This window comes from Dendrobates tinctorius, unplaced genomic scaffold (genome assembly GCF_039654945.1).
Source record: "Dendrobates tinctorius isolate UK_male_01 unplaced genomic scaffold, ASM3965494v1 ptg000203l, whole genome shotgun sequence".
In the NCBI taxonomy this organism is placed as follows: Eukaryota; Metazoa; Chordata; class Amphibia; order Anura; family Dendrobatidae; genus Dendrobates; species Dendrobates tinctorius.
In genome coordinates this window covers 6,550,676-6,815,744 of record NW_027361870.1, presented here as the reverse complement: position 1 = coordinate 6,815,744, position 265,069 = coordinate 6,550,676, and the positions used below count along the sequence as shown (strand labels likewise).

The window sequence follows — 265,069 nt, the reverse complement described above, 5'->3', positions numbered from 1 at the left end:
GCACAGCACAGCTGCCCCAGCCCAGTCCTGCTGCCCCAGCCCAGCTGCCCCTGCCCCAGCACAGCTGCCACAGCCCAGCTGCCCCAGCCCACCTGCCCCAGCACAGCCCAGCCCAGCTGCCCCAGTACAGCCCAGCTGCTCCAGCACAGCCAACCTGCTGCCACTGCACGAGCCTGGACCACTGAATGACCACTGTGACCACTCTTCCACCTGTGCCAGATCACTTCCCAGGTAAGCTGAATTCAGACTGTAAGACGGACCCCCATTTGACACATTATTATTTTTTTCCCTATTTTCCTTCTGAAAATTGGGGTGCGTCTTATGGTCCGAAAAATACGGTAATTGCTGTCTAGAAGGTCTAGTCATTTTTTATGTCTTCGATTATTACAGACATTGTATTTTTGTGTGTATTAATCCTTCATATATTTCTGTCATGTCGGACGCTATTCACACCACAGCGTCCGTCAGGCAGCGGTAGTTCCATCTCCGTCCACTATAGCCTCAGTGGCGCCGGTTTGATTTTACTCAGGTTATTGGGGGTTAATCTAGCTGGAAATCAGGTGGGATGTTTGGTCACGCCCACGGTCTTTAAATAGTCATGCTGGCCTATGGGCGTCGCCGATTATAGCTTGTTTTCTATGCCAAGTGGTTCCGGTCTGGAGAGGAGGTGTTGGAGAGAGAAATTCGTAGCTGGTGGCGTATGATCCTTTGTTACCTTTTTGCCTTCCTATATTTGTGTTTTGTTTTGCCCTGTTCACATTACGGTATTGTCCTGTGTGCATGCGGCGCGGTGCGGTTTAAGTTCTCCCTGTCTGTCATTACTGTGTGGGCTTTGGTGGTTTGACGACTCACTGGGTGGAGGGTGGAGGGTTCAGCTTAGGGCTGAGCAGGAGATAAGGAAAGGTTGGAGGCTCAGGCATTTGCACCATTAGCAAAAACCCTGAGTTGAGGGTCAGACAGGGTTTTCCCTAGTTGGAGGGACTCCGCAGGGGCCCCGGGTATTTCAGCCTTCTTTGACCTAAGCCCAGCGTAACATTATAATCGGCCCACAATATTTTGGTAGTCCATGGATTCCATGACTTCCATAAACCGCCAATTGGCGGCGCTGTCCTTACAGGTCACCGAGTTGAAGGGGGCAGTTCAGCAGCAGGGCCTGGTTGTAGCTAATGTGCAAGCAGCTTCTGCAGGTGCAGGTGCAGAGCCGAAGATTCCGCTGCCTGAACGATTTGCTGGGGAACGCAGCAAATTTGTCATCTTTCGGGAGGCCTGCAAGTTATACTTTCACATGCGCCCTGTCTCCTCAGGTAATGAGGCTCAGCAGGTGGGTCTGGTGTTATCCTTACTGAGTGGGGACCCCCAAGCATGGGCGTTTTCCTTACCAGCCGACTCTGCTACGTTTCATTCGGTTGAGAATGTTTTTTCAGCACTCGGGCTCATTTATGATGATCCCGACAGATTGGCTCTAGCGGAATCTAAAATCCGCGCCCTTCGTCAGGGAAAACGTATGGCGGAAGACTATTGTTCAGAATTTCGCCGTTGGGCAGTAGACACACAGTGGAACGACCCAGCGCTGCGGAGTCAGTTTATTCATGGGGTTTCAGGAAGAGTTAAACAGGCCCTCCTGATGTATGAGACTCCTGCATCGTTAGAGTTTGGTTATTCGTATTGATCGCCGTTTGCGTCAGGGGGCGCAGGAGATGCTGCCCCTGGGGGAAAGCAGGGGTGCAAGTGTGGTTGCTGCAGGTGAGCCCACGGAACCTATGCAAATCGCTGGGGTATCACATGTTAAGCGTCGCGTTCCTGGGTTCAGGAAGCAAGGAGCATGTTTTTACTGTGGTAAAAGAGATCATTATGTAAATGCTTGTCCTGTGCTACCTAAGAAAGTCGCACCGGCGGAAAACTGGTAAGCTCAAAGGGTATGGAGGAGGCCCAACTGAGCGTATGCATATCCTCCATGATGGTATCTCAATGTATGCTCCCTGCCAGGGTTATTATTGCGGGCAGAGAGCTACCGATATCAGTGTTTGTGGATAGCGGTTCCACCACCAATCTCATGGATGAGGAGTTTGCACGCACGGCCGGTTTTAAGATCGAAAACTCCCTCATCCTATTCGCGTGGTTACCATTAATGCCGCTCCCCTCCCACAGGGGGAGATTACTGAGTTTGTAGCTGAGGTTAAACTCCACATTGGGGTCCTACATTCTGAGTGGGTTACATGTAGGGTACTCAATAATCTCCCAGCACAAATGGTCCTGGGTTTCCCATGGTTGTCCAAGCACAACCCGGTGATTGACTGGAGAACCCAGGACATAGTCCAGTGGAGTGGATTCTGCCAGGAAAATTGCTTGGCCACATGTGTGTCCGCCGTGAAGTCCAGCCTTCCGGAGGCATTGCTGGATTTTGCGGACGTATTCTCTGAGAGGGGTGGCTCAGAACTACCTCCACATCGAACCTATGACTGTGTGATTATGTTAAAACCCGGGGCCAACTTACCAAAGGCTAGGATGTTTAGTATTTCTGGTCCGGAGAGACAAGCTCTTAAAGACTACATTGCGGAGAGTCTAAGTAAAGGGCACATCCGGCCTTCATCCTCGCCTGTAGCAGCAGGGTTTTTCTTCATTAAGAAGAAAGATGGGGGGTTACGCCCGTGTCTGGATTTCCGGGAGTTAAACCAGATTAAGGTCCGTGATCCCTACCCGATGCCTCTGATCCCTGATTTGTTCAACCAGGTGGCTGGTGCGAAGTGGTTTTCCAAACTTGACCTCAGGGGGGTGTACAACCTCATAAGGGTCTGTCAGGGGAATGAGTGGAAGACGGCGTTTAATACCCCTGAGGGTCATTTTGAAAGCCTAGTTATGCCATTTGGGTTGACAACCACGCCTGCTGTTTTCCAACATTTCATAAATGATGTATTCGGCTATTCGCTCATGTGCTGGGGAAATTTGTGATTGTGTGCCTGGATGATATCCTCATTTATTCGAGCGACCGGGACACTCATTTAGAGCATGTCAGGCAGGTGTTACAGTTGCTCCGTGAGAATAAGCTCTATGCTAAGCTTGAAAAATGCGTATTTTTTGTTCAGGAGTTGCCTTTTTTGGGATATATTGTGTCCGCTGCAGGGTTTAAAATGGACGCCGCGAAGGTGCAAGCGGTGCTGCGATGGGAACGGCCTGATAATCTAAAAGCGCTCCAGCGGTTCCTTGGGTTTGCCAACTATTATAGGAAGTTTATTAAGAATTTTTCTACTATAGCCAAACCGCTCACGGACATCACGAGAAAAGGTACCAATCTCGCTATCTGGTCTGAGGTGGCGGTGCGTGCATTTGAGCTTCTGAAAAAACGTTTTGCTTCAGCCCCCATTCTGGTGCAACCGGACGTATCTAAACCTTTTACTGTGGAGGTCGATGCGTCTGAGGTGGGAGTGGGGGCAGTACTGTCACAGGGCTCGTCCTTGAGCAATATGCGTCCATGCGCCTACTTCTCCAAGAAGCTGTTGCCTGCCGAATGGAATTACGATATCGGCAATAGGGAGTTGTTGGCCATCAAATTGGCTTTTGAGGAATGGCGACACTTCTTGGAGGGGGCGGTCCACCACGTCACAGTCATCACCGACCATAAAAACCTGCTCTATCTGGAGTCGGCCAAGCGTCTGTTTCCCAGGCAGGCTCGCTGGGCATTGTTTTTTACTCGATTTAACTTTCTGGTGACTTACCGTCCTGGGGCTAAAAACACCAAGGCGGATGCCTTGTCCAGGTGTTTTCCGGGGGGAGAACCACGGGAAGATCCGGTACCCATCCTCCAGGAAGGTGTAGTGGTTTTGGCTCTCACGACTGAGATAGAGGCGGAGATTGCCGAGGCCCAGGAGGAGGTACCGCCAGGACTTCCCGCTAACAAGTCATTCGTACCCCTCCATCTTCGTCTTAAGGTGTTGGGGGAACACCACGACTCTGTCCTGGCCGGTCATCCAGGGGTTAGGGGCACTTTGGAGCTGGTATCGCGCCGCTTCTGGTGGCCAAAGATCCGGCAGGACGTGGTCTCGTACGTGGCAGCTTGCATCACGTGCGCCAGGGCCAAGTCGCCCAGATCCCGTCCTGCTGGCACTCTACAGCCTCTGGGGGTACCTAGTAGGCCATGGACAGAAATCTCCATGGACTTTATCACGGACTTGCCTGCCTCGGCGGGGAACACGGTCATCCTGGTGGTGGTTGATCGATTTTCGAAGATGGCGCATTTTGTGTCGTTGCCTTCCTTGCCCAACGCGAAGACGTTGGCTCAGGTTTTTGTGCAGGAGGTGGTCAGACTACACGGAGTTCCGTCGGACATAGTGTCTGATAGGGGTACCCAGTTTGTGGCGAAGTTTTGGAAAGCTTTTTGCTCACGATTGGGGATCAAGTTGTCTCATTCGTCGGAGTTTCATCTGCAGTCAAGTGGTCAAACTGAGCGCATGAACCAAAATCTGGAGCAGTATTTGCGATGTTTTGTGTCTGACAACCAAGAGGAGTGGTCGACATTCCTTCCCTTGGCCGAGTTCGCGTTAAATAATCACCGCCAAGAATCATCGGGAGAGTCTCCGTTCTTTTGTGCTTACGGGCACCATCCTCAATTTTGTACCTTGCGTCAGGGTGGCTCTGGGGGCGTCCCGGAGGAGGACCAGCTAGGAGTTCAACTATCATCGGTCTGGAGGAGTGTGAAACAGCGATTGCTGAGCATGAGTGCAAGGTACAAACGAGTGGCTGACGCTACACGCGTGCCAGGTCCGGACCTGTGTGTGGGTGATTGGGTGTGGTTAGCTACTAAAAACATAAAACTCAAAATTCCTTCATTGAAATTGGGTCCAAGGTTTATTGGCCCTTTTAAGATTGCTGCCATCATTAACCTGGTTGCTTATCGGTTGGAACTTCCTGCGGTATACAAGATACACAACGTGTTTCACAGGGCTTTATTAAAAAAGGTGGTAGGCTCTGTGGGTATGGTCCGGAGGAGAGGTCTTGGGTACCAGCCACGGACATACATGGGGATCGGCTGGTCAGTTCGTTTCACCGCCGTCATCCGGACAAGCCAGATCCTATGAGTCTTGAGGTCCCTGGGGTCCCTCGTAGAAGACGGGGTACTGTCATGTCGGACGCTATTCACACCACAGCGTCCGTCAGGCAGCGGTAGTTCCATCTCCGTCCACTATAGCCTCAGTGGCGCCGGTTTGATTTTACTCAGGTTATTGGGGGTTAATCTAGCTGGAAATCAGGTGGGATGTTTGGTCACGCCCACGGTCTTTAAATAGTCGTGCTGGCCTATGGGCGTCACCGATTATAGCTTGTGTTCTATGCCAAGTGGTTCCGGTCTGGAGAGGAGGTGTTGGAGAGAGAAATTCGTAGCTGGTGGCGTATGATCCGTTGTTACCTTTTCGCCTTCCTATATTTGTGTTTTGTTTTGCCCTGTTCACATTACGGTATTGTCCTGTGTGTATGCGGCGCGGTGCGGTTTAAGTTCTCCCTGTCTGTCATTACTGTGTGGGCTTTGGTGGTTTGACGACTCACTGGGTGGAGGGTGGAGGGTTCAGCTTAGGGCTGAGCAGGAGATAAGGAAAGGTTGGAGGCTCAGGCATTTGCACCATTAGCAAAAACCCTGAGTTGAGGGTCAGACAGGGTTTTCCCTAGTTGGAGGGACTCCGCAGGGGCCCCGGGTATTTCAGCCTTCTTTGACCTAAGCCCCGCGTAACAATTTCATACTGTAAGGTAGCAGCACCACCTGCTGACCGTTTAATGCATAGATTCTAGTTTAATTTGCAATGTATTGTGGGATTGTTCCTGTTACATCATAGTCTTGTTTATGACACTGTGAGGGGAACAGCAGCCATTATTCCTCCATTTGTCTTAGGAGAAACTACACCATTCGTGTTCTTCATGCTTCTTAAACAGCCTGCTCTAAGCATAGTTGGTAAGCACTATCTAGGTGTTATAATCCTGTGTTTATAACATTTGTTGTATTAAATAGGTAATCATCAGCTATGTATTACCTCATGGTACCTATGTATTACCTCATGATACCTATGTATTACCTCATGTTACTGTGTATTGCAGACTATCTGTATTTTATGCTCTGTGCAGATATATATTCTGAAATGTTCCTGTTATTGCATCCTATAGTTTCACCCTTTCCTGTCACATCTGCAATCAATAAAAGAAGGTTACAATTTTACAGCCTCTTTTTCTTAAAGAAGACAGGGGGTTTAGCTACATGTCTCATTGCACACCCTGCTAACGCGTATGAGGACAGTATAATGAATCCACTGCTGAGAACAAGCTCAGAAGCTCTGACGTTACAGAGCCCGCCATTATCCAAGCATACGGTTATTGCATACGGATATTGCTGCAACCTCCTAACGGTCGGACCGAATAATCGGACCATACGGAGCCCGCCATTATCCACGCAGAGCCGACAAAGGGATATCACAGTGGTCGCCTAACTGTTGAATCATGTCTCAAGGACGGGCATCCTTTTTTAAGACGAGATCACAAGTTGGTTCCTCCAAGACATCATCCGTCAGCAATGCCGCCGCTATTGCCCGAGCAAAAGCTGAAGCGGCAAAAGCAAGAAGCACTTTTGCTGAGCAAGAGATAGAATTGAAACTACAACAAGCATGCCTGGATACAGAGAAAGCACGCCAACAAGCATTCCTGGATGCAGAGAAAGTGCGCCAACAAGCATGTCTGGATGCAGAGAAAGCACGCCTTGAAGCAACATTACATAAACTTGCTATTGAAAAAGAAGCAGCAGCTGCCATAGCAGAAGCCTTAGAAGCTGCCATATATTTTGACGATGAACACAGCAGTGTGCTAGGCCTACAACAAGTTACTCACGATCCATTGCAGCGTACTGCAGAGTACGTCCATCAGCATTCCAAATCAAATGACGATCCAGACCCACAGGCGAAGACAGAGCATTTTGTCAACAAGCCAAGCCAACCAGATAATTCGGACCCCCAGAAAGCCAACTATCAGTCTCCTTACCAAAAGTAAGGAAATACACATTGGGATGAAACTGACTACAATAATCTTTCTCCAGAACAGAAGATCCGGAATCTGTCCAGGCTTAAAGAGAATCCCTTGGCTTCAGAAAGGTACTACAGCAGTTGGACCAAACCAGATTCCTGACAACAGGTCAGAGATACCTACGCCTGAAGTGGCATCGTATCATCCTCATCTGAAGCGTATAGAACGCCTGATTCCTAACCTTGAACCAGAGGCTCAAATAGTCTTGCTCCTTGGGAGAGATATTCTACGAGTCCACAAAGTTAGGCAGCATATCAATGGCTCTCACAACGCTCCATATGCCCAGAGACTCAACCTTGGGTGGGTCATTGTAGGAGAGGTCTGTTTAGGAGAAGCACACAAACCGACAGTGGTTAACAACATGCTTACCAGAACGCTTGAGCTCTCTCTCCTTCAACCATGTGAAAATCACTACTTCATAAAGGAGTTGCTACTAGAGTTGAGCGATACCAGCCGATACTTGAAAATATCTGATCGGAATGGATCGGCCGATCTTAAAAAAAAGTATCGGTATCGCCGATTCCGATACCGGGAACCAATGCAAGTCAATTGGGCCAAAATATCGGAATTAAAAAAAAAACCTTTCTTTCCTTGTAGGTTGATTCTACATGAAGAAAAACAACTAAGAATAATGTAGAATGTATTGTGGGAGGTGGAGGAGACATTAAAGCCATAGAGGTTTAGCCCAATCAAATGGAATAGCAGGAATTAAACTTTTTTTTAAAGACGTTAGGAGTTACAAAGATATTGACTATGTTAGCCTCATTTATATTTTGCCAGACATGTATGTCTTCTTCTTCTTTCTTCTTTTTTCTTCTTTCTTATTCTTCTTCCTTTTTTCACCTTCTTCTTCTTCTTATTCCTTTTTTTACATTCTTCTTCTTCCTTTTTTTACATTCTTCTACTTCCTTTTTTTACATTCTTCTTCTTATTCCTTTTTTTACATTCTTCTTCTTCCTTTTTTTAAATTCTTCTACTTCCTTTTTTTACATTCTTCTTCTTCTTCCTTTTCTTACATTCTTCATATTCTTCTTATTCAACAATTATTATTCTACATATTCAACTTCTTCATCTTCTTCCTATTCTTCTTCATCATATTCTTATTTGTGTCAGGCATTCCTGTAGTTGTTATCTAGAAAAGTTAGAAGTTTACACCTTCCGTTCTGCCTGTCACAAAAGATTTACAACAGGATTTGTCCGCGTTCAGTTTGGCCTGCAGCAGCAGGCCTTTTCCAGGGGCACCACGAGGAGGAACGGACTCACCCCCATACACTGCTTAGTCTTCTTCTGCTTATAAATAAGATAATATCATTTGCTCAGAGTATTAGTCTTATGCTTAATGTTCTTCTGCTTTGTTTTTTTATGCTTCTTTGTCTTCTCTCTCTTGTTGTTCTGCATCTTGGTGGTTGTCTTCCTGTTCTTTGTCCTCTTGAACCAGCTGACGGTACTGGCACCCAGAGGGGCAGCAGAAGGAACAAGAGCCAATGGCACTACCGAGGACCAGCTGACGGTGCTGGAACCCGGTTACTAAGGAGGAGGTACCTGTGCTACAAAGCACTACCAAGGACCAGCAGACGTTGCCGGAACTCAGATACCGAGATGGAGGCACCTAGGCCAAAGGCTCTGCCGAGAACCAGCTGACGGTGCTGGAACCCGGATGGGTAGCATAAGCTGCAAGAGCAAATGGAAATAGCGAGGACCAGCTGACAGTGCTGGCACCCGGAGGGGTAGCAGAAGGAATAAGAGCCAATGGCACAACCGAGGACCAGCTGATGGTGCTGGAACCCGGTTACTAAGCAGGAGGTACCTGTGCTACAAAGCAATACCAAGGACCAGCAGACGTTGCCGGAACTCGGATACCGAGATGGAGGCACCTAGGCCAAAGGCTCTGCCGAGAACCAGCTGACGGTGCTGGAACCCGGATGGGTAGCATAAGCTGCAAGAGCAAATGGAAATAGCGAGGACCAGCTGACAGTGCTGGCACCCGGAGGGGCAGCAGAAGGAATAAGAGCCAATAGCACAACCGAGGACCAGCTGATGGTGCTGGAACCCGGTTACTAAGCAGGAGGTACCTGTGCTACAAAGCACTACCAAGGACCAGCAGACGTTGCCGGAACTCGGATACCGAGATGGAGGCACCTAGGCCAAAGGCTCTGCCGAGAACCAGCTGACGGTGCTGGAACCCGGAGGGGCAGCTGAAGTTACCCCTGAAAAGCAAAGTTGGCATGCCGCAAGCTGGCCGCAGTTACCGAATCACACAGTCCTACAGGGGGTGCTTGTCCTACTGGCACTACGGAACAAGCCTTTCTTACCAGAACCCGCAGTCCACATAGGAAGCACCTAAACTGCTGGCACCCTAGCCTCGGCTAACCCAACCGCAACACGACATGGCAACTTGGGGTGGCAAACTGACATTGACACTTCCCGGAAACAGCAGGCAGGGCTGGAACCAAGCTGGGCAGGAGGGAGTACCCGTGCCAAAGTCAGTCATGAGCAGCAACTGGCGATGTTGGAGCCCAGGGACAAGCACTTAGCAGGCTGAGGCCTGATGTGCTGAAAAAATTGGGAGGCAGCAGGACAGATTGCCATCAAAACAGCAGGGGAACAGCTGACGTTACTGAACCCCACAAACACAGGAGCTAGTGTTTTACTCTGTGAAGACGGCACTTCCAAGCAACAACTGGCTGTGTTGAAGCCCAGGGACAAGCACGGAGCAGGCTGAGGCTGCATTGAAGAAATTTTAAGATCGGTTGTAGACTTCTACTAATTTTAACCAAGCTCCACTTAGGCCTGTGGCTTCACTGATTTTCGTATTTCCCCTGTCCTCCAACCCCGCCAGTTACAGCTCCGAAGTGGCGTCTGCACAATCCACACTTGTTCCTGTGTTACAGGTGTTCAGTCCAGTCAGTTAATCCCCTGATTGGAGAAAGAGAAACCAATCAAAAACTAAAATGTTTCTATACTAATGCACAAAGCATGGGCAACAAACAAGGAGAATTGGAACTACTAACACAGGAAAAGAAATATGATGTCATTGGAATCACTGAAACTTGGTGGGACAATACACATGATTGGAATACAAGACTAGAAGGATACAACTTATTTGCAAGAAACAGACTTGATAAACGAGGAGGGGGTGTTGCATTGTATGTTCGAAACGCGTATATCTGCACAGAGATTGAAGCTTCAGAGACTGGGAGTTCTGTGGAAACTGTTTGGGTAAGAATACAAGGACAGAACAATGGAAAGGACACCATTGTAGGCATTTACTACAGGCCGCCTGTGCAAGCCGAAGATATGGATGAACTCTTTATGCATCAGATGGCCAAGTTCTCCAAAAAATATGACATAGTTGTCATGGGAGATTTCAACTATCCAGACATTTGTTGGGAATCTCTCTCAGGCAAAACTAACAGGTCAAGGAAATTCTTATCCTCTCTTGCTGACAACTTTATCTTCCAAAAGGTAAGGGAGAAAACAAGGGGAACTGCTACCTTGGATCTAATCCTTATAAACAGGGAGGAAATGGTTGAGGAGGTAAAAGTGGCTGGGACCCTAGGAGGTAGCGACCATGCTATTTTAGAATTTTGGATAACTAGAGGCGGAAGACCTGTGAAGACTCAGACGTCAAGGTTAGATTTCAGAAAGGCAGATTTTAAGGGATTCAGAAAGAGAATTGGAGGGATCCAATGGCTGGATATCCTTAAAGACAAAAATGTCCAGGAAGAATGGGAAATCTTGAAAAATGAAATTCTCAAAGCACAGTTGTTAACAATTCCGAAAAGAGGGAAGAATAGGAAGCATTTAAGGAAACCAGGATGGATGAACACAGAACTTAAGCACATGCTAAAAAGGAAGAAAAAAATGTTTATAAAATGGAAAGAGGGAGGCATATCTAAAGAAGAATATAATGCTGTCTGCAGAACCTGCAGGGCACAAATCAGATTAGCTAAAGCTGAAAATGAGCTGAGGCTTGCAAGAGATGTCAAAAGCAATAATAAAGGATTTTGGGGATATGTCAAAAGTAAAAGAAAAGTCAAAGATGCTATAGGATTTTTACAGGATGAAAATGATGAAATGGTAAGACAGGATGTTGAGAAGGCTGAACTTTTAAATTCCTATTTTGCATCTGTTTTCTCTCAGAAAGGAAATGCAACATCAACTGTTATTCACTGTCCTATTAAGGGAATAGAAGAATCCAGGATATCTATAAACAGAAAGATAGTGAGGAAACACTTAGCTAACCTAAATGAATTCAAGTCTCCAGGTCCAGATGAATTACACCCCAGAGTACTGAAGGAGATAGCAGAAGAAATTTTTGAACCCCTCTCCATAATCTTTGAAAATTCTTGGAGAACAGGAGAAGTGCCAGAAGACTGGAGAAGAGCAAATGTAGTTCCTATCTTCAAAAAGGGGAAGAAGGTGGACCCAGGAAACTATAGGCCGGTGAGTCTGACTTCTATACCAGGAAAGATCTTTGAACAAATTATTAAACAACATGTATGTCAATACCTGGATAAGAATGAAGTGATTAAACAGAGTCAGCATGGGTTTGTAACTAATAAGTCATGTCAGACTAACTTAATTTCCTTCTATGACGGTATCACTGATTGGGTGGATCAAGGAAATGCTGTAGATATAGTATATCTTGACTTCAGCAAAGCATTTGACAAAGTCTCTCATACAATTCTTATTGAAAAAATGACTAAGTATGGAATGGACAAGGCAACTGTTAGGTGGATTCATAACTGGCTTAGTGATCGGACCCAAAGGGTGGTCGTAAATGGCTGCACATCCAGTTGGAAGAATGTCTCAAGTGGGGTACCACAGGGCTCTGTCCTGGGCCCTGTATTGTTCAACATCTTTATCAATGATTTAGATGAAGGAATTGAGGGTAAACTGATTAAATTTGCTGATGACACAAAGCTAGGAGGGATAGCTAATACTAGAGAAGAGAGAGAGAGGATTCAAAAAGATTTAAATAAACTGGAGAAGTGGGCAGCAACTAACAGAATGGTTTTTAACAGGGAGAAATGCAAAGTACTACATCTGGGCAATAAAAATGAAAAAAGCATATATAGAATGGGAGGAATAGGGCTAAGTGACAGCACATGTGAAAAAGACTTGGGTATACTAATAGATCACAGACTGAATATGAGTCAACAGTGTGATGCAGCAGCAAAAAAGGCAAATGCAATTCTAGGATGTATTAACAGAAGCATACAGTCTAGATCACGTGAAGTCATTATTTCCCTCTACTCCTCTTTGGTCAGACCTCATCTGGAATATTGTGTCCAGTTTTGGGCACCACATTTTAAAAAAGACATCAACAAACTGGAGCAAGTTCAGAAAAGAGCGACCAGAATGGTGACCGGTCTGCAAACCCTGTCTTATGAGGAAAGGTTGCAGGATTTGGGAATGTTTAGTTTGCAAAAGAGAAGACTGAGAGGAGACTTAATAGCTGTCTACAAATATCTAAAGGGCTGTCACATTGTAGAAGGATCAACTTTATTCTCATTTGCACAAGGAAAGACGAGAAGCAATAGGATGAAACTGAATGGGAGGAGACACAGATTAGATATTAGAAAAAACTTTTTGACAGTTAGAGTGATCAATGAGTGGAACAGGCTGCCACGAGAAGTGGTGAGTTCTCCTTCAATGGAAGTCTTCAAACAGAGGCTGGACAGACATCTGACTGGGATGATTTAGCGAATCCTGCTTTGAGCAGGGGGTTGGACCAGATGGCCCAGGAGGTCCCTTCCAACTCTACGATTCTATGATTCTATGATGTGTGTCCGGCAATGTCGCCTGCTCTGTCCACATTCCCATAACTAGTTATGGGAATGTGGACAGAGCAGGCGACATTGCCGGACACACATCAGGGGATTAACTGACCGGACTGAACACCTGTAACACAGGAACAAGTGTGGATTGTGCAGACGCCACTTCGGAGCTGTAACTGGCAGGGTTGGAGGACAGTGGAAATACGAGAGACAGTGGAGCCACAGGCCTAATTGGAGCACGGTTAAAAATCAGTAGTAGTAGGACTGTGTAGGCAGCAGGAGACTTTGCCATCCACACAGCAGGGGATCAGCTAGCGTTACTGAACCCCACTGAGACACGGGAGCAAGTGTCTCTTTCCGTGTGGACGGCACTTCCGAGCTACAACTGGCTGTGTTGAAGCCCAGGAAATAGGAGGGTGTAGGTAGAGGCCTACTGTCTTTGGAATGCGGAGACAGCAGGATAGACTGCCATCCACACAGCAGGGGAACAGCTGGCGTTACTGAACCCCACTGAGACATGGGAGCAAGTGTCTCTTTCCGTGTGGACGGCACTTCCGAGCTACAACTGGCTGTGTTGAAGCCCAGGAAATAGGAGGGTGTAGGCAGAGGCCTACTGTCTTTGGAATGCGGAGACAGCAGGAGAGACTGCCATCCACACAGCAGGGGAACAGCTGGCGTTACTGAACCCCACTGAGACACGGGAGCAAGTGTCTCTTTCCGCGTGGACGGCACTTCCGAGCTACAACTGGCTGTGTTGAAGCCCAGGAAATAGGAGGGAGTAGGCAGAGGCCTACTGTCTTTGGAATGCGGAGACAGCAGGAGAGACTGCCATCCACACAGCAGGGGAACAGCTGGCGTTACTGAACCCCACTGAGACACGGCAGCAAGTGTCTCTTTCCGTGTGGACGGCACTTCCGAGCTACAACTGGCTGTGTTGAAGCCCAGGCAAAATCTGGGTGTAGGCTGAGGCCTACTGTCTTTGGAATATGGAGACAGCAGGAGAGACTGCCATCTCCTCATCCTCCTCACAAAGTGTCCCCTGCCTAGGCCTTTGTGAGGAAACACGTAGCGCAGACTGTCCAGAAGCAGATGGCATTTGGGACTCCTCATCCTCCACCTCTTCCGAAACCTCATCCCTTAGTGCTTGCAGTGTTTGTTGAAGCAGGCAGATAAGGGGGACAGTCATGCTGACTAGTGCATCATCTGCACTCGCCATCCGCGTGGATTCATCGAAGGCACGCAAAACGAGGCAGATGTCCTTCATAGAGGCCCTCTCAATGGTGCTGAAGTGTGAACGGCGCACAGTGCGACTTGTTTGCGCCTGATGCAGCTGGTACTCCATGACTGCTGCCTGCTGCTCACACAACCGCTCCAACATATGTAACGTTGAATTCCACCGGGTGGGTAGGTCACATATGATGCGATGTTCCGGAAGGCCAAATCGTCGCTGCAGAGCAGCGAGGCGCGATCTTGCCGTGCTGGAACGCCGCAAGTGAGCGCACTCTATGCGGACCTTGTGCAACAGTGCATCAAGATCCGGATAGTCCCTCAGAAAGCTCTGCACGACCAAGTTAAGCACATGTGCCAGACATGGGATGTGTGTGAGGTTGCCTAGGCCAAGAGCTGCCACCAGATTTCGGTCATTGTCACACACTACCAAGCCCGGCTGGAGATTCGCTGGCCCAAACCACACATCGCTCTCCTGCTTGATAGCATTCCAGAGCTCCTGCGCTGTGTGGCTTCGATTCCCCAAAGAAATTAATTTGAGTACAGCCTGTTGACGTTTGGCCACGGCTGTGCTCATATTGGTCGTAACAGGCTCCTGCTCTGCTGTTTCTGAGGAACTTGAGTAGGAGGAGGAGTCTATGTGTACTGACTGGAGTCCTGCAATCCGTGGCGTTGGAAGAACACGTACAGCGCCACTCTCCAGATCTGTAACCGGCTCCACAACATTGACCCAGTGGGCAGTGAGGGAAAGGTATCGTCCCTGTCCATGGTTACTGGTCCACGCATCGGTGGTCAGGTGGACCTTGCTACTAACAGCGTTTATTAGCGCATGTTTTATTTTGCCCTCAACATGTTTCTGCAGGGCAGGGACGGCTCGCCTGCTGAAATAAAAACGGCTGGGCACGTTGTATTGGGGGACTGCCAATGCCATTAAGTCCCGGAAGGTGTCAGTGTCCACCAGCCTGAATGACAGCATTTCAACTGCCAGAAGTTTGGCAATGCCAGCATTCAGAGACTGTGCTCGGGGATGATTTGCCGAGTAAGGGCGCCTTTTATCCCATGCCTGTGCTACCGATGGCTGTGATGGATGGGAACGTGCTGCTATGGGTGGAATCTGACAGGGTCTCCGGACAACAGTGGCAGAGATTCTTCCTTGGCGATCCTGTGAGGAAGCCGAACCAGCAGTGTGTGAGCTGGAGGAAGAGGCCCCAACACGAACTGAAGAGGTGGTAGGTGGTGCTGTACGTTGGCCTAAGTCTTCAGGGTGTCTCTGCAACTCCAACTCGTGCTTGGTGCGCACATGTTTCCACATATTTGTGGTATTGAGGTTGCTGACATTTCTCCCTCTTTTGACTTTCTGATGACACAGCTTGCATTTGACAAAGCAAATGTCATCTGCAACTGTGTCAAAAAAGGACCACGCACTGCAAGTCTTGGGAGCGCCCGTTTTGCCTTTGGAATGAGGAATGCTCCTAACGGGTGCCGAAGTGGAGGGTACAGGCAACCAAGTCTTCCGCCTCCCTCTGACTCCTGTTTTGGCCGGTAGGGGAATCTCTTCCTCCGAGCTGCTCCCACCACCTTCCTGTTCCTCACGCCATGATGGGTCAAGGACCTCATCATCTTCCCTCCCCTCTTCAAACAGCTGCTTCTCAGGGGTTGTCTCGCCAGCACCGTACGCACCAGAAAGTGGCAATTGAGTCTCGTCATCATCTGATGTGTACTGAGGTGTGCTGACCATAGGCACTGACCCACTCGCCTCTTCAGATTCAGAGGGACAAAGAAGTTGCGCATCACTGCATACTCCCTCTTCTTCACATTCAGGAATGCTGCTTGGCTGGCCCCCTCTTTCCAAGCCAACAGATTCCGAGAACAGAAGTAGAGACTGTGATGGCTCCTGTCCATGTCTCTCTGACTGCCTGGGCACTTTGGCAGGTGGTGAAGAGACAGATGGTTGCTCTTCGGTGCTCTGGTCCTGAGAGGCTGTGGAAGTAATTGAAGTCGATGCGTTAGCTGCCATCCATCCGACAACGGCTTCAATTTGTTCCTCCCGCAGCAGTGGGGTACGTTGAGGTCCTACAAAGCTGCGCATAAAGGACTGTTGCCTGCTAAAACTGGGGGATGCTGATCCACTGGTGCCCGCAGCAGGCCCAGAATCCCCATGTCCTCTACCTGCAGAATCCCCACGTCCTCTCCCTGCAGAATCCCCACGTCCTCTCCCTGCTGAAACTCCACGCCCACGCCCACGCGCCTTACTCCCTGCCTTCTTCATCTTGCCAGACTGCTTAAGATAGGCAGAAAAGTACAAAGGGGGGCCTTAGTGTGCTTATTCCTGAACAGCTGGTTACAGGTACAAGAAACACTAATTTTATGAAGTGTGTGTGTGTGGACTAGACTTTAATAGGAGCTGATGTGGCCTACACAAGTTCCAAATGTAGTGTTTGGTGAACTTTTTTTGTGGTTTCTTTGTTGGAAACAAACTCAAAGTATGTGAACAAAGAATTGAAACTGATAGTATCACCAACTTTTTGGAGCTATTACAATGCAGGCAGGTAACCTACAATGCAAAAGATGAGGCTCCAAAAAAATTGGGTAATACTAATCTGGCTGCGCCGGCAGGGCACAAGCCAGAAAAAAAGGCTCCTCTATCTACTCCTATATAGTGTTTGCAACCAACCAATGTTGATGGATACGGATGGATGCACACTAATAGGAGAAAAAATGAGCTGCACTCAAAGACAAATATGTGTGAGGCAGTGACGCACGTTGAGCGTCCTACAACCAGACGTAGCTGCAGGACACTCTACTCAGCGTGAGCTGCACTCACACACAGTCAAGAGACCTCTCAGACAGCCGTGAACAGTGCAGCTAAGTGGGCACTGGCACTGACAGGCTGCAGAAAGGCTCCACTGTGTACTCCTATATAGTGTTTGCAACCACTGTAGATGGAGACGGATGGATGCACACTAATAGAAGAAAAAATGAGCTGCACTCAAATAAAAATATGTGTGAGGCACTGACGCACGCTGAGCGTCCTACAACCAGACGTAGCTGCAGGACACACTACTCAGCGTGAGCTGCACTCACACACAGTCAGAGACCTCTCAGACAGCCGTGAACAGTGCAGCAAAGTGGACACTAGCACTGAAAGGCTGCAGAAAGGCTCCGCTGTCTACTACTAGTGTTTGCAACCAACGTATATGGATACGGATGGAAGCACACTAGATTGAAATTATGTAAAAAATGCAGCTCAAAAATTAAAAGATGTATGAGGCAGCAGTGAGGCACTCTGGGCAGCCTACAACCAGACGTGGCTGCAGGACCCACTCCACAGCGTGAGCTGCACTCACACAGCCCTTGCAGACAGCTGTGAACACTGCTGCTAGGGCAAAGAAGGCTACAGTGGTGGTTTATGTAGCCTGGGTAAAGCACTAGATGTTTGGTGGAATCGCTATTTCTAACTGTCCCTCACAGTCTTCTACAGCAGCCTGTCCCTAACTGAATTCACAGCAGAGTGAACCAGAAATGGCGGCTGCGGTGGGTTTTATAGTGCATCATGACATCATTTTGGCAGCCAATCACAGCCATGCCAATAGTTAACATGCCTACATGCCTAACAGGATGTGCCCACACTTCGGAGGATTCCCATTGGCTTAATCAAAGCAAGCAGGCTCATAGCATGATGGGAACTTCCGATTCCGGTATCCGATATGACAAAAGTATCGGAAGTCAGTATCGGAATTCCGATACCGCTAATATCGGCCGATACCCGATACTTGCGGTATCGGAATGCTCAACACTAGTTGCTACACAGCACTTCAGCACCAAGTATCTTAGCGAGTCGTGCCAATGATGATTGCATTCAGAATTGCGACCAAGATCACCTTGGGTGTAAGGTCTTCCACAGGACCAAAGAAGATAATCGTATAGCAATGTCATTTGAAGATAGACTTTTCCTAGAGATGACGGAGCAAGGAATGGTGCAGGACAAAACGAAGAGCTGGATTGCACCTCTACCCTTCAAGCCTCAAAGACAACGCTTGCCTAACAACAGAGAACAAGTTTACAAACGATTTGTCTCCCTCAGGCACAGCTTCCATAATAAGCCAGAGATGAAAGATCATTTTTTTACCTTCATTGAGAAAATATTTAAGAACAGTCATGCAGAGTTAGCACCTACACTTCAAGACTTTCAGGACCACTTGCACCATGGTAAACACGTCCACACAGCTCTACAGCTAGAGCAGTCGAAGAATATAATTATCCGAGCTGTACAACAGTAAAACTATGCCAAGGAAATCGACTGTTTAACCAATCAACAACCAATACCAAAAGATAGTGTTCTGAGGAAACTCAGAGCAGCAAGAGAACTGCAACTCTCTTCCAACTTGGATATGAAGGACGTAGAAAAATACCTAAGTGTACATGGGTGTACTTGGACTTTTAACCCACCACATTCTTCACATATGGGAGGTGTATGGGAGAGAATGACAGGTGTCGCAAGGAGAATCCTAGATTCAATCTTCTTACAGGAAGGATCTGCAAGACTGACACACGAAGGCTTGACAACATTCATGGCCGAAGTGTCAGCCATCATAAACGCCAGACCGTTGACTCCAATTTCCAGTGATCCTGATAACCCAACTGTTCTCACCCCAGCCCTGCTGCTTACGCAGAAGACTGACCCTAATTGCTCTCCACCTGGAGAATTTAATGTTAAAGACAGTTACAGGAGTCGATGGAGACAAGTACAGAGTCTCTCCAATGCCTTTTGGGACAAGTGGAAAAAACAGTATCTGCCTACTCTGCAACAGAGGAGAAAGTGGCAAACCAGCAAGCCTAACCTCCATCCTGGCGATATAGTACTAATGAAAGACTGTCAGTCTCGAAGAAATGAATGGCCATTAGGTCTCATTACCCAGATATTCCCAAGTAAGGATGGAATCTTACGTAAGGTGGAAGTAAAAATAGGAAAACAAGGCGAGACCAAATTGTTCCTCAGGCCAGTAGGGGAACTCGTTCTTCTGTTCTCGTCCAATAAACACAATAGTGACGTCTACTGACGTCAAGCGAGGAGTGTTCTGTCCAGCCATATAATTGCTGTTTAGAAGGTCTAGTCATTTTTTATGTCTTCGATTATTACAGACATTGTATTTTTGTGTGTATTAATCCTTCATATATTTCATACTGTAAGGTAACAGCACCACCTGCTGGCCGTTTAATGCATAGACTCTAGTTTAATTTGCAATGTATTGTGGGATTGTTCCTGTTACATCATAGTCTTGTTTATGACAGTGTGAGGGGAACAGCAGCCATTATTCCTCCATTTGTCTTAGGAGAAACTACACCATTCGTGTTCTTCATGCTTCTTAAAGAGCCTGCTCTAAGCATAGTTGGTAAGCACTATCTAGGTGTTATAATCCTGTGTTTATAACCTTTGTTGTATTAAATAGGTAATCATCAGCTATGTATTACCTCATGGTACCTATGTATTACCTCATAGTACCTATGTATTACCTCATGGTACCTATGTATTACCTCATGTTACTATGTATTGCAGACTATCTGTATTTTATGCTCTGTTAGCAACCAGAATCCCATAAATACAAGATGGTGAGGAGACAAGGGACAACCCAGCTCCAACACCCTAAGCGCCAGCTCAAAACAGATATTGATACAGAGAGAAGAAAAGAGCACGCAGTCAATCAAATATAGAAAAATACAAAAAATTTTTTTATTTATTACTGAATTACAAAAAAGCAGGTAACAAAGAAATGTTCATGAATAAATGTGGACAATAAATCCCATGGAACACCCTATCACACTCCCCCAGATGGAGAACCAGGTAAGCATCAATACAGGGAAACATATCTTAATCCTAACAAGGTGCAACACTAGCACCTAAAGGGTGAATCACTGCAGCAGCGGTCACAAAATGTAGTAAAGCAAGTGCCAAATAATGATAGAGATAGCAATGTGCCCAATGCTAATTGACCCTAAAGCTGTAGATAAAGACCCGTATAACAACTTACCGGGGAGGGGAGGGAGAGGGAGTACAGCAGTGAGGCCTCCGACACGCGTTTCGCGGCGTCCCCCGCCGCTTTATCAAGGAGGAAAGTAGTCCAATGGGCACATTGCTATCTCTATCATTATTTGGCACTTGCTTTACTACATTTTGTGACCGCTGCTGCAGTGATTCACCCTTTAGGTGCTAGTGTTGCACCTTGTTAGGATTAAGATATGTTTCCCTGTATTGATGCTTACCTGGTTCTCCTTCTGGGGGAGTGTGAGAGGGTGTTCCATGGGATTTATTGTCCACATTTATTCATGAAAATTTCTTTGTTACCTGCTTTTTTGTAATTCAGTAATAAATAAAAAAAATTTTTGTATTTTTCTATATTTGATTGACTGCGTGCTCTTTTCTTCTCTCTGTATCAAAATTTTATGCTCTGTGCAGTTATATATTCTGAAATGCTCCTGTTATTGCATTCTATAGTTTCACCCTTTCCTGTCACATCTGCAATCAATAAAAGGTTACAATTTTACAGCCTCTTTTTCTTAAAGAAGACAGGGGGCTTAGCTGCATGTCTCATTGCACACCCTGCTAACGTGTATGAGGACAGTATAGTGATCTTATTGACACCACAGGTGTCTCGCAGAATTTTATGCCAATGAGCAGTGAAGAAAAAATAATTACAGTTTTACCACAAAAATTTTGTTTTAGCCAAAGATTTTACATTTTAACAAGGGAAAATGGGTAAAAATGGCATCAATACTTGTCACATAAATTCTTCTGAACATGGCAATATCCTATATGTGACTGTACAGTACTGCTTATTCACGCGGTGAGACTCGGGAAGAAAGGAGCGCTGTTATCATTAATACACCTGTTGAAGAAAAAGCTGCTGTGGGCAGCTGTGCATTATTTCAAAAAGTAGAGCTGCTACAAAAAAATAAATGACATATTCTGATTCAGAGGACTGGATATACCTAAAATCAAGCCTAATACCTGAGCCTTCAAAATTCTGTAACATCTTCAAAAGTTGTCTTGTAGAGTTTACACAGCTTATCCGTGAATATACCACATGGACAGGGAGCGTGCTGTTCGCTGATGCAATTCAAGGGAAATAAAATAATGGCATTATCTGTGATTCAGCAAGATGAGAGTATTTTAGGCTTAACGGAAATGAAAATGGGTGCAGCAGAATTTAATGGGTTTTCTTTAAAAAAACAAACAACAAAAACATTAGTTATACAGCTGTTGCATAGGAATTAAATGCCTGATGGTACAGAACCTCTGTTCTTCCAAGTCTGCTCCATTTATCTATAAGAATGACAGATACAGTGTTTGGAAAGCTAGAAAGAACAAGGGCTCAGGATCCCCACTCTGATCATTAATAGGGGTCCCAGCAATCAGCGAGTTACTGCCTGTCTTGTGGATAGGTAACAAATTGCTAAGGAATATCCTTTATGATTAGTGTTGAGCATTCCGATACCGCAAGTATCGGGTATCGGCCGATATTAGCGGTATCGGAATTCCGATACTGACTTCCAATACTTTTGTCATATCGGATACCGGAATCGGAAGTTCCCATCATGCTATGAGCCTGCTTGCTTTGATTAAGCCAATGGGAATCCTCCGAAGTGTGGGCACATCCTGTTAGGCATGTAGGCATGTTAACTATTGGCATGGCTGTGATTGGCTGCCGAAATGATGTCATGATGCACTATAAAACCCACCGCAGCCGCCATTTCTGGTTCACTCTGCTGTGAATTCAGTTAGGGACAGGCTGCTGTAGAAGACTGTGAGGGACAGTTAGAAATAGCGATTCCACCAAACATCTAGTGCTTTACCCAGGCTACATAAACCACCACTGTAGCCTTCTTTGCCCTAGCAGCAGTTGTCATGATTTGTAGTCTTGCCCTGTCCTGTATTTTGTATAATATGTCATTTAACTTTTCTCTGGTTGTATTTGCTGTAAATTAACCATGTCTCCTTCCCCCAATACTTTGCAATGTCTTGTGATGTACCTGGACCATAATCTAATTTAGGCTTGTGTCAACAGCTAGTGGAACTGTGGCTATTGTTTTCCTAAGCAGAAGATAACCTACAATACACATCCTGTAGACTCAGTGGAGCCCTTAAATTTCTAGAATCTTCTGATGGACCAAACCATTGAATAGTAGGTGTGACCCCTACCCCCTTCAGATGGACTGATCCCAGGAGCCCTGACAATACATTCTTGCTTTAAGATCAGATGTGAGTTGGATGCTAAAAGAGAAGGACGAGGCTGTCTGAGGAAGCTTCGGCCTCTGTGTGATCGTGGTGGATTTCTGGGACTCTTAAAGGACTATGGTTTTGTGATCTGGCACAAGGATTGTCGGGAGGTGCCCCCGAATCAGTTTCCTGTGGACTTATTTTGGGACTCTGCGAATTACCTTCGTGTTGTTCCTGTTTTTTGGTCAATAAATCTGTTGGATTATTCCCAAGCCTGTTGTCCCTCCTTGCTCTGGAGAATACTCCCGTCACAAACTGGTTGGCAGCGCTGGGATCAGAGCAGAAGGAATGGAGGACAACGGCCCATCAACATCTGGAACCAGCACCGCAGAGTACAAGAACTGGACTGCGGTGAACCTACAAACAAAGGCCCGTGAACTGGGAGTCAAATACTCCCGTCACAAACTGGTGGCAGCGGTGGGATTCGAACCCATGCCCCCGAAGAGACTGGAGAAAGAATTATCAGAGAAAATGGACTTCTGTATCGGGTTACCAATGCCGACTCCCTAGATAAGCCCTGGACTTATAGCAAACAGCTGATTGTTCCTCAGAAATACAGAATTCCCCTATTACACCTTGCTCATGATATTCCTACTGCTGGCCATCAAGGCAAAACCCGCACCGAGAGGCGATTGACTCAATCTTTCTATTGGCCTGCGATTTCCCAAGCAGTGGCGCATTTCTGCCGAACTTGCGACATATGTCAGCGTAGAGGGCGACCCGGAGATCACCCAAAGGCACCCCTGCAACCGCTCCCTATAATAGAAGAACCCTTTCAAAGAGTAGCTGTTGATATCATTGGACCTCTGGCTAAACCAAGTAAATCTGGAAAGCAGTACATTCTCACTGTTGTGGACTATGCCACCCGATATCCAGAAGCGGTGGCCTTGTCAAGTATTTCTGCAGCCAAGGTGGCCGAGGCCCTGGTTACCATTTTCACCAGAGTAGGATTTCCCAGTGAGATCTTGTCGGACCAAGGCTCCCAGTTCATGTCAGAGCTGGTCCAGTGTCTGTGGCGCACCTGTGGAGTACGAGCGATCCGCACGACCCCGTATCATCCCCAAACAAATGGACTTTGTGAACGATTTAATGGCACTCTGAAGAATATGCTGAGGGCCTTCACTGACAGAGATTCAAACTGGGAGAAGTACCTACCCCATCTCTTGTTTGCCTATCGGGAAGTTCCCCAGGAGTCCACTGGGTTCTCCCGTTTGAACTACTCTATGGAAGAAAGGTCCGAGGACCCTTAACCCTGCTCAAGGAATACTGGGAGAGGCAAGTTGAAGATACAGGGGCCCCTGTTGTCCCTTATGTCCTAAAGCTGCGAGAAACCCTGGCCCAACTTGCTAGTTTTGCCCAGAGTCATGTGCGGATGGCTCAAACCAGACAGAAGACATGGTATGACCGTAAAGCACGCTACCGGGAGTTTGTAGAAGGACAACAGGTCTTAATGATTGTTCCCCATCGGCAGAATAAACTGCAGACAACATGGGAGGGTCCCTTCCGGGTTCTCAGAAAACTGAATGACACCAATTACCTTCTTGCTTTAGATGATCAGGGGCTAAGACAAACGACTGTCCATGTGAATATGATTAAGGAGTACCATGACCGGACCCTTCCAATGATAGCAAGCTGTCGGCTAGCTTCAGAGGACGGTCAAGAGGATGAGGACTCCCTACCTGATCTCGTGGAAGCAGCGAGAGCCCCATCCACTGTGGAACAGGTTCCTCTGGGAGATCACCTGGATTCCTTACAGAAAAACCAGATGCTGGGAGTGCTTCAACAGAGACGTGCTGCTTTCTCATCCCAACCAGGTCGAACCACCGTCACCCAACATCATGTGGACACTCAGGGCATCCGTCCCATACAACAGGCTCCTTACCGGGTACCTGAATCAGTTCGAAACACCATGCAGCACGAACTGGAGGAGATGCTACAGCTTGGGGTAATCCAGGCCTCCCATAGCCCTTGGGCCTCTCCTGTGGTGTTAGTACCCAAGAAGGATGGGAGTACTCGATTTTGTGTGGACTATTGACGACTAAATGACCATACCGTCAGTGATCCTTACCCAATGCCTCGTATTGACGAACTTCTAGACCGACTGGCTGGATCCCGATATGTCACTATCTTTGATCTCAGTAAGGGATACTGGCAAATCCCTCTGACGGAGGAGGGGAGAGAACGGTCCGCTTTTATAACCCCCTTTGGTCTGTATGAATTCCTAAATATGCCCTTTGGAATGAAGAATGCCCCGGCCACCTTCCAGAGAATGGTGGACCAGATCCTCCGGGGATGTGGTGACTTTGCTTGTGCCTACTTGGATGATATCGCCATCTTCAGCCAGACGTGGGAGGAACATCTGAACCAAGTAGCCGTTATTCTTGACCTGCTTCTTGCAGCAGGCCTAACCATTCGACCAGATAATGCCAATTGGGGATGGGTGAAGTCCAGTACCTAGGGCATAGAGTAGGAGGAGGGAAGCTCCGTCCCGAACCTGCCAAAATCCAGGCTATTAGAGACTGGCCTGTACCCCAAACTAAGAAACAAGTTATGGCTTTTTTGGGCACTGCCAGTTATTACCGAAAATTTGTTTCTCATTTCAGCACTGTGGCCAAGCCTCTTACCGACCTGACCAAGAAAACGATGCCCCGGCTGGTGATCTGGACTCCAGCCTGTGATGAGGCTTTTAACCAGCTGAAGGACGCTCTGGTCTGTGACCCTGTTCCGGCTGCTCCAGACTACAAGAGGAGATTCATTGTGCAGACGGACGCCTCTGCTTATGGACTGGGAGCTGTCCTCAGCCAGGTGAATGCAGCTGGGGACGAGCACCCCATTGCCTACCTCAGCCGGAAACTGCTGGACCAAGAAGTGGCCTATGCAACTGTTGAAAAAGAATGTCTGGCTGTAGTGTGGGCCCTTAGGAAACTAAGGCCGTATCTGTATGGACGAGAATTCACTGTCATTACTGATCACAATCCCCTCACCTGGCTGAACAGAGTCTCTGGGGACAATGGACGCTTACTACGATGGAGCCTGGCACTGCAGCCCTATAACTTTACCATACAGTATAGAAGAGGCAGCCAACACCAAAATGCAGATGGACTGTCCAGGCAAGAGGAGCCCTGAGTCCTGTCAGCCATGCCTGTGTGTACTTAACCAGTGACCTGTAGAGGTCCCTAGTACGTACACAAATTGGGAGGGGAAGGGATTGTCATGATTTGTAGTCTTGCCCTGTCCTGTATTTTGTATAATATGTCATTTAACTTTTCTCTGGTTGTATTTCCTGTAAATTAACCATGTCTCCTTCCCCCAATACTTTGCAATGTCTTGTAATGTACCTGGACCATAATCTAATTTAGGCTTGTGTCAACAGCTAGTGGAACTGTGGCTATTGTTTTCCTAAGCAGAAGATAACCTACAATACACATCCTGTAGACTCAGTGGAGCCCTTACATTTCTAGAATCTTCTGATGGACCAAACCATTGAATAGTAGGTGTGACCCCTACCCCCTTCAGATGGACTGATCCCAGGAGCCCTGACAATACATTCTTGCTTTAAGATCAGATGTGAGTTGGATGCTAAAAGAGAAGGACGAGGCTGTCTGAGGAAGCTTCGGCCTCTGTGTGATCGTGGTGGATTTCTGGGACTCTTAAAGGACTATGGTTTTGTGATCTGGCACAAGGATTGTCGGGAGGTGCCCCCGAATCAGTTTCCTGTGGACTTATTTTGGGACTCTGCAAATTACCTTCGTGTTGTTCCTGTTTTTTGGTCAATAAATCTGTTGGATTATTCCCAGGCCTGTTGTCCCTCCTTGCTCTGGAGAATACTCCCGTCACAGCAGTGTTCACAGCTGTCTGCAAGGGCTGTGTGAGTGCAGCTCACGCTGTGGAGTGGGTCCTGCAGCCACGTCTGGTTGTAGGCTGCCCAGCGTGGCTCACTGCTGCCTCATACATCTTTTAATTTTTGAGCTGCATTTTTTACATAATTTCAATCTAGTGTGCTTCCATCCGTATCCATATACGTTGGTTGCAAACACTAGTAGTAGACAGCGGAGCCTTTCTGCAGCCTTTCAGTGCTAGTGTCCACTTTGCTGCACTGTTCACGGCTGTCTGAGAGGTCTCTGACTGTGTGTGAGTGCAGCTCACGCTGAGTAGTGTGTCCTGCAGCTACGTCTGGTTGTAGGACGCTCAGCGTGCGTCAGTGCCTCACACATATTTTTATTTGAGTGCAGCTCATTTTTTCTTCTATTAGTGTGCATCCATCCGTCTCCATCTACGGTGGTTGCAAACACTACATAGGAGTACACAGCGGAGCCTTTCTGCAGCCTGTCAGTGCCAGTGCCCACTTAGCTGCACTGTTCACGGCTGTCTGAGAGGTCTCTTGACTGTGTGTGAGTGCAGCTCACGCTGAGTAGAGTGTCCTGCAGCTACGTCTGGTTGTAGGACGCTCAACGTGCGTCACTGCCTCACACATATTTGTCTTTGAGTGCAGCTCATTTTTTCTCCTATTAGTGTGCATCCATCCGTATCCATCAACATTGGTTGGTTGCAAACACTATATAGGAGTAGATAGAGGAGCCTTTTTTTCTGGCTTGTGCCCTGCCGGCGCAGCCAGATTAGTATTACCCAATTTTTTTGGAGCCTCATCTTTTGCATTGTAGGTTACCTGCCTGCATTGTAATAGCTCCAAAAAGTTGGTGATACTATCAGTTTCAATTCTTTGTTCACATACTTTGAGTTTGTTTCCAACAAAGAAACCACAAAAAAAGTTCACCAAACACTACATTTGGAACTTGTGTAGGCCGCATCAGCTCCTATTAAAGTCTAGTCCACACACACACACTTCATAAAATTAGTGTTTCTTGTACCTGTAACCTGCTGTTCAGGAATAAGCACACTAAGGCCCCCCTTTGTACTTTTCTGCCTATCTTAAGCAGTCTGGCAAGATGAAGAAGGCAGGGAGTAAGGCGCGTGGGCGTGGGCGTGGAGTTTCAGCAGGGAGAGGACGTGGGGATTCTGCAGGGAGAGGACGTGGGGATTCTGCAGGTAGAGGACGTGGGGATTCTGGGCCTGCTGCGGGCACCAGTGGATCAGCATCCCCCAGTTTTAGCAGGCAACAGTCCTTTATGCGCAGCTTTGTAGGACCTCAACGTACCCCACTGCTGCGGGAGGAACAAATTGAAGCCGTTGTCGGATGGATGGCAGCTAACGCATCGACTTCAATTACTTCCACAGCCTCTCAGGACCAGAGCACCGAAGAGCAACCATCTGTCTCTTCACCACCTGCCAAAGTGCCCAGGCAGTCAGAGAGACATGGACAGGAGCCATCACAGTCTCTACTTCTGTTCTCGGAATCTGTTGGCTTGGAAAGAGGGGGCCAGCCAAGCAGCATTCCTGAATGTGAAGAAGAGGGAGTATGCAGTGATGCGCAACTTCTTTGTCCCTCTGAATCTGAAGAGGCGAGTGGGCCAGTGCCTATGGTCAGCACACCTCAGTACACATCAGCTGATGACGAGACTCAATTGCCACTTTCTGGTGCGTACGGTGCTGGCGAGACAACCCCGGAGAAGCAGCTGTTTGAAGAGGGGAGGGAAGATGATGAGGTCCTTGACCCATCATGGCGTGAGGAACAGGTAGGTGGTGGGAGCAGCTCGGAGGAAGAGATTCCCCTACCGGCCAAAACAGGAGGCAGAGGGAGGGGGAAGACTTGGTTGCCTGTACCCTCCACTTCGGCACCCGTTAGGAGCATTCCTCATTCCAAAGGCAAAACGGGCGCTCCCAAGACTTGCAGTGCGTGGTCCTTTTTTGACACAGTTGCAGATGACATTTGCTTTGTCAAATGCAAGCTGTGTCATCAGAAAGTCAGCAACCTCAATACCACAAATATGTGGAAACATGTGCGCACCAAGCACGAGTTGGAGTTGCAGAGACACCCTGAAGACTTAGGCCAACGTACAGCACCACCTACCACCTCTTCAGTTCGTGTTGGGGCCTCTTCCTCCAGCTCACACACTGCTGGTTCGGCTTCCTCACAGGATCGCCAAGGAAGAACCTCTGCCACTGTTGTCCGGAGACCCTGTCAGATTCCACCCATAGCAGCACGTTCCCATCCATCACAGCCATCGGTAGCACAGGCATGGGATAAAAGGCGCCCTTACTCGGCAAACCATCCCCGAGCACAGTCTCTGAATGCTGGCATTGCCAAACTTCTGGCAGTTGAAATGCTGTCATTCAGGCTGGTGGACACTGACACCTTCCGGGACTTAATGGCATTGGCAGTCCCCCAATACAACGTGCCCAGCCGCTTTTATTTCAGCAGGCGAGCCGTCCCTGCCCTGCAGAAACATGTTGAGGGCAAAATAAAACATGCGCTACTAAACGCCGTTAGTAGCAAGGTCCACCTGACCACCGATGCGTGGACCAGTAACCATGGACAGGGATGATACCTTTCCCTCACTGCCCACTGGGTCAATGTTGTGGAGCCGGGTACAGATCTGGAGAGTGGCGCTGTACGTGTTCTTCCAACGCCACGGATTGCAGGACTCCAGTCTGTACACATAGACTCCTCCTCCTACTCAAGTTCCTCAGAAACAGCAGAGCAGGAGCCTGTTACGACCGATATGAGCACAGCCGTGGCCAAACGTCAACAGACTGTACTCAAATTAATTTCTTTGGGGAATCGAAGCCACACAGCGCAGGAGCTCTGGAATGCTATCAAGCAGGAGAGCGATGTGTGGTTTGGGCCAGCGAATCTCCAGCCGGGCTTGGTAGTGTGTGACAATGGCCGAAATCTGGTGGCAGCTCTTGGCCTAGGCAACCTCACACACATCCCATGTCTGGCACATGTGCTTAACTTGGTCGTGCAGAGCTTTCTGAGGGACTATCCGGATCTTGATGCACTGTTGCACAAGGTCCGCATAGAGTGCGCTCACTTGCGGCGTTCCAGCACGGCAAGATCGCGCCTCGCTGCTCTGCAGCGACGATTTGGCCTTCCGGAACATCGCATCATATGTGACCTACCCACCCGGTGGAATTCAACGTTACATATGTTGGAGCGGTTGTGTGAGCAGCAGGCAGCAGTCATGGAGTACCAGCTGCATCAGGCGCAAACAAGTCGCACTGTGCGCCGTTCACACTTCAGCACCATTGAGTGGGCCTCTATGAAGGACATCTGCCTCGTTTTGCGTGCCTTCGATGAATCCACGCGGATGGCGAGTGCAGATGATGCACTAGTCAGCATGACTGTCCCCCTTATCTGCCTGCTTCAACAAACACTGCAAGCACTAAGGGATGAGGTTTCGGAAGAGGTGGAGGATGAGGAGTCCCAAATGCCATCTGCTTCTGGACAGTCTGCGCTACGTGTTTCCTCACAAAGGCCTAGGCAGGGGACACTTTGTGAGGAGGATGAGGAGGAGTCGATGGAGGAGGAAGACATCTCTCCAGAGGAGGGAGGTACACAAACCTCTACTCAGTATGTACAGCGAGGGTGGGGTGATGCAGAGCAGGCCGAGGTCACGCCTCAAACAGGGGACAGCGGTTCTTTGGCAGTTGGGAGTCTGCAGCACATGGTTGATTTCATGCTGCAGTGCCTGAGAAACGACCGCCGCATCGCCCACATTCTCGTCTCGGCTGATTATTGGGTGTACACCCTCCTAGATCCTCGCTACCGTGACAGTGTACAAAGGCTCATACCAACGTTGAACCGGGAGCGTAAACTGCGGGAGTACGAAGAGTCACTGGTGCAGTCCATAATGTTTTCCATTTCACCCGACAGCATTGTTGCTAGTGCTTTACAAAGCAGCTCTGTGCGTCGAGGCAGTGGAGGAAACTCTGCACAAAGAGGGAGCAGAGGCAGCGCCGCAGCACAAGGCAAGACCACTATGGCCCAAATGTGGAAAAGTTTTGTGTGTCCACCACAATTGTCTACACCATCAGCGACGCCTCGAGTCAGCAGGAGGCAATGCTTCCGTCAGATGGTGTCAGACTACATGTCTTGCCCTGTCACTGTACTCCCAGATGGCTCTTCCCCCTTCAAGTTTTGGGTCTCTAAGCTGGATACATGGCCAGAGCTTAGCCAGTATGCATTGGAGGTGCTGGCTTGCCCTGCTGCCAGTGTATTATCGGAACGCGTCTTTAGTGCCGCAGGTGGTGTACTAACAGACCGTCGCACGCGACTATCTTCCGATAATGTTGACCGGCTGACTTTTCTGAAAATGAACAAGGCCTGGATCTCCAAAGACTTTGCCATTCCTCTTACAGACTAAATTAGTGGTTGGCAACTGTATCCAGGTCTGCTGGTGTGTTCATTTTTCTACCACCTGAACTATAATCCCTGTGCTTCAACACAGCCAGTTGTCACTCAGATGTGTCGTCTGCACAGAGAAACACACTAGCTCCTGTGTTAGTGGGGTTCAGTAACGCCAGCTGATCCCCTGCTGTGTGGACGGCAAAGTCACCAGCTCCATCAACATTCAAACCACTACTGATTTTTAACCGTGCCCAACTTAGGTCTCTGGCTCCACTGTCTCTACTATTTCCCCTGGCCTCCAACCCCGCCATCTACATCTCTGAAGTGGCGTCAGCACAATCTACACTTGTTCCTGTGTTCCTGTGGCTCAGTCCCATCAGTTTATCCCCTGATGTGTGTCCGGCAAGGTCTCCTGCTCTGTCCACATTCCCATAACCAGTAGTGGGAATGAGGACAGAGCTGGCGAACTTGCCGGACAAACATCAGGGGATCAACTGACGGGACTGAGCACCAGTAACACAGGAACAAGTGTAGATTGTGCTGACGCCACTTCAGAGATGTAGCTGGCGGGGTTGGAGGCCAGGGTAAATAGTAGAGACAGTGGAGCCAGAGGCCTAAGTGGAGCATGGTTAGAATCAGTAGTAGTCAACAACCTCCATAAAAACCGCTGCCCATTGGCCTCTGCATGCGGCATGCGTAATCCTGGGCTCCAACAGCGTCAGTTGGTGTTCAGAAGTGTCGTCTCCACAGAGCCAAACACATTCGTTCAAGTGTTAGTGGGGTTCAGCACTGCCAGCTGTTCCCCTGCTGTGGAGATGGCAAGTCTCCTGCTGCCTACACCTGCCAAAATCCAGTAGGCCCCAGCCTGCTCCTCGCCTGATCCTGGGCTCCAACAGCGTCAGTTGGTGTTCAGAAGTGTCGTCTCCACAGAGCCAAACACATTTGTTCAAGTGTTAGTGGGGTTCAGCACTGCCAGCTGTTCCCCTGCTGTGGAGATGGCAAGTCTCCTGCTGCCTTCACCTGCCAAAAGCAACAGGCCCCAGCCTGCTCCTCGCCTAATCCTGGGCTCCAACAGCGTCAGTTGGTGTTCAGAAGTGTCGTCTCCACAGAGCCAAACACATTTGTTCAAGTGTTAGTGGGGTTCAGCAATGCCAGCTGTTCCCATGCTGTGGAGATGGCAAGTCTCCTGCTGCCTACATCTGCCAAAATCCAGTAGGCCGCAGCCTGCTCCTCGCCTGATCCTGGGCTCCAACAGCGTCAGTTGGTGTTCAGAAGTGTCGTCTCCACAGAGCCAAACACATTTGTTCAAGTGTTAGTGGGGTTCAGCACTGCCAGCTGTTCCCCTGCTGTGGAGATGGCAAGTCTCCTGCTGCCTTCACCTGCCAAAAGCAACAGGCCCCAGCCTGCTCCTCGCCTAATCCTGGGCTCCAACAGCGTCAGTTGGTGTTCAGAAGTGTCGTCTCTACAGAGCCAAACACATTCGTTCAAGTGTTAGTGGGGTTCAGCACTGCCAGCTGTTCCCCTGCTGTGGAGATGGCAAGTCTCCTGCTGCCTACACCTGCCAAAATCCAGTAGGCCCCAGCCTGCTCCTCGCCTGATCCTGGGCTCCAACAGCGTCAGTTGGTGTTCAGAAGTGTCGTCTCCACAGAGCCAAACACATTTGTTCAAGTGTTAGTGGGGTTCAGCACTGCCAGCTGTTCCCCTGCTGTGGAGATGGCAAGTCTCCTGCTGCCTTCACCTGCCAAAAGCAACAGGCCCCAGCCTGCTCCTCGCCTAATCCTGGGCTCCAACAGCGTCAGTTGGTGTTCAGAAGTGTCGTCTCCACAGAGCCAAACACATTTGTTCAAGTGTTAGTGGGGTTCAGCACTGCCAGCTGTTCCCCTGCTGTGGAGATGGCAAGTCTCCTGCTGCCTTCACCTGCCAAAAGCAACAGGCCCCAGCCTGCTCCTCGCCTAATCCTGGGCTCCAACAGCGTCAGTTGGTGTTCAGAAGTGTCGTCTCCACAGAGCCAAACACATTTGTTCAAGTGTTAGTGGGGTTCAGCACTGCCAGCTGTTCCCCTGCTGTGGAGATGGCAAGTCTCCTGCTGCCTACACCTGCCAAAATCCAGTAGGCCCCAGCCTGCTCCTCGCCTGATCCTGGGCTCCAACAGCGTCAGTTGGTGTTCAGAAGTGTCGTCTCCACAGAGCCAAACACATTCGTTCAAGTGTTAGTGGGGTTCAGCAATGCCAGCTGTTCCCCTGCTGTGGAGATGGCAGTCTCTCCTGCTGTCTCTGCATTCCAAAGACAGTAGGCCTCAGCCTACACCCAGATTTTGCCTGGGCTTCAACACAGCCAGTTGTAGCTCGGAAGTGCCGTCCACACGGAAAGAGACACTTGCTGCCATGTCTCAGTGGGGTTCAGTAACGCCAGCTGTTCCCCTGCTGTGTGGATGGCAGTCTCTCCTGCTGTCTCCGCATTCCAAAGACAGTAGGCCTCTGCCTACACCCCCCTATTTCCTGGGCTTCAACACAGCCAGTTGTAGCTCGGAAGTGCCGTCCACACGGAAAGAGACACTTGCTCCCGTGTCTCAGTGGGGTTCAGTAACGCCAGCTGTTCCCCTGCTGTGTGGATGGCAGTCTCTCCTGCTGTCTCCGCATTCCAAAGACAGTAGGCCTCTGCCTACACCCTCCTATTTCCTGGGCTTCAACACAGCCAGTTGTAGCTCGGAAGTGCCGTCCACACGGAAAGAGACACTTGCTCCCGTGTCTCAGTGGGGTTCAGTAACGCCAGCTGTTCCCCTGCTGTGTGGATGGCAGTCTCTCCTGCTGTCTCCGCATTCCAAAGACAGTAGGCCTCTGCCTACACCCTCCTATTTCCTGGGCTTCAACACAGCCAGTTGTAGCTCGGAAGTGCCGTCCACACGGAAAGAGACACTTGCTCCCGTGTCTCAGTGGGGTTCAGTAACGCCAGCTGTTCCCCTGCTGTGTGGATGGCAGTCTCTCCTGCTGTCTCCGCATTCCAAAGACAGTAGGCCTCTGCCTACACCCTCCTATTTCCTGGGCTTCAACACAGCCAGTTGTAGCTCGGAAGTGCCGTCCACACGGAAAGAGACACTTGCTCCCGTGTCTCAGTGGGGTTCAGTAACGCCAGCTGTTCCCCTGCTGTGTGGATGGCAGTCTCTCCTGCTGTCTCCGCATTCCAAAGACAGTAGGCCTCTGCCTACACCCTCCTATTTCCTGGGCTTCAACACAGCCAGTTGTAGCTCGGAAGTGCCGTCCACGCGGAAAGAGACACTTGCTCCCGTGTCTCAGTGGGGTTCTGTAACGCCAGCTGTTCCCCTGCTGTGTGGATGGCAGTCTCTCCTGCTGTCTCCGCATTCCAAAGACAGTAGGCCTCTGCCTACACCCTCCTATTTCCTCGGCTTCAACACAGCCAGTTGTAGCTCGGAAGTGCCGTCCACACGGAAAGAGACACTTGCTCCCGTGTCTCAGTGGGGTTCAGTAACGCTAGCTGATCCCCTGCTGTGTGGATGGCAAAGTCTCCTGCTGCCTACACAGTCCTACTACTACTGATTTTTAACCGTGCTCCAATTAGGCCTGTGGCTCCACTGTCTCTCGTATTTCCCCTGTCCTCCAACCCTGCCAGTTACAGCTCCGAAGTGGCGTCTGCACAATCCACACTTGTTCCTGTGTTACAGGTGTTCAGTCCGGTCAGTTAATCCCCTGATGTGTGTCTGGCAATGTCGCCTGCTCTGTCCACATTCCCATAACTAGGAAGCTTCGGCCTCTGTGTGATCGTGGTGGATTTCTGGGACTCTTAAAGGACTATGGTTTTGTGATCTGGCACAAGGATTGTCGGGAGGTGCCCCCGAATCAGTTTCCTGTGGACTTATTTTGGGACTCTGCAAATTACCTTCGTGTTGTTCCTGTTTTTTGGTCAATAAATCTGTTGGATTATTCCCAGGCCTGTTGTCCCTCCTTGCTCTGGAGAATACTCCCGTCACAGCAGTGTTCACAGCTGTCTGCAAGGGCTGTGTGAGTGCAGCTCACGCTGTGGAGTGGGTCCTGCAGCCACGTCTGGTTGTAGGCTGCCCAGCGTGGCTCACTGCTGCCTCATACATCTTTTAATTTTTGAGCTGCATTTTTTACATAATTTCAATCTAGTGTGCTTCCATCCGTATCCATATACGTTGGTTGCAAACACTAGTAGTAGACAGCGGAGCCTTTCTGCAGCCTTTCAGTGCTAGTGTCCACTTTGCTGCACTGTTCACGGCTGTCTGAGAGGTCTCTGACTGTGTGTGAGTGCAGCTCACGCTGAGTAGTGTGTCCTGCAGCTACGTCTGGTTGTAGGACGCTCAGCGTGCGTCAGTGCCTCACACATATTTTTATTTGAGTGCAGCTCATTTTTTCTTCTATTAGTGTGCATCCATCCGTCTCCATCTACGGTGGTTGCAAACACTACATAGGAGTACACAGCGGAGCCTTTCTGCAGCCTGTCAGTGCCAGTGCCCACTTAGCTGCACTGTTCACGGCTGTCTGAGAGGTCTCTTGACTGTGTGTGAGTGCAGCTCACGCTGAGTAGAGTGTCCTGCAGCTACGTCTGGTTGTAGGACGCTCAACGTGCGTCACTGCCTCACACATATTTGTCTTTGAGTGCAGCTCATTTTTTCTCCTATTAGTGTGCATCCATCCGTATCCATCAACATTGGTTGGTTGCAAACACTATATAGGAGTAGATAGAGGAGCCTTTTTTTCTGGCTTGTGCCCTGCCGGCGCAGCCAGATTAGTATTACCCAATTTTTTTGGAGCCTCATCTTTTGCATTGTAGGTTACCTGCCTGCATTGTAATAGCTCCAAAAAGTTGGTGATACTATCAGTTTCAATTCTTTGTTCACATACTTTGAGTTTGTTTCCAACAAAGAAACCACAAAAAAAGTTCACCAAACACTACATTTGGAACTTGTGTAGGCCGCATCAGCTCCTATTAAAGTCTAGTCCACACACACACACTTCATAAAATTAGTGTTTCTTGTACCTGTAACCTGCTGTTCAGGAATAAGCACACTAAGGCCCCCCTTTGTACTTTTCTGCCTATCTTAAGCAGTCTGGCAAGATGAAGAAGGCAGGGAGTAAGGCGCGTGGGCGTGGGCGTGGAGTTTCAGCAGGGAGAGGACGTGGGGATTCTGCAGGGAGAGGACGTGGGGATTCTGCAGGTAGAGGACGTGGGGATTCTGGGCCTGCTGCGGGCACCAGTGGATCAGCATCCCCCAGTTTTAGCAGGCAACAGTCCTTTATGCGCAGCTTTGTAGGACCTCAACGTACCCCACTGCTGCGGGAGGAACAAATTGAAGCCGTTGTCGGATGGATGGCAGCTAACGCATCGACTTCAATTACTTCCACAGCCTCTCAGGACCAGAGCACCGAAGAGCAACCATCTGTCTCTTCACCACCTGCCAAAGTGCCCAGGCAGTCAGAGAGACATGGACAGGAGCCATCACAGTCTCTACTTCTGTTCTCGGAATCTGTTGGCTTGGAAAGAGGGGGCCAGCCAAGCAGCATTCCTGAATGTGAAGAAGAGGGAGTATGCAGTGATGCGCAACTTCTTTGTCCCTCTGAATCTGAAGAGGCGAGTGGGCCAGTGCCTATGGTCAGCACACCTCAGTACACATCAGATGATGACGAGACTCAATTGCCACTTTCTGGTGCGTACGGTGCTGGCGAGACAACCCCGGAGAAGCAGCTGTTTGAAGAGGGGAGGGAAGATGATGAGGTCCTTGACCCATCATGGCGTGAGGAACAGGTAGGTGGTGGGAGCAGCTCGGAGGAAGAGATTCCCCTACCGGCCAAAACAGGAGGCAGAGGGAGGGGGAAGACTTGGTTGCCTGTACCCTCCACTTCGGCACCCGTTAGGAGCATTCCTCATTCCAAAGGCAAAACGGGCGCTCCCAAGACTTGCAGTGCGTGGTCCTTTTTTGACACAGTTGCAGATGACATTTGCTTTGTCAAATGCAAGCTGTGTCATCAGAAAGTCAGCAACCTCAATACCACAAATATGTGGAAACATGTGCGCACCAAGCACGAGTTGGAGTTGCAGAGACACCCTGAAGACTTAGGCCAACGTACAGCACCACCTACCACCTCTTCAGTTCGTGTTGGGGCCTCTTCCTCCAGCTCACACACTGCTGGTTCGGCTTCCTCACAGGATCGCCAAGGAAGAACCTCTGCCACTGTTGTCCGGAGACCCTGTCAGATTCCACCCATAGCAGCACGTTCCCATCCATCACAGCCATCGGTAGCACAGGCATGGGATAAAAGGCGCCCTTACTCGGCAAACCATCCCCGAGCACAGTCTCTGAATGCTGGCATTGCCAAACTTCTGGCAGTTGAAATGCTGTCATTCAGGCTGGTGGACACTGACACCTTCCGGGACTTAATGGCATTGGCAGTCCCCCAATACAACGTGCCCAGCCGCTTTTATTTCAGCAGGCGAGCCGTCCCTGCCCTGCAGAAACATGTTGAGGGCAAAATAAAACATGCGCTACTAAACGCCGTTAGTAGCAAGGTCCACCTGACCACCGATGCGTGGACCAGTAACCATGGACAGGGATGATACCTTTCCCTCACTGCCCACTGGGTCAATGTTGTGGAGCCGGGTACAGATCTGGAGAGTGGCGCTGTACGTGTTCTTCCAACGCCACGGATTGCAGGACTCCAGTCTGTACACATAGACTCCTCCTCCTACTCAAGTTCCTCAGAAACAGCAGAGCAGGAGCCTGTTACGACCGATATGAGCACAGCCGTGGCCAAACGTCAACAGACTGTACTCAAATTAATTTCTTTGGGGAATCGAAGCCACACAGCGCAGGAGCTCTGGAATGCTATCAAGCAGGAGAGCGATGTGTGGTTTGGGCCAGCGAATCTCCAGCCGGGCTTGGTAGTGTGTGACAATGGCCGAAATCTGGTGGCAGCTCTTGGCCTAGGCAACCTCACACACATCCCATGTCTGGCACATGTGCTTAACTTGGTCGTGCAGAGCTTTCTGAGGGACTATCCGGATCTTGATGCACTGTTGCACAAGGTCCGCATAGAGTGCGCTCACTTGCGGCGTTCCAGCACGGCAAGATCGCGCCTCGCTGCTCTGCAGCGACGATTTGGCCTTCCGGAACATCGCATCATATGTGACCTACCCACCCGGTGGAATTCAACGTTACATATGTTGGAGCGGTTGTGTGAGCAGCAGGCAGCAGTCATGGAGTACCAGCTGCATCAGGCGCAAACAAGTCGCACTGTGCGCCGTTCACACTTCAGCACCATTGAGTGGGCCTCTATGAAGGACATCTGCCTCGTTTTGCGTGCCTTCGATGAATCCACGCGGATGGCGAGTGCAGATGATGCACTAGTCAGCATGACTGTCCCCCTTATCTGCCTGCTTCAACAAACACTGCAAGCACTAAGGGATGAGGTTTCGGAAGAGGTGGAGGATGAGGAGTCCCAAATGCCATCTGCTTCTGGACAGTCTGCGCTACGTGTTTCCTCACAAAGGCCTAGGCAGGGGACACTTTGTGAGGAGGATGAGGAGGAGTCGATGGAGGAGGAAGACATCTCTCCAGAGGAGGGAGGTACACAAACCTCTACTCAGTATGTACAGCGAGGGTGGGGTGATGCAGAGCAGGCCGAGGTCACGCCTCAAACAGGGGACAGCGGTTCTTTGGCAGTTGGGAGTCTGCAGCACATGGTTGATTTCATGCTGCAGTGCCTGAGAAACGACCGCCGCATCGCCCACATTCTCGTCTCGGCTGATTATTGGGTGTACACCCTCCTAGATCCTCGCTACCGGGACAGCGTACAAAGGCTCATACCAACGTTGAACCGGGAGCGTAAACTGCGGGAGTACGAAGAGTCACTGGTGCAGTCCATAATGTTTTCCATTTCACCCGACAGCATTGTTGCTAGTGCTTTACAAAGCAGCTCTGTGCGTCGAGGCAGTGGAGGAAACTCTGCACAAAGAGGGAGCAGAGGCAGCGCCGCAGCACAAGGCAAGACCACTATGGCCCAAATGTGGAAAAGTTTTGTGTGTCCACCACAATTGTCTACACCATCAGCGACGCCTCGAGTCAGCAGGAGGCAATGCTTCCGTCAGATGGTGTCAGACTACATGTCTTGCCCTGTCACTGTACTCCCAGATGGCTCTTCCCCCTTCAAGTTTTGGGTCTCTAAGCTGGATACATGGCCAGAGCTTAGCCAGTATGCATTGGAGGTGCTGGCTTGCCCTGCTGCCAGTGTATTATCGGAACGCGTCTTTAGTGCCGCAGGTGGTGTACTAACAGACCGTCGCACGCGACTATCTTCCGATAATGTTGACCGGCTGACTTTTCTGAAAATGAACAAGGCCTGGATCTCCAAAGACTTTGCCATTCCTCTTACAGACTAAATTAGTGGTTGGCAACTGTATCCAGGTCTGCTGGTGTGTTCATTTTTCTACCACCTGAACTATAATCCCTGTGCTTCAACACAGCCAGTTGTCACTCAGATGTGTCGTCTGCACAGAGAAACACACTAGCTCCTGTGTTAGTGGGGTTCAGTAACGCCAGCTGATCCCCTGCTGTGTGGACGGCAAAGTCACCAGCTCCATCAACATTCAAACCACTACTGATTTTTAACCGTGCCCAACTTAGGTCTCTGGCTCCACTGTCTCTACTATTTCCCCTGGCCTCCAACCCCGCCATCTACATCTCTGAAGTGGCGTCAGCACAATCTACACTTGTTCCTGTGTTCCTGTGGCTCAGTCCCATCAGTTTATCCCCTGATGTGTGTCCGGCAAGGTCTCCTGCTCTGTCCACATTCCCATAACCAGTAGTGGGAATGAGGACAGAGCTGGCGAACTTGCCGGACAAACATCAGGGGATCAACTGACGGGACTGAGCACCAGTAACACAGGAACAAGTGTAGATTGTGCTGACGCCACTTCAGAGATGTAGCTGGCGGGGTTGGAGGCCAGGGTAAATAGTAGAGACAGTGGAGCCAGAGGCCTAAGTGGAGCATGGTTAGAATCAGTAGTAGTCAACAACCTCCATAAAAACCGCTGCCCATTGGCCTCTGCATGCGGCATGCGTAATCCTGGGCTCCAACAGCGTCAGTTGGTGTTCAGAAGTGTCGTCTCCACAGAGCCAAACACATTCGTTCAAGTGTTAGTGGGGTTCAGCACTGCCAGCTGTTCCCCTGCTGTGGAGATGGCAAGTCTCCTGCTGCCTACACCTGCCAAAATCCAGTAGGCCCCAGCCTGCTCCTCGCCTGATCCTGGGCTCCAACAGCGTCAGTTGGTGTTCAGAAGTGTCGTCTCCACAGAGCCAAACACATTTGTTCAAGTGTTAGTGGGGTTCAGCACTGCCAGCTGTTCCCCTGCTGTGGAGATGGCAAGTCTCCTGCTGCCTTCACCTGCCAAAAGCAACAGGCCCCAGCCTGCTCCTCGCCTAATCCTGGGCTCCAACAGCGTCAGTTGGTGTTCAGAAGTGTCGTCTCCACAGAGCCAAACACATTTGTTCAAGTGTTAGTGGGGTTCAGCAATGCCAGCTGTTCCCATGCTGTGGAGATGGCAAGTCTCCTGCTGCCTACATCTGCCAAAATCCAGTAGGCCGCAGCCTGCTCCTCGCCTGATCCTGGGCTCCAACAGCGTCAGTTGGTGTTCAGAAGTGTCGTCTCCACAGAGCCAAACACATTTGTTCAAGTGTTAGTGGGGTTCAGCACTGCCAGCTGTTCCCCTGCTGTGGAGATGGCAAGTCTCCTGCTGCCTTCACCTGCCAAAAGCAACAGACCCCAGCCTGCTCCTCGCCTAATCCTGGGCTCCAACAGCGTCAGTTGGTGTTCAGAAGTGTCGTCTCTACAGAGCCAAACACATTCGTTCAAGTGTTAGTGGGGTTCAGCACTGCCAGCTGTTCCCCTGCTGTGGAGATGGCAAGTCTCCTGCTGCCTACACCTGCCAAAATCCAGTAGGCCCCAGCCTGCTCCTCGCCTGATCCTGGGCTCCAACAGCGTCAGTTGGTGTTCAGAAGTGTCGTCTCCACAGAGCCAAACACATTTGTTCAAGTGTTAGTGGGGTTCAGCACTGCCAGCTGTTCCCCTGCTGTGGAGATGGCAAGTCTCCTGCTGCCTTCACCTGCCAAAAGCAACAGGCCCCAGCCTGCTCCTCGCCTAATCCTGGGCTCCAACAGCGTCAGTTGGTGTTCAGAAGTGTCGTCTCCACAGAGCCAAACACATTTGTTCAAGTGTTAGTGGGGTTCAGCACTGCCAGCTGTTCCCCTGCTGTGGAGATGGCAAGTCTCCTGCTGCCTTCACCTGCCAAAAGCAACAGGCCCCAGCCTGCTCCTCGCCTAATCCTGGGCTCCAACAGCGTCAGTTGGTGTTCAGAAGTGTCGTCTCCACAGAGCCAAACACATTTGTTCAAGTGTTAGTGGGGTTCAGCACTGCCAGCTGTTCCCCTGCTGTGGAGATGGCAAGTCTCCTGCTGCCTACACCTGCCAAAATCCAGTAGGCCCCAGCCTGCTCCTCGCCTGATCCTGGGCTCCAACAGCGTCAGTTGGTGTTCAGAAGTGTCGTCTCCACAGAGCCAAACACATTCGTTCAAGTGTTAGTGGGGTTCAGCAATGCCAGCTGTTCCCCTGCTGTGGAGATGGCAGTCTCTCCTGCTGTCTCCGCATTCCAAAGACAGTAGGCCTCAGCCTACACCCAGATTTTGCCTGGGCTTCAACACAGCCAGTTGTAGCTCGGAAGTGCCGTCCACACGGAAAGAGACACTTGCTGCCATGTCTCAGTGGGGTTCAGTAACGCCAGCTGTTCCCCTGCTGTGTGGATGGCAGTCTCTCCTGCTGTCTCCGCATTCCAAAGACAGTAGGCCTCTGCCTACACCCCCCTATTTCCTGGGCTTCAACACAGCCAGTTGTAGCTCGGAAGTGCCGTCCACACGGAAAGAGACACTTGCTCCCGTGTCTCAGTGGGGTTCAGTAACGCCAGCTGTTCCCCTGCTGTGTGGATGGCAGTCTCTCCTGCTGTCTCCGCATTCCAAAGACAGTAGGCCTCTGCCTACACCCTCCTATTTCCTGGGCTTCAACACAGCCAGTTGTAGCTCGGAAGTGCCGTCCACACGGAAAGAGACACTTGCTCCCGTGTCTCAGTGGGGTTCAGTAACGCCAGCTGTTCCCCTGCTGTGTGGATGGCAGTCTCTCCTGCTGTCTCCGCATTCCAAAGACAGTAGGCCTCTGCCTACACCCTCCTATTTCCTGGGCTTCAACACAGCCAGTTGTAGCTCGGAAGTGCCGTCCACACGGAAAGAGACACTTGCTCCCGTGTCTCAGTGGGGTTCAGTAACGCCAGCTGTTCCCCTGCTGTGTGGATGGCAGTCTCTCCTGCTGTCTCCGCATTCCAAAGACAGTAGGCCTCTGCCTACACCCTCCTATTTCCTGGGCTTCAACACAGCCAGTTGTAGCTCGGAAGTGCCGTCCACACGGAAAGAGACACTTGCTCCCGTGTCTCAGTGGGGTTCAGTAACGCCAGCTGTTCCCCTGCTGTGTGGATGGCAGTCTCTCCTGCTGTCTCCGCATTCCGAAGACAGTAGGCCTCTGCCTACACCCTCCTATTTCCTGGGCTTCAACACAGCCAGTTGTAGCTCGGAAGTGCCGTCCACGCGGAAAGAGACACTTGCTCCCGTGTCTCAGTGGGGTTCAGTAACGCCAGCTGTTCCCCTGCTGTGTGGATGGCAGTCTCTCCTGCTGTCTCCGCATTCCAAAGACAGTAGGCCTCTGCCTACACCCTCCTATTTCCTCGGCTTCAACACAGCCAGTTGTAGCTCGGAAGTGCCGTCCACACGGAAAGAGACACTTGCTCCCGTGTCTCAGTGGGGTTCAGTAACGCTAGCTGATCCCCTGCTGTGTGGATGGCAAAGTCTCCTGCTGCCTACACAGTCCTACTACTACTGATTTTTAACCGTGCTCCAATTAGGCCTGTGGCTCCACTGTCTCTCGTATTTCCCCTGTCCTCCAACCCTGCCAGTTACAGCTCCGAAGTGGCGTCTGCACAATCCACACTTGTTCCTGTGTTACAGGTGTTCAGTCCGGTCAGTTAATCCCCTGATGTGTGTCTGGCAATGTCGCCTGCTCTGTCCACATTCCCATAACTAGGAATGGGAATGTGGACAGAGCAGGCGACATTGCCGGACACACATCAGGGGATTAACTGACCGGACTGAACACCTGTAACACAGGAACAAGTGTGGATTGTGCAGACGCCACTTCGGAGCTGTAACTGGCGGGGTTGGAGGACAGGGGAAATATGAAAATCAGTGAAGCCACAGGCCTAAGTGGAGCTTGGTTAAAATTAGTAGAAGTCTACAACCGATCTTAAAATTTCTTCAATGCAGCCTCAGCCTGCTCCGTGCTTGTCCCTGGGCTTCAACACAGCCAGTTGTTGCTCGGAAGTGCCGTCTTCACAGAGTAAAACACTAGCTCCTGTGTTTGTGGGGTTCAGTAACGTCAGCTGTTCCCCTGCTGTTTTGATGGCAATCTGTCCTGCTGCCTCCCAATTTTTTCAGCACATCAGGCCTCAGCCTGCTAAGTGCTTGTCCCTGGGCTCCAACATCGCCAGTTGCTGCTCATAACTGACTTTGGCACGGGTACTCCCTCCTGCCCAGCTTGGTTCCAGCCCTGCCTGCTGTTTCCGGGAAGTGTCAATGTCAGTTTGCCACCCCAAGTTGCCATGTCGTGTTGCGGTTGGGTTAGCCGAGGCTAGGGTGCCAGCAGTTTAGGTGCTTCCTATGTGGACTGCGGGTTCTGGTAAGAAAGGCTTGTTCCGTAGTGCCAGTAGGACAAGCACCCCCTGTAGGACTGTGTGATTCGGTAACTGCGGCCAGCTTGCGGCATGCCAACTTTGCTTTTCAGGGGTAACTTCAGCTGCCCCTCCGGGTTCCAGCACCGTCAGCTGGTTCTCGGCAGAGCCTTTGGCATAGGTGCCTCCATCTCGGTATCCGAGTTCCGGCAACGTCTGCTGGTCCTTGGTAGTGCTTTGTAGCACAGGTACCTCCTGCTTAGTAACTGGGTTCCAGCACCATCAGCTGGTCCTCGGTTGTGCCATTGGCTCTTATTCCTTCTGCTGCCCCTCCGGGTGCCAGCAGTGTCAGCTGGTCCTCGCTATTTCCATTTGCTCTTGCAGCTTATGCTACCCATCCGGGTTCCAGCACCGTCAGCTGGTTCTCGGCAGAGCCTTTGGCCTAGGTGCCTCCATCTCGGTATCCGAGTTCCGGCAACGTCTGCTGGTCCTTGGTAGTGCTTTGTAGCACAGGTACCTCCTGCTTAGTAACCGGGTTCCAGCACCATCAGCTGGTCCTCGGTTGTGCCATTGGCTCTTATTCCTTCTGCTGCCCCTCCGGGTGCCAGCACTGTCAGCTGGTCCTCGCTATTTCCATTTGCTCTTGCAGCTTATGCTACCCATCCGGGTTCCAGCACCGTCAGCTGGTTCTCGGCAGAGCCTTTGGCCTAGGTGCCTCCATCTCGGTATCCGAATTCCGGCAACGTCTGCTGGTCCTTGGTAGTGCTTTGTAGCACAGGTACCTCCTGCTTAGTAACCGGGTTCCAGCACCATCAGCTGGTCCTCGGTTGTGCCATTGGCTCTTATTCCTTCTGCTACCCCTCCGGGTGCCAGCACTGTCAGCTGGTCCTCGCTATTTCCATTTGCTCTTGCAGCTTATGCTACCCATCCGGATTCCAGCACCGTCAGCTGGTTCTCGGCAGAGCCTTTGGCCTAGGTGCCTCCATCTCGGTATCCGAGTTCCGGCAACGTCTGCTGGTCCTTGGTAGTGCTTTGTAGCACAGGTACCTCCTGCTTAGTAACCGGGTTCCAGCACCATCAGCTGGTCCTCGGTTGTGCCATTGGCTCTTATTTCTTCTGCTACCCCTCCGGGTGCCAGCACTGTCAGCTGGTCCTCGCTATTTCCATTTGCTCTTGCAGCTTATGCTACCCATCCGGATTCCAGCACCGTCAGCTGGTTCTCGGCAGAGCCTTTGGCCTAGGTGCCTCCATCTCGGTATCCGAGTTCCGGCAACGTCTGCTGGTCCTTGGTAGTGCTTTGTAGCACAGGTACCTCCTGCTTAGTAACCGGGTTCCAGCACCGTCAGCTGGTCCTCGGTAGTGCCATTGGCTCTTGTTCCTTCTGCTGCCCCTCCGGGTGCCAGTACCGTCAGCTGGTTCAAGAGGACAAAGAACAGGAAGACAACCACCAAGATGCAGAACAACAAGAGAGAGAAGACAAAGAAGCATAAAAAAACAAAGCAGAAGAACATTAAGCATAAGACTAATACTCTGAGCAAATGATATTATCTTATTTATAAGCAGAAGAAGACTAAGCAGTGTATGGGGGTGAGTCCGTTCCTCCTCGTGGTGCCCCTGGAAAAGGCCTGCTGCTGCAGGCCAAACTGAACGCGGACAAATCCTGTTGTAAATCTTTTGTGACAGGCAGAACGGAAGGTGTAAACTTCTAACTTTTCTAGATAACAACTACAGGAATGCCTGACACAAATAAGAATATGATGAAGAAGAATAGGAAGAAGATGAAGAAGTTGAATATGTAGAATAATAATTGTTGAATAAGAAGAATATGAAGAATGTAAGAAAAGGAAGAAGAAGAATGTAAAAAAAGGAAGTAGAAGAATTTAAAAAAAGGAAGAAGAAGAAGAAGAATGTAAAAAAAGGAAGAAGAAGAATGTAAAAAAAGGAAGTAGAAGAATGTAAAAAAAGGAAGAAGAAGAAGAATGTAAAAAAAGGAATAAGAAGAAGAAGGTAAAAAAAGGAAGAAGAATAAGAAAGAAGAAGAAGACATACATGTCTGGCAAAATATAAATAAGGCTAACATAGTCAATATCTTTGTAACTCCTAACGTCTTTAAAAAAAAAGTTTAATTCCTGCTGTTCCATTTGATTGGGCTAAACCTCTATGGCTTTAATGTCTCCTCCACCTCCCACAATACATTCTACATTATTCTTAGTTGTTTTTCTTCATGTAGAATTAACCTACAAGGAAAGAAAGGTTTTTTTTTAATTCCGATATTTTGGCCCCATTGACTTGCATTGGTTCCCGGTAACGGAATCGGCGATACCGATACTTATTTTTTAAGATCGGCCGATCCATTCCAATCCGATATTTTCAAGTATCGGCTGGTATCGCTCAACTCTATTTATGATCAATGCTCTCATATCTGAGAATATGTGGCTGCAAAGATTTTTTTGAACCTCAACAGGAAATTAAAGGTGACCCTGTCATCAGGATATTAGACCACTAACTAAAAACATACGTTGTGAAGGCCCTTTAATTCTTTATTAAACCCATTCTTTGCTTGCAGTATTTCATTTGGAAATTGTATAGAAATCCAGATTTGAAGTTTTAATTGCAAGTGCAGGGGGCGGACACTTCACTTCCTGCTCTCAATTTGCACATGCACTGCCCCCTCTGTCTCCGGGCAATGACGGCATCTTTGCAGAATCTCAAGCAGGGGAGCCTGGTCAAGAAGAGTGACCTGTTCATCATAGACTGAAAGCTGGCGGCAGGCGGGGAAAGAGGCAAGAGAGGTGGAAATTCATTTGCACTTACGACTATAACTTCAAAGCTGTATTTCTCTTCAATGGCCATGCCTTTAATTAGGGGTCTAATATGCTGATGACGGTTTCCCTTTAAGGCTATGTTCCAACAATGAGCTTTTGGTGAGTTTTTGATGTTGCAGATTTTCTGCACCATTTCTGCACTCAGTAAGTAACATAGGTTACTTGCAGGGCTGGATTGGCCATCTGGCAATTCTGGCAAATGCCAGAAGGGCCTGACTGGTGGTGGGCCACCTTGTCTGCTATGTTGTTAACAGAATCGGTGTTCTCAAGACACTCATCCTGTTAAGAGTTGTGACGGAGGTAACATTACAAATATTGGTCTTGTAGTAAATCTTGCCTACCTCCACGCAGGGTAATATTAGTAGTATAGCCTATCTTGTGCTTGGCGATGGGGACAGCATGGGCCTGTGTGATTTCAAATGCCAGGACTGAATTTCAACCCCAGTCCGTACTTACTTGCATTTTTTTTTAAATACACAGTGTGAAAAAATCATCAAAAGATCATCGTGGGAACGTAGCCTGAGGCTGTGTGCCCACGTTGCGTTTTTTAAGCGTTTCCGCAGCGCTTTTAGACAAGCGTTTCTGCCGCGGAAATGCTTAAGAAAAGCATCCAATGTAATCATAATTGCATCCGCACATGTTGTGCTAATGGTGCGTTTTTTCCGCTGCGGAAACGCTAAGCGGAAAAAAACGCATGTTCATTAATTTTGCGGAAACGCATGCGTTTCCACATACATTCAATTGTATTGCAAAAACACATAGGAAAACGCATTCTAAAACTCTTAACAAAAGCGTCAAAAACGCTTACAAAAGCGCGTCATAAAACGCATGCGGTTTCCCGGGAAGAGGGTGTGAGTTTCCGCTCAGGAATATTCTGCATGAAAAACACTACGTGGGCACATGGCCTAAATGTGTATTATATAGATTGTCCATTAATTTCAATAGGCTTTATTGTAATGCTTAATTTCCCCTGTGGTGGCGCTAGCCCTATGGAATATTTCCTAACTGCATAAAAAATAATGACAGGTAAACCACATGAATACATTTGCACAGAATTTATTATGCTATTTATCAAAAGTGCATTCAAATGAAACAAAAGCATTTCTAAAGCCAGTGGTGAGATTTATTCATCTTCATGATGCAGCAGTTTAGTAAACAGCGTGTTCTCTAGCTTTGGTTGTCCGGATTTATTTTCCGATTTTGGAGACTGTCTGAATGGCTTTAATCCACTCTTTCCGCTCCTCCGCTGATGCGGCCTGCACGAAATAATGCACTTCTGATGCTGTGATGATTTCAAAAAGATTTCCATCAACATCTTGCCCCTTCGCTGGAAAAAGACAAAGATAAAAGATGTGTCGCCTAAATTAGCAGATAATATGACGCATCATATCATTTAAAGGGGTTCTCCTCTTTCAGCAAACTTCTGACCGCAGACTCAGTTAGGTGTGAAAAGTCAAAATTAATTTTCCCTATCCTTCCCGGGGTCCTGGCTGTGTATGCCTTGCTGCCCCAGTCTCTGTTGCTTGGCTGCAGTAATGACATCAGCACTGCAGGCAATCACTGGGCAGCACGGCTCGTGCCATCTACATTGGAGTGTAATTAAAGCGAAGCTTCTTTTTTTTACAGCTACCTGAGCCCGAAGTTTGATGACAGAAGACAATCCCTTCAAGTCAGAAACAGTCCTATTTAATAGCTGTGGTGATCAGTAATAAATAATAAGTCTATAGAAATAGACGGATACTTGTAAATAGTAATGTTTAAACCCTACAAAGAACAAAGCCTCATTAAAATGTTAGAGTCAGGAATGAGCTTTCATGCGGTGGGACTATTCCAATATTACACATACTTCAGTAGAGAGGCACTGGCTGGCTCCCCCTCCAATGTCAGCCTCTGCACTGCCCCTTTATCTTTGGCTCTTTTATTATTTCACTACAATCTTGGTTAGGAATACCAGCATACACATACTTGCCAACAGACCTGACATTTTAGGGACTGTCACAATATTTAAGATATAACCATGCCACATTTTGAGTTGTTCTGGGTAAAACTGAGTGTGGTTTATGTAAACTTTGCCCAATAGTCGGCATCACGGATGCCCACTGTTCAGAAATTCCAGGACAGATGGTAAAAACAGGGCACTTTCTTGTTCTACAGATTATATTGATTGTAATTATCTTCATTTTACAGTTTACAGTGAATACAGCTAAAGTCTTCATACCAGAATTATGGGCTGTAGACATGTATCACTGCAGGGACTGATGGAGTCACTGGCAGAGGTAACTTCTATTTGTTATTGCTTGTGGCTATATTGAATTTTTTGCCTCAAGTTTTGCTTTCAACTCTTAAGAAAATGATGGTGGAAATCTACTCCAAAGGGCTCCAAAGTCTTACTTTGTCCTATCACTTTACACCTCTGCTTGTACAGATCACAGACAGACGACTTGGACAGCATTTACTAACATGAGCTGCCCCTCATATGATCTCGCGAGAGACTTACCTTCCTCCACAGCAGTCACAACACAACCTCGCAAATGTATAGATCCCAATGGATCGTCATCTCCCTGTAAAAAAAAAAAATGTCATTGGTTACTGGGAAAATTGCTATTTATTTTACTTGCAGTAACGTTGTTCCTAAAAGTGGACCACCACACTGGACAAGACAGATGCGCCATAGAGGCATCAAATAGAGGTATTCAGCTTAAACTTGCCCAATGCCCCTTACCTATGAGTGTTGTGATCCTGTACAATGTTCCCTATCGCCACGATCACAGTAACATATAAGTGACCTAGCCCGTTGTGCACTGATGCAGTGCAGAGCGAGCTGTCAATCAAAGTGCCGAGGAGTGGCTACAGCCGCCGCTCACAGTATAGTGATAATGACTATGACCACTCCATACACTCGCCAATGACTGAAAGCCAGCAGCTCCTGGGAGGATATAACTTAATTTTCTCCCAGTAGCTGCACTTTCAGTAAAGCGGCCAGACAGCATTATTTACGCTATGTACCTGCAGATTAATGCTATATCTGCAAGTAAAGTGTATTTGCACATGGCAGATTTTCTTTTAAAAAAGATGTTCTAGAATTATTTCATGGTTAATGCTAATATACAGGCTAGTTTCACACTAGCGTTTATGAGCGCAGCGACGGCCTGCGCACGGCCGCCGCTAAGCCCCGCCCCCTGCCGCGCCCCGCCGGTAGCTCCGCCCACCTGCGCATGACGCTGCATGCGCCCTGCGTCCCCTATCTTTATCACTGGGGGCGCAGGCCGTGCGCAGTATGCGTTTGGCGGCGCATGCGTCCTTTTGACGGTGCGCCGACCTGCGCCAAACGCACCCTCCTGCAGTTTGGTTGCGTCGGCGCACCGTCAAAAAGGCGCATGTGCCGCCAAACGCATACTGCGCACGGCCTGCGCTCCCTGTGATAAAGATAGGGGATGCAGGGCGCATGCAGCGTCATGCGCCGGTGGGCGGAGCTACCGGCGGGGCGCGGCAGGGGCGGGGCTTAGTGGCGGCCGTGCGCAGGCCGTCGCTGTGCTCATAAACGCTAGTGTGAAACTAGCCTTAGTCAAATATACTCTAATTGTTACTATAGTGGATCTAAGGGTAGCAATTTAGACATTAGTTAATCCAAAACTAGATTCCGCAATTTTGATGTCATTATCTATTATAAACATCACAGATCGTGGAATATTAGTGCAAATTTCATAACAGAAGAATATTTTTGAAGGGTGTTTCTATTACTCTGTATTTTTATATACCTCAAAGTGTCCCGTGAAGAGTAGGACTAATGTACATATGTCCCACAATGCATTTCTGGTAAGTTTTGTGGGGGTCCCTTGACTAAACAGGGACTTATCATGCTCCACAAATGGAATTTTTTTATGGGAAGCTAAGCTTTTGAATGTTGTCCTAATGACTGAATGAAAAATAAAAAAAATATGGACAAAAATATAAAAACTTCTCTCACTGAGGCTGGATCATAGTAGTGCAGGTAGGCGGGGTCTTCTCGGAGCACAAATTTCCTTACTTTCCAGTTTTTCCTTCTGTGTCCCTGTGATTATGTAAGTAATAAACAGTTAAAATAGCAGTGGAACTAAAAATGGAATCACATAATTATTGGTCATAGTAGAACCCAGAACCTACGTACATGTCAAGTGTTACACAGCATAAAAATAACAAACCTACAAACCTGTTGATACTTTCCCAGTTGAGAAAGAATTTTTTTCTGAACTATGTAAAGTGAGTCTGACACCCCAAAACGGAAACTATTTAGACTTCCATACATAACCCCTATAAAAATCATACCGGTACTGTAAATTTTAGTAAATATATTGTATAGAAAGGCAGTTTAATTACATATGTAAATGAGTGGGCTTCAGTGCAACTTTGGCATGGCCAAGGGTTCTGTTTACCGTTGAACCCCCTCAATTACCATCGTCCGCCCCTGCCTTCATGGGGATTGACAATGCTCGAATTGAAAAGCTGCCTGATCTAACGCCCGACATATGCACGTTTTACTTGCGTTTTTAATGCGTTTTTACTTTTACGCATTTTTTCCCCCTAAAGGATGAATGAAAAACACTGAAAGAATTGAATTCTGCAGATTAGAAAAAAAACACATTGAAGATTCAAATCAGCAACAGAAAAAAACTGTTAAAAATTAGGCAAAAACGCAGTGTGTGAATAAGCCCTTAATGCTACGTTCCCACGATGACCTTTTGGTGAGTTTTTTATGTTGTAGATTTTCTGCGCTATTTCTGCACCCATTATGTAAAATGGGTCAACTACATTTTTTTTTTTTTTAAATATTCAGCATAAAAGAAAAATCACCAAAAACTCATTGTGGGAATGTAGCTTACCGTATTTGTGTTTTTCTAGCCACAAGAGTGGAGATCTACATTGAGCTCATTGAGCTCACACTGTTTTTGTACGAGGCCCTATGTTATCTACAGTAGGTGATCTCTGTTGGGAGGTGTAATTTGTATTTCCGTTAATGGGAATCTGTCACCCCATTTTAGCCCTATAAGCTGCGGCCACTGCCATCAGGGGCTTATCTACAGCAGGGTTCCCCAACTCCAGTCCTCAAGGCCCACCAACAGATCATGTTTTCAGGATTTCCTTTGTATTGCACAGGTGAAGCAATTATCACCTGAGCAATACTAAGGAAATCCTGAAAACATGATCTGTTGGTGGGCCTTGAGGACTGGAGTTGGGGAACCCTGATCTAGAGCATTCTGTAATGCTGTAGATAAGCCCCCGATGAAACCTGAAAGAGAAGAAAAAGATGTTCGATTATACTCACCGGGGCGCGGGTGCAGTGGGTATCGCGGCCCGGTCCGGCGCCTCCTATCTTCATACGATGATGTCCTCCTCCTTGCTTCTCCCTCGGCTCCTGCACAGGCATACTGCTCTGCCCTGTTGAGGGCAGAGTAAAGTACTGCAGTGTGCAGGCCCCAGGAAAGGTCAGAGAGGTCCGGCGCCTGCGCACTGCAGTACGCCTGTGCAGGAGCCGAGGGAGAAGCAAGGAGGAGGACGTCATCGTATGAAGATGGGAGGCGCCGGACCGGACTGCGACACCCGGGTGAGTATAATATAACTCTTTTTTCTTATCTTTCAGGTTACATCGGGGGCTTATCTACAGCATTACAGAATGCTGTAGATAAGCCCCTGATGGCGGTGGCCGCAGCTGATAGGCGAAAAATGAGGTGACAGATTCCCTTTAATATTAGATTTATATATTAAACGGAGGCAGCGTAAATAGCGTATCAAAATGTCACACAAAGAGGAAGCGAATATGTGTGACATCAGATTGTCCCTCACCCCCCACTCAGGAAACATATGTTTAGCAATATCTGTGAAACCATTCGTCACTTTGAGCATTAGCTAAACCACATTCTGGTTATTAGTGAATTTGTGAAAGTAATGCAGGCCTCTCTCTATAAAGTGGAATTCAAGTTGCTCATGCTTTCATTACAATTTTACAAAACTCCACCAGTCAAGCTTTTTCTTAGGCAATCTAATGCTCAGTGGTCAGCAGCGCAGGTGCTTTGGGATCTTGGGTTTAAATCACACCAAGGTCCATATCTGCAAGGAGTTTCCTGGATGTTCCTGTTTCCTCCAACACTCCAAAGACATGCTGATAGGGAATTTAGAATGTGAGCCCCGATGGGGACAGCGATGATAATGTCTGTCGGGCGCTGCAGAATATAATGGCGCTATGAAACCAAAGCATAATGTATGTATTAGAGTCCTATACACATTACGCTGCTTGGGTGACTGCTGTCTCTCCTGATGCCCCAATGCACAGGGTTCCCTGTAAGAGAACTGCTGACAGACTCTATTGGTGGTGGCTTATCTACACACCGAGCAAAAGGATCAGCTGTGAAATTTCAACATCCGGATCCTTCTCTTCCCCGAGATCATCTATAGGGGAACAAAGGAAACCCCCATACGCCTGAAATTGGTGAAATTGGCTGACTTTTATCTAATGTGCATGGGGACCTTTAGATCATCTGTCCTTCAATGATTGTCTCAGAGAGGAGACTCCCTATTCATCAGGTTCCTTGCAAAGCTGTGATTACCAACAGGTACATAGCAGAGTTCAGGGCATTTAAAGGGGTTGTCTACTACTTGGACAACCTCTTCTCATTCCTCATGTTTGGCCCTATTAAAATAAAAACACCTATACTCACCTCCCGTGCCAGTGGCGGTGGTGTTGGTTCTCGCATTCCTGGGGCTCCCATGAGGTTGTTATGTCACGAGAGCCCTGTGCCCAATTAACCCCGCCTTCGTTATCCCCTCATTCGGACAAATCAAACATCAAGAGGACGTCAGAGAGCAGCCACAGCCTGGACTTACTGTTCATGTTCAACACATCCGAAGAAGGGTAAAATGAAGTCGGGGCTGATTGGGCATAGGGCTCACGTGACAAAACAACCACATGGGAGTCCTGAGAGTCCATGGGTCGACACCACTGGAATGGCGCGGGCACAGGAGGTGCGTATAGCTGTTTTTACTTCAATGTGGCCAAATATAAGGAATGAGAAGAGGTTCTCCTAGCAGTGGACAACCCCTTTAAGTCCCATCCCAATAGTGCCACTAAAATGTACAGTTTTAAGTGTGGTAGTTTTATGAATAGCCGCCCTTTTGTGGGGACTTTTGGTAGGTGTGGAGTAGTCATTGCTGGCAGGTGAATAGTACTCTCTGCCGTTCATCTCTGCCATGAAAGATCAGCACCAAGAAGTAGGGTAACACGATTTGGAAATTTTAAAGGGACTATGTCAGCAGGTTTTTGCTATGTAATCTGACAGCATCATTTGGTAGGGTTAGAGAGCCTGATTCCAGTGATGTATAACTTAGTTTACTGTGTGCAGCAGTTGTGATACAATCACAGTTTTCTCTGTTGCAGATTTAGCAGAGCTCAGATGTTGAGTGCTGCATATTTGTGTGTACATTCTATAAAGACAGAAAGCTGCTAATCAGTGCTGGTGGTGAGGTTGGACTAAAGCCCCCGTCACACATAGCGATCTCGCTAGCGAGATCGCTGCTGAGTCACAAGTTTTTAGACGTAACAACTATCTCACCAGCGAGATCGCTGTGTGTGACACTTACCAGCGACCGGCCCCCCTGCTGGGTATCGGTGATCGTCCTGGAATGGCCAGGACATTTTTTTGATCGCTGGTCTCCCGCTGGCCAGCATGCATCGCTGCGTGTGATAGGTGGGAGACCTGCGATCAGTGAGCTGGAGCTGGTAACCAAGGTAAACATCGGGTTTCTAAGTGCCGCGTGCCGCTTAGAAACCCGATGTGTACCTTGGTTACCAGCTCCCTGCACCAGCGCGCTGGTAACTAAGGTACACAGTGGGTAACTAAGCGACGTGCGTTGCTTGTTACCCGCGTGTCGCTGGTGCTGTTCGCTGGTGAAGTTGCCTGTTTGGCAGCTCACCTGCGATCATGTAGCGACACACCAGCGATCCTGACAAGGTCATATCGTTGTCGGGATCGCTGGTGCGTCGCTATGTGTGATGGGGCCCTAAGATGCACAAGGCCAGTTGTCCTGTTGTGATAAACTCCTGCTGATAAAACACTGATTGTATTGTAAGAGTAAACCACAGCCCAGTAAGTGACACGTCGCTGAATTCAGGGTCTCTTCCCCTACATCATGGCGCTCTCAGATTCCTTAACAAAAGCCTGGTGACAAATTACCTCTAAGTATGAAACTATGTGGACGTCGGGCCATCATATCTGTATGTGAATATTAAACTTCTCATTCCATGGACTTTACTTGAGTTGGACACTTGGGAAGTATTTTTACATTTAACATTACTGGAAGAATTTGTGTCCATAAAGCCTAATAATACTTCTGAGGTAGGGCGTTGATGTTGGGAACTGACGCCTGGCGTCCCACTCATATTTCATCAGGACCAGTCAAGTTCTTCACCACATTCTCCAAACCTTGTATAAGATTTAGTGAAAAAGCAAAGAGCCGTCCCCTTTCTGTTAATAACAAGATGGTCGCTCGGCTGCTGTTGTGCTGGGCAAACAAAGCTATTGTGTGCTTCATATAACCAAAGTCCTGCAAAAATATACTGACCTGCTTTAATAAACATCCTTGCTTCACAATGATTCCTCGAAATTGCTCTTTGATGATCGTATCGTCATCACTGGAGTTACCTTCACAGAAAAATCCACTATCTGGCTGCAGAAAGGAAACCACGAAGATACCGAGAACGTCTGTTGAGTTTCAGTTTATACTTTGGAAAATGTCATAGAATTAAAACAATTTCTAACTATTCTCACACATAACCCATCATCTCATTATTAATATATTAACCCCTATAAGGCCAATATTACATTTTATCAGTGACATTTTAGCGCCATCCCAGTAAGTCAATTCCAGCCTGTACTGATGGCAGGCAAGGACTACCCAACTGGTCAACTACACCAAGGTGTAATATAATATATACCCAGTATGGGCGCATGCACTGTCCCTGTAGCTGAAGCCTTGATCCGTGCACGTAGTCCCATTGATTCCTTTGTTCCGGTCAGTATCACAGGATATGTGCATGCGCAGGGCTGCAGGTGAACGCGACTGCTGGAGACTTACAGCTAAATGCGACTGAGACTGTTTTGTAAAAGTTCTAGGAAGTGCCAAGAGTGTTCTGGGCCGATCTATCAAACCATTTATTATTTTCAGATAGCAAAGTCAACTTTTCTAGTGAGTGCCAGGCTGCAGGGGTAAAATTAAGGCACATTTGGCACTTCAGTGGGCTAAGAAAGCAGTGCCAGCAGTTTAGCACCTCAAAAACTGTATGCTTTTTGCTATGTATCTGAGAGCAGCATGATGTATGGGCAGAGACCCTGATTCCAGTCACTTACTGGGCAGTGTTTTGCTGTTTCAACAAAATCAGTGTTTTACCATTAGGAGATTATAACTAAAGGACTAGGTGTCTCATACCTCCTGGTCAAATCCCGCCCCCGCCACTGATTAGCAGCTCTGTCAATATACAGTGTACATAGAAAATTATGGTGTGGGTGGGGTTATACACAGCTCAACATTCAGAGAACTGCTAGATCTGCAACAGAGAAAACTGTGATTCTATACAACTGCTGCACCCAGTAAACTAAGTGATACATCGCTGGAATCAGGGTCTCTGTTCCTACATCATGCTGCTGACAGATTACATCACAAAATCTTGCTGACAGATTCCCTCCTTTAAGAAAATATGAATTATAATTACTTACAAAGTAATACAAGGCCTCGGTAGTATCAAGGAACGTTGTTTCTGCCAAACCTTCAACTGCACTTTTTGACACATCTCCAGCCGGCTGAAGGTGCCCTTCATTGAGTAAAGCAGAGGCCAAGACAAGTCCTTCTTGGCGGTTTCTGACTGATTTACTTCCTTCTAACCAATCAATGACACAAGTCCCTGTAATGAGAAGGAAAACATAGACACCATCAAACCCAAACCACGTGTGAGGCCACCATCACATCAGACTATATACCGTAATCGAGATGCAAAGGCCTAGAAACCGCTGAATTTGTGGAAATAAAAGACTTACACCTACATTTATGTAGATAAGCACATGTTAGTCAAAGCATATAATATTCAAAAGTGTAATATTTGGCCAAGAAATAAAGGTTATATATTTTATAGAGATCTTACCTCTGAGAACGCAAACATGATTGGCCGAAGCGTGCATGAGTACTGAGGGAGTGTGCATGTGTACTGAGGTAGCGTGCATGTGTACTGGGGGAGCATGCATGTGTACTGGGGGAGCGTGCATGTGTACTGGGGGAGCGTGCAAGTGTGCTAGGGGAGCGTGCATGTGTGCTAGGGGAGCGTGCATGTGTGCTAGGGGAGCGTGCATGTGTACTGGGGGAGCATGCATGTGTACTGGGGGAGCGCACATGTGTACTGGGGTAACGTGCATGTGTACTTGGGTAGCGTGCAGGTGTGCTAGGGGAGCGTGCATGTGTACTGGGGGAGCGTGCATGTGTACTGGGGGAGCATGCATGTGTACTGGGGGAGCGTGCATGTGTGCTAGGGGAGCGTGCATGTGTACTGGGGGAGCATGCATGTGTACTGGGGGAGCATGCATGTGTACTGGGGAGCGTGCATGTGTGCTGGGGGAGCATGCACGTGTACCTTGGGAGCATGCACGTGTACCTTGGGAGCGTGCATGTGTACTGGGGGAGCATGCATGTGTACTGGGGGAGCGTGCATGTGTACTAGGGGAGCGTGCATGTGTACTGAGGTAGCGTGCATGTGTACTTTGGAAGCGTGCATGTGTACTGGGGAGCGCGCATGTGTGCTGCAGCAGCGTGCATGTGTGCTGGGGGAGCATGCACGTGTACCTTGGGAGCATGCACGTGTACCTTGGGAGCGTGCATGTGTACTGGGGGAGCATGCATGTGTACTGGGGGAGCGTGCATGTGTACTAGGGGAGCGTGCATGTGTACTGAGGTAGCGTGCATGTGTACTTTGGAAGCGTGCATGTGTACTGGGGAGCGCGCATGTGTGCTGCAGCAGCGTGCATGTGTGCCGGGGGAGCGTGTAGGTGTGCTGGGGAGCATGCACAGTTACTGGGGGAGCGTGCATAGTTACTGGGGGAGCCTGCATGTGTAGCAGGGGAGCGTGTATATGTACTGGGGGAGCATGCATGTGTGCTGGGGGAGCGTGCATGTGTGCTAGGGGAGCGTGCATGTGTGCTAGGGGAGCGTACATGTGTACTGGGGGAGCATGCATGTGTACTGGGGGAGCTTGCATGTGTAGGAGGGAGAGTCCCCACTGTGTAACCGGACCGGAACCAAGGGGACTGTCACCAAGGTTCCCAGGGAGACTGTTTCCGGGGGACATATTGAGAGGACGGACCAGAGACAGTTCCAGAAGGCGTGGGGGCGGAGCCAATATAAAAGGAGCTGAGGACACCAGCAGGGGGCACGGCACTCGACAGAACAGGAGAGAAGGAGCAGGAGGTCTAGGGGGCGCCAGAAAGCAAGAGCCCGCAGGAGTGAACGACAGCCAGAGAGGACGTAGGGAGATCCACGACTGCCAGGAGGGAGGCAGCCCCGGGCGGTCCAGGAGGGAGACGCCGACCAAACGACCGCGCACCCGCTCCTACTGGGGGTGCATACATGTGTACTGGGGGAGCGTGCATGTGTGCTGGGGGAGCGTGCATGTGTGCTGGGGGAGCGTGCATGTGTGCTGGGGGAGCGTGCATGTGTTCTGAGGGAGTGTGCATGTGTGCTGGGGGAGCGTGCATGTGTGTTGAGGGCGCATGCATATGTACTGGGGGAGCAAACGTGTGTTGGGGAGCAGGCATGTCTGCTGGGAGAGCGTGTATGTGTGTTGGGAGAGTGTACATGTGTGCTGGGGGAGCGTGCATCTGTGCTGGGGGAGTGTGCATGTGTCAGATAAACTAATGCTCGGCCAATGACTTCAGTAACTAATGTATATGGCCATTCTGTGTAGTGTGAATGTTGGGCAGTCCCAGACAAGGGGCTGAGACAGGATGATGAATTAGTTGCATCCATAGCATTTAGGCCATGACTATGCAGGAGGTGTGCAGCATACACTGTTAGGCTGAGTGCACACGTAGATTTTCCTCCTGCGGATTTTTCCGCGCAGATTTGAAGAAATCCGCAGGTCAAATTACCTGCATTTTTCCTGTGGATTTCTTCCTTTTTTTCTTGCGGTTTTTGTGCGGTTTTCCCCCTGTGGATTTGGAGAATGGAGCAGGTGGAAAACCGCACAAAAGAAGTGACATGCTGCATTTTTTGTACCGCACAAAAAACGCACGGAAAAAGCCACAGCTTTTTTTTTTTAAATTGATTTACATTGTACTGTAAGTCACTTTGCGGATCTGCAGCGTTTCTGCGCAGTAAAATCTGCTGCGGATCCGCAGGAGCATCGTGTGCACATGGCCTTAGTATCTTATATTAAGCTCGTCAAACAATGCAATCTGACACTCCGACTCCCGATCAAAAGATAATGTGCGTCCCTGTTCTAGACCACCACAAGACCTACCGGTAAAACAATGATTAAACACTTTTTTGTCCTTCTCCAACTTAATTTCTTTGATTCCTTTGTCTGGATCTTTCATGGCGAGAAATAACTCACTGTAAATAGGGAGATGTTATGGTCAGAAAACCCACGTCAATGGTTAGAAAAGTCATGAACACTTCTTACCCCCAAAATATCATTCACTTAATTCAATGGTTTAAATCATTTTATGTCTACAGCTCCTCTGCAGATCTATATGGTTGTATATGTATATAGCCTGACCCTGTAGCCATGTGTTAGGCCGGAGTCACGCTTGCGAGTGTGCGCCTGCATGTATTTCTATGCACACTTCGGTCCCGAGTGCCGGCAGCAGTGTCGGGTGTTGATGCGAGAGACTCACACGAGTTTCTCACATCACACTCGCAAGTCTGACCCTGGCCTTAAAGGGATATTCTCATATTTGAAAGTTAACTTCCCAATTGCTGGGATCCCCACTGATCCCAAGAATCGAGGCCCTGAACAGAGCAGTGGCCGATGATGCGCGCTGCCGCTCCTTTCATTCTTAGGGAAGAGATGAAGACTATTCGATCACGACTCTCGGCTATTTTCATACAGGGTTGTTTAAAGCCCCAATTCTGGGGATCAGTGGTGGTCCTAGGGGTTGGACCCCAGTAATCATTAAGTTATAGGGGATGACTTCTAAACTTGAGAATATCCCTTTAATGCTTTCCCCTACAGATGTAATAACCAGTATCCGTACAGGTACTGGGTTAAAAACCATGAACATAGCGCAGCTACAGTACAATATTTGTGTAATGCCGCCATTCATACAATTTGCATTACGAGGGCGTGCCGTGCAAACACCAAACGTGCGGCCCAATAATAACTGAGACCTCGGCTGTACAACTCATGCTTGCTACATCTGTAATAGAAAACCCATCAAACGTAAAGAAGCAAGAAGAGAACAGACTGAAGGAAGAGACATTTCTAATGAAGACTTTAAAAAGTTGCTCGTCATTATAGGTAGACTTGGACAAAAATAAAATGTGGTTGCAAAGCTGCTCATAGCCGTCTAATCCAGACGATAGATGTTGGGTTTGCAATCTATACATGTCCTAGGATTTTAGAAATGATAAAATTGCTTGTTTTTTCTCAATCACATTTTCCTGATGTATCATGGCGCGGGGCGGTAGCCATAGGGGAGGTTCTCATCTCTTAAGCCCCGGCACACTACAGGAAGATGGGGTTCCTGACTGGATGTGTGGACTTAGTCTCTGGGGGTGCTACGCCATTGCAGGCTGCATGTTACCGGTGACTTTGGTTGGCCAAGACCAGATGTTGTGGATTTCAATGAGGGAGAACTTCTGTCAAAAATAAACTTCTTACTGAACGATACCTTGGTGGGGATTATGTGCAAAAGATAGTGGGTACACAGCTTAATGAATGTTTCCTCCACAATACGGAGCAATTCACTCAGTCTCAGTTCTTTTCTCTTAAATTAATTTTTTTTGTCTCTCCACTAGCACACCTGCCTTCACCACAACCCAGCTCAGTACTATGCTGTTGTGGTTCTGCGTCTTCTTCTCTCTTAAGGGAACTAGTTTGCCAATATGGCCGGTACTTAGCTTTTCAGCTTGCTGACATCTTGGAGCTTCCACCCGGGGCACTCCCTTTGTCTCACATTCACTGTCTCTAGTGCATCACTCTGTCCTTCGGTCACTTCTCTCTCTTTTCCTAGTATCACACTATCCACTGCCTCGGTCTCCATTCACGTCAGGGACACTCATGTCATGCTGCTTTGCTGATTAGTCAGACCTTAGGTCTGGTTCTGTCACACGCTGAGCCCTATCTAATGTCCTGACAGGAAACTGTCTCTGTCCCATCACTTTAGGATCTCCCACTCTGGGCTAGTCCCAAGCATTAACCTCTAACTCTTCCTACTGTCGGGCAAAACACAACCTATCACCAACAACGCATGTCCGAATGCACATTACACATCAAGGTATATTTCCAACTATACACATTTCTTCAAGGGGGAACGTAGACATTATGTCCATCGCCTAAGGTCACGTTCAGACGTTTAGTATTTGGTCAGTATTTTACCTCAGCATTTGTCAGTCAAAATCATTAGTGGAACAATTAGAGGAAAAGTATAATAGAAACACGTCACCGCTTCTGTATTTATCACCCCCTCCTGGTTTTGGCTACAAATACTGATGTAAAATACTGACCAAATACTGAACGTGTGAACGTGGCCTTATACTGAGACTTCTGTACAAGATCTATCATTATAACCCTCTGAAACTTTACTGTGTCACATGATTCATCTTTTCACAAGGTTGAGCCTGTAAGTGTTAACCTCAGAGTTAGTTTCTGCAAACTTTAAGTTTCCCATACAAACTTACAAAAAGGAAAGGGCTCAATACTCAATGTAGACTTCATATCACAGAAATAAATAATACTCTGTGCTGGGATGTTTGGCACAATACAGATCTACACTATTTAAAAAAAAATGTTTGATCTATGTGGGATGTTGAAATCCTTAATCAAGTGAATAAGGGAACCCTCCCTGCAAATTCTGAAACATAGGAGTCCGACTGATCACATATCATCTGTAATCTGTGAGTAAACTGCATTAACACTGTCTAACCCACATTGTAAATGACCCCCAATTGGCTGTACGCAAGTCGATCTGCGGTCATTTAATAGACTGGTCATTTAGCACATTGTGCGCACAGAACGGCACTTTTCTCGGCAGCACATGTCTTGTTTACACGGGAGTGATGTGCTGCAAAGAACAATGATTTTTAAATAAGCTTCAAAATCACTTCATCCAATGAACGAGCATATTGCTAATTCGTCAGATGATTGGCAGCATGTTTAGAGAGGCTGATTGTCAGGTATGCTTGGTCCCTATAATTGGCCACTGGAAACACACCTTAAAGGGTTATCCAGGCTTGGGATTTAAGTCTGCAGTCACTATACATATTTAACTATCTTAAAGTGCTGCAGTGCAGAACAGCAACTCACATATAATAGTGATGCAGCGCTGAAAAGGTGCTATAGTGCAGAAACCATGTTTAACTCCAGTGCAACAATGCAAGAAAATGAAGGTATATTCAACTAACCCAATTGAACAGGTTAATGCAAGAATCTAGTGAACTATAGTGCAGCAGTGCAAAGCAGCCGATCACATTGAAAGCAGGTAAAATGAAAGGTATATTAGTAAAAGCTCCTCATACCTAAATGAACGTGCTCCAGGTCCCTACGCGCGTTTCGGCACTATGCCTTCTTCCGGGGGTTGTGAGGATTCACAAGTCTGCAGTCACATAGACTGTAGACTTGAACCCCAAGCCTGGACAACCTATTTAATAGTGTACAATATATATATGTATATTTTTTTTTTTTAAAGAAACACCCCCATTGGGGGGTGAGAAGTAAGTTTTTTGAAATTAATGGGTTGTTTGATGAAGCAGGTCGTCCAGAGAGAGACAGTGGAAGACATCCTTATAAGCCTTCTCTGGCCAAGGGATTAAGGTCTTGAACAAGAGGGCCGTCTGTATTAACTCAGAATTCCCTTGAAGGGTAAAAGAAATTTGCTTTTCTAAGCTAGAAAACCCCTTTAATGTTCTCATAATTGGTGGAAATTAGTATAACTATTAAGGATCCTCACCCGGTGGACATCATTAAATGTGACTCTGGCACAGTTTGCTTTGTTTGTAATGATTTAGTGCAATCAGGCTCATGTTTTCCGTACTTAGATGTTCAGATTCCCAGTTGAATTTATTATGTACTTACACCAAATTAATTGTATCCGGTAGTCTGATTGACTTTCTGGTGGATTTCCTTGCAAATTTTTGACCATCTGCAATACATTTTGCTGCTCTTTTTAGGTCCTTTACCCAAGCGTCACGCTCTTCATGGTGAGATGCTTGGAAGTAGTGATCCTGATGTTTAGCGGTGGTAAGCTTAAACACAAGCTAAGGCAAGAATATTACATTAATAATAAAACACATCACATTTCTATTATAAAGTGTGGTTGTTTCAATGAATCTGTTGATTAATAAGGATCTGAATTACTAAAAAGTCATCAATTTTCACCATTTGTAGATGATTTGCATAACCGTGGATTGATGTACACACAAGTTTTTAGCTTTGCTTTTGCAGCCTTTTCCACCATTATACATCTTTATAACATCTCTACTGAGGTCTTCTATAAGGTGTTTATCTCAGAGCATGACTAACATGAGCCAATAGAATAGATTTGTCAGTAGTCAAGCTTTGGGTAACTTAATTTAATGGGCAAAGCACTTACAAAAGGTGCATCCGATGAAGGGGACGGCCCATTCCTGAAATGCGCAGTGCCATTAAACGTTTCATCCCATGACTAAGGAAGGAGTTCCCAATTCGCAACCTTCCAGAGTAAGCCGCTGCACTTGTGATGCTCATCAGATATCGTTATCGATAACTCATTTATTATTCCAGCAATAACTTCTAGTTTCTGGCATACAACAAATTGTTTCAGTATAAAATGGACAGAACCCTTAAATACTCCAAAGTTAATGTTTCGATCTTCCCGGACAGTGGCCATAGTGGCATTCTGATACTTTTCACTGGCAGAATAACACAAATTTGGGGGGACCAAAACGTTAGCTTTAGTGCTCTTGAGCATTCTGTTAGTTTACATCTTAGAATCATAGAATCATAGAATCGTAGAGTTGGAAGGGACCTCCTGGGCCATCTGGTCCAACCCCCTGCTCAAAGCAGGATTCGCTAAATCATCCCAGTCAGATGTCTGTCCAGCCTCTGTTTGAAGACTTCCATTGAAGGAGAACTCACCACTTCTCGTGGCAGCCTGTTCCACTCATTGATCACTCTAACTGTCAAAAAGTTTTTTCTAATATCTAATCTGTGTCTCCTCCCATTCAGTTTCATCCCATTGCTTCTAGTCTTTCCTTGTGCAAATGAGAATAAAGTTGATCCTTCTACAATGTGACAGCCCTTTAGATATTTGTAGACAGCTATTAAGTCTCCTCTCAGTCTTCTCTTTTGCAAACTAAACATTCCCAAATCCTGCAACCTTTCCTCATAAGACAGGGTTTGCAGACCGGTCACCATTCTGGTCGCTCTTTTCTGAACTTGCTCCAGTTTGTTGATGTCTTTTTTAAAATGTGGTGCCCAAAACTGGACACAATATTCCAGATGAGGTCTGACCAAAGAGGAGTAGAGGGAAATAATGACTTCACGTGATCTAGACTGTATGCTTCTGTTAATACATCCTAGAATTGCATTTGCCTTTTTTGCTGCTGCATCACACTGTTGACTCATATTCAGTCTGTGATCTATTAGTATACCCAAGTCTTTTTCACATGTGCTGTCACTTAGCCCTATTCCTCCCATTCTATATATGCTTTTTTCATTTTTATTGCCCAGATGTAGTACTTTGCATTTTTCCCTGTTAAAAACCATTCTGTTTGTTGCTGCCCACTTCTCCAGTTTATTTATATCTTTTTGAATCCTCTCTCTCTCTTCTCTAGTATTAGCTATCCCTCCTAGCTTTGTGTCATCAGCAAATTTAATCAGTTTACCCTCAATTCCTTCATCTAAATCGTTGATAAAGATGTTGAACAATACAGGGCCCAGGACAGAGCCCTGTGGTACCCCACTTGAGACATTCTTCCAACTGGATGTGCAGCCATTTACGACCACTCTTTGGGTCCGATCACTAAGCCAGTTATGAATCCACCTAACAGTTGCCATGTCCATTCCATACTTAGTCATTTTTTCAATAAGCATTGTATGAGAGACTTTGTCAAATGCTTTGCTGAAGTCAAGATATACTATATCTACAGCATTTCCTTGATCCACCCAATCAGTGATACCGTCATAGAAGGAAATTAAGTTAGTCTGACATGACTTATTAGTTACAAACCCATGCTGACTCTGTTTAATCACTTCATTCTTATCCAGGTATTGACATACATGTTGTTTAATAATTTGTTCAAAGATCTTTCCTGGTATAGAAGTCAGACTCACCGGCCTATAGTTGCCTGGGTCCACCTTCTTCCCCTTTTTGAAGATAGGAACAACATTTGCTCTTCTCCAGTCTTCTGGCACTTCTCCTGTTCTCCAAGAATTTTCAAAGATTATGGAGAGGGGTTCAAAAATTTCTTCTGCTATCTCCTTCAGTACTCTGGGGTGTAATTCATCTGGACCTGGAGACTTGAATTCATTTAGGTTAGCTAAGTGTTTCCTCACAATCTTTCTGTTTATAGATATCCTGGATTCTTCTATTCCCTTAATAGGACAGTGAATAACAGTTGATGTTACATTTCCTTTCTGAGAGAAAACAGATGCAAAATAGGAATTTAAAAGTTCGGCCTTCTCAACATCCTGTCTTACCATTTCCTCATTTTCATCCTGTAAAAATCCTATAGCATCTTTGACTTTTCTTTTACTTTTGACATATCCCCAAAATCCTTTATTATTGCTTTTGACATCTCTTGCAAGCCTCAATTCATTTTCAGCTTTAGATAATCTGATTTGTGCCCTGCAGGTTCTGCAGACAGCATTATATTCTTCTTTAGATATGCCTCCCTCTTTCCATTTTATAAACATTTTTTTCTTCCTTTTTAGCATGTGCTTAAGTTCTGTGTTCATCCATCCTGGTTTCCTTAAATGCTTCCTATTCTTCCCTCTTTTCGGAATTGTTAACAACTGTGCTTTGAGAATTTCATTTTTCAAGATTTCCCATCCCTCCTGGACATTTTTGTCTTTTAGGATATCCAGCCATTGGATCCCTCCAATTCTCTTTCTGAATCCCTTAAAATCTGCCTTTCTGAAATCTAACCTTGACGTCTGAGTCTTCACAGGTCTTCCACCTCTAGTTATCCAAAATTCTAAAATAGCATGGTCGCTACCTCCTAGGGTCCCAGCCACTTTTACCTCCTCAACCATTTCCTCCCTGTTTATAAGGATTAGATCCAAGGTAGCAGTTCCCCTTGTTTTCTCCCCTACCTTTTGGAAGATAAAGTTGTCAGCAAGAGAGGATAAGAATTTCCTTGACCTGTTAGTTTTGCCTGAGAGAGATTCCCAACAAATGTCTGGATAGTTGAAATCTCCCATGACAACTATGTCATATTTTTTGGAGAACTTGGCCATTTGATGCATAAAGAGTTCATCCATATCTTCAGCTTGCACAGGCGGCCTGTAGTAAATGCCTACGATGGTGTCCTTTCCATTGTTCTGTCCTTGTATTCTTACCCAAACAGTTTCCACAGAACTCCCAGTCTCTGAAGATTCAATCTCTGTGCAGACATACGCGTTTCTAACATACAATGCGACACCTCCTCCTCGTTTATCAAGTCTGTTTCTTGCAAATAAGTTGTATCCTTCTAGTCTTGTATTCCAATCATGTGTATTGTCCCACCAAGTTTCAGTGATTCCAATGACATCATATTTCTTTTCCTGTGTTAGTAGTTCCAATTCTCCTTGTTTGTTGCCCATGCTTTGTGCATTAGTATAGAAACATTTTAGTTTGTGATTGGTTTCTCTTTCTCCAATATTTTTATTAATTAGATTCTTTCGTCTTTGTTCTTCCTGTTCTTCCTTTCCACTTCTAATAGCAGAGTTCTCAATAGCATTTGTCAGGTGTATGGCTTTTTCTGGTCTTTTGCTTCCCTTCCCATGTTGTTCTAGTTTAAAGCTCTCCTTACAAGTGTAGCAAGGCGACTTCCAAATACATACTTTCCAGTCTTCGTAAGGTGCACCCCATCTCTAGCAAGTAGTCCATCGTATAAGTAGTTCACTCCGTGATCCAGAAATCCAAATCGTTGCTGACGGCACCATCGACGTAGCCAGTTGTTCACCTGCAGAATCTTATTCCACCTCCTTGTTCCATGGCCATCCACTGGGAGGATGGAAGAGAAGACCACCTGCGCTCCCAGTTCTTTCACTTTCTTGCCTAAGTCTTCAAAGTCTCTGCAGATGGTTTCCAGGTCGTTTCTTGCGGTGTCATTTGTCCCCACATGTAGTAGCAGGAATGGGTAGTCATCTGTAGGTCTGAAGAGTCCTGATATCCTGTCAGACACATCTTTAATTTTTGCACCTGGAAGACAGCACATTTCTCTTGAAGTTATATCCGGTCTGCAGATAGCGGCCTCTGTACCTCTCAACAGGGAATCCCCCATGACCACCACTCTCCGTTTGTTCTTCACAACATTTTTCTTCTTTCTCCATCCGGGAGGACTCTGAAGGCGTACATGGTTGTTGTTTGTTGGCAAAGTCTTATCCTGATGTATTTCTTCATCGTTTTCCTGCGTGAGAGCCTGGTACTGGTTTCTGAGCAGTATGGGTGCTGACTGCCTCCTGATCCTCCTGCTTCTCTGGGTCACATGTCTCCATTCCTCTGTTTCTTCAGGTGCACTTCGAATTTCTTCTCTTTCTGTAACATGAAGAGATAATTCTGCTCTGTCTAAGAACTCTTCACCGTCCTTAATGATCTTCAATGTAGCTAACCTCTCTTCGAGATTTTGCAACTTTTCCTCCAACAGGGACACAAGCTTGCATTTGTGGCAGGTGAAGTTTGGCTTTTCCACTGGTAAATCTGTGAACATGTAGCAAGAAATGCAGCTCACCAAATGGCTCCTGGCCTCTTCCATCTTGAGATTTCTTAGAAACGATGAAAGATGAGCCAAAATTCGCGCGCCGATAGGCGCGCGGTTTTTCCGATTTCCTCTTTTCAGCTGCAACGGCCAAAACCCAGTGATCGTTGAGCTCGCGGAGACTCTTCACTTATCCTAGAAGGCACTGGGAATATGCAAATGATCTCCTCAAGACTCTTCCCCTGGTTTTCCGATTTCCTCTTTTCAGCTGCAACGGCCAAAACCCAGTGATCGTTGAGCTCGCGGAGACTCTTCACTTATCCTAGAAGGCACTGGGAATATGCAAATGATCTCCTCAAGACTCTTCCCCTGGTTTTCCGATTTCCTCTTTTCAGCTGCAACGGCCAAAACCCAGTGATCGTTGAGCTCGCGGAGACTCTTCACTTATCCTAGAAGGCACTGGGAATATGCAAATGATCTCCTCAAGACTCTTCCCCTGGTTTTCCGATTTCCTCTTTTCAGCTGCAACGGCCAAAACCCAGTGATCGTTGAGCTCGCGGAGACTCTTCACTTATCCTAGAAGGCACTGGGAATATGCAAATGATCTCCTCAAGACTCTTCCCCTGGTTTTCCGATTTCCTCTTTTCAGCTGCAACGGCCAAAACCCAGTGATCGTTGAGCTCGCGGAGACTCTTCACTTATCCTAGAAGGCACTGGGAATATGCAAATGATCTCCTCAAGACTCTTCCCCTGGTTTTCCGATTTCCTCTTTTCAGCTGCAACGGCCAAAACCCAGTGATCGTTGAGCTCGCGGAGACTCTTCACTTATCCTAGAAGGCACTGGGAATATGCAAATGATCTCCTCAAGACTCTTCCCCTGGTTTTCCGATTTCCTCTTTTCAGCTGCAACGGCCAAAACCCAGTGATCGTTGAGCTCGCGGAGACTCTTCACTTATCCTAGAAGGCACTGGGAATATGCAAATGATCTCCTCAAGACTCTTCCCCTGGTTTTCCGATTTCCTCTTTTCAGCTGCAACGGCCAAAACCCAGTGATCGTTGAGCTCGCGGAGACTCTTCACTTATCCTAGAAGGCACTGGGAATATGCAAATGATCTCCTCAAGACTCTTCCCCTGGTTTTCCGATTTCCTCTTTTCAGCTGCAACGGCCAAAACCCAGTGATCGTTGAGCTCGCGGAGACTCTTCACTTATCCTAGAAGGCACTGGGAATATGCAAATGATCTCCTCAAGACTCTTCCCCTGGTTTTCCGATTTCCTCTTTTCAGCTGCAACGGCCAAAACCCAGTGATCGTTGAGCTCGCGGAGACTCTTCACTTATCCTAGAAGGCACTGGGAATATGCAAATGATCTCCTCAAGACTCTTCCCCTGGTTTTCCGATTTCCTCTTTTCAGCTGCAACGGCCAAAACCCAGTGATCGTTGAGCTCGCGGAGACTCTTCACTTATCCTAGAAGGCACTGGGAATATGCAAATGATCTCCTCAAGACTCTTCCCCTGGTTTTCCGATTTCCTCTTTTCAGCTGCAACGGCCAAAACCCAGTGATCGTTGAGCTCGCGGAGACTCTTCACTTATCCTAGAAGGCACTGGGAATATGCAAATGATCTCCTCAAGACTCTTCCCCTGGTTTTCCGATTTCCTCTTTTCAGCTGCAACGGCCAAAACCCAGTGATCGTTGAGCTCGCGGAGACTCTTCACTTATCCTAGAAGGCACTGGGAATATGCAAATGATCTCCTCAAGACTCTTCCCCTGGTTTTCCGATTTCCTCTTTTCAGCTGCAACGGCCAAAACCCAGTGATCGTTGAGCTCGCGGAGACTCTTCACTTATCCTAGAAGGCACTGGGAATATGCAAATGATCTCCTCAAGACTCTTCCCCTGGTTTTCCGATTTCCTCTTTTCAGCTGCAACGGCCAAAACCCAGTGATCGTTGAGCTCGCGGAGACTCTTCACTTATCCTAGAAGGCACTGGGAATATGCAAATGATCTCCTCAAGACTCTTCCCCTGGTTTTCCGATTTCCTCTTTTCAGCTGCAACGGCCAAAACCCAGTGATCGTTGAGCTCGCGGAGACTCTTCACTTATCCTAGAAGGCACTGGGAATATGCAAATGATCTCCTCAAGACTCTTCCCCTGGTTTTCCGATTTCCTCTTTTCAGCTGCAACGGCCAAAACCCAGTGATCGTTGAGCTCGCGGAGACTCTTCACTTATCCTAGAAGGCACTGGGAATATGCAAATGATCTCCTCAAGACTCTTCCCCTGGTTTTCCGATTTCCTCTTTTCAGCTGCAACGGCCAAAACCCAGTGATCGTTGAGCTCGCGGAGACTCTTCACTTATCCTAGAAGGCACTGGGAATATGCAAATGATCTCCTCAAGACTCTTCCCCTGGTTTTCCGATTTCCTCTTTTCAGCTGCAACGGCCAAAACCCAGTGATCGTTGAGCTCGCGGAGACTCTTCACTTATCCTAGAAGGCACTGGGAATATGCAAATGATCTCCTCAAGACTCTTCCCCTGGTTTTCCGATTTCCTCTTTTCAGCTGCAACGGCCAAAACCCAGTGATCGTTGAGCTCGCGGAGACTCTTCACTTATCCTAGAAGGCACTGGGAATATGCAAATGATCTCCTCAAGACTCTTCCCCTGGTTTTCCGATTTCCTCTTTTCAGCTGCAACGGCCAAAACCCAGTGATCGTTGAGCTCGCGGAGACTCTTCACTTATCCTAGAAGGCACTGGGAATATGCAAATGATCTCCTCAAGACTCTTCCCCTGGTTTTCCGATTTCCTCTTTTCAGCTGCAACGGCCAAAACCCAGTGATCGTTGAGCTCGCGGAGACTCTTCACTTATCCTAGAAGGCACTGGGAATATGCAAATGATCTCCTCAAGACTCTTCCCCTGGTTTTCCGATTTCCTCTTTTCAGCTGCAACGGCCAAAACCCAGTGATCGTTGAGCTCGCGGAGACTCTTCACTTATCCTAGAAGGCACTGGGAATATGCAAATGATCTCCTCAAGACTCTTCCCCTTGTTATGATCCAGGTTGGATCTGACAGTTTAAATGCACAAGTGAACTTTTTTCCCTTTGGCTGTGTGCCAAAGTTGTAGTTTTCCCCCCGGTGGCCATTAGGGTCATTGCACTTGGTTACCTTAGTTTGTGCACGTGATTAAGTAACAGGTGTGAACAGTGGCGTAGGAAGGGGGGTGCGGGCCGCCCCAGGCGGCACGTGTGTGGGGGCGGCGCAGCATGGCAGGAGCAGAAATTCCTCCTCTCTGTGCTGTGGGAGAAGCGTGGAGGTGGCTGGCCGAGGCACAGTGACAGGGAGAAGACAGACTGTGTGTGTATAGCAGGAGATTTTGGCAGCGGCTAGCTAGCGCAGGTGGGTCACTCACCATTTGGGAGGAGGACGCTCTGCCTCTCTCCCTCCTCCTTCCTCTCCTCCCCTCCTCTCTCCCTCCCTCAGTCTCTGCTCTTCTCTGGCCGCTGTCTCCTCGTACTTTTCCTCCGTCCTCCCCTGCAGCCATGCTGGGGGCCCGGCCCGGGGTCCATGCCCTCCAGCTGGAGCCAGTCCGGGTGCCGGAGACCCTGCAGCGGGGCAGCAAGTTCATCAAGTGGGATGAGGTGAGCGGGGCCCGGCCGGGGTGGCAGGGGTTAATAGTGAGGGGGGCAGGTCCCGGCCGTCACACAGGGGGCGCTGCAGGGGGGGGTGCGCCAAATTCGGGAACATCCCTGGGCGGCAAAAGCTCTAGCTACGCCTCTGGGTGTGAATGCTCTATAAAAGAGTGTCAGGTGTTTCAATCACTGTTGGTGATAGGTCTTCATTTGCAAGAAAGCCTGGGTGAAGGAGGGAGCTGAAGTAGAGTCACAGGCAGCTCAGTCAGAGCCCTCGAGTAGCAGCTATGGTGTCTGCAAGAAGTGCTGGCATGGATTGGTGGAGGGTGGAGTGGCCACTATGGTGTAGCGTTGCACTCAGCATGCTGGACTTGGTTGCTGAAAGCTGGACTCAAGCATGCTGGACTTTTTGGCAGAAAAGTTGGACTCAAGCACGCTGGACTTTTTGGCAGAAGCTGGACTCATTTTCGGGACTCTGTTTCTGGACAGCTGCACACGGGTGGTGGACTCTGTTTGCTCCAAGGCTGCAATATGGTGATGGATCCGGTTGGAGGAAAAGATGCACGCAGGTGGTGGCTCTGTTGCTGGGAGCGTAAGCAACAGAGCAAAGCTAAGTGGTGTTCCCCTGTATTGTCATTTTTCCTTATGTGTGTTTAGTGCAGTGGTGGGATTAGTTTCCGCACTGACCAATTCCCTAGTGAGGGTTTAGGTGCAGGGTGAGCTAGGGATATCAGGTATCCAGATCGGCGCCGGTGCGGAACCGGCCTAGGGAACGTTAGGAGTGTAGAGACACTGACTCAGGGGAGTGCAGGAGGTCTCCACTTCCCCGTTCCCTATCGCAGGGCCACCATTGTTATTGTTACCCAGGTTTCCCTTATTGTTTAAATTCGCCTTACTGGAGGCGGGGTTTCCAGATTTACGTGTTACGTTTATTACCTAAATTCGCCCCACTGGAGGCGGTGTATCCAGGGTCATGCGTGTCATCTAAATCAGCCCTGCTGGGGGCGCTGTGTCCAGCCACGCGTGACCGTGACACATCTGTAATAATTAATTGGAAAAGAAGAAACTACGTTTTTGCTGGATTACTTAATGAGATATTAATAAAGATATCGGATGAGCGCGGTTTACTCTGGAAGGTTATATTCAAGCAAACTATTACTGCTGATGCACTTAGTAGTCTAGCACAGATTCTCTAGACTAGAGGCTAGTGTTGCAAACTCTGAACAGTGAGAACTATTCGGTCTACAGTAGCTTTCCCACTTTTCATTTCACTGACCGCAAGCGCATCTCAAACAAGAAGGTGAATGACCCAGCTATCCAGCCAGTATGTGAGCCAATATGGAGACTATGAGAACAGTGGCTCCTTATACAACACTCACCATCCTTTTACTGAAATCCTGACAGTGATTCGTGATAACTGCTCCTTTTAGTGGTATCATTCCCTTTGGGCTATTGTCACTTTTCTTCTTGTAGTATTCTATTCCATCTTCCAGCAGTGTCACCCACATTGGCTTCCATTTATTAAAGATGGCCTGAAATGCAAGATGGGAAAAATGAAGAATGAAAACATTAAGTCCCCGAATCATTAAGACTGGAATTGTGCGAGACTGCGAGGAAGTCTTAACGAATGGGGCCCCTGGAATAAGAGGTGCCTAATTCATTAAGAGGTGCACATCACTTATGGATTAGGCACATCTTCCAAGTGCCGTGCTCTTCTGCCAGGGACTGGAGCACACTTCTGGAGTAAGTTATGGCAGAAAAATTACATAACTTTTTTATGAATTTGACGTCTGTGCAGAGAAAATTCCCATCCTGTCAATGCTCCACCCATATTGGCGTAGGTGGCCAGGATTGCCGTTAAAATGTCTAAGCCTAAAAGTCACAATAATGTTTCACAACTTACAAGTTGCACAAAAATATTGCCAGGATTCCGGTGTAAACACGTTAATGAATGGGCTCCTTGGTTCAGGATCGATCTTAACGAGCGTTGCGCTAGAGTAAGATGTGCCTAATTTATTCATTCTCTTGGCTGGAACTTATTTACATTTTTGTCATAATTTACACTTTTTGTTTGCTTAAATTATGATGAATTTGTCAGTAGCATGCGGCCACGTGCTTCCTACTAAGCTCTACTCACTTTTCAAAAAAGTTGCCAGGGTTGGCATGAAACGATGTAAAAATTTGCAAATTTTCTATGTATTACACAAGTTGCATTAAAACAATGGTATTTTAAGCAGTTTTATGCCAAAAAATAGATGAAAACTGCTTGAATCAGGGTCTGTGTATTCTCTGTGTACCTAAATCTTACTAAAGAAGAATAAACCTGTAAACTCATAATTAGTTGTCCAATGTGTAAGGATGTGTATAGAATCCCGGCAGTTTCGTAAACACAGCAATGATAGCAATATTTCTAGGGGATAATATTTCCATAATACTGCATCCTCTTTTTTTGGGGGGAGTGGGGCTTCATATAGTAAACAGCAGAAAGTCTTCCATATATCTCAATATGAAATCAGAAGAATATGGGGGTACAGAAGAGTCCCATGCACTTCTATAGGCGCTATGATATTGGTCAATAAAACCCAGAATACTGTACAGAGGAGAGCGGTGATGAGCAGTTGTGTGAATTAGCCCTTTGGGTGAATTGTGACTTTGTAATGGTCACTTGAGTTACAGATATAGGTCTGACAAAGGACTACGCTGATTCCATTTTGGTGCACATTTATGAAATTCAACTGCCACATAAAATTGGAAACTTGCACTGTGAGATATACATATAACTATCTTTCACTATCAAACATACATCAACCACAATCCCAGGAAATGCACAAAAACCCTCTTGTTCAGATCAATTAGCTAGCAAGTGGTGGAGCAGGATGTTTCAGCAGTGAACACGACATAATGTGTACATTGGAAATTACAGTCATAGTTTCTTCTGACTTCCAAAAAATAACCTGCTTGACAATCACATTGCCATCTACTGTGTGTCACACCGTAACTCACACGCCCTCTCAGAGCCTTCCCACTCATTGCTGTCACCGCTCTGTTTCCCTCATGTCAGGCCGTGTCCCTGAGTTTGCTTCTTGCTGCATTCCCCAGCACTGCTGCATCTTCCTGCTGTCTCCACCAGGCTATAGGGAGGCACAGCCAGTCTTTGCAGGAATTTAACCCTGCTGTTTCCTGCAGAGATTAACTTCCCTGGCCTATGTGTGGTAATAGCAGTTACGCAGGATGCAGTGAGGAGATGCGAGACAGAAATGACTTTAAATGTTAACTTTTATAGATAAATGCCGTTAGGGCTATTGTTACGCAGCCAACAGAATAACAGTAGTTGTCCTCGCAGGGAGCCAATACACCTAAACAAGGATTGGGAGAACACGACTAATCCGGCAAAGACAGGTCACTATATGGCTGCGGAATGGCTGACTATGGGTCCTTAGTCACTATGTATCAGTTATCCATCCTGACGTCCCTCAGTGGTCTGTTCCACAGTGTGTATGCGTCGCAGCCACTGGGCCCAGCCGCTGAAGATCTGGCGTAGTCTTCGGGCGTTCCGACGCCCAGGAGGAGTAGGGGCACAACAGGCCCGCAGAGAGTTCTTTGGCGGGATGTCCCCCAGTGGAGGCAGCGGGATACCGCCTAGGAGTGGGAGAGGGGAGGCTGCAACTCCCTGACAGGGACTGGCAGCGGCGGTGATAAGTGGCGGTTGATAGGCCGCAGGCGCAGTCTGAGGCCACACTGGAGGATCTGCAGCAGGCACAGGCCCAGTCTCTACCGCGGACTGGAGTGGGGTGGTGGCAGCTGCGGGCGGCAAAGGAGGAGTCACCGCCGTGGTCAGGAGTGAAGCGGCGGTGGCTGCGGGCAGAAGCGAGGCAGCCGCGAGCTGGAGTGAGGCGGCGTTGGCCGCGGACGGCTGCGAGTAGAGCTGGAGTGAGGCAGCAGTCTCCTTTTGTCGGTAAGCTCGGCGCCGTCTCCCTGCGGTCCACTGAGAGTCTCCCTCCTGTCGCTGTCCTCCTCTCTGGAAGCTGCTCGTGGCTCTTGCTCTCTGGCCCTCCCCAAGTCTCTACCTCCTTCTCCCTCGTTCTGCTGACTCACACAGTCTGGCCCTCTCCACCCCTCTTCTCAGGACTCCTCCCCCAACTGCCCTGTCAGTCTCAGCAGTCCATCCCCTAGCTCTGCTCCCTGGAAACAGATACCCCCAGGAACCTGGAAGACGGTCCCCTCAGTTCCGGGCCGGGTATTCGGTGGAGGCCTCTCCTCCTACATATGCACTCCCTCCACTCCTTGCCTTTAGTTCTAGTCAGTAGTCTGCTTTAGCTTCCAGTCAAGCTGTGTTTCTATTTTGTCTCCTGTTACCGACCTGGCTTGTCCACCTAGTCCGTCTGATTGCCCCGGTCCTGAATTCGGCTTTGTATCTTGAACCTGTGCTGCTTGTCTGACCTCGGACTGTCTGACTACATCTCTGCCTATGCTCTCTGTACCGCGTATACCTGCATTGACCCGTTGATCAGCTACTGCAGGTCTGGGCACTGCCAGGAGTTGCAGCTGGTGGCTATCCTGCAGCACAAGCCTATTTTCACCATCTGAGGCTCTAGCAAAGACCAGGTAGCCACGTAGTCACCTCCCTCGAGGGTAAGCTTGGCCAGTGGCGCACACCCACCAACATTACACTGTGCAGAGGAATTCTTAGTCTCATAATTTGTAATGAATCTGATCTCAATATACAGGGAAAAGCTGCATAACACATTAATCTACAAACTTGTAATTTATATACAACAAAAGTAAAATAAGGGTTGCAAGTTCACCTCCAGTCAATTCAAAAAGGTTCCAAGGTCTTAGAACCCATATCTTGGGATCCTAATGATGAGTAAGTTAGCCCATATACAATGGATAGAAGATAACTTAATTTAGTGCCAGCGTACCTGCACGCTGCTCCTCTCCTCCGGCAGGTATACCGACTCACTGACGATGGCGGCCCCTGTCCCACACTTCCTCCTCCCTCCTCTTCAGCTGCTGCCCGGGGTCTGCACACTGTGTGCAGGTCCCCAGGCACTGTGCTTAGGGCATGCGCACTCAAACTCCTTCTTAAAAGGGCTGTGTGCGCCATCCTAAAGTGTCTTCACCCAATGGCTGGGAGACACTTATTATTTAAGGCACCTATACCTGCATGGAGGTGCCTGTGCAAGGTTGTTAATTTGTTCCCAACATGCTTGCTAGTTCTCAAATCCCTGTCCATTAATTCTCACCTAGTTCCGCTAGTATCTGTTTGCCCCTAACCTCTGTGCCAGTCTGTAACCTCTGTGCCAGTCTGTATTTCAGCCGGGCCCATCTGCACCTGCTGTGGCAATCGGTATATCAGCCGGAGGTGGCTGCACCTTCCAAACCAATCTCTATATATTAGCCAGATCCACCTGCACCTGCTATGCCAATCTGCATATCAACCGGACCCACCTGCACCTGTCAGTGTCTATCTGTATACACGCCGTACCCACATGAATCTGTGATACCTGTGCCTGCCTGCATCAGCTGTACTCACCTACCAATCTGTTCCAGCTACCTGTCCTTGGGGTCAGCTGCCGTGCGTCCAAGGTCTGTCCTGGAGTAGCACCTGGTGTACGTTGGAAGCCAAGCCTAACCCACCATCACGGGCTCTAGTGAAGGGTCAGATACTCACTTAGTTACATCCCTCAGGGCTCTCCTCGGACCACTTCATATTTTTGAAATAATTCTATCAGGTCAAGGTTTAACTATAACTTTAGTTACATATTCTATGCCAGACATAGGTTGCTTTAATTGTACTTTGTCATGCAATTTCTCCCTGATTGAGTCACTTTTGTGCATTTTGATATCAAAGGCAAGTTTGACCATAAATTTCTGTAGAAGTGTCAAGTCACCGTTGTGTGACTGGAGTTGTAAAAAAGCCTAGGCTGTGAAGTAGACAGCTTGCTATTAGAAAAACATATCCAGACTTGACTAGCGAATATCCCTCTCAGCAAAAACTGTCTCAATTCCAGAGAAAGCTTTCTCCAGACCTAATGGTGCCGGGTATAAAATGGGCAAAATACAATGTTTCTCCTGTTGAGTAGATATGAGCGAGTTTGTTTGGATTTTGTCCCCGAATATGATTTTGACATATTCGAGCCATATTCGAACACTATTCGTGACGAATATATATCTTATAATCGGTACCGAACATATTCGGTAATTTCTACTCCCATTGACTCTAATGACGTTTGGCTGTGTTCGACGAATATTGCAAAAACAATATTTGATTCCGATCGTATTCTGAACCGAATCCGAACAGATTCGCTCATCTCTACTGTTGAGTCTTTGCTGTAATCCACATGTGCACTCTTAGCTGTCAGCTGTATTGGTTACATAAAAAGATTGTTTGTTAAAAAAAATAATAATTTGTCAATTTAGGGAAATCTGAGTGTAAGCTGGGAGTCCTCTATTCAGCATCTTCATCTTTTCGGGAGAGCGTATTAATTCAGAATATCTCTACCTCCAGAAGACCAGTCCTGTCCCTTCATCACACAGACAACTTATCGATTTCAGTAGGTAACGTATAATGCTTAATGTCCCCAGCGCTGCAGGAAAACTGACACATATTCTCAGGTTTGGCACTTGGCTTTTTAAAGTGACATACTGTACTAGGAGACATCGCTTTCAATGCAAGAGTGATGAATATACGACAGGTTTATCTATGTCTTACGCTGTCCCCATTTCTTGTATTTGTTAAGATGGAAATTTACCAATAGACCTTTCATAGAAGACTTTAGACTGGAATCATCACATAGCATGAACCTGTGCGCTGCAATTATTTTTCCCAAAATAAATTAGAGAACAATAAAAAGGAAATTAAAAGCAGAAATACAAACAAAAATTATACCAGCTTTAGGCCTCTTTCACACATCAGGTTTTCGCCGTCAGGCGCGATCCGGCGCTTTTGACAGAAACCGGATCCGGCGAAATGCAATGCCGGATCCGGTTTCCCCCCCATTGACTTGCATTAGAGCCGGATCGAGCCGGATGGCCATGCGTTTCATCCGATTTTCGCCAGATCCGGCAATGTGACGCGATCCGGCGTCTGGAAAAAACGGCTACTGTAACGTTTTTTGTCTCCGGCGAAAAAGCCGGACACGCCGGATCCGGCGTGTCCGGCTTTTTCATACAATGAAAGCCTATGAGCGCCGCAATGCGCCAGATCCGGTTTTTTTGGTCTGAGCATGCTCAGTAGCTCTGCCCACAAGACATATATAAAAGCAAGACAGTGGGACCCTCAGCCACACCCAACATGCCACCCAAGCCAAGAACCAGGAGCAGGAGAAGGCAGCAGACATCTGCAGCAGCACCATCAGCACCACCCCAAATGGAGCAGCATGCTGAACAACGGGAGGGGAGTCCAGCAGCAGATGAGAGACGGTAATTATCAAATCCCCCATTCCTCCAAACTAGGGCTATGGAATATCAAGATATTCATTGGCCCTTTGTTTCTCTTTATTCAACAGCCGCCCAATAGATGCAGCAGCAGCAGCAGCAGCAATGGCAGCAGCAGGAACACAACCCACAGCCATGGAGTCTGGCCATCAGGAAGACAGCACATCTTCTTCTGGGAGCCCTCCCTCGCATCGTCAGCGTTTGACGGTAAGTTTTTATTTCCAAAATCCATCATCTCAGTAATATATGTCTATTCATTGCCTTTTATTTCAAAACAGGAATCACAAGATGAAGAGGAGCTCCCAGAAGAAGAAGGAAGGGGTGGACAGACACTTGGAGTGGGCTCACAATTGGTAAGTTTTTTGCATCAAACGCAGAAACACAACATCACACTACACACAACACATAGAAAACAATGTTCTGCAGACCTCACACAGCAAACAAATGCCTACATCCAAAGACATAACATTTTTTGTTTTCTTCTCTAGTCTTCCCAATCTGGTGCTCGGCCAAGAGGTCCTCGCAGTGCCTCCCAGGGTCGTCGGCGACAGCAACGCGGCGGTCACCAGCGTGTAAGTATAAATATTTTTGCTTTGTTTTTTGCACTTTTTATTTCATTTCTTTTGTGGAGGCCAATTATGTTATTTTTGTCTTTTTCTTTAACAGTCTTCACAGCGTGCTCCCGACTCTGACGGTGAGGATGGAGGACTCGATGTGGACCACCTCATCGATCTCGTCAGAGAAAGGGAGCCGCTCTGGAATATGGCTGACCGCCGCCACGCTGACCTTATCGTTACCCGACGACTCTGGGAGGAAATCTGTTCGCTCCTTGTGGACCGCTGGGAGGACCTCGAAGCTCGGGCCCAGATTAAAGAGCGTAAGTATATACAGTACCGGTTGCTTGATTTAAACCAGTGTTTCCCGAACTCCAGTCCTCGTGGTCCCCACGGATCATGTGTTCAGGATTTCTATTTACTTTGGAAATCCTGAAAACATGACCCCTGGGGACCATGAGGACTGGAGTTTGGGAAACACTGATGTTGTATACTAACCACTTTGTCCTTTCTCGTTTCAGGGGAGAGAATTGTGAAGCGGTGGCGGTCTGTGAGGGATCGTTTCAAGAAGGAGTTCAATAAAGAGATGCGGGCCCCGAGTGGATCTGAAGGACGCAGGAGCAAGTACAAGTACGCACGAGCCCTGTCGTTCCTCCGGGATACAATGGTCACCAGAAGGTAAATATTACACACCACATGTGACAAAAAAATGTTTAGATGTAACTTTTTTTTTTCAGCCAGGGCCATACCATGTCACTATTTTAATTGTTTTTTTTTCTCTTTATTCCACAGCACGGTGAGCAGCACTCGGGAGCCTGCACGATTGGACCCTTCTGAGGCGATCCCTGAGGAGACCGGCACCGAGGGACACTTCGACCGCCCCGGTACATCTGCACCTTCCCAGCCTTCCCACACATTCGACCCATCTGTCCCATCCACCAGCACAGGAGCATCGTGGCCGCCTACATTACATGAAGCTGCTGGTGAGGAGATCGCTTTCCCTTTACCCCAACCTTCTGCCCCTGCCACCTCTAGTACACCTGCGGGTACTGGGCGGCAGCGGCAGAGGGGTCAGGAAAAGAGTTATGCGCCAGAGTTCTTGCATCTGAATGCATCTTTCCAGAACTGTCTAAAAGTCTTGTCAGAGCAAATCTCCGCAGGCTTTCAGCAGATCAACTCCAGCATTCTGGAGGTGAAGACACTTCTGCAAACCATGCATTCAGAAGCAAGATCTTCGCCAAACCACACCTTTTTCAGGTCTGTTGTGGAGAGCATGGCAACACTATCTCCTACCCAGCAGATGCATGTAATGCATTCGTGCCACGGTGCTCTACAGCAGGTTACCTCCCAACCTCCACCTCCCACCACTGTAGTTCCTCCACCTGCACCCCCTCCAGCCACTTTCCATCCTCCCCCTCCTATTACATCTGCACCCCCTCCAGCCACTTTCCATCCTCCCCCTCCTATTACATCTGCACCCCCTCCAGCCACTTTCCATCCTCCCCCTCCTATTACATACCAGCAACCTCCCCAGTACCAGCAACCTCCCCAGTACCAGACATCTCCCCACTTCCAGCAACCTGCCCCGTACCAAACTCCTTCCCCGTACCAAACTCCTTCCCCGTACCAAACTCCTTCCCCATACAACTTTCCATCAACATCATCTGCTCCTACAGTCCCTGCCCAACCCTCCACTCCACCGCCCACCACCTCTTCTGCTTCCCACATGCCCACCCATTCTGTAGCTTTTTCCACACCATCACCTCTAACTGTTCCTTCCCCACCACGATCCCAGTCCTCTCTCCACACTCCCAGTGTCGAAGTGTCCCACAGTCCCTCCAGCAGTATTTCCACCCCACACTACACAGATTTATAATATGTGTGTATTTTAATAAAAATGACCAGTTTTATGGTTTCAAAGCTTTATTAAAAAAGTTTATTAAAATTTAAAAACAGTTTACTAAAAAAAACATTTTTCAATAAAAGTTAAATTATTTTACACTGGTTGTCTGTCATTTCTTTCTGCGGCCAAAAAGGTTAAATACAGGGTATTTAAAAGGTAAAATGGTATTCAAAACTAGGTATATAACTGTGGGTAAATTTTAGCTTTTTGCCACAGTTGTGTTCCTGGTTGTGTTTGAAGCAAAGTATTTCACCTGAAAAGTTGTGTTTATTGTTGGTGATTTCCTAACAATGTACACAACTTTTGTTAAAAGGTGAAATACTTTGCATAAAACACAACCAGGTACACACCTGTGGCCTAAAGCTAAAAATAGAGACCATGACAAGATAGCCAACTTTGGTTGGCAAAGGTATATACTGTTGGTACAGAAGGTACACAAGTTTGGTTAGGGCACAAATCTTTCACACTCTGTCATCCTGCCAGTGTACTCTGCCTTGCTCTTCTCTCCAACCTGCACTTTCTCCTCTACAACCTGTCAAAGAAGGGCTGTAGGAACACTCTATATATAGTTTTCCAGTAGCCAATCCCGTTCGGAAGGCCACAAGGGTCAATATTAAAAACCGGATCCGGCGTAATCCGTCGAAAAACGGATAGAAAAACGGATGAACCGGATGAGACGGATCCGGTTTTGTCTGTCAAGAACAAGACGGATCCGGCAGAAAACCGGATCCGGCACATCAGGTTTTACAAAACATTTGCCGGATCCGGCGTTCCGGCACGACGCCGGATCGCGCCTGACGCCGAAAACCTGATGTGTGAAAGTAGCCTTATAGGACTAATATGTAAACTCCGTCTCCATGACCTAAAAGTGTAAGTTTAGGTAAATTACATTAAATAACACTGTCTGCCACCCATAGCTTAGTGTGAATCTGTCACCATGTTTTTGCCACAAAATGTTGTGGACGCCATGTACTCCTCCATATTCGTGAGCTCTGTATAACCCCACCACTGATTGGCAGCTCTCTGCCTATGCACAGTGGACTCAGAAAGCTGCCAATCAGTAGTGTGGCAGGGAATATACTGAGCAGAGTATTCAGAGAAATAGTGTCAGCTAAAACTGATTTTACCAGAACTGCAGCAAGCAACCCAGTAAGTGATACATCTCTGGAATCAGGGTCTCTGCTCCTATATCATACAGCTATCAGATGGAGAAGAAAAAACTGGGTGACAAATTCCCTTTCACAAGACATGAGCTGTTTGGTGGGATTCTCACACTATAGAGTAGCTTTGATTGTGGAGTGCACTGAAAGCGTGAAAAAAATCCAAATCTGCCATTGCTTTGAGTTTTGTTTTGTACAGCTTTCAATATATGATAAAAATGACCTGGCACCATGATTACGGTGGTAACAAACTTTTAAAAGTTTATTATTATTATTGCTGTTATTTTTATTAAGTCATGAAAACAATTCTGAAATTTGAATTTAGTCTGTCGACATTTTTTGAGATCCTAATGTTTCCATATTCCCATCGACGAAGCTGTATGAGGACATGTTGACTTTTTTATTGGTTCCAATTTGAGTTACATCTGTTGTTTCGATCGCTTTTGTTTCATTTTTTGAGAAAGTTCAGTGAAGGGAAAAAAAATGAAAATTTTGACTTGTCAATTTATTTTTGCATTCTACTATTCTAGCATTTACTGTAAAGTTTAAAAATTTTTACATTTTAATTATTTTTACCGACGTGGCTATGCCAAATATTACTTATTTTTTAATCTTTAAATTGGAAAAAGGGGAGTCATTTAAATGTTTATATTTTTACATAAGTTTTTACTCCTTTCAGGAGATCTGAACCCACAAACGTTTCACCACTTGTTCAATGTACTTCCATATTCCAGTATGCAGTGAAACTGATGTTCGGCTATGAAGCCTATCAAGTAGCTGAGGTTGATAGGAGTACCTTCGGCAGGCCCCGGCGGCAAACCATCGGCACCTCGTGATCACTTTGAAAGGATGGATTCCTAAAACGGCATACCCTTATACTTTTTTAATGCCACTTGCAAAGATTTATAGCATCATTTACGGGGTTAAATAGTAGAGACCAGATCTAGCCCTGGTCACTGCTTATAAGACAAACTTATAATACGGGCGACGATGGCATCGCAGTGCATGGACCGTACAGGTGACACCAGCGTGACAGCTGCATTGAAATACATGGCGTTGTCACGCTCAGGTCGGGAGAGGTGCCGGCCGGTACGTGCACTGCGATGCTATTGTCATCCGTGTTATACGGCCGTCTGACTGCGCCCTAAGATGTTGACTGAATAAAAGCCATCTTCTGGCCTGATACAGCTCCATACACCAACACCCAAAATAGAAATACTAGTATTTCATAAAAGTGGTAAAAAATGCCAAAAAAAAAGCTCTAATGGAGCTCAAAGTTTAGTAAAAGGGAAGACGTCAATTAAAAATATATAAAAAAAGGAATTAAAAAAATGAATGAAGATAAAAATGTAATTTTGCTTCACAAAGTCATTGGTGGAAACAAGACGATGGAATATTTTGGCCAATTTCTGGAATGCTATATCTGAAGCATAAAAATATACTTTCCATATTCTGACTCTAAGAACAACTAATTCTGGGTAAATTGTGAAAGTTCCGAGGCGTGTCATCACCAGAATACTGAGCAGACCCATTTTTTTAGTTCCCTGTTTTAGACTTTTGCTTCATATAAGTTCCACGGTACCATGAATGACTGACAGTAACAAGAAGGAAGGCTCCTTATGCAGAACTGACGACTTGACACCTACACACCAAATTCGGTGCGCCTAATTTCACTTTCAATCTTTTATAGAGAAACATTTAAAGGGACATAGCCACATATTATGAAACATACACCCATCAAAAGTTTGGCATCTAAATAAGCATTTTCTCTCATTTAGTGTCATTGTGGCTCTGTGTATAAGTTGTGTATTTTGTACTAGGTATGCAATGCCCATATGAACAGAACAGTACTACAAATATAAAATAATATATATTGTAGCAATATTTAGGGCATAAAGAAAGAATGGCATGAATGCCTCATAGTCCGAACAATGTAACAAAATGGTTGCAGTGTCAGATAATCCCAGCTCCTGCCCAGACGCTCTTCTTTCCCCATTGTCATCCTTCATCTCCGGCTTTGGAGCTCATTCTGGTGGTCGGTGTACTGATCTACACACTGGAGCAAGGTCTAGTGGTCAGCATGTTATCCTTCCTGCTAGAGCTTCCTCTAGTGGTTAGTGTGCTGATTAGATCTTTTCCTGACATCACATGATTCAATAGGACTGCTTAAAGGGGTGGTCAGATACACAAATTAATTTTAATCCAAAATCCCAATCTATTTGATGTCATAATCTAATCTATCTTCGAAAATATTCTAATTAAAAATTCCCTACCCTTCCCTCACAACACTAACTGATTTTTTTTTATTTTTACTACTTCCTCTTTGCTGACACCTCATTTGAGAATCCCATTGCGTGCTGAGATACTCAAATAAAGCATCACCAGGGGGCAGAGGCTACAGTCACTTCCACAGCCTCTGCCCCCTCACTGAAATAAAGCCTCCGTTTCAGGGGCTGGGCGGTGCTGGTCTCCGCACACCGTGTACTGTATTCTTATAACACAGCACTGACAGTGCGCTCTCTTGTCGGCTCATTATTAGCTGCTATTATTGTCAGAGACACCGCACTACACTTGCTCATAGAGCCGATGCACGTGTCCTGAGTACAGAAGCAGTGCTAAGAGTTACCTGGGGAGCAGGGCAGCAGAGGTGACAAAGCGTGCTTCAACTAATAGTGTCAGAGAAGCCAGAGAACTCAGATTATGGCAAAGCAGAAGTCATGCACGGTACAGACCAGCGAGGTACAGGAGGGATAAACAGATGGGAGGTCAGACAAAGCAAAAGGTCATACACAAGATATCAGTACAGTACCAGGGAGGAGACAGAGCGGATAATCAGGGCCAAGCAGAGATCAAAACCAAACAGACATAGGAGGTACCAGGCAGAATCCAAAGCGATATCCAGGGAACAGACCGAGTCATACACAGAGAATCAAGCAACCAGAACACAGCACTAACACACTCAGGGGTCACCACACAATGCCAAGGGCAAGAGTATAACTGACAGGGATGGGAGCGTCCTGAGGCTATAAGAAGCCTCCCCCAGAACCAGGGAGAGGCCACAATCATAGCCCCAGGTGTGCAGGTAAGCCTGCATCGGGACCACAACCTTTAACCCCAGAAATGCCAGTCATCAGCACTGGTTCCAAACATTAACCCCACGTGTGCGAGTCAAACCCGCACTGAGATCATGACAGTACCCCCCTCTCAACGGGGGGCCTCTGGACCCCCAGGCTTGCCCGGGTACTTAGCATGGAAAGCCCGTACCAGGCGATCAGCATGCATCAACCGGGCCGGTACCCAGGACCTGTCCTCCGGTCCATACCCCTTCCAATGAACCAGGTACTGTACCGACCGCCTTACCAACCTGGAATCTACGATATGACCAACCTCGTACTCCACCTGCCCCTCGACCAAAACAGGAGAAGCAGCAGACTCGGAGTCTCCCCGGACTGCTTCAAAAGGTTTCAGTAGAGATTTGTGGAAGACGTTAGGGATCTTGAAAGAGGGTGGAAGGCACAGCCTATACGCCACTGGATTGATTTTTTCCACAATCTTGTACGGGCCAATGAATTTGGGTCCTAACTTGGCTGACGGAATCTTTAACTTAATGTTTCGCGTGGAGAGCCAAACTTTCTCTCCCACCCGAAACATGGGACCAGGTGTTCGTTTCCTGTCCGCGAAAAACTTATACCTGCCTTGAGACCTGGATATACGCCGCTGGACTTCTGCCCATGTATCTTTTAACCGCTGAACAGAGTCCTCAGCCCCCGGGCACCCCGAATCCAGACGAGAAAACTCACCAAAATGAGGACTGAACCCATAGTTAATCAAGAAAGGGGACCTACCAGTGGATTGACTCACCCGACTATTGAAGGCAAATTCAGCCAACGGCAGTGCATCGCACCAGTCACTCTGTCTAGCAGAGGTTAGACACCTGAGGATCTGTTCCATGGACTGGTTAGTGCGCTCCGTCTGCCCATTGCTCTCAGGATGGTATGCAGACGAAAAGGACAGAGACATACCTAATTTTTTGCAGAAAGCACGCCAAAACTTAGCCACAAACTGCACACCATGATCAGACACCACATTCAGGGGTACCCCATGCAACCGGATCACATGCTGCACAAACAACCTGGACAACGTCTCAGCTGACGGTAGTGCGGACAGGGGTACGAAATGAGCCTGCTTAGAAAACCTGTCCACCACTACCCATACCACTGTATTACCCTTAGATGGAGGGAGATTGGTAACAAAATCCATGGATAAGTGAGTCCATGGCCTTTCGGGCACTGCCAAGGGTACCAGCTCCCCTGCCGGCCGGCTATGAGAGCTTTTAGAACGAGCGCAGACCCCACAACCAGCAATGAATTTTTTTATGTCCGAACCAAGGGTAGGCCACCAAAAGATCCTAGCCACCGCCAGACGTGTGGCTGAAATACCAGGGTGAGCACTCAGCTTGGATTCATGGAACTCCTGCAAGAGTTTCAGGCGAAGTTGCTCTGGGACAAACAACTTCCCCTCCGGCTTGGCCGCCGAGGCCTGCGACTGGGCCCCCTGAATCTCCCGTTCCAATTCAGATGAGACCTCTGCTATCACAACCGCAGGGTGAAGAATGGAGGACGGTGGCTCAGGGGGCGACACCGGCTGAAAACTGCGTGATAAGGCGTCAGCCTTGACATTCTTAGACCCTGGACGAAATGTAATTGTAAACTGAAAACGGGAAAAAAAAAGTGACCAACGGGCTTGTCTGGGCGTTAGTCTTTTAGCAGACTAAATGTACGACAAATTTTTGTGATCCGTGATCACCGTAACCGGGTGACTGGCCCCCTCCAAAAAGTGCCTCCATTCTTCAAACGCCAATTTGACCGCAAGAAGCTCTCTATTGCCTACGTCGTAATTTCTTTCCGCAGCAGAGAACTTCTTGGAAAAGAAAGCACATGGCCTGAGGTTGGTTAGAGTGGCAGGCCCTTGGGACAACACCGCCCCCACCCCCACCTCAGAGGCGTCCACTTCCACGATGAATGGTTTGGACGGATCTGGCTGCACTAACACAGGAGCAGACATAAAACATTTTTTCAGCGTCGCAAAGGCCTCTTTTGCGAGCGAGGACCAATTTCTCACATCCGCACCTTTGCATGTTAGATCCGTGAGAGGTTTGACCACTTGCGAAAACCCCCGGATAAATTTGCGGTAATAATTGGCGAACCCCAAGAAGCGCTGAAGACCCTTAAGATCTCGGGGTTGCACCCAATCCGCAATGGCCTGCACCTTCTTGGGGTCCATGCGAAAACCCTCACCGGATACAATTAACCCCAAAAAGGACAACTCTTGTACACAGAATACACATTTTACCAATTTAGCATACAAATGATTTTCTCTCAGCCTTTGGAGCACAGTTCGTACATGTTCCAAATGAGAATACTTGTCGGGGGAATATATCAAAATATCATTTAAGTAGATAACGACAAAACGACCAATGAGATCCGAGAATACCACGTTGATGAAATTCTGAAATATCGCAGGGGCATTGGTAAGACCAAACGGCATGACTAAATTTTCAAATAGTCCCTCGGTCATGAGGAACGCGGTTTTCCATTCATCCCCCTCTCGGACCCTTATCAAATTATATGCCCCCCGAAGGTCCAGTTTAGAAAACCACTTTGCCCCTGATAGTTGGTTACATAAATCGGGAATCAACGGAAGGGGGTACGTATTCCGTACAGTAATTTGATTAAGCTCCCCGAAGTCGAGACAGGGACGTAACCCGCCATCTTTTTTCTTTACAAAAAAGAAACCTGCCGCCACAGGTGAGACTGAAGGACGTATGTGTCCTTTGCGCAGACTTTCAGTAATGTACTCCTCCATAGCCAAGCGCTCAGGACCGGACAAATTAAACAGATGGGCTTTGGGTAATTTAGCCCCTGGGACCAGCTCAATAGCGCAGTCAAAGGGTCTATGTGGCGGTAACGTCTCGGCCTCGCTTTCGGAGAATACATCTTCGAAGTCCTTCAGGCATTCCGGAATACCTTCCAGCTCGACAGATGATACAGACACAGATTTAACAGGTTCAACCAGCAGTGCGGATTTATCATACAACTCAAAATCATTAAACCCCCATTGTACAATCTCCCCCGTTTTCCAGTTAATAACTGGGTTATGGTGTTGTAACCAGGGCATGCCCAACACCAACCCTGCAGGTAGATTGTCCAGCACAAAACAACTTATGTTTTCCACATGAGTAGCGCCCACTCTGAGCGAAAACACATCAGACATAAAGCGAATTCCCTCCTTAGTGAGGGGAGATGAGTCAATGGCCATCACCTTGATCGGAACCTTGAGCCTAACTGTCCCTATCTTGCAGTGTGTGACCAATTGGGAGTCAATAAGATTAATAGATGATCCGCAGTCCACGAAGGCTGTAGAGGAAAAAGAACTACCGTCCACAAACAGTTCCACAGGCAGTACTACTTTAGAAAACGAGGAAAATGGTACCTGAGGGTCTGAGCAGCCTCCCCGTTGACTACCCAGACCTAGTCGTTTCCCGCCGACCGGGTTTGAAGACGGGCAATTCGGGCACTCCCTTTTCCAATGTCCCGTTTTACCGCAGTAAAAGCATAACTGCTTGTCCTTCCGGCGTTTCCTCTCCGTATCCTTCAGGGAGAGGGCGCCTACATCCATGGGCTCAGGGGCAGTCTCTTTTCCACTGGGGAATAATGGAGTATCCACCTGCATCACCCCTCTGGCCCGCAGCCTGCGGTCCATCCGGACGGCCTGGGTCATGGCGTCCTCGAGAGAGTTAGGTGGGGGATGTAACACCAAGGCATCCTGCAGCCGCTCGGACAAGCCTCTGCGAAAGAGTCCTCGGAGTGCAGTGTCGCTCCAAGAGACCTCTGCCGCCCAGCGGCGGAACTCAGAACAAAACCACTCAGCTGAGTGTTTCCCCTGACAGACACTCATCACCATGTCCTCTGCCAATCGCACTCGGTCAGGTTCATCATAAATGTGCCCGAGGGCCTCAAAGAATGCATTCACTGACATACGTTCAGGAGCAGAGGAAGACAGTGAGAAAGCCCATGCTTGCGGAGCCCCCCGAAGTAGGGAAATAATGACCCCCACCCTCTGGAACTCATCCCCGGAGGAGCGGGGCCTTAGAGAAAAAAAAAGCTTGCATCCTTCTCTGAAAGACCTGAACTCCTTTTTATCCCCTGAGAAAAGGTCTGGTAATTTGACCGGAGATTCAGGGGACGCTAATGACACATCCCTACCCCCAGAACCAGAAGCCCCTGCATCGACAGCCCCCTGCACAGTAACCACCAACTGTTGCTGGGTCTGGGCCATCGTGCGTTGTTCCACATTGAGCTTATGGAACATTTGGGTCAGGTGCTTGACCTGATCAGCCAAGGCTTGTATGGGATCCATGAGGATAACACACACTTTTTTTTTTTTTTTTTCCTTCAGAAAAAAAAAAAAAAAACTGAATTGGTCAGTTATAATGTCAGAGACACCGCACTACACTTGCTCATAGAGCCAGTGCACGTGTCCTGAGTACAGAAGCAGTACTAAGAGTTACCTGGGGAGCAGGGCAGCAGAGGTGACAAAGCGTGCTTCAACTAATAGTGTCAGAGAAGCCAGAGAACTCAGATTATGGCAAAGCAGAAGTCATGCACGGTACAGACCAGCGAGGTACAGGAGGGATAAACAGATGGGAGGTCAGACAAAGCAAAAGGTCATACACAAGATATCAGTACAGTACCAGGGAGGAGACAGAGCGGATAATCAGGGCCAAGCAGAGATCAAAACCAAACAGACATAGGAGGTACCAGGCAGAATCCAAAGCGATATCCAGGGAACAGACCGAGTCATACACAGAGAATCAAGCAACCAGAACACAGCACTAACACACTCAGGGGTCACCACACAATGCCAAGGGCAAGAGTATAACTGACAGGGATGGGAGCGTCCTGAGGCTATAAGAAGCCTTCCCCAGAACCAGGGAGAGGCCACAATCATAGCCCCAGGTGTGCAGGTAAGCCTGCATCGGGACCAGAACCTTTAACCCCAGAAATGCCAGTCATCAGCACTGGTTCCAAACATTAACCCCACGTGTGCGAGTCAAACCCGCACTGAGATCATGACAATTATATCTCGCATCCACAGCACAGGACACAGAGAGGGATTTCTGTTCTCTTTTACTTAGCCCACAGCTAAGTAAGTAATAGAGATCTAACTAACAGCAGCGATGGGTATATATTAAAGAAATACTGAGCAGTATAGATATAAATACACCTTTGGGGGTGAGGTAAAAGACTTGTTGGAAAGCTCAACACAATCTTCCTGTGTTTCCATCTGCCTGATTTGTTACGTTGCTCCTCTCTTCTCTGTACACCTACCCTCACCAGTATCATTGCCTATATAATCTTACACTTCACTATGATGGCATTCTGTCTTGTCTTTAGCAAAACTGACTTGAGATGGGGTTTTTTACAGTAGAAAACAAGATCAGGAAACAGGGGGGAGGCAGCTCCTAAGACAAGAAGGAAGCAGCATTCTCTGATAAGATATATTACACAGTGTCATATATCTGCATTTATTATGTTGAAAGTATACTTCCCTGACATTAATTTTGGCCAAGAGATGAGGATTCAGACCACCTCCTGTATTAACTCAGAATTTCATGGTGTATGAAAATTGGACATCTGGAAAACCCCTTATATTGCTTGTAACATGGTTTTGAGCGCAGTTTGGGGAATATGACAAAATATTACTCACGTGCCCCTCAAAGTGCATATTTGTATCTCAAATGTTCCTCACCATTTTCCCTGCTCTAATGCATCTCGTCGGAATAGATGTTAAAATAATTTCTTGTTTTTAAACCCCCCAATAACATGTATTATACTGTACTTTGTTACCATAGATTTACTAGGGTGCGCTAGATCTGGAGAACGGTTCTTATTTGGATTCCAAATTCATTATACAATCTTACATAACCTTATGACCTGAAAAAAATAAGTTTTCTACTTTCCCTGAACTTTCATCTCTAAAGCAACCCTAATTGCCTCATCAACACTTTCACTCCCATCTTGATTGCAGACACGTGCTTCTGATGTCAGGGGCCATTACTGTATTAGGGCTGTCTGCATATTTAAGAAATTAAACTAACTGCACAAAACGGAATGGAGCATAGATAACAACGGTCTTCATTGACTTTCATGGTAGAGGTTTTTTAGGCATCATTTTTGATCTGTGCAGAGATCATTGTGCTGAGAGGAGTTGAGCTGTAATTTTATTGCTATCTGTATGTAGCGCTATCCATATAGAGGTGCTTACTGTCAGTCTATTCCTGTCTGTGACGATAATGAGTTGACGGCTGAAAATTGATCTGTATAGAATAGGTTCAGTTCAATAGCTGACGTAAGAGGCATAATAAACCCCAAAGAAACAATTTTTGAATGGCTGTTTTTTGTTCATTCTGCCTCCCAAAAATCAGAATAGAACGCGACCAAAAAATGTCGTGCAACCGAAAATGGTACCAATAAAAACATAATTTCATCCAGCAAAAATTCAAGCCTGCACATGACTCTGTCGGCAGAAATATAGAAAAATTATATCTCTCAAAATAAGGCGATGCACAGATTTGTGCACCTTTGAAAAGAACGCCACCACAGAAGAGAGGCCAGGTGACTCCAGAGTAACTCTACTGCCTCATTATATTGAATGGATCCATCAAGGCTTTCATCTGAATCATGTCATTTGAATATTTAGATGGAAACCCCGATGTAAGTGCTCAGCGAAGAGCACAGGATAAATGTGATCCCAATTGTTATGTAAAATGTTCCTAACAAATGTTTCAACTTAATCCACAAAAAAGCAAGTGCCCACTCAGGTCCCTTATCTGTCAATGGAAATATAGGGGGCTTCCATGTTACTGTTACAGTATAAAGGCTCTGGAAAAGTGCTTTAGCTCCTCAGCCCCCAATAGAAATTCTGCAAATTCTGCACTCCCAAATCCAAAAGCTCCTCTCTCTTCTGAGTCTCACAGTGTGCTTAAACCGCAGTAAGCATCCACGTTTGGCATTTCTGTAGTGATGAGAGTCCACCTAACTTACACGTGCACGTCTCCAGAAGCACCAGCTGGGCATAATGTACGAGCACTACAATGTAAGGGCACTACAATGGCAGATTTACAGTTTTCACTCAGCAACATTCACTGCTGCTTGTTTCTGGCAAATACCCATGGAGTCAAAATCATCATTACACCTGTAGATAAATTCCCAGAGGGGTGTAATTTCCACAATGGGGTCACTTGAGAGGGATTCTGCTCTTTCAGCACTTAAGGGCTCTGTATACGGAGCCTGCAAACTATTCTACTGTAATTTGGTCTCCAAGAGTCAAATGTCGCTCCTTCCCTCCCGAGTCTCACAGTATGGCTAAGCAGTACAGTACAGTCTCATATGGGATACTGCTACGTTCCGTAGAAATTGTTTGACAAAGTTGTATGCCAACTTTACCAATTTCTCAGTGTCACAATGTGAAATCTGGAGCTTAAAGCAAAATTTTTGTGGTAAAAATATGATTATTTTTTGTCACAACCCAATGATTTAAGGTTCTGTGACACACCCCTAGTGTCAATATGATCACTGCACCCTTAGATGAATTCATTCACCTCTAGATAAGTTCCCTGTGGGGTGCAGTTTCCAAAATGATGTCACTTGTGGGGAGTTTCCACTGTTTAAGCACATCAGAAGCTCTGCAAACATGACATAGCGTCCGCTAACGATTCCACCAAATTTTGCGTTCAAACAGTCAAACAGCTCTCCTTTCCTTCCAAGTCCTGTCATGCCACCAAACAAAACCTACAAAAGACAAAATGAAATTAATAATTAAAAACCTTATCCAGTGGTGTCCAGTGGTTGGGACCCAGTCCTTGTCTGCCCTTATTCACACAGACGTCAACTTGACACATGATAAGGTTTTTAATATTATACAATGTAGGACCGCCCCGACCACAGAGTCACCATGTCGATGGTGGGACGGCTTTTATGCTATGTTTGATCAAATACAGTATTACTAAGAACTCTGTATGATTTAAATGCACTTTTGCGTTTTACTTATTTAATTACAGCAGGGTTTTTTTCATTTTGTCTTTTGTAGGTTTTGTATGCTTTTTGGCCATGTGAACATGCATTTATATGCTGCATGTGTACCAACTTAAACCAAGCTCAATTTTTGTGTTTTTTCTTTGCATTTTTGCATTCTGTGCAAGCTGGGGTGTGGCCTCCCTCTCCTGAGCTGGAAATTGTATTTAAAGGCTTCCCCTGACTGGTGTCCAGTGGTTGGGACCCGGTCCTTGTCTGCCCTTACTCACACAGACATCAACTTTGACACATGATAAGGTTTTTAATATTAGACAGTGTAGGACCGCCCCGACCACAGAGTCACCTTGTCGATGGTGGGACGGCTTTTATGCTATGTTTGATCAAATACAGTATTACTAAGAACTCTGTATGATTTAAATGCACTTTTGTTTTTTACTTATTTAATTACTGCAGGGTTTTTTCATTTTGTCTTTTGTAGGTTTTGTATGCTTTTTGTCCATGTGAACATGCAATCATATGCTGCATGTGTACCAACTTAAACTAAGCTCAACTTTTGTGTTTTTCCATGCCACCAAACAGTAGTTTTCCAACACGTATGCAGCATTAGCGTACTCAGGAAAAACTACACCACAAACTGGTCCATTTTCTCCCCAAAAAAAATTTGGGTTAAAAGAACATTTTTGTGGGAAAAATTTGATTTTTTTATTTTCACAGCTCTACGTTATAAACTTCTGTGAAGCACCTGAGGGTTCAAGGTGCTCACCACACATCTAGATACTTTCTTTGAGGGGTCTAGTTTCTAAAATGGGGTCACTTGTGGGAGTTTCCACTGTTTAGGCACATCAGGGGTGCCCCAAATGCAACATGTCATCCGCTTTCGATTCCAGCCAGTTTTGCATTCAAAACTTCAAATGGTGCTCCTTCTTTTTAATCCCTCTAAATTCCTAACAAAAAAAAATTGTGTTTCAAAAATTGTACTGATGTAAAGTAGACACGTGGGAAATGTTATTTATTAACCATTTTGGGTGACATAACTCTCTGGTTTTAGGGTATAAATATGAAAAGTTTGAAAATTACAAAATGTTCTAAATTTTCTCAAATTTCAGTAGGCCAACATTTCGGATTTTAAAATAATTTTTTCAAGCTCGTGTTATAAAGTATTCTAATTTACTGAGATAATGACTTTTGGGTTTTCATTAGCTGTAAGCCATAATCATCAACATTAACACAAATAAACACTTGAAATAGATCACTGTGTCTGTAATGACTATATAATCTATGAGTTTCACTTTTTGTACTGAAGAGCTGAAATAAATTAACTTTTTGATGATATTCTAATTTTGTGACATGCACCTGTATGTCACGACAAAACAGTCTCAGAGTTAAAATAAAAAGTGACACTGGTCAGAACTGATAAAATTGGCCTGGTCAGGAAAGTGAAAACAGGCTTTGGGGTGAAGGGGTTTAAAGCCACCAGGAGTCAAGCTGCATGGGAGACTAGTTGGACAGACGCTGTTCCAGCAGTGTCTCCCTGTCGCTCCACTTGAGTGATGAGTCTCTCCTTGTGTGCATCTATAGAGACCTGTGAATCATTGTCAGCGGAGGGGAGAAGCCACCAGGTACCAGCTTCTCTGACTAATCTCCAGTGAGGCTTGGTCCCGTTTTTAAAGTATGTTTTTCTCTGAAAGTTTCTGAGTCAAACATACCTGGCTGAAATCATACAGACGATGCCTGATACATGCTGTCTGTGGATCGGGCAGCATGTTATCATCTGTCAGGTTCCCTTTAACCCATGCTGCTATTATCACTAATTTTTCTTTTGAAATCCTCTCGAAAGTCAGGTGAGGTCTCATCACCTATCTCTCCTCAACCTCTAATGATCTAATTTTATAAAGATATGATTCTATCTTTTCTATGTCATCCCTTCTTGAAAATCAAATATCAAATGACAACAGTAATGAAACTGGGCAATTGTTGGCTATCACTATGTTAAAAAATGTCTCTAAAAGACAATAGTCCTCTTGTGGCCACTTTACCTAGTATCGTATGAAACTGTGCCGTTAAAAGACTCTGGCCCCCTTTTAGGAAATTTTATGTTAAAAAGCCTAAAACATACGCCACTGTAATTAACTTTCTAGTCATTAAGACTCTTTAACATTATGTGCAAATTTACTTACTTTCTTCACAAGATAGCCATCTCGAATTTTCTGTGGCTCCCTCTCCATCTTCTCCTTCTCGTCAGAAAATGTGAAATGGCAATTTCCGAGGTTGTGACAGAAATAAATGTTGGTCATTGACTATCTGTTTCCGTGCAGGTTTAGTAACACTTCAGTGAGTAATCACACCCTATGCTAGCAGTTTCCTCATTTAACAGTTACATAGGGGAAGCAATGCCAGAGCAGTGGGTTTTTCTTAACGAAAATGTAATTTTAACAATGAAGGATAAACTGTGGCGCAGTCATATGTGTGAGCAAGTGGTGAAAATGGGAAAAGGAAGAAGGTGTCTTGGTTCAGTACCCTGTATGACTAAAGTTTACAGATAGGTCTATAAATATATGATGTAAACTGCTCACTACAAAGTGAGAATTTATAAAATATAATTACTACGAGTCTAGGGCAAGTCTTCTTCAACCAGTAATTCAGGAGCCACACGTAGCTCTCCGGCTATAACACTGCGACCCGGCAGTCACTACAACTGGGCACTAAGTTCAAAACCACATCTCTGGCTGCAATCTCTAGAATAAAAGCCTATGTCACTGGGTAATATATTATTATTATTATTATTGGCCTTTTCCCTTATAACGTTCAATGTTTGATAGAGGGGTTGTGTCAACTTTGAAAATTATCCTCTATCCATAAGAGAGGACTTCACTATCGCTGGGGGTCAGACTACTGTGACACCAACTGATCCTGAAAAAAATACTCTGAAGAACCCTGCAAGAGTGGAGCGCAGGTCAAGGATGCGTACTTATACTCCATTTATGCTTAATGGGACTGTTGGAGATAGACAAGCGCAACGATGGTCTGGTCTTCTGCACTCTCATTAAGAATTAATGCATGCTGGACCGCCACTCCATTCAAACTAGGCTCAGCAGTTGGGCCACAGCGATCAGGAGTTATTCCTTATCCTATATAGACAGTCATGGCCGAAAGTGTGACACCCTTGAAATTGTTTCAGAAAATGAAGTATTTCTCCCAGAAAGTTATTCCAATTACACATGTTTTGGTATACACATATTTATTTCCTTGTGTGTATTGGAACAATTTAAGAAGAAGGACTGGACCACGGGTACCTGTTCTGTGCTGGGTCTGGAACTGTCGGGGCTGCCTCCTCTGTTGTCTGGGGGGAAAGCTAATGAGACCGGACAAACTGACACATCCAGGAGTAGGGGGTGTGGCTAAGCGGCTGCAGCCACAGCATGCGCGGAAGTACTTAGTTTCGGCGGGAACAGACAGTGTGCAGCAGGAAGAAGTGAGTGCTCTGGTCCACGAGCCCAGTCACAAAGCAGACCCGCACCCCCAGATCCCCATGGCGACTAGCAGCATCCGCCAGGAGAGACGTGCAGGATGTCTGTTGGTCACCCTGAAGCGAGGTGCCAAACACTCCGGGCTCGTGAGTACCATGCATGCATCACCTCAGAGAGACTCAGTGTGGGACCATAAGCTGTGCCCTAATTCCCCCGTATACATCCGCCGGTCTACGCTTAACCCGGAGACTGTCGAGACCTATATCCTCTTGGCTGCATCGGTAGTTGGACTAAAGGCTCAGCGGAAGGTACCGTAAGCCAACTGCTGCCACCAGAAGACAGATCGTCGTTATCTATAGGACTTCATCGGATCAGCATTGCATACGCCATTGTGGGCGCCATCTTCAGTTCAGCAACATCCACGACTCAAGAACTGACCTACACGATAAGTCGACCAAAAGAACTTCTGTTGTTATAGTTACTGCTATTTTCCCTCCATCATATATCCTGTGTCTAATTACCTGTTCACTCATTTAAATTGCTTTATCTCCCTGCGTGGAGTGTTCCCTTTCAATTAAATCCTTTAACCCTTGCTCTGCCTCTGCTGCCTCACTGGATCCCACAACTTGCTCACAATACAAAAAAAACAGAGGAAAAAGGGTAAATTGGACATCATTTCACATAAAACCCCCAAAAATGGTCCGAATAAAATTGTTGGCACCTTTCCAAAATTGTGGGTAAACAACTTTGTTTCAAGCTTATGATGCTCATTCAAACTCAACTGTGGTAAGTATCAGGTGTGGGCTATATGAAAATCACAAATGAAACCAGATAAAAAAGGGAGAAGTTGACTCAGTCTTTGGATTGTGTGTCTGTGTGCCACACTAATCATGAAGTAAATTAAATTCACCGCACACTCAAACAGACTTTATGCAAATAGGTGTTCATTTTATTACATGTGGGAGCCAAACAGGAATATAGCACACAGTGGAAGCGATATAAATAAAAGACGTTTCGGCTCAGCCCGAGCCTTTATCATATTATCTCTGAAATATAAAGAGAGATAAATCAGAAATTGACCAAAACAGATAAACAAATCACAAAAATCAATAAAATATAAAGGTTATCCCAGTGGAACACAAGGTAAGAACATATACATATATACAGTATATACAGTATGATAATCCATAGTTAAGGATACATCAATCAAATGCCTAGTAAACTAGCAACAACTAGAACTAAGATATCAAGGAGGGTATTACCTTATTCCAATATTGGAGGTTGGTAAAGGGTGCTGAAGGAGAGTTGAATCTCTCAAGAAGAAATACCAAGATAAATGGCTGAAAGGAATGATCAGATATCTGATCATTCCTTTCAGCCATTTATCTTGGTATTTCTTCTTGAGAGATTCTCCTCTCCTTCTGCACCCTTTACCAACCTCCAATATTGGAATAAGGTAATACCCTCCTTGATATCTTAGTTCTAGTTGTTGCTAGTTTACTAGGCATTTGATTGATGTATCCTTAACTATGGATTATCATACTGTATATACTGTATATATGTATATGTTCTTACCTTGTGTTCCACTGGGATAACCTTTATATTTTATTGATTTTTGTGATTTGTTTATCTGTTTTGGTCAATTTCTGATTTATCTCTCTTTATATTTCAGCGATAATATGATAAAGGCTCGGGCTGAGCCGAAACATCTTTTATTTATATCACTTCCACTGTGTGCTATATTCCTGTTTGGCTCCCACATGTAATAAAATGAACACCTATTTGCATAAAGTCTGTTTGAGTGTGCGGTGAATTTAATTTACTTGTAATTAGGACCTACTGGTCCGTTGCACCTCGTCTATATTTGACTAGAGTGCACGCTAACTACCCTGTTATGAACGAGTCACCGTAGGAGGCAGACACAAAAATAGAAGCTAAGACCAGAAAACCAGAGAAGTTGGCAACTATCAGATTGCAGACCCCTGAACCTATCAACACAACTAGCAGTAGCCGTGGGGGGTTCCTACGGTGCCCTAGACCCCTCGATCACAGCCGGAGAGCTAAATAGCCTAAAGACAGAAAAGGAAATCTAAACTGCCCCAGAGCAGACCCTAAAGTAAAAGGCAGCCCCCAACATATAATGACGGTGAAGCAAGATGAAAAAACACTCACACAGACAGAAAGATAGGCTGAGCAAACGGTGGGGCCCAAACTAACTAAACAGGACAGGAAAGGAAGGTTGCTGTCTGCAATCTGCCAAAACCCTATCAAAGACATAAGCCAACAGGCTGATATGGAAAAAGACCCTGAAGCAGCTAGGCTTCAAAAGCTATATCAGCACTCAGGTACTTTCTGAAGACAGAGCTAAAGGAATTCAGCTCACCCCAGCAGGGAATGGCAGAAATCCAGAAAAACAAAGCAAAACAAAGTCAAAGCACAAATGCAAAAGGCAGAGCAGAAAACTTAGCTTTAGAAGAGCTGGAGTTCAGACTGGTCTCCAAGGATCCCACAGAGAAATCACCCGCAGGGCAGAAGGGTGTCGGCGGCCTTATATCCAGTCAGTCACTCCACTCAGCCAGTCATCATCATTAGGCTCAGATGCTTGATAATCAGGCTCACTACCTTTCTTTACCAGAAGAGGGAGTTCATCGGGCCTCAGTAGTGAAGGGGAAAATGAACTCACAACAGTACCTCCCCCTTGAGGAGGGGTCACCGAACCCTCAACCACGCCACCAGGGCGATCAGGGTGAGCCCGATGAAAGGCACGCACCAATCTTTTGGCATGAATATCACAGGCAGAGACACAGGAATTATCCTCCTGACCATAACCCTTCCACTTAACCAAATACTGGAGTCTCCGTCTAGCCAGACGGGAATCCAGTATTTTCTCTACCTCATATTCCATGTTACCTTCGACCAATACAGGGTCTGGAGGTGCCACCCCCGGAACAACAGGTTCAACAAACCTCTTCAACAAAGACTTATGGAACACACTATGGATTTTAAAAGTGACAGGAAGAGCCAAACGAAAAGAGACCGGATTAATAATCTCCAAAATCTTGTAAGGTCCAATAAATCTAGGCTTAAACTTAGGAGAAGCCACCTTCATAGCAATATTTTTTGATGATAACCACACCATATCACCAACCTTAAACTGGGGACCGATGGTCCTATGTCGGTTGGAAAACCGCTGGGCCTTTTCCTGGGAGAGATATAACTTATCCACCACTTGGTCCCAGATCTGGTGCATTCTCTCCACCACAGTGTCAACACCTGGGCAGGCAGAGGGCTCCATCTGCCCTGAAGAAAATCGAGGATGAAACCCAAAGTTACAAAAAAAAGGTGACATCAAAGTGGCAGAACTAGCTCTATTATTTAAAGCAAATTCGGCCAAGGGCAAAAATGAAACCCAATCATCCTGATCAGCGGAAATAAAACATCTCAAATATGACTCCAAGGTCTGGTTTGTTCTCTCTGTCTGCCCATTGGTCTGAGGGTGAAAAGCAGAGGAGAAGGACAACTGAATTCCCAGCTTGGAACAGAAGGTTCTCCAAAATCTAGACACAAACTGAACTCCTCTGTCAGATACAACGTTCTCAGGAATCCCGTGCAAGCGAACCACCTGTTGCAAAAACAGGGGCACCAACTCAGAGGAAGATGGCAACTTAGGGAGTGGTACAAGATGAACCATTTTAGAGAACCTATCACAAATCACCCAAATAACAGTCATCCCTTGAGAGACAGGCATATCAGAGATGAAATCCATTGAAATATGGGTCCATGGCCTCTTGGGGACAGGCAAAGGCATCAACAACCCACTAGAGCGAGAACACGATTTAGACCGGGAGCAAGTCCCACAGGACTGCACAAAATTCCTGACATCACGAAACAAGGAGGGCCACCAAAAAGACCGACTCACCAGATCTCTAGTACCAAAAATACCTGGATGACCAGCCAAAGCAGAGCAATGAACTTCAGACATCACTCTCTTCTTCCACTGGTCAGGAACATACAACTTTCCACTGGGACAACGCTCAGGTTTATCCTCCTGGAACTCCTCCAGAGCACGTCTCAAATCGGGCGAGATGGCAGAAAGAACTACCCCTTCGCCTAAGATGGTAGCAGGCTTGGTCAACACAGGAGAATCAGCAAAGAAGCTCCTAGAGAGGGCATCTGCCTTGACATTCTTAGTTCCAGGAAGAAAAGAAACCACAAAATCAAAACGTGTAAAAAACAAGGCCCACCTAGCCTGTCTAGGGTTCAAGCGCTTAGCCGACTCTAGGTAAATCAAATTCTTGTGGTCAGTGAGGACCATGACTTGATGTTTAGCTCCCTCCAACCAATGTCTCCACTCCTCAAATGCCCATTTCATGGCCAACAGTTCCCGATTCCCCACATCATAGTTACGTTCAGATGGAGAGAACTTTCGGGAAAAGAAGGCACAGGGATTCATTTTAGATGTTACAGGATCCTTTTGGGACAAAACAGCTCCTGCACCAATCTCAGAAGCATCCACCTCTACCTGGAACGGAAGTGAGACATCAGGTTGCCGCAAAACCGGGGCGGAGGTGAATCTTCGCTTCAGCTCCTGAAAGGAAGAAACAGCCTCCGGAGACCAATTTAACACATCAGCACCCTTCTTAGTCAAATCAGTCAATGGCTTGGCAATACTAGAAAATTTTGCTATAAATTTCCGATAAAAATTAGCAAAACCCAAAAACTTCTGGAGGGCCTTCAAAGAAGTGGGCTGAACCCAATCTTAAATGGCCTGTACCTTGGCCGGGTCCATTTCAATAGTTGACGGAGACAAAATAAATCCCAAAAAAGAAATCCTCTGTACTCCAAAAAGGCATTTAGATCCTTTGACATACAGGGAATTCTCCCTCAAGATCCGGAACACAGTCCGAATATGTTCCACATGAGAATCCCAATCCTTGGAGAAGATCAAAATATCATCCAGATAGATAATCAAAAATTTATTGACAAAATCTCGGAAAATATCGTTCATGAAGCACTGGAAGACAGAAGGGGCATTAGTGAGCCCAAAAGGCATCACCAGGTACTCAAAATGTCCCTCTGGAGTATTAAACGCCGTCTCCATTCATCCCCATGCTTAATGCGAATAAGATTATACGCCCCCCTGAGGTCAAGCTTGGTAAACCAGCAAGCACCTTTAACTCTAGAAAATAGATCCGAAATCAGGGGTAACGGATACTGATATTTAACAGTAATTTTGTTGAGGGCACGATAATCAATACAAGGTCTTAATGATCCATCCTTTTTGGCTACAAAAAAAAAAACGGCAACTAAGGGTGACGAGGATGGTCTAATGTGACCCTTCTCCAACGCCTCCTTAATATAGGATCGCATAGCCTCGTGCTCGGGTACAGATAAATTGAAGAGCCGACCCTTGGGAAATTTACACCCCGGGCTCAGTTCAATTGCACAGTCATAACTCCTATGAGGAGGCAGAGACACAGACTCATTCTCACTAAATACATCATAAAAGTCTGCCAAATAATCAGGAACATCATGCGACTGAGGAGAGGTGGAAAACACCGGAGCCTCACTAAAGGCACACCGACAACCCCAACTACCCACAGACACAGATTTCAAATCCAAAACTGGATTATGAATTTGTAACCAGGGAAACCCCAGAACAATGGTATCATGCAGATTATGCAACACCAAAAATATGCAATTTTCTTGATGGTCTGGGGCGACCCGCATTACCACCTGGGTCCAAAACTGAGGTTTATTTTTCGCCAAAGGTGTAGCGTCAATCCCCCTCAAAGGGATAGGCGTCTGCAGAGGTGTCATCGGAAATCCACAACGTTTAGCAAAATCCAAGTCCATTAGGTTTAGGGCTGCTCCCGAATCCACAAAAGCCTTGGCGGAAAATGTGGACAGGGAGCAGATCAGACTAATAGCCAGAAGAAACTTAGGTTGAACACCACCAACAGAAAACGTGTGTGCAAAGTGTTTCTCTCGTTTAAGACAGACAGAAATAATATGCGAGGCATCTCCACAGAAAAAACACAACTTATTACGCCTTCTGAACTCCTGACGCTGCTCTCTGGACAAAACTCTATCACATTGCATAGGTTCAGACATTTGTTCAACAGGTAGCAACACCTCTCGTGCAGTTTTGCGTTCGCGCAAACGCCGATCAACCTGAATGGCTAATGACATAGAATCGTCAAGACCAGAGGGAACAGGAAATCCCACCATAGTATCTTTTACGGCTTCTGACAAACCCTTCCGAAAGAGAGCAGCCAAGGCATTATCATTCCAGGTAGTAAGTACCGCCCACTTTCGGAATTTTTGACAGTACAATTCTGCCGAATCTCGACCCTGGTTCAATGCCAGCAGGGTCTTTTCAGCCTGATCAATGGCATTAGGTTCGTCATACAACAACCCTAAGGCTTGAAAAAATGCATTCACATTAGTCAGAATAGGATCACGCAGCAAAGAGATGACAATTTTAACCTGCTGCGCGGAGCTCCCTGATGAGTTAGGCTTCAAGGCAAAAAATAATTTACAATTATTTTTGAAATTCAAAAATTTAGACCGATCCCAAAAAATACATCAGGTGTAGGAATCTTTGGTTCAGCAGCATGTGAATGAGCAAGGTAGGCGGAAATTCCCCGCACTTCCACAGCGAGCTGCTCCACACGATCAGACAATTGCTTTATCTCCATTGAGAGAAAAAAAAATTCCCCCTACGGCCTCAGAGATATAGAGGAAAGAATATACACACTTTTTTTTTTTTTTTTTACAATTCTTTCCTGCTACTGAGTACCCTAGGATCTGCGGTATGGCAGGTGATTCTGTTATGAACGAGTCACCGTAGGAGGCAGACACAAAAATAGAAGCTAAGTCCAGAAAACCAGAGAAGTTGGCAACTATCAGATTGCAGACCCCTGAACCTATCAACACAACTAGCAGTAGCCGTGGGGGGTTCCTACGGTGCCCTAGACCCCTCGATCACAGCCGGAGAGCTAAATAGCCTAAAGACAGAAAAGGAAATCTAAACTGCCCCAGAGCAGACCCCAAAGTAAAAGGCAGCCCCCAACATATAATGACGGTGAAGCAAGATGAAAAAACACTCACACAGACAGAAAGATAGGCTGAGCAAACGGTGGGGCCCAAACTAACTAAACAGGACAGGAAAGGAAGGTTGCTGTCTGCAATCTGCCAAAACCCTATCAAAGACATAAGCCAACAGGCTGATATGGAAAAAGACCCTGAAGCAGCTAGGCTTCAAAAGCTATATCAGCACTCAGGTACTTTCTGAAGACAGAGCTAAAGGAATTCAGCTCACCCCAGCAGGGAATGGCAGAAATCCAGAAAAACAAAGCAAAACAAAGTCAAAGCACAAATGCAAAAGGCAGAGCAGAAAACTTAGCTTTAGAAGAGCAGGAATTCAGACTGGTCTCCAAGGATCCCACAGAGAAATCACCCGCAAGGCAGAAGGGCGTCGGCGGCCTTATATCCAGTCAGTCACTCCACTCAGCCAGTCATCATCATTAGGCTCAGATGCTTGATAATCAGGCTCACTACCTTTCTTTACCAGAAGAGGGAGTTCATCGGGCCTCAGTAGTGAAGGGGAAAATGAACTCACAACACTTCCCAGTTTACACTAATCATGGAGAACAGAAAGAGGAGAAGAGAACTGTCTGAGGACTTGAGAACCAAAATAGTTGAAAAATATTAAAAATCTCATGGTTACACATCCATTTCCAGAGATCTTCATGTCCCTTTGTCCATGGTGCACAACATAATCAAGAAGATTGCAACCCATGGCACTGTAGCTAATCTCCCTGGAAATGAAGAGCAGAGAAAAATTGATGAAAGGTTGCAACGAAGGATAGTTTAGAAGTTTAGATGCTCAATAAGCAGCCATAATCAAGTTCCAAAGAAATTCAAGCTGTCCTGCAGGCTCAGGGTGCATCAGTATCTGATTCAGCAGAACAGCGGCATTTACATTAGGCAAAAGATTACGGTACATATCTATGGCACGTGGACAGGTTCTTTTTAATACCACCTTTGATTTTTTTAAATGGTTCAAAACTTACAAAAGTACAAGGCCTAAGGACATGCAGTTTGAAATTATCTCCACAAGAGATACATACTGTAAATGGTTCTGTTTACACCTACCACTTTCTTTCTCCTCTTCCATCCATCTTTTACTGACAAAAGTTATTTTAATAAATGTCTTAGGTAAAGAATTTGTACAGGACTTTGAAAAAAATTCTAACGTGCAAAATCCTATAAAATAAAAAATATTATATAAAAAAATTGCACTCACCAGAGTCATTTTCCCCTCCAGTTGAGTCCTGCATCTGTTTACTTTCTTGCAGCAATGACATGCTCTGCCTCTATGTGACCGCTGCAGCCAATCACTGGTCTCAGTGGCCTCACTCCATATATACAGGATTGATGCCTGTATTGATCATGTGCATTCATACAGACAGCATCAGACTTCTCCCTTGCTGTCATTAAAGGGATTGGCCACTTTATTTTTGCAAATGCGTTTCACGACATGATTTTGTGGCACTTACTAATATATGCTGTACATATTACACGTTTTCCTCCTGCGTTTCCTAGTGCCTCTTTCCTCACAGACTGCACCGCTCTCCAGTTCTCAATGTGGCTGCTGATTGAAAAGCATCTAAAAAACCTGTTTTTCAGTTGTAGGGGGATGACGGCCAGGTCTTTCATCAGCAGCCATACCAAGAACAGGATAGTTATGCAGTCTGTGAAGAACGCGGGCCTAACAAGTGCAGGGGGAGAAATTACGACACTTAGATATTAGTAGTTGCCATAAAATCATGTCTGCAACACACAGATAAAGGGGACAATCCCTTTAAAACAGAAACTGGAAAATTGAAAACTAGCTCCACAGAAATTGGAAAACTAGCTCCACATACAGTGGGGCAAAAAAGTATTCAGTCAGTCAGCAATAGTGCAAGTTCCACCACTTAAAAAGATGAGAGGCGTCTGTAATTTACATCATAGGTAGACCTCAACTATGGGAGACAAACTGAGAAAAAAAATCCAGAAAATCACATTGTCTGGTTTTTTTTCATTTTATTTGCATATTATGGTGGAAAATAAGTATTTGGTCAGAAACAAAATTTCATCTCAATACTTTGTGATAGATCCTTTGTTGGCAATGACAGAGGTCAAACGTTTTCTGTAAGTCTTCACAAGGTTGCCACACACTGTACTGCAACCTCCACATGTACCTATCATAGTCCGCTACTGGGCCACCACCATATTGGAAAACTAGAGAGCTGGGCACTAATTTATTGCTTACTGGACATACAGAATAGTCAGCACAACCGGATAAAAAACTAAAGTATCTGCTATCAGCAATGTGATATTGTAAAGCACAAGGGATTTTAAAATGCTCCAAATACTTACTGTATCTCTGGAATAATTGAAAACTAAACACCTTAAAATTAGCAAACATTAAAAAATTAAGGATGCTGATTTGACATTTTTAAGAGCTGTGTGTGTGGTTAATGAACAAATAAGTCCCTTCTCACAGTGGTCTTCAGCATTGCTTCAATGATGATGTATTGACACATGACCATTTCAGTCAATGAAGTATCCACACTGTACAGCGGCAGTCAAGCAATGATACAAGACCATTATAGTCAAAGAATGCATCAATGTATGACCACTGTGGAGCGCCCCGCAGGACCTTAGGGTACTCGGTACCGGGCCCGTTAACTTCAATGTGGGATGTCACGGTGGCAGTGACCCGGTCCATGGCCCTGGGCATCCAGTAATAAGATAAAGGAAAGTTGTGTGATGTTTAAGTGTGAAGCCACCCATGGTGTTCGGCAATGAGTAGCCGACACTGCGGTTTCGTTCCTCTGCGGCTGATGGTGACGCAGCAAAGAATGGTTCAGCTCCCCACGGGTAGAGCGGGGGCCACAGGGCAAAGATATTTGATTAATGGTTCAGATGGCGATGAACGCTGGGGTACAGAGAAATAGGAGAAGGACACAGAAAGGTGCAGGTTTCTTTACCTTTTACTTGCAAGTCGTTGCAATCCAAGGTATCACATACAGGTGATGGATTGAGTCCTGCTCGCCTGGAGGAATTCTGGGGATCCACCCTGCCAGGTGGGGTTTGGGACCTATGCCCGTGAATGAAAAATCAAAAAAGACAACAAAATATTTTAAAAGCCCTGTTAAAGGCTACAATAAACTATCTGTATCCTTCCTTGCCGTGGAGGTTGGCACCCTAATAGATACGGTTATTTGGTGCCCCCACTCAATGTCGTCTGACCCTGTCTCCCCTACCTCACCCTAGTTACACAGGTGGGAAAACAATGTCAGATAGAAAAGATATGAAGGAAGGGAAAATAAACTTTGATGAACACAGAATGCAATGCAAGGGTAACCCGGGCAATAAGCCCACAAATATAATTATAGTAAAGGTAACCCAAAGTTAGGGCTATTACTGCTAGCCCTCACAGAACAACAATAAAATTTGCCTATTGATACACGATACACAATGAGCCAAAAATAACCATAAACTGCTACCAGCATGATTGATAAGAAAAACATGCAAACAAGGACATGGCGTCCCAGCAATCTATTAGCAATATATGGCAATAAAAAAATCGCCTCTATTAATGCAGATATAGAGACCACTGATGGTGTGTACAAATCATGATGTTACATTGTTCCATAATAGACACATAGATGAAAAAATAATTAAAACACCACCCAGTGGTTACTTATCATCAAAGTCGCCCCGACGCGTTTCCCCGGTGTAACGGTTCATCAGGAGGCCACAGACTTTAATACCACTGATACTAGATATGCTCCATGATGCCCAAAGATAGGTCACGGTTTAATGCCGTGCTTGTCTGCTGCTTCTTTCTGGTTGCGAGGTAACAGGCGCTGATAAGTTCCGGGTACATCACTTCCGGTCATGCGCATTTGATGTGACACGCACGCTGGTCCGATGGTGGAACGCAATGGGAATAGGTAATGAGTAGCACTCAGCCATTGGCTGAGCAAAGTGGATGATGTGTATCCTCTGTGACCGTGCACCCAATGGGCTTACCTGATACATGACAGCGGGGCCTATTTAAATTCATTTTTTTGTGACCGCCGCCATGTCTTGTTTATATCCTATCTTTGGGCATCATGGAGCATATCAAGTATCAGTGGTATTAAAGTCTGTGGCCTCCTGATGAACCGTTACACCGGGGAAACGCGTCGGGGCGACTTTGATGATAAGTAACCACTGGGTGGTGTTTTATTTATTTTTTCATCTATGTGTCTATTATGGAACAATGTAACATCATGATTTGTACACACCATCAGTGGTCTCTATATCTGCATTAATAGAAGTGATTTTTTTATTGCCATATATTGCTAATAGATTGCTGGGACGCCATGTCCTTGTTTGCATGTTTTTCTTATCAATCATGCTGGTAGCAGTTTATGGTTATTTTTGGCTCATTGTGTATCGTGTATCAATAGGCAAATTTTATTGTTGTTCTGTGAGGGCTAGCAGTAATAGCCCTAACTTTGGGTTACCTTTACTATAATTATATTTGTGGGCTTATTGCCCGGGTTACCCTTGCATTGCATTCTGTGTTCATCAAAGTTTATTTTCCCTTCCTTCATATCTTTTCTATCTGACATTGTTTTCCCACCTGTGTAACTAGGGTGAGGTAGGGGAGACAGGGTCAGACGACGTTGAGTGGGGGCGCCAAATAACCGAATCTATTAGGGTGCCAACCTCCACGGCAAGGAAGGATACAGATAGTTTATTGTAGCCTTTAACAGGGCTTTTAAAATATTTTGTTGTCTTTTTTTATTTTTCATTCACGGGCATAGGTGATTTTTTTACTTCTATTTGAAAAAAATTAAATTTTATGGGAATACATGTTCACTCTAATATTATGGTATATTCTTTTTTTATTATGATTTCGGGGTTTGGGACCTTCCTTCTGCGCTTTGTTTTCGGGTCCCTGTTGTTTGTAACTAAGCTGCAACCCTCTCTTATGTGATGGTTTCTAACCTGTATGGCTGACAGCGTGAGCCTGTATCACATGGGTACTGTTCTTTTCACCATCAGCCCCGGGCTCCTGATATGTTGCCATGCCTTCAGGTGTTCAATGTCGCCCAGGAACTTGCAGTCCCTTGTATTTCCAGATTCGGCTGTCAGGGCATACAGCTCCTGTTCAGCCTAGGACTCTGGCGTCCTCTTTTTATATCAGCGCTTTGCTCTGGGGGTCAGCTATATGCAATTTTAGCTTCCCCAGAGCCTCTTGTCTCCGCTATTGTCCTTTCCCTCTTCACAGATCAACTCCCTGTCTCCAACTGACTAACTGTCGTGTCATGAGCTCTCAGCTGCTCTTGTTTCCATGACAACTCCCTTGCTTTCTCTCTCAGCTGACTACTTGCTGACTCACTAACCGTATCTGCTGGCCAGAATTTATAAGGAAGCTCCCCTTTCTGACCTGCAGCAGCAATTTTCATGTAATCCGTGTTATCTGACATGGGGGCCCCCCTCCTTCTTCCAGGCATGACTTTACTCCTTAGAGGGAGGCAATGTCACTGTGACAACCGGACTCTGGGGTGTCACATTACCCCCAGTGAAGTTCAGTACTCCCGGACTGAGGAAATATAACAAGAATTGTTAACAACAACAATTAATGAAAATCTACAAAGTCTTAAAAATGTAAAAATTATCAAAACCAGAAAAGAAAAAGAAACAATAACACAGTTACTGCAGCGACCAGTCCTTACGCTGCCATCCAGGAATTGTCTTTGTCCTTGTACCTGGGGTTTGGTTGGTGGGAACTGCCTTAGCCCACTTTGTGTGTCGTCCCTGGGAGTGGCTACAGGGCACTCTGTAGATAGGTCTGGTTTTTCAGCCACACCGGCAGCTTATTTTCAAGGCCAAGTTGGGGTAACTATTTACAAATAAAGTTCTGACCACACATAGTCTTATGGCCCAATTCTCCTTTAACTGGTTATTACGAATACTTAAAAAGTTCATACAGTAAGTCTCTGTAGGCTCTCATGCTTAACGGTTACAACTATACATTCTTATTAATTTATTTACATTATGTATTCTCTATAACGGACAGGGATCTGACCTCTGGTACTACGAGTCGATCTACGCAGTATAGGTATCTCCGATGACCTGACCTGTTCTCTAATGTCTACTGCTGGTGCACTAGTCACTACGCTATAAGTGGACTTGTGTAATATTGGTATTCTGGACTGCCTTCTCCTGACTCTTAGACTCACCATGAGATTGACAGATTCACTGCTAGCAGGGGACAGATTTCCGCATTCCACTGCAGATGTGGCATCTGTTACTGGAGCCATTTCATTAAGAGTCTCTGCTTCATCCGGTGCAGTAGGCTGGTGAAAGGTTAGGACTGGTACAACGATAGCCTGATTCACTTGTGTCCACGTCCGAGGAAATTCTCCAAGGATAGTATGGATCTTCTCTTCCGCCTCTACTGTATGCTGTGGGGTGTCTTGGACTTCCTCTTTGTCTTTCAATTGATCATGGCACACCTTTAGATGATCTCTTGAGACTGCCTCTGAGGTTTCTCCTCCATCCTTGCTGATGAGGCATACCTTGGTGTTATTAAAGTCTGAAGGTACTGTATAATGGTGTATGGCTTTGCCTCCCACTGCTCATCTAGTTTGTGAACTCGTCTTTTTCTTTTGAGTACTTGTTCTCCTGGTGTCAAGGGAATTGCAGGGGCGTGTTGATTGTAATTTCTTTCCTGCCTCTGTTTTGCTTGGGACAAACTTTTCTCCACACATTCTTGCACTTTGCGGTATTGTTGCTGCCGCTCTGTATCCCAGTCTGCATCTGGTGATGTCGTCTCAGGTGTTAAGACTCCCATGTCTAAATCAATGGGTAACTTGCCAGGTCTTGCCCTCATCAGGTAGGCCGGAGTGCAATTGGTGGCGTTTACCCGTATATGATTATATAGATCTACCAGATCTGGCAACTTCTCTGGCCACTGGTTTCGTTCTTCCAGAGGTAAGGTCTTCAATAAGTCAATGACCACCTGGTTCATCTTCTCACACATGCTATTTGTCTGTGGATGGTATGGCGTTGTCCTGATTTTCTTGCAACCATACATGTTACAGAACTCCTGGAACACTTCTGCCTCAAAAGCTGGACCTTGGTCGGTGAGCACTTGTTCAGGGTATCGATGTGGTTGACAAAAGTGTTGCTGAAATGCCTTGGCTGCTGTCTTCGCTGTTTGGTCTTTAACAGGCACGACTACCAAGAACCCCGAGTAATGGTCAATGATGGTCAGAGCACAGGTGTAGCCATTCCCACTCGGAGTTAACTTCACGTGTTCCAAGGCTACCAGTTCAAGCGGCTGTTTTGTGATGATCGACTGTAATGGGGCTCGCTGGCTGTTACGGTCTTTCCTGCGCAGGTTGCATGGGCCACATTCTCAGCACCACTTCTCAATGGCTCTCCTCATACCAACGCAGTAGAATTTTTCACGAAGTAGGACCTCCAACTTCTTCCACCCGAAGTGTCCTGCTCCACTGTGGTACGCCTCCAAGACCATTGGCGCATCCCTCTTCGGGACTACCACCTGCCAGACCAGTTCGTGTGTGCGCGACTTGATGTTCCTCTGACACAGTTTACCCTCGTAGATGAACAACTTGCCTCTCTCCTTCCATAACTGCTGTGCTTCCTGTGGGTCATCTGGACCAGGGTGTGAATCAGCTGGGGCCAGCCACTCCTTTACAAGGCAAACAGCTGGGTCACTATCTTGTGTCTCTGCCCACTCGTGATGGGGTAATGGGTTCAACGTTGCCTCTCGTACGATATAGTGCTTATTCCTCTCCCCTTGGGAGCGCTGGGCTGCAACTGGACGGTGGAAGGCTGGTAACTCGATTTCTTCGAGTTCTTCTGGATCTTCTCCCCCGTCAGGTGAATTGGGCATCCTGGACAGCGCATCCGCATTAGCGTTCTTATGTCCTGCTCGGTACTTGATGGTAAACACATAGTTGGACAGCCGGGCCATCCATCGCTGCTCAAGTGTCCCTAGCTTTGCCGTTTCAAGTTGGGTTAGCGGATTATTGTCGGTGTAAATGGTGAACTTTGCTGAAGCCAAGTAGTGCTTGAAGCGCTCTGTTACCACCCAGAGTATGGCGAGGAACTCCAGTTTAGAGGAACTGTAGTTGTCGGGGTTCCTCTCAGTGGGACGAAGCTTCCTGCTGGCGTAGGAAATCACTCTCTCTCTGCCTTTCTGCACTTGTGACAGCACTGCTCCCAATCCCACGTTGCTAGCGTCAATGTAAAGTACAAATGGTTGGTCATAGTCAGGGTAGACCAGGACCTCATCTCCCATGAGGGCCAATTTCAACCTGATGAAGGACTCCTCTATCCTTTTGCTCCACTCGAACGGAAGACTCTTGTACTTGGCTTTCTTGGATTGGCCCACTAGAAGATCTTGCAGGGGTGCAGCTATTTTGGTGAAGTCCTTGATAACTCTTCGGTAGTAGCCTACTAACCCAAGAAACTGCCCTAAGCTATATGCACACGTAGCGGAACTCTCACGGAAGTTACAGTGAGAATTCCGGAATTCCATTCAGCGGAAAAATCACATTTTAAATTCCTGCGATTTTCCCCCGGAAAAACTAGTGATTTGCAAGCGTAACTAGCTTGCAGAATGCTAGCGTTTTCCAAGCGATCTGTAGCATCGCTTAGAGAACTGATTGACAGGTTGGTCATACTCGTCAAACATAGTGTTTGACGAGTGTGACCAACTTTTTACTATTGAGGCTGCCTATGCGGCATCAATAGTAAAAGATATAATGTTAAAAATAAAAAAAATAAAAAATTGTGTTATATTCACCTTCCGGGTCCCACGCAGCCTTCCTGGGCTTCAGCGATGCTTCCATTCCCAGTAATGCCTTGCGAGACCTTTGATGACGTCGCCGTCTCGCGAGGAATAGGGACCGCTACATTATCGCGAGACCGCGACGTCATCAAAGGTCTCCCAAGGCATTACTGGGAACGGAAGCATCGCTGAGGCCCGGGAAGGTTGCACGGGACGCCGGAAAGTGAATATAACCCGATTTTTTATTTTTTATTCTATTTTTTACAGGGATATGGTACCCACAGCCCGGAAGACAGTCTCCTCTCCTCCGGACCGTGGGTACCATCCTTAAATGTTCTGCTTACTTTTCGCATGGTGGGCACAGCTACATGCGGGAAGTAAGCGGAACAATGCAATCCTATGGGAGCGGGATCGCCACAATTCCGCAAAATAACGAGCATGCTGCGTATTTTTCCGCGATGCGATTCCACCGCTGGAAAATCCGCAGCATTAGCACAGCATTGCGGAATCCCATAGGATTGCATGGGATGCTGTTTTTTTGCTTTTTCACGGCAAAAATCGCACGTTAAAAAACGCTGCGAAAACGCAAAAAAACGCGGCGTGTGAATGCAGCCTTACTTCATGAATAGTGCTGGGTCTTTGCCAGTCCCGGATAACGGTGACTTTGTCAGGGTCTGATGCCACACCTTCCGCGCTCACCATATGGCCTAGGTACTGCACCTTGGGTTTCAAAAGGTGATATTTGGACGGCTTTACTTTCAAGCCAAAGTTAGACAGGGTTTCAAATACCTCGGTTAGGTGCTTCAAATGGTCTTCGTAGGTTTTGGAGAAGATGATGATGTCATCCAAGTACAGCAGAACGGTTTCAAAGTTTTTATGACCAAGGCAGCATTCCATTAACCGCTGAAATGTTCCTGGCGCATTGCTGAGCCCGAACAGCATGTAGTTAAACTCGCAGAGGCCCATTGGTGTTGTAAACGATGTCCTCTCTTTGTCTGCCTCTGCCACAGGAACCTGCCAATACCCACTGGTGAGATCTAAGGTGGAGAAATAGATAGCGGTTCTCAGTGCAGCTAGTGATTCCTCAATTCTAGGTAATGGGTAAGCGTCCTTATGTGTAATGCTGTTAATCCGCCTGTAGTCTACACACATTCTCATAGTACCATCTTTCTTTTTAATGAGGACTAATGGAGCTGCCCAGGGGCTACAACTATCTCTGATTACCCCAGCCACCTTCATCTCCCGTAACATACTCTTGGCACATTGATAGTGTGCTGGGGGTACAGGCCGGTACCTCTCTTTAATGGGTGGATGATCTCTGGTGGGGATATGGTATTGGACCCCTTTTGCTTGCCCAAAGGCTAGAGGATGTTTGCGGAAGACCCATTCAAATTCTCGAGCCACCCGATAAGCCCCATGTTTTTGGTGCAAAGGGGTGGAGTCAGTGCCTACGTGTAGCTGCTGACACCAATCCTCCTGCTGCCCTTCAGAGCCTTTCTCTTCCACCTTGTCAGACGGAAGCAAGGGTTCTAGTGCCTCTATTGCATTGTTACTGACAGTGAACAGCTTAGTAAGGGTGGCATACCGAGGTAAATGGACCTCTCTCTCCCCACAATTTAAGACGCGTATTAGGTACTCTCCCCTTGCGGGCATCAACTACCCCTCTGGCTGTCAGGATAGTGGGCCTACTATCAGAGTACATGGGTTCTACCAGGGCTTGGTAATCTTGACCCCTGAGGCCTATTGCTGCCCGACGCCAAATTAACATTTCACTTCTGGGAGGTACTGCAATGGGGAAAGGATCACTTAGTCTGACACTGCCGACTTCTCCACCAGATAGCTTTACCTGTTGTCTCTGCATCAGGGCTCTGATCTCCTTTTGCAGGACCCGCTGCTGACAGGAGCTGGTGGTCTCGGCTACCTGTTGTAACAAAACAATAATTTCTTCAAGACAATTTTCAATTACATTAGTGTCTATAGTGATCATAGGATGGCATTCTCGTTTGTCAATATCAACTATAATCAAACCTTGCGATTGCAATTCTACTCGGCCAATCTTGATGGTCACATCTTTATATCCATCTGAGGCAAGGTTGACCATTGCTGGCAAAGATGGCAAGGTTTTTATCTGGGCTGTGAGTAATGTCTGAATCAGCCCAGTACTGCAGAACATATGGCATCGTTGTCACCTGGGAGCCAGTGACCAGTAAAGCGTTCATCAGAAAGCCATCAATCACAATGGGCAGGACTGGCCGTCCTCCTACATACTTGTCTCGCCAATTTGGTGGCCTGGTCGTCTTACTCCTGAGGGTTGGCCCTTTGCCCCAGGGGTTTCTTGTTTAAATGACAGAATCTTGCTAGGTGTCCCGCCTTGTTGCAGCGGCGACAGATGGGCTGTCCGTCCTCGTCGTAATGATTGCTATCTCTCCCTCTGGTCGGTGGGATTCTCCTCTGCTGTCGCCATGGGACATCATCTGGACTGGAGGCAGCTGGATCTTTTTCTTTGGAGCCACTTGTAGGGACTGCACAGTTTTTGTGAGTGCAGCCACACTTTTTGTTTGTTGCTTGACTTGGAGACGTAAGTCTGCAGCAGAATCATCATCTTCATCTGAATCAACTGCTCCGTTAGTAATCTATCTTCATTTTGCACGCTCTCAGGGTCAACCTGCTTTACGGCCCGTAGTGCCTCCTGAAGGTTAAGAGCATAGTCCCGTATACTGTCCTGCACCCTCTGTTTGCACCCAAATAATCTCATTTTTATCTCTGTTGCAGTGCGGGTATCAAAAGTGTTCTTCAGTCTGGCCAAGATTTGTTTGACAGTTCCTTTATCAGTGTCCGGCCAGGACTTTACTTCCCTCTGGGCCGCACCAGTTAATCGGCCAATGAGGATACTGACTTTTTGACTTTCAGACAGGGGGTACACTTTGAACAAACTACATAGTCTTTCCTTAAAATCGCTCAGGGTGTGCGACTCCCGTGAGTACTGTGGTAACCAGGCCGCTCCTGGTATATATGGCATTGATAGCGGCATTATGGAGGCTGCGGCTGCGACCGCCTCTGAATCTTCACCCGAGTTGGGCATTTTCTTCCTCCCTCAGTGTACCTTTACTGTTGTCAACAGCTACTCTCTGACAGGCTGGATTGAGCTCTTCCTTGTCTCCAAATCGGATCTTCCTGCTTTTCACTTGATCACAATAGAGCGCAGCTCCAGCTTAACTTTGCCCACTGACGTCAGAGTGTGGGCAGGGCTTCGCGTTGTGCTTTATTTCTGGCTCCGCCCACAATGGCACGCCCCTCTCTGTTCGCTCGCACTGTGTGACGCAGTTATGGTGGTTATTTGAAAGCTCATTAAAGTCTCTAACACACAATTTAATAAAGTTTATGGCACACAGTACCCAGCGTTGCCAGGCTCGATAAATCCTGTTCGTCGTGACTCCAGTTGGAGCACCCCGCAGGACACTAGGGTACTCGGTACCGGGCCTGTTGACTTCAATGGGGGATGTCACGGTGGCAGTGACCCAGTCCGTGGCCCTGGGCGTCCAGTAATAAGATAGAGGAAAGTTGTGTGAGGGGTGCACGTAGGCATCCCATAAGCAAAGTATCACAGAAGCTAAGCTTCAAGAAAACGACAGTTATCCATGACAAGGAATTAACATTTATCTTCTCTCTTCACACAGGTAATCAAATCATTGAACTTCTGAACTGATTCCACCCTGCATGTATTCACTCCATTCACTGTTAGCAAGCAGCCTGAATGGTAGAACTCCCCACCTCTGCTGGCTGTCATTTCTGCTGCAATATATCCAAATGGTAATCAAATCATTGAACTTCTGAACTGATTCCACCCTGCATGTATTCACTCCATTCACTGTTAGCAAGCAGCCTGAATGGTAGAATTCCCCACCTCTGCTGGCTGTCATTTCTGCTGCAATATATCCCTTTGTATACCAGACCAATGCCCAAACCCCATAACCTCATTCTCCAACATCACTGAAGGGGAGCTTAATCGCCTCTTCTCCACATTGCACCTCATAACCTGTGCACTTGACCCCATCCCATCCCACCTCCTCCCGAACCTCACCACCACACTTATCCCATCCCTAACCCACCTCTTCAACCTACTACTGTCCTGTACCTTCCCTTCTGCTTTCAAGCATGCCACAATCACGTCTATCCTTAAAAAGCCAACCCTCGACCCAACCGCTATATCCAGCTATCGCCCAATATCATTGCTTCCATTCGCTTCCAAACTCCTGGAACAGCACGTCCACGGTGAACTTTCCTCCCACCTCTCATCTAACCTGCTCTTTGACAATCTACAATCTGTTTTCCGCCCCCATCACTCCACTGAGACAGCCCTGACCAAAATTACTAACGACCTATTTACAGCCAAATCAAATGAACAATGCTCTATACTCCTGCTTCTAGACTTGTCCTCTGCATTTGACACAGTTGATCACTGCCTCCTACTACAGATCCTCTCCTCCTTCGGCATCAAAGGCCTTGCCCTATCCTGGATCTCCTCATACCTTTCCAACCGCACATTCAGCGTCTCCCACTCCCACACCACCTCCTCATCCCACCCTCTCTCTGTTGGAGTCCCCCAAGGCTCTGTTTTAGGACCCCTACTCTTCTCAATCTATACGCTTGGTATGGGACAACTCATAAAGTCCCACGGATTCCACTACCACCTTTATGCTGATGACACTCAGATCTACCTCTCTGGCCCAGACGTCACCTCTCTGCTGTCCAGAATCCCAGAGTGTCTGTCAGCCATATCCTCCTTCGTCTCCTCTCGCTTCCTCAAACTCAATGTAGACAAATCTGAACTCATCATCTTTCCTCCATCTCACAGATCTTCCTTACCCGACCTAGCTATAACAATTAATGACATCACACTTTCCCCAGTACCAGAAGTACGCTGCCTCGGAGTAACCTTTGACTCTGCCCTGTCCTTCAAACCGCACATCCAAGCTCTTTCTACCTCCTGTCGCCTCCAGCTCAAAAAAATTTCCAGAATCCGTCCTTTCCTCAACCCTCAATCTACTAAAATGCTTGTGCATGCCCTCATAATCTCCCGCCTCGACTACTGCAACATCCTTTTCTGTGGTCTCCCTGCTAACACCCTCGCACCTCTCCAGTCCATCCTTAACTCTGCCGCCCGACTAATTCATCTCTATCCTCGCTACTCCTCCGCTTCTCCCCTCTGCAAATCTCTTCACTGGCTCCCATTCCCTCAGCGTATCCAGTTCAAATTACTAATACTGACCTACAAGGCCATCTATAACCTGTCTCCTCCATATGTCTCTGAACTAATCTCCCGATACCTTCCCTCACGTAATCTATGGTCCTCCTAAGACCTTCTTCTCTCCTCCTCACTTATTCTCTCCTCACACAACTGCCTCCAAGACTTCTCCCGAATAGCCCCTATTCTCTGGAATTCTTTGCCCCAACAAGTCCGACTATCAACCACATTTGGATCCTTCAGGCGGAACCTGAAAACCCACCTCTTCAAGAAAGCCTACACCCTGCAATGACCCCGCTACCTCCTTCTCTCTCACCACTACCGGTGATATCACCTCAACCAACACCGGAACTGCTGCAACCCACCAACCTACTGTCTCCTTCCCCACCATCCTGTAGCATGAAAACCCGAAAGGGCAGGGTCCTCTCTCCCCTCTATATCAGTCTGTGATTGTTAGTTTGTTTACTGTAAGTGATATCTGTAATTTGTATGTAACCCCTTCTCATGTACAGCACCACGGAATCAATGGTGCTATATAAATAAATAATAATAATAATAATAATAAAAATGGTAATCAAATCATTGAACTTCTGAACTGATTCCACCCTGCATGTATTCACTCCATTCACTGTTAGCAAGCAGCCTGAATGGTAGAACTCCCCACCTCTGCTGGCTGTCATTTTTGCTGCAATATATCCAAATGGTACAACTCCATACTTCAGCTTGCTGTCTGTCTTCTGCTGCTTTACCATTTTGCGACATATTTTAATGTGCCTGCTAAAGCTTTGGTATAATTCATTTGTTGCACTGTATTTAATACTTACTGCTTTATATCCATGACTGGGGCCTCCCTAGATCTTATCAGGTGTAAGGTGCTGTAGCATATGGATGCAGCCTGGTCTAGTGCCTTTGATCATCTAACCACCCCCTGGTGTGCTGGCCCCAGCTGCCAAATTATCCCCAACCAGCTCCCACAATCCCTCTCTCCTGACCCTGTACTTTGGCCTATATATTTAGTAGTTCCTAAGGGGAAGCACGCAGGCATCACATAAGCAAAGCATCAAGAGCATGACAGTTATTCATGACAGTTAATCAGAGCAGGAATCAGGTAACCCACACTTTGCTTTACCCTTTAACCATGTGCTTTATTTCTATCCTCCTGTGCTCCCTTGCCATCTACATTCACCACCCCATCCCCCCTCCATCAAGACTCATACACATCAGCCCCTCTATACTTCCCTCTCCCATGTACAGCTCCCATGCACTCCTCACCTTCCTGAGAAACCTCAGCCCATCTTGCCCCAACACATCACAGAAAAAAACTACTTGCAATTCCAACTATTTGCTCTTTATTTTCCTTCTCCTACTGATTTCAGGGGACATCTCCCCCAACCCTGGTCCACCATCCCCCAACCTCAACCCCTACCCTACCTCATATCGAAACCATAATAACCTAATATTACTTGCACTCCCTCATCTCCATCTTTTAATTGTGCCCTCTGGAATCCACGGTCTGTTTGTAACAAGCTTCCTTTCCTGCACAACTACTTCTGAACAACTCTCTTAAACTGTTGGCCCGCACTGAAACCTGGATTCAGGATTCTGACACTGTCTCTCCTGCTGCCATTTCCTATGGTGGCTTACAATTCTCTCATTCCTCAAGACACACAAACAGACATGGTGGTGGAGTCGGCATACTCCTGTCCCCACAATGCACTTTCCAGGTCATCCCCCCCAGTTCCATCACTCTCATTCCCTTCTTCTGAGGTCCATACCAGCAGGCTCTTCCATCCCCTCTCCCTCAGAATAGCGGTCATATCCGCCCCCCAGGCTCACCTACCCACTTCCTTGACCACTTTTCTGCCTGGCTGCCGCACTTCATGTCCTCAGAACTACCAACTCTTATCCTGGGAGACTTCAACATCCCCATTAACAGCCCTACTTCCACATCTGCATCCCAGCTTCTAACACTAACCACCTCTCTAGGCCTCTCGCAGCTCTCAGCCTCTGAGACACACAAGGACGGTAACACCCTTGATCTGGTCTTTGTCCGGCTCTGTTCAATCTCCCACCTAAATAACTCAGCGCTTCCACTCTCTGACCACAACATACTCTCCTTCACGCTCACAAATCCTCGCCCACCCCAGCTCACTCCTACCTACCACACAATCAGAAATCAACAAGCCATTAACCCTCAGACACTTTCAGACTAATAAAAGAAGAAGTGATCCAGCTGAAGTGCTCTGGTGATTTATTGAGCGCTGTTCAGACAACAGAACATTGTTTACGCGTTTCTGGCTAGACGCCCTTAATCATAATGTTATGATCCAGAGCACTTCAGCTGGATCACTTCTTCTTTTATTATTGCTGTGCGGCCAGGGCAGGGCCGGATCCGAGTCTGAGGTGCGGTGAGGTCAGACGTGGGTGAGCTGGTCTTTCAAAACACTTTCAGACTCCCTACACTCATCACTGTCCCCAATCTCCTCTTTCTCCTGTCCTGATCTGGCTGTTCATCACTACAACGACACTCTTAGAAGCACCCTTGACCAAGTAGCTCCCCTCACCCTCAGAACCTTCAAGCACAGAATAAAACAGCCCTGGCTCACACAGCAAACTCAACTTCTCCAGCAATACTCTAGGAGTGCTGAACACCTATGGAGAAAAATCCACACACCAGAAGACTTCATCCACTTCAAATTCATGTTAAGAACCTATAACGCTGCCCTTCACCTCGCCAAACAGACCTACTTCACCATCCTGATCTCCTCACTAGCCAACAACCCCAAGAAACTTTTTGACACTTTTCACTCCCTCCTCAGGCCAAAACCACAAGCCCCTATCACAGACATTTGTGCTGATGACCTGGCCTCCCACTTTACAGAAAAAAATAGATAATATCTGTCAGGAAATCTGCTCCCAACCACCAAGTGCTGTGACTCCCATCCCTTCCTGCATCTCCCCTGGCTCACTTTCCACATTTGATCCCATCAGAGAAGTCTCCAGACTCCTCTCTTCCTCTCGTCCGACCACATGCACTACCGACCCCATTCCCTCACACCTCCTCCAGTCTCTCTCTCCAGTCGTCACAACTCACCTAACTACAATCTTTAATCCCTCCCTCTCCTCGGGCATTTTCACATCCTCCTTCAAACACGCCATTGTTACTCCATTACAAAAGAAACCCACTCTTGACCCATCCTGCACAAACAGCTACAGACCAGTTTCCAATCTCCCCTTCATCTCTAAACTTTTGGAGCGCCTAGCTTGCTCCCGCCTTACCCGTTACCTCTCCACTCACTCCCTCCTAGACCCTTCACAGTCCGACTTCCGCCCCCTACATTCAACTGAAACTGCACTCATCAAAGTGACCAATGACCTTCTGACAGCAAAATGTAATGGTCACCACTAGAGTTGAGCGACTTTGGTCGGATCGGGTGTTATGGAATAAAAGTCGGCATTGAATGAATGAATGTCATCCGCTCAATGCCGACTTTTATTTCCCATTGACTTGCATTGGGGTCGGGTTTCGGACGAAACTCCGACTTTTTTTGCCCTAGTTGGACCAGTTTCATGTGAAACAAATTTTGTTTCATGAAACCCGATCCGACCAAAGTCGCTCAACTCTAGTCACCACTCTCTGCTCATTCTTCTTGACCTATCTGCAGCTTTCGACACTGTTGACCACCATCTCCTACTGTCTAGGCTCCAGTCACTAGACATTAAGGACACCGCTCTTTCCTGGTTCTCTTCCTATCTTTCTGACCGCTCCTTCAGTGTTTTGTTCTCTGGCTCCACATCAACTCCTCTTCCTCTCGCTGTCGGGGTACCTCAGGGCTCAGTCCTTGGCCACCTTCTCTTCTCTCTCTACACGGCCCGAATAGGACAGACTATCAGCAGATTTGGCTTTCAGTACCATCTTTATGCTGATGACACACTATATAACGTCATTCCCCGACCTTACCCCCCCACTGTACTACAGAACGCCAGTGACTGTCTGTCCGCAGTCCCCAACATCATGTCCGCTCTTTATCTGAAACTCTACCTCTCCAAAACTGAGCTTCTTCTGCTCCCGCCATCTACTAACCTCCCTAAATCTGACATTTCCCTCTCTGTGGGTGGCACTATAATAACACCCCGGCAGCAGGAGCGCAGTCTGGGTGTAATGTTTGACACCAATCTCTCCTTCACATCCCATATACAATCTCTTGCCCCTTACACCTAAAGAACATCTCTAGAATCCGCCCTTTTCTCACCATGGAAACAACAAAAACCCTCACTGTAGCATTGATCCATTCCCGCCTGGATTACTGCAACTCTCTACTAATTGGCCTCTCCGTTACTCGACTATCCCCTCTCCAGTCCATACTTAATGCAGCAGCCAGGGTCATCTATCTGGCTAATCGGTACTCGGACACGTCTGCTCTTCGCCAGTCCTTACATTGGCTGCCCATTCATTATAGGATCCAATTCAAAGTACTTGTTTTCACCCACAAAGCTCTCCACAGTGCAGCACCCCCTACATCTCCTCCCTCATTTCTGTCTATCTGCCTAACCGACCGCTGCGCTCTGCAAACGACTTTCGACTAACCTCTGCACTAATCCGTACCTCCCACTCCCGACTCCAAGACTTCTCTCGCGCTGCGCCAATCCTCTGGAGTGCTCTACCACAAGAAATTAGGACTATCCACAATTTGCATAGTTTCAGGAGCTCCCTCAAAACACATTTGTTCAGAGTGGCCTATCACGCTCACTAATCAAAATCATTCTATGTGTAAGTGTGCATGAGTTGCCCATTCACTATCTCCATCCATCCCTCACTCCCTCAAGATGGCTGGACCATCATTGTAAATACATCACTGTAAATACACACCTGTACTTTCTATCTCCCCCACCACATTGTAGATTGTAAGCTCTCACAAGCAGGGTCGTTTTATTTTGCTTTAATTATTGTATTGTTAACGATGTTACTTATGACTTATGTTTTGAAACTGTTAAACTGTAAAGCACTGCGGTATATGTTGGCGCTATATAAAGATTATTGTTATTATTGTGTGATGTTTAAGTGTGACGCCACCCGTGGTGTTCAGCAATGAGTGGCCGACGCTGCGGTTTCGGTCCTCTGGGGCTGATGGTGATGCAGCAAAGAATGGTTCAGCTCCCCACGGGTAGAGCGGGGGCCCCAGGGCAAAGATATTTTATTAATGCTTCAGATGGCGGTGAACGTTGGCGTACAGAGAAATAAGAGGACACAGAAAGGTGCAGGTTTCTTTACTTTTTACTTGCAAGTCGTTGCCATCTGGGGTACCACATACAGGTGATGGATTGAGTCCGGCTCACCTGGAGGCATTTAGGGGATACACCCTGCCAGGTGGGGTTTGGGACCTTCCTTCTGCGCTTTATTTTCGGGTCCCTGCTGTTTGTAACTAAGCTGCGACCCTCTCTTGTGTGATGGTTTCTAACCTATATGGCTGACAGCGTGAGCCTTTATCACACGGGTACTGTCCTTTTCACCGTCAGCCCCGGGCTCCTGATCTGCTACCGTGCCTTCAGGTGTTCAATGTCGCCCAGGAACTTGCAGTCCCTTGTATTTCCAGATTCGGCTGTCAGAGCATACAGCTCCTGTTCAGCCTAGGACTCTGGCGTCCTTTTTTTATATCAGCGCTTCACTCTGGGGTCAGCTATACGCAATTTTAGCTTCCCCAGAGGCTCTTGTCTCCGCTATTTTCCTTTCCCTCTTCACAGATCAACTCCCCGTCTCCAACTGACAAACTGTTGTGTCATGAGCTCTCAGCTGCTCTCGTTTCCATGACAACTCCCTTGCTTTCTCTCTCAGCTGACTACTTGCTGACTCACTAACCCCATCTGCTGGCCAGAATTTATAAAGAAGCTCCCCTTTCTGACCTGCAGCAGGAATTGTCATGTAATCCGTGTTACCTGGCATGGGGGCCCCCTCCTGCCTCCAGGCATGACTTTACCCCTTAGAGGGAGGCAATATCACTGTGACAACCGGACTCTGGGGTGTCACATTTGCAGTCAATAAACTGCTACATGACCCCTAAAGTTAACCAAAGATGACCTACTAACACATGACCGCTACTGTCAATCAATAGAAGTGAAAATGCCATTATGTACTGCTTGTTACTTCTGTGACTAGTGATTGGCTGCAGTGCTCACAACATGGGATAGCGCATTACAACTGCAGCGGTGTAATCAGAGACCAGCACCGGACCACAGGACCATTGGCACGGGAGGTAAAAGGTGACAATAGGCTTATATGTTGCTTTCTAGACATCTCCTCCATGGATATTATTATTCTGTTTGTAGAACAAAGAGCTGTTCTGTCATACTAAGAGGAAAAATACTAAACATATAATTAGCAGAAACCTCTAAATTAAACATAAAGGGCCTGAAGTATTGCTCAGACAAAACAACATTTACTGACTCATCGGAAACCGAGTAGCTGACAGCGATTACACACGGTCACGCTGCTTCTCTATTTGGACACACATTGGATTTGGTTCTATATTAATGGGCTCTAAATATAGCACAAATATTGCAAAAATGGAAACAATCTGTACAGATTCTCTATTTCCCATTGCTTAAAATTACTTTTCTTGAGAAAACACAATAAAAAAAAAAATTAAGCAAATTCCCCTGTAGTAAGCAAATAAGTAAACAGTAATACTACGTGTAAATGACATAGGGTACTTAGTTAACGCTATTTTGATTTAAAAAAGGCATGAAAGCCATCCCGCTGCAACAAGGTGACCTAGCCTGTCTTAACATTACATCCTAACATTGTCCGCCGACCTCAATGTGAATAAGGGCGAAGCAGGACAGAGGCCCGACCGTTCAGACACCTGTGAATGGGACGCTATATAGATAAATGATACTTAATGTATTGGAACTGCAGTCATCTGATAACGGTTTTCTCACTATATTCATCTATGGAAAATACAGTGCCTTGCGAAAGTATTCGGCCCCCTGGAAGTTTTCAACTTTTTCCCACATATCATGCTTCAAACATAAAGATACCAAATGTAAATTTTTGGTGAAGAATCAACAACAAGTGGGACACAATTGTGAAGTCGAATAAAATTTATTGGTTACTTTAAATTTTTGTGGAAATACAAAAACTGAAAAGTGGGGAGTGCAAAGTTATTCGGCCCCTTTACTTACAATGCAGCAAACTCACTCCAGAAGTTGATTGTGGATCTCTGAATGATCCAATGTTGTCCTAAATGACTAATGATGATAAATATAATCCACCTGTGTGTAATCAAGTCTCCGTATAAATGCACCTGCTCTGTGATAGTCTCAGGGTTCTGTGTGAAGCACAGAGAGCATCATGAAGACCAAGGAACACAGCAGGCAGGTCCGTGATACTGTCATGGAGAAGTTTAAAGCCGGATTTGGATGCAAAATAATTTCCAAAACTTTAAACATCCCAAGCAGCACTGTGCAACGCGATCATATTGAAATGGAAGGAGTATCATACCACTGCAAATCTACCAAGACCCGGCCGTCCCTCTAAACTTTCATTTCAAACAAGGAGGAGACTGATCAGAGATGCAGCCAAGAGGCCCATGATCACTCTGGATGAATTGCAGAGATCTACAGCTGTTGTGGGACAGTCCCTCCATAGCACAACAATCAGTCGTACACTGCACAAATCTGGCCTTTATGGAAGAGTGGCAAGAAGAAAGCCATGTCTCAAAGATATCCATAAAAAGTGTCGTTTAAAGTTTGCAACAAGCCACCTGGGAAACACACCAAACATGTGGAAGAAGGTGCTCTGGTCAGATGAAACCAAAATCGAACTTTTTGGCAACAATGCCAAACAATATGTTTGGCGTAAAGGCAACACAGCTCATCACCCTGAACACACCATCCCCACTGTCAAACATGGTGGTAGCAGCATCATGGTTTGGGCCTGCTTTTCTTCAGCAGGGACAGGGAAGCTGGATAAAATTGATGGGAAGATGGCTGGTGCAAAATACAGGACCATTTTTGAAGAAAACCTGTTGGAGTCTTCAAAAGACCTGAGACTGGGACGGAGATTTGTCTTCCAACAAGACAATGAACCCAAGCATAAAGCAAAATCTACAATGGAATGGTTCACAAATAAACATATCCATGTGTTAGAATGGCCAAGTCAAAGTCCAGACCTGAATCCAATCGAGAATCTGTGGAAAGAGCTGAAAACTGCTGTTCACAATCAATCTCCATCCAACCTCACTGAGCTAGAGCTATTAGCCAAGGAAGAATAGGCAAGAATTTCAGTCTCTCGATGTACAAAACTGATAGAGACATACACCAGCTGTAATCGCAGCAAAAGGTGGCGCAACAAAGTATTACGTTAAAGGGGCCAAATAATATTGCACACCCCACTTTTCAGTTTTTTTAAATCCACAAAAATTTAAAATAACCAATAAATTTTGTTCAACTTCACAACTGTGTCCCACTTGTTGTTGATTCTTCACCAAAAATTTACATTTGGTATCTTTTCATTTGAAGCATGATATATGGGAAAAGGTTGAAAAGTTCCAGGGAGCCGAATACTTTCGCAAGGCACTGTAAATAAGGTGTAATGGGACAACCTCCAAGTTCTGAGAATAAGGATTTTTGACTTTCATATTTTTGGTACTTTTTTTTACAAACAAGAAGATGCCCCATGTTTTTATGTTTCCACAGATACAAGATATTACATGATATATTTTTGAGTATTATGCCTTGAAAAATGTGGCATGTATCTTGTGTTACGACATGGTAGATTCTCAGCAAATAGGCCATGGATCTACCATCTACCAAAATGGTGCTGAGGATTTCAGCATTGGTTGGTAGAGGTTGCATTATTTGGTCCAGGGTCACATGAGATACCAGGGGTGCTGAGTTAAGAAGAGGCTGCTCACACTGCTGTCCACCTTGTCTTTCAGATCTAATACTGGAGATACCAGGGGTGCTGAGGTGAGAAGAGGCTGCTCACATTGCTGTCCATTATGTCTTTTAGATCTAATATTGGAGGTACCAGGAGTGCTGAGGTAAGAAACTGCTCACACTGCTGTCCACCCTGTCTTTCAGATCTAATACTTGATATACCAGGGGTGCTGAGGTAAGAAGCTGCTCACATTGCTGTCCACCCTATCTTTCAGATCTAATAATGGAAATATCAGGGGTGCTGAGTTAAGAAGCTGCTCACACTGCTGTCCACCCTGTCAAAATTATCTAATACTGGAGATGCCAGGAGTGCTGAAGTAAGAAGAAGCTGCTCACACTGCTGACCAGCATGTCTATATGATCTAATACTGGAGATAATAGGAGTGCTGCGGTAAGAAGAGGCTGATCTCACTGCTGTCCACTATGTCTAAATGATCTAATACTGAAGATACCAGGGGTGCTGAGGAAAGGAAAGGCTGCTCATACTGTTCACCCTGTCTTTTTGAATGCTGAGGATGGAAATATCTTGACAGTACGTGGTCTAGGTTATCTAAGGTCACAGCCAACAGACCTTCCTACTGCACATGCTCATATATCCTGTTAACGTTCTATAGAAATAATAAAAAAAAAAATCAGGGAGACAAGGGTGCTTACATGGCATGAAAAAATAAGGACTCATCTGGTGTGCTATGCAACCAAGCATAGCAATGTGCACTCTGCTGCCAGATTCTATGTGGAACATCTCCAGAGTCCGTAGACAAGGGTAGTAGATAGAAAAATTCTGAGTCTAAGAGCGTATACCGCTCGAAACGCGTACAGAACCTCCTGGGCACTCTCTGTGCGGCTATCCCATGTCAGGGGAAAAACCGCAATGTTGACTATAGCAGCCATGCTTGTATTTTAATGAGATAAAGAAAATTCTGGATTTTACTCCTTGAGCTGGACTTTCCTTTTTCTATGAAGTATTCCAAGACGTCCAAGTGGAGACGTGTCCTTGCTTGGACCTTGCTGCAGCATCAATGAGGGGTGAGCTGAACTAAATCCTTTTTTCTCCAATGTGCACTCTGTGCATACTGCTGCAAGATCCTATGTGGAACATCTCCAGAGTCTGTAGACAAGGGTAGTAGATAGAAAAATGGAAAATCCAACGAAGTTGTCTGATTAAAACTAATATCATTACTTGCATTTTAAACCAGGACAAAACTGTACTAAATTACAAAAACTATAAAAATAAAAAACAACACAGGTTAATCAAACACGTTTTTGGTCCAGTACAAAGACCTTCCTCAGGTTTACTAATTCATAGCGGTGACGATTAGGCTGCCTGGCTTATATACAGTTTTTGTCACTTATCACAAGACCACAGTCCTTTCTTTTTTTTGCAATTACCCTATTTTTATCCTGGTTTCAACACACCATCAATAAAAGCCGTTTTAATGAGACAGCGCCATTGGACTTCCTGTTTTTCTATCTAATTTCCCCTTTAACATTCTAGGAAAGTTTTTGTCAAGAGCAACAAATCAGAATTCATTTTATTGTAATATAGACAAAGTGAGTGTGATGTACAAATTAACTGTACGGTATGTAGAAACTTGTTTTGAACATTTCCTTTATTTTTTTTTCCAATTCCTGGAGAACCCCTTTAAAAAAATGTATATGTATTAGCTAGAGTTATATGAAATTGTCAAAATAAATACCATATTTTTCATTAATTTCAGTATGAGGAATGTGAATATAACCTTTAAATGTAACGGACTCCACTCAATCATTTTATGGAAATTTGAGTCAGATGAAATATTTGTAAAGTATTACTAACTTACAGGTTTACTCTGAATTCAATAATTAAGGATTTTGTATTTAAAAGGACAAAACGGATTTTATTGGTGCCTTGCATGTGGAGCATTCCATAAGGGGTCTGTGAGCGGGGTCTATGAATGTATTTCATGACATAAGATGACATTACCAGTTCTCAGTAGTCATTTTTCACTGTGGAATTACAAGTTTTTTCCGTTCCCCTGATTACGATGCTACATATATAACGGAAACCAATATGGTAATGGGGCCACTGACTTTTTACTATTTATCGAATATTAACTTTCCATCAGGTAGGAATGGTTTTTCATTTTTAATGTTATGATTAAGGAATTTCTGTGGGAAGAAATTAAAATCAAGCTGTACATAAAGCTTTAATGGGTCACCCACTAAGGAACAACTATGTATTAATGGTCCCAAGGCGCTGCATACATTTAAAAAAATTCATACTAACCTCTAGGCCAGCATAGCTTCTCCGCTGTGATCCGTGTCCCCCGCCAGCCTCATGGCATAAATAAGATCCTGTGATCACTGCTGCCAATCAGCAGTCAACGATCAGCTGCATCCTTCACTTTTCTGTACGAGAAGAAACACTGTTCTTCTGTTTCGGATTGAAATGCGAAGGCTACACTGACTGAATTTGTTTATGGCAGGATACTGGCAGTAGAGACAGGGCTAAGATCGGAGTGATACTGGTCCAGGAAGTATGTATAATTTATTTGAAATCTTTGTAGCACCTTAGGGCTATTAATAAGGGATTGTCCTGTAGTGGACAACCCCTTTATATTACTCCCACTTGCGGATGTAGGTACTTTATTCAAACATCTTCTACCCACAGGTTCATGACGGGGAAAATAGGGTTGACATGGTAGAGTCCCACAGTGATCTAGTGAAAAGATGATAAATGCTTTAGGCTGGAATATCCCTCTAAAGAGACTAAGCTTCTAGTCTGTATACAGTCGCTTGCGAAAGTATTCAAACCTCTTGCCATTTTTTTGTGTTTTGCTACCTCATCACCTGGAATTGTAGTTTTTTTTTAGAGTTTGCATCAGTTCATGTAAAGAACATGCCTACAAATGTGAACATTTTCTTTTTTTTGTCAAGCAAACATCAAATAGGACAAAATAGCTGAAAACTTCAGTGTACCTAACTATTCGCGCCCTAAAGTCACTACTTTGTACAGCCTCCTTTAATTATGGCTGCAACTTGCTTTGGATAAGTTACTATGAGGTTATCACATCTTACCACTGGGATATTTACCCATACTGCAAGGCAAAACTGCCCCAGCTCTTTCAGGTTAGATGGTTGCTCTGGTGAACAGTAATCTTCAAGTCTGGGCTTTGACCAGGCCACTCCATAACATTTACACGTTTCCCCTTAAACCACTTGAGTGTTGCTTTAGCATTATGCTTTGGGTCATTGCCTTGTTGGAAGGTGAACCTCTGCCCCAGGCTCAAATCACTGACAGACTGAAACAGGTTTTGCTCAAGAATATCCCTGTATTTTGTACCATCCATCTTCCCCTCGACTCGGACCATTCTCTGTGTCCTTACTGCCGAAAAACATCCCCACAGCATGATGCTTCCACCACGTTTCACTGTGGGGATGGTGTTCTGGGAGTGATGAGCTGTGTAGGTTTGGTGCCATACATGGCGCCTACCTTGGTGGCCAAAAAATTCAATTTTGGTCTCATCTGACCACAGCACCTTCCTCCATACATTTGGGGAGTCTCCCACATGTCTTTTGTCAAACTCAAAACAAGCTTTACAATTTTTGTGTGTAAGTAAAGGCTTTTTTTCTGTCCAATCTTCCATAAAGGCCTCTATGGAGTGTACGGCTCATTGTGGTTGGTTGGATGGACAGATACTCCAGTCTCTGCTTAGGAACTCTGCAGGTCCTCCAGGGTTAACTTTGGTCTACGTGCTGCCTCTATGATTAATGCCGTCCTTGCCCGGGCTGAGAGTTTTAGTGTGCGGCCCTCTCGGCAGGTTTTTTTTAATGCCATGATCTTTCTATTTGATGATGGATTTGAGGGTTCTAAGGAGTATCATCACAGATTGGGATTTTTTTTTAGAACCCAACCCTGACTTGTACTTTTCAACATCTTTGTCCCCAATTTGTTTGCGGATCTCCTTGGTCTTCATAGTGTTGTTTGGTTAGTGGTATCTCTTGCTTAATGGTGTTGCAGCCTCTGTGGCCTTTCAGAAAAAGTAAAGTGTACAAACTCACAAATCATGTGACACAAAGATAGCACAAACTTGGACTTCCTTTCACTAAGCAAGTGACTAATGAAGGTAATTGCTTGCACCAGAAATTTTTATGGGCTTCATAGCAAAAGGTGAGAATACATATGCACATGCCAATTTTTAGTTGTTTGATCCCATAAATTTTATTTATGCCTATATTTTTTTCACTTCACCAACTCAGACTATTTAGTGCTGATGAATCACACACAAATCGGAATACAAAAATATTTAAACACAGGTTGTAATGTAACAAAATAGGTAAAAAGCCAAGAGAGTGAATACTTTCACAAGTCATTGTAATACATGCATTTATGCACTATGTATATTAGCTTGAATTTGGCTTATACCACCAGTCTCTCATCGCATTAGTCCAGTTTTGTAGGGCGGGAGACAAGGACATGTATGGGTTCATCAGCATTTTACACCAATATCTTCATCCCATTAGTCTAGCTTTGTAGGGCAGGAGACAACGACATGTATGGGTTCATCAGCATTTTACCACCAAAATCTCCATCCTGCTAGTGCAGTTTTGTAGGGCAGGAGACAACGACATGTATGGGTTCATCAGCATTTTACACCAATATCTTCATCCCATTAGTCTAGTTTTGTAGGGCAGGAGACAAGGACATATATGGGTTCATCAGCATTTTACACCAATATCTTCATCCCATTAGTCTAGTTTTGTAGGACAGGAGACAAGGACATATACGGGTTCATCAGCATTTTACCACCAAAATCTCCATCCTGCTAGTGCAGTTTTGTAGGGCAGGAGACAACGACATGTATGGGTTCATCAGCATTTTACACCAATATCTTCATCCCATTAGTCTAGTTTTGTAGGGCAGGAGACAAGGACATATATGGGTTCATCAGCATTTTACACCAATATCTTCATCCCATTAGTCTAGTTTTGTAGGACAGGAGACAAGGACATATACGGGTTCATCAGCATTTTACCACCAAAATCTCCATCCTGCTAGTGCAGTTTTGTAGGGCATGGGACAAGGACATGTATGGGTTCATAAGCTTTTTCTGCAACTTATTTTTAAGAACTACATACATTAGAATAGCATAATCAATACCGTGCAAAAAAAAAACCCCCACACCAACACATTTTGCAAAACTTTACCAAAACAGACAAAAAAAAAATCACATATATAAAAGGAAACTATCATTTTCTGTTTTATATTTATTCACCTTCACATTCTGATTACAATACAGTGCAGTACATCATTTCCCATGGGTGTATGATATGCCTATTGAAATGTCGAAATCTTTAGGGTTCTCAGCACCGTGACAAGAATTGAACATGTAAAATTTGCTCAGGTGCAGACACAACATAAAATTACAGCAATGAAAGAAACAAGAACAATTACATAAATTATATAAAAAAACATGATGTTTTGTTAACACAGCCAAGATAGAAAGGCACAAAGTAAAACATAGTAATGATAGTTTCCCTTTAAACTCTTGATAAATAAAGGCAATGACCGCTATTCTCTAGTCTTCACATTTTTGATAATCATAAATACTGATGTTCTAAAGCCAAGAAGCAATAACATTTTAGACATAACAGTATATACAAAAATCATAAGTACATATCTACTAACACTACTGTAAACAGAAATAGGATATAAATATAAAAGAATCATGTCACAGAGCAGTACTTCACATTGTCTCTTCTGTGACCCAAGAATTCCTGATCTTATCACAGGTAACGATTAAGGGCTGTCCACCTTTTTGGGTCAATATTTTTTGATTTATTTAAATACATGGATTTGGAGCTTAAAAAAAAACATTTTTCGAAAATTGGGTTTCAAAAGAAATTAGCCACTGTTTGGCTTTTGCAAGCTCTTTGTTTTCTGCACATTCAACTTTGATATGGTCTATGGCCATAAATGAACTGAAAGGAGCTCAGAAAAAGATAGAGAAAAGAGTTACAACCTCTGAATCAGACCGTCATAGCGGGTTCACTGACGGAATATCAGATAACTGAGCAGCACATCACAGAGGCTATAGAAGTCAAACTGTGCAAAATTGTTATGGACGCCCAATTGCAAAAATTATTTTTTTGGCCCCAAATAAATGCATTCATGTAAAAGAAAAATTGGCCTAAAGAAAGGACGACCATACCTGATCTAAACGTGAAATGACCCACTTCTTACACATCATCATGTAATGTGTCAGTGATTTGGTTTTCTCATCTTCCCACAAGTGCAATAAAGAGAATGAAGGACCATATGTTGTGGTTGGTTTGGTCATTTGGATATGATGCAGGTAAAGGCTTGAAGGTCCAACACTCCAGACCTTAACTTTAATTGTTCCTATATTTTAATTTAAAGAGCATTTGCCTATAATATAGTAATTGACCTGTAAAAGAGTCTTCAGTTTTTCACTTCTTGGACTTTTACCAAGTTCTTCCAGACTTCTAAATAACAAACGTGTCTGATTCAACTCTCCAAAATTGCAATTCAGGATTCTGGAAAAGCTTGATGATATAATGTGTATTAGATGTGGTGGTGGTTATATTGGTTGTCACTTAGCATGGGGTAAACAGCTCTAGACCATATTCAGAAGGCCATAACATGGCTGATGTATATTTTAACCACTGACAGGATTGAATGCCTTCGAATATAGTAACGAAAACTTTTCCTTCCAGATGAGATCCAGTTCCATTCTTGACACTTCGCTTCCACACACAGGAGTTGAATTTGGTAGACCAGAAGGAGGACAGATAAAGGATATTGTTTACCAGTTATTTGTGCTTTTATCATTTTTAGACAAATGCTCTTTTAGTTAAAATATTGTTCCCATAAAATGTAATGGCATATCACTAGGAAATAATTTAACATTGGGGTCCAGTATCTGTCTCGGCCAACAATTTGTAGGACAGAGATGTTCCTTCGTCGTAGAGAACCAAAACGCACCTCTTCTGAATGAGTGAATACTTTACTGAACAAGTGGATGCAGAAAAAAACTGTGAACGTGTCAAAGAAGTAAGAAACTGTATTTTGAGGTCAGATATGTCTTCAATCAGTCAGACTCTATTGGAGGAAGTGATATGCCATCCATTACAATGAAAAGAAACCTTTTAAAATGGTACCTGCTGCACACACAGCTGGGGAGGTCAGTGGTCTGGCTGATACACACATACATACACACAAGACTGCAACCTCTCACTTCACCCTGAACCAATAACATTACGTGAACATGAAGACTCAAATTTGGGCTACAAAGCAACATGAGATCACCCATGATTTGAGGTCAAACTGATAGCCCGCATTTTTTTGAATAAGGGGACAATTACCTAGGAATCAAGGAAAAAATTGTGAGATGTCAAACTGCTGTGTATCCCTACCCATAACCACTTGGGTCTCAATGACATTAGTTTTCCATAGCAAACTGACAATGTAATGTCTCTTACGGTCACCACCAACGATGTAGGGGATTGCTTTAACTCAAGTAAACATTAGTCATCAAGGAATTTTTGGGGTTCGTAATCTGCTATTTACACTGGTTTGTGGCTTTAGTAGGCTTGTTGTGCTGGTCAAGTTGCATTCTCATGAGATTGTCCAGCTTTGGTGGCTTCAGTGGAACATCTCTTTGTTGATCCACATCAGGCTGCGGGTCTCATTGGGCTTACACTCATATTCAATACTGCTAAAGCTGTTGCCCCACTGGCAATGATCTCTTTTATGGTAGTTGTAAAACTTCACTTGCCATACTGTCTCAAAGCTTCCAATGTCTTCAAACTGTGAACAAAGCAAAAGATAAAAAGAACAAATTATATCAAGATTTCCCCAAATATATAGATGCAATTTATGCTATAAAACCCCTACTTTGAAAGGGAATCTGCCTTCTCATTTATGATGCCCAAAACACTAGTACCATAAGACAGAGTCCCACCAATCAAGATCCACCATCTTTAGTATCAAAATAGGATCCTACATTTCAAAGGCAACGTGCAGCAAGAATCTTGTGTGCCCTGCCAAAGATGAGATAACACCAGAAATACTAAAAAGCAGCTTCAGCACTCTAAGGACAAGCCAGAGTAAGGATACACAGAGATATTGATAGTTAAATGATGTTATGGGTAAACAAAAATCTGAAACGTAATCAGAATATGTGACTATATGTGTATAATACAAAGAAGAAAGGCGAGTCATTAGTACCTAAAAATTGGGTTGGTGGGTCTCCTTCCTAATAGTGAATAATGTCCAATTGAGAGCACATCCAGTTTTCCATAGAGAGTCTTCCATGAGATACGCTTAAAATGTGTGGCGAGAAGGAGCGCTCCCGCCAGTCGCACTCTCACTACTGCCAATAGTCCAGACAGTTCAAGTGTAAGCTGTAAACTCCGAGAAAGATGTCTCCATAGTTTACAATGCCTCCAACAAGTTTTGGAAACTCTGATTTCCTTTATCAGGAAGAAGTGAAAGAAAACAGGTGCACCTCCTTAAAAATTTTTTACAATGGCGTCACTTGACCTACGGTATACTGGATGGACTCTCAATCAGATATTAGTCACTATTAAGAAGGAGAGCCACAACCCAATTTTTAGGTACTAACGACTCTTGCCCCAATGTTATATTCTCCTTTCTTTTCAGTATTATACACATGCAGTCATATGTTCTGATTGCATTCCTTATGATCTAGTTACAGGTTTGTGTTTGCCTTTATTATCATTGAACTATCAGCATCTATCTTCATCCTTACAAAGGTTTGTCTTCAGATGGTTGAAGCGGCTTTTTAGTTATTTCTATTAATCACATTTTGGCTGTTATTGCAGTCATATAAATGTTTTTATTTAAAATGCAGCAGTATTTCAGTGAAAAAATACTTTGAAAAGCTGGGCAAGGCCTACAGCAGGTCCTATGCCATTTCCCTCGGATGTCCGAAGGGAGTGGGAAAACAGCTGCAGGGCTCATGAACCATAACAATGTCATACAAGCCTTGGGAGAACCGCCGCCGACATAGCTGGAAAAGCGCTGGTACTGAAGGGGAGTATAGATTACTTTTATTTTATATTGGGGAATATAGTATTTATGAACAGGTTTGTCACGCACAGTGTGGGAAGACTAAGTGCAACAAAAGGGGAAGAGGGGAAGGAAGCCCAAACACTAGGGAATGGGGGAGTGGAGACTTCTAGGCAGATCTAATAGCACCCTGCCTCCCCTACCATCCCTATATTGGTTCCACACCAATCGCTGAGCAGGAACCTAGGCCCTGAATATCCCTAGAGCTAGGCCGGGAATAGGGAAGGTGAGGGGAGGGTGGCAATGGTTAGTCCCCACTGTACACCAAAGAGAAAAAGGGAGACAAACAAGGAGGAAGCAACTTATCTTGAAAAGACTCAGAGATAACACCAAACATCCTCCAACAGCACCAGAGAGGAAGTAAGCCAACTGCTATAGCTCCAAGCCTTCACAAGCTCCTAAGTTTCCTCTAGTGGGCTGGTGGCAGCAGGTAACTGGCATGTTATAGCTTTAATCTAGGACAATACAATCTAATTTTAGGCTCTAGTTCAGTTCTGATCACTATAAAAATTAAAGTAAAACAATTATTATTTACTTAAAAATTGTGCACCTAATAATGATTGGCTCAATCAAAGACAGTGAAAGCAGAGATTCCCCATTAGGTCTCGTGCATATTACTGTGTGCAATTTTCCTATAATGCAATATGCAATACATAATAGTAGTGCACAGTATATTGGGGACTGAATACCGTAGTTTCGTGTGGAGTGAGCGGCGGAACAGCGGGTCACAGGAGGCAAAAGCCAGCGGCTGCAGCTAACACCTGTGCCCGCTGCTAAAGAAAATGAATATTCATTGCTCCCTACAGTCCAGTCGCTCCCACCTCTATGCACTGAAGCTGGTGCCGAGAAGTGTGAGGGACTATGGGCATGTGGTGAAGTGAATATTCATTTTGTTTAATAGCAGGCACACTGTTAGCCACAGCTGCTGGCCTCCTGCAGCTGCTGGGCAATCATGTGTGCCCGCTAATAATAAAAATGAATAATCACTGCTCCCCACACCCATGGGAGTGGGGAGCAGTGAATATTAATTATCTTTAATAGCGGGCATATGTGATCAGCCAGCCTCTACAGGAAGCTGGTGGCTGCAGCTAACATTGTGACTGCAATTAAGCAGAATGAATATTCACTAATTACCACACCTATAGTCCTGGGTGATCTCAGCATGGGATGGTGCATGGCAGTGATGTCATGCGCTGCTTACACGCTGAAATCATTTGCTGGCATCAGAACAGGATGCAACACAATGAGGAAGAGGAAGAAAGGCGAGTAGAATCTTATTTTTTTTTGCCTGTGTGCATCATGATGGGAGCCATGTATACCAGGATGGGGATGGGGGCCATGTATACCAGGATGGGGATGGCGGCCATGTATACCAGGATGGGGAAGGCGGCCATGGATACCAGGATGGGGAAGGCGGCCATAGATACCAGGATAGGGATGGTGGCCATGTATGCCAGGATGGGGATGGGGGCCATGTATACCAGGATGGGAATGGTGGCCATGTATACCAGGATGGGAATGGTGGCCATGTATACCAGGATGGGAATGGTGGCCATGTATACCAGGATGGGGACAGAGGCCATGTATACCAGGTTGGGTGCCATGGATACCAGGATGGGAATGGTGGCCATGTATACCAGGATGGGGATGGTGGCCATGGGTACCAGGATGAGGATGGTGGCCATGTATACCAGCATGGGGATAGGGGCAATGTATACCAAGATAGGGATGGGGGCCATGGATACCAGGATGGGGATGGTGGCCATGTATACCAGGATGGGGATGGGGGCCTTGGATACCAGGATGGGGACCATGGATACCAGGATGGGAATGTAGCCATGGATACCAGGATGGGGATGGGGGCCATATATACCTGGGTGGGGACATATATACCAGAAAGGGGATCATATATACTAAGATGGGGGATATTAGTACAGAATTGGGGGACATTACCCCTATAACAGTGTACTGATGGTGCATTATGACATTTTTTGCTTAATTTTTTTACTTTTCTCCTTTAAAACCTAGGTGCGTCTTATTGTCCAGTGCGTCTTATAGTCCGAAAAATAAGGTACCGTACTTAATTTTCTGGAATAATTTCAAGGGATCCAACACTTTCGGCGATGACTGTAAATGTTCTTTGATAACCATGGCTAAAATTCATAATAGTAGACGTGATGCTTGGAGCTCGTACACCACAGCGACATACATAAGTTCTCATTGTTAAACATTGGCTAAGGATAGTATCAAAGTTCAAAAAATACAGCAAAGTCAGCAAACTAAAACTCATGGACAGAAGTTTAGTTTTACCATTAACCACAACACTACAGTTCCAAACTGAGTGCCCATAAAATACTGAACTTTTAAGAAGACATGTTAACAGGTTAAAAGTGACCAATTGTTGATCTTATTTTATTCCCGCTCATCCACTGTATAGTCTGTTTATGTTAATTTATTTTAATCCACCAAAATTCCAGAGAAAAGAAAAGTACAAGTAGCATTTTTAAATAAATAAAACTGACCTATTCAATTTTGAAGTGACTTTGACTTCTGGCTTGAGTCGTACCATGTGCATTGCTGTGACCTCTGGTACTTCGTTCCCTCTCTGTTGCTGACCCGGCTTGTCTGACAACTCTTTCGCCACCTAGTGGCTCCCTACTGCTGCTCTGTGATTTCACTGTGAAGTGTACCTATTTTCCTTCACCCGCACACCCTGGTGGAGGTTGTGTGCTACTGTGCTGCAGCAGGCATTACAAAGAGAAGAGCTAATACATGTCTGGTTGGTGATGAGCAGATCCCTCTGCTACCTAACATACCCGTTTAGCGTGGCCAAGTCCATGATAACTTTTCATAACATCTGGCAATAACACAAACCTCATAGAAACTCCATTTCCCACTAATTACAGCAAAGAAAATAACTGTAATTGAAGTTTTTTTTTCAGTTTCTGGTTTCCTGTCCATTCATTTTAACATTGCAATGAATAGAAACGGTGATCTTCAACTTTCCATGTCTTAACGTAATTCTTCAGATTCAATAAACTCCTGAAATGAAAATGACAGTGTTCATGGAGGATGTATTTATGGGAAGTCCAGTATTGTGCTGTACTGTACCGCCTACTGGGTTTGTGCTGTAATTACAGTTTCTATACACGGGACATTGCTGTGTTTCTCATTGCTTTCTATGGGTGAAAAAGGCTGCAAACATGCAGAAAGAATTGATATGCTGCATATTTTCAGAAAAGATGCAGGGCTCGAAATCAGTCAGGGAAGAAACGCTGATCATAGTTTTGCAGATACTATAAAAAGCAGCTTCTTTTCTGCACAAAAAAAGGACAATAATGATGCAAAAATGGCGCATGTGAACCTAGCGCCAACTGTAGCTTGGAGATGGTCTGTGGATTGTCCTTGACTGTTCCCACCATTCTTCTCTGCCTTTCTGATATTTTTCTTGGCCTGCCACTTCTGGGCTTAACAAGAACTGTACCTGTGTTCTTCCATTTCCTTACTAAGTTCCTCACAGTGGAAACTGACAGGTTAAATCTCTGAGACAACTTTTTGTATCCTTACCCTGAAAAGCTATGTTGAATAATCTTTGTTTTCAGATCATTTGAGAGTTGTTTTGAGGATCCCATGATGCCACTCTTCATAGGAGAATCAAATAGGAGAACTACTTGCAAGTGGCCACCTTAAATACCTTTTCTCATGATTTGATACACCTGGCTATGAAGTTCCACTCTCAATGAGGTTACAAAACCAATTTAGTGCTTCAGGAAGTCAGTAAAAAGTAGTTAGGAGTGTTCAAATCAAGAAAATTATAAGGGTGCCCATACTTTTGCACCAGCCAAATTTTGATTAAATGCAGATTGCCCATTTTCTGTTACTACAATAAACCTCATTTGAATCCAGAAATATAACTGAGTCCATCAGTTATTAGATACAGTCATGGCCAAAAGTATTGACACCCCTGCAATTCTGTCAGATAATACTCAGTTTCTTCCTGAAAATGATTGCAAACAAAAATTCTTTGGTATTATTATCTTCATTTAATTTGTCTTAAATGAAATAACACAAAAGAGAATGAAGCAAAAAGCAAAACAATGATCATTTCACACAAAACTCCAAAAATGGGCCAGGCAAAAGTATTGGCACCCTCAGCCTAATACTTGGTTGCACAACCTTTAATCAAAATAACTGCGACCAACCGCTTCCGGTAACCATCAATGAGTTTCTTACAATGCTCTGCTGGAATTTTAGACCATTCTTCTTTGGCAAACTCCTCCAGGTCCCTGATATTTGAAGGGTGCCTTCTACAAACTGCCATTTTTAGATCTCTCCACATTTGTTCTATGGGATTCAGGTCTGGACTCATTGCTGGCCACCATAGAAGTCTACAGTGCTTTCTCTCAAACCATTTTCTAGTGCTTTTTGTAGTGTGTTTTGGGTCATTGTCCTGCTGGAAGACCCATGACCTCTGAGGGAGACCCAGCTTTCTCACACTGGGCCCTACATTATGCTGCAAAATTTGTTGGTAGTCTTCAGACTTCATAGTGCCATGCACACGGTCAAGCAGTCCAGTGCCAGAGGCAGCAAAGCAACCCCAAAACATCAGGGAACCTCCGCCATGTTTGACTGTAGGGACCGTGTTCTTTTCTTTGAATGCCTTTTTTTCTCCTGTAAACTCTATGTTGATGCCTTTGCCCTAAAAGCTCTACTTTTGTCTCATCTGACCAGAGATCATTCTTCCAAAATGTTTTAGGCTTTTTCAGGTAAGTTTTGGCAAACTCCAGCCTGGCTTTTTTATGTCTTGGGGTAAGAAGTGGGGTCTTCCTGGGTCTCCTACCATACAGTCCCTTTTCATTCAGACACCGACGGATAGTACGGGTTGACACTGTTGTACCCTCGGACTGCAGGGCAGCTTGAACTTGTTTGGATGTTAGTCGAGGTTCTTTATCCAACATCCGCACAATCTTGCGTTGAAATCTCTTGTCAATTTTTCTTTTCCGTCCACATCTAGGGAGGTTAGCCACAGAGCCATGGACTTTAAACTTCTTGATGACACTGCGCACGGTAGACACAGAAACATTCAGGTCTTTGTAGATGGACTTGTAGCCTTGAGATTGCTCATGCTTCCTCACAATTTGGTTTCTCAAGTCCTCAGACAGTTCTATGGTCTTCTTTCTTTTCTCCATGCTCAATGTGGTACACACAAGGACACAGGACAGAGGTTGAGTCAACTTTAATCCATGTCAACTGGCTGCAAGTGTGATTTAGTTATTGCCAACACCTGTTAGGTGCCACAGGTAAGTTACAGGTGCTGTTAATTACACAAATTAGAGAAGCATCACATGATTTTTTGAACAGTGCCAATACTTTTATCCACCCTCTTTTTTATGTTTGGTGTGGAATTATATCCAATTTGGCTTTAGGACAATTCTTTTTGTGTTTTTTCATTTAAGACAAATTAAATGAAGATAATAATAACAAAGAATTTGTGTTTGCAATCATTTTCAGGAAGAAACTGAGTATTATCTGACAGAATTGCAGGGGTGTCAATACTTTTGGCCACAACTGTATATGAAACTGAAATAGCTGTTGCAAAAAACAAAATTGTTAGAAAGAAGGTTAAAATCAATAGGGGTGCCCAAACTTTTGCATATGACTGTATCTGATTTAAATGCATCTTATTAGCGTGACATTTTTACCCGAGACTTTCACACATGGCATACGGAGGCTCCCAAATCCCTCGCTGCTAATTAAGCAAAATAAAATCCCAGATGGTGAGAACCTTCGCAGTAGGATGGAGGCTGTGAACATCTACAGTGAGTGACAATTTCTAGAAGCCTTGTAAATTCTGGTTTACGAATATGTCCTCAGAACCCTTATCTCTTGTGGGGCGACATACACAGCAGGTGTAGAGAAGTTTAGCGATAAACTAAATAAAATTAACGTTTCCTGCAATATAATAAACAATTTTTTTTACTTTTCTACTTTAGTTTGATTCACATCAATAACAAATATAAAAAATACTGTGTTATTGCTTACTCTCATTGCAGGAATGGCACCGTAGATGAGTACAGGCTGGTATTTTAGAAGGGGAAATATAGAGATTGAGAAGATGTTGTCCGAGTTGTGGAAGGAAAACATTTCCATACTAATGTGCGCCATTATACTTTTTTTTTTAATTACCGGTATGTGTTTTTGAAGCCATAAATAAAAAAAATGCCATTCTTCATCAGATACCCTAAAGTAAATGTTTCCTAATGGAAGACAATAAAAAATGAAAACTAAAACTCACCTTATTTCTAAATTACATGCATGTACATCTTTGTGATGGAGAGATATGAGCACCAGGAGACCCCAGCTGTAACTGACAGCCAAGGTCGCACTGCAATCACGAGGATTCTGTAATCCTGGGATGCTGATGAGGGGTATTCCCATCTCCAAGATCCTTTCCCAATATGTAGTAGGTGTAATAATAATATTAGTAAATACCTCCAATTAGAAATGTAGTATTTTTTTTTAAGATTCACTTTGTCACTTACCCCACGTGCTTAGGTATCCATGATTACGACCACAAACCACTAACTTAACTGTCACCATATGAGTGGATGTAACTATGGATACCATAGCTACTGCAATGTCCTGCACAAGGGGTAAGCGACACAGACAATCAGAAGAACCATACCACATTTCTCATTGTAGGTATTTCCTAATTTTATTATTACACCTGCTACCAGGGCTGCGGAATCGGAGCCCATTTTGGTGGAGTCAGGGTCATGGAAACTGAGGAGTCAGAGTCGGAGTCGAAGGTTTGGCTTACCGACTCCACAGCCCTGGCAGGGCTGTGGAGTCCGAGTTGTGGCGCATTTTGGTGGAGTCGGTTGTCATGGAGATTGAGGAGTCGGAGGTTTGGCTTACTGACTCCACAGCCCTGCCTGTTACATATTGGAATAAGATCTTGGAGATGGGAATACTCCTTTAAGATAGCAGAGTGCCTAAAATGGAACCTAGGTGACTCTATTAGACAATGCCAGCCAAAGAGCAAAACATAGCAGGTAAAATCATAAAAGGAAGAGGGCAGGTCAAACTATCTAAAAATTCTTTTACTTGACCATAAAATGAGAAATGTACTGATATTAAAAAGGTTCTTACACTATTTTACACAAACATCTTGTAGATCACACTTGCCAGATGTGGTGCTCGGGGAGCAAAAACACTCTGCTCCTACACACATTGGTCTGTATAGGAGCAGAGCTCTGCGTGTACACAGAGCAGTGTACGGACTCCATAGAAAGGCGATCAGACCCTACACTGCTCTGCGTGCGCTCAGTGTACCTACAGAGGGTGCAAAAATTGCAACTGCACATAATGTGGTACTGGTAAAGACGCGAGTGCACCATTACCAACAATACCAGTTAAAGGTCCCTTGTTTTAGATTTTGCACCTGCAATTAAAGTCTAGAATATATTTAAAAATTTAAAATTTGTTTTTTTTTGTCTGTTTTTTAATGAGACAGCTCAAAAAAAAACAAAAAAAAAACTTAAAACCTTTCTGTAACAGAGGAACTCTGCAGGCTTTCTGCTCCACAAAAAGCATTTTTGGGTCTTTGCACTTGATTTTTTAATGTACCATAATCTTAAATTTTTATCAATTCTTTATCTTCTTTACTGTTCTAATTTTCCCTTGTTTGCCTGTTTTTACAATTTTTGCTTGTTGGAAGAATATAGTCTACCACATCTTGATTCGTCTTACCTTGCAAGAAGGCACCCTAACTTGAACCACATCTACTATCAGTTCTCTCCTTGATATCTATGGTTACGGCTATAATCAGCTACCTTCAACAGTATGATGCAGCAGCAAAAAAAGGCAAACACAGTTCTTGGATGTTTTAAGAGAAGCATCACGTGAAGTAATTATCCCCCTCTACTCCTCCTTGGTCAGGCCTCATCTGGATACTCTGTTCTGGGCACCACATTTAAAAAAAAAAGACATAAAAAACAGGAGCAAGTTCAAAGAAGAGCTAACAGGATGGTGAGTAGACTACAAAGTATGTCCTACGAGGAACGGTTAAAGGATCTGGGAATACTTAGCTTGCAAAAAAGAAGGCTAGGCAGAAAATTAATAGCTGTCTACAAATATCTGAAGGGATGTTACAGTTTAGAGAGATCATCCTTATTATCATTTGCACATGGAAAAAGGAGAAGCAATGGAATGAAACTGAAAGGGAGAAGATACAGATAAGATATTAGAAAAAAGGTTTTGAGAATGAGGGTGATCAATGAGTGGAACAGGCTGCCACAAGAGGTGGTAAGTTCTCCTTCAATGGAAGTCTTCAAACAGAGGCTGGACAGACATCTGTCTGAGATGGTTTAGTGAATCCTGCTGTAATGGTCAACGTGTGACGGGAAACACCGCCTCCAGCAGGACGAATCTATATGACACACGCGACCCTGGATACACCGCCTCCAGTAGGGAGAATTTAAATAAGACATGCAGCCAAATACACCGCCTCCAGCAGGCGAATTTCAGAAATACACTTGAAACTAGATTCACTGCCTCCAGCAGGGCGAATTTAAATAAGGGGAAACACCAGGGAAACAATTACAATGGTGGGCCCTGCGATAGGGAACGGGGACGTGGAGACCACCTGCACTCCCGAGTCAGTGTCTCTACACTCCTACCGATCCCTAGGCCGGTTCGGCACCGGGCGCCGATCAGGATACGTTTAATCCCTAGCTCGCCCTGCACCTACCCCTTTCTAGTGAAATGGCCGGTGCAGAGACTAATCCCACCACTGCACTGAAACACACATAAAGGAAAGGCACAAACAGGGAAACACCACTTAGCTTTGCTCTGTTGCTCTTGCTCCCAGCAACAGAGTCCACCACCAGAATGCAGTTTTCCTCCTGAATAGCTGCCACCAAGCTCTGTAAGAGCTGCAAGGAAATCCCCTCTGACTCCTTCCACACCACAACTCTGACTGTGCTGCAAGGAACTCTCTCTAGCTCCTTTCTCCACCAAGGATGGTTGGAAATGAACACTATCACCAACACCAGTGAGAGCACATGACACACCTTTATAGTTATGTGAAAAATGAGGATGAATGAACTCATGGAGATCAACATCCAACACTGCGGAGACACCATCACATGTTTCTCAACGCAGTGATTCTAGAGCAAAGCCCCCATCCCTTATGGGAAATATGTAAACTATGCAAAACACAAGCCGCGGAGACACCATCACATGTTTCTCAACGCAAGCAATGACTAGCCAGGTCTTTTCCCGGGAAGGAACAACCACGGGAAGGGCAGTCTCCAATGAAGGAAACCACCTATGCCAAAACATGGTATCCATCCACAGACAGCTGTTTCGGGGTATTGCTCCTCATCAGTGTGGAGTAGGAAACTGGCCAGTAGGAGCAATGCCTAGTAGAAGACTGAAAAATGAGGATGAATGAACTCATTGAGATCAACATCCAACACTGCGGAGACACCATCACATGTTTCTCAACACAGTGATTCTAGAGCAAAGCCCCCATCCCTTATGGGAAATTTGTAAAATATGCAAAACACAAGCCGCGGAGACACCATCACATGTTTCTCAATGCAAGCAATGACTAGCCAGGTCTTTCCCCAGGAAGGAACAACCACGGGAAGGGCAGTCTCCAATTAAGGAAACCACCTGTGCCAAAACATGGTATCCATCCACAGACAGCTGTTTCGGGGTATTGCCCCTCATCAGTGTGGAGTAGGAAACTGGCCAGTAGGAGCAATGCCTAGTAGAAAACTGTGAAAAATGAGGATGAATGAACACCTTTATAGTTAAGCCAGAGGAATCACACCTGTTAGTGATTCCCGTGTAATAACGCTAACCACCATCGGGGGCAAACTAGAGCAAAAGACACCACTGTGTAATAATCCTAATGGCCACCGGGGGGCAAAACCAAACTTAAGCACACAGCTTAAGGAAAAAAAAAGGTTACATGTGCTTTTAACTGTCATCATCCAAACTGGATCATGACAGTACCCTTCCTCAATGAGGGGCCTCTGGACCCTCAAGACCGCTCCTCATCAGGGAACCACCTACAGCAGGGACGCCCAGATCCAGAGTTCACCCCTGCAACTACCTGCACGTCAGGATGATGACAAACGAACACCACTGATATTGGCAATGTATGTTCTGGAGGCACCAGACATCTCCGAAGCACTGACCTGGGGAACGAGTTGTGTATGTGTATGTTTGGGGGTAACTCCAGCTGGTGAGTCTCCGGGCCCTGGATAGCCGACACTAGATACGGCCCGATCACGTGAGAATTCCAGACCCCCACAACACACTTCCACTGGATGTTTTTGGTGGCCACACATACATGCTCGTTCACACAAAGGTCCGGACCTGAACGTTTATTGCCACACATTCGTTTGTCAAAATAGGGTGAACTCTTTCTGGAACTGACAACAAAGGCGTCCCCCTGTGTCACCACACTCACACCACCGCAATTCACCAAGGGTAACACCACCCTCCAACCCCTACGCCTCTCTGGGTTGGCTAATGGCGAGGGTTGAGCCTTGCCCCTACTCTCCTGCAGCATCTCCGCTGCTCTCACCGGAGAAGAAGGGGACGATGGTAGAGAGACGGCAGGGACAGTAGCCCCTAGGCAGCAGCCCTCACACGACTGCTCCCAGCAGACTCCTTCCCTAGTCCGCCAATCTAAAACCGGGTTGTGTTTTTTAGACCAAGGGGGGCCCACAATGATAGGTGCTGGATTTCCCTCCAACACGTAGTATGACTGGGACTCATCAGGATGTTCACTATACAGCACAATGTCTTCTACGACTTGGTTTAACCCCCCCTGGCTCAGTGGGATAGAGTCAATGGCCTGGACACTTATGGGTCTGTCCGGCGTCTCACACCTCAGACCATGATTCTGGACAAACTGAGCATCCACCAGACTGACTTCAGCTCCACTGTTCACAAGCACCGGTATGCCCTCAGGTACCTCGCCAACCATCACCTCTGCTGACATAGTACCTTCTGAGGGCGAGGAGGAAATATACACTCCCAGGTTGTCTTCCTCCACACGACCAGGGGGACATGGCTTCTCTGATATAACCGAAGTTTCGGCGTGAGTGCCAAGGACTAAATCATTAGTCTGCTCACTACAGGGACATACCCCTTCACCTTGGGGAACACCAGACAGCACCATGGGGACACCAACTCCACCCACCTGCCTGGGTACGTCCGCCTGTATAAGCAAGTCCTGCTCCCCAGCAGGGACTCCACGGCACATCCTGGCCAAAGCCGTATATGGACCCTCTAGTTCAGGCAGAGGGTAGGCCTCAGACCCATAATTCAGCTGCAGGTGCTGCTGAACCACATCATTCAGCTCCTCACTAATCTCAGTGAGGGCCAGCAACAACTGCTCACTGGTCTGAACTTGGCCCATGGCTCACCAGAGAGAAAAAAATGTTGTGGGTTGGTGATAATGTAACGGTCAACGTGTGACTGGACACACTGCCTCCAGCAGGGCGAATCTATACGACACACGCGACCCTGGATACACCGCCTCCAGTAGGGTGAATTTAAATAATAAGACGTGCAGCCGGATACACCGCCTCCAGCAGGCGAATTTCAGAAATACACGTGAAACTGGATACACACAGCCTCCAGCAGGGCGAATTTAAATAAGGGGAAACACCAGGGAAACAATTACAATGGTGGGCCCTGCGATAGGGAACGGGGACGTGGAGACCTCCTGCACTCCCCTGAGTCAGTGTCTCTACACTCCTACTGATCTCAAGGCCGGGTCCGCACCGGGCGCCGATCAGGATACATTTAAACCCTAGCTCGCCCTGCACCTACCCCTTTCTAGTGAAATGGCCGATGCAGAGACTAATCCCACCACTGCACTGAAACACACAAAGGAAAGGCACAAACAGGGAAACACCACTTAGCTTTGCTCTGTTGCTCTTGCTCCCAGCAACAGAGTCCACCACCAGAATGCAGCTTTCCTCCTGAATAGCTGCCACCAAGCTCTGTAAGAGCTGCAAGGAAATCCCCTCTGACTCCTTCCACACCAGAACTCTGACTGTGCTGCAAGGAACTCTCTCTAGCTGCTTTTACCACCAAGGATGGTTGGAAATGAACACTATCACCAACATCAGTGAGAGCACATGACACACCTTTATAGTTAAGCCAGAGGAATCACACCTGTTAGTGAGTGATTCCCGTGTAATAACGCTAGCCAAACTAGAACAAAAGACACCACTGTGTAATAATCCTAATGGCCACCGGGGGCAAAACCAAACTTAAGCACACAGCTTAAGGAAAAAAAAAAGGTTACATGTGCTTTTAACTGTCATCATCCAAACTGGATCATGACACCTGCATGGAGCAGGGGGTTGGACACAATGACCCTGGAGGTCCTTCCCAACTCTAACATTCTATGATTCTATAATCCTCTATAACACAGGTACCCAATGTTTCTGACCTTGAGCGCCATATTCAGCTATGAAAGAGGGTCATGAGCCATATCCAGCTCCTGCAACACTCACAGTAGTGACACCCGGAGCTCCCATTACAGGTATAATGATAGCCAAAGCTTTTCCACTGCAATCACAACAAGGCAGTATGCCAAGCTCCAGAATTTCCTATTGTTATGTCCGGTCCCGGTTCTGCTGCACCCGTGTTATGATGAGTCACCGAAGGAGGAAAAAACAAAATACCAGCTAAGTCCAGAAAAACCAGAGAGGTTGGCAGCTATCGGATTGCAGACCCCTGAACCTATCCACAACAACTAGCAGTAGCCGTGGGGGGTTCCTACGGTGCCCTAGACCCCTCGATCACAGCTGGAGAACTATCTAGCCTAAAGACAGAAAGGGGAAAAACTAAACTGCCCCAGAGCAGGCCCCAAAGCAATAGGCAGCCCCCAACATATAATGACGGTGAAGCTAGATGAAAACACCAACACAGATAGAAAGATAGGTTGAGCAAATGATGGGGCCCAAGCTAACTACATAGGACAGGATAGGAAAGCTGCTGTCTGCCATCCGCAAAAACCCTATCAAAATGAGCCAACCGACTGATAGGAAAAACAGGCCCTGAAGTCGCTAGGCTTCAAAAAGACTATATCAGCACTCAGGTATATTCTGAAGACAGAGCAAAATATCAACAGATCAGAGACAAAAATGGAATTCAGCTCACCCCCGGCCGGGGATGGCAGAACTCCCAAAAAACAAGGCAAAACAAGAACAAAACTGAAGAGTACAAAGCAGAGCAGAAAAACTTAGCTTTGAGATGCAGGAATCAGACTGGTCTCCAAGAATCCAGCAGGAAAATCACCAGCCAGGAAGGGCGTCGGCAGCCTTATATCCAGTCCTCAATTCCAGCCACCCAGTCATCATCTAGCTGCCCAGGTGTTTGGTAATCAGTCTCACTACCTTCCTTCACTAGAGGAGGGAGTTCATCAGACCTCAATGGTGAAGGGAAAAATGAACTCACAACACACCCGGTCCTGATCCTACTGCCCCATACCTCCGCGGGGTCCCCGTCGGGACTCCCGCTCTGTGCCGGCCCCATTCCGCCCTGTCGCAGCCTCTGCTCCTTCCCTCCCCTCTACTTCCTGGCGCAATGTCTGCAGGTCCCTGGGGAGAGTGCTTAGGTCGAGCGCATGCTCCCGATCTCTTAATGAGATAGCGCACATTTTTCAAAAATGTCTCTGACCAATGGCTTGGCACTGATTACTATTTCTGGCTCCTCTGCCATAGGGAGGGCGCCGGAGCAACAAGTATCTTCTGTTGCTAGCTTCCGATCCCGCTGTTGTTGTGCCTGTGTTCCTGCAGTGTTCTACCAAGCACTCCGCTTACACTGTTTGTCTCCACAGACTGTCTACTACCTGTTACCTGGCTGTCCAGGATGACATCAGTACCATCTACGCCAGTTCCGTCCCGCTCCGCCACTCAGCCATCCGAACCTCTGGACAACGCCAGTGCCAGCTTATACCCGTGTATAGCTGGCACATGTCCGGGGTCTAACTGGAGGTAGCACCGGTGTTCTCCAGACATTCCATTCTGACCCTGTTTGACGGGACTTACTACAGGTGTCTGGGGCTCACTTGTTACGCCTCCTTCGGAGCCCCCCGGACCGTGGTCCCGAGGTTCCACAGCTATTGCAACCAACGAATGTGAATTCACCATCTGTGCCTCCGCTTCCATTCGTTACACCTTTCTTACCCCCATTCAGATCGGATCTTCAGTGCAGGGCTATGCACAAAAGTCACCATCTAGAGATCTGTTTTTAAAAGCTGTTTGCTACACTTAGTGCTAATGCACCAATCTGGCAAACAGCCGCGAGCCTCACATCAATGGCCTGCGAGCTACAGGTTGGGGATCCCTGCTCTATAACTTAACATTATGGCAAAACATATTAAATATATTTATTAGGTAAGTGACATGCAAAGTCAATTTTCAGGCTGTTTCGCCAACAAAAAGAGATATTTTTAGTTTAAAGAGCTCACTAACGACACAGCACAAACACCCCATTGTTCACATCACGGGGAAGGTGCCTTTTGTTGTTACATAACTGGGAACAATTCTGGGTGTTATTAGGGCTCTAATGATATTAATTAAGCATTTCAGACTGCACACGGCCTCCTTCATGTGTTTGTGTTATTAGAACATGAAATTTCCTTAGTTTGTTGGGATATTTCCAAATAACCAAACATTAAGGCTCTTGCCAAATGTTCTATTTACTAAAAAATATTCCTTACTTCAGTCTTACCAGGCCCCATCATCCATCTGCTGATAGAATTATAAGGACGTCTAATAAGTAGACTCGAAATATAATTTTGGACACCTTAACAAACGGAATTGACTATTTAATGATGGCGTGGTTAGATGGGACATCGCTTGGGCCTTATTTATCACGATTGTCCAAAAAAAAACAAAAAACGTCTAGTTGTCAATAGTGATCAATCAGAACTCGGCTTTCATTTTTTAAACTGGTCTGGGAAAATGAAAGCTGTGCTGTAATTGTGTCAGGAGGGTGTCACATCCCCCTTGAAGACCTGGAGTTAGACGGTCACATTGGATAATGAATCTCAGATCTTCTTTAAAGATGGTGTGATTTGTGTCCCATATTAAATTAATTTAGTTTCTTCTGGTGCTGAAGAGGTTAACAACCCTTTCTATGCTGGTCAGAAACATGCAGCTCCATTTCAGCTGCTTCTGATCTGGTCATTATCTGTTCCTTTAAAAACTCACCAGACTTTCTTGTCCCAGCCAGTGAAAGATTCATCTTCCTGTGCTGTGTGCTATAGCTAAGTGGTTGGACTGGAGTTGTTGTAGTATTGATCTGTAGTTTGCTGTATTACATGTGTCTATTTATCTCCTGGTCCCTGTTCTCTTTTAGTTTATTCCTCCCTGTCCCTATTGTTGGTTATTGTTTTTGTATGATAGAGGTTTTCTGTTATCCCTGTTTTGTCTTTGTGTCTTGTTTACATTATATTTATCTCCCATGTCTCAAGGGGTGGGGGAGGGGCAGATCAGGGTTTAAGAGGAGCATAGTAAGGTTGGAGACTCAAGCCTCTCTACCTTCAAGAGTACCCACGTGACAGGGATAGTCAGGGTCCCAGTTACAGGGACAGTTTGAGGCCCCCTTCCTTACCAAAGACCTTCACAGTGTGACAGATTGGTTGCTATTGGCAACAAACAGCTTCAATATTACCTACCATGCACCCTGTGAATGGAAGCTTTCTGTGACGTCTGCCTGCGGTCTGGGCTGCAGCCAGACAACACCCCGAGAAACACTGATACCCTTTACCCCTATACAGGGATCTGGATTTATAGCAGAGCCCAGGAGGTGCTGTCTGAATAGGAGCAATGACCAGAGCAGGACGGTCGCCAGAAAGGTGTTCCAATACAGGACACAGAGGAAATGATATCCGAGACTAAACCAGTCAGGCAGAAATGGTATAAAAACAGTAGACAGTAGCAGAGTCAGATTCCAGGCCGAAGCCAGAGTCATAAACCAGGAGAGTCGCAGAGGTACAGAATCGTTAGGCAGAAGCAGGGTCAGAAGTCCAGGCAAAAGTCAGAGTCAGTCAAACAGTAATTCACACAGTAACACGGAGGGGAACCAAGAATATATCCGGCGGCCTGCAAGAGCAGTCCCAAGGTATTTGAGGGATCAGGTCATCCCTCACAGGCTCCTGGGCTGATGATGTCATCCGGACCGCCCCCAGGACCAGGCTGGATGGTGATGCACCAGCCCCTTCATGACTGACCGAGGAGCGAAGCCTGCGTCCAGCGGACGCCTGCGCAGGAGCCTCATAACTATCGCCGCCATCACTCGGGGTTGAAGCACAGCGCCTCCCAAAGACCGAGGCCGGAACCGCAAGCCACGAGTCAGACTGTGATGGGACAGTCCGGCGCCTCCTAGTGGTCGAGGCTGGGACAGCAGGCCCTGAGTCTGACGGTGATGTGACAGTCCGGCGCCTCCTAGTGGCCGAGGCCGGGACAGCAGGCCCTGAGTCTGACGGTGACGTGACACTTTCAAAGGAAATCCTTGTGACTTGCACACACAAGTTTTATGGGGAGACTAGTTTTTTAGTAAGACGGTCGCTGGAGTAAGTTATATTATTTCAAAGGAATGCGCCTCATCTTAATGCATTTAGGCATCGAAGGCTAGGCACACATTGCGCTGGTACCCACTGATTGGGCTTGTGCAGTCGACCGTCGTTTTGGTCAAAACATTGAATCGCAATCAGACCAATGTTATTCAATGAGGTTGAGCACATGTCTGAGTGGTCCGAGAAAAAAAAAAATCACAGCATGCTTAATTTGCTTCCGATGCGAATCGCACTGAGCCATTCAAGTTTATGGTTTTGTGGGGAAAAAAAAATAAATACAATAAAAAAAAAAAATCAGACCCCACTCAAATGATATCCAAGTGCAAAATCAGACCCCACTCAAATGATATATAAGTGCAGTCCAATTTTCTAGGACTACCAGAATGGAAAATTTTATTTATTTATTTTTTTATATACTTCACATGCGATAAAAACCGTTTTGCCACTCAAATCCTACTCTGAACAAACTCTGAGTAGCATAATTCTAGGTTTTTTTCTCAAATGGAGAGCATACATACAGAGGCCACAGTTATCATGGATGTCTTCTCATCTGTCCCTAGATCTTACTACCCCAAGTCACTTCTCATTGTGTGGTTCCCTCAGCAAATGTCATTAATACCCTGGAAGTTAATAGGGCCTAGCAAATTTTTCTGCTGGCATGAGAAATCATGTAAGAAAATCTCCCACTATTTAAATAGTTTTCCACTATCTCTTCCACGCCTACTTGACAGTAGTAGGACACAGCAAGTACAGGTCTTTAAGTTTTGTTTCCTCAGCCAAATTCCTGCTTTACATAACTCTATATCACTTATTAGACAATGTACGTCCTCATCCAGACAAGTGTATTTCAGCCTTTTCGGTCTCTTTCGAGCTCCAAGATACATCCAGACTGGTCAACTTCCCTGATCTAACGGACTTAGATGAACACCTAGCCTGTTTATATATAAAGCTAGACAGGTGTACTAATCAAAGCCTGCAGAGCTAGGATTTAACTCTAGCCTATCTGGCATTGCTATAATGTAAATATGGCCTTAGTGTTGTGCAGCAGATAAAAAATATTATGAAAGTAGCTCATTTTGATATAAAAATAAATCAATACTTCCCCTCACCAATAATTCAAGAAAAGCCCACTCAACCAATGACTAGATATGGAAGGCTATGGTTGTGGCTAGTAATTAGTGGAGAGGTCAATTTTACGCACGGGGTTTTGGAACTACTGTGCCACGGTCCTGAGAAAGCCTGGAGGAGCATAACTAGGCGAAAACCTGGTTCTTCACTAGTCCTTGATGGAGTGGTTAGATGTGAACCCAGGTGGACGCCAGGTGCGGACTCTGGAGCCACGGCTCCAAGGGTCAGGAAATCAGGACCAGCCAAGAACTGGATTTGCAGAAGGGATACGGCTAGCAGACAGATGCGGAGACAAACACAGGCAGGAAAGGTACATGAACACAAGATGGCCAAAGGTACGGGATCACAGGTGTAGGAAAACAGGAGCTGGTACAAACGGATCAGAAACAGAACTAGGCACAGGCAGGGATGGTTTGGATATAGGAACAGCAGGACAGACTAGAACAAGTGCAGACAAGGGGGACAAGATAAGGTAAGCGGGACAGACTGGATCAGATGCAGAGAACACAGGAACGGGGACCTAACAGCTAAATAGCAGGAACTATACTGATAACTGAAATTGTTAAGTAACCTCTCCTTTGTGGAAGGTGCCTTAAATACCTAATGTCTCCCAGCCATTGGCTGGAGACATTTTCAAAAGACAGCATGCGCCCCCTTTAGGAAAGAGGGGGAGCGCGCTCCAAGCACTATCCCAGAAGGCCTGCGGTAAGGGCAAGTAGTGATTCTTTTCCTATTTTATATAAGTATGATTCCTTTTCAAAATATTTTTTGGGTATCAGCCCCTTTAACAAAAATTCTTTTAATTTCTAAAGTATTGAGATAGAACCAGGACGAAGACTGATTAAGTGCGAGAAAAGGAGCCATGGGGAATCAGTGAGGTGATTTTTTTTTTAATAACTACTATTCATTTATACCCGTCTAAGCCCTTTTCCAAATATTTTTATTGGCTGGACAACCTCTTTACTGATCTGAACAATGTTGTGACTGTTAATTTGGATATACTACAACGAACAGGTAATTTTTCCTGACAATCATATACATGCTTGACTTGGCCAAGCAACTATGATGTATTTCCATGACAAGAAAGGATTAAGATGCCGGCAGAGAACGATGCCTCTTTTAATGAGAACAAAGTATCAGGTATTTTGGATCCCACATGCCAAATTTCTCTTCCTTTGACATTGGCAAAATCAAGCGTCCCCCCAAACAAATGAAAATGGACGAGTGCATCTGACTTATTTTTTCTGTGCGGTGAGATTTTAAGTTTAAATATCATTTAATTTGAAATTTAAAAAAAAACCTGTGCCGATTCAGCATTATTTATTTGTTACATTGCTTTTACTCCAGTTCTCGTAAATGTTTAAACATTGCACAATGCGATGCAATCATTGGTGAGCGCGCATCCTCTGTGCTGCAGTAATTTGTCCGTGTAGCTGCAGATTAGAGTTGTCCCATGGTGATTAACCTAGATCACACATACAGGTGCTTCTCACTAAATTAGAATATCATCAAAAAGTTATTTCAGTTCTTCAATACAAAAAGTTTAACTCATATTATATAAAGTCATTACAGTCAGAGTGATCTATTTCAAGTGTTTATTTCTGTTTATTTATGTTAATGCTGATTATTATGGCTTACAGCCAATGAAAACCCAAAAGTTATTGTCTCAGTAAATTAGAATAATTAACAAAAAAAAACACCTGCAAAGGCTTCCTGAGCGTTTAAAAAGATCCCTTAGTCTGTTTCAGTTGGCTCCACAATCATGGGGAAGACTGCTGACCTGACATATGTCTAGAAGGCAGTCATTGACACACACCACAAGGAGGGTAAGGGTACCGTTACACTAAGCGATGCACCAGCGATCCCGACAACGATATGGATTGCTGGTGCATCGCTAAGTGGTCGCTAGTGAGCTGCCACACAGGCAGATCTCACCAGCGACATAGCTGCGGTCAGGGGTCGCTACTTACCTGTCAGACGCGGCGATCCTGAAGTCCTCCCGCCCTCGTCCACGCGTCACTCGTCGGCGCCACAGGAAGCACCCGACGAGAAATGGTCCTGGACGTTCTCGCGCGATCAGCGATAGCCAGCAGGGGAGCTAGTCGGAGGTAAGTATCACACATAGCGATATCGCTAGCAATATCGCTGCTACGTCACAAAATCAGTGACGTTACAGCGATATTGCTAGCGATGTCGCTATGTGTAACGGGCCCTTAAGCCACAAAAGGTCATTGCTAAACAAGCCGGCTGTTCACAGAGTGCTGTATCCAAGCATATTAATGGAAAGTTGAGTGGAAGGAAAAAGTGTGGTAGAAAAAGGTGCACAAGCAACCAGGATAACTGCAGCCTTGAAAGGATTATATGAATAAAAAACGAATCTGAACTGAAAAAGTAAGTTAATGTGTATGCACAATGTAAGTGCATATTAACACATGACCAATAACTAGAGAAAGCAAAAAGCAAAAAACACAAATATCCTGAACTAAAAAGTAAAAAATAAACTGCAAATAATGCATAAAGGTAATAATAATAAAAGCTGGGAAAACCATCCTGTCTGGCCTAAGCTTTTACCAGTGGTTCAGCTGCTCGATCCTTGTTCACATTCACCTCATTTGGCAAGTGAAAAGGTTTTAAATACTAGAGTAGGGACTGTCCCACAAGGGTTGCCGTGACGTGGCGGGATGGCTTGTACATTATTTTGATTAAAATTATGTTTACTAAATACCCTTATTATTATTATTATTACTATTACCTTTATGCATTATTTGCAGTTTATTTTTTACTTTTTAGTTCAGGATATTTGTGTTTTTTTCAAAAATTTCGGGGAGATTCACAAGGAGTGGACTGCTGCTATTGTCATTGCTTCAAGAGCCACCACACACAGACGTATCCAGGACATGGGCTACAAGTGTCGCATTCCTTGTGTCAAGCTACTTATGACCAATAGACAATGTCAGAAGCGTCTTACCTGAGCCAAGGAGAAAAAGAACTGGACTGTTGTCAGGGCTCCAAAGTGTTGTTTTCAGATGAAAGTAAATTTTCATTTCATTTGAAAATCAAGGTCCCAGAGTCTGGAGGAAGAGTGGAGAGGCCACAATCCAAGCTGCTTGAGGTCTAGTGTGAAGTTTCCACAGTCAGTGATGGTTTGGGGAGCCATGTCATCTGCTGGTGTAGGTCCACTGTGTTTTATTAAGACTAAAGTCAGTGCAGCCGTCTACCAGGAAATTTTAGAGCACTTTATGCTTCCCTCTGCCGACAAGCTTTTTGGAGACGGAAATTTCATTCTCCTGCAGGACTTGGCACCTGTCCACACTGCCAAAAGTACCAATACCTGGTTTATAAACAACAGTATCACTGTGCTTGATTGGCAGCAAACTCGCTTGACCTTAACCACATAGAGAATCTATGGAGTACTGTCAAGAGGAACATGAGATACACCAGACCCAACAATGCAGACGAGCTGAAGGCTGCGATCAAAGCAACCTGGGCTTCCATAACACCTCAGCAGTGCCACAGCCTGATCGCCTCCATGCCACACCACATTGATGCAGTAATTGATGCAAAAAGTATTGAGTGCATTTACTGAACATACATTTCAGTAGGCCAACAATTCGGATTTTAAAATCATTTTTCAAGCTGGTGTTTATAAAGTATTCTAATTTACTGAGATAATGACTTTTGGGTTTTCATTGGCTGTAAGCCATTATCATCAACATTAACAGAAATAAACACTTGAAATAGATCACTCTGTCTGTAATGACTCTATATAATATGAGTTTCACTTTTTGTATTGAAGAACTGAAATAAATTAACTTTTTGATGATATTCTAATTTTGTGAGAAGCGTGCGCCTCTTAATGAATCGGTCGTTTATTATGACACCACCACGCGTCCTCAACGTGCCCTCATCCAGGCCGGCTTACAGTATATCTCTGACACCTATATCAGAAGATCATTTTCTTATTACATTTTCTACTTTAAATGTGTAGAAAACTTAGAGCATTTCCAGAATAGTTCTCATTGGGTATCTTTAGCAGTTTTTTTGAGTTTTCCCTTTCTATCACCTAAATTCTTGTATTCTGATACAAAAATGTTTCCTTACATAGCAGTTAGTCATAAACTTTGTCCTTTGAAGTCAATTATATGTTCTTGAGGGTATATAACTGCATGCTTTGTTCACTCTTTACAGTAATCCATTAAAATACTTTGATATACAGTGCGCAAAGACATCGCTGTATGCAGATCCTTTGTTTTTATGAATGTTTGACCCCTTAGTGACGGAGGTAATTTTGACCTTAATGACCAGGCCAAATTTTTAAAATCTGACCAGTGTCACTTTATGTAGTAATAACTCTGAAACACTTCAATGGATCGCACTGATTCTGAGATTGTTTTTTGTGACATATTGTATTTCATGCTAGTGGTTGATATGATTTGGGTATATTTATGAAAATATCGAAAAATTTGACAAAAAATGTGAAAATGTCACAATTTTCAAACTTTTAATTTTTATGCTCTTAAATCAAATAGTTATACCACACAAAGTAATTCACAAATAACATGTCCCACATGTCTACTTTACATGGGGACAATTTTTGAAACATAAGTTTTTTTTCGTTAGAAAGTTAGACGGGTTCAATGTCGATCAGCGATTTCTCAGCAAAATTTACAAAACCATTTTTTTTCTTAAGGACCACATCAAGCATGAAGTGACTTTAAGGGGTCCATATGACAGAAAATACCCAAAAGTGACACCATTTTAACCACTTTATGATGGAGGTATTTTCGTTTTTTGCTCCCCTTCTTCCCAGAGCAATAACTTATTTTTCCGTCAATATGGCCATGTGAGGGCTTGTGTTTTGCGGGACGAGTTGTACTTTTGAACAACATGATTGGTTTTAACATATCATGTACTGGAAAACAGGAAAAAAATTCCAAGTGCGTTGAAATTGCAAAAAAAAGTGCAATTACATAATTGTTTTTTGTTTTGCTTTTTCACTAGGTTCACTAAATGCTAAAACTGACCTGCCATTATGATACTCCAGGTCATTACGAGTTCATAGACACCAAACATGTCTAGGTTCTTTATTACCAATATGCTGAAAAAAAAATTCCAATTTTGTTAAAATTATAAATAAATTGCGCCATTTTCTGATACCCATAGCGTCTCGATTTTCTGGTTGGGTTAGGGCTTACTTTTTGCACGCCAATCTGACCTTTTCAATGATACCATTTTGGTGCAGATACGATCATTTGATAGCCCGTTATTGAATTTTAATGCAATTTTGCAGCTATCAAAAAAACGTAATTCTGGCGTTTTGACTTTTTTTTCTCGTTATGCCATTTAGCGATCAAGTTAGTTATTATTTATATTGATAGATTGGGCGATTCTGAACGCGGCGATACCAAATATGTGTATGTTTGATTTTTTTATTGTTTTATTCTGAATGGGGCGAAACTTTTTGATTTGAACTTTTAGATTTTTTTTTAACTTTTTAAATTTTTTTTAAAACTTTTTTTTTGTACTTTTGGCATGCTTCAATAGTCTCCATGGGAGACTAGAAGCTGCCGTAACCCAATCGGCTCTGCTACAAAGAGGCGATGGTCAGATCGCCTGTATGTAGCAGAATTGCTGACTTGCTATGAGTGCCTACCACCGGGCGACGCTCATAGAAAACCGGCAGTGAAAACCACAGAGGTCTCCAGAAAACCTCTGGTTGTCGTGGCCCTGATCGTTTTCTCCACGGTCTCAGCTACCCGCTGTAGGTGAAACCCCAGAGAATTTCCGTCGCTGGGGAGCACTATACACTTATTCCTGTTTGCGGTTTTAAACGGCAGTGATGGAATAAGGCCCCTTAAAGGCCGCCGTTTTAATGCATATCGGCAGTCGTTAAGGGGTTAAGAATTACGCCCACAAATATTTTTTTTTTAATTGAATGAGCGTCTGTGATGTGTAGTGTGCGTGAATGAATATACTCACCTACCGCTGCTCTCTGGTATCTAGCACCATTCTGCTTCGCTTGTCGGTGACGTCACCGGACTTCAGACTCTCTGACTCAATCTATATGTCTATCTTCTGTCTGTGTGCCCGCAATGAGTTTTTGGTTACATTTTCACGCTGCAGATTTTTGCTGAATGAAAAACAGCATCTTACAGTTCCAGCAAAAAGGATGGGATTTATAGAAATTTCATGCCCATTCTTCTTTGTTACTCAGAGTAAACTGACCTGCCATGCGTGTTCCAAATTCGCAACATGTCAATATCTCCTGCGGGAATGCTGAGTTTTCTGTGCACATTTTCCCAATAGAATTGCATTAAGTGTAAAAAAAACACACAAGCATTTCTGCAGCGGATATGCATAAAAAATACATGCAATCTGCACATGACTATCAACGTTTTGTTAAAGGGAATCTGTCACCTCATTTTTGCCCTATGAGCTGCGGCCACCGCCATCAGGAGCTTACCTACAGCATTCTGTAATGCTGTAGATGTGCCCCCGATGTAACCTGAAAGAAAAACGAGTTATATTATACTCACCCCGGGGACCGGTCCGGTCCGATGGGTGTCGCGGTCCGGTCTGGTGCCTCCCATCTTCTAGCGATGACGTCCTCCTCTTATTTCTGCTGCGGAAAGGTCAGAGAGGTCCGGCGCCTGCACACTGCAGTACTTTGCCCTCAACAGGGCAGATAAAGTACGCCTGCGCAGGAGCCGCGGCAGAAGTAAGGAGGAGGATGTCACAGAAAGCAGAAGAATTGCCACCAAGAAGCGTTTTAGAGGGATAAAATCAAATAGCTGAAAAAAAGTAAATTCCTAAAAAGTTGTAATATACTTGCTAGGTACCTGGATCATGACTTGGAGCGGTTGCCTCTCCCCACTTTTGGTGTGAGTCACTCCCTCAGTATCATAGAAGGCTGTGTAACAAGCCATCTGAGGATCTCTGGATTTTTCTTCTAGGGGAATGACCAATCCTCCTAAATTCATTGTCCTGAAAGAGATGTAAAAAAAAAAATATAATTAATATATAATCACATGGGAGAAACTGTCCCTGGGGTGGTTTGGCTTACACCTTCTTTTCTAGCGGGTTTTGGTTGTCCTGCAAATACTGTGGCCCTGGTGCATAATGCATTTTATTGATCTGTATCATGAGTCCTGCCTGCATCACTTTCAGCGTATGATCTCTGTAACTGCACACAATCAATGCAGGATTTCACAGCCCATTACGTCCTCAGCCTGGGGAAAGGGTCAGGAGAGTCCCACCTACTTATACATCCTGGTAATCTGAAATAATCATCCTCAGGAATGTGTACTGCTTCAATGAAATGTTGAACGAACTGATGTATTAATCAGGACAATAACACAATATAGGATGGTAATAATGACATTGATATACATAAGGGTAAAGACGAGGTTATAGGCCCTGGCCATTTTGTTCATTAGTGGGGAAAGCACTGGATAACCTTCAGGGATGGTGCTATTAAATGCACAACAAAACTGAAAATTATTTTCAAACTATTAAAACCTATACTATACCATCATTGACCTACAAAGCCATCCAGGATCTGTCTCCTCCGTATATCTCCCAATATTATCCAACATGTAATCTCTGGTCCTCTCAAAACCTCCCTCTCTCCTCCAAACTTATATGTTCCTCAATCGATCGCCTCCAAAACGTCTCCCGAATATCCTCTGGAATTCTGTGCTCCAACACGTCCAATTATCCACCACATTCGGAACTTTCAGATAGAACTTGGAAGCACCATCTCTTCAAGAAAGCTTACAGCCTGCAATGTCTGCCTGCCACCTCACCACCACTGCGCTGCTGAAACCACCCAACCTACTGTCGCCTTCACCATTACCCTGTAGACTATAAACCCGCAAGGGCAGAGACTTCTCCTTTCTGTACCATTCTTTCATTGTTAGTTTGTTCTCTGCAATTAAGATTTGTATTTTGTATGTAACCCCTCATGTACAGCATCATGGAATCAATGATGCTCTCACAGTAAAGAATAAAAATAATAATAATAATACCTTATGCTTCACTAAGATATGCGATTGTTCTCAGAATAAAACAGCAATTTTTTGTCCAGTTTGATATTCTCATTCGCCAAAAATACTTTGCATAGTTTCTCCTACCCAATACAATGTTAAGCATGGACAGCAGATGTATTGAACATGGATGGCATCAGAGCAAATGTTGTTCCTATCTTCAAAAAGGGGAAGAAGGTGGACCCAGGCAACTATAGGCCAGTGAGTCTGACTTCTATACCAGGAAAGATCTTTGAACAAATTATTAAACAACATGTATGTCAATACCTGGATAAGAATGAAGTGATTAAACAGAGTCAGCATGGGTTTGTAACTAATAAGTCATGTCAGACTAACTTAATTTCCTTCTATGACGGAATCACTGATTGGGTGGATCAAGGAAATGCTGTAGATATAGTATATCTTGACGTCAGCAAAGCATTTGACAAAGTATCTCATACAATCCTTATTGAAAAAATGACTAAGTATGGAATGGACAAGGCAACTGTTAGGTGGATTCATAACTGGCTTAGTGATCGGACCCAAAGAGTGGTCGTAAATGGCTGCACATCCAGTTGGAAGAATGTCTCAAGTGGGGTACCACAGGGCTCTGTCCTGGGCCCTGTATTGTTCAACATCTTTATCAACGATTTAGGTGAAGGAATTGAGGGTAAACTGATTAAATTTGCTGATGACACAAAGCTAGGAGGGATAGCTAATACTAGAGAGGAGAGAGAGAGATATCAAAAAGATTTAAATAAACTGGAGAAGTGGGCAGCAACTTACAGAATGGTTTTTAACAGGGAAAAATGCAAAGTACTACATCTGGGCAATAAAAATGAAAAGAGCATATACAGAATGGGAGGAATAGGCCTAAGCAACAGCACATGTGAAAAAGACTTGGGTATACTAATAGATCACAGACTGAATATGAGTCAACAGTGTGATGCAGCAGCAAAAAAGGCAAATGCAATTCTAGGATGTATTAACAGAAGCATACAGTCTAGATCACGTGAAGTCATTATTTCCCTCTACTCCTCTTTGGTCCGACCTCATATGGAATATTGTGTCCAGTTTTGGGCACCACATTTTAAAAAAGACATCAACAAACTGGAGCAAGTTCAGAAAATGGCGACCAGAATGGTGACCGGTCTGCAAACCCTGTCTTATGAGGAAAGGTTGCAGGATTTGGGATTGTTTAGTTTGCAAAAGAGAAGACTGAGAGGAGACTTAATAGCTGTCTACAAATATCTAAAGGGCTGTCACATTGTAGAAGGATCAACTTTATTCTCATTTGCACAAGGAAAGACTAGAAGCAATGGGATGAAACTGAATGGGAGGAGACACAGATTAGATATTAGAAAAAACTTTTTGACAGTTAGAGTGATCAATGAGTGGAACAAGCTGCCACGAGAAGTGGTGAGTTCTCCTTCAATGGAAGTCTTCAAACAGAGGCTGGACAGACATCTGACTGGGATGATTTAGCGAATCCTGCTTTGAGCAGGGGGTTGGACCAGATGGCCCAGGAGGTCCCTTCCAACTCTACAATTCTATGATTCTATAATTCTATTGTCTGTGATGTCCACAGACCCATAGACTTGTATGGTTGATTTTTAATCTGTGACTTATCAAAAAACAGATATGTGAATATCACCATAGACCAGACCTGGACAAAGCGTGGACCGAAACTGCTGAAGGGCTGAAACAGTGGCCCACAGACTGCACCGTGCCCTCCCCAGACCGCAATCCATCTGCTGCCACCGTCACCGCTATTAACAGGATGCAGACAGTGGTGAATACAATGGTGAAGGAGGGGCTCAGGTTGTATATGGGAGTCTATGTGGGGTTCAGGCTGTATACAGGAGGCTATGTGGGGCTCATACTGTTTATGGGAGGCTATATTGGGCTCATACTGTATACGGGAGGCTATGCGGGGCTCATATTGTATATAGGAGGCTTTACCTTGTCTTACCTTTGGCCACTTTAAAAAAAAAAGGGTGAAACTCCCCTTAATTTTTTAAACAGCATGCAGTGAGCTCTTATAGGGGTTATCCACTACTAGAAAATCCTAATCTAATCAATTCAGGGCCCGAACTAAAATGAAGGCAGTGTTTGCTCCTCATCTGCTCCACTGTTCTTGCCGGTGGCATGGCATTGTTGTGTCACATGCCAGCTACAGCTGTCTCATGCATGCTCCCTGATGGGATACTGATGAGCTGCGTGGATAATCGGGATCGAGCATCCATATTAAGACTTGTTTGCAAATTATCTACTGGTGTCAATGCACCATAAAGGTAAGTTCAGACAAATGTATTTTCGGTCTGGCTGGAAAACGAACCACTTTAGCTTAGCAGACAGACCAATGTTAAATCACCACTCCAGCGTTGTTTTCTTCAGAGGTGGAGTGGCGCGTTAAATCTAAGCCCCCTGCCCCCGGTCATATACTCACCCTCTGGCGTCTTCACAGTTTTTTCAGTGTCACTCCGGTCCCGCGGTTCCATTTTGTTAGCGCAGCTTCTTACTGGCCGAAAGTCAGAAGTTGCATCACATGTTCTCAATACAAGCCTATAAGAGCCAGAACAAGGGTCTAATAGACTTGTATAGAAAAGTGACCTCGACGCCGCTCCGAGAAACACTGGAGCTGCCGACAGGTCAGTTTTCACTGGAGACCAATTCGAGCGACGCTGGAAACGGATGAAGGCGGCAGATGAGCATCAGACAGGAGGCAAGGGGATTTACATTTAAAGCACCGCTCCAACGGAGCAATTACAAAAAAAATGCTGGAGTGGTGCTTTAATCAATATGGTAATTCACAAGCTTTTTTCCACATGGATCAACAGTCTATGTGAAAAAAATTGCAGCAAAAAACAAGTATGCTCACCTCCCAAGCATACTTGACGCTTGCATAATATCGCTATGTCACATGAGCCCTGCAGCCAATCAGTGACTGCTGAAGCTCATTCAGACGTCGGTGCAAACTGGTTCGAGTACGGACCGCAATCCACAGACTGGCTGCAGATCTCCCGACCAAAGTGTGACAGCCTCATAGAAATACACACAGGAGACCCGCAGCCAGTCCATGCGCCTACCGATTTGCACGGACGTCCGAATGAGCTCCTACGTGAGAGAAGTGTGAGCTTCTGCAACCCGATGGCAATCACTGATTGTTGCAGGGCTCATGTGACATAATAATGTCATGCAAGCAACAGTGGATGCCGCTCCAACATCACTGGCACAGCGCCGTCTCAGGGGGAGGTATTTTTTTTTTTTATTTCGCATTGACCACCGTTTGTTTAAGATCTGTTGTCCAAGTTGTGGAAATCCCTTTAAACATAGCAAACCATATTTAGCCTTGTGTAATTCTTTTTATTGATGTACAAAAACGGATGTCACTGATTTCAATACAGATGAAAAATCGTCCTTTTTTGGATGAAAAATTGATGTTTTTTCATATGCTCCTGTGGACTTAGCCTTAGAAAGCTGTAATAAAAATTATGTAGATTATTTACTACACAATGGTATTGACATTAGCTTTAAGAAAACCATAAGATAATAATATATGTAATGTATAAGATATATTTAAAATCAAAGAAATGGGTCTGCACACCTGATGGTATAAGTGCAATGTGTAGGTGCATTCACACCGTGGTCATTAGCAGACAAAACCTAGGATAAAAGCAAATATTCTGCACTAAGTAAATAGTAATAGTACATGTAAATAACACGGCGTACTTGGTTGATACTATTTTGATTTAAAAAAAAAAGCATAAAAGCCCCCCCACTGTGACACGGAGTAACAGATCGGGACGGTCCTATCTCTAGTATTCAAGCTCTCTATGTGACAGCAGGCCTCAATAAATGGGCACAGAGCAGAACCCAGGTGTCATGTAGGGACTAGGGACTGTGGCCGTCTACTCAATCCAACGATCTAGGGGCGCCCTAGTCTATCCCTTTCCCTGGATTACTCCTGAAGGTGGAGATGCCGGGGTCACGTGCCTTGCTAGACTCCTATATTAACCCTCATCTGTTCCCTTCTCCACCTAGGGGGCATGAGGCAAGAAGTGTACAGGGAAAAAATGAAAGGTACGGTATATGAAGGTGAAAACCAAATAGGAGAGGATGAGGATGAACACACAAACTCCACACAATAATCTCCTGAACATCTCTCCAAATGCCTTCTCCAAACATGAACTTCACCTGCAACTCCTAACCAGGCAGAAAGAACTATCATGGGTAATTCCCAAGTGAGAGTTGCAGCATATATAGCAAAGAGGAGTGGCCAACACTGAAGAGATCAATTAAACTGAGTAACCCTTGCACTGACAGCAAGGAAAAAACTGAACTATTGTGAAGATGGTGAAGCAGTTCAAATCACAGCAGGTCTCGTGAACCCGCATGCCGCAATCTTCTGACCCCCTCTGTATCGCGGTATCCCGTGACACCAGGTCGGACTGTTTTGCACTTGTCCGTGGAAAGCTATATAGGCTTAATACACAGCCTAAAAAGGAGGAGAGGCAAAATATATGTTTGCTTACAAACCCTTGACAGATCTACAATTAATGTCTAGAATTCCTGAAATTTGCCTCTATTTTTTTTTTCCTAGAAAGCGCGCACAAGTCCTTACAGTAATATCCAAAAGGAACTGACCATCGATCTGGAAGCAACAAAACTATGTTTTTTCCATTAACTTGATCCTAATTAGATAAATACAAAAATACTGGAAATAATGTAGAAATATTCCAATAATCCATGCATCAATTAATCACTCCATGGATAAGGCACTACCGGAGACCAGAATATATGGTAACATAAAAATACATATACACACAGATACAATATAATAATAAATAATGATAATATAAATATAATGATTATAAATATATAAAGTGACCGTGCTATAATGTATAACCAAATTTGTATTAATAAAGTGCAAAGTATAGATGTAGTGCAGCAAAACGGCTGTGCCGCAATATATATGTAAAATAATAAATAGTGCAACAAAACATATTAAACATAAAAAGAGCAATAAGTGGCTCAAGTGCATACAATTAAAGTGAATCACTGTAAAGAAGTTGCACAAAAACAAAAAGTGAAAATAAACAATCAATGCTGCGTGTAATACCTATATGCTGCAGGGGTCCCCGGGATGTGCCAGCCCCGACGCGCGTTTCGGCGTACCCCATACATTCTGGTCCCCGGTAGTGCCTTATCCATGGCATTGACCCCCTTTATACATATTTGATTTATTTATATATATGCTAATTATCAATAAAGTAATTTTGGACACTTTCTCGGTGGTTTTGTTGGTTCTATCTTATTGTACCGAGTGGTCTTGTTTATATTCCATGTGTGCTCATGTGCGTTGAATTGACATCGTATTATTGCACTTTCTCCTGGAGTATATTTTAATCAATTAATCACTGTATAGTTTAACTACTTGAGTCTATGGGAAATATTAATATTGTGTTTAGTAATTAATAGCACAGAAATGAATAGCTATTACATTATACACATGCCGAGGATGGATGACCTGGTTGTGTTCATTCTTGGCTGCACTGCATATAATATCTATATACCCCCTGCCGTGATTATCTGCAAATCCCCAAACATCTGTGCAAAATTGTGTTACGCGACCATATGGGGGGATCCAACCACCCATTACGGCCTAGACAGGGAATCTGGATTCAAGGATATAAAAGGGGAAGAAAAGCTGTCATCTGCGTGATACCAAACGTGGCCATGATTCTTCCGTTATCATGCCGTAACGTATCAGCCTTGTGGCTTCATGCCCTCTATGAGGATCTGATTAATGGAAAGGCCTAATGGACCAAGATGGATCCAGGGGCTCACGGCATGTCCGAGCCTGATGACAAGGATGGATCCAGGGGCTCACAGCATGTCCGAGCCTGAGGACAAGGATGGATCCAGGGGCTGACAGCATGTCCGAGCCTGACGACAAGGATGGATCCAGAGGTCCACAGCATGTCCGAGCCTGAGGGCAAGGATGGATCCAGGGGCTCACAGCATATCCGAGCCTGAGGACAAGGATGGATCCAGGGGCTCACAGCATATCCGAGCCTGACGACAAGGATGGATCCAGGGGCTCACAGCATGTCCGAGCCTGACGACAAGGATGGATCCAGGGGTCACAGCATGTCCGAGCCTGACGACAAGGATGGATCCAGGGGCTCACGGCATGTCCGAGCCTGACGACAAGGATGGATCCAGGGGTCCACTGCATGTCGGAGCCTGACGACAAGGATGGATCCAGGGGTTCACAGCATATCCGAGCCTGACGACAAGGATGGATCCAGGGGCTCACAGCATGTCCGAGCCTGACGACAAGGATGGATCCAGGGGCTCACAGCATGTCCGAGCCTGACGACAAGGATGGATCCAGGGGTCACAGCATGTCCGAGCCTGACGACAAAGATGGATCCAGGGGCTCACGGCATGTCCGAGCCTGACGACAAGGATGGATCCAGGGGTCCACTGCATGTCGGAGCCTGACGACAAGGATGGATCCAGGGGCTCACAGCATATCCGAGCCTGACGACAAGGATGGATCTAGGGGTCCACAGCATGTCCGAGCCTGACGACAAGGATGGATCCAGGGGCTCACAGCATATCCGAGCCTGACGACAAGGATGGATCCAGGGGCTCACAGCATGTCCGAGCCTGACGACAAGGATGGATCCAGGGGTCCACAGCATGTCCGAGCCTGACGACAAGGATGGATCCAGGGGTCACAGCATATCCGAGCCTGACGACAAGGATGGATCCAGGGGTCACAGCATATCCGAGCCTGATGACAAGGATGGATCCAGGGGTCACAGCATGTCCGAGCCTGACGACAAGGATGGATCCAGGGGCTCACAGCATATCCGAGCCTGACGACAAGGATGGATCCAGGGGTCCACAGCATGTCCGAGCCTGATGACAAGGATGGATCCAGGGGCTCACAGCATGTCCGAGCCTGACGACAAGGATGGATCCAGGGGCTCACAGCATGTCCGAGCCTGACGACAAGGATGGATCCAGGGGCTCACAGCATATCCGAGCCTGATGACAAGGATGGATCCAGGGGCTCACAGCATGTCCAAGCCTGACGACAAGGATGGATCCAGGGGCTCACAGCATGTCCGAGCCTGAGGACAAGGATGGATCCAGGGGTCACAGCATGTCCGAGCCTGAGGACAAGGATGGATCCAGGGGCTCACAGCATGTCCGAGCCTGACGACAAGGATGGATCCAGGGGTCACAGCATGTCCGAGCCTGAGGACAAGGATGGATCCAGGGGCTCACAGCATGTCCGAGCCTGACGAGGCAACTTCTGATTGCCCTGATGATCTCGGGGCCCAATGACGCTGATTGATATCAATCTCCATCGCAATAATCGCCCCATACACGTATCATCTACACTGAACATATAAAGGCCCAATCCAAGAAATCCCCAGCAAAAATGGATTTTAGGCTGTTTTCCCACAATTTTTGTTGCTGTTCTACGGCGATCAAAATGCTCAATGTGTGAACGTAAACTGATCAATTATCAATATTTATCCTATAAACATGGCAATATTGACAAGACGTGGCCGCAGGGCAGAGAGCAGGGAAACAAGGACGGTATTGATACACACTGACCCGTACACAGGGCCGGGATCCCGGGCACCGGCAGCCGGAATATGCCAGGAATGTGCCTGCTCAGGAGGAGGAGGCAGCACACAGGGATGAGCAGCGCTGAGACCACCATTACCACCACAGGGATGAGCAGCGCCCCCCACAGGGATGAGCAGCGCCCCTCGGCGCCCCCCACAGGGATGAGCAGCGCCCCTCGGCGCCCCCCACAGGGATGAGCAGCGCCCCTCAGCGCCCCCCACAGGGATGAGCAGCGCCCCTCGGCGCCCCCCACAGGGATGAGCAGCGCCCCTCGGCGCCCCCCACAGGGATGAGCAGCGCCCCTCGGCGCCCCCCACAGGGATGAGCAGCGCCCCTCAGCGCCCCCCACTGGGATGAGCAGCGCCCCTCAGCGCCCCCCACAGGGATGAGCAGCGCCCCTCGGCGCCCGCAGCGCAGCCCTGCACCACTCACTTGGCTCTCACCGCTCCCGGCTTCAGGGCGACCTCGATCTTGTATTTGGCTCCAGTTAACAGTTTGATCGTCCGGTTCTGGCCGAATCTCTGCCCGTCCACCTTAAAATACACCGGGCCGTCATTAGGCTGGATCTTCAGGGAGACCGAGATTTTCACCAGATTAGGGATCTCCCCCATGTTGGAGCAGAGGACACTGACAGCTCGGGGAGGAGGAGGAGGAGGAGGGATCACGCGCTCCCTATGGGACCAGCACTGACGGATGGTGCAGGCAGCAGGGCAGAGCCATCCACCGGCGGCGGCGGCACAATGCGCGAGTGTGAGCTGTAATCCGCTGCATATAATCCAATCTCTGAGATGGGGGAGGGAAGGCAGGATCTCCTCCCTGCAAGATAGGAGCACACTGACTGCACAGGGGATAAGGAGCACACTGACTGCACAGGAGATAAGGAGCACACTGACTGCACAGGAGATAAGGAGCACACTGACTGCACAGGGGATAAGGAGCACACTGACTGCACAGGAGACAAGGAGCACACTGACTGCACAGGAGACAAGGAGCACACTGACTGCACAGGAGATAAGGAGCACACTGACTGCACAGGAGATAAGGAGCACACTGACTGCACAGGAGACAAGGAGCACACTGACTGCACAGGAGACAAGGAGCACACTGACTGCACAGGAGATAAGGATCACACTGACTGCACAGGAGACAAGGAGCACACTGACTGCACAGGAGACAAGGAGCACACTGACTGCACAGGAGACAAGGAGCACACTGACTGCACAGGAGATAAGGAGCACACTGACTGCACAGGAGATAAGGAGCACACTGACTGCACAGGAGACAAGGAGCACACCGACTGCACAGGAGATAAGGAGCACACTGACTGCACAGGAGATAAGGAGCACACTGACTGCACAGGAGACAAGGAGCACACTGACTGCACAGGAGACAAGGAGCACACTGACTGCACAGGAGATAAGGAACACACTGACTGCACAGGAGAAAAGGAACACACTGACTGCACAGGAGATAAGGAGCACACTGACTGCACAGGAGATAAGGAGCACACTGACTGCACAGGAGACAAGGAGCACACTGACTGCACAGGAGACAAGGCGCACACTGACTGCACAGGAGACAAGGAGCACACTGACTGCACAGGAGACAAGGAGCACACTGACTGCACAAGAAACAAGGAACACACTGACTGCACAGGGGATAAGGAGCACACTGACTGCACAAGAGACAAAGAACACACTGACTGCACAGGAGACAAGGAGCACACTGCCTGCACAGGAGACAAGGAGCACACTGACTGCACAGGAGACAAGGAGCACACTGACTGCACAGGAGACAAGGAGCACACTGACTGCACAGGAGACAAGGAGCACACTGACTGTACAGGAGATAAGGAGCACACTGACTGCACAGGGGATAAGGAGCACACTGACTGCACAGGAGATAAGGAGCACACTGACTGCACAGGGGATAAGGAGCACACTGAATGCACAGGAGATAAGGAGCACACTGACTGCACAGGGGATAAGGAGCACACCGACTGCACAGGAGACAAGGAGCACACTGACTGCACAGGGGATAAGGAGCACAAGAGATAAGGAGCACACTGACTGCACAGGAGACAAGGAGCACACTGACTGCACAGGAGATAAGGAGCACACTGACTGCACAGGAGATAAGGAGCACACTGACTGCACAGGGGATAAGGAGCACACTGACTGCACAGGAGATAAGGAGCACACTGCACAGGGGATAAGGAGCACACCGACTGCACAGGAGATAAGGAGCGCACTGACTGCACAGGAGATAAGGAGCACACTGACTGCACAGGGGATAAGGAGCACACCGACTGCACAGGAGACAAGGAGCACACTGACTGCACAGGAGACAAGGAGCACACTGACTGCACAGGAGACAAGGAGCACACTGACTGCACAGGAGATAAGGAGCACACTGCACAGGGGATAAGGAGCACACCGACTGCACAGGAGATAAGGAGCGCACTGACTGCACAGGAGATAAGGAGCACAATGACTGCACAGGGGATAAGGAGCACACCGACTGCACAAGAGATAAGGAGCACACTGACTGAACAGGAGACAAGGAGCACACTGACTGCACAGGAGACAAGGAGCACACTGACTGCACAAGAAACAAGGAACACACTGACTGCACAGGGGATAAGGAGCACACTGACTGCACAGGGGATAAGGAGCACACTGACTGCACAAGAGACAAAGAACACACTGACTGCACAGGAGACAAGGAGCACACTGACTGCACAGGAGACAAGGAGCACACTGACTGCACAGGAGACAAGGAGCACACTGACTGCACAGGAGATAAGGAGCACACTGACTGCACAGGGGATAAGGAGCACACTGACTGCACAGGAGATAAGGAGCACACTGACTGCACAGGGAATAAGGAGCACACTGAATGCACAGGAGATAAGGAGCACACTGACTGCACAGGGGATAAGGAGCACACCGACTGCACAGGAGACAAGGAGCACACTGACTGCACAGGGGATAAGGAGCGCACTGACTGCACAGAAGATAAGGAGCACAAGAGATAAGGAGCACACTGACTGCACAGGAGACAAGGAGCACACTGACTGCACAGGAGATAAGGAGCACACTGACTGCACAGGGGATAAGGAGCACACTGACTGCACAGAAGATAAGGAGCACAAGAGATAAGGAGCACACTGACTGCACAGGAGACAAGGAGCACACTGACTGCACAGGAGGTAAGGAGCGCACTGACTGCACAGGGGATAAGGAGCGCACTGACTGCACAGAAGATAAGGAGCACAAGAGATAAGGAGCACACTGACTGCACAGGAGACAAGGAGCACACTGACTGCACAGGAGATAAGGAGCACACTGACTGCACAGGAGATAAGGAGCACACTGACTGCACAGGGGATAAGGAGCACATGACTGCACAGGAGATAAGGAGCACACTCCACAGGGGATAAGGAGCACACCGACTGCACAGGAGATAAGGAGCACACTGACTGCACAGGGGATAAGGAGCACACCGACTGCACAGGAGATAAGGAGCGCACTGACTGCACAGGAGATAAGGAGCGCACTGACTGCACAGGGGATAAGGAGCGCACTGACTGCACAGGAGATAAGGAGCACACTGACTGCACAGGAGACAAGGAGCACACTGACTGCACAGGAGATAAGGAGCACACTGACTGCACAGGGCATAAGGAGCACACTGACTACACAGGAGACAAGGGACACACTGACTGCACAGGAGACAAGGAGCACACTGACTGCACAGGAGATAAGGAGCACACTGACTGCACCGGAGACAAGGAGCACACTGACTGCACAGGGGACAAGGGGCACACTGACTGCACAAGAGATAAGGAGCACACTGACTGCACAGGAGACAAGGAGCACACTGACTGCACAGGAGAGAAGGCGCACACTGACTGCACAGGAGACAAGGAGCACACTGACTGCACAGGGGAAAAGGGGCACACTGACTGCACAGGAGACAAGGGGCACACTGACTGCACAGGAGACAAGGAGCACACTGACTGCACAGGAGACAAGGAGCACACTGACTGCACAGGAGACAAGGGGCACACTGACTGCACAGGGGACAAGGGGCACACTGACTGCACAGGAGACAAGGGGCACACTGACAGCACAGGAGACAAGGGGCACACTGACTGCACAGGAGACAAGGGACACACTGACTGCACAGGAGACAAGAGGCACACTGACTGCACAGGAGACAAGGGGCACACTGACTGCACAGGAGACAAGGAGCACACTGACTGCACAGGAGACAAGAGGCACACTGACTGCACAGGAGACAAGGGGCACACTGACTGCACGGGGGATGAGTGAGGAGCACACTGACTGCACAGGAGACAAGGAGCACACTGACTGCACAGGAGACAAGGGGCACACCGGCTGCACAGGAGACAAGGGGCACACCGACTGCACAGGAGACAAGGGGCACACCGACTGCACAGGGGATACCGACTGCACAGGGGATAAGGAGCACACCGACAGCACAGGAGATAAGGAGCACACCGACTGCACAGGGGACAAGGAGCACACCGACTGCACAGGAGACAAGGGGCACACCGACTGCACAGGAGACAAGGGGCACACCGACTGCACAGGAGACAAGGAGCACACCGACTGCACAGGAGACAAGGGGCACACCGACAGCACAGGAGACAAGGGGCACACCGACTGCACAGGAGACAAGGGGCACACCGACTGCACAGGGGACAAGGGGCACACCGACTGCACAGGGGACAAGGGGCACACCGACTGCACAGGAGATAAGGAGCACACTGACTGAACAGGAGACAAGGGGCACACTGACTGCACAGGAGAAAAGGGGCACACTGACTGCACAGGAGACAAGGGGCACACTGCACAGGAGACAAGGGGCACACTGATTGCACAGGAGACAAGGGGCACACTGACTGCACAGGGGGATAAGGAGCACACTCACTGCACAGGAGATAAGGAGCACACTGACTGCACAGGAGATAAGGAGCACACTGACTGCACAGGAGACAAGGAGCACACTGACTGCACAGGAGATAAGGAGCACACTGCACAGGAGACAAGGAGCACACTGACTGCACAGGGGACAAGGAGCACACTGACTGCACAGGAGACAAGGTGCACACTGACTGCACAGGAGACAAGGAGCACACTGACTGCACAGGAGACAAGGAGCACACTGACTGCACAGGAGACAAGGAACACACTGACTGCACAGGAGATAAGGAGCACACTGACTGCACAGGAGATAAGGAGCATACTGACTGCACAGGGGATAAGGAGCACGCTGACAGCACAGGAGATAAGGAGCACGCTGACTGCACAGGAGACAAGGAACACGCTGACTGCACAGGAGACAAGGAGCACGCTGACTGCACAGGAGATAAGGAGCACACTGACTGCACAGGGGATAAGGAGCACACTGACTGCACAGGAGATAAGGAGCACACTGACTGCACAGGGGATAAGAAGCACACTGACTGCACGGGAGACAAGGAGCACACTGACTGCACAGGAGATAAGGAGCACACTGACTGCACAGGAGACAAGGAGCACACTGACTGCACAGGAGACAAGGAGCACACTGACTGCACAGGAGACAAGGAGCACACTGACTGCACAGGAGATAAGGAGCACACTGACTGCACAGGGGATAAGGAGCACACTGACTGCACAGGAGATAAGGAGCACACTGAATGCACAGGGGAAAAGGAGCACACTGACTGCACAGGAGATAAGGAGCACACCGACTGCACAGGAGACAAGGAGCACACTGACTGCACAGGGGATAAGGAGCACACCGACTGCACAGGAGAGAAGGAGCGCACTGACTGCACAGGAGATAAGGAGCGCACTGACTGCACAGGGGATAAGGAGCGCACTGACTGCACAGGAGATAAGGAGCACAGGAGATAAGGAGCACACTGACTGCACAGGAGACAAGGAGCACACTGACTGCACAGGAGATAAGGAGCACACTGACTGCACAGGAGACAAGGGGCACACCGACTGCACAGGGGACAAGGGGCACACCGACTGCACAGGGGACAAGGGGCACACCGACTGCACAGGAGACAAGGGGCACACTGACTGCACAGGAGACAAGGGGCACACTGACTGCACAGGAGACAAGGGGCACACTGACTGCACAGGAGACAAGGGGCACACTGACTGCACAGGGGACAAGGGGCACACTGACTGCACATGAGACAAGGGGCACACTGACAGCACAGGAGACAAGGGGCACACTGACTGCACAGGAGATAAGGAGCACACTGACTGCACAGGAGACAAGGAGCACACTGACTGCACAGGAGACAAGGCGCACACTGACTGCACAGGAGACAAGGAGCACACTGACTGCACAGGGGACAAGGGGCACACTGACTGCACAGGAGACAAGGGGCACACTGACTGCACAGGAGACAAGGAGCACACTGACTGCACAGGAGACAAGGAGCACACTGACTGCACAGGAGACAAGGAGCACACTGACTGCACAGGAGACAAGGAGCACACTGACTGCACAGGGGACAAGGGGCACACTGACTGCACATGAGACAAGGGGCACACTGACAGCACAGGAGACAAGGGGAACACTGACTGCACAGGATACAAGGGGCACACTGACTGCACAGGAGACAAGAGGCACACTGATTGCACAGGAGACAAGGGGCACACTGACTGCACAGGAGACAAGGAGCACACTGACTGCACAGGAGACAAGAGGCACACTGACTGCACAGGAGACAAGGGGCACACTGACTGCACGGGGGATGAGAGAGGAGCACACTGACTGCACAGGAGACAAGGAGCACACTGACTGCACAGGAGACAAGAGGCACACTGACTGCACAGGAGACAAGGGGCACACCGACTGCACAGGAGACAAGGGGCACACCGACTGCACAGGGGATAAGGAGCACACCGACTGCACAGGGGACAAGGAGCACACCGACTGCACAGGAGACAAGGGGCACACCGACTGCACAGGAGACAAGGGTCACACCGACTGCACAGGAGACAAGGGGCACACCGACTGCACAGGAGACAAGGAGCACACTGACAGCACAGGAGACAAGGGGCACACCGACTGCACAGGAGACAAGGGGCACACCGACTGCACAGGAGACAAGGGGCACACCGACTGCACAGGGGACAAGGGGAACACCGACTGCACAGGGGACAAAGGGCACACCGACTGCACAGGGGACAAGGGGCACTCCGACTGCACAGGAGACAAGGGGCACACCGACTGCACAGGAGACAAGGGGCACACCGACTGCACAGGGGACAAGGGGCACACCGACTGCACAGGGGACAAGGGGCACACCGACTGCACAGGGGACAAGGGGCATACTGACTGCACAGGAGACAAGGGGCACACAGACTGCACAGGAGACAAGGGGCACACTGACTGCACAGGAGACAAGGAGCACACTGCACAGGAGACAAGGGGCACACTGACTGCACAGGAGACAAGGGGCACACTGACTGCACAGGGGGATAAGGAGCACACTGACTGCACAGGAGATAAGGAGCACACTGACTGCACAGGAGATAAGGAGCACACTGACTGCACAGGAGACAAGGAGCACACTGACTGCACAGGAGATAAGGAGCACACTGACTGCACAGGAGACAAGGAGCACACTGACTGCACAGGGGACAAGGAGCACACTGACTGCACAGGAGACAAGGCGCACACTGACTGCACAGAGAGACAAGGAGCACACTGACTGCACAGGAGACAAGGAGCACACTGACTGCACAGGAGACAAGGAACACACTGACTGCACAGGGGATAAGGAGCACACTGACTGCACAGGAGATAAGGAGCATACTGACTGCACAGGGGATAAGGAGCACGCTGACTGCACATGAGATTAGGAGCACGCTGACTGCACAGGAGACAAGGAACACGCTGACTGCACAGGAGACAAAGAACACACTGACTGCACAGTGGATAAGGAGCACACTGACTGCACAGGAGATAAGGAGCACACTGACTGCACAGGGGATAAGGAGCACACTGACTGCACAGGAGACAAGGAGCACACTGACTGCACAGGAGATAAGGAGCACACTGACTGCACAGGAGACAAGGAGCACACTGACTGCACAGGAGATAAGGAGCACACTGACTGCACAGGAGATAAGGAGCACACTGACTGCACAGGAGATAAGGAGCACACTGACTGCACAGGAGACGAGCACACTGACTGCACAGGAGATAAGGAGCACACTGACTGCACAGGAGATAAGGAGCACACTGACTGCACAGGAGATAAGGAGCACACTGACTGCACAGGAGATAAGGAGCACACTGACTGCACAGGAGACAAGGGGCACACTGACTGCACAGGAGACAAGAGGCACACTGACTGCACAGGAGACAAGGGGCACACTGACTGCACGGGGGATGAGTGAGGAGCACACTGACTGCACAGGAGACAAGGAGCACACTGACTGCACAGGAGACAAGAGGCACACTGGCTGCACAGGAGACAAGGGGCACACCGACTGCACAGGAGACAAGGGGCACACCGACTGCACAGGGGATAAGGAGCACACCGACAGCACAGGAGATAAGGAGCACATCGACTGCACAGGGGACAAGGAGCACACCGACTGCACAGGAGACAAGGGTAACACCGACTGCACAGGAGAAAAGGGGCACACCGACTGCACAGGAGACAAGGAGCACACCGACTGCACAGGAGACAAGGGACACACCGACAGCACAGGAGACAAGGGGCACACCGACTGCACAGGAGACAAGGGGAACACCGACTGCACAGGGGACAAGGGGCACACTGACTGCACAGGAGATAAGGGGCACACTGACTGCACAGGAGACAAGGAGCACACTGACTGCACAGGAGATAAGGAGCACACTGACTGCACAGGAGATAAGGAGCACACTGACTGCACAGGAGACAAGGAGCACACTGACTGCACAGGAGACAAGGCGCACACTGACTGCACAGGAGACAAGGAGCACACTGACTGCACAGGAGACAAGGAGCACACTGACTGCACAGGAAACAAGGAACACACTGACTGCACAGGGGATAAGGAGCACACTGACTGCACAGGGGATAAGGAGCACACTGACTGCACAAGAGACAAAGAACACACTGACTGCACAGGAGACAAGGAGCACACTGACTGCACAGGAGACAAGGAGCACACTGACTGCACACTGACTGCACAGGAGACAAGGAGCACACTGACTGCACAGGAGACAAGGAGCACACTGACTGCACAGGAGATAAGGAGCACACTGACTGCACAGGGGATAAGGAGCACACTGACTGCACAGGAGATAAGGAGCACACTGACTGCACAGGGGATAAGGAGCACACTGAATGCACAGGAGATAAGGAGCACACCGACTGCACAGGAGACAAGGAGCACACTGACTGCACAGGGGATAAGGAGCACACCGACTGCACAGGAGATAAGGAGCGCACTGACTGCACAGGGGATAAGGAGCGCACTGACTGCACAGAAGATAAGGAGCACACTGACTGCACAGGAGACAAGGAGCACACTGACTGCACAGGAGATAAGGAGCACACTGACTGCACAGGGGATAAGGAGCACACTGCACAGGAGCTAAGGAGCGCACTGACTGCACAGGAGGTAAGGAGCGCACTGACTGCACAGGGGATAAGGAGCGCACTGACTGCACAGAAGATAAGGAGCACACTGACTGCACAGGAGACAAGGAGCACACTGACTGCACAGGAGATAAGGAGCACACTGACTGCACAGGAGATAAGGAGCACACTGACTGCACAGGGGATAAGGAGCACACTGACTGCACAGGAGATAAGGAGCACACTGCTCAGGGGATAAGGAGCACACCGACTGCACAGGAGATAAGGAGCGCACTGACTGTACAGGAGATAAGGAGCACACTGACTGCACAGGGGATAAGGAGCACACCGACTGCACAGGAGATAAGGAGCGCACTGACTGCACAGGAGATAAGGAGCGCACTGACTGCACAGGGGATAAGGAGCGCACTGACTGCACAGGAGATAAGGAGCACAGGAGATAAGGAGCACACTGCCTGCACAGGAGACAAGGAGCACACTGACTGCACAGGAGATAAGGAGCACACTGACTGCACAGGGGATAAGGAGCACACTGACTGCACAGGAGATAAGGAGCACACTGACTACACAGCAGACAAGGGACACACTGACTGCACAGGAGACAAGGAGCACACTGACTGCACAGGAGATAAGGAGCACACTGACTGCACCGGAGACAAGGAGCACACTGACTGCACAGGGGACAAGGGGCACACTGACTGCACAGGAGATAAGGAGCACACTGACTGCACAGGAGACAAGGAGCACACTGACTGCACAGGAGAGAAGGCGCACACTGACTGCACAGGAGACAAGGAGCACACTGACTGCACAGGGGACAAGGGGCACACTGACTGCACAGGAGACAAGAGGCACACTGACTGCACAGGAGACAAGGAGCACACTGACTGCACAGGAGACAAGGAGCACACTGACTGCACAGGAGACAAGGGGCACACTGACTGCACAGGGGACAAGGGGCACACTGACTGCACAGGAGACAAGGGGCACACTGACAGCACAGGAGACAAGGGGCACACTGACTGCACAGGAGACAAGGGGCACACTGACTGCACAGGAGACAAGAGGCACACTGACTGCACAGGAGACAAGGGGCACACTGACTGCACAGGAGACAAGGAGCACACTGACTGCACAGGAGACAAGAGGCACACTGACTGCACAGGACACAAGGGGCACACTGACTACACGGGGGATGAGTGAGGAGCACACTGACTGCACAGGAGACAAGGAGCACACTGACTGCACAGGAGACAAGAGGCACACTGGCTGCACAGGAGACAAGGGGCACACCGACTGCACAGGAGACAAGGGGCACACCGACTGCACAGGGGATAAGGAGCACACCGACAGCACAGGAGATAAGGAGCACACCGACTGCACAGGGGACAAGGAGCACACCGACTGCACAGGAGACAAGGGGAACACCGACTGCACAGGAGACAAGGGGCACACCGACTGCACAGGAGACAAGGAGCACACCGACTGCACAGGAGACAAGGGGCACACCGACAGCACAGGAGACAAGGGGCACACCGACTGCACAGGAGACAAGGGGCACACCGACTGCACAGGGGACAAGGGGCACACTGACTGCACAGGAGACAAGGGGCACACCGACTGCGCAGGAGACAAGGGGCACACCGACTGCACAGGGGACAAGGGGCACACAGACTGCACAGGGGACAAGGGGCACACCGACTGCACAGGAGACAAGGGGCACACCGACTGCACAGGAGACAAGGGGCACACTGACTGCACAGGAGACAAGGGGCACACTGACTGCACAGGAGACAAGGAGCACACTGACTGCACAGGAGATAAGGAGCACACTGACTGCACAGGAGACAAGGGGCACACTGACTGCACAGGAGACAAGGGGCACACTGCACAGGAGACAAGGGGCACACTGACTGCACAGGAGACAAGGGGCACACTGACTGCACAGGGGGATAAGGAGCACACTGACTGCACAGGAGATAAGGAGCACACTGACTGCACAGGAGATAAGGAGCACACTGACTGCACAGGAGACAAGGAGCACACTGACTGCACAGGAGATAAGGAGCACACTGACTGCACAGGAGACAAGGAGCACACTGACTGCACAGGGGACAAGGAGCACACTGACTGCACAGGAGACAAGGCGCACACTGACTGCACAGGAGACAAGGAGCACACTGACTGCACAGGAGACAAGGAGCACACTGACTGCACAGGAGACAAGGAACACACTGACTGCACAGGGGATAAGGAGCACACTGACTGCACAGGAGATAAGGAGCATACTGACTGCACAGGGGATAAGGAGCACGCTGACTGCACAGGAGATAAGGAGCACGCTGACTGCACAGGAGACAAGGAACACGCTGACTGCACAGGAGACAAGGAGCACGCTGACTGCACAGGAGATAAGGAGCACACTGACTGCACAGGGGATAAGGAGCACACTGACTGCACAGTGGATAAGGAGCACACTGACTGCACAGGGGATAAGGAGCACACTGACTGCACAGGAGACAAGGAGCACACTGACTGCACAGGAGATAAGGAGCACACTGACTGCACAGGAGACAAGGAGCACACTGACTGCACAGGAGACAAGGAGCACACTGACTGCACAGGAGACAAGGAGCACACTGACTGCACAGGAGATAAGGAGCACACTGACTGCACAGGGGATAAGGAGCACACTGACTGCACAGGAGATAAGGAGCACACTGAATGCACAGGGGAAAAGGAGCACACTGACTGCACAGGAGATAAGGAGCACACCGACTGCACAGGAGACAAGGAGCACACTGACTGCACAGGGGATAAGGAGCACACCGAATGCACAGGAGAGAAGGAGCGCACTGACTGCACAGGAGATAAGGAGCGCACTGACTGCACAGGGGATAAGGAGCGCACTGACTGCACAGGAGATAAGGAGCACAGGAGATAAGGAGCACACTGACTGCACAGGAGACAAGGAGCACACTGACTGCACAGGAGATAAGGAGCACACTGACTGCACAGGAGACAAGGGGCACACCGACTGCACAGGAGACAAGGGGCACACCGACTGCACAGGGGACAAGGGGCACACCGACTGCACAGGGGACAAGGGGCATACCGACTGCACAGGAGACAAGGGGCACACTGACTGCACAGGAGACAAGGGGCACACTGACTGCACAGGAGACAAGGGGCACACTGAACAGGGGACAAGGGGCACACCGACTGCACAGGGGACAAGGGGCACACCGACTGCACAAGAGACACGGGGCACACTGACTGCACAGGAGACAAGGGGCACACTGACTGCACAGGGGACAAGGGGCACACTGACTGCACATGAGACAAGGGGCACACTGACAGCACAGGAGACAAGGGGCACACTGACTGCACAGGAGATAAGGAGCACACTGACTGCACAGGAGACAAGGAGCACACTGACTGCACAGGAGACAAGGCGCACACTGACTGCACAGGAGACAAGGAGCACACTGACTGCACAGGGGACAAGGGGCACACTGACTGCACAGGATACAAGGGGCACACTGACTGCACAGGAGACAAGGAGCACACTGACTGCACAGGAGACAAGGAGCACACTGACTGCACAGGAGACAAGGAGCACACTGACTGCACAGGAGACAAGGAGCACACTGACTGCACAGGGGACAAGGGGCACACTGACTGCACATGAGACAAGGGGCACACTGACAGCACAGGAGACAAGGGGAACACTGACTGCACAGGATACAAGGGGCACACTGACTGCACAGGAGACAAGAGGCACACTGACTGCACAGGACACAAGGGGCACACTGACTGCACGGGGGATGAGTGAGGAGCACACTGACTGCACAGGAGACAAGGAGCACACTGACTGCACAGGAGACAAGAGGCACACTGACTGCACAGGAGACAAGGGGCACACCGACTGCACAGGAGACAAGGGGCACACCGACTGCACAGGGGATAAGGAGCACACCGACTGCACAGGGGATAAGGAGCACACCGACTGCACAGGGGACAAGGAGCACACCGACTGCACAGGAGACAAGGGGCACAACGACTGCACAGGAGACAAGGGTCACACCGACTGCACAGGAGACAAGGGGCACACCGACTGCACAGGAGACAAGGAGCACACCTACAGCACAGGAGACAAGGGGCACACCGACTGCACAGGAGACAAGGGGCACACCGACTGCACAGGAGACAAGGGGCACACTGACTGCACAGGAGACAAGGGGCACAGTGACTGCACAGGAGACAAGGGGCACACTGCACAGGAGACAAGGGACACACTGACTGCACAGGAGACAAGGGGCACACTGACTGCACCGGGGGATAAGGAGCACACTGACTGCACAGGAGATAAGGAGCACACTGACTGCACAGGAGATAAGGAGCACACTGACTGCACAGGAGACAAGGAGCACACTGACTGCACAGGAGATAAGGAGCACACTGACTGCACAGGAGACAAGGAGCACACTGACTGCACAGGGGACAAGCAGCACACTGACTGCACAGGAGACAAGGCGCACACTGACTGCACAGGAGACAAGGAGCACACTGACTGCACAGGAGACAAGGAGCACACTGACTGCACAGGAGACAAGGAACACACTGCACAGGGGATAAGGAGCACACTGACTGCACAGGAGATAAGGAGCACACTGACTGCACAGGGGATAAGGAGCACGCTGACTGCACAGGAGATAAGGAGCACGCTGACTGCACAGGAGACAAGGAACACACTGACTGCACAGGAGACAAGGAGCACACTGACTGCACAGGAGATAAGGAGCACACTGAATGCACAGGGGATAAGGAGCACACTGACTGCACAGGAGATAAGGAGCACACTGACTGCACAGGGGATAAGGAGCACACTGACTGCACAGGAGACAAGGAGCACACTGACTGCACAGGAGATAAGGAGCACACTGACTGCACAGGAGACAAGGAGCACACTGACTGCACAGGAGACAAGGAGCACACTGACTGCACAGGAGACAAGGAGCACACTGACTGCACAGGAGATAAGGAGCACACTGACTGCACAGGGGATAAGGAGCACACTGACTGCACAGGAGATAAGGAGCACACTGACTGCACAGGGGATAAGGAGCACACTGACTGCACAGGAGATAAGGAGCACACCGACTGCACAGGAGATAAGGAGCGCACTGACTGCACAGGAGGTAAGGAGCGCACTGACTGCACAGGGGATAAGGAGCGCACTGACTGCACAGAAGATAAGTCGCACAAGAGATAAGGAGCACACTGACTGCACAGGAGACAAGGAGCACACTGACTGCACAGTAGATAAGGAGCACACTGACTGCACAGGGGATAAGGAGCACACTGCACAGGAGCTAAGGAGCACACTGACTGCACAGGAGATAAGGAGCACACTGACTGCACAGGGGATAAGGAGCACACTGACTGCACAGGGGATAAGGAGCACACTGACTGCACAGGAGATAAAGAGCACACTGACTGCACAGGGGATAAGGAGCACACCGCCTGCACAGGAGATAAGGAGCGCACTGACTGCACAGGAGAAAAGGAGCACACTGACTGCCAGGGGATAAGGAGCACACCGACTGCATAGGAGATAAGGAGCGCACTGACTGCACAGGAGATAAGGAGCGCACTTACTGCACAGGGGATAAGGAGTGCACTGACTGCACAGGAGATAAGGAGCACAGGAGATAAGGAGCACACTGACTGCACAGGAGACAAGGAGCACACTGACTGCACAGGAGACAAGGAGCACACTGACTGCACAGGAGACAAGGAGCACACTGACTGCACAGGAGACAAGGAGCACACTGACTGCACAGGAGATAAGGAGCACACTGACTGCACAGGGGATAAGGAGCACACTGACTGCACAGGAGATAAGGAGCACACTGACTGCACAGGGGATAAGGAGCACACTGACTGCACAGGAGATAAGGAGCACACCGACTGCACAGGAGATAAGGAGCACACCGACTGCACAGGAGACAAGGGGCACACCGACTGCACAGGGGATAAGGAGCACACCGACTGCACAGGGGATAAGGAGCACACCGACTGCACAGGGGACAAGGAGCACACCGACTGCACAGGAGACAAGGGGCACACCGACTGCACAGGAGACAAGGAGCACACCGACTGCACAGGAGACAAGGGGCACACTGACAGCACAGGAGACAAGGGGCACACCGACTGCACAGGAGACAAGGGGCACACCGACTGCACAGGAGACAAGGGGCACACCGACTGCACATGGGACAAGGGGCACACCGACTGCACAGGGGACAAGGGGCACACCGACTGCACAGGGGACAAGGGGCACACCGACTGCACAGGAGACAAGGGGCACACCGACTGCACAGGAGACAAGGGGCACACCGACTGCACAGGGGACAAGGGGCACACCGACTGCACAGGGGACAAAGGGCACACCGACTGCACAGGAGACAAGGGGCACACTGACTGCACAGGAGTCAAGGGGCACACAGACTGCACAGGAGACAAGGGGCACACTGACTGCACAGGAGACAAGGAGCACACTGCACAGGAGACAAGGGGCACACTGACTGCACAGGAGACAAGGGGCACACTGACTGCACAGGGGGATAAGGAGCACACTGACTGCACAGGAGATAAGGAGCACACTGACTGCACAGGAGATAAGGAGCACACTGACTGCACAGGAGACAAGGAGCACACTGACTGCACAGGAGATAAGGAGCGCACTGACTGCACAGGAGATACGGAGCACACTGACTGCACAGGGTATAAGGAGCACACCGACTGCACAGGAGATAAGGAGCGCACTGACTGCACAGGAGATAAGGAGCGCACTGACTGCACAGGGGATAAGGAGCGCACTGACTGCACAGGAGATAAGGAGCACACTGACTACACAGGAGACAAGGGACACACTGACTGCACAGGAGACAAGGAGCACACTGACTGCACAGGAGATAAGGAGCACACTGACTGCACCGGAGACAGGAAGCACACTGACTGCACAGGGGACAAGGGGCACACTGACTGCACAGGAGATTAGGAGCACACTGACTGCACAGGAGACAAGGAGCACACTGGCAGCACAGGAGACAAGGCGCACACTGACTGCACAGGAGACAAGGAGCACACTGACTGCACAGGGGACAAGGGGCACACTGACTGCACAGGAGACAAGGAGCACACTGACTGCACAGGAGACAAGGAGCACACTGACTGCACAGGAGACAAGGAGCACACTGACTGCACAGGAGACAAGGGGCACACTGACTGCACAGGGGACAAGGGGCACACTGACTGCACAGGAGACAAGGGGCACACTGACAGCACAGGAGACAAGGGGCACTCTGCACAGGAGACAAGGGGCACACTGACTGCACAGGAGACAAGATGCACACTGACTGCACAGGAGACAAGGGGCACACTGACTGCACAGGAGACAAGGAGCACACTGACTGCACAGGAGACAAGAGGCACACTGACTGCACAGGAGACAAGGTGCACACTGACTGCACGGGGGATGAGTGAGGAGCACACTGACTGCACAGGAGACAAGGAGCACACTGACTTCACAGGAGACAAGAGGCACACCGGCTGCACAGTAGACAAGGGGCACACCGACTGCACAGGAGACAAGGGGCACACCGACTGCACAGGTGACAAGGAGCACACCGATTGCACAGGAGACAAGGGGCACACCGACTGCACAGGGGATAAGGAGCACACCGACTGCACAGGGGACAAGGAGCACACCGACTGCACAGGAGACAAGGGGCACACCGCCTGCACAGGAGACAAGGGGCACACCGACTGCACAGGAGACAAGGGGCACACCGACAGCACAGGAGACAAGGGGCACACCGACTGCACAGGAGACAAGGGGCACACCGACTGCACAGGGGACAAGGGGCACACCGACTGCACAGGGGACAAGGGGCACACCGACTGCACAGGGGACAAGGGGCACACCGACTGCACAGGAGACAAGGGGCACACCGACTGCCCAGGGGACAAGGGGCACACCGACTGCACAGGGGACAAGGGGCACACCGACTGCACAGGAGACAAGGGGCACACCGACTGCACAGTAGACAAGGGGCACACTGACTGCACAGGAGACAAGGGGCACACTGACTGCACAGGAGACAAGGGGCACACTGACTGCACAGGAGACAAGGGGCATACTGCACAGGAGACAAGGGGCACACTGACTGCACAGGAGACAAGGGGCACACTGACTGCACAGGGGGATAAGGAGCACACTGACTGCACAGGGGATAAGGAGCACACTGACTGCATAGGAGATAAGGGGCACACTGACTGCACAGGAGATAAGGGGCACACTGACTGCACAGGGGACAAGGGGCACACTGACTGCACAGGGGACAAGGGGCACACTGACTGCACAGGGGACAAGGGGCACACTGACTGCACAGGGGACAAGGGGCACACTGACTGCACAGGAGACAAGGGGCACACTGACTGCACAGGGGACAAGGGGCACACTGACTGCACAGGGGATAAGGGGCACACTGACTGCACAGGAGATAAGGGGCACACTGACTGCACAGGGGATAGGGGGCACACTGACTGCACAGGAGACTAGGGGCACAATGACTGCACAGGGGACAAGGGGCACACTGACTGCACAGGGGACAAGGGGCACACTGACTGCACAGGTGATAAGGGGCACACTGACTGCACAGGGGATAAGGGGCACACTTACTGCACAGGGGATAAGGGGCACACTGACTGCACAGGAGACAAGGGGCACAGTGACTGCACAGGGGACAAGGGGCACATTGACTGCACAGGGGACAAGGGACACACTGACTGCACAGGGGACAAGGGGCACACTGACTGCACAGGGGATAAGGTGCACGCTGACTGCACAGGGGATAAGGGGCACGCTGACTGCACAGGGGATAAGGGGCACGCTGACTGCACAGGAGACAAGGGGCACACTGACTGCACAGGAGACAAGGAGCACACTGACTGCACAGGAGACAAGAGGCACACTGACTGCACAGGAGACAAGGTGCACACTGACTGCACGGGGGATGAGTGAGGAGCACACTGACTGCACAGGAGACAAGGAGCACACTGACTTCACAGGAGACAAGAGGCACACTGGCTGCACAGTAGACAAGGGGCACACCGACTGCACAGGAGACAAGGGGCACACCGACTGCACAGGGGACAAGGAGCACACCGACTGCACAGGAGACAAGGGGCACACCGACTGCACAGGGGATAAGGAGCACACCGACTGCACAGGGGACAAGGAGCACACCGACTGCACAGGAGACAAGGGGCACACCGACTGCACAGGAGACAAGGGGCACACCGACTGCACAGGAGACAAGGGGCACACCGACAGCACAGGAGACAAGGGGCACACCGACTGCACAGGAGACAAGGGGCACACCGACTGCACAGGGGACAAGGGGCACACCGACTGCACAGGGGACAAGGGGCACACCGACTGCACAGGGGACAAGGGGCACACCGACTGCACAGGAGACAAGGGGCACACCGACTGCCCAGGGGACAAGGGGCACACCGACTGCACAGGGGACAAGGGGCACACCGACTGCACAGGAGACAAGGGGCACACCGACTGCACAGTAGACAAGGGGCACACTGACTGCACAGGAGACAAGGGGCACACTGACTGCACAGGAGACAAGGGGCACACTGACTGCACAGGAGACAAGGGGCACACTGCACAGGAGACAAGGGGCACACTGACTGCACAGGAGACAAGGGGCACACTGACTGCACAGGGGGATAAGGAGCACACTGACTGCACAGGGGATAAGGAGCACACTGACTGCACAGGAGATAAGGGGCACACTGACTGCACAGGAGATAAGGGGCACACTGACTGCACAGGGGACAAGGGGCACACTGACTGCACAGGGGACAAGGGGCACACTGACTGCACAGGGGACAAGGGGCACACTGACTGCACAGGGGACAAGGGGCACACTGACTGCACAGGAGACAAGGGGCACACTGACTGCACAGGGGACAAGGGGCACACTGACTGCACAGGGGATAAGGGGCACACTGACTGCACAGGAGATAAGGGGCACACTGACTGCACAGGGGATAGGGGGCACACTGACTGCACAGGAGACTAGGGGCACAATGACTGCACAGGGGACAAGCGGCACACTGACTGCACAGGGGACAAGGGGCACACTGACTGCACAGGTGATAAGGGGCACACTGACTGCACAGGGGATAAGGGGCACACTTACTGCACAGGGGATAAGGGGCACACTGACTGCACAGGAGACAAGGGGCACAGTGACTGCACAGGGGACAAGGGGCACACTGACTGCACAGGGGACAAGGGACACACTGACTGCACAGGGGACAAGGGGCACACTGACTGCACAGGGGATAAGGGGCACGCTGACTGCACAGGGGATAAGGGGCACGCTGACTGCACAGGGGATAAGGGGCACGCTGACTGCACAGGAGATAAGGGGCACGCTGACTGCACAGGAGATAAGGGGCACGCTGACTGCACGGGGGATAAGGAGCACGCTGACTGCACGGGGGATAAGGAGCACGCTGACTGCACAGGAGATAAGGAGCACACTGACTGCACAGGGGATGAGTGAGGAGCACACTGACTGCACAGGAGACAAGGAGCACACTGACTGCACAGGAGATAAGGAGCACACTGACTGCACAGGGGATAAGGAGCACACTGACTGCACAGGGGATAAGGAGCACACTGACTGCACAGGGGATGAGTGAGGAGCACACTGACTGCACAGGAGACAAGGAGCACACTGACTGCACAGGGGATAAGAAGCACACTGACTGCACAGGAGATAAGGAGCACACTGACTGCACAGGGGATAAGGAGCACACTGACTGCACAGGAGATAAGGAGCACACTGACTGCACAGGGGATAAGGAGCACACTGAGTGCATAGGGGATAAGGAGCACATTGACTGCACAGGAGATAAGGAGCACACTGACTGACACAGCAGGAAGCTGACGACGAGAAACGGTCCAGGACGTTCTCGCGCGATCAGCGATAACCAGCGGGGGAGCAGTCGGAGTTAAGTATCAGACATAGCGATATCGCTAGCAATATCGCTATAACGTCACAAAAACCAGTGACGTTATAACGATATTGCTCGCGATATCACTTAGTGTGACAGGCCCTTAAGGCAAACGAAGCAACAATGAAATTCTATGAAATCAACAGAAGAGATAGCGAAGGCAAGAAAATTGGACGAATTTTTCACTGTTCATTCAAGGCTAGTGTCGGAAAGGAGTAATGACCTTGTAGAATCTGATCATCCTGACAATGCTTCTGTGGAAATGGTTGTTGATCCTGGCAAAGAAAAGACTGAAGTAGTAACATGTGCAACTGAAGAACACAAAGAAAAGGAGACTGATAGTGACATATCTTATGAAGAAGGTGAAGTTAAGGGCCCTCCAGGGGGCCATGACATTAGACTTTGGACATCCATTTTTTCGGAACAGATGCGAGATTACTGGCTGAAAGGGGGTGTATCAACAATCCAGCACTGTGATGAAAATTTGTTCATTGCACACTCGGTTCAGCAACCTAGAAAGGAACGCAATATTCCAAGAATGTGCACACTTGGGCTTTTCCACCATCAAAATCATAATGGAGAAGTCATAATGAGGAATTGGTTATGCTTCTATCGCTCTAAAGGACGCATTTACTGCTTCTCGTGCAGATTGATGTGCTTTATTACAGCTTATGAGTCTTCTCAGCTTTTGTCTAATGGATTCTGCGATTGGAAACATTCACAAGAATGTATAAAAAGTCATGAACAGTAAGCGGAACATCTGAACTCTACAATTGCTTTCACTATTAGGTTAAAAGCGATTGGGCGAATTGATGCGGAGCTAACACAACAGATCGAGCCTCAGGAGCATTATTGGAGGTCAGTATTGAAACGAGTAGTAACTGTTATTCAGTTTATTGCCGAGCGTGGCTTAGCATTTAGAGGAGATAACGAATTGCTTGGATCACCTAGAAATGGAAACTTTCCGGGCATTCTTGAACTCATCGCCCAGTATGACGACTTTCTTGCACTGCATGTCAAAACTCAAGCCAATCGCGGCAAAGGTCATACAAACTACCTGTCATCTACAATTATGGAAGAAATTATCATTGTAATGGGCGAACAAGTCCTCAGAGAAATTATTTCTTGAGTTAACAAATCAAAATACTTCTCCATCTCTTTGGACTCCACACCCGATGCAGCTCACGTTGACCAATTAACCCTTGTATTGAGGTATATGGAGAAAGATGGCCCTGTGGAATGCTTTGTAACATTCATAGCAAAGAAAGGCTATGACGCTCAAGACATGTTCAATGCCTTGTTGGAATTTTTGAAGAGACATGACCTAGACTTGGGATATTGCCGCGGTCACAGTTATGACAATGCATCTGCAATGAGTGGCAAATACAACAGCCTGCAAGCCAAAGTGAGAGAGAAGAACAATCTTGCATCCTGGATTCCTTGTATGGCACACTCTTTAAAGCTGGTTGCTAAAAATGCTGTAGAAAGCTGCTCAAATGCTGTACATTTTTTTTACTTCCTTGAAAAGCTGTTCCGCTTCTTCACAGTTTCAACGCATCGGCATCAGCTCCTGACTGAGGCTTTGAAAAATATTAACTCAGCAACAGCATTGACTCTCAAACGTGTTAACACGTTGGTCCTGCAGAGCTGACGCTCCTAAGGCCCTTAAGCATGACTATCAGCAGATTAAAGATGTACTTAAACAGATTGCTGATGACTTTGAAGAAAAAAGCTGTGTATGGTGTGAAGCAGGACTGTTAAGACAAACGAATCAGCTTGAAATTGGTATTAACCCCACCTTCTGGAATGATATCCTGCAAAGAACAGATGCTACTAGTAAAAATCTACAAGACGCAAAACTCGATCTAAACACTGCTGTGGCATCACTGACCAGCTTAAAAAACTATGTTGCATCAAAGTGTGACTCCTTCAAAATTTATGAGAAGCAAGGCGAAGAGCTGTCTGTTCATCTGAGTATGTTCAGACGATAACTCGACATAGGCGCCGAAACGTGTGTCTCAATCTATTGGATTATGGCTATACTGAAGAAGTACAATGCAGCCCTTCTGACAAATAGGCCAGAAAGTTTCTGTTCTGTATCATTGATCAGTTTATCGCTTCTCTTGACCAACTTCTTCAAGAATATAAAGATATATCATGCAAATTTAGCTTTTTTAGCCATCTGAAAGAACTGTCTTCAGACGAGCTTAAGGCCACAGCAGAGCAACTCGTCACGTCTTATTCAGATGACTTGGACATTACATTTATCGATGAACTATGTCAGTTTGTAATATTTGCCAATTTATTCACAGACGTGGAGCCAAAAGATATCAGCAATGAAGTTTTCATGTACAAGCTTATCATGGAAAAGGTTGTGCAGGACACTTATATAAATATTGAGATAGCTCTAAGGATATATTCAATTTTGATGGTAAAAAACTGCAGTGGTGAGGGTTCCTTCTCAAATTAGTTGAAAACCGATTAAGGATATCCATGAAGCAGTAACGACTTGTAAATTTGGCTATCATGAGCATCAAGTCAGATATACTGCGTGATTTGGACTTTAGTGACATCATTAGTGATTTTGCAGCACGAAAAATCAAGGAAAGTGCCTGGATTGTAAAAAATGAATGATTTTACCTGAATGCGTAAATGATTTTTGTAAATAAACTTGTTTTTGCGCAACACCTTGAAAAATGGACCTCCCTCCAAAATGGGCCCCGGGCCACCCACCTCTTAAATCTGGCCCTGAGGAGCACACTGACTGCACGGGAGATAAGGAGCACACTGACTGTACGGGCGATAAGGAGCACAGGGGATAAGGAGCACACTGCCTGCACAGGAGATAAGGAGCACACTGACTGCACAGGAGACAAGGAGCACACGAACTGCACAGGAGATAAGGACCACACTGACTGCACAGGGGATAAGGAGCACACTGACTGCACAGGGGATAAGGATCACACTGACTGCACAGGGGATAAGGGGCACACTGACTGCACAGGAGATAAGGAGCACACTGACTGCACAGGGGATAAGGAGCACACTGACTGCACAGGGGATAAGGAGCACACTGACTGCACAGGAGATAAGGAGCACACTGACTGCACAGGGGATAAGGAGCACACTGACTGCACAGGAGATAAGGAGCACACTGACTGCACAGGGGATAAGGAGCAAACTGACTGCACAGGAGATAAGGAGCACACTGACTGCACAGGGGATAAGGAGCACACTGACTGCACAGGAGATAAGGAGCACACTGAATGCACAGGAGATGAGGAGCACACTGACTGCACGGGAGACAAGATGCACACTGACTGCACGGGCGATAAGGGGCACACTGGCTGCACGGGCGATAAGGGGCACACTGGCTGCACGGGAGATAAGGAGCACACTGACTGCACGGGAGATAAGGGGCACACTGGCTGCACTGGAGGTAAGGAGCACACTGACTGCACAGGAGATGAGGAGCACACTGACTGCACGGGAGACAAGATGCACACTGACTGCACGGGCGATAAGGAGCACACTGGCTGCACTGGAGGTAAGGAGCACACTGACTGCACCGGAGATGAGGAGCACACTGGCTGCACAGGAGATAAGGAGCGCACTGACTGCTCTGCATAGGAGATAAGGCGCACACTGACTGCACAGGAGATAAGGAGCTCACTGGCTGCTGCTCTGCACGGGGGATAAGGAGAACTTTGGGATTGCACACTGATTTCAGCTCTGGCGGAGGGAGTGTAATGAATAAGTGAATTTCAGACTGTTTTCTTCAATACTAGATCTCACTCCAGCTGTCATTTTTGTAAAGACAGAATTGTTATTTCTGCCTCAATCTCGGTTTGTGACCCACTGGCTCTTATTAGGACCTCTGGTCAATACATAAGACATCGGATTGCAGATATCAAGGCATTAATTTATTCAGCTTCCTATAATCTACATGCTAATATAGACAGCTTAGGAGGGTTGAACCTACTGATAGATTCCCTGCAAGACCAGGGTCTGACAAGTATTTAAAATATCATCTTATTTTCATCTTATAACTCAGATAATTTTCATTCTTTATTTTTCAGGTTTTGGGCAACGAAGGTGCCAATGGGCAGGCAAAAGAAGTGATATTTTTTTTGCCAGAATCCTCGCATGCTGCTGTCACTAATGACATCAACGTATGAAGGGTTAAGTGCTGAGATTGACGCCATGTCCCATCTAAGCAGATATAGCGCATGTAAATCAGCAGGCATCTGCTGCGGAGGACAAGGGCACAACTTCTGCGCCCGTGCCATCACTCTCACAAAACTGCATGTCAGATTCTAGTAAATCATCTGCAATCTTAGTCTACACTTATGCCATTTTGCAGAAAGGAAAGCTGGAGTAGGTGTGAGAAGATGAGCCGAGACAGAGTCAGCGGTTTCTGGTGCCCTTTACGGCCGGAACTATTGAGACTGTCACCACGGTTGCCGGGGAGGTTGTTCCTTGGGGGGGAAGGACCTTCATGCTGGACGGCAGGGGGTGCGGGGAATATAAAGAGGACTGAGCATGGGAACGGGTTAGACTTGGCGGAAAAATGACAGGAGAAGGTTGACTCCCTCTCTTCTGCTCCGGCTGACAACTCCACGTCATCCATCCCTCAGCATACTGACTCTAAGATTGACTGTGATGCTACTGAGTTACCGCCTTACCCTGTTTTTTTGGACAGCTCTGTTCTGTCTGCAGTTGCAGATAAGCTTACACACTCCGTTACTAGAGACTACTCTGGGAGAGTGCCCGCTGCAGCGGTCTGTGAGCGTGCCCACGGTTCTTGTCTGATGCCATTCCTGAGGAATCTACACAAGAGACAGTTTCCACGTTCCAGTACACTCGAGCCAAGCCACATACATCAGCACCATCAGGAGACAGTGCTTCTCCTTCCTCCGTAATAGAGCCAGAGACTTTGTTCACGATCTGCAACACCGTCAGAAGATTTTCCAGCCTTTCCCCTGCAAGAACTGCAAGCGATAAGTGACCTTGTTTTTGTGAATCTTTCTCTCGTGCATTGTGTTTGTGCGTGATTCCCGTCATTACTGTTACTAGTCTGTCTCCCTGCGTGGAGTATTTGTTGTTTAATTGCCTGTTCAGTAAATTCTGTTAACCCCTTCTGTCTTCGGCTCTCCACTGCATCCAAAGAATCTCTCTCCTTTACATAAGAGCCGCTTATTTCATTAAGAGGCACACGTCACTTAAATAAATTAGGCCACGGCTTACAACTGGTGGTCACCTCCTCCAGAGATCTACTACAGTCAACCGTTAATATTTGGGTAAGTGACTTACGACCTACACTAAAGATTGGAAGGTTATTATTCACAGTAAAGATGTAGCCAAACTACTGCAAGGGAAAAGTGAAACCGTTATGCATAGCTCCCAATCCAGTCAATGGATTTCTTTTCCAAATGGTCTCTGATAAATGAACACTAAAATACAGTGCTCAAAATAATAAAGGGAACACTTAAACAACTGAATTTAACTCCAAGTAAATCAAACTTCTGTGAAATCAGACTGTCCACTTAGGAAGCAACACTGATTGACAATCAATTTCACATGCTGTTGTGCAAATGGAATAGACAACAGATGGAAATTATTGGCAATTATCAAGACACCCTCAATAAAGGAGTGGTTCTGCAGGTGCGGACCACATCTCAGTACCAATGCTTTCTGGCTGATGTTTTAGTCACTTTTGAATGTTGGTTGTGCTTTCACACTTGTAGCATGAGACGGACTCTACAACCCACACAAGTGGTTCAGGTAGTGCAGCTCATCCAGGATGGCACATCAATGCGAGCTGTGGCAAGAAGGTTTGCTGTATCTGTCAGTGAAGTGTCCAGAGGTTGGAGGCGCTTCTAGGAGACAGGCAAGTGGTGGGGGTCGTAGGAGGGCAATAACCCAGCAGCAGGACCTCTACCTCCGCCTTTGTGCGAGGAACAGGAGGAGCACTGCCAGAGCCCTGCAAAATGACCTCCAGCAGGCCACAAATGTGCATGTGTCTGCACAAATGGTTAGAAACCGACTCCATGAGGTTGGTATGAGGGCCCGACATTCACAGATGGGGTTGTGCTCACAGCCCAACACCGTGCAGGATGCTTGGCATTTCCCACAGAACACCAGGATTGGCAAATTCGCCACTGGCGCCCTGTGCTCTTCACAGATGAAAGTAGGTTTTCACTGAGCACATGTGACAGACATGAGAGAGTCTGGAGACGCCGTGGAGAGAGATCTGCTGCCTGCAACATCATTCAGCATGACCGATTTGGCAGTGGGTCAGTAATGGTGTGGGGTGGTCGCATGGTGTTGGGCTGTGATGTGCATTGGTACTGAGATGTGGTCTGTGGTTCCCACCTGCAGAACCACTCCTTTATTGAGGGTGTCTTGATAATTGCCAGTAATTTCCATCTGTTGTCTATTCCATTTGCACAACAGCATGTGAAATTGATTGTCAATCAGTGTTGCTTCCTAAGTGGACAATTTGATTCACAGAAGTTTGATTTACTTGGAGTCATATTCAGTTGTTTAAGTGTTCACTTTATTTTTTTGAGCAGTGCATATTGGCTGCTTTGGGCAACTGATCCACGTTTTTCTTCCACTAGTAACTATAAGGTCACATTCATATGTCAGTGGTTTTTCACTGACTTTCACCAGTGTTTTTGATCAGAGAGTCAGCGTTTGGTCAGTTAGTTTTTACCATCAGAGATTGATCAGAGTTTCATCTGTTTTTCTCAGATGGAAAAAAAAGTGATGGACGTTTCTCATATGAAGCAGACTGTGAAAAATGGACAGCGTACAGTTGGCATCCAAATGCAGTTTGATTTTTTTCACAGACCCATAAACTTGCATTGGCAACATTCATCCAAGACTTGGATAAATGTTGGACAAGTCTCTGTGATTTTCTGCAGACCACTCAGTCGGTAAAAATACACGGACATGTGAACAGCCCCGTAGACTGTAAGCCCGGGGTCACACAAGCGTATGTTCTCTTGTGAGAGAATATGTCAGTGACACTCAGCTCAAACTATGCTCAGAGTTTGAGCAGGGTATCAGTTTAACATGATCTGATTCTCTCACATGAGAAAATTGGAGCACAGGTGTGGAGAAGATGGAGAACTTAATTTCTCCATCTTTTCCATTGTCTGTGTCTGCATAAATCAGACTGCACTTAGATGACATCCATGTGCAGTCCGACATTTTACCTGCATCCATAGACTTGAAAGGGTGCACCTGCTCTAATTTGCAGAGCTATTCATAGCATGCTGTGATTTTTTTCTCATGGCGGTAGAAGATCTGCACTGGATCATAGTATAACATTGGTCCGAGTGCTATCCAATAAAACATCACTGTCTTCCTGGAAGAGCTGAAGTTAGACGGTTATGTTGTGTATTGAATCAAAGGTCTTTTTGAGAGATGGTGTTATTTGTGTCCCATATTTAATGGATTTAGCTTCCTCTAGTGGTGTAGAGGTACCCTTTCTATGCTGGTCAAAAACATCTCCATGTCAGCTGCTTCTGATCTTGGTCATTACATCTTCCTATAAAAACTGGTCAGACTTTCTTATCCCTGCCAGTGAAAGATTCGTCTTCCTGTGCTGTGTGCTAAAGCTAAGTGGTTGGAGTGGAGTTGTAGTAGCGTTTTTTGGTTTGCTGTAGAATGCGTGTGTTTATCTCCTGGTCCCTGTTCCATTTAGTTTATTCCTCCCTGTCCCTATCTCCCTCCCTATTGTTGGTTGCTGCTTTTGCATGATAGAGGTTTTCTGTTATCCCTGGTTTGTCTTTGTGTCTTGTTTACCTACATTTCTGTCCCTTGCCTCATGAGGTGGGAAGGGGACAGATCAGGGTTTAACAGGAGCATAGTAAGGTTGGAGACTTGGGTCTCTCTACCTTCAAGAGTACCCCTGGGACAGGGATAGTTAGGGTCCCAGTTCCAGGGACAGTTTGAGGCCCATCTTCCTTACTGAAGACTGTCACAGCGTGGCAATCATGTAGCACTCATCTGACTTGTACGCTCGTGTGAGCGACCTCTAATAGATTTGAGTTCTATCTGTGAAAAACACAGGACTCGTACATGAAAAAGTGATATTTGAATGAGCCCATGATCTCCCTACCTTTGAGAACCTTTTATCCAAGAGCGATGCATTTTGACCTTATTTTTAACCTAAATTTAAGTCCAAAAAGCTGTACACTATTGTCAGGATTCTGACAGCGCCGGCGTACAGCCTCTGCTGAGCAGGGACTCACCTGCACTGTAGGGGACCCGGGGACAGTTACAGCCGGAAAGTACAGAAGCACAGGACCTCTGGACGCTGAAGTTTAGCAAGCAGTCACAGGACCTACGGTCATGTGACTGCAAGGGGGCGGGGCTTAGCGTCCTGCTTTCAGAGATGGCAGGACACTATACAGAAAACTCAGAGTCAGGCAAAACGGAGGTCATACACAGTACGGGCAAGCGTGGTACAGTGGGATATACAGATGGGAGGTCAGACAAAGCCAAAGGTCATACACAGTACGGGCAAGCGCAGTACAGGAGGGATATTCAGGAGGGACGTCAGACAAAGCCAAGGGTCATACACAGGACAGGCAAAGCAGGTACAGAGTCAGCAAACCAGAGACGTAAACCGTAACAGAGCAGGGTCAGAATACCAGGCAGACGGACAATGAATGGCGTGACGCACGGACAGAGCAGGGTCGGGCACACTCTGATAGGAGTATAAGTGACAGGGGACGGCTCACCCCTGAAGCTATAAAAACCCTCCCCAGATCCACAGGGAGGCTCTCAGAGTTAACTCCTACACCACCTACCCAAAACTCAAAACACACCATGACAACTATGATTTTCTATTTATGGAAACAATGTTGCATGTAACAAGTGCAAACAGCAATAATATAACACAAAATAACAGGAGTGGAAAATGTGCTCCAGCTGTACTAACATGAGAAATAATGTACAAGCAACACAACAGGTGCACAGCTCGGAGCTCGGAGCTCGGAGTGCAGAAAAGGTATTGCATGTGATATGACCACTGACTTTAATTTGATGCTATACTAAAAAACTTTCCCACAGACATACTATAATAAAAGGATTCTAAAAAGCCATAAAAGGAATTATTCTATTTTTTTTTTTACATTGATGACTTATCCTTAAGGTCTTGGGCACAAGACCGAGAGCTATCGGATAAAAACACGGATCGTAAATGTTATTCAATGGGCAGTGCAGATGACCGATCATTTTCACTGACTTAATCTGAGCATGCATGACTTTCCTCTGGTTTCTTTCAAATAGCCCGGTATGCGACACACTAAAGGTTGGAGGACAGAGTCCAACCATTGACCTAGACGTTCATTTACAAATCCTATTCCTGCCACTATGGGGCGCATGGGAGGAGGAAAGATGTTTTTGTGCGTTTTAGGCAACGCATGCATAATAGGAATTACCGGGCTATTTGAAAGACACCAAAGAGGTTTTAAATATATTTCAAGATGTAACCTGGGATCCAAAATTCACTTGGATCACGTGCAATGTAATTTCTTTGTACACTAGTATCCCACATAACATTGCCATCTCAGCAGCACGTTTTCACTTGCATAAATACAGTCCCTATTGTAGCGGTTTACAAAACTACATTATTGCGGTTTTCCAATTTTTCTTGTCTCACAACTATTTTCTTTTTGACAAAAGATTTTTCCTACAAAATAATGGCGTTTCAATGGGGGCGAAATTTTCCCCATCTGTCGCAAATTTGGTGATGGCATGGTGGGAGGAACTTTTTGTCTTCAATGTGAATAACCATATTCATATATATTCAGACCATATTGAATGGTATTTAAGATATATTGATGATTTGTTAATTATATGGAAAAGAGATGTTGCCATCATTCCTTCCTTTATAGAATACATCAACTTAAATCAATTTAATCTTAAATTCACGTATTCTTTTAATTCTAATGACATTTGCTTTCTGGATCTTTGTTTAATTAGAAAACCGCACCGGTGTATCTCTACTTGTACACACCGCAGAGAGACTGCAGGTAATACAATTTTGCACGCCCGCAGCTTCCACCCAGCACACACTATTAAAGCCATTCCAGTGTGTGAATTAACTCGGGCTAAGAGAAATTGCAGTGACGAAATAAATTTGAAGAAAGAATTTTTTTCTAGAAAAAATCACCTAACTATAAGCGTGGCTATCCATATTGGACTATTGATAGAGCTGCCAAAATTATTGAAAATAAAACCAGAGCCAGTCTTATTAACTCCAACAAATATGTACAACCAAATAAGGACCGCCTGACTCTGGTTTTAACTTATAGTCCCTACTTCAAACAAATCCGCAACATAATTAACAAAAATTTATATTTATTTCGTAATGACAATATTATGGATGAATTGCTGGAAGATGGTGTGAGAATTGTCTCTAGCCCCTTCCTGACATGAGACGTACTATCCCGTCCACGGTACCCGGGCCCGTATGACCGGGGACGGGATAGTACGTCTACCGCGATCAGCGGCGCCCACGTGGTGAGCGCCGCTGATCGCGGCCGGGTGTCAGCTGATTATCACAGCTGACACCCGGCACAATGTGTCAGGGGCGGTCACGGACCGCCCCCGACACATTAACCCCTTGCACACCGCGATCAAACGCGATCGCGGTGTACCGGGAGTTAAAGGGAAGCATCGGCAGGGAGGGGGCTCCCTCCGTGCTTCCCTGAGCCCCCCACGGCAGCGCAATGTGCAGCGCTGCTGCGGGGGGCTCCTATCCTCCAGGCCCCCGAATCCAAGATGGCAACGGGGGCCTTCGGGGGCCTGGGGAAGCTGGCTTCCTCAGTGCCTGCAAAGCGCAGGCATGAGGAAGCCTTGTGCACTGCCTGTGACAGATTGCTGATCTGTCACAGTGATCTGTGATGTGACAGATCAGCGATCTGTCACAGGACAGTGATGTCCCACCTGGGACTATGTAATAAAGTAAAAAAAAATTAAAAAAAAAGTGTAAAAATAAATTTAAAAAAATCGCCAAATAAATTAGTAAAAAAAAAAAAAAATATTCCCCAATAAATTCATTTTTTTAAAATAATAAAAAAAACAAACAATAAATGTACACATATTAGGTATCGCCGCGTCCGTAACGACCTGCCCTATAAAACTGTCCCATTAGTTAACCCCTTTAGCGAACCCCTTAAAAAATAAAAATAAAAAACGAAGCAAAAAATAATGATTTATTATCATACCGCCAAACAAAAAGTGCAATAACGCGAGATCAAAAAGACGCATATAAATATCCATGGTACCGCTGAAAACGTCATCTTGTCCCGCAAAAAACAAGCCGCCACACAGCATCATCAGCAAAAAAATAAAAAAGTTATAACTCGCAGAATAAAGCAATGCAAAAATAATTATTTTTTATATAAAATAGTTTTCATTGCATAAAACCGACAAAAACATAAAAAAACGACCTAAATGAGGTATCGCTGTAACCGTACTGACCCGAAGAATAAAAGCGCTTTATCAATTTTACCGCACGCGGAACGGTGTAAACGCACCCCCCCCAAAAGAAATTCATGAAACGCTGGTTTTTGTTCATTCTGCGTCCCAAAAATCGGAATAAAAAGCGATCAAAAAATTTCACGTGCCCGAAAATGGTACCAATAAAAACGTCAACTCGTCCCGCAAAAAATAAGACCTCACATGACTCGGTGGGTCAAAATACGGAAAAATTATAGCTCTCAATATGTGGTGATGCAAAAACTATTTTTACAATAAAAAGCATCTTTTAGCGTGCGACAGCCGCCAAACATAAAAACCGCCATATATAGTAAATCAAACCCTCCGTTATCACCCCTTTAGTTAGGGAAAAATAATAAAATAAAAAAAATGTATTTATTTCCATTTTTCCATTAGGGTTAGGGCTAGGGTTAGGGCTAGGGGTGTGTTGGGGTAGGGTTAGGTTAGGGTTAGGGTTAGGGTTAGGGCTAGGGTTAGGGTTAGGGCTAGGGTTAGGGTTAGGGCTAGGGTTAGGGCTAGGGTTAGGGGCGTGTTGGGGTTCGGGTTGGAGTTAGAATTGGGGGTTTCCACTGTTTGGGCACATCAGGGGCTCTCCAAATGCAACATGGCGTCTGATCTCAATTCCAGCCAATTCTGAGTTGAAAAAGTCAAATGGTGCTCCTTCCCTTCCAAGCTCTGCTATGCGCCCAAACAGTGTTTTACCCCCTCATGTAGGGTATCAGCCTACTCAGGACAAATTGCAAAACAATTTTTGGGGTCCAATTTCTCCTGTTACCCTTAGGAAAATAAAAAATTGGGGGCAAAAATATCATTTTTGTGGAAAAAAAATGATTTTTTTATTTTCACGTCCGAGTGTTATAAACTTCTGTGAAGCACTTGGGGGTTCAAAGTGCTCACCACACATCTAGATAAGTTCCGTGGGGAGTCTAGTGTCCAAAATGGGGTCACTTGTGGGGAGTTTCAATAGTTTAGGTACATCAGGGGCTCTCCAAACGCACATGACACCCGCAGACCATTCCATCAAAGTCTGCGTTCCAAAACGTCACTGCTTCCCTTCCGAGCCCCGACGTGTGTCCATACAGTAGTTTTCTCCCACATATGGGGTGTCAGCGTACTCAGGACAAATTGGACAACAACTTTTGGGGTCCAATTTCTCCTGGTACCCTTGGGAAAATAAAAAAAATGGTGACTAAAAGATCATGTTTGTGGAAAAAATACGAATTTTTTATTTTCACGCCCGGGCGTTGTAAACTTCTGTGAAGCACTGGGGGGGGTCAAAGTGCTCACCACACATCTAGATAAGTTCCTTGGGGGGTCTAGTTTACAAAATGGTGTCATTTGTGGGGGGTTTCCACTGTTTAGGTACATTAGGGGCTCTCCAAAGGCAACATGACACCCGCAGACCATTCCATCAAAGTCTGCATTCCAAAACATCACTACTTCCCTTCCGAGCCCTGACGTGTGCCCATACAGTAGTTTTCTCCCACATATGGGGTAGCAGCGTACTCAGGACAAATTGGAAAACAACTTTTGGGGTCCAATTTCTCCTGGTACCCTTGGGAAAATAAAAAAATGGTGACTAAAAGATCATGTTTGTGGAAAAAATACAAATTTTTTATTTTCACGCCCGGGCATTGTAAACTTCTGTGAAGCACTGGGGGGGTCAAAGTGCTCACCACACATCTAGATAAGTTCCTTGGGGGGTCTAGTTTACAAAATGGTGTCATTTGTGGGGGGTTTCCACTGTTTAGGTACATTAGGGGCTCTCCAAAGGCAATATCACACCCGCAGACCATTCCATCAAAGTCTGCATTCCAAAACGTCACTACTTCCCTTCCGAGCCCCGACGTGTGCCCATACAGTAGTTTTCTCCCACATATGGGGTATCAGCATACTCAGGACAAATTGGACAACAACTTTTGGGGTCCAATTTCTCCTGGTACCCTTGGGAAAATAAAAAAATGGTGACTAAAAGATCATGTTTGTGGAAAAAATACGAATTTTTTATTTTCACGCCCGGGCGTTGTAAACTTCTGTGAAGCACTGGGGGGGTCAAAGTGCTCACCACACATCTAGATAAGTTCCTTAGGGGGTCTAGTTTCCAAAATGGTGTCATTTGTGGGGGGTTCCACTGTTTTGTTACATCAGGAGTTTTCCAAACGCGACATGGTGTCCGATCTCAATTCCAGCCAAAAACGTCAAATGGCGCTGCTTCCCTTCCGAGCTCTGCCATGCCCCCAAATAGTGGTTTACCCCCACATGTGGGGTATCAGCGTACTCAGGACAAATTGCACAATAACTTTTAGGGTCCTGTTACCCTTGGAAAAATAAGAATTGAGGGTGAAAAGATCATTTTTGTGGAAAAAATATGATTTTTTAATTGTATGGCTTTATGTTATAAACTTCTGTGAAGCCCATGGGGGTTCAAAGTTCTCACCACACATCTAGATAAGTTCCTTAGGGTGTCTAGTTTCCAAAATGGTGTCATTTGTGGGGGGTTTCCACTGTTTTGGTACATCAGGGGTTTTCCAAACGCGACATGGTGTCCGATCTCAATTCCAGCCAAAAACGTCAAATGGCGCTGCTTCCCTTCCGAGCTCTGCCATGCGCCCAAATAGTGGTTTACCCCCACATGTGGGGTATCAGCGTACTCAGGACAAATTGCACAATAACTTTTAGGGTCCTGTTACCCTTGGAAAAATAAGAATTGAGGGTGAAAAGATCATTTTTGTTGAAAAAATATGATTTTTTAATTGTATGGCTTTATGTTATAAACTTCTGTGAAGCCCATGGGGGTTCAAAGTTCTCACCACACATCTAGATAAGTTCCTTAGGGGGTCTAGTTTCCAAAATGGTGTCATTTGTGGGGGGTTTCCACTGTTTTGGTACATCAGGGGTTTTCCAAACGCGACATGGTGTCCGATCTCAATTCCAGCCAAAAACGTCAAATGGCGCTGCTTCCCTTCCGAGCTCTGCCATGCGCCCAAATAGTGGTTTACCCCCACATGTGGGGTATCAGCGTACTCAGGACAAATTGCACAATAACTTTTAGGGTCCTGTTACCCTTGGGAAAATAAAAATTGGGGTGAAAAGATCATTTTTGTGGAAAAAATATGATTTTTTAATTGTACCGCTGTACGTTATAAACTTCTGTAAAGCCCTTGTGGGTTCAAAGTTCTCACCACATATCTAGATAAGTTCCTTGGGGGGTCTAGTTTCCAAAATGGGGTCACTTGTAGGGGGTTTCCACTGTTTAGGTACATCAGGGACTCTCCAAACGTGACATGGCGTCCAATCTGAATTCCAGCCAATTTTGCATTGAAAAAGTCAAACGGCGCTCCTTCCATTCTGAGCTCTGCCATGCGCCGAAACAGTCGTTCCCCCCCACATATCAGGTATCTGCGTACTCAGGACAAATTGCACAATAACTTTTGCAGTTCAATTTCTCCTGTTACCCTTGGTAAAATAAAAAAAATTGAACCTGAAGTATTTTTTTTATGAAAAAAAGTTAGATGTTCATTTATTTTTAAATATTCAAAAAAATTCCTGTGACGCACCTAAAGGGTTAATAAACTTCTTGAATGTGGTTTTGAGCACCTTAAGGGGTGCAGTTTTTAGAATGGTGTCACTTTTGTGTATTTTCTATCATATAGACCCCTCAAAGTGGCTTCAAATGTGATGTGGTCCTAAAAATAAAATGGTGTTGTAAAAATGAGAAATCGCTGGTCAACTTTTAACCCTTATAACTTCCTAACAAAAAAAAATTTTGGTTCCAAAATTGTGCTGATGTAAAGTAAACATGTGGGAAATGTTAGTTATCAAGTTTTTTGTGTGCCTTATCTCTGTGATTTAAGGGCATAAAAATTCAAAGTTGGAAAATTGCGAAATTTTCAAAATTTTCGCCAAATTTCCGTTTTTCTCACAAATAAACGCAAGTTATTTGAATGAAATTTTACCACTAACATGAAGTACAATATGTCACGAGAAAACAATGTCAGAATCACCGGGATCCATGGAAGCGTTCCAGAGTTATGACCTCATAAAGGTACAGTGGTCAGAATTGTAAAAATTGGCCCGGTCATGAACGTGCAAACCACCCTTGGGGGTGAAGGGGCTAGAAGAGCTCAAACCTTGGGTAGCACTTTATCACCGAGTCTATATTGTTCAAATGATAATTCTTCTAACAATAAAAATTGGCTATCCACGGTGGGTTATTACAGATGCGGCCAAACACCGTGTAAAACATGCTGTCTTTCATCCAAAACCTTATTTTTTTCTGATTCAGCCAACAATAAAAAATATAAAATTAAGGAATTTTTAAACTGCAATTCAAATTATGTTATTTATGTTGCTGAATGTACCAAATGTAACCTGAACTATATGGGTTCTACTATCCGAAAATTGAAGGATAGAATACGGGAACACCTGTATGATATTGTGCAGTCTACAGATAGAAATATGTCTAACTTATCAAAACATTTTATTTCTGTTCACAATAGGGATTTATCCCATATGAAAATGTATGCAGTGGAACGTATTAAAAAGAAAATACGTGGTGGTGACAGAGAGAAATCGCTACGAAATAAGGAAGCATTATGGATATATTTGCTTGAAACACGTGTACCATCAGGCTTGGATTTAAGAAGAGAGTTCATGCTCCACTATTGAATTTGTTCATTTAATTTTATTACAATTGTTTTTTTTTTTTTTATTCTAAATGTTCTTCTTTTCATAAATTTTTTCATGATTATGTGTTTTCCTTTGTAATATTGTGTATATTTCCTCACACGTGTGTATATATATATATATATATATATATATATATATATATATATATATAAAAATATATATATATATATTTTTTTTTCTTTTTCTTTCCTTTCTGCTATATAGTTGGTGGTAGTAATTTGCATTTTTAATTAACTGATTCTGATCATTTGTGTATTAGCTTAAAATGTTGTTCAACTGACCCCCTGAGGTTACTCTGAGTCTAAAGCCCCCGTTACACACTGCAATATCGCTAGCAATATCGCTGTAAAGTCACCGATTTTGTGACGTAGCAGCGATATTGCTAGCGATATCTCTACATGTGATACTTACCTGTGACCGGCTCCCCCGCTGATTATCGCTGGTCGCGCGAGAAGGTCCTGGATCATTTCTCGTCGGGCGCTTCCTGCTGGGCTTCCTGTGGCGCCGACGAGCGACGCGTGGACGCGGGCGGGAGGACGTCAGGATCGCCGCGTCTGACAGGTAAGTAGGAGACCCCCGACCCCAGCGATGTCGCTGGTGAGATCTGCCTGTGTGGCAGCTCACTAGCGACCACTTAGCGATGCACCAGCGATCCATATCGTTGTCGGGATCGCTGGTGCATCGCTAAGTGTAACGGTACCCTAAGAGCAGTTTGTGCTCGAAACGCGTACAGAGCTCCTCTGAATTATCCCCATGCGTGATCCCGTTTAAGGGATATACCGATTATATGATCACAGCAGCCATGTATATATTTTTTTTTTAAAGTTTACTAATAAAAGCATTGAATTTTATTCCTGGAGCTGGACCTTTTTTCACTTGAAGTATTCAAAGACGTTTCTGGCAGAGACGTGTCCGTGCTCGGATGTATTGAAGTTCAGGATGAACCACGAGGGGTGAGCTGAATATTTATTTTTTTCTGTGCACTGCACTGTACAACGCCATCAGTGGCAAGGTCCACATATCAACTGATACACGGACCAGAAAGTAAGGCTAAGGGATGTTATAGCTCCCTAATTGGCCACTGGTTAAATGTACTGGTGGTTGGGTAAGAGGTAGAAGATGTTCTAGCGGATGTCCTACCACCACCGAGGATTGCTGAACATTCCTTTGTCCAGGTTGCCACTTACTCCACCACCTCATCATTCCTTCACAGTAAGACCTGCACCACCAACTTGAGCTCAGCCAAGGGGAAATGACAGCAGGCGGTTTGGGAGACAGATCCCACACCACACAGCAGATGTAGACTGGGATCAAAGAGCAAACAGATGAGTGGTTGGTGCTAGTGCACCTCAAGCCCGGCCTGGTGGTGTGAGATAGGTTCCGAAATCTGGTTGCAGCTCTGGGATAGCCGGGTTGACGTACATCCCTTGTCTGGCGCATGTTCTTAATTTGGTCATGCATAATATCTTCAAAATTTAGTGTGGTGAAAGTGCGGGAAGTGTGTGCACACTTTCAGCGTTCTCACCCTGCTGCTGCTCGGCGGTCTGCGATTTGCAGTGTCACTTCTCTCTGGCCCTTAGCCTTGGCTCTTCCCACCTGCCCTGGTGTGGTGGCAAGTGGAGTAATATTTGTGGGGTTGATTACAGCTTTGTAATGTCAGCTGACATCAAGCATATGGGTCAGTAGTGGAGAGGCATCTACAAGACACTTCCATCGTTATATTGTATTAAAGACACAGCCAGAATAAAGATCTTTATTTGAAATAAAACTCCCCAATCCTCTTTTACCCATTTATTTACAAAAATTGAAAATACAAAAACAGCATATTCCTCACCTATCCGACGGTAATCCATTTGTCCCACTAAGTGCCAAACCGCTTCAGCCGCGAATCCAGGAGACGCCAAGCTGAGGATGAGAACACAGCTCAGTGTCAACAATGAACAAGTTAATAAACAGGTTCTCTTTAAAGAAACAACTGTCAGATATTGTTTTATTTTTTTCCCTTAAAGGGGTTGTCAACTACTATAAAAGTTAAAGTTAAGGAGCCCAGGGAAGAGTATTCAATAAAACTACTGTCACCTTCTGCTAGCTACCAAACCTCAATATCCAGCGCTGAAAGTCTTCATCTTCACATATTGTGCAATCGCCTCTCTCCTGCTCGGAGGGAACAAGAAGGCCGTGGTGGATCAGCAGCTAATCATTGGCTGCAACAATCAGGTTATGTCTCCTGCTAAATAGTAAGTGTGGAGGAGCAGAATCGGTCCGGAAGGGAAGTGAAGGATTTTTTCTTAATTATTACACAACTTTGGGCCCAACAAGTTTATAGTAGTGGACAATCCCTTTAATTACTAATATTTATTAACCCCTTTCTTTTTTACACTTTCATTCTTTCCTCCACTTTGTTCAAGAGCCAAAGTTTTAAATTACTTTTTCCATCGACATTGCCATATGAGTGCTTGTATTTTGCAGGATGAATAGTTGTGTTGAATGATGGCAAACATGTTTTTTTTTTATTAAAAAACAATTAAAAAAAAGAGATATGTACTTTTTTTTTGCCAACGTAAAAAACATAGGACGCACTTTTACTTTTATCCAGTATTCAGTGGGCAATCCGCGGGCTATATCTTGTATAATTACAGTCAATAACTTCTTATAACATTAGAGATAAAAATGTCAAAATGTGAAGTATAGTGTGTAGACATCATTAGTTCAGTAGTCACTCTCATACCTTTATATCACAAATGCAACAAAAAAAGTCCTTATTCGCAGCGACGTTGCCATGGAAACAGCTGTCCACCTACCATGGCAGCAGCGGTAATTGGACCGGTGACTCGATGAGGTGTCAGCCTGCGGCTTTTGTCCCTGTTTAAATAAAACAGTTATTTTAAGGGTTTAGAAAAGAGTTCAGGCAATCCATAGACCCAAAGTGAGAGGATGAAAAATGAAGGAATAATAAAATTCTTCTCCTTTATTTCCGATACGAACCTGTCTTTTAAAATAGTAAGCAAAAAAACCGTAAAAGATGTGTGAATTTTAAGGGAATATCCTCCTTTTATTACTGCATCATTTTTAGGTCTATGTGGATTCATTTCTTAACCCCTAACGCTATGTGCCCACGTTGCAGACATGCTGCGGAATTCGCACGCGTTTTCCCGCAAAACACAAGCGTTTTTAGCTTGCAGAATGCTAGCGCTTTTCCAAACGATTTGAGGCATCGCTTGGAAAAGTGATTGACAGGTTGGTCAAACTTGTCAAGCATACTGCTTGACAAGTGTGACCAACTTTTTACTATTGATGCTGCCTATGTAGCATCAATAGTAAAAGATAGAATGTTAAAAAAATTTTTAAAAAAATAAAAAATAGGGCTATACTTACCCTCTGCCGACAGAGGGTAAGTATATCCCTATTTTTTATTTTAATTCTATTTTTTACAGGAATATGGTAACCAGGGCCTGGAGGAGAGTCTCCTCTCCTCCAGACCCTGGGTACCATCCGCACATGAAGCGCTCACTTTGCTCATGGTGGGCATAGCCACATGCGTAAAGTGAGCATTTGAATGCAATCCTATGGCGGCGGAACCGCCGCGATTCCGCAGAAATAATGGACATGCTGCGGATTTTACCGCTATGTGATTCCGCAGCAGGAAATTCTGCAGCATGGGCACAGCAACTGCGGAATCCTATAGGATTGCATGGGAATGCGTTCTTTAAGTGTTTCCGCCGCCAGTCCCAGCCCCTTTGCCTTGGGGCGCCTCCTCGAATTATAAGACTTTTTTGTGGTGTTGTTGTTATGTGGCCAAATTGTTTGGGTCCTTTTAAGTGTTTTCAAATATGTCACTTCTTGCATGTTTTTTGTGCCAATAAAATTTATTTTTATATGTATATTTTCTCTTGAAATATTATAATTATTATTGTTGGGTTGATCATTCCATTATACACCCATCTTTTTTCAGGTTTTGTTTTTTTTGTTAAAAAATGCAAGGGTGTGTGCACACGCTGCAGATTCTGCTGCGGATCCACAGCGGTTTTGGCCCTGTGGATCCGCAGCAGAATTAGCTGCGTTGTACAGTACCATTATATCCTATGGAAAATGGAAACCGCAGTGCAGACGGTGCGGAATTTTCCGTGCGGTTTTTGCTGCGGTTTCCAATCCGCAGAAAGAATTGACATGTCATTCTTCTCTGCGGATTCCGCAGCGGTTTGCCATCTCCTCCATTGTAGAGATGATAAACCGCAGGGCAAAACCGCAGGATAATCCGCAGATAAACCGCAGGTCTTTTGACCTGCGGATTTACCTGAGGATTTTGCAAAATCCGTGTGGAAAAATCCGCAGACCAATCCGCAGCGTGTGCACATAGCCTAAATCATCAGGGAATTTTTCATTTTTGCTCTTGCACTTTTTCCTGCTCTTGTTCCATTGACTTATCAGTGTTTGCTTTTTGTGGGACGTGTATTAGTTTTGAATGACACATTAATGTCACAGTACTGGAAAAAGGGGAAAACAATTGTAAGTGAGGTGAAATAAAAAAAACCAAAACAATTATGACATTGTTTTTGGGGTTTTGTTTTGCCAGCATCCATTTTGTGATAAAAATGAAATGGTATCCTGATTCTCTGGGTAAGTGCGATTACGGAAAGACCAAACTTGCCCAGTTTTCTTACTATTATTATTTTACTGGTAAAAAAAAATATGAAATTTGTAAAAAAAATTTTTTTGGTTGTGTTGCCATCTTCTGAGACTCATAATTTCAGGATTTTTACTTCCACGGAGCTGTATGAGTGCTTGCTTTTGGAACAGTCCAGGTCAGTGCTCTCTGGCCATAGACAGGAACTGCCCAAATTTCCTGACCTTCTGGGTTCTTTGTTGCGGCGTTTGATTCGCCAGCCTGGTGTGACATGATCTGTGCACAGTGCGGCCTACAGGTGATAATGCGCCAGCACAGCAAATCATAAGGCAAGCCTGATATCTCGGGAGGGCAGGGAATTTGCACAGATTCTGTCCATGGACAGAGCGCACTAAGGTCGGTTTCACATTTGCGCTTTATAGCGCAGCGACAGCCTACGCACGGCCGCCACTAAGCCCCGCCCCCTGCCGACTCCCTGCCCGCCCCTTCCGGTCATCGCCGCCTACTAGTGCACAAGGATGCTTGCGATCTGCGCACCCTATCTTTAGCATTGCGTGCGCACATCGTGCACTGGCCGTGCGCTAGCAGGATTTTGCCGTGTGCTGCGCACTTTTGAAGGTGCGCCCGTGTGCGCTGAAAGGCAGCATGTTGCATTTCGGCACGCTCGGCACACCTTCAAAAGTGCACAGTGCACGGCAAAATCCTGCTAGCGCACGGCCAGCTCACGATCTGCGCACCCTATGCTAAAGATAGGGTGCTCAGATCGCAAGCGTCCTTGTGCGCTAGTAGGCGGCGATGACCGGAAGGGGCTGGCAGGGAGCCGGTAGGGGGCGTGGCTTAGCGGCGGCCGTGTGCAGGCCGTCGCTGCACTATAAAGCGCAAATGTGAAACCGGCCTAACCTGGACTATGGACTGGGGTTGTGCAACTCGATCTGCTCATCTGTAACCTTAAGTCCTTAATCATATGTCCATTTTTCAAGTATGTGTTTGATCAAAACACGTACCCAGTATAGTCTAAGGGGTGGTTTACACGTCTGTTGTTTTTGAAGATCATGTGTCCACAAAAAAAATCACAGATGTCCATTTACGATCAGCGTCATGAATGAAACTCATCCATATAAGTCTATGGGTCGTGAAAGTCATGACAACACTTTTGCATAAGATTTCAAAGATGGATTTCTCTAAGGCTGGGGTCAGACTTGCAAGAAACTCACACGAGTCTCGCACGTCAATACCCGGCACAGCTGCTGGCACTCAGATCCGAGCGTTCAGCTGCAAGTATTTCTGTGCAGCTGAACGCTCCGGTCCCGAGTTCCGGTAGCAGTGCCGGGTATTGACGTGCGAGACTCGTGGGAGTTTCTCGCAAGTCTGACCCCGGCCTAAAACAGCAAAACAGATGGCTACAAGCAAGGTGAGCCTCATCCAGCATCACAGTTTCATTACATGCCTGTCACGTCATTAGTTTGGGGCGTAAAATCTGAATGACAGAGCTAGCCTGGGGATGCATTTATTTAGGGGAGCATTTATGTACATGTAATCAAAGTACATGTATCAAAGTATGGGCAGTTAAAACATGGCAGCTAGACAGGGCAGGAGACAGGTAAGACATTTATATACATCTTATCCATGTACATTTCGATTACAACAAATACATACCATATGCATTTTTATAATTCATATCTTGGCTGCTGCATTCACTCACATCCACCGCCCTTGCATTAACTCTTTACACTCCATCCATATCGGCCCCTCTGTCCTTTCCTCTCCTATGTATAGCACTCACACTCTTTTCACATTGCTAAACAGCACTGATCCATTCGCTCGCACCATCCAACACAAGAGACGCTCTCACAAGTCACTTAACCATCTGCTCACTCTTTCTATCCTCCTTCTTCTAGTCGCAGGAGACATCTCTCCCAACCCCGGCCCCCCATGTCATAGTAAGTCGAACCCTTCCACTGCTACACTTAGAAACCCCTCTAATCTTATTAATATTGCCTGCATGACTATCTCTTTTAACCCCTTCCCGACCTGTGACACAGCATATGCGTCATGAAAGTCGGTGCCAATCCAACCCATGACGCATATGCTGTGTCATGATTTTAAAGCCCCCCTGTGGGTCAGGTGACCGGGGTCAATGAAAGGTCACCCAACCCGCAGATACAGGGGGCTTTGTACTTCACCACAGGCAGTGTGGCTTCACCCCCACGTGGCTACGATCGCTCTGATTGGCCATTAAAAGTGAAACAGCCAATCAGAGCGATAGTAATATTTCATCAATGAAATTTGATGAAATATCACAAACTATCCATGGCCGATGCTGCAGTAGCATCAGCCATGGCTGGAGACACCGATCCGACCCCCCCACACCGGCTAATGGGGTCGATCTGCCCCCACTGTCATCATCTGCTCCCCCCTCCTTCCCTCTGCTCCCCCCAGCATCCAATCCCCCCTCACCCCCCGGTACCTTCCGAGTGCCGCTATCGCTCCTGGTGTCCCACGGTCCTGGATCATGGGCGCCGCCATCTTGGAAAATGGCGGGCGCATGCGCAGTGTGCCCGCTCAAATCTGCAACTGGCAGATTCCATTCATTCATTTTGATCACTGTGATAAAGTCTCACAGTGATCAAAATAAAATAAAAAGTAAATAAGCCCCCCCTGTATCACCCCCATTGGTAGGCACAACTAATAAAATAAAGAAAATATTTATATTTTTATTTTTCCATTAGGGTTAGGGTTAGGGTTAGAATTAGGGTTAGGGTTGCAATTAGGGTTAGGTTGGAATTAGGGTTAGGGTTAGAATTAGGGTTTGAATTAGGGTTAGGGTTGGAATTAGGGTTAAGATTAGGGTTAGGTATGTGTTGGGGTTAGGGTTGTGGCTAGGGGTGTGTTGGGGTTAGGGTTGGAGTTAGAATTGAGAGGTTTCCACTGTTTAGGCACATCAGGGGGTCTCCAAACGCAACATGGTGCCACCATTGATTCCAGCCAATTTTGCGTTAAAAAAGTCAAGCGGTGCTCCCTCCCTTCCAAGCCCCGACATGTGCCCAAACAGTGGTTTACCCCAACATATGGGATATCAGTGTACTCAGTAAAAATTGCACAACAACATTTGCGGTCTAATTTCTCCTGTTACCCTTGGGAAAATAAATTGGGGGCTAAAAAAAATTTTTGTGGAAAAAAATGATTTTTTTCATTTTCACGTCTCTGCGTTATAAACTTCTGTGAAGCACTTTGGGGTTCAAAGTGCTCACCAGACATCTAGATAAGTTCCTTTGCTGGTCTAGTTTCCAAAATGGAGTCACTTGAGGGGGGTTGCCACTGTTTAGGCACATCAGGGGCTCTGCAAACATAACAACGACCTCAGATCATTCCATCAAAGTCTGCATTTCAAAACATCACTACTTCCATTCCGAGCCCTGACGTGTGCCCAAACAATGGTTCCCACCCACATATGGGGTACCAGCGTACTCAGGACAAACTGGGCAACAACTTTTAGGGTCCAATTTCTCCTGTTATCCTTGTGAAAATAAAAACTTGTGAGCTAAAAAATAATTTTTTGAGAAAAAAATGATTTTTTATTTTCACGGCTCTGCGTTATAATCTTCTGTGAAGCACTTTGGGGCTCAAGGTGCTCACCACACATCTAGATAAGTTCCATGGGGTGTCTAGTTTCCAAAATGGGGTCACTTGTGGGGGGTTTCTACTGTTTAGGCACATCAGGGGCTCTGCAAACCATTCCATCAAAGTCAGCATTTCAAAATGTCACTACTTCCCTTCCGAGCCCCGACGTGTGCCCATACAGTGGTTCCCCCCACATATGGGGTTTACCAGCGTACTCAGGACAAACTGTACAACTTTTGGGGTCCAATTTCTCCTGTTACCCTTGTGAAAATAAAAAATTGGGGACTAAAAAATAATTTTTTGAAGAAAAAAGTATTTTTTATTTTCACAGCTCTGCGTTATAAACTTCTGTGAATCACCTGGGGGTTCAACGTGCTCACTATGCATCTAGATAATTCCTTAGGGGGTCTACTTTCCAAAATGGGGTCATTTGCGAGGGAGCTCCAAAGTTTAGGCACACAGGGGCTCTCCAAACACGACATCGTGTCCGCTAACGATTGGAGCTAATTTTCAATTAAAAAAGTCAAATGGCGCTCCTTCCCTTCCGGGCCCTGCCGTGCGCCCAAACAGTGGTTTATGACCACATATGAGGTATTGGTGTACTCAGGAGAAATTGCCCAACAAATTTTAGGATCCATTTTATCCTGTTGCCAATGTGAAAATGAAAAAACTGAAGCTAAATGAAATTTTTTGTGAAAAAAGTACTTTTTTTTTACAGATCAATTTGTGACACACCTGTGGGTTCAAAATGATCACTATGCATCTAGATAAGTTCCTTGGGGGTTCTAGTTTCCAAAATGGGGTCACTTGTGGGGGATCTCCAATGTATAGGCACACAGGGGCTCTCCAAACGCGACATGCCATCGCTAAATATTCCAGCATATTTTCCATTCAAAAAGTCAAATGGCGCTCCTTCCCTTCTGATTCCTGCCGTGCACCCAAACAGTGGTTCATGACCACATATGAGGTATCGGTGTACTCAGGAGAAATTGCCCAACAAATTTTAGGATCCATTTTATCCTGTTACCCATGTGAAAATGAAAAAAAAATGAAGCTAAAAGATAATTTTTGTTGGAAAAATTAAAATGTCCATTTTTTCTTTCGACGTTGCTTTAGTTCCTGTGAGGCACCTGAAGGGTTAATAATCTTCTAGAATGTAGTTTTGAGTAGCTTGAGGGGTGCAGTTTTTAGAATGGTGTCACTTTTGGGTATTTTCTGCCATATAGACCCCTCAAACAGACTTCAAATGTAAGGTGGTCCCTAAAAAAATGGTTTTGTATATTTTGTTTAACTTCCTAACAGAAAAAATTTTTCTAAAATTGTGCTGATGTAAAGTAGACATGTGGGAAATGTTATTTATTAACTATTTTGTGTCACATAACTCTCTGGTTTAACAGAATAAAAATTCAAAATTTGAAAATTGTGAAATTTTCAACATTTTCGCCAAATTTCTGATTTTTTCACAAATAAACGCAAAAATTATCGATCTAAATTTACTACTAACATGAAGCCCAATATGTCACGAAGAAACATTCTCAGAATAGCTAGGGTCCGTTGAAGCATTCCAGAGTTATTACCTCATAAAGGGACACTGGTCAGAATTGCAAAAAATGGACAGATCATTAAGGTCAAAATAGGCTGGGTCATGAAGGGGTTAATTGTGCCCTTTGGAATTTTCGCTCAGTGTGTAATAAACTCTCCTTCATCCATGCCCTCTTCCTTTCCAATTCTCTTAACCTTCTGGCTCTTACTGAAACCTGGATCCAGCAGTCAGACACCACCGTTGCTGCTGCTCTTTCTTATAGTGAACTACACTTCTCTCATACCCCAAGATCAGACAACAGAGCAGGTGGAGGCGTTGGTCTGCTCCTAACACCCAAATGTACCTTTCAGGTTATCCCTCAAGTACCCTCACTTGTCTTCACTTCTTTTGAGGTCCATGCTGTCAGACTCTACGTCCCCTTCTCCATGCGAGTAGCGGTGGTGTATCGTCCTCCGGGGTCCTCCCATCAGTTTCTGGATCACTTTGCCACCTGGCTTCCACACTATCTCTCCTGTGACATCCCCACCCTCATCATGGGAGACTTCAACATTACCATTGCCCTTCCCCTCTCACCATCTGCTTCTCACCTTTTCTCTCTAACCTCCTCTTTCGGCCTTTCGCAACATACTAACTCCCCCATGCATGAAGACGGAAACTCCCTCAACTTGGTCTTCTCCCAGCTTTGCTCAGTGGATGATTTCACAAACTCCCCTCTCCCGCTCTCTGACCACAACCTTCTTTCATTCTCTATCAAGAACTGCCATCCCGCCAGGTCACCCCCACTTTCCCCAGTTTTAGAAACATACAGGCCATTAACACCCAGAAACTTATGAAGAACTTGCAGTCATCATTGGCCCCTATCTCCTCCCTCTCATGTCCTGATTCTGCACTGAAGCATTACAATGAAACACTTCAAAGTGTCCTGGATGAAACTGAACCTCCTATGCATAGAACAACTAGGCACAGACGGTGACAACCCTGGCACAAGCTGCGAATACGCTTCCTACAGCGGTGCTCTAGGTGTGCCGAACGTCTGTGGAGAAAATCCAATCTACCTGAAGATTTCATCCATTATAAGTTTATGCTTAAAATGTACAACACTGCCCTTCACCTCTCAAAACAAACCTATTTCAACACCCTCATCACCTCAATATCCAATAACCCAAAACGTCTCTTTGACACTTTTCATTCCCTACTTAACCCAAGAGTGCAGGCCCCAACCACGGATCTCCGTGCTGACAATCTAGCTAATTATTTCAAAGAAAAAATTGACCATATCCGACAGGAAATTATCTCCCAATCACCTCACACCATGCACTGTCCTCCCTCCCCCACTGCATCTAGCTCACTCTCTGATTTTGAACCAGTAACAGAAGATGAAGTAATCAGGCTCCTTGCATCTTCTCACCCTACCACTTGCACCAGTGACCCCATTCCATCACATCTCCTCCAGTCCCTTTCCCCTGCTGTCACCACTCACCTAACAAAAATATTCAACCTCTCACTCTCTTCTGGTATCTCTCCTTCCTCATTTAAGCATGCCATAATACAGCCATTACTTAAAATACCATCCCTTGACCAAAACTGTGCCGCTAACTATAGACCTGTCTCTAATCTTCCTTTCATCTCTAAACTCCTGGAACGCCTGGTCCACAGCCGTCTTATCGGATATCTCTCAGATTACTCTCTCCTCGACCCTCTAAAATCTGGTTTTCGCTCTCTACACTCTACTGAAACTGCCCTCACTAAAGTCTCTAATGATCTTCTAACAGCTAAATCAAATGGTCACTACTCCTTGCTATTTTTCTTGGATCTCTCCGCAGCATTCGACACTGTGGACCTTCAGCTGCTTCTCACTATGCTCCATTCCATTGGCCTCAAGGACACCGTTGTCTCCTGGTTCTCCTCCTATCTCTCTGACCACTCCTTTACTGTATTACTGTATCTTTTGCTGGCTCCTCCTCCTCTCATCTTCTCCTTACTGTTGGGGTTCCTCAAGGAACGGTTCTAGGCCCCCTCCTCTTCTCTTTGTATACTGCCCTTATTGGTCAAGCAATCAGTAGATTTGGGTTCCAGTACCATCTCTATGCTCAATTATACACTTCACCTGATATCATGCCTGCTTTTTGGAAAACACCAGTGATTGTCTTACTGCTGTCTCTAACATCATGTCCTCCCTCTATCTGAAACTGAACCTGTCAAAAACTGAACTCCTCGTGTTTCCTCCCTCTACTAACCTACCCGACATTGCCATTTCCGTGTGTGGTTCCACCATTACTCCCCAGCAATATGCCCGCTGTCTTGGGGTCCTACTTGATTCAGAGCTTTCATTCACCCCCCACATCCGATCATTGGCTCGCTCTTGTTATCTGCACCTCAAAAACATTTCTAGAATTCGACCCTTTCTTACTTTCAACTCTGCAAAAACTCTTACTGTTTCTCTTATTCATTCTCGTCTGGACTATTGTAACTCTCTACTAATTGGTCTCTCTCTTAACAAACTCTCCCCTCTCCAATCGGTCCTGAATGCTGCAGCTAGGATCATATTCCTCACCAATCGTTATACCGATGCCTCTACCTTGTGCCAGTCCTTACACTGGCTACCCAACCACTCCAGAAATCAGTATAAACTTATTACCCTCACCCACAAAGCCCGTCATGGCTCAGCACCAGCCTACATTTCCTCACTCGTCTCAGCCTACCACCCTACCCGTGCCCTCCGTTCTGCTAATGACCTGAGGTTAACATCCTCATTAATCAGAACCTCCCACTCCCGTCTCCAAGACTTTTCACGAGCCACATCAATTCTTTGGAATGCACTACCCAGGCTAGTACGATTAATCTCCAATCCCCACAGGTTTACGCGTGCCTTAAAAACGGATTTGTTCAGACTGGCCTATCACCTGTGTGGCTCATTTCAAAATTTTTTACCATAACCAGGTTCCTCGCATCATGTTCTCACATGCTTTTTGCTTTTAATAGCCCTCTGTGTCTGTACTGTTACATATTTAGACTGTTATCTGGTTCATGCAGCAACAGGAACACTCGATTCTTACACTAGGGATGGTCCAAACAATAAAAACAATAAAAGCAATTGTTACCATCCACCTTTTGTGTCTCCCCTTTTCCCTTAGGCTTCTTTCACACATCTGGCTTTGTGTCTCCAGCGCCATGCGGCGAAAAGCCGTAGGGGCGGATCCGGGATGTGCCAGAGACACCGGATGCCTGTGTGGCCGGATACGGTGGCGCCCACATTTAAAAGAGCAGCGCGAGACTCACAGTCTCCGCGCATGCGATGTGAGAAAAACCGGTCCGGCGCTGTCAAAAAACGTTGCAGCGAACGTTTTTTTGCAGACGCCGGATGGCTACTTCTTGCCGTATCTGGCAAAAACCGGATGCGCCGCATACCCATCCGGCACGGTGCGGCGACAATACAACTCTATGGGACAAAACCGGATCTGGTGCCGGGTCCGGTTGTTCCAAATTTCGCCGCATCGTGCCGGATTCAAAAAGCCGGATGTGTGAAAGCAACCTTATAGATTGTAAGCTTGCGAGCAGGGCCCTCATTCCTCTTGGTATCTGTTTTGATCTATGTGCTTATTGCTATGCTATGCTGTAATGTTTATTGTCTGTACAAGTCCCTTCTTTAATGTAAAGTGCTGCCGAATATGTTGGCGCTATAGAAATAAAATTATTATTATTATTATTATTATTATTATTAATAGTGACAGGTTTCCTTTAAAGAGAATAAAGTTCAAATACTAAAGTCACAAATGACTCCAGAAAAGCCGATCCGTATCTCGTATTTCATCTCTTATTTCTTTGTATCTTTCCATTTCATTACAATGTGCCATTTTTGGGGTTAATCATCTGGTGCAAACGAAGGGCGGCAACAAATTAGTGTGTGACCTAGGACTTAGGCCGGCGTCACACTAGAGAGGAATATGGACGAGTGAGAGGTGATAAAAAAACGCATTGCCCACGGACCAATGATTCTCTATGGGGTAGCTCCCATCAGCCATATTTTTCTCTTGTATTTTCTACGGTCCGTGCCAATCGCAGCATGCTGCGATTGTCAGCGTATTACGACCGTAGTACGCCAATGCAAGTCTATGGGTCTATGGGTATGCAAAAAAATCGCATTACACACGGACCACCCGTGTGACTTACGAGAAATATGCAAGACTTTTCCTGGTCACAGGAAATGGGCCAATCCATCATCAGGAAGCTTAGACATGCAAGTTAGCTCAAAAAGCGCTCCAGACATACAGGAAGTCCGCCTCCATGGAGTACAGCATCATGGCACCCTACCAGAATCTGAATGTGGAGCTGCTAATTGTTCTTGTGCATGATCGCCCGGAATTATGGGACCAACGGGTTGCACATTATGCCGACCGGGCAAGAAAGGAGGCTGCATGGAGGCGCATATGTCGCAAAATGTTCCCTGATTTTGGTGATCGGCCACGTGAGGAGCAGCAGCACATAAGTAGGTGCACATAAATTATGTATGTCAAATTACCTGCCATCCAAAAAAAATTTAACAAGTAGGCCCCCCCACATCCTGTGCTTCTGATATTGGGCTCTTGTGGCTTGTAAATTATTTTTGAACCCACTGTTTGACCCTGAGAGAATGTTGCCCTGTCCCCAAGCTCCTCATAATGCCTAGCAAAAACAGTTTAAAGAGTTGCTAATTGCCACATGAGCTACTGTGACCCTGTGCATCTGCCCTGGTTGCACCAGTGCTATATGCCACCCTGGGTAGAGATCACACCCTAGTAGGCCACATAACTTTGATACTAGTTCAAAAACTTGTTTTCGGCAAATTGTTAGTTTTCATTCTTTTATGTCACATTGCAGTCGAAGATGTGATGAGACGTTGGCGCAGCATCCGTGATCAGTATCGCCGTGAGCGCCAGCAGCAGGCAAGAAGTGGTTCAGGGGCCCACACAAAGCGGAAATATGTATATTTCGACCGCCTGTCGTTCCTCTCTCCAATTATGGATCTCAGACCGTAAGTATAATAAAAACACCACATGACACAAATGCTTTATAGGGCCTGATCAAAAATGTCCTTTTTCTACATTTTATATTTAATCACAGAACTCAGTCTACCATCACTGAAAGGGAGACAGGGTCTGAATCAGAGGTCATCATCGATCCTGTAGGTGGAGGGGTTGAGGTGTCTGGCTCATCTTGTGACCTTCCAAGAAGCCAGGCCCAAGTCACTTCTCCAACTTGACCTGATCCTGCCCTAGAACCTGGGCCGCCACCAGAAACACTACCACCAGGATAGAGCCACAACAAGGACGGTCAGCTACATCTTCACCCGACATCCAGGATAAACAGAGCAACAGCAGCAGCCCAACTGTTCGGCTAGAGGGCTCCCCCCCAGCCTGCTGTGCCATCCAGGCGACATAGACGAAGGCGCCGTATCTATCCCTGCCACTGATACCACGACCAATGTGGATACAGGGGGCGAAAATTCTCGTAACAGAGTTGCCACTGATGATGGGGAGGAGGAATACTCACGCAGCCTTGCCCATTATCTTCGTTCCCTTCCCCGTGAGATGCGGCTACGTGTGCGAGGATCCATTCAGATCCTAATTGACGCAAGCACACCCCCCAATACCCCTTATGAGCTGGGTTTCTGGAGAGGTGGCAGCTGTCACCCAGGAATCTCATGCGTCTTAACTCACACCCCCAAGTGCTTGCTCAATCAGGGTCTGAGGATCCTCCTACACGTGGGCCTATACCTCACACCCTTCCCCCCCTACCCAACATTGGCAACATCATTCCCAAATGTCAGGGTATAACCCAGCACACCAATATGGCCACTTGTTCCCAGCCAATGTTAGAGGCTTGTCGCAATCTGATTGGGGACGACTTGGCCATTTTGGTGGTTTTGACTCACGGCCCTACCAGCCTCAACAGGAGAGTCATCTCCAATATAGTGCCCAGTATCCACCTCAAGCCCATGAGCCGGCCCACTACCTCCATCATGGGCAAGAGTATGCCCCCACACAGGCCGAGGGCCAAGATGGCCACACTAGCCATCAGGCAACACAGGCTGGGCTGCCGCCTTCTACCCCCCTACATACTACAATTTATAAATTTGTGTGTGTTTTTGTGGTTAAATGCTGTATTGTAACATTATAAAAATTTGTTTGGTTCTAAGGCCAATTATGGCCATTTTGCTAAATAACAAAAGGCTTCACAAGGCCTTTATAAAAAGGATACATAAAAAGTTTTAACTTTCAATTGTTGTCTTTATCAATGATGCACTTACATCACGACATGCTGCCATATGCTTACACATTGATTTATAAACAGAGAAAAGACATAAGGGGTTGTAATATATAGTTTCCCAAAGCCCAAAAACAAACATTTACAACATAGACACAGCATGCTCTGGCCAAGAAGTTTTCCCCTCAGGTGACATAAAGTAATTTGTGAAAATATCACGCACTTTGAGCCCAGAGAGCGGTCTATGTTGAGGGTTGATAGGTGGTCTCGCCCTACGTACATTGTCTGACCCATGCACAACACCAGCAGAGGAGGAACAATCATGTATCCTGGTGAAGTTATGGCCAATGCCACATGCTTTAATTACTTCATTTACATTTTGTTCACTCAGCTGAATGGCAGACTGGAGGACCCGCCATTTGGCCAAATGAATGCCAAAGGAACACTCCACCAGTCGTCGAGCACGTGATAGGCGCAAGTTACAAATTCAGTGCCGGTGGTCCAGGTTGCGCCGGGGATATGGCCTCATGACATTGCGTGTTAACTGAAACGCCTCATCAGCCACAAGGACATAAGGGACTGATTCTTGAGTGGATCCTGGTAGCTGACATGGTGGTGGTAGATCCAACTGGTTGGTGCGTAGCCGCCGAGCCATAATGGAAGTATTGAAGACTCTAGAGTCTCCCGTTCTTCCATAGGCCCCAATGTCAACAATTATAAACTTGTATTGAGGGTCGGCCAGAGCCAACAATACAACAGAAAAGTATTGTTTATAATTGAAGAATAGTGAGCCACAGTTCAGCGGCTTACGCACCTGGATATGTTTGCCATCAAGCGCCCCAATACAATTAGGAAACTGGCATTCCTCCTCAAAGTCCCTTGATATCCTCAACCAGTCTTCCATCCTGGGCTCGAGCATGATGAGTTGATGTAGACTTTCACTACATGTCGACCTGACTATGCCAGAAATGGTAGCTCTTCCAATGAGAAACTCATGGTGGAGGGCGGCATAAGACAGGCCAGTGAACAGGAAGCTGAAGAACAACAGAAATGGAACATTTTAGAATGCACAAATTAACAAAACGCCAGGTACATACTGTACATACCAAACTTGTTAGTGATTCATATCTACTAACACACATATATTTGGTCGCACAATGACTAAGTGATATTCAGTACATATTACACATAACATTCTGGTTTGTAAGTTTATAAATATCTGGAATAAGATGAGGGCATTAAACTTAGTACAAAATAAAAAACATACTTTGGGCAACACATCATGAACATAGAGAATGTGGTTGTGCAGTACATACCGTAATGTGAGTAGAAGTTGCTCCTCTGCAGATCTAGCTTTGCGCATCCGTGTGTCCTGAAAGGTTATCACAGGATCCCAGGGCGCACTGTCTCCAAGAGTAGATCAAATGTTGCAAGGCTCATGCGACAGTACAGTATTTGTAAAATTTTTCCGGATGATCCCGCAGAGAAGAATAGAGGGGATGAAAATGACCTCTTGTGAGTCATTGCCTCAAAAGTGGATGGACCCACATGCGTCTCCTCCTCCTCGGATCCACAATCAGTGGGTATGGCTGGCCAAAGCGCCTGGACAAAACCCAGTTGAAGAGAACACGGTCAGTTGTGGTGAACTGAAGTGTGTCAGACATGTTTGCTAACAACCAGCAAGATACCCACACAAGCAGAGCACCAAAATGGGCAGATTGGAGGCTGCCACCTGATGTTGAGGCAATAAATAGGGTTGGTGCTGATGATTTAAATTATGTGTAGGCCTCAAAACCGTTAAATGTCCATTTTGCCAGGTTGCGAGAAAAAAAACGGTATACGGATCACATACGGATTCCATGCGGATGCTTACATGAGAAAAATACGCGGCCACACCCTGACAACGGATGACATACGGAGCACTATTTAGGGACCATTTATGCGTATTACGGACGTAAAATACGGTCTGTACTTTTCTACCTTGTGTGTGACTCCAGCCTTACACACGGGCAGTTTTGTGACACTCGACCTCAGATTTAGAAGCCTTCAGGAGGTTTAACTGGGCAGGTCACATGTGACGTCACCAAGGATATTTTTTCTATATGTTTTTAAAGAGTTTTCAATAAAGTGGCCATTTTAACTTTTTATTTTGTTTAGTGCTGGAATATATTTTATTTTTTCCTGTCTCATTAACCAGAAGCTTTCCTACAGTGGCGCGCGCAGCACATCTACAATTACTCCACATCCAATCATAGCCCCTTAATTCTGAGCTTTGTAGTTTAATGTATGTTTTTTGTTTGTGTGAACCATAGGTTGAGGTTATTTGTAGTGATGAGCGAATGTGCTGGGATACGGTGTTATTGAGCATGCTCGTGTGCTGAGGTTATGTGCACACGCTGCGGATTTACCTGCGGGTTTTTCCGCGCGGATCCGCAGGTAAAACCGAAGGTAAAGTGACCTGCGTTTTTTCTGCGGTTTGGCCTGCGGTTTGGCACTGGAATAGGCAATGGAATAGGTGCCAAACCGCTGCGGAATCCGCAGAAACAATTGACATGCTGCGGTTTGTAAACCGCAGCGTGAGCACAGCGGTTTTTAAAACCCATAAGGTAACATGGTACTGTACCATGTCAGCGGAACTGATGCGGTTCCGCAGGGCCAAAAACATTGCGGAACCGCAGCAGAATCCGCAGCGTGTGCACATAGCCTAATAGAGTATCTTTGGCGTGTCCGAAAAATATGCTTGAGTCCCCGCAGCTGCATGTCTTGCAGCTGTTGTGCAATTTCTGTATGTGTTGTGTCTGTCTAATGCGGCGAGACATGCAGGCGTGGGGACTAAAACATATCTTTTGAGCACGCTGAAGTCACTTGGTTAGCAAACGAGCATGCTCAGATAACATCTTATCACTTGTTATTTGCCATCTTTGCTTACACATTCAAGTAATAGTTATCTGGCACAGTCTTTATTATATGAAATATAATATTTTCTATGCTTTAACCATCATCCAATAATCTCTCCACTTCCCTCAAGTGGTGTTAGCAAATTTGGAGCTCTGCATACAATATCCCAAACTAAGCTCCAACCAATACAGGATGATGTGCAGACAGTTTCTAGAAGATGTTCAAACACTTTTTTTTTTAAATAATAATGCTTTGATTTGACAGTGCGTAATATAGAGCCATGATAGATCTGCTTCAAAGTGATGTGCATTTTTTAACATGTACTGTATATGTAGCAGATCTGGCCTTAAAAGAAAAAAAATCCTCAAACTCTAGAACAGGAAAAATAAATGGCCCAGAATTTAAGTTTCAACCAGTATAAACAGCAAAAATGGTGTGAGCCCAACAGACCCTTTCTTTTCAAAGCAGTTGAATAATACAAATTTACTTAAAGGGGTTGTCCTTTCCGGCCTTAGGCCGTTTTTACACATCTACACCGATGTTCTGCGGTGAACTCACAGAGCTGAACTGCGGTGAACTTTTTCCCATGGTGCTGAGGTCACCGCAGTTCAGTCTGGCTGGGAACGCAGGCTCAGTGACCTCGATGATGTCACTGCCAGTCGCTAATCGTGCGCTCGCAGCAGCTGATTCACCAGTGGTTCTCAGCCTGGACGGTCACATATTGGCACCGTCCAGGTTGAAAACTATTTATCTCCAAGACATGGATTGCGGCGTGGGACAGAATGACGGACAGTTGAGGGATATTGTTGGTTTTTGATTTTCATTTTATTACAAGAGATGAGGGATTCAATGGAATGGGCGTTAGGTGAGTATAACTGTGTTTATTTTTAAATAAAAATGGAAAAGTGTGTTTTGTTTTATTTCAAGCAAAGGACTTTATTCTGGCTGTGTGTTTATTTACCATATAACAATAGGATTAGTAATGGATGGGTCTCTTATAGACACCTCTCCATTACTAAGCCGTGGGCTTGATGTCACCGGACAATACAAAGTTGACACCAACCTTACAAATATGAACCCCACTTGCCACCGTTATGGAATTGGCACATCTAATAGATGTGCCTTTTCTGGGCAGCTGCGGGCTTCTATTTTTAGGCTGGGGCCATCAATATCCGTGGCCTCTTACCAGCTTGAGAGTACCAGCCCCCAGCTGTCAGCTTTAGCAAGACTGGTTGCCAAAAATGGGAGGAACCCCACGCCGTTTTTTTAAAATTATTTGTAAAAAAAACAGCGTGGTACACCTCTATTCTTGATAATCAGCCTTGCGGAAGTGGACAGCTGAGGGTTGCAGCCCCCATCTGTGAATTTAGCTTGGCTGGTTATAGAAACTACAAGGGAACCCACATTTTTATTTATTAATTTATAGCGCAGGTAATGAATACTCCCATCAGCCTACACCTGCTCTCACTGTTATTAGTGGCAGTAGGTATAGGCTGATGGGTGTAATTGTCCCATCAGTCTCCACCTGCTCTCGCTGTTATCAGTTGAATATAACTACCATCATTCTCCACTGCTTGCGGTGATCGGTGGCAGAGCAAGGGAGAATGATGCAAGTGATCTTCAGTACCTGGCTATGGGGAACAGCAATAACTGTACTGCTGCTTCTCAGGCACCGGTACATGTCATTTGAATGATATATGATATACCTGTGTATCATCCGTGTGCACGTGTGTGGGATGTTTTGCAACCCGTGCTGCTGGTGAAAAACTGACATGTCAACGTATTTTGCCCACAGACACACGGTCCGTTGAACCACACTGACATGTTCACAGACCCATTCACTTGAATGGGTCTACGTGTGTAAATGTCTCCGGTACGTGTGAAAACTGTCACCACACATACCGAACACACTGACATCTGAAAGAGACCTTAGGCTAGAATTTTGTGAATCCTCACTGCATGCTGTGAAGACTCTGTCATCGTGCGGTCATGAGATGGCAATTATAAGATTTGAATACTTCCAGCCACGTTCCGACTTGACTTGTCCGTTCTGATTCAATACACTTGCAATGAAAGAAGCCGCGCATGTTTAGTTGGCATGTGACCACATGTATGCAGGTCATATACCTGCAGTCATGCTCCCAGCAGCGGAGAATCCTCAGTGTACAACGCACTGCAGACTTGTAGTCTAAGGACAGATAACCCTTTTGTGTCAGAAAACAGTACTACTAAGTTGGACAGTGCTGTAATTTAGAGGTTCCTCTAGCTAGAATGAGACTAGTAAGATGCATCTAATTCCTAATTCTTTAAGAGGCAAAGGGCATTTGATGAATTGGGCACATCTCAAACAAACAGTGCGCCTCCATGAGAGATCATGAGCTTGGTCGGGGTAGACGTGCACTGCGCGACCCGACAGTCTCAAAACTTTGCTACTTGCTAAGATGTTTTAATCCGGGGAACTGGCAAAAATGAATTGGGGCCTTATTGAGTAATGTGTAGAGTTGAGCGATACCAGCCGATACTTGAAAATATCGGATCGGAATGGATCGGCCGATCTTAAAAAAAAGTATCGGTATCGCCGATTCCGATACCGGGAACCAATGCAAGTCAATGGGGCCAAAATATCGGAATTAAAAAAAAACCTTTCTTTCCTTGTAGGTTAATTCTACATGAAGAAAAACAACTAAGAATAATGTAGAATGTATTGTGGGAGGTGGAGGAGACATTAAAGCCATAGAGGTTTAGCCCAATCAAATGGAATAGCAGGAATTAAACTTTTTTTTTTAAAGATGTTAGGAGTTACAAAGATATTGACTATGTTAGCCTCATTTATATTTTGCCAGACATGTATGTCTTCTTCTTCTACTTCCTTTTTTTACATTCTTCTTCTTCTTCTTCTACTTCCTTTTTTTACATTCTTCTTCTTCTTCTTCTACTTCCTTTTTTTACATTCTTCTTCTTATTCCTTTTTTTACATTCTTCTTCTTCTTCTTCTACTTCCTTTTTTTACATTCTTCTTCTTCTTCTTCTTCTTCTTCTTCTTCTTCTTCTTCTTCTTCCTTTTCTTACATTCTTCATATTCTTCTTATTCAACAATTATTATTCTACATATTCAGCTTCTTCATCTTCTTCCTATTCTTCTTCATCATATTCCTGTTTGTGTCAGGCATTCCTGTAGTTGTTATCTAGAAAAGTTAGAAGTTTACACCTTCCGTTCTGCCTGTCACAAAAGATTTACAACAGGATTTGTCCGCGTTCAGTTTGGCCTGCAGAAGCAGGCCTTTTCCAGGGGCACCACGAGGAGGAACGGACTCACCCCCATACACTGCTTAGTCTTCTTCTGCTTATAAATAAGATAATATCATTTGCTCAGAGTATTAGTCTTATGCTTAATGTTCTTCTGCTTTGTTTTTTTTATGCTTCTTTGTCTTCTCTCTCTTGTTGTTCTGCATCTTGGTGGTTGTCTTCCTGTTCTTTGTCCTCTTGAACCAGCTGACGGTACTGGCACCCGGAGGGGCAGCAGAAGGAACAAGAGCCAATGGCACTACCGAGGACCAGCTGACGGTGCTGGAACCCGGTTACTAAGCAGGAGGTACCTGTGCTACAAAGCACTACCAAGGACCAGCAGACGTTGCCGGAACTCGGATACCGAGATGGAGGCACCTAGGCCAAAGGCTCTGACGAGAACCAGCTGACGGTGCTGGAACCCGGAGGGGTAGCATAAGCTGCAAGAGCAAATGGAAATAGCGAGGACCAGCTGACAGTGCTGGCACCCGGAGGGGCAGCAGAAGGAATAAGAGCCAATGGCACAACCGAGGACCAGCTGACGGTGCTGGAACCCGGTTACTAAGCAGGAGGTACCTGTGCTACAAAGCACTACCAAGGACCAGCAGACGTTGCCGGAACTCGGATACCGAGATGGAGGCACCTAGGCCAAAGGCTCTGACGAGAACCAGCTGACGGTGCTGGAACCCGGAGGGGTAGCATAAGCTGCAAGAGCAAATGGAAATAGCGAGGACCAGCTGACAGTGCTGGCACCCGGAGGGGCAGCAGAAGGAATAAGAGCCAATGGCACAACCGAGGACCAGCTGACGGTGCTGGAACCCGGTTACTAAGCAGGAGGTACCTGTGCTACAAAGCACTACCAAGGACCAGCAGACGTTGCTGGAACTCGGATACCGAGATGGAGGCACCTAGGCCAAAGGCTCTGATGAGAACCAGCTGACGGTGCTGGAACCCGGAGGGGTATCAGAAGTTACCCCTGAAAAGCAAAGTTGGCATGCCGCAAGCTGGCCGCAGTTACCGAATCACACAGTCCTACAGGGGGTGCTTGTCCTACTGGCACTATGGAACAAACCTTTCTTACCAGAACCCGCAGTCCACATAGGAAGCACCTAAACTGCTGGCACCCTAGCCTCGGCTAACCCAACCGCAACACGACATGGCAACTTGGGGTGGCAAACTGACATTGACACTTCCCGGAAACAGCAGGCAGGGCTGGAACCAAGCTGGGCAGGAGGGAGTACCCGTGCCAAAGTCAGTTATGAGCAGCAACTGGCGATGTTGGAGCCCAGGACAAGCACTTAGCAGGCTGAGGCCTGATGTGCTGTCAATTGGGAGGCAGCAGGACAGATTGCCATCAAAACAGCAGGGGAACAGCTGACGTTACTGAACCCCACAAACACAGGAGCTAGTGTTTTACTCTGTGAAGACGGCACTTCCGAGCAACAACTGGCTGTGTTGAAGCCCAGGGACAAGCACGGAGCAGGCTTAGGCTGCATTGAAGAAATTTTAAGATCGGTTGTAGACTACTAATTTGAACCAAGCTCCACTTAGGCCTGTGGATTCACTGATTTTCGTATTTCCCCTGTCCTCCAACCCCGCCAGTTACAGCTCCGAAGTGGCGTCTGCACAATCCACACTTGTTCCTGTGTTACAGGTGTTCAGTCCGGTCAGTTAATCCCCTGATGTGTGTCCGGCAATGTCGCCTGCTCTGTCCACATTCCGATAATGGGAATGTGGACAGAGCAGGCGACATTGCCGGACACACATCAGGGGATTAACTGATCGGACTGAACACCTGTAACACAGGAACAAGTGTGGATTGTGCAGACGCCACTTCGGAGCTGTAACTGGCAGGGTTGGAGGACAGGGGAAATACGAGAGACAGTGGAGCCACAGGCCTAATTGGAGCACGGTTAAAAATCAGTAGTGGTACGACTGTGTAGGCAGCAGGAGACTTTGCCATCCACACAGCAGGGGATCAGCTGACATTACTGAACCCCACTGAGACACGGGAGCAAGTATCTCTTTCCGTGTGGACGGCACTTCCGAACTACAACTGGCTGTGTTGAAGCCCAGGAAATAGGAGGGTGTAGGCAGAGGCCTACTGTATTTTGAATGAGTTTACAGCAGGAGAGACTGCCATCCACACAGCAGGGGATCAGCTGACGTTACTGAACCCCACTGAGACACGGGAGCAAGTATCTCTTTCCGTGTGGACGGCACTTCCGAACTACAACTGGCTGTGTTGAAGCCCAGGAAATAGGAGGGTGTAGGCAGAGGCCTACTGTATTTTGAATGAGTTTACAGCAGGAGAGACTGCCATCCACACAGCAGGGGATCAGCTGACGTTACTGAACCCCACTGAGACACGGGAGCAAGTATCTCTTTCCGTGTGGACGGCACTTCCGAACTACAACTGGCTGTGTTGAAGCCCAGGAAATAGGAGGGTGTAGGCAGAGGCCTACTGAATTTTGAATGAGGTGACAGCAGGAGAGACTGCCATCCACACAGCAGGGGATCAGCTGACGTTACTGAACCCCACTGAGACACGGGAGCAAGTGTCTCTTTCCGTGTGGACGGCACTTCCGAACTACAACTGGCTGTGTTGAAGCCCAGGAAATAGGAGGGTGTAGGCAGAGGCCTACTGAATTTTGAATGAGGTGACAGCAGGAGAGACTGCCATCCACACAGCAGGGGATCAGCTGACGTTACTGAACCCCACTGAGACACGGGAGCAAGTATCTCTTTCCGTGTGGACGGCACTTCCGAACTACAACTGGCTGTGTTGAAGCCCAGGAAATAGGAGGGTGTAGGCAGAGGCCTACTGTATTTTGAATGAGTTTACAGCAGGAGAGACTGCCATCCACACAGCAGGGGATCAGCTGACGTTACTGAACCCCACTGAGACACGGGAGCAAGTGTCTCTTTCCGTGTGGACGGCACTTCCGAACTACAACTGGCTGTGTTGAAGCCCAGGAAATAGGAGGGTGTAGGCAGAGGCCTACTGTATTTTGAATGAGTTTACAGCAGGAGAGACTGCCATCCACACAGCAGGGGATCAGCTGACGTTACTGAACCCCACTGAGACACGGGAGCAAGTATCTCTTTCCGTGTGGACGGCACTTCCGAACTACAACTGGCTGTGTTGAAGCCCAGGAAATAGGAGGGTGTAGGCAGAGGCCTACTGAATTTTGAATGAGGTGACAGCAGGAGAGACTGCCATCCACACAGCAGGGGATCAGCTGACGTTACTGAACCCCACTGAGACACGGGAGCAAGTGTCTCTTTCCGTGTGGACGGCACTTCCGAACTACAACTGGCTGTGTTGAAGCCCAGGAAATAGGAGGGTGTAGGCAGAGGCCTACTGTATTTTGAATGAGTTTACAGCAGGAGAGACTGCCATCCACACAGCAGGGGATCAGCTGACGTTACTGAACCCCACTGAGACACGGGAGCAAGTATCTCTTTCCGTGTGGACGGCACTTCCGAACTACAACTGGCTGTGTTGAAGCCCAGGAAATAGGAGGGTGTAGGCAGAGGCCTACTGAATTTTGAATGAGGTGACAGCAGGAGAGACTGCCATCCACACAGCAGGGGATCAGCTGACGTTACTGAACCCCACTGAGACACGGGAGCAAGTGTCTCTTTCCGTGTGGACGGCACTTCCGAACTACAACTGGCTGTGTTGAAGCCCAGGAAATAGGAGGGTGTAGGCAGAGGCCTACTGAATTTTGAATGAGGTGACAGCAGGAGAGACTGCCATCCACACAGCAGGGGATCAGCTGACGTTACTGAACCCCACTGAGACACGGGAGCAAGTATCTCTTTCCGTGTGGACGGCACTTCCGAACTACAACTGGCTGTGTTGAAGCCCAGGAAATAGGAGGGTGTAGGCAGAGGCCTACTGAATTTTGAATGAGGTGACAGCAGGAGAGACTGCCATCCACACAGCAGGGGATCAGCTGACGTTACTGAACCCCACTGAGACACGGGAGCAAGTATCTCTTTCCGTGTGGACGGCACTTCCGAACTACAACTGGCTGTGTTGAAGCCCAGGAAATAGGAGGGTGTAGGCAGAGGCCTACTGTATTTTGAATGAGTTTACAGCAGGAGAGACTGCCATCCACACAGCAGGGGATCAGCTGACGTTACTGAACCCCACTGAGACACGGGAGCAAGTGTCTCTTTCCGTGTGGACGGCACTTCCGAACTACAACTGGCTGTGTTGAAGCCCAGGAAATAGGAGGGTGTAGGCAGAGGCCTACTGTATTTTGAATGAGTTTACAGCAGGAGAGACTGCCATCCACACAGCAGGGGATCAGCTGACGTTACTGAACCCCACTGAGACACGGGAGCAAGTATCTCTTTCCGTGTGGACGGCACTTCCGAACTACAACTGGCTGTGTTGAAGCCCAGGAAATAGGAGGGTGTAGGCAGAGGCCTACTGAATTTTGAATGAGGTGACAGCAGGAGAGACTGCCATCCACACAGCAGGGGATCAGCTGACGTTACTGAACCCCACTGAGACACGGGAGCAAGTATCTCTTTCCGTGTGGACGGCACTTCCGAACTACAACTGGCTGTGTTGAAGCCCAGGAAATAGGAGGGTGTAGGCAGAGGCCTACTGTCTTTGTAATGCGGAGACAGCAGGAGAGACTGCCATCTCCACAGCAGGGGAACAGCTGGCAGTGCTGAACCCCACTAACACTTGAACGAATGTGTTTGGCTCTGTGGAGACGACACTTCTGAACACCAACTGACGCTGTTGGAGCCCAGGATTAGGCGAGGAGCAGGCTGGGGCCTACTGGATTTTGGCAGGTGAAGGCAGCAGGAGACTTGCCATCTCCACAGCAGGGGAACAGCTGGCAGTGCTGAACCCCACTAACACTTGAACGAACGTGTTTGGCTCTGTGGAGACGACACTTCTGAACACCAACTGACGCTGTTGGAGCCCAGGATTAGGCGAGGAGCAGGCTGGGGCCTACTGGATTTTGGCAGGTGAATGCAGCAGGAGACTTGCCATCTCCACAGCAGGGGAACAGCTGGCAGTGCTGAACCCCACTAACACTTGAACGAACGTGTTTGGCTCTGTGGAGACGACACTTCTGAACACCAACTGACGCTGTTGGAGCCCAGGATTAGGCGAGGAGCAGGCTGGGGCCTACTGGATTTTGGCAGGTGAAGGCAGCAGGAGACTTGCCATCTCCACAGCAGGGGAACAGCTGGCAGTGCTGAACCCCACTAACACTTGAACGAATGTGTTTGGCTCTGTGGAGACGACACTTCTGAACACCAACTGACGCTGTTGGAGCCCAGGATTAGGCGAGGAGCAGGCTGGGGCCTACTGGATTTTGGCAGGTGAAGGCAGCAGGAGACTTGCCATCTCCACAGCAGGGGAACAGCTGGCAGTGCTGAACCCCACTAACACTTGAACGAATGTGTTTGGTTCTGTGGAGACGACACTTCTGAACACCAACTGACGCTGTTGGAGCCCAGGATTAGGCGAGGAGCAGGCTGGGGCCTACTGGATTTTGGCAGGTGAAGGCAGCAGGAGACTTGCCATCTCCACAGCAGGGGAACAGCTGGCAGTGCTGAACCCCACTAACACTTGAACGAATGTGTTTGGCTCTGTGGAGACGACACTTCTGAACACCAACTGACGCTGTTGGAGCCCAGGATTAGGCGAGGAGCAGGCTGGGGCCTACTGGATTTTGGCAGGTGAAGGCAGCAGGAGACTTGCCATCTCCACAGCAGGGGAACAGCTGGCAGTGCTGAACCCCACTAACACTTGAACGAATGTGTTTGGCTCTGTGGAGACGACACTTCTGAACACCAACTGACGCTGTTGGAGCCCAGGATTAGGCGAGGAGCAGGCTGGGGCCTACTGGATTTTGGCAGGTGAAGGCAGCAGGAGACTTGCCATCTCCACAGCAGGGGAACAGCTGGCAGTGCTGAACCCCACTAACACTTGAACGAATGTGTTTGGCTCTGTGGAGACGACACTTCTGAACACCAACTGACGCTGTTGGAGCCCAGGATTAGGCGAGGAGCAGGCTGGGGCCTACTGGATTTTGGCAGGTGAAGGCAGCAGGAGACTTGCCATCTCCACAGCAGGGGAACAGCTGGCAGTGCTGAACCCCACTAACACTTGAACGAATGTGTTTGGCTCTGTGGAGACGACACTTCTGAACACCAACTGACGCTGTTGGAGCCCAGGATTAGGCGAGGAGCAGGCTGGGGCCTACTGGATTTTGGCAGGTGAAGGCAGCAGGAGACTTGCCATCTCCACAGCAGGGGAACAGCTGGCAGTGCTGAACCCCACTAACACTTGAACGAATGTGTTTGGTTCTGTGGAGACGACACTTCTGAACACCAACTGACGCTGTTGGAGCCCAGGATTAGGCGAGGAGCAGGCTGGGGCCTACTGGATTTTGGCAGGTGAAGGCAGCAGGAGACTTGCCATCTCCACAGCAGGGGAACAGCTGGCAGTGCTGAACCCCACTAACACTTGAACGAATGTGTTTGGTTCTGTGGAGACGACACTTCTGAACACCAACTGACGCTGTTGGAGCCCAGGATTAGGCGAGGAGCAGGCTGGGGCCTACTGGATTTTGGCAGGTGAAGGCAGCAGGAGACTTGCCATCTCCACAGCAGGGGAACAGCTGGCAGTGCTGAACCCCACTAACACTTGAACGAATGTGTTTGGCTCTGTGGAGACGACACTTCTGAACACCAACTGACGCTGTTGGAGCCCAGGATTAGGCGAGGAGCAGGCTGGGGCCTACTGGATTTTGGCAGGTGAAGGCAGCAGGAGACTTGCCATCTCCACAGCAGGGGAACAGCTGGCAGTGCTGAACCCCACTAACACTTGAACGAATGTGTTTGGCTCTGTGGAGACGACACTTCTGAACACCAACTGACGCTGTTGGAGCCCAGGATTAGGCGAGGAGCAGGCTGGGGCCTACTGGATTTTGGCAGGTGAAGGCAGCAGGAGACTTGCCATCTCCACAGCAGGGGAACAGCTGGCAGTGCTGAACCCCACTAACACTTGAACGAATGTGTTTGGTTCTGTGGAGACGACACTTCTGAACACCAACTGACGCTGTTGGAGCCCAGGATTAGGCGAGGAGCAGGCTGGGGCCTACTGGATTTTGGCAGGTGAAGGCAGCAGGAGACTTGCCATCTCCACAGCAGGGGAACAGCTGGCAGTGCTGAACCCCACTAACACTTGAACGAATGTGTTTGGTTCTGTGGAGACGACACTTCTGAACACCAACTGACGCTGTTGGAGCCCAGGATTAGGCGAGGAGCAGGCTGGGGCCTACTGGATTTTGGCAGGTGAAGGCAGCAGGAGACTTGCCATCTCCACAGCAGGGGAACAGCTGGCAGTGCTGAACCCCACTAACACTTGAACGAATGTGTTTGGCTCTGTGGAGACGACACTTCTGAACACCAACTGACGCTGTTGGTGCCCAGGATTACGCATGCCGCATGCAGAGGCCAATGGGCAGCGGTTTTTATGGAGGTTGTGGACTACTACTGATTCTAACCATGCTCCACTTAGGCCTCTGGCTCCACTGTCTCTACTATTTACCCTGGCCTCCAACCCCGCCAGCTACATCTCTGAAGTGGCGTCAGCACAATCTACACTTGTTCCTGTGTTACTGGTGCTCAGTCCCATCAGTTGATCCCCTGATGTTTGTCCGGCAAGTTCGCCAGCTCTGTCCTCATTCCCACTACTGGTTATGGGAATGTGGACAGAGCAGGAGACCTTGCCGGACACACATCAGGGGATAAACTGATGGGACTGAGCCACAGGAACACAGGAACAAGTGTAGATTGTGCTGACGCCACTTCAGAGATGTAGATGGCGGGGTTGGAGGTCAGGGGAAATAGTAGAGACAGTGGAGCCAGAGACCTAAGTTGGGCACGGTTAAAAATCAGTAGTGGTTTGAATGTTGATGGAGCTGGTGACTCTGCCGTCCACACAGCAGGGGATCAGCTGGCATTACTGAACCCCAGTAACACAGGAGCTAGTGTGTTTCTCTGTGCAGACGACACATCTGAGCGACAACTGGCTGTGTTGAAGCACAGGGATTATAGTTCAGGTGGTAGAAAAATGAACACACCAGCAGACCTGGATACAGTTGCCAACCACTAATTTAGTCTGTAAGAGGAATGGCAAAGTCTTTGGAGATCCAGGCCTTGTTCATTTTCAGAAAAGTCAGCCGGTCAACATTATCGGAAGATAGTCGCGTGCGACGGTCTGTTAGTACACCACCTGCGGCACTAAAGACACGTTCCGATAATACACTGGCAGCAGGGCAAGCCAGCACCTCCAATGCATACTGGCTAAGCTCTGGCCATGTATCCAGCTTAGAGACCCAAAACTTGAAGGGGGAAGAGCCATCTGGGAGTACAGCGACAGGGCAAGACATGTAGTCTGACACCATCTGACGGAAGCGTTGCCTCCTGCTGACTCGAGGCGTCGCTGATGGTGTAGACAATTGTGGTGGACACACAAAACTTTGCCACATTTGGGCCATAGTGGTCTTGCCTTGTGCTGCGGCACTGCCTCTGCTCCCTCTTTGTGCAGAGTTTCCTCCACTGCCTCGACGCACAGAGCTGCTTTGTAAAGCACTTGCAACAATGCTGTCGGGTGGAATGGAAAACATTATGGACTGCACCAGTGACTCTTCGTACTCCCGCATTTTACGCTCCCGGTTCAACGTTGGTATGAGCCTTTGTACGCTGTCCCGGTAGCGAGGATCTAGGAGGGTGTACACCCAATAATCAGCCGAGACGAGAATGTGGGCGATGCGGCGGTCGTTTCTCAGGCACTGCAGCATGAAATCAACCATGTGCTGCAGACTCCCAACTGCCAAAGAACCGCTGTCCCCTGTTTGAGGCGTGACCTCGACCTGCTCTGCATCACCCCACCCTCGCTGTACATACTGAGTAGAGGTTTGTGTACCTCCCTCCTCTGGAGAGATGTCTTCCTCCTCCATCGACTCCTCCTCATCCTCCTCACAAAGTGTCCCCTGCCTAGGCCTTTGTGAGGAAACACGTAGCGCAGACTGTCCAGAAGCAGATGGCATTTGGGACTCCTCATCCTCCACCTCTTCTGAAACCTCATCCCTTAGTGCTTGCAGTGTTTGTTGAAGCAGGCAGATAAGGGGGACAGTCATGCTGACTAGTGCATCATCTGCACTCGCCATCCGCGTGGATTCATCGAAGGCACGCAAAACGAGGCAGATGTCCTTCATAGAGGCCCACTCAATGGTGCTGAAGTGTGAACGGCGCACAGTGCGACTTGTTTGCGCCTGATGCAGCTGGTACTCCATGACTGCTGCCTGCTGCTCACACAACCGCTCCAACATATGTAACGTTGAATTCCACCGGGTGGGTAGGTCACATATGATGCGATGTTCTGGAAGGCCAAATCGTCGCTGCAGAGCAGCGAGGCGCGATCTTGCCGTGCTGGAACGTCGCAAGTGAGCGCACTCTATGCGGACCTTGTGCAACAGTGCATCAAGATCCGGATAGTCCCTCAGAAAGCTCTGCACGACCAAGTTAAGAACATGTGCCAGACATGGGATGTGTGTGAGGTTGCCTAGGCCAAGAGCTGCCACCAGATTTCGGCCATTGTCACACACTACCAAGCCCGGCTGGAGATTCGCTGGCCCAAACCACACATCGCTCTCCAGCTTGATAGCATTCCAGAGCTCCTGCGCTGTGTGGCTTCGATTCCCCAAAGAAATTAATTTGAGTACAGCCTGTTGACGTTTGGCCACGGCTGTGCTCATATCGGTCGTAACAGGCTCCTGCTCTGCTGTTTCTGAGGAACTTGAGTAGGAGGAGGAGTCTATGTGTACAGACTGGAGTCCTGCAATCCGTGGCGTTGGAAGAACACGTACAGCGCCACTCTCCAGATCCGTACCCGGCTCCACAACATTGACCCAGTGGGCAGTGAGGGAAAGGTATCGTCCCTGTCCATGGTTACTGGTCCACGCATCGGTGGTCAGGTGGACCTTGCTACTAACGGCGTTTAGTAGCGCATGTTTTATTTTGCCCTCAACATGTTTCTGCAGGGCAGGGACGGCTCGCCTGCTGAAATAAAAGCGGCTGGGCACGTTGTATTGGGGGACTGCCAATGCCATTAAGTCCCGGAAGGTGTCAGTGTCCACCAGCCTGAATGACAGCATTTCAACTGCCAGAAGTTTGGCAATGCCAGCATTCAGAGACTGTGCTCGGGGATGGTTTGCCGAGTAAGGGCGCCTTTTATCCCATGCCTGTGCTACCGATGGCTGTGATGGATGGGAACGTGCTGTTATGGGTGGAATCTGACAGGGTCTCCGGACAACAGTGGCAGAGGTTCTTCCTTGGCGATCCTGTGAGGAAGCCGAACCAGCAGTGTGTGAGCTGGAGGAAGAGGGCCCAACACGAACTGAAGAGGTGGTAGGTGGTGCTGTACGTTGGCCTACGTCTTGAGGGTGTCTATGCAACTCCAACTCGTGCTTGGTGCGCACATGTTTCCACATATTTGTGGTATTGAGGTTGCTGACATTTCTCCCTCTTTTGACTCTCTGATGACACAGCTTGCATTTGACAAAGCAAATGTCATCTGCAACTGTGTCAAAAAAGGACCACGCACTGCAACTCTTGTGAGCGCCCGGTTTGCCTTTGGAAGGAGGAATGCTCCTAACGGGTGCCGAAGTGGAGGGTACAGGCAACCAAGTCTTCCCCCTCCCTCTGCCTCCTGTTTTGGCCGGTAGGGGAATCTCTTCCTCCGAGCTGCTCCCACCACCTTCCTGTTGCTCACGCCATGATGGGTCAAGGACCTCATCATCTTCCCTCCCCTCTTCAAACAGCTGCTTCTCCGGGGTTGTCTCGCCAGCACCGTACGCACCAGAAAGTGGCAACTGAGTCTCGTCATCATCTGATGCGTACTGAGGTGTGCTGACCATAGGCACTGGCCCACTCGCCTCTTCAGATTCAGAGGGACAAAGAAGTTGCGCATCACTGCATACTCCCTCTTCTTCACATTCAGGAATGCTGCTTGGCTGGCCCCCTCTTTCCAAGCCAACAGATTCCGAGAACAGAAGTAGAGATTGTGATGGCTCCTGTCCATGTCTCTCTGACTGCCTGGGCACTTTGGCAGGTGGTGAAGAGACAGATGGTTGCTCTTCGGTGCTCTGACCCTGAGAGGATGCGGAAGTAATTGAAGTCGATGCGTTAGCTGCCATCCATCCGACAACGGCTTCAATTTGTTCCTCCCGCAGCAGTGGGGTACGTTGAGGTCCTACAAAGCTGCGCATAAAGGACTGTTGCCTGCTAAAACTGGGGGATGCTGATCCACTGGTGCCCGCAGCAGGCCCAGAATCCCCACGTCCTCTACCTGTAGAATCCCCACGTCCTCTCCCTGCAGAATCCCCACGTCCTCTCCCTGCTGAAACTCCACGCCCACGCCCACGCCCCCGCGCCTTACTCCCTGCCTTCTTCATCTTGCAAGACTGCTTAAGATAGGCAAAAAAGGACAAAGGGGGGCCTTAGTGTGCTTATTCCTGAACAGCTGGTTACAGGTACAAGAAACACTAATTTTATGAAGTGTGTGTGTGTGGACTAGACTTTAATAGGAGCTGATGTGGCCTACACAAGTTCAAAATGTAGTGTTTGGTGAACTTTTTATGTGGTTTCTTTGTTTGAAACAAACTCAAAGTATGAGAACAAAGAATTGAAACTGATAGTATCACCAACTTTTTGGAGCTATTACAATGCAGGCAGGTAACCTACAATGCAAAAGATGAGGCTCCAAAAAAATTGGGTAATACTAATCTGGCTGCGCCGGCAGGGCACAAGCCAGAAAAAAAGGCTCCTCTATCTACTCCTATATAGTGTTTGCAACCAACCAATGTTGATGGATACGGATGGATGCACACTAATAGGAGAAGAAAAAATGAGCTGCACTCAGAGACAAATATGTGTGAGGCAGTGACGCACGTTGAGCGTCCTACAACCAGACGTAGCTGCAGGACACTCTACTCAGCGTGAGCTGCACTCACACACAGTCAGAGACCTCTCAGACAGCCGTCAACAGTGCAGCTAAGTGGGCACTGGCACTGACAGGCTGCAGAAAGGCTCCGCTGTGTACTCCTATATAGTGTTTGCAACCACCGTAGATGGAGACGGATGGATGCACACTAATAGAAGAAAAAATGAGCTGCACTCAAATAAAAATATGTGTGAGGCAGTGACGCACGCTGAGCGTCCTACAGCCAGACGTAGCTGCAGGACACACTACTCAGCATGAGCTGCACTCACACACAGTCAGAGACCTCTCAGACAGCCGTGAACAGTGCAGCAAAGTGGACACTAGCACTGAAAGGCTGCAGAAAGGCTCCGCTGTCTACTACTAGTGTTTGCAACCAACGTATATGGATACGGATGGAAGCACACTAGATTGAAATTATTTAAAAAATGCAGCTCAAAAAATAAAAGATGTATGAGGCAGCAGTGATCACACTGGGTGGCCTACAGCCTGACGTGGCTGCAGGACCCACTCCACAGCGTGAGCTGCACTCACACAGCCCTTGCAGACAGCTGTGAAAACAGCGCTGCTAGGGAAAAGCAAGCTACAGTGGTGGTTTATGTAGCCTGGATAAAGCACAATATTGTTTTTAGAATCGCTATTTCTAACTGTCCCTCACAGTCTTCTACAGCAGCCTGTCCCTAACTGAATTCACAGCAGAGTGACCAGAAATGGCGGCTGCGGTGGCTTTTATAGTGCATCATGACATCATTTCGGCAGCCAATCACAGCCATGCCAATAGTTAACATGCCTACATGCCTAACAGGATGTGCCCACACTTCGGAGGATTCCCATTGGCTTAATCAAAGCAAGCAGGCTCATAGCATGATGGGAACTTCCTATTCCGATTCCGATCCCGGAATCCGATATGAAAAAAGTATCGGAATTAAGTATCGGAATTCCGATACCGCTGATATCGGCCGATACCCGATACTTGCGGTATCGGAATGCTCAACACTAGTAATGTGTCTTCTGATTCTGATCATGGTGTCAGTGATTGCATGCAGTGCTTGCTTTTGTAAAATCTGACATACTTGTGGAACATAATGTATGCCTAAACAATTAACTGGTATTGTACCAGTGATTTCAGGTCATAGTAAATACTGTATACTGGTTTCCTGCAGTAAGTGGCAGATTAAAGTTTTTCTCAATAAATAAGAAAATTGCTATCAATGACTTAAAGATATTCCTGCGCCTCTGGTCTTCCCGGCTTCCAAAAGAAATCAATGACCTCTTGTACATTTTTATAGCTAAATGCTGGTGGAGAATCTCGGTATCTGTTCTATTTCCATAATTGTCATCTGGAGAAGTTTTTTTTAAGTCTTTAAAAGATCCATCACTATCCCACCCCATCTTTGTTTATCCTTAGAAAATCCCTTTAGAGATTTTCTGCTTCTAGCTGTATGACCTCCGATGCCCAGGGCTGGGTTACAGAAAAGTTTGTGGTATATTTATAGAATTGTAAGATTTATTTTTTCTGGCAGCTATACCCAATCAAAATCTGCATATTTTCTGGAAATGATTTGAATTGTGAGTTGCTATTCTTTTCTGAATGTAAATTTATTTAGCAAAAATAAAACTGAGAATCGTCCGTAAGGAGAAAAAAAAAAAGTTTCTTATTTCGGCCAGATCATACAGCCTTATTGTGGGGCATCATTACTAAGTGGGGAATGCACAGGGGCCATAACTTGTGGTGGGATCGTGGATGGATAAGTGTAGAAGCACTGAGGCTTCCCAAGGAGCATTATTTATATGGCTCGGCTTAAAGGGAATCTGTCCCCCCTTTTTTGAGATATCATATAATGATATCATTCAATTGTGTGTCACATAAGGATTCTCTTAGTACTTTTGCTTCCCCCTGACCCCGCACCTTTCATGCATAAATACCTTTTTTATATCGGTTCAGATGTATGTAAACTGCCGCTGTCCGGTCCGGTGGGCGGGGCTTATTCACCTGCTCCCCCTCCCTGTCTTGCTCTACACAAGAAGAAATGTGTAAAGTAGAGCAAGACAGGGAGGGGGGAGCAGGTGAATAAGCCCCGCCCACCGGACCGGACAGCGGCAGTTTACATACATCTGAACCGATATAAAAAGGTATTTATGCATGAAAGGTGCGGGGTCAGGGGGAAGCAAAAGTATTAAGAGAATCCTTATGTGACACACAATTGAATGATATCATTATATGATATCTCAAAAAAGGGGTGACAGATTCCCTTTAAAAAAAAAAAAACCTTTCCAACCTTGTGCAGTGTGAAGAACCCCACTAAGTGCTTTGCTATGGGGCTCCACAATTTATTTCATGCTTCTCTGAGTTCCCATTCTCCCTGCTCTTCTGTAAACCATGGTCTATTATACATGATATTGTACGTGACACATGAAGTAATAATTGTCCACAGTAGGTGGCGCTCATGTAGCGAGGACTGGTGGCTTGCAGGCATTCCGCTTGCTACTTTTGATTCATTCTTTCTTCTGTGATCACTCATAACTGAGGCTCCGGGCCTAGAAACTACTGTAGTTATGACTCAGAGATGAGCGAATGTGTTCAGAAATTGATCACTGAATCAGAATGTGCCATATTCGTGCCTATTTTATATTTGATCCTTTCAGAACATATTCGCTCATCTGTGTCCCATTGACTCCAATGACGTTCGGCTATGTTCGGCGAATGCTGCAAATACGGAGGTCGTAATCCGAACCAAATATTCGCTCATCTGTAGTTACGACCAGTAGATCAGACTCGTAGGGCTGTGTGAAAATGTAAAATTTACTTTTCATAGTCATGATCAGCTTGTAACTTTCCCATACAGAGCAGATTATAGCTAGTGTTTTTATAGAATATGGAGTACAAGCTGCCTATGCATAGCAGCATATATTCTGATAATTGGGATGGAAAACCTTGGGAAAACTCTTTTCAGACATAAAATGTGACAATACGGTAATTATTTACAAATTAAGAAATGCCGATAGAACTTTGCACACTCCACCTATTTCTTATCCAATGGCGTAACTTAAAGGCTGTGGGCCCCAAGGCAAAATTTCCAATAGGGCCCTAATCACAGGTTTAACAGTCTCTCTCATATCCTTAAAAAAAATTATCTTTTGTCCACCTATCCATCCCTGGCTGCCGGGCCTCACTGCTGGTAATGCCCCTCCCCCCCCATTTGTAACATTGTCCCATTTCACTAGACCTATGATCCTGCTAATGTGTCAAATCCCATTACAGAAACTTCTCCCAAGTTCCAGGGGATCTTAATTTGACCCATTTTATCAAGGCTCAGATCGGAAATGTCAAACTGTATAATATGGCCAACATTACTCGTGTGCAGCCTTCAGGGCTCTGGGGCTTATACATCGGCATTTGTCTGGCCCTTGCATTTTATTAAGGCAGACATGTAATTATTTGGGCACAATGCACAGTATATCGCCTTATATTCAACGTTTTGTTACATGAGCATGATTGTAGTACGTGTGCCGACTGGGGGGTGGTCCCTTTCGGCTGCGGAACAGACAGGAGACAGACGCAGAAATCCGTTCAATCAGGTCCAAACTTTATTGGATGTCCTCTTGACATTCACAGCAGACACAACAGCTTCTGCTCCCTGGCATGGGTACCTGTCACTTTCCTTCTTCCTCTGTCCTCTAAGACCCCTGGGTTCCTTCACTGTGGCTGCCATGAGGCCCACGGCCACAGCGCTTGCCCCGTCTGAGCCTCCCTGCTGCGACACCTACTCACACTTTGGTGTCCAGCCGCCCTGTACCCCAAACCTCCATTAGACACTGCCGTCCCGTCCTGCAGCTGTCCTCTCAGGGCCACCCCCTTCTCCAAGTCACCGACTCTCTTCTGTCCTTCCTGAGCTTCTCCCTTCTCTGTCCTCTGCTGAGCTCTTCCCGCTTCTCTCTTCCTCCTGGGTGTCTTCCCTTCCTCTGGGACTCTCCTCCCTTATATCTCCTCTTTCAGGAAATCCCCTTCTCAGTCCTGTAACTCCGCCCACCATGACTATGCGGTTTCTCTAGCTTAAGGCTTGCTGTTGAGTCCTTTTCTCACTGCTCTCTGTCTCCAGCTTGTGGCCAAAACCCGGTACTTAACCATCTTTCCCTAATTCCAGCTGTTTTCCCACACATATACACACAAGTCATAATAAAGCATTGTATACATCATCTCTTTACATCTTTACATTTCCCTCTTCATCAGACAGGTCCATAGGTCAATCCACCCCCTACACGATGCCCCTTCTTCCCAGCCCCACCAGGACCTGCATTCTGCCACCAGTAAGTTTATGTAAGTAAATATGCAGAATGTGTGACGTCAGTCTGAGGTAGATGATGGTAAAATGGTTGTTTGGCCATTTTTTTGTTTGTTTTTTGCCTTAAATTGTATATGTTGCAGATTCTACGCTACAAATCTGCAGTAAGTTACACTACATTACAGGAAAATAGGATTTTCTATATGAGTCATTTTGTGGTAAAGATCTGCATGAAAGTAAAAGTATGATGCGGATTTCAAATCTGTGGCAGCCTCATGATGTGACTTACATTGCGGCTTTTATGCTATTAAATGCTTAGTAAATGTAGCAGGTAGAAATCTGCAGCCAAATCCACTATGAAATCTGCTTATTACCTGTGGATTTGTAACCAAATACCCAGTGGAGATTTTCTGCAACGTGTGAATGTAAAGGGTCTGAATGCCACAAAATAGAAAAAAATAGCACCAGAAATCATTGAAATAGATGCAATTTTTCATGCATTTTTAAAAAGTAGGAAATAAAGTGCAGTCAGAATGACTTATAAAGCGGACGACTATCGTATCACAGTGCATGGACCGGTTGGTGGCTCTCCTGACTCCAGCATGACAGATATATGGAAATACATGACTGTCATGCTCAGGTCAGTAAAGGTACCGGCCGGTCCATGCATGACAATGTGACCGTCGTCCGTGTTAGAAGTCTGTCTATGCCCTAAAGAAGGCTTTAAATTAAGTTTTTGGTCTACTATAGGAGGTAACACCCCCCCCCCCCCCCCAGCACTACGATCATTACAAGGCTACATTCAGTATTACACATCAGTATTTATAAGTTAATACCAGGAGTGGGTGAAAAATACAGAAGCGGTGACGTGTTTCTTTACTTTTCATATGATTGGTCCTCTCCTGGTTTTGGTTTACAAATACAGGTGTGAAATACTGACCCAAATGCTGAGCGTGTAAACGTGGCCTAAATGAGACAAGATGCTCACACAAGATTTAACAAGATGCTCACACTTTTCGTTTCTTCTACTGTATACATTGTTTGCTTTGTCAGAAACTTTAAGGCTTCCCCTTTGTTTAGAAATCCTATAATGTCTGCTTTTAGCCACCATATGGTATTTGTGTAACGTACCGGTAGCTACTTGCCTCGTCACAAAAAAACAACCCCAACAGATGTACAGCAAACAATCTCGATTTGGATAATTGCATGATGGATGACAGTGTTCCAGAATGCCCTAGAGGATAATGAATTGTATAATGCATGTTCCTTAGACTTGCTCGAAAGTGGAAACCATATTTGTGGAATACTTTATAATCTGGAATTACATTGTATCTCACGATCCACTTGGGATCTTAGAGGTGATGTCATCTTCTGCCTTCGGGAGCACCTTGCTAATCTGACTCTCCGGATCCTGATGTGCTACTGAAGTTTGACTGTTCGGACCAGCAATATGGCTGCCCTGCAGGCCTGAACTTTGTGCTCTCCCATGTTACAAGGAGTCAGCTTTGCCTCTGCAGCATACGAGAAGAGCGAGTGTAATGAAGCTAGGTCGACTTTAGTGTTGGGAATTTCGGCTCCTCAGTGAGCTGAGACAAATCCAGTTCACCAAAACTCTTTTGAATCCCAAACGGATCTGGTACTAAATGTGCTCAAATATTTATTGTAAAATTTTCCAAATCTATGCAGTGGAAACTCCACTAATTCAAAGATTTTGATTTGAGCTGCTCAATGAGTTGCCGCAGTTGGTCGCGTCATAGCTGGACAGTGTTGTTTTGACTCACTGGGGGTAGTAGTGAATTGCAAGTGGGGATCCAGCTCTTATGGGTCTCACAATCTTGCTCATTGTGCTTGCAGACTGTTAAAGGGAATCTGTCACCCCTTTTTTGAGATATCATATAATGATATCCTTCAATTGTGTGTCACATAAGGATTCTCTTAGTACTTTTGCTTCCCCCTGACCCCGCACCGTTCATGCGTAAATACCTTGTTTATATCGGTTCAGATGTATGTAAACTGCCGCTCTCCGGTCCGATGGGTGGGGCTTATTCACCTGCTCCCCTCCTCCCTATCTTGCTCTACACAAGAAGAAATGCGTATATGCGTATATGATATCTCAAAAAAGGGGTGACAGATTCCCTTTAAGCAAATTGATTGCAATTGTGCGTTCCTCGTATAGGAAATGGTCAACGTCCAAGACTGCAGAGGGGATTATACTCCACGCAACGAGCAGCTAACAATAGAATGAAAATCTCTCCATTTTATTGGAATGGAAAGGATGTTTCTTAAACTGTGGAGTCCCCCACAACCACCAATTACGTTTTTTAATTGCCTCATGTTAGGGATTAGTGTAGTCTGTAGAGGTCAACATGGGTGACTGCCAACTTACAACATTGATGTTTTGAATTACTCAACATACACTGAAAACAAAAGCTTAGACCTGAACCCATAATACAAAGTGATGAGTCTGACTGTTAAGCGCTCTTTTACGACCTGTTCATGGTGATGGGGGGAGCTGAAGGCTGTGACAAGCATGGCTATTGTCTTTAGGGTCCATTGAAAATCATGAAATAGTGTGATGTTTTGATTTTATTTTACCATTTCCCTTGCAATGGCAATAAGCAATTGGTGATTCTCCAAGCATTTCAAAAGTGTTTTAGGATGAGTTCAGGCAAGCATTATGAATTGGTCACATTTCTATTTGGACTTCCTGGCATTTTAGAAATCCTATAGAGAAAAATCCCTAAAAATGTTAAGTGTTCAATTTTTCAATATTTTACTAAAGACCATAAAAGTCATACTCTCTACTTCTTAAATACAAAATGCACCCAACTCCAAAAAATGCCAACCAAAGAGCAAAAAACTGACCCTGAAAAGTTTGATATTCAAGGACAGATTCATGAAACTGATAACATAAAGGTAGGTACTCTGAAAGGCACGAACAAACTTTGTCTTTGCAGGGATATTCGAGTTATCCATTTTCACCAAATCGCTGAATAACTGGGAGATCAGTAGATGGCTGAGCATTAGGAACTCCACAGGTTGAGAAATATGTTTTGTTTTTTTTCTAAAGAGATTACCAGTAAAATCATAATCATTGGTAATATCTGGTTTTGTTCTTGTTTTGTGTTTTTTGTTTTTATTAAGCACCCAGAGTCTCTAGTGGTTCCTTACTCTGGCATAATAACGTGCACAAAATTGATGCAACTGCTTTTCTGGTTGGATCAGATTTTGGATTTTCTTACAAATAAGCCCCTTAGGCCGGAGTTACACTACCGTAGAATACGGAGGAGTGCTATGCGAGAAAACATCACCAAGCACTCAGCCCAGTGTTACTCTGTGGGGCAGCTCACATCACCGTTTATTTTCTCGGGCGTATTCAGCGTGCATGTAAAATCGTAGCGTGCTGCGATTGTCATCGAGACTCGGCGGAGACTCGTCAATGCAAGCCTATGGGTGCGAGAAAGAAATCGCACAGCACTCGTACCATGCGAATGCTGTCTGATTTTTACGCACCAATGTCCTTTTGAAAAGCCGGCAATTCATGTGCCGCATACAGTAAAATCACACTGACAGGTTAGAATAGAATAGATATATACACAAAGAATGCATAGATATATAGATGTCAGTGACATCTATATAGAGAGAGAGAAGAAAAGCCGGCAATTCATCTGGCATGCTATGTAAATTCACTTCAGGAGCCGAAAGGATAGAAGAGATGGATTACATACAGTAAATACAAATAAAATAGGTAGATATATAGGTGTTTGTGACAAATACAATTAGTACAGCGTGTGTGAAAATTACTGTACATGTATTTTATTAATAAAAGATTATTTTTCAGAAAAAAAATTGCGTGGGCTCCTGCTCAATTTTCGCAAACAGCAGAGGGAAAGCCGATGGCTAGGGGCCGATGTTTGTAGCCTGGGAAGGGGGTAATGCCCATGGAGCTTCCCAGGCTATTAATATCAACTGTATACTTAGCCTTTGCTGATATTAATAGCTTAGGAAGGGGCCATGGATGAGGGCCTCCCCTGGCTAAAAACATGAGCTCTCAGCCGCCCCAGAAAAGGCGCATCTCTAAGATGTGCCAATTCTTGCACTTGGCAGCTCTCTTCACACTTGCCCTGTATTGGCAAGTGGGGTGATAGTTGGGGGGGTTGATGTCACCTTTGTTTTGTCAAGTGACATCAAGCCCCAAGGTTACTAATGGAGAGGCGCCAATAAGACGCCCCCATTACTAACCCCACAGTGACATTGTAAGAAAAAACAGACACCCAGAATAAAAGTCCTAATTGAAAGAATGATACAGACTTCTTTAATATTCTTAATTAAACCATACTTATTACCTCACCCATTCCCTGATGCCCTGGTCATCTGCAAAAAAGGTAAAAAAACAACAGTATTCCTCACCTTTCTGCAGAGACGCTTTTAATCTATTAGTCCCACGACAGGTCCAGCTCTGCTACATCTAGATGGCAGGCTGCATGGATGTATGATGCGTCCATACAGCCTGTTATCTAGTAGACACTGAGCATCGTGTGCACAGTGTCTCCTTGTGAACCGCTATTCCCTGTCTGAGAGCACCGCAAGCATGAGAAAGTTCTCCTGCTCGTCGTGGTGCCGTCAGACAGGTCCTGCGAGTTCATGGCCAATGAACTCACTTCACCTATGTGACATCGGCGCGAAGTCACATAGGTGAAGTGAGTTAAAATGGGGTCCCCTATTTTAATAGCCAGTAAAGGCTAAGTATACAGTTGTGAGCTGATATTAATAGCCTGGGACACCCAATGGGTATTACCCCCTTCCCAGGCTATAAACATCTGGCCCCAGGCATTGGCTTTCCCTCTGCTGGTAAGAAAATTATGTTGGAGCCCATGTCATTTTCTTCCAAAAAATAATCTTTTATTAATACATGTACAAAATTTTCACACACTGTACTAATTGTATTTGTCACAGACATCTATATCTCTGCCTATTCTATTTGTATTTACTGTATGTAATCCATCTCTTCTATCCTGTCGGATCCTGCAGTGATTTTATACTACCGGGACTGCGAATTGCCGGCTTTTTATCTATCTAATTAATATATATGTGTATGTGTGTGTGTGTGTGTGGAGGTGGGGGGGGTTTGAAGAGTATTTCCTTTGAAAATGATGTGTAAATGACAGAGAATTGCTGTATGTAAAAGCTCATTTTAAAATCGCATAGCAATCGCACTGCATTCGGATAATGTTTGTAAAGCGTTGTGGAATTAATAGCGCTATATAAGTGAGTAAAATAAATGTAAATCAGATGCTAGGTGTGAGAAATCTGATTGCACTTGCAAGACACTCGCGTGACACTCGCATGACACTCCTGCGACTCTCGGCAGGGAGACTCGGACCGATTTTCCATACGTTAACTGTGAAGCTGGCCTTATTCCTATTCTACTTCACTCTATTTGCATCAGTCCTAGTATTTGGCTTGTAGTTGATAAAAGGCACTCAAAGCTTATAATTATTTAATGTCTAAAACCATAGAGGAGTTCCATCATAACAAAGACCAAGGCTTCCATACAAATTTCATGAGCCATTTAGATTCTCAAGAGGCTAGTCGTGTACTGTTTTTATATGTACAAGTATTTCATTGATATGCTGTAGGTTCTACACTTAAATTTTTTTTCATTTGAGTTTTGGAGAAGAACGTGGCAAAGATATATAAAGTGACATCAATATTAAAATCTACAAATCATTGCACTGAATACAAAGGGAAACAAGATTCACGATGAGTCGACTTCTCACCTCTAAAGGATGGAAGTTAGCAGTATGGACATCTTGATGGGCCTTCTAACATTTCCCCTACTAATATTATTATCCACCTGGTCATTGAACGCTTCAATGTATCCCAGTGATTCTGAGGCTAAGTTCACACTTGTGTATGGTTGGTCTGTTAAGGGGTTCGTACTTCCTCCCTTAAGCTCTGCCTACGCACCGCCTACTTCCGCATGCGTCCTGCGTCATCCTGCGTACCTATTTTTACCATTGAGTACACAGGGACATGCGTTGTAAGTGGATGCATCCACGTGCGGTGTTTTGACGTGCCCGCCAACCACACATGAATGCAACATGTTGGTGAATTGTTAATGGCGTGTCATTTCTCAGGTAGACTGAGGTAGACAAGGGTTTGTGTGCAGTCGTGGCCAAAAGTTTTGAAATTAACACATATTTCCAGGACATCCCTCCTGACGTCCATCGGTCGCCCGTCTCATCCTTTCAGGGACAGGAAACATATGAGAGGTTAAAAGGCTCCTCCCAGCCACCTCCCTCAGTGTTTTTCCTGTCCCTACAAGAACATTCACGAGACAAGAGCATCAGAGCAGAAGTTATAGACTTACCGAGCAGGACTCAGGGAGATTGGGGGGTCCCTCTGTCACAAAGGCCCGTAGAGCAGAGGAGCTCCTGGATTGAGCCACTTCCCTCCGATGGGTGGCTCTCAGCTCCAGCACTAGCCGGTGGAGTGCAGCTTCTTCCGGGCAGTCGCACGTCATGATGAATGGGCGCATATCCTGTGACATCAAAGGGACGCGGTGTCATTGCACTTCCCGGTTTGGTGTGCGTTCCACTGTGGAACCCGGAAGAGGAAACAAATTAATAAATACATTGCCTTTGTCTATGTGGTCACACTGCATGCTGTCGGCGCACGATGGAGGAAGCAGGCAGGGCAGACAGCCAGGACTTCATAGTGAGTAGGAATTACACAGGCTCACTAGTTATGCAGGATCTGGAGAGTGTTTTTTCCCTTTTTCTTTCTTGCACAAGTCAGGACAAGGGAACCTTTGGTATGTCACTCCCTACCCCCAAGAGGTCTGGCAAGACCTCTGGGAAATCCAAGAGATAACCCATTTGCAATTTAAAATTGCCTGAGACTTATGGAAAGCTGTTATGTGAAGGATTATCCACTAAGATTGTTAGGGATGAACAGCCGACTTTCCTATCAGAGATCGGGTCCATGATATGGGAGTAAGTTCAGGCCTCTATCTCTAGCCTCGCTCCACCACAAGCCACCCATCCAGGTCCCTGGGCTAATAGACCAAGATGGGAAATGGAGTTGTGTTCAGAGGATAAGCTACAATCCATAGGATTAGACAAGGAGGAAGAGGGTGAGATAATCTCAGAAAACCCGGACGTGGGTAAAAAGATATCTCTTCTCCATGAAGGATATGGATAAGCTTATTCGGGCAGTCAGGAATACTATGCAGCTCAAAAGCCGCAGTCAATCCAGGATGAAATGTTTGAGGGTCTGAGATCCCAAAAGCAGCTTGTATTCCCGGTAAATAATCGTATCCGTGCAATGATTCTGGACCTGGAGGAATGAGAGGATGCAGAGAAATGACTGGTCATTCCCTGTGATTTCAGGATTCTGTTACCCTTCAAGGCCGAGGACATTAAAAATTAGGAAGAAATCCATAAGATTGATGTACCAGGTACTAAAGTGGCTAAAAAGATTTCAATATTTGAAGACTCTTCAAGTCTTAGAGAGCCGATGGATAGGAATAATAATAATAATAATAATATTTATTATAGTGTGGCGCCCCTGAGGCTCAGTCGCCACAGAGGTACTGCACCTTCTCCTAAGGTGTAGTGCCCCACCAACTAGGTAAGTTGGGAACTCCTTTCCACACTCCAACACTCGCACCCCACACAACAGGGTAGTTCTGCACAACCACATTGCGTCTCAGTGCTTAGAGAGTAGCAGAGCACCTCTGGTGGTTCCCTGCATGGAAGACTGGATGTGCTGGGAGATGGGTGGAGTTGAGATCCATATAAAAGGTTGGGAAGGTTTAGAATTACAGGTCAGTCTGACAGAAGATCAGTGAGGAAGGATGCCACTCGGGAGGAGTGGGGATCCCTGGAAGAAGGGATGGAGGAAGGCGTGCTGCAGCTGCCTCAGTGATCTGAGCCAGCTGACACAGGAAAGGAACAGAAGGAGAAATACGTAGAACTGCAAACTAAGCTTCCATAAGAGAGAGAAAGAACAGTGCGGAACGAAGGAGTAGGAGAACAGAGAGGAGATGTGGGTTGGAAGAGGAACCCTGCCTATAGGTTCACAGCGCAAGGCCGGGGCCCGGTCCCCGAGGTTGTATGGACACTTATGGTTCTGCAGCAGACACCGGTGGAGTAGTTGGCTGTAAATGCACTACTCCCATCTAAGACTTGGGGCACAACTGCAACTGGATAGAGAGCCAGGACTCCGGAGAAGGGAGTCCCCGAGAAAGGCTACAGCTGTCTGCCATACGACTAGAGTTGTTAGGAACATCTGACAGGAGGAACCCCAGAGTACCACGGTACTGGAGCACTTCACACCTTAACATAGTAACATAGTAACATAGTTAATAAGGTTGAAGGGAGACTTTAAGTCCATCTAGTTCAACCCATATCTTATCCTAACTTGCCCTAACATGTTGATCCAGAGGAAGGCAAAAAAAACCCATGTGGCAAACAGTAAGCTTCACAATGGGGAAAAAAATTCCTTCCCGACTCCACATACGGCAATCAGACTAGCTCCCTGGATCAACCCAAATTAAGGAAACTAGTGTATATACCCTGTAATATTATACTTTTCAAGAAAGGCATCCAGTCCCTTCTTAAATTTTAGTAGGGAATCACTCATTACAACATCATATGGCAGAGAGTTCCATAGTCTCACTGCTCTTACAGTAAAGAATCTGCGTCTGTGAGTGTGCGTAAACCTTCTTTCCTCCAGACGTAGAGGATGCCCCCTTGTCCCCGTCACAGGTCTAAGAGTAAAAAGATCATTAGAAAGGTCTTGTAATAACCTGTCTTGGTATTGCAGACCCCCTAGTTCCCTAATAACCTTGGTCGCTCTTCTCTGCACCCGCTCCAGTTCAGCTATGTCTTTCTTATACACCGGAGACCAGAACTGTACACAGTATTCTAAGTGTGGTCGCCCTAGTGACTTATATAGAGGTAAAATTATGTTCTCCTCATGAGCATCTATGCCTCTTTTAATGCATCCCATTATTTTATTTGCCTTTGCAGCAGCTGCCTGACACTGGCCGCTAAATGTGAGTTTGTCATCCACCCATACACCCAGGTCTTTTTCAGTGACTGTTTTGCCCAGTGTTTTACAATTAAGCACATAATTATACATCTTGTTCGTTCTACCCAAGTGCATGACCTTACATTTATCCCCATTAAAGCTCATTTGCCATTTACCAGTCCAAGCTTCTAGTTTACATAAATCCTCCTGTAATATAAAATTGTCCTCCTCTGTATTGATTATCCTGCAGAGTTTAGTGTCATCTGCAAATATTGAAATTCTACTCTCTATGCCCCCTACAAGGTCATTAATAAATATGTTAAAAAGAAGCGGGCCCAAAACTGACCCCTGTGGTACCCCACTGCTAACCGTGACCCAGTCCGAGTGTGCTCCATTATTAACCACCCTTTGTTTCCTATCCCTGAGCCAGCTCTTAACCCACCTACTCATATTTTCCCCTATCCCCATTGTTCTCATTTTATGTATCAACCTTTTGTGTGGCACCGTGTCAAAAGCTTTTGAAAAGTCCATGTACACCACGTCCACTGCATTCCCTTGGTCCAGTCCGGAACTTACCGCTTCATAAAAGCTTATCAGATTAGTCTGACAGGAACGGTCAATTGTAAACCCATGTTGATATTGGGTCATAAGGTTATTCTTCTCCAGATACTCCAGTATAGTATCTCTTAGAAAACCCTCCAGGATTTTACCCACAGTTGAGGTTAAACTTACTGGCCTATAATTTCCAAGTTCAGTTTTTGTCCCCTTTTTGAATATTGGCACCACATTTGCTATTCGCCAGTCCTGTGGTACAGACCCTGTTATTATGGAATCTTTAAAGATTAAAAATAATGGTCTATCTATGACTGTGCTTAATTCCTGCAGTACTCGGGGGTGTATCCCAGCCGGGCCCGGGGATTTGTAAATTTTAGTGATTTTTAGACGCCGCCGTACTTCCTGCTGGGTTAAGCAGGTGACATTTAATGGAGAATTTTTATCCCTGATCATGTTATCCGTCATGGGATTTTCTTGTGTAAATACTGTTGAAAAAAAGTCATTTAGCATATTGGCTTTTTCCTCATCCTGATCCACCAGTTCACCCAGACTATTTTTAAGGGGGCCAACACTATCATTTTTTAGTTTCTTACTATTTATGTAATTAAAGAATATTTTGGGATTATTTTTACTTTCTCTGGCAATGAGTCTCTCTGTCTCAATCTTTGCTGTCTTGATTTGCTTTTCACAGAATTTATTTAATCTTCTGTATTTAGTTAATGCCTCATCACTACCTACTTGCTTTAATTCTCTAAATGCTTTATTTTTATCTCTTATTGCGCCCCTTACAGCTCTATTTAGCCATAGTGGTTTCCTCCTATTTCTAGCATGTTTATTCCCATACGGTATATATTGTGCACAGGTCGTATTCAGGATGCTAATAAACGTCTCCCATTTTCTTTGTGTATTTTTATGTCTCAGGATATCGTCCTAGTTAATTGCACCAAGATCATCTCTCATCCGTTGGAAATTTGCTTTCCTGAAGTTTAGTGTCCTTGTAACCCCTCTACTACACATCTTATTAAAGGATACATGAAAACTTATTAATTTGTGATCACTATTACCCAAGTGACCCTCAACCCTTACATTTGATATGCGGTCTGGCGCAACAGAGGAGTCATTCAGGAAAGGTACATGTTGGCGGAGTGTTGGAGAGGAGAATCCTGACTTGCCCGGGAGGTTGATTGAGTCTCTGCCCCGGAGGACACGGCACGGAGGCAGGCACCAGTGTGTACCACGGACTGTGAGTAAAGCATTGGAACTGCAAGCCCTGGTGTCTTCCATTCATTTGTGCGCCAACACCGTCAGCACCGCTACATCTGGGTACCAGCATTCCTCACACCGCCTGCGCCTCTTCTCATCTATTGCCATTACACTGCCCTGGGGTTACAGCTTCACCTGTGGGGAGCTACACCATCTATGCTGCAACACACCATCAGCCCCAGAGGATCTGCACGCAGCGTTGGCTTAACATCTTGCTTGCCAAACACCACAGGTGGCGTCACAAACTATCACATAAACTATATCACAAACCACCATTGACTTGGGCGCCCAGGGCCATGGACCGGGTCACCGCCGCTGTGACACATCCCACTAACACGGCCCTGGGAGGGCGACCCAATAGCGCTAACATATTCCACAGCGCTTTACAGTTTTGCACACACTATCATCGTTGTCCCTGATGGGAGCACATAATCATTTTGAGACTAACATTTAAAACAATAAACAGCACAAACCCAGTAGATAATAACAACGGCAAAAACTCAAGATAGAATCCATAAACAACAAAAATAAGTATAAATTGCCCAAAATTACCAATTTTATTAAATACAAAAATACAAAAATAAAATTACACACATGGGTAACTGCTATCCAAAGCAGGAGCCATATTGCACTAGTGCCCGAATAACCAAATGCACATACAAATGTGAAGCAATTACAATTAATAATCAAGGAATGGCATGTAGTTTATTACACCTAACCTGATGGGCAAAAGAGAACAGCGCAAGTGCTACTGAACTCACAGTGCTTTCCACAATGGATGTATACATGGCCACTCCGTGATCACATATTAGTTACTGAAAGAGCCAAGAACATGAGCGCTAAATTGTAAAGCAAATGCACAAACATACTAACGATACGGTAAGGGCACTTACAAGATGTGAGTAAAGGCGCTGGCTTCCCACTCGCCCCAACGCGCGTTTCGCTTCTTCGTCAGGAGGCGTGTCTAAGGGCTAAGTGGGTGGGTGTTAAATATACTGGACGGCCAATCATAAGTTAGCAAAGTATACACGTCACTATATTGACACACAATCCAACCCCATTACATGACACTGCTTCCTGTCTTCATGGCGCATGTGCCGCTAGCGTCACACTCCCTAATAAAGAGACCACAGGTGAGCGGACCCGGACCAGAAGCGGCAGCGCGTCGTCATGACGACCGCGCAAGCGCACTGCTTTCCCATTGTCCGCCTGCCAGAGGTCGGAGTTAGATCAAACCGGACATGTGCACTTGACAGAGCAGTTTCAGCAGACATTGTATCATCCTTTAGGAATCTCCAGAAAAGCCACAGCATAGTATAAATAACAAAATAGCAAATGCAATACATTTATGTGGCCAATAATACAATACTTAAAGACATAATAAAAAAAATAATGAAAAAATAATAATAAACAAAAACAAAAATAATATAGTATACATTCAAAATAAACTACAATCTAATACAATGAATCATTCCGCCACATAATACTATACATAATGCGGTATATGCTGTAGTAAAAATATTCTTGAACGATGCATAAAGTTCTTCAAGAAATCCATATTCAACGCGTCCCACTTAGAAAGGATGATTCAATGGACAGAGAGGTCAGACGAAAAACTTTCCAAACTAAAATCAAATAAAATAGAATTAAAACCATAACCAGAATAGACTAAATAAACAAAATAAACAAAAACAAAATCCCAACCACAAACAAAACCCACATACTAAATTATAAAAAAGAACTGAACCCGAAACTTTCATTTAACCCAAAAGGGGTGATGGAATGTAAACGGTATATCCACTTACTTTCCACCTGGGATAGACTTTTAAATAAATCCCCCCCTCTAGGACCCAAAGACACCTGGTCAATGGCTTTGACAATCAGCTTACTTGAGTCGGATTTATGGTGAACTTTAAAATGTTTCGCGAGAGTCTTCAAAGCGTCCATAGAATCCAAATTCTTTGCCTTTTCAATATCACGTACGTGTTCTCGGACGCGAATTTTTAGCTCCCGAGTAGTCATTCCTACGTAAATCAGTCCACAAGGACATTGAGCGTGATAAATGACTCCTGAGGATGAACAGGTGAGACGATGCAAGATTTTAAAAGAGCGGGATCCATCAAAATTAGAGAATTCCTTACATTTAACTAGATTTCTACATGCTTTGCACAGTCCACACGGGAAAAAACCTTTAATAGACTGGCCAGTGGATTTATGCCTAGAGCCCTCATAGTGACTTCGCACAAGCAAGTCACGCAGATTTTGAGATCTTTTTGCTGTAACTAACGGTACTGCTGGAATGAAATTTTTAATTATGGGATCCATTTTCAATACATCCCAATGTTTTTGAAGGATTCCCTTTAGAGAATCCCATTGGTTGGTAAATGGAGTAATCAATCTAGGTGATGGATTAACGTTAATTTCTCTATTAGAAGATTTATATAATAATTCATTCCTTGTAACATTACATGCTCTACGATATCCCCGCCGAATAGTCCTATGGCTATAGCCGCGTTCCCGAAATCTTGAATATAAATCTTTAGCCTGTTGATCAAAAGTTTCTTTCGTCGAGCATATTCTCTTAATTCTAAGATGTTGACCAATCGGAATACTATTGATGGTTGAGCGCGGATGTGAAGAGCCGGCATGTAATAGAGTATTAGTTGACGTGGGTTTGCGATATACATCAGTGGCCAAATGGCCATCTTCCAAGCATTGAATATCCACATCTAGAAAATTAATTCTACGCCCATAAGAATAGGTCAGCCTAATGTTTAAACAATTATCATTGAGTTCCTTCATAAGGCCATCCAACTGTTCTACTGAGCCCTCCCATATGAACCAAATGTCATCGATATAACGAATCCATTTATAGATTCTACTCATCTGGCTCACCGGGTTGCTCTGAAAAATGTCACGCTCCCAAGCCCCAAGGAACAGGTTGGCATATGAGGGGGCACAACAAGCCCCCATAGCTGTCCCCTGGAGCTGTAGGAAAACCTGACCATTGAAAGTAAAACAGTTGTGCTTCAATATAAACTCAAGAAGAAGAATTAAGATCTCCACCAACGGTTTTTCTAAATTACTAGAGTGTAGATACCAAGATACCGCACGCAAACCATCATCATGACATATCGAAGTATAAAGGCTCTCCACATCCGCGGTCACCATCAACATATTATCCTGCAAATCCAATCAATCAAAATGACCCAAGGCAGATGTAGTATCTTTAATGAAGGAGGGCAAAGTAGAAACTATTGGTTTTAGATAATGGTCAATGAATTGACACACTATTTCACAGAGTCCTCCATTCCCAGAAACTATAGGTCTCCCCAGCGGATCAGTCGGATTTTTGTGGATTTTAGGAATTAAATAAAATGTAGGGAGGCGCGGTTTAATGCCAATAATAGTGTCTTTCATCTTTTTAGAAATTATGTTCAAATCAAAAGCCTTAATGATTATTTCACTAAGTTCTTCTTGAAAAGATGTCAATGGATTATGTGTTAGTTTCTTGTAACACTTTTTATCAGACAGCAATTTCATAGCTTGTTTCTCATACAATACATTTGGCCAGATTACCAGGTTACCCCCTTTATCGGCAGATTTAATTGTAACATCTGACCACGATTTCAGCTCCTTAATAGCAGCTTCAACTGACTGTCTATTTTTATTTTTGGGGGGAACAATCCTCAACTCCTTGCAGATGTTGTCCTTGGTGGGATTTGAACCCAGGACTCCAGTGCTACAAGGCTACAGTGCTAGCCACTGAGCCACCCTGCTACCCCAAGGCGGATAATCTTCTAAAACGAGCCCGGGTGCTGTCTGACGAGGTAACCATGATCCAGGCAAGCAAGAAGTAGGTCACCTCCGGCAATTTATAACAAGATCTGGAAGAGATTGTTTGGAATGTGGCAGTTCCCACATAGACACTTCCCTGCCGGATATCCCTAAAATTTTAGATTTCCTTCAAGCTTTAATAAAGGTTTTAGACCAAGTACACAAAAGGTCCACATATCAGCTTAGTATTTTCTTTGATCATCCCTTGACCTCACGCCTGTGGGTGACCAGATTCAGTAGAGCAATACAGAGGCTAAGACCCACTATAAGATCATCGGTGCTCCCGTGGGACTTAAACCTAGTTCTTAATGCCCTATGTAAACTTCCTTATGTCCATGCAGAGCACATAATCATTTTGAGACTAACATTTAAAACAGCATTTTTAGTGGTCATTACCTCCACCAAAAGAGTAGAGGAGATACAGGCCTTGACGATTGGATAATCTTTAAACTTGATCCAGCTTTTTTTGCCCAAGGTAGTTTCACCGCAGAGCTTAAATTAGAAAATAGTCTTACCCTAGTTTTGTCAACATCCTAAGAACAAAAAGGAGTTCCTTTTCCATGCCTTTGATGTAAGGCAGGCGGTCATTAGTTACTTAGAAGCCACACAAAGCTGGAGGCCGGATTCTAACCTGTTTGTTCAATACGGGGGTAGATTTAAGGGGAAGAAAGCTTCCAAGCCCACTATGGCTAAGTGGATCATATCTGCAATATCTCTAGCTTATAGGTCAGAAGGGATCTCCCCTCCAGAGAATCTGAGGGCCCACTGAACTAGACCAGTTTCCAACTCCTAGACTGACAGCAGGAGCATCGGTGGAACAAATTTGTAGGGCAGCGACGTGGGCCAGAATGAATACTTTCTGTAAACATTATAAATTGGATGTGTTATCAGGTCAACAAACTGCTTTTGGAAGGAAAGTTCTCCAAGCAGTGGTCCCACCCTAAAGGAGGTACTTTGGTATTCTCCATGGTGCTGTCAGGAGCGGCGTCCTGGAAAACTGGGATTAGACCTACCTGTAATTATGCCTCAATCCTGGTGTGGTACTTGAAAAAGCCTTTTAACCTCTCCTGTGTTTCCTGTTCCTGAAAGGATGAGAAAGACGACCTGCATGGTTCTGTCAGTATGGACTCCTGTAAAAGGTCTAATCTCCGTTTTTTCATGGTCTTCTGGTTCAGTGTGTTTAGATGCTTTTGGTCAGATATTTTTATGGTTAATGAAGTGCAATTTTATAAGAATTTCATAGCTTTTTTTTTTTAATTGACAAATACATCAAGTTTATACAAAGACTCAATATTTACAGCGTTGATCTTCATTTTTCGAGACTTCTACACCTGGCCATGGCAGCTGGATATCTGCTCCTGAGCCAAATGGCAATCCGTTATTACCTAATCACTGCTTTTAAAATTTATCACAATCTTTGTGTTTCTGACCAAATGCTTTTATAGGTTTGACCACAGGTTCTCAATGGGATTGTGTTCTGCAGAGTTTCTTTACCATGGACACAGAATTTTACCTGTTTTGTTCACCAAGCTAATTGGTCATCACTTTTGCCTTGTGACATGGTCTCAATCATGCTGTAAAAAAAACCTTTATCACCTAATTGTTCCTGGATTGTTGGGTTGCAGCGAGAAATTGCTGTTGGAGAATGTTTAGATCCCATTCTTTATTCATGGCAGTATTCTTAAACAAAATTGTGAGAGAGCCCACCCCAGACAGAATACTGGATTCATGTTACTGCTCACCGTTTTACTACTTCGGACAATCATTATCCCAGATGTATCAGTCTGAAGGGGGCTTCATCAGAGAAAATTATTTTAGCCCAGATCTCTGCACAGTCAATTCCTGTTCTTTAACCTGTCCACTATCCAAAAGCCTTTGTCTCCATGTGTATACAAATGCACGGACATCTGCCTGCTGGGTTCTGGCTTTTCCTAGAGATTAGTGCTGCCCAGCTCTGACATCTAGTCAGCTCCTCAATGATGGCTGGACCAGGTCAATCTTCATTTCTGCAGCTGGTATATAGTACTTGTCCTAGCACTTTGGCAGGGGCCTGATGTTATAGGCGGATAGCCACACCAAGTCGCCGGGAGCAAAGGACGGAGCGGGGCTCCGGTGAGCGTCAGCGGAAACGCTCATTCTCTCCTTCGAGGCCCGGATGGATCCTGCGTGTGATCCCAAATGTCACGTGCCTCCACCGGCCAGTGTGCCACCCTAGAGTCGGTGGACGACACGGGCATGGGCACAGGAACGCGCCGATGCTTGCCGTAATGAAATGGGGTCTGACCGGTGGAGTCGGCCACAGCGCTGTTCAAAGCGAACTCCGCCCATGGCAGCAAGGATGCCCAGTCAACATGTCATAGATATGTGACCAGGGTCTGGTTGGCTCTCTCTACCAACCCGTTCGTCTCGGGGTGATAGGCCGAGGAGAGGTTCGGCTCAATACTGAGCAGGTGACATAGCTCTCTCCAAAGCCGAGATGCAAACTGGGGACCCCGATCGCTGACAATCTTGTCCGGCATGCTGTGTAGGTGGAAGACATGCTTAATGAACAACACTGCCAGTCCCCATGCAGAAGGTAACCAAAAGAGTGGTACCAGATGCACCATCTTGCAGAAATGGTCGGTGACAACCCAAATGACCGTGCTGCCATTGGACTTGGGCAGTCCCACCACAAAATCCATACCAACCATCTCCCAGGGCCTGTCCACTACCGGCAGGTGGTAGAGTAGCCCAGCGGGCCGCTGCCGAGGGGACCGATTCTGGGCGCAAGAGACGCACGCCTGAATATAGTCCTGACGTCGTGAGCCATATGCGGCCACCAGTACGTCCTCGCCAGAAGCTCAGAGGTCAGTTTTGTCCCAAAATGTCCACCCACCCTGGACGAATGAGCCCAAGAGAGGACCTCCGGTCGCTGACGGGCAGCGACAAAAGTCTTGCCCTGAGGTATAGACTCAAGAGCGACCGGAGCCACGGTCCTCAGGCTCTCAGATGGGACTATCAGCCGAGGCTCCTCCTCCTCTGATGACACCACAGAGAGAGCATGGGCCCGGACGTTCTTCTCCCCGGAGAGAAAATGCAGGGTGAATTGGAACCGGGAGAAAAACAAGGACCATCAGGCCTGGCGAGAATTTAGCCGCTGGGCTGTTGTGAGTTCATTTTCCCCTTCACCATTGAGGTCTGATGAACTCCCTCTTCTGGTGAAGGAAGTTAGTGAGGCTGATTACCAAGCACCTGAGCAGGATGATGATGACTGGGTGACTGGAATTGCTGACTGGATATAAGGCAGCCGACGCCCTTCTGCCTGGCTGGTGATTTCTCTGAGGGATTCTAGGAGACCAGTCTGATTCCTGATCCTCAAAAGCTAAGTTTTCTGCTCTGCTTTTTGCATTTGTATTTTGGTTTTGTTTTGCCTTGTTTTTCTGGATTTCTGCCATTCCCGGCTGGGGTGAGCTGAATTCCTTTTTGCTCTGTCTTCAGAAAATACCTGAGTACTGATATAGTCTTTTTGAAGCCTAGCGTCTTCAGGGCTTTTTTCCCTATCAGTCTGTTGGCTCTTGTTTTGATAGGGTTTTGGCGGATTGCAGACAGCAGCTTTTCTATCCTGTCCTATTTAGTTAGCTTGGGCCCCATCATTTGCTCAGCCTATCTTTCTATCTCTGTGAGTGTTTTTTCATCTTGCTTCACCGTCATTATATGTTTGGGGCTGCCTATTGCTTTGGGGTCTGCTCTGGGGCAGTTTAGATTTCCCTTTCTGTCTTTAGGCTATTTAGTTCTCCGGCTGTGATCGAGGGGTCTAGGGCACCGTAGGAACCCCCCACGGCTACTGCTAGTTGTTGTTGATAGGTTCAGGGGTCTGCAATCCGATAGCTGCCAACTTCTCTGGTTTTCTGGACTTAGCTAGTATTTCTGTTTTTGCCTCCTATGGTGACTCATTCATAACACTGGGCTATTTGTAAATAAACCAAGTTCTTGTGGTCGGTGAACACCTGGAAAGAGTGGCGAGCCTCTTCTAGGAGGTCTCTCCACTCTGAAAAGGCCAACTTCATCGCTAGCAACTCCCTGTCCCCAATGGAATAATTCCTCCCCACCGGTGTGAAGGTCTTGGAGGAGAAGAAGCATGGGTGCTTCCGACCTTCCGAGTCCTTCTGGAACAGGACCGCTCCAGCACCGACGGAAGAGGCATCCACCTCCAGAATGAAGGGTTTATCCACATCAGGGCGACGTAGGATGGGAGCGCTAGCAAAATGGGACTTAATAAAGGAGAAGGGCTTGGAGACAGGTTCCGACCACAACTTGGGGTTTGCATCCTTCTTGGTGAGGGCTACCAAGGGGGCTACCAAAGTCAAGAAGTGGGGGATGAATTGGCGATAGTAATTTATGGACCCCATAAAGCGCTGCACCGCTTTGAGAGAATGGGGTTCCTGCCAATCCATCACCACCTGTAGCTTGGCAGGATCCATGGCCAATCCCTGGGCGGAGATGATATAGCCCAGGAAAGACAAGGAGTCCTGCTCAAACACACACTTCTCCAACTTGGCAAAGAGGGAGTTTGCCCGCAAGAGGTCAAAAACTTTGCAAACATCTCTCTGGTGGGAGTCAATATCTGGAGAGTAGATGAGGATATCATCCAGATTGACTACTACCGAGGTGGAAAGCATATCCCGGAAAATATCGTTCACAAAGTCTTGGAAGACGGCCCGGGCATTACCGAGCCCGAAGGGCATCACCAGGTATTCATAGTGCCCATTCCTGGTGTTATATGCCGTCTTCCCCCCTCACGGATGCGAATCAGGTTGTAAGCTCCCCCGCAGATCAAGTTTGGTAAACACTCTCGCTCCCCGTAGCCTATCAAACAGCTCTGATATCATGGGCAGAGGATACTTATTCTTAACGGTGATGGCGTTAAGACCCCTGTAATCAATTCAGGGATATAGTTCCCCACTCTTCTTTTGGACAATGAAGAATCCCGCCCCCGCTGGTGACACTGACTTCCTAATGAATCCTCTTGCCAGATTCTCCCTGATGTATTGAGACATGGCCTCTGTCTCCGGGTGAGATAAGGGGTAGCCTCGACCCCGGGGAGGCTCAGCACCAGGCAAGAGGTCAATAGGATTGTCATAGGGGCGGTGCGGCAGAAGGGTCTCCGCTGCCTTCTTGGAGAACATGTCTGCGTACTGTTGATAGTGTTTGGGGAGAAAGGAAAGATCTGCGGGGACTTTGGTGGAAGCAACCTGAACGCACTCCCTCTGACATCTACCCTCACAGGCTTAACCCCAAACGAGAATCCTCCCCGAGGACCACTCTATATGGGGAGAGTGGAACCGCAACCAGGGAACCCCTAAAAGGACATGATCGATGCCCTCGAGCACGATGAGGAGGGATATCATCTCGTGATGAGATGGAGACACCGAGAGTATCAACGGGGCGGTCTGGTGGTTAATTTGTGTGGGTAGAGTTGCGCCGTTCACCACCCTGATGGTGACTGGCTTGGCCATCATAACCAGAGGTATTGCATGCCATTGAGCGAAGGCAGAAGACATGAAATTGCCCTCCGCTCCGGAGTCCACGCAGACCTCCACCGCTAGAGTGGATGAACCGACCTCAAGAGTTCCCTTAAAGGTCAGCTTAGAGGAAAACACTGCTGATTCTAGTGAACGCCTCCTATGTCCACTAGAGGCAAGCGTTTTCCCAACTACTGTGGGCACCGGTTGGCAAGGTGACCAGACTT

General features: G+C 46.6%; 2 protein-coding genes and 1 long non-coding RNA gene across 4 annotated transcripts; 1 reads left to right on the top strand and 2 right to left on the bottom strand.

The window, feature by feature from the left end:
* Window positions 1–47,242: 47,242 nt before the first annotated feature.
* On the bottom strand, window positions 47,243–95,404 carry PLEK (pleckstrin). 2 transcript variants are annotated; one of them, XM_073553794.1, is made up of 9 exons: window positions 95,263–95,404; window positions 72,312–72,464; window positions 62,506–62,687; window positions 58,732–58,823; window positions 55,946–56,130; window positions 54,795–54,899; window positions 50,170–50,253; window positions 48,700–48,763; window positions 47,243–47,529 (listed from the first exon to the last, which is right to left on the bottom strand). In XM_073553794.1, the coding sequence occupies exons 1-9, from the start codon at window positions 95,377–95,379 to the stop codon at window positions 47,390–47,392; spliced, it is 1,122 nt and encodes a 373-aa protein (XP_073409895.1). In that variant the 5' UTR covers window positions 95,380–95,404; the 3' UTR covers window positions 47,243–47,389. The 2 variants fall into 2 exon arrangements, with proteins under 2 accessions (XP_073409895.1, XP_073409894.1); XM_073553793.1 differs by lacking the exons at window positions 58,732–58,823; window positions 62,506–62,687; window positions 72,312–72,464; window positions 95,263–95,404 and adding an exon at window positions 56,368–57,895.
* LOC141057265 (uncharacterized) lies at window positions 52,900–126,940 on the top strand. Its single transcript, XR_012222018.1, has 3 exons — window positions 52,900–53,198; window positions 126,611–126,715; window positions 126,827–126,940. It is a non-coding gene; the product is annotated as an uncharacterized lncRNA (long non-coding RNA).
* Window positions 126,941–130,786: 3,846 nt separating this feature from the next.
* Window positions 130,787–169,948, bottom strand: CNRIP1 (cannabinoid receptor interacting protein 1). Its single transcript, XM_073553795.1, has 3 exons — window positions 169,570–169,948; window positions 160,297–160,441; window positions 130,787–134,421 (listed from the first exon to the last, which is right to left on the bottom strand). The coding sequence occupies exons 1-3, from the start codon at window positions 169,746–169,748 to the stop codon at window positions 134,257–134,259; spliced, it is 489 nt and encodes a 162-aa protein (XP_073409896.1). The 5' UTR covers window positions 169,749–169,948; the 3' UTR covers window positions 130,787–134,256.
* Window positions 169,949–265,069: the final 95,121 nt, after the last annotated feature.

Bases quoted from the DNA above. Each gene is read 5' to 3' on its own strand.
- PLEK (XM_073553793.1), bottom strand. From the start codon at position 57,112: ATGCTCCCCCAGTACACATGCACGCTCCCAAGGTACACGTGCATGCTC. The intron at 54,900-55,945 runs GTAAGTAATTAT...TCCTTTCTGCAG, and splicing joins CCGAGGCCTTGTATTACTTT to CCAGATAGTGGATTTTTCTG. The intron at 48,764-50,169 runs GTGAGAGAAGTT...TTTTTTTTACAG, and splicing joins ACTACTATGATCCAGCCTCA to GGAGATGACGATCCATTGGG.
- CNRIP1 (XM_073553795.1), bottom strand. From the start codon at position 169,748: ATGGGGGAGATCCCTAATCTGGTGAAAATCTCGGTCTCCCTGAAGATC. The intron at 160,442-169,569 runs GTGAGTGGTGCA...CATCTCTTTCAG, and splicing joins CCGGGAGCGGTGAGAGCCAA to GACAATGAATTTAGGAGGAT. The intron at 134,422-160,296 runs GTACCTAGCAAG...CTTTGTTCACAG, and splicing joins CGCTCCAAGTCATGATCCAG to TTTGAAGACATTGGAAGCTT.